The 243793-nt window shown below is 41.2% G+C and overlaps 1 protein-coding gene across 2 annotated transcripts; it reads right to left on the bottom strand.

Annotated features, from left to right (window-relative positions):
• Positions 1-4938: 4938 nt before the first annotated feature.
• Positions 4939-164218, bottom strand: chd1 (chromodomain helicase DNA binding protein 1). 2 transcript variants are annotated; one of them, XM_048527858.2, is made up of 37 exons: positions 163989-164218; positions 162802-163002; positions 105136-105352; positions 104364-104465; positions 100952-101025; positions 94359-94487; positions 85445-85707; positions 84094-84319; positions 83282-83382; positions 78952-79130; positions 76814-76941; positions 71509-71725; positions 68665-68754; positions 66267-66457; positions 64815-65003; positions 64127-64289; positions 62185-62337; positions 59940-60011; positions 57200-57349; positions 56742-56890; positions 51660-51756; positions 50223-50318; positions 48260-48427; positions 41611-41768; positions 39476-39517; positions 39215-39342; positions 36391-36529; positions 31358-31508; positions 29569-29688; positions 27606-27740; positions 26915-27178; positions 21186-21317; positions 20178-20356; positions 15688-15787; positions 9286-9337; positions 8895-9111; positions 4939-7017 (listed from the first exon to the last, which is right to left on the bottom strand). In XM_048527858.2, the coding sequence occupies exons 2-37, from the start codon at positions 162852-162854 to the stop codon at positions 6654-6656; spliced, it is 5388 nt and encodes a 1795-aa protein (XP_048383815.1). In that variant the 5' UTR covers positions 162855-163002; positions 163989-164218; the 3' UTR covers positions 4939-6653. The 2 variants fall into 2 exon arrangements, with proteins under 2 accessions (XP_048383815.1, XP_048383816.1); XM_048527859.2 differs by lacking the exon at positions 163989-164218 and adding an exon at positions 163495-163857.
• Between the last annotated feature and the right edge of the window lie 79575 nt (positions 164219-243793).

Here is a 243793-nt window from a genome sequence, read left to right as displayed (position 1 = left end):
TCCCCATACCCCAAGGATTGTAGCAGTTTCAAAAGATATCGTCTTTCTCCAACAGAGTTAGGTATGGACAATAAGTGCTGGCCTCGCCTAGAACATATACATCTCTTGAAAAAAAAATTTTAAGTGCTAAACTAGAATTCTGAAAGCAACCACTAAATCATGTGAACTTTAAAAGATTCATATTTGTTTAAGTAAATCTGCAGTTAAAATTTATGATATGGCAATTCTTAAAAATCACTAATTTTAACTAATTAAACACCCTTTTTGATCTTCGATCGATTTCACAATTGACAGCACAGGCCAGCAACCAGTACTCTCTAATTTGTACTCTCACCGTTCAGGTCTAGAAATCATCTGGACCACAACAGCAAACAGCAAAGCCCTTTTCTGGGTGCTGGCGCCAGGCAACAAGCCCTGGTATTTTTGGTACTGCGTGAGTTATGTGCATGGAGATCTAGTATAGAGCAGTTCACCCTCACTTCCACATTGCAATGATATCAATAGGCCATCATGCAGGATGTATTACATTTTGAGGGGTGATTTAAAAAATGACTGATTAATAAATATGACAATAGCAAGTAGTCACAGAAAGAGACACAAAGTAACAGAGCTGTTCACCACAGACTGAAGATTTCATCTGCCAATACTTTTTAACATTCTGCCTTTTGACCAATGCCTGCAAAGGAGCCCATAAATCCATCTTCATATGATGATTTTGGAAATGCAACCTGTTGACAAATACGAAGACAAAATTAAAGTAGATTATCTGCATTGAGATAACAGTGTGCAGCTGGAGGAACACAGCAGGTCTGGTAGCAGAGAAGTTGACCCTTCTTTAGTAAAAAAAAGAGTCCCGACCTGAAATGTCAGCTTTCCTTCTCCTCTGATGCTGCCTGGCCTGCTGTGTTCCTCCAACTCCACAGTGTTATCTCTGACTCCATCATTGGCCATTCTGACCATCTCTTATTAACATTGAGGGTGCATTGATGAGAGGTCAAGGCAGCTAAGACAGCATTGTGTAGGTCTTTCCGTTTCACATTGCCCTTTTCTAAACGCATATCTTTTATGATTGTATAATAAGTTTATGTTTCATTTGAGCAATTTCATGTAAAATCAATTAGTACCAATTACATTTAATTCAATAACAGCATATTTAGTATCACTGTACAAGTTCATTTTATGATGCAGTAACATTCTTCAAAACTCTGATCATGTTGCTCATGGATTATTTTATCACCTACGGGCCAATTGTGGAGAGATATCTCAAATGACTCCTTGCGGTAGACGTTTTTATTTTTCTGATCACTTAAGTAGGGCTTTAGTGCCCTGCAGCAATTGGTATCCAAGAATCATTTTAACTTCCTAAACTTATAAAGTGCAAAGACAATAAGGTAAACTTATTGTAGATGTGACAGTCAAATAGTTTGTTCTGGTAAACATCATCGCACACTCATCCTCCGTGGACATCCTACTGGATGATTGGTGCTTAGAATCCACATCGATCCGGCAAGCATGTTCTGAACAGACACTCAGAGCCGATAACATTTCTGCAACTGAGAATAAGGGAGCCTGCCAAGGTGAACTCCGAGGCTGTACTTTACGTGGGGTTTCTCTCCTTCTGGGTGAATGGATGTCATATGGAGCAATCTGTTTGCAGCAATGGCCTCCTCTGTTTTTTAATCAGTGTACTATCTACAAGATGCCCTGCAGAAATTAACGAAAGATCCTCAGACAGCACGTTCCAAAGTCATGACCACTTTCACCTAGAAGGACAAGGGCAGCGGATATATGGGAACATCACCTCATCCATGTTCCCCTCCAAGTCACTCACCATCCTGACTTGGAAATATAATTGCCATTCCTTCGCAGTCACCAGGTCAAAATCCTGGAATTCCTTCCCTAGCAGGATTGTGGATCAACCCACAACAGGAGGAATGCAGCGGTTCAAGAAGGCAGCTCACCACCACCTTCTCAAAGGCAACTAGAGATGGGCAAGAATGCTGGCCAGCCAGCAATGCCCACATCCCACAAAACAAATAGAAGAAAAAACTGAAACTGCATACACGATTACAAAGTGTGGAGCTGGATGAACACAGCAGGCCAAGCAGCATCTTAGGAGCACAAAAGCTGATGCTTCGGGCCTAGACCCTTCATCAGAAAGTTTTGCGCTCCCAAGATGCTGCTTGGCCTGCTGTGTTCATCCAGCTCCACACTTTGTTACCTTGGATTCTCCAGCACCTGCAGTTCCCATCATCTCTGAAACTGTACACAAACTGCACTGTAGGAGAAGGCTTCTAGTATGACCAATACAAGATTATCTCCCTACTGATGAAACTAAAGACCGTTTAAAATATTGACCTAAAGACCTGGTGTTGAGTGTTCATTTCAACAATTCCACCCTGTCATTTATTTAGCCTTCACTGTTATACTATATATGATTTAGAACATTTAGACACTCTAATATTTAGGTAAGAAGAAATCCTAATAGGAAACTTGAGGTAATCCTTTAAATCAGTACAAAATATGGATCTCTTATAAAAATGGTGAAATTCAGTTATCACCATTGGGGATATTTAGTCATTCATAGCATGTAGATATCACTAGCTAAGTCAGCATTTATTACCCATCACTAATGGCCCTTGAGAAGATAGCAGACAGACATCTTCCTCACATCCTGCAGTTCATGTGATACTGGTACGTTCACAATGCTGCTGATAAGTTTCAGGGTCTTGACCTAGCAAAAATTAAAGAAGTGTGATACATTTCAAAATCAGAACGTTATTCTGCTTGGAGGGGATTGTATGGGTGGTGTTTTTCCATACATTTGCTGTCCTTGTCCTTCTGGGAGGTAAGAGGTTGCTGGTTTGGAGAGCAGTCAAAATAGTCTGGGGGAGTTGCTGCAATGAATACTGTAATGTCACAGGTTTCTGTCATCGTGATTGGGTGGTGGAAAGAATAAATGAATGTTTCACAAGGCAAATGAAATGGCAACCAAGTGGATGGTTTTGTACTGGATGGTATCAGGTATTAAACTTCAAGCTTCTTTAGTGCTGTTGAAACTTCACTCATTCAGGTAAGTTGGAAGTATTCTGACCCACTTCTTACTTGGGCCATATAGATGGTGGACAGGTTTTGGAGAGTCAGAAAGTGTTACTCATGAATTCCAGTCTCTGACCTGCTCTTGCAGCCACAATATTTACACTGCTGGCCTAGTTCAGTTGCATGTCAATAGTAACTCCCAGGGTGTTAATAGCGGGGTATTAACAGTCATGCTTTTGAAATGTGAAGGCTATTGCTTGCTATTTATGTGGCACAAATGTTTCTTGCCACTTACCAGCCTAAGCAAATGCTGTCCAGGTTTTGCAGCTCAAGGACACTGGCTGCTTCAGTATCTGAGGAGTCACAAAAAGGTACTGAGCATTGTATAATCATCAGCAAACATCCTCACTTCTGATCTTATGAGGAGGAAAGGTCATTGGTGCAGCATTTGAAGCAAGTTTGGCCTTTGATACTGTGCTGAGGAACTCCTGCAGAGATGTCCTGGAGGTGAGACGAATAACCTCCATCAACTACAACTGCCTATCTCTATTCCAGGTACGAATAACTGGTGGAGGCAGTACTATTCCCACTGGCTTCCACTTCATAAAAGTATCTTGACACCACTTAGTCAAACACTGCCTTGATGTCCAGGACAGTAACAACTTACCTCGAGAATTGAGCTCTTTTGTCCAAGTTTTTACTGTGTAAATGATGCTTGTCACAACAATTCTTTCCATCAGTGCTATTAATTCAACATTCAGAAGAAATACTTACATTTGAAATGATTCAGTACTTAATTTCAGTGCAGTTAGAATTCGAAGAATCATGAGTTTAAACATATTTTCCCCATTTTTACACCCCCCAGTTTTCTTTAGCTTCCTGAACTGCACAATATTCTTCAATAATAGTTTAATTCCTAATTCATATGTTTGTATATATTTATGCACAGCCCATCCCATAAACAGTTGCGACAACAGCAAGGGTCTGTGTCTACCAGAATGGCATGTTGAAAGAGCCAGTGTTGACTCAATGGGTGACAGCCTCCTTTTGTGCAATATTCTATAACTGAATGGTATGGTGAGCTGGCAACCTTCTCCTAGGACATCAACATCACCATTTCAAAATCAGCGCACGATACTAGTTTAGGGTGATCCTCTCTTTTGCTGGCATTTTTTGTCATTTCCTTATGCAACACTACAGGCTCCCAGTGAAACAGCGAATGCTGTTCCCAACATAGGTCAGTAGGTAATAAATTTACCTGTGGATCAGATCGATAGTGGGGTTGAACACATTGTTGAGATTGACACAACAGCACCGTAACAAAGAAATACTGCAGCTTCAAAAGGTACTTTACCTTAGATGCAGAGTAATTCTGGCTTACACCATTACAGTTTCAACCATCATATGATTTTGTGATGGGTACCATGCACATGAAACATGACTTCACCGGACATGAACTGAATAAAATAAAACCAAGAGTGCACCAGCCATTCAGAGGATATTTGAAATAAATTAGTTTTGTATTCTTACCTTACTCTAAAAGTCAACAGTTGCAAAATTTTAAAAAAGCTACTTCATATTCTGTGCAACAAACCTGCATTACTTCAGGTGATAAAGGATTGAGCAAGCAAAAGAATAAATACCTGCTGTTGAGACAATAAAAACAATGAGATCAACATGATTACCAATGAGTGCACTTTGAAAGAACCATGAATAGCAATGCATTTTCCCTGAGTATTTAAAGGCTTCAGGAAATGTATTAATAATTGCATATTCCTGCCACATAAGACCAGATCACAGGTACAGGTTCAAAGAATACTGTAGTACTCTTCAATTACCTAGCTTTTCAAACAATACCCAGGAACAGAGAGAAAAAAAATCACTCTCAACATTTAATTCTTCATCACAATCCTTTAAGGTACAGCCTTCCCATGCTTTATTCTATATCATAGTTATGTTATGCAATAGAATATAATTTATTCAGCCCTTTAATGACACGTTAATTCAATTATTTTACGGAACTACAAAAATATTTTGAGCTCAAGTAAAAGAACAGCATTGATCATTTCTCCTGGAATTACCACATTTTTCAGAAGTGGGAAGATGAGATTGAATGGCATAGATCACACATTTTTCAGATTAGAACATATTTGCATACAAAATTATATGTACATCTCTATAACAGTTCTTGTGTAATTATTTTTTCACAGTTAAGTTGCCATCTGTATTAGCTTTTAGCAGATTTGCCAATGCTTACCAATTTGAACCACACATTTGTATGGGAGAGTTACAAAATTACTTTATTAAAAAGTCTTTGATACGTTCTGGCAAAACAAAAGGGATGGGAAGAGAGTTTTATGAATTTGTTGGTTTGTACAAATCTGACATTTTTCTTGCACAGTGAAAACAATGTCAGAAATCCACACAGTTCTCTGTAAATTTAATTTGTAATATACAGTATATATTTACAATTGGGGTGCATTATAACATCTCGTTTCCCTAGTTTACCAATACACTGAAAATTCATTGTATGCATAGCACATCGTTTCATTTTATTGCCCATTTTTATAGGGAATACAAGAATAGGGAATAGGTGTTATCAAATTCAGCTCATTTTATTGTTCTTGTTGCAGATTTAATCTTAAGGGGAGGGAAAGTTTCTATTCGTTTATAAAATGTATCTGAAACTATAATCTGACATCTGGATCTGTAAGTTTTTTTGTACTATTTAGTTACTACAGCAATCACAACACTGATTTTTTAAAGTAAATAAACACATTTCTAGTACAAGTTATCAATTAAAAAAAAGCACTAATGGACTAAATATAATGGAACTGATCTTCCCTTTCCCCTTTTACATTCTAAATAGCAATTTCATCAATGACAATTCATTAAAAACTGTACTACACAGATTTTATACTCATGATGTGAAGGCCTGAGTTGGTGGGGAAAGGAAAGTTGTCAAAAAAGCCTGAGAAGATAAAAAGTTCAGATTCAATCCACTAAATTTACAATAATTTACAGTATTATATCTTCAAAGGCATTACAATTGATCAACAAAAAAATATTTTACAGTTGTAAGTACAGAATTTAAATATTCAAGCTTGCCGAGAATGGGCAATGTGGTCGCAGTGTAAAATGTAAACAGACTCAATACAAATAACTTTGGAAGGTGAACCAGTCTTCTACCTTTTGAACAGTCTAAATTCTTACTCCGTTCCTAAGTTCCTGCATAATCTTTGTTAAATGGATTTAATTTTGTTGTTCTACAACACATAATTCAGGGGACTGAAGCCGCCAGATCGGAGAAGAATGAACACTATGATCCAGTGTGTTTGGGGCAGTTTTCCAATAAATGCAGTAGTAAACATGTCCATGTTTAAAGTAAAAATAAGGAACAAAACATGCCACAAAGATTGCAGCACAGTACAGCTTTAACCTCAATACAAAAATATTTTCCTCTTGAGATAACAACCTTGAGACCTGTAAGGAGGAGTAATAATACTACTGCTCGAGAAGCAGATCTTGTCTGCACATTTTAAGTCACATAAGGCATTTACTGTGTTCACGTTTTTATGGCTGCATTGGGTGAAGACCTGGCATTACATGCCCTGTTATGTTTTACGGCTGTTCCAGATGTGCTCAGGTGTACTTTTGTGATCAGAGGAGTACTCAAGGGGAGATCTGTGTTCCAATGGTGATCTGGAGTCATAAGGGGACCTCTGGTCCAAGGGTGACCTTGGTCCACTACCGGATGGTCTGTGGTCCACTGGCCAGTCTGAGTGGTATCTGTAATCCCTGGAGGATTTGTGATGGCCTGAGTATTCTGAACTGGATCGGTGATCTGAATGTGATCGATGCTCTGAGCTGGATCTATGATCTACATGAGATCTGCTCTCCTTTGAACTGGCATCTGTGCCAGAACGGTGTTCACGATTTCTGTGATCAAGTTTTCTGTGTTTGCTTTCACTGTAGTACCTGAAAAATTGGAAGAGAGAACACATTCAGTCCATGTTGATTTACAGACAGTTAGACAACATAATGCTAATTCAACCAAGGTTCAATACAGTTGGTGAGACTCTAGTATCTGGAAATTGGCTGTTGTGTTTCAAAAGTGAGTACAATATAAAATATAATTTAATGGCAAGAGTGCTTTGAGAAGCCCAGAGGTTTGTCTAATAAAAACAATTTCTTTTCATACAGCCTAGATTGATAGAAAACTACCTGTATGAGGTCTAACTTGAGTTTTCCTGAAGCTGGGTGATTAACAGAGATTTAATAGATGTCTTGTAGCTATGTTTTACAACTAGCTCAGGCGTCAATGACCAGTGTCATCAATTTGAAACGGTCAGTAAAGAATTTGGCTAGGAGAAATATTTGGAAGTGATATGCATGCTATAGTTTGGCTCCTGAGGTATTTGAGACTAATGCCATTGTATCGTCAATTAAAAATGTTGCCAACATTTGGTGAAAAGGACAAAGTTTTATTAACTGTCCCAACACAATGAGATAAATGGACTACTCTGCTCTAACAAAATTGCCAAACTTTAAATGCTGAGTACTAAACTGATCCACTTTCAGTAAGTTGCACACCAAGCAACTTCTCAATTATTCTGTGCAGTCCCACTACATTGTAATACAGAATATTTTAGATCATATTTTATCTAAACTGAACTTAATATGTTTGATAAGGTACTACATAACAGAATGATGTGTAAAATCAAAGCTCATACGATTGGGGATAGCAAACTGATATGGATTGACAACTGGCTGGCAGCCAGCAAACAGCAGGGAGGAATAAACATGTCATTTTCTGAGTGGTAGCCAGTGACTAGTGGAGTACCACAGGGATCTGTCCTTGGGCCCCAGTTATTCACAATATACATTGGTAATTTAGATAAGAGAACTAAATGTAATAAAGTATGTCCAAGTTTGCGAATGACACAAAATTGGGTGGAAGGCTGAACAGTGAGAAGCATACAGTGATGCTACAGTGAGATTTGGACAAGTTGAGTAATTGGCAAATGCACAGCAGATTAAGTACAACGTGGATAAGAAATTATCCACTTTGATAGCAAGAACAGGAAGGCAGGTTACCTGCATGGCAATAAATTTGAAAAGGGGAAGGAGCAACAGCACTTAAACATGCAGAGGCAGCTGGCGGTGAAGATGACAACTGGTATAACAGTCTTCAGTATGGCAGAATTTGATTATAGGAATGGGATGACTTGCTGTAATTGTACAGGGCCTGGGTGAGGCCACACCTGGAGTACTGTGTGCAATTTTGGTCTCTATCTAACGAAAGGCGTTCTGGATATGGAGGGACTGCAAAGAAGATTAACCAGACTGATTCCTGGAATGGCAGAAGAATGACTGGATTAGTTAGGACTATATTCATAGGCATTAAGAAAAATGAGGGAGTCTCTCACAGAAATCTATAAAACCCTAACAGGACTAGTCAGGATAAACGCAGGAAAAATGTTCCAGATGAGTAGGGGTCAATCTAGGGATATGTGGTAGGCCTTTTACAACTGACAGGAGGAGAAATTTATCGACCTAGAACATGGTGAACTGTGGAATTCAGAAAGTAGTCAAAGCATAATGTTTTCAAAAAAGATTCAGATAAAGCTCATAGGGCTAAGGGGTTCAAAGAGGGTAGGGAGAAAGCAGGAGGATACTGAGTTGGATGATCAGGCATAATCATACTGAATGGTGGAGCAGGCTCAAAAAAGTCAATTGGCCTCCTCCTAAGTTTCATATCAAATAAAAGCTAGTATGACTCTAAAATATTTTAGCTTTTGAGGATTTTTGGAGTTGAAGTGGTATCTTTGATGTCTGCAGCTGCTTCAACCTACCTGCCATCTGACCTGTAATGATCTCTGTCTCGATGGTCTTTGCCATTGCTAAATGAAGAATACGGTCTTTTTCTCGAGGAATCGCCTTTTCGTGAGGAATCCCCATGGTGTCGATCTCTGTGATGGTCGTGATAATGTGATGAGTGGTGTCGTTCAGATGAATGGCTATCCCTACTGCTATCATCATTGTGAGAATTCTCCTTGGGTTTTTCAGATTCTGTTCAATAAAAATAGAATCGTGATTTTGTCAGATTCAAATTTCTTTCACAACAGCCATTTTAAAAAGAATCATTAAGCTGAAGCTCACTCCTGACCTTTCATTGAAAGTTGAAGCTTGGAGAGAAAATTCAAGAATTTACACAAATGAAATCAGAGTCAATTAGAAGCTTACCCGTGTGTTTGGCATTATGGATGTTGAGACTCCCACTGTGTTGATCATTATGCTGCAAAAGCAAAACACAAATGTTAACCACAAAGAATGAATCCAGTTAAGATGGCAGACAGGCTTTCATAATTCTTATGCAGCTGTACATTTTGTATTATCTTTCAAGACCTGCTTGTTAATGCTCAGTAAGTTGTTGATATGATGTCAGTTTGTTGGATAAATGCCTTAAAAATTCTGGGTTTATATCGTGCTTTAGAATGAAAATACGTGAATAAGTTTAATATCCTTTGGTGTAGTGTTGAGCAGATATTGGATTAATAGCAAAGCCATTCTTCAATGCAGATAGTAAACAGACATCAACTCTGTCTGCTCCGGCAAATTTATTTCCCTCAACCAATGCCATCAAAGCAGAATAACTGGCTAACTATTTTGTTTTGTTTCTGCACTAGTTTGCTGGATCCAAATCAGGTTCAACTTTTAGTCACTGCATTTCAAAAGCAGTAACAGTATGAGGCATTGTTTGTCACATTTTGAAGAAATGACGAGATGATGTATGGCTAAAATCTTTTCATTATGATGATGCTATACCTGTAGGCCTCTTGCCCTGGGTCCATTTCACACAGTAGCATCACTTTCAGAGTCTAAGTCACGTTTGTTCAGATCTTCTTTCCTAAAACAGTATACTGGTTGTTGAGGATGTTGAGGTTGGTTGGCTCACCGAGCTGGTTTCTTGTTTCACAGACGTTTCGTTACCATGCTCAATGCAGCCTCCAATGAAGCATCTGTGTGTTTTCCCACCTGGTTTTTAAACTCTGGGGTCCGTTGAGATGGATTGCCTCACCTCCGGGTTTCCTTTTGAGTGGAACGTATATAGGGTCGAGATCAATGTGTTTATTAATAGCATGCTTCATGGAGTGCCATGCTTCTAGGAAATCTCATGCCTGTCTCTGCCTAGCCTGTCCCAGGATCTTGGTGTTGTCCCAATCGAAGTGGTGGTCCTTGTCCGTGTGGATTGAGATGAGTGAGTATTGGTGGTGTCTTTTTGTAGCCAATTGGCATTCACGTACTCTTGTTCTCAGTTTCCTTCCTGTTTGTGGGATATAGTGTTTCTTGCTTCTTTACTCAATATAACACTCTCCCTTCTGACTCAGCAAATGATAGGTTCAGACCACATTCCAGACACTTAAGCATACAATCTCTAAGGTTTTAAGAGTAGATTTGTAGCTTGGGTTGTGCATGTTGTGGTTGGTTGGCTCGCCTAGTTGGTTCATTGTTCTGCAGACATTTCATTACCCTGCTGGGTGACATCATCAGTGCAGCCTCTGATGAAGCGACGTTGTGTTTTCCTGCCTAGTATTTAAACTCTGGAGTCCGCTGAACTGGATTACCTCACTTCCGGTTTCCCTTCGCAATGGAGTGTACATGGGGTTGAGTTCTATATGTTTGTTGATGGCCTTCTTTGTGGAGTACCAGCTTCCAGGAACTCCTGTGCTTGTCTCTGCTTTGCTTGTCCCAGGATCTGCATGTTGTCTGAAGTAGAGTCTACAGCCTATATTCTGGTGCCATTTGCACCTTTTTAAAAGACTCACATGCAGCTCCCAATTTTGATCAACTGAACCTATTTTGACAGCAATTAAATAGTTCAGATTTGTTTTAAGAGTTTTGTCAACATTTATTTATGAGCATCCATCAGTTGTTTCAGTGTTGGAGCCGCAGCTGTTCACATTACATACTAATGATCTGGATGAAGGGACTGGGGGCATTCTGGTGAAGTTTGCCGATGATACGAAGATAGGTGGACAAGCAGATAGTACTGAGGAGGTGGGGAGGCTGCAGAAAGACTTAGCCAGTTTAGGAGAATGATCCAGGAAATGGCTGATGAAATTCAACACGAGCAAATGCGAGGTTTTGCACTTCGGAAAAAAGAATACAGGCATGGACTATTTTCTAAACAGTGAGAAAATTCATAAAGCAAAAGTACAAAGGGATCTGGGAGTGTTGGTCCAGAATTCTCTAAAAGTTAACTTGCAGTTAGAGTCCGTGATTAAGAAAGCGAATGTAACGTTGTCGTTTATCTCAAAAGGGCTGGAATATAAAAGCAATGATGTGCCTCTAAGATTTTATAAAGCTCTAGTTAGGCCCCATTTAGAATACTGTGTCCAATTTTGGACCCCACACCTCAGGAAGGACATACTGGTGGCTGGAGCGTGTCCAGCAGAGATTCACACGGATGATCCCTGGAATGGTAGGTTTAACGTACGATGAATGGCTAAGGATCCTGGGATTGTATTCATTAGAGTTTAGAAGGTTGAGGGGAGATCTAATAGAAACTTACAAGATAATGTATGGCTTAGAAAGGGTGGACGCTGGGAAGTTGCTTCCATTAGGCGGGGAGACTAGGACCCATGGGCACAGCCTTAGAATTAGAGGGGGTAAATTTAGAACAGAAATGAGGAGACATTTCTTTAGCCAGAGAGTGGTGGGCCTGTGGAATTCATTGCCACGGAGTGCAGTGGAGGCCGGGACGTTGAATGTCTTCAAGGCAGAGATCGATAAATTCTTGATCGCACAAGGAAACAAGGGCTACGGGGAGAGTGCAGGGAACTGGAGTTGAAATGCCCATCAGCCATGATTTAAATGGCGGAGGTGACTCGATGGGCCGAATGGCCTTACTTCCACTCCTATGGCTTATGGTCTTGTGGTTTAACAATGTTTTTGTTTTAAAAAAGTCCTCTAAAATATTTAAGGTAATAAATCAAATGCTTTCTTTCATTGGTATTATTGATCTTAGACACAAAGAATTGTGACTCTTCAAAATAGTGTGTTTGGACTAAATAATGACATTTGAAAGCTTGCCAACCCCTGATCTCAAGTAACACAACAGTAATTTTTTAAAAAAAAATCGGAGGTGCCATCTTTATATGATACTAAATCAGCCACATTTGCCACAGAGCAAGAGACAAGGGTCTGTTGGGCTCTTCTCTGGGTCCACTTTCTGGTCAGCTGAATGCTTTGTATCTGTTCACATCTTCCAGTGCCCTTGCAAACAGTCAGCCTCCAGAGGTTATTGTCATCACTGGCATGGACGGGTGCAACATAGTTAACATCCTTGTAGCAGAGGTTTGGATGCATAGGTGGTGGTGACTGAATGGCCAGTTCTTGTACAAGTAGTTCTTGGGTCCGTCATCCATCCAATGAACATGGCCAAGCCAGCACAGATATTGTTGACTTAGCAACAATGCAATTATGTATTGTTGGAATGATCTAGTTGGTGCACTTGCCCCTACCAAGAATACATCTGGACAGCAAATGTGGACACTGTTCAGTCCTTTCTCCCGGATAGCATATGACGTCCAGGTCGTACCACTTGTAGAAGATCACACTAGGACAGAGACTCGTTAAACGCAGAGCTTATTGTTCTGTCAGGTTGTTGTTGCTCTATTCTCTTACCCCATGTGATGACTTTGAGGTGTGTTAACTTTAACACCATGTGACAGCTTGCTGGTGATTGTGCTGCCGAGATATGAGAAGCTATGTGAAACTTAAAGCACCACATGCTTAATGCTGATAAAAAAAATCCTAGACCATTTTCTGGTCAGGGTTTACTTCCTCAAATAACATCATTAAAGGAAAACATATGGCATTATTTAGTATAAGGCTGCTCGTCAGATCTTGCTGTATTTAACTTGTCTTCCACATTTTACAAAAGTAGCTACCATTTGCAACAATAAATGGCCGTGACAGACATTGGAATGCTAAGAATTTGCAAAATGAATTTATAAAACGCACCTTGCCATTTCATAGAATAGAATCCCCACAATGTAGAAGCAGGCCATCCTGACTGTCTGAAGAGCATCCCACCACGACCCACCATCCTATCCTATAGCTCTGCATTTCCCATGGCTAATCCACCAAACCAGCACATCTTGGACACCATGGGCAATTTAACATGGCCAATCCACTTAACCTGCACTGAGGGGGGAAACTGGAGCACCCAGAGAAATCCCATGCAGGCACAGGGAAAACATGCAAACTCCACACAGACAGTTGCCCGAGGGCGGAAGTGAACCCAAGTACTGTTTTTTTTAAAAAGGAAAAGACTACGAAATGTCTTAGAAACAAAAAATTGAGAAAGCTAGGAATCACAAAACCCAAAGTAATTAATGAGAGGGAGGGAAAGAATCAGAGGGGTAGAGAGGTGGGGTGGGAAGTGGGTGAAGAGACAATGAGTGCAAGAGTGAGAGAGAGAGAGAAAGAGAAAGAGAGTTAGTGCGCGCGCAAGAGTCATCACATGAGACAGCAAGAGTGAGCCAGTTTGGGGGGGGGGGGGGGGAGGAGGAGGAGGAGGAGGAGGGGGGGAGAGAGGGAGGGGGGAGAGAGGGAGGAGGACAGAGAGAGAGGGGAGGGGGGAGGGAGAGACGGGAGGTAGAGATTGAGGTTGTTGCGCAGACGTTTCATTACCCTGCTGGGTAAAATCTTCAGTGCAGCCTCCAATGAAGCATCAGTGTGTTTTAACTCTGGAGTCCACTGAGCTGGATTGCCTCATTCCCGGTTTTCCTTCATACTGGAGTGCACATGGGGTTGAGTTCTGTGTGTTTATTGCTGGCTTTCGCCATGGAGTACCAGGTTTCTAGGAATTCCCGTGCCTGTCTCTGCTTAGTTTGTCCCAGTCAAATTGGTGGTTCTCTTTATCCATGTGGATTGAGGTGAGTGAGGATCGATCATGTCTTTTTGTAGCCAGTTGGTGTTCATGTACTCTTGTTGTTAGTTTCCATCCTGTTTGTTCGACGTAGTGTTTCTCACAGTCTCTGCAGGGGATCTTACAGGTCCTGTCCCCCATGGCGACAAGTGGGTCTTTAGTATGGGTGAGCAGTTGTTGTAGTGTTGATGTGTGCTTGTGTGCCACTCTGATGCCCAGCAGTCATTGGAGTCTTGTGGTTAGTTCCGATGTGTTCCTGATGTAGGTTGTGTGTCAGGGTGTGCAGTATCTTCCCAATGTTGTTTGTGTAGGCATCTTCTGCTCCAGGTTTTTGGATATCCATAATCCTTGAAAACCTGGAAGAGGTATTCTTCTTCCTCTTGGCGTAGTTCTGTATTGCTGCCCATTTAAACAGTGTTCGCACTAGTGTTTGTTTGTGTGTTGGGATGGTTACTGTTGAAGTTCAGTACATGGTCAGTGTGTTGGGCTTTTCTGTGTACTTCCGTTTGGAGTTCCCCATTTGTCTTGCACTCTACCATGATAGTAGATACCACAGAGAGACAGTCAGCGTGCAAAACAACCCAAGCACCAGCGTCCAAGACAGCCAGCGAGTCAGACAGAGACATAGACAGAGACTGGCATGAAGAATTAGGTGATCTTGAAATACAAAAATAATCTACCAAATCCCAAGAAAACTTATTTAGTTTCCAAACATTGTTAAGAAATGAAAAAAATTTTAACATTGGAAGCCTGAAATATAAATGATACATATGAGAAATATGTAGCAAGTTGTTTAAGTACCTGAAAAGACAAAAGATAGAATAAATACTCAAAAAGAAGCCCTTTGCTTAATTAACAATGTTGTTAAGTTTTAGAACTGGCAGATGAAAATGACCATTTTAGCTGCTTCAGACACAGAAAAAACGCCACCTGTGAAACACAAACTGGCAGAAACTGATGTTATGCAAAGCAATTTTGCAAGTTATTAGTTAATTTACATAGCTAAGGGATTAACCAACATCCCAATTAAGAGATGACACTGTGATAGGTCTACAAAAGAATAGGCTTAATCTGTCAAACATTTTCTCTCATTCAATACTATCTTACACTTTTAAGATTTTTTTTCAAAAAAGTCAGCAAATGGTAAATATTTATACTCTGAACTTCATTTTAAAAGTGGTCTGTTGATAACACAACCCTTGTTTAAATTTACTGGCTACTTTCTTAACCTTTGAAGTTTTGGAGTTCTGCATTACACCAATGAATACATCTTGTTTCAGTAACCTTAAATGATTTAATGCACTGTTACATGAGAATGATTAACCTGGCCATGCACTGTGTCCACAGGTCTTTGACCTTCATTTGCTGAATAAAATCCTTTACAGTCTATTTTCAGCATTATAACAACTCCAGAAGTTGTTCTCATCCTTAAAATAAACAAATCAGCAGGCTTGTTGAAGTTACTCAAGAGAAAAGGTCAGGTGAAGAAAGTCAAATTAACATGAAAGCATAAGGACGCAGTAGAGGGACTAGATGGGAGAAGTGCATATAGGATGCCTTAATTTGAAAGCAAAGTCTAACATTCATTTGGCTGAGCAGCGCAATTCGAAAAATATCAATAATCATCTGCACAATCAGATCAGTTTTTTGTACTGTCAGGGGTCTAATATTCTGAGTCATATTTTCCAAAAGTATCACTGTTCTCATACCCGAGAGTTCTCCAGTCTTTTCTTGATTGCATGTTTGTATAGCTTGTGTAGCTTTCTTGCGTCAAATTCTGTGAACTTTGAAACAAATATCCAGAGATTTCTGCAAAAAAGTAAAATCAGATGCAATAACAATGTTAGATACTGACTCACGAGAAGACTAGTAACATATCAAGAATGCAACCAACTAAATTCCACTGACTCGGGCGATGAGGGCACGGCTTTTCACTCCTGGGACCTAGATTAAAAGCCAGGCAATACAACAGTTAAATGATCTCTTTGCGTCATCACTAAGAATTCAATGAGAAGCAGGCATTGCAGTCCTTCCAGTTAAGAGGGTTTAGATTATGAAATGTAATTTAGTGCTAACTCGTAATGGCACTTGGGTTCTGTACAGCTCTTGGAGAAAAAGGAAAAAAAAATTGAGGCTAATTTGACTCACTGGGGCAGAGCGAAAAGTGCATTATAGAATCATGGAGTCCTACAACATGGAAATAGACTCTTCAGTCCAAGCTGACCATGTTCCGAAATTTTGCTTGAGCTGTGCTCAACCTGGGAGGAGTAGGAAGAGGCCAGGTTTCCCATCAATTCTGTGTTGGCGAGAAATCAGGCCACCAGCCTAATCCATCTGTTCACAGCTTGGTGTGGGCATCGGGTACCAGAAATGGAATTGGATTGGAATTTTCACTGAATTTACACCCATCAGTCGATAAGCAGAAAACAGCACCTTCTTTTTAACAAAGATCTATACTGATGTGCCGAGTGAAGACACTACAGAAACCACAGGGCTGGTATCTTGTTTACGGATTAGTGGTGGTTTAACTCGAGGGTCACCACACCTCAGACGAGGGGAGAGGTTGAGAAGGAGAATCCTTCATGATAACCTCAACCAGTGCAGGAATTGAACCCACGCTGAAGATTTAACACTGCACCACAAACCAGCCATCCAGGTGATTTAGCTAAACCTACCGTGGAGCAAGTAAATTGAATAGGTTGTCAGGAATAGTTGAAATTGTTTTGACACTCCATATATGGCACTGCCAACGATACATATAAACTAACTGGTAATCAGTGAAAGACAGAGCAGAATGAGTAATTGACAGATTTACAACCTGAGCACTCCTTCCATTGTCGCAATCATTGTCATAGCAAATCTATTAGCCTTAGTTGGTCCAGCATCAACTGCTGTTGCAGATGACTGTTCTAAACTTCCACCACACTTGAGTATCTTCATTGCTGTAAGATCCACCTATAAATTTTTTTGACAATCCCACTCGAGTTGAAGACTCCCAGATAATTGAAATACTTTCCCCAGAGATACTGAAATTTAGTCTCTGCTCCTCTTAATATCTTAAAGACTTGCACTAAATTATCCTGTAATTTTCTATACAGTACTCTCAGTAGTCTGACCAAGTGCTTGGTGTTCTAACTCAACAAGACTTTACATACCTCAAGTATAACTTGCACTCTCTTGAAGGGCTGTTCCAGGACTTTGATCCAGAGACAACAATGGAACGGCGATACGTTTCAAAGACAGGATGGTGAATGACCTGGAGGGGAATGTGAAGGCGTGGTTTTCCGAGGTATCTACTGCCCCTGTCCTTCTATATGGTAGTGGCTGTGGGTTTGGAAAGTGCTGTCTAAGGATCCTCGGTGAACTCCTGCAAAGCTATCTTGTAGATGGTATACACTGCTGCTACTGGGAGTCAGTGGTGGCAAGAGTGAATATTTGTGGATGTGATGCCAATCAAGTGGACCACTTTGTCTTGGACAGGGTCAAGCTCCGAGTGTTTCTGCATTTATGCTTATTCACCTAAGTGGGGAACATTCCAACACACTCCTGACTTGTGCGCCTCGTATATGATGGGCAGACTGTGGGGAGACAGGTGATAACTTGCTGCTGCTCTGACCCGCTCTTGTAGTCACAGTATTTCTATGACTAGTCCATTTCAGTTTCCGATAAATAATAATTCCCAAGTTTTTTTGATGGTGGCTATTCAGCAATGGTGCTGCCATCAAGTATCAAGCGGAATGGTTAGATTCACTTTTGTCAGAGATGGTCCTGTCACTTTTGTGGCACCAATGTTACTTACCATTTATCAGCACAAATGTGGTCTAGTTCTTGCTGCATTTGAACATGGACTGCTTCAGTATTTGAGGAGTCGCAAATGGTGCTGAACGTTGTGCAATGATCGAACATCCTCACTTCTAATTTTATGATGGAGGGAAGTTCAATGATGAAGCATCTGAAGATGGTTCAGACTAGGGCAGCATCCTGAAGAACTCCTGCAGGGATGCTCTAGAGTTGAGATGACTAACCTTCAATAAACACAACTATCTTTCTTTGTGATAAGTATGACCAACAGTTAAGTTTTCCCAATTTCCATCATCTCCAGCTTTCCTCAAGTTTCCTTGATCAAATATGGCCTCGATGTCAACTGCAGTCACTCTGACTTTACCTCTGGATTTCAGCTCATGCCCATGTTTGAACCAAGGCTGTAATGAGGTCAGAACTCAAACTGAGTATCACTGAGCCAGTTATTGATAAATATTGATTGATAGCACTATTGATAATATCTTCCATAACCATACTGATGATTGAGAGTAGACAATGGGGCAGTAGTTGGCCAAGATGGATTTATCTGTTTTTTTTTAACAGAACAAACCTCGTTAATTTTCCACTTTGCAGATTTCATGGTTGTACTAGAACAGCTCAGACAGTGGCATGATATGTTCTGAAGTAGAAGTTATTAGTATTGTTGCTGGAACGTTATCAGGGTCCATAATCTCTGCAGTGTTCTGTGCGCCAGACAATTTTTTATATCACAAGGAGGAACTTGATGAAGATTGCTTCAAGTACTTTAGACATATCTTTTGCAGAGAGGTTCGGGGCTCCTCCTTAATAATAGGATGGAAATATTTGTGCAGCCATTTCTTCCAGTGAGCCACAAACATACACAATGGAGGGTATTGCTTAATGCTTCACATAGGCTGTGCAGTAGTTACTCTTACCAATCCTGACATATATAGATGCGTCTGTGGCAGTCGCCTTTCTGAGTATGCAATCAAATATGCTTTTCCCTCTTGTTGGATCCCTCACCACCTGCCACAATCCATTAGGATTGAATCAACTCAGTCAGTAGCGGTGTTGCTGAGCCACTATAGATGATGCATTTGCAAGCCCCCCACAAGTGCTTTCTGCATTTTTACCTCTTGCACGAAATTCTAATGATCATTCTATTAGTTTTTGTCATCATCTTCTGTAACTGTTCCTTACATTTTAATCATGCCCGTGGATAATCAAGCCTCTTTAGACTGAAAAAGATCAGCACATAGCACTTCCTAAATGGTGAAAAGCTGAGCAACGGTGCAAGTCCAAATTTTTGTAATTTTTCAGGGGATGCAAGTGTCGCTGGCTAGGCCAGCATGCCTTGCCTATCCCAAATTGCCCTGGAGAAGGTAGTAGTAAGCTGCCTTCTTGAGCTGCTGCAGTCCCTGGGGTGAAGGAACACCCACTATGTCATTAGGAAGGGACCTCAGTTCTACTTCACTGAATTTCATTTGCCAGCCACAGCATTATCTAATTATTTAATCAGTCTCTTTGTAACTTTACACTTTCATTAAGCCTGCAATTTTTTTAAACTTAGGAGCATGAATCCATCACTAAGCCAAAAGCTCATTCCTGATTGAAAGGTTATATGGTATCAATATTATCAAATTGAAGTTTTGATTTTGCACTATTTTGAAAAGGACTACTGAATTGAGCTGGAATTCTGCCACATTGCTAATATCTCTTCACTCAATGGACATTGCCTCCTCTTTATTTCCAACTGATCATCAGGAAATCACATCTCAGATACAGGTTCAAACACTTATAGATTGGATTTAATATTTGAAGTGCTAAATGTATTTCAATCCAAAATTCACAAGGAACTGTCTCTATAAATATCTTTGCATTTATGTAGTACTTTTCAGGATCATTTACATTTCAAAGCATTAAGTCAACGAAGTTCCTTCAAGTTGCAGTTACTGTCGCAAGTGTACAAGTGTTTATGTTCGCCAGTATGCACATTTGTTTCCATGGAATGTGTGTAATTTAAAAAATGCACTTTTAAGTAGTACTGTATTAAAAAATAAAGCACAACTTCATGATTGTGCATGTTTGCTTCATACTCAATTTCTGCTCATTCTTTCCCAATTCCTGCCAAAAGCACAATGTCTGCTCCTGCAATTTATCCCATAGTTATTAAATAGGCACAACTGAATAGATTTTAGTACCATTAACTGTACTCAAAGTCTATTTCTTATCATGAAATCAAAACCAGTTATGTATCTTCAATATTTGAGAAAATTACTGTTAAGCAAAGTGAATATTTTGCATAATTCTACGAAACTCAATCTTAGCACAGATTATTCATGGAATTTATTTCCCAGCAATTACTGATTTTTTCAGTTTTATATTATGATAATAAAGAATGACTGAAGTTGCTTACTTTCGCCATTGTTTGATTTGTTCTGGATTTGAGTATTCTTTCAAGCATTCAGTGATGTGGTCTCCAATTTTAATCAGGCACTGCCTGGTATGTTCTAGTTGCTCTTTTTCTGAGAGGCCCTTTTCAGGTCTGTCCAATTGCTTCAATGCTGCCTTTACAGGTCTCATTCTTTCTTTACACTGTAGAGCATAAGCAAAAAATTATAGTGATTTGGTAAGTTATAGCAGCAGCAGAAGACATGAACTTACATTCTGAATGCTTATACAGACATTTGACTTGGCAATAGTTACCTTAATGCCACACTTAGGACATTTGTGACTCCTTAAAGGATGTCTAGTACTCGTTTCCACATGCACATAAAAGGAATATGGACTAAATGATGGCAAATGGGGCTAGGCTAATTTAGGATATCTGATCGGCATGGATGAGTTGGACTGAAGGGTCTGTTTTCATACTGTACAGTTCTATGACACAACCCTGGGACTTGCTGGGAAGCTCACTATCCCAAGAGGAGGAGAGTACCAGTGGAGAACTACTCCCTATGCAGTTCCACGTGCCTTCCCTGAAATAAGCAAGTAATAAGCAAATAATAACGAAGTAATAAATAAGTAAGGGCCAAACTGGGAGATACAGAATTGCTTAATGAAGTACAGAGAAAAATCAATCAAGATTCCCTGAGGTCGAAACTTGATTATACTTTATTTAGGCTTCTCAACTCGTCCTACCACCTTCAAAGATTTTCAAACACCACGAACACGCATCATGTAAATAGTCAAGATAGTTCCAAAAATTAGTTACAACTGAAAACAGAAATTCTACCAATTCAGCAAATCTACGTTGTACTGGCAAGAGCTAAGTTGTGAAGGCTAGAAATAAGAAAAATATGCCTAAGAAAACAGAATTAAAGGAATATTCCACAGGGTACAGTTATACATCTTCATCTGGAACTCTAAGAAACAGCAAACTCCAACATAAATATCAGTACAAGTCATCAATACCTGTACTTACAATACTAAAGGTGTTCTGATCAAGTTCTTCCGCCTCCTCGGTGATGGGAACTGGGTCATTGCTTGCTGTAATGTGAACTGGGACATCAGCCTTTTTAGGCTTCTCCTTCATCTCTGATTTAGCTTCAATCACCTACAATCAACCAGTTATTGCATTAGTCAAGAGAGAAAAGAATGAATGCAAATTAAAGGGGCCATTCATCCCTCATATCTGTAAGACAAGTAGCTTTTTTCATGGAGCTATCAGCTATAATTCCCCCTCCAATCACCTTTTCTTGAAACATTTTATGTTCTCCAAATATATGCAATTCATTTGCTAGAGCTCTTTAGGAGGGTTTCAACTGGTGTGGCAGGGGGCTGGGAACAGGAATAATAGGCCAGTAAGTGCAGGGACTGAGGACAGAAGTGAGACTGAGGTGTGTATTGTGCAGAATAAGCGCAGGCAGAGGGAAGTCACGGGGCCCAGATGGGCTGGAGTGCATTTACTTCAATGCAAGAAGTATAACAGCCAAGATGGACAAACTAAGACCATGGATTATTGCATGGAATTATTCTGTTATTGCCATTATGGAGATTTTGTCAAAGGAGGAGGAAGACTGGCAGCTTAACATGCCAGCATACTGCTGCTTTAGATGGGACAGAAAGGGAAACAAAAGGGGTGGGGGAGTTGCATTGCTGATTAGGGATCACATCACAGTTGTGTTCAGAGAGGCCAAATTGGAGGGATCTTGTAGCGATGCATTATGGGTGGAGCTCAGGATTAGAAAGGTGAAACAACAATGTTGGCAATTGTCTATAAACCTCCCAACAGTCCATGGAGGAGACAGAGCAACAGATATGTTATCAGATATTGGAAAGATGTGGAAAAGCAGGGTAGTCATGGTGGGTGACTTCAACTTTCTTCTAAGGGAGTCCCTTAGAGCTAGAAGCTCAGATGGCCAGCAATTTGTTAGACGTATCCAGGAGGGCTTTATAAGACAGTATGTTGGCAATCCAGCCAGAAAGGAGGCCATACTTGACTTGGTATTGGGAAATGAGCAAGGAAAGGTGATCAATGTTGCAGTAGGAGAGCATTTTGGGTTTTGTCACCATAACTCCATTAGATTTCGAGTAGTCACGGACAAGTACATGGACAAGAGTGGTCCTCCGGTGAGTGTGCTTAATTGGGCAATGGCCAATTGTACCCCAAATTAGACAGGAGCTGGGGAACATGGATTGGGAGCAGTTATTTAAGGGCAAATTTACATTTGGCATGTGGGCGTGCTTTTAAAGACTAGTTAATTGAAGTGCAGGACATGCACTTCTCTGCAAAACTGAAGAAAAGGAATTGCAGGATACAGGAACCATGGATAACAAAAGAAATTGTAAGCTTAGTCAAAAGGCAAAAGGAAACGTACAATAGGTCTACACAGCTGCAAAGTGATGAATCTCGAGGAGTATAGAGAAATTAAGAAGGAACTTAAATGTGGAATCAGGAAGGCTAAAAGGGTTGATGAAATGTCTTTAACAAACATGGTTAAGGTGAATCCCAAGGCTTTTTATTCAAATTTTAGAAGAAGGGCGCAAGGGGAAGAATAGGCCCAGTCAAGGATAAAGGAGGGAAGTTATGCCTGGAGCCACAGAAGGTGGGAGAAAGCCTTGATGAGTACTTTGTATCGGTTTCACCAAGGAGAAGGACATGACTGACACTGAGGTCAGGGATGAATGTGTGCATAGTTTAGAGAATGTCAACATATTGGAGGACATTTTGAGTATCCTAATTTGCAGTAAGCAATATAAGTCTCCAGGGCCAAGATCTGTCCCAAGTTTCAGCAAGAGGCGACGGAAGAAATAGCTGGGGCATTAAGAGATATTTTCACAGCCTCTGTGACCACAGGCAAGGTCCCAGAGGACTGGAGACTAGCCAATGTTGTTCCCTTGTTTAAGGAAGGAAGCAGGGATAATCCAGGAAATTAGAAGCTATTGACCTTGATGTCATTGGTGGGGAAGGTCTTGGAGAAGATACTGAGGGACAAGGTATATTCACATTTGGAATAAAATTGAATAGTTAGTGACAGGCAGCATGGCTTTGTACAGGCAAGATCATGTCTCACCAACCTGACCAAAAATTTTAAAGAGATGACAAGATAATTGATGAGGGAAGGGCTGTGGACATAGTTATCTGGTCTTTAGTAAGGCATTTGATAAAGTAGCACATGGCAGATTGGTACAACTAAAATCACATGGGATTCAGGATGGGCTGGCTAGATGGATACAAAACTGGCTTAATCACAGAGACAGAGGATGGTGGTGGAAAGGTGTTTTTCAGAATGGAGACTGGTGGCGAGTGGTGCTCCACAGGGATCAGTCTTAGGTCCTTTGTTGTTTGAAGTATATATGAATGATCTGGAGCAAAATGTAGGTGGTCTGATTAATAAGCTTGCAGATACATGACGACTGATGGAGTTGCTGACACTGCTGATGACTGTGAAAGGATACAACAGGATATAGATTGGCGACTTGGGCATAGAAATAGCAATTGGATTTTAATCTAGACAAATGAGAGGTGATGCATTTTGAAGGATCAAATTTAGGCGTGAATTATACTGTACATGGCAGAGCCCTTAGGAACATTAACATTCAGATGGCATGCAGGTCCACAGTTCCCTGAAAGTGGCAACACAGGTAGCCAAGGTGATTAAGAAGGCATATGGCATTCTTGCCTTCAACACCCGGGGCGCGGAGTACAAGAGTTGTCAAACCATATTACAAATATATAATACCCTTGTTAGGTCGCATTTGGAGTGCTGTGTGCAGTTTTGGTCACCACACCGCCGGAAGGACGTGGAAGCTTTGGAGAGAGTACAGAGGAGGCTCACCAGGATGTTGCCTGGTCTCCAGGGCATTTGGCCATGTGGAAAGGTAAAAAAGGCTAGGACTGTTTCCACTGGAAAGACAGCAGCTGAGAGAAGACCTGATAGAGATCTTCAAAATGATGAGAGGCACAGATAGGGTGGACAGTCAGAGGTTTTTTTTTTAAACCAGGGTTGAAGTTTCAATTACAAGGGGGCACAGGCTCAAGGTGAGGAGGGCGGGGCTGCGGAGGAGTTTAAGGGAGACGTGTGAGAGAACTTTTTCACGCTGAGTGAGGTAGGAGTCCGGAATGCACTACCAGAGGCGATGGTGGAAGCAGGCGTGTTGGCGACATTTAAGAAGCATCTCAATGGTTACACGAATAGAGGGGGAATACAGGGATACAGACTGAACAAGGGCAGAAGGTTTGTTTTTTAGTTTAGTTAGGACATAATGATCAGCATGGGGTCAGGCGGCTGAAGGGCTTGTTCTTGTGCAAGACATCTCTTTTGTTCTTTTTTTGGTTCCAATTTCCAAATTGGTCTAGATTTTGCATTCAGCAACGAAGTGACGTTCACTAATGACAAAGAAAATCAACTATAAAGATTTAATGGTATCTCATGTGGATTGCCTTTTTCTACATATTAATTTGAAATGTGTGCCATATCAAGAGAATCTCCCCACATCCAGCAACAATCTTCATCAGAATAAGCAAGCAATCATACAGAAGCAGTTTTACAAGCAGCAAGTCAAATTAAAATGCTCTAGTTACCCTTTACTTCCACGTAAAGTCAACTGACAGTGAATAAAAGTGATTTCATAATAAACTCTTAATATCTAACTAAGATTTTAATATTGAAATAGAAAACACCGACATCACAAATATAAAATTTTCCAAATCTAGAAAAGGCTCTTCAACAGAAACCAGGAATTATTTCACCTGCTAATCCAATTACATACTATTAACATGACTAGTGGCTTTTTTGGGTGAGGGTTTTTAAACAGCAATATTATAGTGAAAAGGGGAAATTCAGAGATTTCTAATTTATTGTAGTCTGCAGGGACCTCGGGACTATATCCTGCAAATATGTTCAAATATTGATAGCAACTTCTAGCTTTTGACATTTAACTGTGGATGTGTAAAGTCCATATTCTATCAGCTTCACAGTCATGACAACAAACGCTCACACAATTTTGCTGTTTTTTTTAAAACCACAAAATGCAATCCATTTTAATTTTGACATCGCTACACATTAGCAATTACGTTTATCATAATCTAAGAACATTTTGCTTTTAGTTCTTTTAACTGTAATTAAATATTTTAATATTTTTTCATTTGAATGGCAAAATACTGCAGAAATCTGAAACAAACGAAGTTGGAGAAACTCAGGAAGCCCGGCAACATCTATGGAGAGAGAAAGAGAGTTAATGCTTCAAGTGCATAAGATTCTTTCTCGTGTGCTTAAAATCGTTGATATGTTGCCTTTATGTACCTCTGTATATTATTTGTATTATTATATGCTCCACCTAGCCTACATGTCTTGATTAATTAACGTTTTGCCAGCCATTGATGCATCACTATTACTTCCAGTCAATATGCAGGTTTCACTTTATCCATCCAGTATTTTAGTACTTGTCACTGCTGCTGTTGTCTGATAGGTCAGTACACCAACCAGTTATACACGGGCTAAGGCCATTTTTATCCCAATTAAGAGGTGCAAGTCCAAGCCAAAACCATAAGCTTTAATTTTTCCGATATTCAGATTCAATGCAAATTTAACAAGGAGGTGATCATTATTTGCAGGAATTTTTCGATTTTTTGGTTGCTTACTCTCATTGCTTTGTTCCTTGAATCACCCTTTGATGTTGACACGTGACAGTCTGACTAAGAAAATGATTCTGGGTCCACTCAATTTGTTGCCTATTTTCATCAAAAACCCCTGCCTTTTCTCAGACTACTTCAGGATCGTTAAAATCCAACTGGTGTAAACTTCTATAAATCTCTATTGTAGTTCCTTTCATCAGACAATAATGCACCTCTAAACAATTGCTTCTGAACTCCGACAGGATGGACTTTAACTCAGCAATATTACCAAAACTGCCTTTCTTCTGCAATAGTTGTGCCTTAAATTATTAAAGCTATCACATTTGACATTTTTTCTTCACCTCCACCAAAAATGTTAGAGAAATCCTGGTCTTTCCTCAACTGAAGCCTAATTTCCAAAACTACCTTATCATGTCACTCCATTCTAAATCAGTGCTCCCAGTTCTTCTACTTTTATTTCTAATTTATTTTATTTCTGCAAGTAAACATATCAATTGCTCTTTGACATATTCTGTTTTTTTTTTGCTATCCTTAAACCTTTGAAGCTTCCTACGAAGCTATTCTCCCATTTCACTGCACTTTTATTCTCTCCCTCCAGTTCATCCCTAAAACATTTACAGAATTCCTACAGTGTGGAAACAGGTCCTTCCAGGCCTGAACTGGTGGGGAAAGGCTCCAATACTTGTATCTCATCCTTGCCAATTCATGATGTCTGTTGCTCAACTGCATGTTATAATTTAGCTATTGTCAAATTGTACAGCTAGTTCAAAACCTGTGTTTGCCATTTGCTGAAATGTCTACAGTAACATATTTTTTAATCAACCTCTACAGGCTGTTAAGACAAACCTCTGGAACAAGTGCGACTTGATCTCAGATCTCCTAGCTATACACTGTACCATTTTTACATCACTGTATTTACAGCATTTGAAGGTGCAACACTGATATGCAATTCAACAGTGCACTTATCAGATTTCTTTTTTGACAGTGAATAAGATTTGTTGGAATTTAATTAATCACTGACAACAAACTCCTGAAAGCATGCACATCAACCATGTTATTTAATATAATTTTACCTTCTCTTCTTTTACTTCTCTCTCTTTATAAATAAGTTCTTTATCCTTATCCTCTTTGTCTTTAATTTCTTTCTTGATATCTTTATCTTTTGTTTCTTTCTTTTCCTCCTTTTCTTTTTTGTCTTTTCTTGTTTCTTTTAGCTCTTTCTTGATATCCTTCTCTTCAGCTTCTTTCTTGGTTAGAGTTTCTTGTTCTAATTTCTCTTCATTTTCTTTATCTGGTCTCAACTTCTTCCTTGCAGACTTTGTTCCCGCAGTATCATCCTACAAACAAAAAAAAAATTCAGTTAATCTAAAATGTTGCTGCCCACATCCTACCCTACACACTTAACGCCCTCTGTACTTGCTAACCTAAATAGATTTATGGTCTCCAAATGCCTCTTATTTTAAATTCTCATGTTAGCATTGAGATCTTTTCATAGTCTTTTCCATCTTCATCAGCTCAGCACCGAACAAGACAAAGTTAAAAAATTCTGATCCTAACTTGATTGAGTAGTTGAGAGAAAGATGGAATATGTAGCAAGGATTCAGGCTTTCTGATGTCAATAAAACTGGATAACTTTGGTCTCGATGATGCTTAGTTGCAGATCATTCAGATTTATCACTGTTGACATCAGACAGGACAATGATAGATATGGAGCCATGTAAAAAATTCCAGTTTAATTAAATGACACACTGGAGCAGTCCTTACCTTGATCTCTCCTTCTTCATCTGAACTTTTGACTGAGGGCGAAGGTGCTGACGAATCACTTTGAATCTCTTCTACCTTCACAATTTTTACAGCTTTATTCCTTTTATTCCTTGGTTTCCTTTTTTTTGAATTAGCCTTTTCCAAATAAAGCACAAATCCAGTTTTAGTTACTCAAATTTTAAAAAATGCTCAGTATACGCAAATTAGATGAACTAGTGTCAATACCAAGCTTTCACAATGATCAAGTAAGCTAAATGCCTTTCTTTTTTATCACACAGTGTTCCATGGCTTTTGGAAATCATGTTCTAACTTTGTGAAACCTGTAAATAGATCAATTTGAACGCATTCTGCAGCTGCTCACAAGAAATGACCAATCATATCACAATTGACAAATTAAGTTCACATCTTGAAGTTTGTAAAACCACTTCTGAGGCTATTTTTTAAAAATTATTTTGCAAAGCAAGAAGGGACTGCAATTTTGGCTACATTTTATAAATATTACCTGAAATGTGGTTTGCATCAATTAGATTTTGCATAAATAAAGGACGTCACTGATGATTTAGGCAATAACACATTGTATGAAACTAAATATTTACGCGGACAAATGATGAGGGTTAGAACATTTCAGAATTTTTAAATGGAAGTTAGAGCAGGTTAAAACGACTGAATAACAGAATGTTCATAGTTTATCAAAAGACAAGGAAGGGACATTGAAAATAGCTAAGTTCCTTGCACAATTAACTTTGTTGCCAAACGGTGTGTTTAATTGGAGCCAAAGTGCATGCTTTGGGCTTTATTAATTGTACTTCAGGATGAAACTATTGATCATCAACAATTCAACGAAATGGTGTGCTGATCACGTCGATTGTGTTATGATGGATGTGAATCAGTTGCTTTTGCTAAATATGGCATGAGAAATCCTGGACACCAAAGCTGAAGGGATAAAACAGAACTCTCCAAAAAGGTGCAGCATATCATTGTACAGGTTCACAAGAGAATGGAGAAGAAATGAAAGTGAAGAAAAAAGTCAGATCGAAACTAATGTCAGCCCGCACCCAAGCTGCTCTGCTGTATTATGGCATTGAGACGTGTAAACTGTTGTTTGGTTAAGTATTGTTTTATTACTTAATAAATTATCTAACTTTGTCACACAAAAAACTGTTTGCCAACTTTCTGTCTCGTTAAGGTAATTTGCAGACTCCTTAAAAAACGTAGGCGATCGGACAAGGTGACTTACCAAACTGAGGTTGAACAACCACACAACACACACACCGGTGCCCGCAAGCTCCCTCCCCACCCCCCCAAGGTATCAAATGTCCACTTGGTCAAAGCTTCCATTACGGCAGAGAGGAATCTGGGCTGAGATGTGAAATTTGCAGCCCAATGACATTGTTGGTGTGACATGATTGTTTTTACTGCAATTTGAGGAGGGATAAGGGCTGCCTCCTGGTAAATGGAGAAAGGTGGCAGGAGACTGTTCTGTAGCCATTAAAGACCAAATTTTTTTTTAAACTGGAAAAATTTCCTGGGGATTAGGAATAGGTGCCCCTCTGGTGCCGTGACAGGAATACATACTCCACACGTTTATCCTTCTTTTCTTCTTAGACTGAAATCCACGATACAACAACCAACCCCATTACTTAAAGCCATACATTCAGCTCTACAAATGAATCACAAAATAATAAATAGAACATAGAAATGTGCTCTTTCATTGTCAAAGTGCGAGAATTCTCTGATTAATACCATTGCTAGATCACAAGTTCTGCCATAACTTCAAGAGGTGGCTTACCAGCATCACCAATTCAATGCAATTAAGGATGAACAATAAATACAGTCTTGGTAATATCACCCACAACCCAAGAAAATAAAGACTTTCATTAGTAATAACCTAATGTCCAATGCTTCTAAAACAATGTACAGATCATGTGGGTGAAAGCAATAATTATTTCAGTATATCATGTACCTCAGCAAGCCTTTGTGCCTCCTTTCTGGCCAAGTCTTTACTAAGTAATTTGATGAGGTAGTCAGCTCTGGTCTGCAATTGTTTGGCCTGAGGTTTCTTATCTGGGTCATCAGGTAAAATCTTAAGAAAAACATGCCCACAATTAGCAAACACAAAATAACATCAAACACGTTCCTAACTAAAAACAGCCAGGGGACTAAGTAGAAAATGCATCCTTTTGTTTCTGCAATGGATAAAAATTAAGAATATTCAACTTTTAACACACTTAGTTACGTCGAAAGGTACCGTCTAGGTTCAAATCAGCTGAGCTTTTTGCAAGATTTCACTTTCTGTCAGCTATTTGACAGGAACAATACAAAGCCTCCTTTATGTTCAAAATGAGCAACAGAAGCAGCATTGATTTTTTAAGACAGTGAGTGTTTGTAGAAGACAGCCCACTACCATGTAGGAGGGGCAACAGGGATAGGCAATATGAGCTGAACTAAGCAGTGACACTCTCATCTCATAAGCAAATAAAAACAAAACTGTTTTATGCAACTGATTCAGCTAGAAACATACCTGTTTATTCTGTAAGGTGATTTCAATGGCCTTAAGAAAACCACGGGAAACAGTCAGCAGCATTGTAACTTGACTGGAAACCATAAATGCAAAATTGGAGAAAGGCGATGGCCAAGTGGTATTATTGCGAGATTATTAATCCAAAAACTCAGGTAATGTTCTGTCTACCTGGGTTTGAATCCTGTCATACTAGATGGTGGAATTTGAGTTCAATAAAAAAATCTCGAAGTAAGAGTATAACGATGACCACAAATTGCTGTTGTTTGTTGGAAAACCAACCTAATTCACCAATTTATTTTGGGGAGGGAAACTGTCAACATTGCATGGTCTAGCCTACGTGTGATTCTTAACAGCCCTCTGAGCAATTAAAATCTCTGAGCTGAAAAATGCTGGGCTCTCCAGTTGTAGCCATATTCCATGAATGAATAAAGATCAGCTTTCAGCAAACTATCCTGAAACAAATTTATTTAGTAGATGGAAAAAGATGTGCTCAGATAAGTATGTGAGACTTTTTTAAAGAAACATGCAATCTTACATATACAAGTTAACATTATACTATTCTCTACCAAACTGATTGAAGCTTGACAACTGGATTATTTTTAAAAGCTGGTTATTTTCAGTGATGAGGCAGTGCAAAGTTTAGTGTTTTACAAAACTAATAACTGTAACATGGGCAGTTCTTTGGCTCATGGTCACATTATTGGGTTAGTTTGGCTACTGCGCTTGAAGAAAGATGTACCACTCACAACAACCGTCAGTGAAAATAATGGCTTGATTTTTATAAAGGATTGTGGTTGTGTTATCAGCTGTGGCGTCAATCTCTTCTTCATTTGTGGTAGTTTTACAGTGGTGCACTGTTGAGCTGGGACCTTGATTTTCCCCCACCGCTCAAAGATAAAGCAGACTTGTCTCTTGTTTGGAGTAACGTAACAGCACAGTGAACAGAATTTTTGAATGATTGACATCACCGTGCATGCCTGATAAAAAGATTTGACCATACATAAGCTTGCAAAGGACATGAGGACCCAGGCTAAGATATCTTTACACCTTCACATTAGCATCATATTTGTATGGATCAATATTTGATAAATGTAAATTTAACTTCTGACATTCATTTTGATTTGAAATACATATTCAATTTAGAGAAAATCCAAATACTGTATAAATAATTTTGACCTCTGGCATAGTCATTTTGTCTGCAAAGTATTAATTCAAATGATGAATCTTTCACCTTGTGTGTTAAACTGAGATCAGGATCCATTTTAATCATTTCCCAGCTACCATAGCCATATTCATAGATGCCTATTAAAAGATTGGAGTCATCTTCCTTGTTCCACTCCACATCAAAGTGAGCTGCTTTAGTATGACACGGGATAGTGTACCTTTGGGAAGAAGAAAAATAAATACATGAAATTACTGTCCAACAACACGTCTTGTTTCTACTATCTGGCGCTGCTTCCTTTTGATTAAACTGATTACCGCAAGCAAGGTATGTTCTCTTTGAAAAAACAGCAACAGGCTTTTGATCTACACTTTCTTTTTCAAGAAAAAACAGAAACAACTACCTATTGCGCATGGGACGCATGAACTGGGACAGTGAATCACTACACTGTATTATCTCAGAGATAATGGGAACTGCAGATGCTGGAGATTCCAAGATAATAAAATGTGAGGCTGGATGAACACAGCAGGCCAAGCAGCATCTCAGGAGCACAAAAGCTGACGTTTCGGGCCTAGACCCTTCATCAGAGAGGGGGATGGGGGGAGGGAACTGGAATAAATAGGGAGAGAGGGGGAGGCGGACCGAAGATGGAGAGTAAAGAAGATAGGTGGAGAGGGTATTATCTCAATGTATTACGGAAGTCCAACATGGAGTTTAACCTTATCATTGATTTTGTTCCACCTATTTGTTTTCAGAATATGGACGGCTGACAGGCTGCAGGCAATGTCCATCTCTAGCTAGATAGTACACTTTCGTAGCCCGTTCAGTTTAAGGTCCTCCTCAAATGCCGTTACATAGTGAGTTTGAGGATTGTGACAGTGAAGGAATAGCTCTGGACATAAAAGTTGGGACAGACCTGGAGATGGTAATGTTCCTACAGTGTAATGTTCCTTCTCCTTCTCAGTAGTAGGTAACCATAACTCGTAGGCTGCATTTAATAACGATCTCTTAGTTCTACAAACTTAGAAACTAGGAGGAGTAGGCCACTCACTCTTTCAGGCTGTTCCACAATTCAATAAGATCACAGGCTGATCTGATTACTTCATATTCCCATTTACTCCCGATAACCTTTCACATTCTTGCTTATCATAAATCTATTTGCTCTGCCTTAAAAAAAATTTAAGGACTCTGATTCCGTCGCCTTTTGGGGAAGAGAGCTCCAAACACTATCACGAATCTATGAGAAAAGAAATTCATATCCCTATCTTAAACGGTGACTCCTTATGTTTAAACGTATGTATAAAACTTTTCACACAATAAGAAGCATCCTTTCCTCATGCATCCTGTTCAACATTTCAATCAATTCATCTCTCATGCTTCTGAAGTCCTGCAGATACAAACCTAGTCTGTCCACCCTTTCCTAATAAGACAACTTGTCCATCCCACGGATTAACCTTGTAAACTTCTCTGAATTGCTTCCACTGCAGTTATATTTTTCCTTAAATAAAGTGACCAATACTCTACGCACTACTGCAGCTGTGATCTAAGCTAGCCTAATTATTTTCCGTACCTGCATACTAATCTTTTGCCTAGACCCCTTTACATCTCAGTGCTCTGCAATCTCTTCCCATTCAATTTTGCATTTTTCCACATCACGCTACAATTACCAGATCTCTGCTCACACTTTTAACCAACCTATATTCCTCTGTGGCCTCATTTCTCCTTCATAAATTATTTTCGCACATATTTGAGCCATCAGCAAATTTAGCAATCATGTCTTCAGTTCCTTCATCGAAGCTATTGATATGAACTGTTAAAAGTTGAACGCAGCACTGATCCCTCTGGCACACCACTCATTACATCTTGCCAATCACAAAACGATCCATTTATGCCTTTTTTTTGTTTACTGTTAGCTTGCCAATTGTCTATCCATGCCAATAAGTGACAACTACACCATGACATTTCCACGATAATCTCTAATGCGGAACCTTATGAAATTCCTTTTGGGAATCAAGTATAGTAAATTTACTGGCCCCTAGCGAGTTTTGAGAAGATTTGTAGCTCAGGTTGAGGTTCTGGATGTGAGTTTGCTGGCCCCCTTTATCTAGAGCATGTTACTTCTTCAAAGGACTCCAATAATTGTTACATGTGATTTTCCTCTCACAAATGTTTACTGTTTACCTCAAGCTATTCTAAGTGTTGTGCTATGACAGTTTCCAACATCTTCCCTGTGCTAACGGACTGTAGCGCTCCAATTCTGTTGTCTTCCTTTTTAAAATAACTGTTCATCTAATGAAGATTCAACCCTTACACTCTCAGCAACAACCTTACAGATACTTAAAATCTCAGTGATGTGTCACTCCATTTCTACTTTCACGCTCCTTGTTTGGAGATCATGGCTATACTTGGTTTACCAGCAAACTTTTGCATTCACTTAATGCTAACTTCTTTATCTAATGGCTCTTCATAAGACACTTACATAAACTGCTAACACACCTCACTTACTCCTCAACATCTGTTCCTTCAACACATACCTTCCATTGTGACACCTTAAGGTCTTGTGTTTCTGGAACTCTTCTCTTACTCATCTCAAAAACATTCAGAACTTCCTTTCTTTTGTCTTTTTGGAGACTGCTAAACTGCACTGCTGCTCTCATGAGCCTTTTTTCTCTGAAAGGCCTGTTTCTTACTTAGAAAAAAAAACTTGCACATTTGCTAACCTTTTAGATGGTTCTATTTTTTCCCCCCATAAGGAACTTGTTTCTGAGACACAAGCAATAAACGTACAGCAAGAAGGGAAATTTTAATGTTCATATCAATTAAATCAAACCAGTGACAATGCTGTACAGGAGGAATTCCTGGGGAATGTATGGGATGGTTTCTGAATCAATACATCGATGAGCAAACTAGAGAATAGGCTATTCTATACCAGGTACTATAAAGTTGATTATAAGTTTAGACTCCTGAATCTAAGTAAAGGAAACAATGCTGGTATGAAATGTGAACTCATGATTAATTTTGGAATGTTACTTAAAGGGATGAATATGGCTAGGCAATGAAAAACATTTACATAGCCCATGAAGAAACTGCAACATTTTTCATTCTATGTGGTACAAAACTGAAACAGTAAAAGTGACCCCCACCATGGCTAACAAGGGAATTTAGAGATAGTATTAGATCCAAAGAAGGTTGTACGAAATGGCTCCAAAAAGTAGCATACCCAAGGAATTGGAGCATCTTAGATATCACAAGAGGACAAAAGGATTGTTTAAGAGGAGGAAAATGGAGTATAAAAGAGTAATCTTGAGGGTAACATACAAATGGGTTATAAAAGCTCCAACAGGTTGCGCACATTAAAAGATTATTTAAGAAACTGTAGATTCCTTACAGCCAGAAGCAGATAAAGTTAGAATGGAGAATAAAGAGATGGCAGACCAATTAAATATATTATTTGCTTCAATCTTCACACAGGAGGACACAAATAACATCCCAGAAATATTGGGAAAAACAGATTCTTGTGACAGGGAGGAACTGGAGGCAATTAGTGTAAGTAGGGAAATGTTGATGAGGAAATTGGTGGGGTTAAGGGCTGATAAACCACCACAATCTGATTATCTACATCCCAGAATAGTTAATGAAGGGGCCCTAGAAAGAGTGGGCACATTAGTAATCATATTGCAAAACCCTACGTACTCTGGGACTGTTCCTACAGGTGAGAGGGTAGCTAATGTAACCCCATCATCTTAAAAAAGGTAGAAAAACAAAGGGAACTGGATGGTTAGCCTGGCATCATTAGTGGGAAAACTCTAGAGTACAACATAAAAGATTCAATAGCTGAGCATTTGAAAAACATTGAAAGGATCAGACAAACTCAAAAAAGATTTGTGAAAAGGAAATCATACTGGGATAATTCACTGGAATTTTTCGAGGATGTAATTAGCAGAGTTCATAAAGGGAACATATTAGAGGTTCACATGTAAAACTAAAGAACATGCGATTCAATGCAGAGGATTGTTATGACGAAACCAAATGAAGTATCTCTAAACTTTTGATGACACAAAGCTGGATAGAAGGGTGAACTACAAAGATGCTTCAGTGTGATTTGGATAAGTTGAGAGAATGGACAAATGCACAGCAAATAAAGCACAATGTGGAGAAATGTGAGATTATCCACTTTGGTAACAAAAACAGGAAGGCAGATTAATACCTGATTGTCAACAGTTTAGGAAGGGGCAGGTGCAACGAGACCTGGATGTCCAGATGCACAAGTCGATGTAAGTAAGCATGCAGGTGCAGCGGGCAATGAAGAAACCAAACGATATAGTGGCCTTCACAATGAGAAGATTCAAGCAGAGGAGCAGAACTATCTTCCTGCAATTGTACACAGCCCTGGTGAGACCACACCAAATACTGTGGACTGTTTTTACCTCCACGCCTGACTAACAACCTTCTGGCCAAAGAGGGAGCACTACAAAGGTTTACTAGGCAGATACAAACCTACCCTAAAAGTTATACTAAGATCTGCTCCCTTTAAAGCCCGTTTCCAAATTACATACCATGAAGCTTTAGCAGAGTATTTAAGTTCTTCAATTAACTAGAGGAGGTGAGCCCTACTGATCGAATTTTCTTTCTTGCTGGAAAGTATCTATTTTGTGTATTCTGAAAGGATTGCCATTAAGCTATCACTTAACCTAAGCTTCCAGTCTTCATTAGATAGCCCTGTTTTCATGCCTTCAAAGTTGCCCTTATTGAAGTTTAAAATATTAGTCTTGGATCCACTCTTCCCTCCCTCAAACTGAATGGAAAATTCAAACATACCGATCAATTCAATCACTGAACTTAGTTGGGCAACTTGAAATTCTCTCAACATAAAACATATAAACCAATCAGGCAAGAGACAATTTGTTTCATGAAGTCAATTTAACTTGAGGTAATATTAATGAAATGCTACAATTGAGCTGATTACCAACTATCACGTGGAATTTTCTTTCTGTAAAAATTAATTTCTCAGATACACAATTATTGTTTTAGAACGTAAAGCACTGATAATGGAGGTGGTAATATTAATTCAGTGCAGCGTTTAATACAAAAAAAAACCTTACTTCTTCCTGTCCTCTGGATCGGGTGGAATAGATCTGTGTAAGGGTGCCAGTTCTTCTTCATGCGCAATGACTAGCTTAGCGTTCACCTGAACACCTGAGATTCGGAATGTCGGCCCCTTTACTTTACCACGCCTTGCAGCTGTTTCAAATACAACATTCAGACACTTTATTGATACAGGAAATATACAAAAAAGTTTTTTTCAAGATCAGACATGACATTCTAATTCAGTTATATTAAAGAAATTGATTTTGAGTATTGACCAAGAAGATAGATGAGGGCAGAGTGGTAGACGTCTTCAAATGGACTTCAGTAAAGTCTTTGACAAGATTCTGCATGATAGATTGGTTAGTAAAGTTAGATCACATGGAATTCAGGGAGATCTTGTCAAATGGATTCAAAATTGGCTTGGCAGTAAGAGATAGAGTATGGTGGTAGAAGTTGTTTTTGGCACCGGAGGCCTGTGACCAGCCGTGCTCTGGAGGGATCGGTGTTGAGTCCACTGCTTTGTTGTTATATAACTGATTTGGATGAGAATTTAGGAGGTATGGTTGGTAAGTTTTCAGATAACATCAAAATTGGTGGTAAAATGAACAGTGAACGAGGTTATCCAAGATTACAAAGGGATCTTGATCAATTGGGGTGGGGACTGGCAGATGGACTTTAATTTGGATAAATGAGGCACTGTATTTTGATAAGTTTAACAGGGACAGGGCTTATAATAATAGGGCCCTCAGCAGTATTGTTAAACGGAGATACCTAGGGGTTCAATGTATATATTTCCTTGAAATTGGTGTCACAGGTAAACAATATGGTTAAGAAGCCAAGATAACAAAGTGTGGAGCTGGATGAACACAGCAGGCCAAGCAGCATATTAGAAGCCATTTATAGCACACTTCCCTTCATGGCTCAGACCACTGAGAATAGGAGTTGGGACATCATGTTGTGGCTGTACAGGATATTGACGAGGTTCCTTCTGGAGTACTGCGGGCAGTTCTGGTCACCCTGCTACAGGTAGGATATTAAATTTGAGAGGGTTCAGAAAAGATTTACAAGGATGCTGCAGGGACTGGAGAGTTTGCGTTATAGAGAGAGGCTGGATCGGCTGGGACTCTCTTCATTTGAGTGAGAAGGTTGAGGGATGGCCTTATAGAGGTTTATAAAATCTTGAGGGGCTTAATAACGTGAATAGTAAAGGGCTTTCTCTAGCATAGAGAAGTTCAAAACTAGAGGGCATAATTTTAAGGAGAGAGGAAAAATATTTGAAGTGAACTTAGGGGTAACTTTTTCCACACAAAAGGTGGTTCATATGTGGAATGAACTGCCAGAGGTATCAGTACATACAAGTATAGTTAAAACATTTAAAAGACATTTATATGAATGGGTATATGAATAGGAAAGGTTTAGAGCAATATGGGACAAATGCAGGCAAGTGGAACTAGTTTAGTTTGGGAAGCTTGGTCAGGAAAGGCAAGCTGGACCAAAAGGTCTGTTTCCATGCTGTATGACTCGATGACTGATCCTTGCGTGTGCTTGAAGAGCAACGACAAACCAGCAATAACACCTGAAAGATCACTGACAGTATACAAAAACACATTCAATCTGGAAAATAATATTAAGAATCAGACTCCATAACCAACTAACATTTTAATTTTTTCCTTAGTTACTCTTTATCAATTCTTGGCCAGGCTGTCTGGTGGATATGGATGAAGTAGTAAAGTGAATAGAAACCAGGTGCTTCTTTTGTTTGCTTTAAAATGAGATCGAAAAGAACCGTAACCAAAACGGCCTGCTATTATTTTCTACACTATTCTTGGGATGAGAGTTTTTCTGGTATTTCTTGTTCATCGCTGATTGCTTGCAAAGGAGTCATCCCGAAGTTGTCAACTTCCTAATTTAAATTTTAATCCATGCCAAGAGCGTAAGTTGGTGAACATACTGCAAAAGTTTAAATCAAATTCTCTCAGCTACTAAAAAATGCTGTACTTCCCATTTGCATTTTTTGAAAAAAAAGTTAACCTCTCAATAACTTGAGCTGTTATTTTCCAAAACAAGGAAAATCAAACACAAAATATAAACACACAACATTTGGAGAAAATTAGAAGCTGAAAGCACTGTTTGGCCTTTAACCTAAGTGAAATCACTGCAATGATAAACGTATTTAAAGTGGAATGCAATAAAAAACCAAATAAAAAGGGCAAAATATAGAGTTCTACATTTGCATCACAATGAACAGCCTGCAAAGTAAGAAAACTCAAGGACAGTGAATTTTACGAATGTTTACCATTGAAAGTTTTCCTCTCAATTCTCATGCTCATCTTCGCCCTGGGCAGTTCTGCTGCAACATTAGAAAAAGGCATGCATTCTATAGTACCTTTCACAGAATCAAGGTAACCCAAACGGTGTTCCATTGTCTTTTTAAGTGTAGTCAACGTTGCAATGCAGGAAATTTGGTAGCCAATTTATCATAAGCAGAAATATTACGATGACCAGTTGATCTGTTTTGGTGGCACCAGTTCAGTGATGAATACTGGCCAGGTCGCAGGGACTAAATACTGTGATCTTCTTTGAAAGAGAGACAATTTAAGGTCAACCTACGTTGAAAAGGGTGGAACTTCAATTTTAAGGTTTCGGACAATACGCCTTTGGTTCTGCAGTGAAATGTTTGGACTGAGACATATGCTCACAACTTTCTGAGAGGTGACAGTGTTACTCATTGACGAACAATACTTACATTCTGTTCAAGTCTAGTATGTGTATAATTCAGGATTACAACTTTGTACTTACATTGATAACTCTAAATGATTTGTAAACTATAATGAATACCTGTTTTCTCCTGGCCTGTGGACTCTCGTAGAGCTTTAATACAGCCATTATGCACCATCTCTCCTAACCGCCTGAGATCTACTTCTGACTTATCTACCAATTCAGCATCTCGTGCAATTGCTTCTAACCTGTAATGAAAGATCCATTAGGTTATAATGCACTGTTTTAATTATAATTTTGCAACTATTATAGATAATGGAATAAACAAATTCAGGACAGGTTGCTCCAGTTGTACACAAACTGCATTTGCATAAAGCATACCTTTCCAGAGGTCCGCCAAACTTCTTGTAGCTCTTGATAAATCTAATAAACACAAAGTGGTATTGACACATTCAGCCACATCATACACAATTTAGAATGGGCACAATCATGTACTTCTCAGTATATTTGAAATGAATAATTGTGTACCTTGAGCCCAAATCACTGTCATTTCAACTCAAGTCAACTGGATTTTAATTTTCACTTGGCCAAAAAGTATCGGAGATTAGAATGTATGCTTTTCGTATTGAAGCAAAACAGGAATGTTGGCCAAACCACGGCTTACAGGGGACATCAGAAATCGTATTATATCCAAAGAAAATACATACAAATTGGCCAGAAAGAAACAACACAACTGAGGAGTAGGAACAGCCTAGAATTCAGCAAAGCAGAACAAAGTGATTGATTAGGAAAGGGAAAACAGACTATGGGAGTAAGCTTGCGGAGAACATTAAAACTGATTGTAAAAATTTTTATAGGCATGTCAAGGGAAAAGATTGGTGACAAGAAAAATTTGTAACAGAGCAAAGAAATAGCTAACCAAGTTCTATTTTCACAAACAAGGATACAAATAATATAAGAGAAATGTTGGCGATCACAGGGTTTAGTGAGAAAGAGGTGCTGAAGGAAATCAGTATTAGAAAGAAATGGCCCTAAAAATAGCAGGTGTACTTGCGGTTATCTTCCAAGATTCTACAGACAGTGGAAAAGTTCCTACAGATTGATGGGTAGCTTATGTAAACCCTCTGTTTAAGAAAGTAGGCAGAGTGACAACTGACAATTACAGACCAGTCGGCCTGATGCTGATAGTGGGGCAAGTACTAGAATTCATTATAATAGAACTAATAGTTGAGCACTTGGAAAACAATGGCAAGATCAGACAGAATCAGCACGGATTTACAAAAGGAAGATCATGAGCCCTAATATCAATAGGGAAATCTATGGGAATTCTCCACGGATGCAACTAATAGAACTGAAGGGGAGCCAGTGAACATGCTTTACTTGGACTTTCAGATGGATTTCTACGAAGTTCCACACAAGAGATTAATGTGCAAAACTAAAACTCATGGGATTTGGGGTACTATATTGAGATGAATAGCAAACTGATTGGCAGATAGGAATCCAAGAGGAGGAATAAATGGGTCTTTTTCCAAATGGTAGGCCGTGGTTAGCATAGATGCTGCAAGAATCAGGCATTGGATCCCAGCTATTCACTACGTCTATTAATGGTTTGGATGAGGGGCTACGGGCAATATCTTCAAACTTGCATGTTGCAAAGCTGGGTGGGAGGGTCAGCTGTGAGGAGGATGCAGAGTTGCTTCAGTTTGATCTGGACAAGCTGAGTGAATGGAGACATGCATGGCAGATGCAGTTTAAGTGGTTAGATGTGACTTATCCACTTTGGTGGCAAAACCAGGAATGCAGATCATCTGAATGGCTATGAATTGAGAGGGGAATGGGTGACGAGACCTGGGTAATCTCTTACATCAGGTGCCAAAGGTAAGCATGCAGTAAACAGGTGGTATATAAAGGCAAACAGTATGTTGTCCTTCAAATACAGGAGCACAAATGTCTTGCTGCTATCATACAAGGCATTGGTGAGACCACACCTGGAATATTGTGTGCAGTTTTGGTCTCCCTATCACAGTATGTTCTTGTTACGTAGGAATGCAGTGAAAGGTTACTAGACTGATTTCTGAGATACTGGGACTGATGTATGAGGACTGGTTAAATTGGTTAGGTTTATATTCGCTGGAGTTCAGAAAACTGAGAGGGGATCTCATGGTAACCTATAAAATTCTAAGAGGACTAAACAGGGTAAACGCAGGAACAGTGTTCCCCATGGCAGGAAGTCCAGACCAGGGGTCACAGTCTAAAGATGCAGGATAAACCACTTAAAAGAGACAAGGAGAAATATCTTCACCCGAAGAGTGATGAACCTCTGGAACTCATGACCATGGAAAGCAATTGAAGCCAAAACATTGTATGATTTGGAGGAGGATAGGTACAGTAATATTTCCACCAAACTTTAACCAATTAATATTTGACAAAATAAGTTTTAGTAGCCAGTATATAAAATGAGTGTACTACGAAGAAAAAGAATAATTTCTACTAAATTAGTACAATTTAGAACATACCTCCGAATTTCGGCATCACTAAAACCTTTAATATTTTCACGCGGAATGGTTCGAGGTCTCCCACGTTTTTTCGGACGTTTCCCTTCTGAAACTGAGTCACTATCTGACTCTGAAGAACGTCTCCGTCTTCGCCTCCCTTCACTTCCATTAAAACTAATCTGAAGCACAGAATGAGACATGAGCAAAACACTAATTCTACACCCCATCTTACCAATGGCAAACTACTTTATCAGTAGCTGAATAAACTACAAACTGTATCATTGAAAACATTGAAGAATGCAGTTTGAGATTCTTAAGTGTCACCAATTCCTCACCGATAGAACAGTAAGCTTTGCACGCTCAGGAAGGAGAAATCACATCCAGAATGAGACAGCCTGAGTGAGTATATTGCTTGGGGAATTTGGAGGCGGCACAGGAATTTAGTGCAGAGGGATATAGGTGCTTTTTGCTTGTTTTTTTGGTTCATAGATTGTAATTTTTTTTTAAATAGCATAAATTGCAGTCCAAGATCAGTGACTCAGCCTAAATGAGTGACATCACATGTAAACCGTCAGTTCATTGGTAGATAGTAGCATCTGATTTGACAAATATAGGTTACTTTCCGATTGAAGCTAAATAGGAGAAATATTTATGGGTTACAAACTAAAAGACTAGTGCTAATTTTTTTACAAATCAAAATAAGAACTAAGTCATTAAAATACAGATGCCAAGCCAGGCGATGTGTTGCACCTGCAAGATGTGGGAACTCATGGGCCCCGTTGTTGTTCACAGTGACCACAAGTCTTGGTTGCTCAAGGAACTCCAGCTCACAGCTGATGAGCTCGAGACTGAGCTTTGAACGCTGTGACACATGAAGGAGCCGGAAAATTACCTGGACAATGCGTTTCAGGAGGCAGACACACCCCTTAGATTAACTACTCAAATTCAGGCGATTCGGGACAGGAGGGTGTGACTATGGCCGAGGCAGGTAGCGGGATATAGGAAATAGTGCTGAAGGAGCCTCAACCTTTGAACTCATCTGACAGATTTAAGAATCTTGCTCCCTGTGTGGGTAAGAACAGGAGCAGCAGGGATAAGCAAACTGAGCTTAACACCATGGTACACCATTCAAAAGTGAAGAGAAAAGAAAAATGTGTTTGTAATCAGAATAATACAGTCAAGAGAATAGACACTATTCTCTGCAGCCAGGGTCAACAATCCTGAAGGCTGTGTTGCCTGCCTGGTGCCCGGGTGCACGATCTCATCTGGGCTGCAGAGGAACTTGAAAAGGCAGGGAAAAGATCCAGTTCCCCTGGTCCACTTAGGTACCAGCAATACAGATAGAAACGAGAAAGAGGTTCTGCTGAGGGATTATGAGCAACTAGAGGCTAAATTAAAAAGCAGAACCAAAATGTAATAATCTCTGGATTACAGCCTGAGCCATGAGCAAATTCATACAGGGTCAACAAGATTAAAGAGCTAAACACGTGGCTCAAGAATTGGTGTCAGAGAAATGAGTTTGAATTCATAGGAAAATGGCACCTGTACTGGGGAAGGAACGAGCGGTTCAGATGGTACAGGCTGAATCATGCTGGGACCAGAGTCCTGGAGGAATTGTGTAACCAGTGTTGGATAGGTCTTTAAACTGAAGTGAGTGGAGGGTGGAGAGGGTTCAGTTAGCTAAAACAGAAAAAAGTTAAGGGAGGGTGAAAAAGGCTCGGCAAAGGTAACTAAAATTTCCAGAACAAACAATAGGACAGAGATTATGGAAATTTTCAGGAACCTAACTTCAGACACAACCTGAAACATTCCAACACGTGTTTCCCTCCCTCCCTTCCTCCTCTGCTAGCCAAAAAAGAGAGGCAAGAGAGATGTGTAATTGAAAATTTGTTGGTAGAAGAGTAAGTAGTAAGGCATTGGCTCGACAAGATTTGGTAAGCAGTGGTTCAGCAAAAAGTACAGGTATTTTCAGGTAAAGTCCTTTTAACTTTCCTCTTTAGACGTAGAGCATTTGAGATGCCAGTTAGGGCATTGCCATGGTCCTCCTGCACGACATGGGAGCTCAGGGAAACCTCCATCGTCTCTGAAGACTACACCTGTGGGAAGTGCACCCAACTGCAGCTGCTGTGAGACCGTGTTATAGAAACAGAACCGGACGCACTTGGGATTGTCCGAGATGCTGAGTGCATCAGAGTTAGGAGTTTTAGTGACGTGGTCACACCTAAGGTGCAGGCAGAGAGTAGCTGGGTGACCACCAGGAGAGGCGAAGGGAGGAGGGAGACAGTGCAGGAATCCCCTGTGGCCATTCCCCTCGAAAACAAGTTATACTATTTTGGAAACTGTTGGGGGTGATGACTGTTCAGGAGAAAGCAGTAGCCAGGTCGGTGGTACTATGGCTGGCTCTGGGGCACAGCAGGAAAGGGTAAAGGTAAACAGGACTTTAATGACAGGAGACTCAACAGTCAGGCAGACGGACAGGAGATTCTGTGACCACAGACAGGAATTCAGGATGGAGGGGTTGCTTCCTGAGTGCCAGCATCCAGGATGTCTCAGAGCAGCAGCAGAACGTTCTCAAGGGGGAGAGTGAGCAGCCAGAAGTCATTGTGCATGTTGGCACAAATGACATCAATAGAAATAAGGATGAGGTCCTGCAGGGTGATTATAGAGAGCTAGGAAAGAAGTTAAGAAGGGTATAGTGGAACAGAGGGACCTTGGAGATCAGGTGCACGTGTGTCTGAAAGTGGGGTCAACACATAGACAGGGCAGTGAAGGTGGATTTTGGCCCACTGGTCTCCTTCAGGCAGGCCACTTAGTGTAGCAGCTGTAAAGTTACGTTGAAGTGGCACAGGCCGCACTTGGAGTATCGTGTTCCATTTTGGTCATCTTACGACAGGAAGGAAGTTGGAAAGAGTGCAGAAGAGTGCGAATCAGTGTGGCTTTGTCAAGAGGAGATCATGCCTGATAAAATCTGTTAGAATGTGAGCTGTTAACAAGTTGGATGGAAGAGAGCCAGTGAACGGGGTCTGTTGAGATTTCTGGGAGGCCTCTGACAAGGTTCCGCACAGGATGCTACTGAGTGTGTGTTGGGGCAAGGTAATGGCATGGATAGAGGATAGGCTGACTGAAAGATAGCACAGAGCGAGGATAATTTTCAGGATGGTAGTCAGTTCTAGTGGAGTTCCGCAGGGGTCAGTGTTGAGATCACAATTATTCATGTTATCCATCGACAGCTTGGATGGAAAACTAAGGCCATTGTTATGCTTGCAAATGACACAAAGATATGTGGAGGGGCATATAATATTGAAGAACTGGAGGCTACAGAAGGACTTGGGCAGACTCGGAGAGCGGGGGGAAGAAGGGGCAGATGCAATACAATGTGGGAAAGTGAGGAGTTATGCATTTTTGGTAAGAAGTATAGAGGCAATGACATTTTCTAAACAGGGAGAAGCTTCAGAAATCTGAAGCACAAAGGGGCTTAGGAGTCCTAGTTCAGGATTCTCTTGAGGTTAACAGGAAGGTTCAGTTTGCTGTTAGGAAGGCAAATGAAGAAGTCAATAGTTCTTCTTCATTTCAGAAGAACTCAAATACAAAAGCAGAAATGTACGGCTCACGCTGTATTAAGGTTGTGGACAGACCACATTTTGAATACTGACAACAATTTTGGGCCCCATATCTAAAGAAGGATGTAATGGCATTGGAAAAGATCCAGAGGAAGCTTACAAGGATGACCTTGGGATGAAGGGCTTGTCGTGTCAGGAGAGGTTCAGGACTCTGGATCTGTACTTGTAGAAGTTTAGAAGGATGATGGGAGATCTTATTTCAAACTTACAGAATACTGAGAGGCCTGGATAGAGTGGACATGGAGAAGATGCTTCCACTAGTTGGACAGACTAGGACCCAGGGGCACAGCCTCAGGGTGAAGAAATCTCTTTAGAAATCAGATGAGGAGGAATTTCTTCAGCCAGAGGGTAGCAAATCTGGAGAACTCATTGATGCAGAGGTCAAGTCATTGAGTGTATTTATGACAGACAGGTTTTTGATTGGTAAGGGACCCAGGCCACAGAGAAGGCGGCCGCAGAATGGAGTTGAAACACATATGGCCCATGATTGAATGGCAAAGTAGGCTGAACAGGTCAAGTGGCTAAATTCTGCTCCTTTTTCTTACAGTAATGGTTTTATGATTCTGAAAAATAGGGCACTATCCAACTTTTCAGTGAAGTCAAATGGAACATGGCAAAGAATTTGTCATTGGTCTTGCTGTTAACAGTCGACAGATTGAAAAACATACAAACTGAAGGACATCAGTCACGAGAGGTGGATCATGGCCCATATTAGTGTGAATGACATAGACAGGGAGAGGGATCCTGAAAGGAGAATTTGGGAAGTTAGAAAAGAAATTAAAAAGCAGAATCACAAGAGCAGTAATCTCAGGATTACTCCCAATGTTTCATGTTAACGAGCACAAGAACGAGAGAATCAATTGAGTGAACGAATTGGAAGAAGCGGGGGAGGTGGGTCACACTTCTGAGGTAGTCTACATAGGCAGAAGCAATTACATCTTAATAGAACTGGGACTGATATCACCATAGCTAGATGTGTTAGTGCAGTTGGGCTTAGTTTCAATCAACTTGTCGGGAATGGTAACCTGAAGGGTAACCCAAACTGGGAGTTTGGCTGGAAATGGAAAAAGAGAGAGAGATTAAAAGAGAGGAGACACAAAGCTGAGCATACAGCATATCTTGCCTGTAGAATTATGCCAAAAAGATAAAGTTAGGGGCGCTCGACCTGAATGTAGGTAGTGTTGACAACAAGGTGGATTATCTAAAGGCACAAATAACGATATGTAGGCATGATCTAACTGCCATTATAGAAACATGGGGATCAGGGCTGGGAATTGAATATTCAGGAAGAACAAACAAGAAGAAAAAGTGGAATTGTGCTGATAATACAAGCCAGGATCTCAGATCAGGGAAACAATGTGTGGAATCTGTTTGGATAAAGCTAGGGACAGCAAACATTAGATGACCTTATTAAGAGTCCTCCAAATAGCAGAACAGTGTAGAGAAAGGTATAAATCAGATGACAGAAACTTTTTGTACGAGAAGCAAAGTAATCATGTGGACCAAGTGTAATACTTCCAAGTTTGCAGATAATACAAAGCTGAGTAGAAACGTGTAGTGAGGAAGATGTAAAATATTTTCAGGAGGATCTGGACACGCACAGTGATTGGGAAAAACCTGACCAATGGAACACAATGTGTAAAAAATTATGGTTATTGTCTTTGATAGGAAGAACAGACATGCAGAAAATTTTTTAACATGAGAGTTTAAAAGTGCAGGTATCAAGGGAGCCTTGGGTGCCCTGGTCAATAAGTTGCTGAAAACTAAGTTGCACGCATAGCAAGTTATTAGGAAGATTAACGGAATGGTATATTTTGTTACAAGAGGACGAGTGTGCAGGAGTAATGAAGTTTTGCTTCAATTATGTAAAAGCTCGGTTAGACCACACCTGGAGTATTGTGAGAAATTATGGTCTCATCTGAGGAAAGATATTATTGTCTTACAGGGAGTGCAATGAAAGTTCAACAGTCTGACTCCCAGGATGGGAGAACTGTTCTATGAAGAGACATTGGACAAACCAGACCTGTATTCTCTAGACTTTGGAAGAATACGCAGTGATCTCGTTGAAATTTACAAAGTACTTAAAAGGGTTGGACAGGTTCAATGCAGGGAAGATGCTTGCCCTACCTGAGGAGTCTAGAGGAGTACTATTTAAAAATAAGAAGTATTTAGAATTTAGAACTCATGAGGAATGTTTTCTTTTCCCTTCAGAGGCTGGTGAAATTTCAGAATTCTTTCTTATAGGGTTGTGGAAGCTCAGTTTTTGACTATATTTAAAGTGAAGGTTGACAAACTTTTGATTAGCAATGGCATCAAGGGTTGTGGGGATTACACAGTCAAAAGGCATCTCGGTGTTTGAACAGCTATGATCATAATAAATGGAACAGATGGCTTGATTTACTCTAAATGCTGATGTCTGTCCTTATGATCTTACTTGTTACTGCAATACAAATAATAGCCAGACAATGGCAGCAGTGCATTTTCATGGTACAATTAAGTTGCATTTTGTAGTGTTAAACGTATTGAAAACGTTCCTCTTTTAAGCAAAGTTGAAATACTAACCTGTATGAGTACTTATTTTGATTCCATACCAGAGGATTAAAATGTCCTGTGTATTGTTCTGCTGGCTCTACTCTGTCATTTCTCACAATGTGGCCCTCTCTATACATGGAGGATGAAATGCTGATTGTGTGATCGCACCTTGGTTTGGCCTGTAATCAGGACACTGAACTGTCAATTCTCTAATACTTTTAATTTTCTAGCCCATTTCAACACCTCTGTCTGTTCTAGTAAATCTGAAAGAAAAGCTTCAGATGTACAAGTATTGGTTATGTCTTTCCAGCTTTTAACTCTGAATCTAACAACTGGTGATCTTAACCAGTGCCCTCATTCTCTCAGACAAGAGGTGCTGATAATGTGCAATGGCTGAACCAGAATCACTGCAAGTGGAGACCACACAATTACCACTGCCAGTTTCCCAGTCCTCCAGAGCTCTGTCCTCTTCCCAGATTTTCCAAGCTTGGTCGTGAGCCCTGTGCTTTAACATTTACCTGTTTGGCACAGTTACGCATTCGAGGAAGCAAGTAGATCTCCTCAAGTTCCTTCTGTCGTTCTTCCTCTTCCATCCTTCTCCGTTGTGCTTCTGGAATAATGTCATCCCAGTCCTTGGTATTGCGCTGAGGTTCAAGGTCATCATCCATTGTGGAGAAATTTGCCACCTGATGGGGAAGAGGGGGAAGTTCCAGGATGATTTCTACAGGATCGCACAGAGATCAGTTTATAAACTGAAAACTAAACTAGAAAATGAATGGTTAAAATTATGAATAAAACTAAACATCAAATTCTATGCAATTAATGACCATTCTATGTAACAAGTGGCATATCTGAAGTTCAAACCTTCTTCAGCACTGGCGAAATTACCACTAAACTGACATCTAATTCTTCTGTCTGTGGCTTTTGGGTGTAAGCTGAGCTCAGATCCAGAGCTTCTCACCCTCCTTTCATTATATCAATAGGAGACAGGAACAGGTAGGTGGTTCAATTGCCTACACTATAAATAGATATTTTGAACTGTTGCATACTGTTTTCTTGGTGCAACTTTTACATATTCAGAGTTAAGCTTTTAGATACAGCATGCTGTCTGATTCAGGTCACCAACAATCAGGGATGATTACCTAGAAAGCAAGAAGCAACTTTAAAACACTTGAGAGAAGGAAATCTGCCACCCTTACCCGATCTGGCCTATAGGCATTTCCAGACCCACTGATATGTTGCTGACTGCTAACAGCCTTCGGAAACAGTGAAACAAGCTACCCACCTGAACAGTAATTAGGAATGGACAACAAATGATGGCCTTGTTAGAGATGCTCACATCCCATGAAAGAATAAAGGAGAATACCACAGGCAACGTTTCCTGAATTGGACCATTTTAATCACATTTCTGAATCCTCAAAAAAAATTCAACTAACCTTCCATACCCTCTAAATTACAGATTTACTATTGCAGTTGAAGCCATGACATGCTTAATTCCCATATGTGCAGTTATCTGGTAAACCTTATTGTTTCTAAATAGTTGGATAATATCAAGTAAAAGGAGTTAGTAGAAGGATAATGAGATTAAGATCAATTGGAGTAGTACACAGACAGCTGCTGATTGTGTCAAGGGCCTGAACGGCTGATTGTAAGTTTGTGAATGGCTAACAGTTAATCTTACATGTAATGTACTGCATTTAACAATAAATCATGAATATTAAGGATCTCAATGCTTAGAATGGAAGTAACAAATCGAACTGACCAGCTCACCCGAAAGCAAACATATATTTTTACATGTGTGTCTTTAAGACAGCAATATCACTACTCTACAGATACAGAATCTCAAGCATTGCTATTCAAAAACTGGGCCTTTTATGTAAAGGACATCATGGTTATTCCTGGGGGGAGGAAAGTTCTTCACTTAGTCTGCTGACAGAACGGTGTTGCGGCAATCTGGATTTTAGCATTAGGACATTTCATCCATGCAAGCTGGTGCAATCATTAAAAAGACTGATTGCCAAAGACAGAGTATAGGTTAATGCTAAGAAAATTACAGTGCAGTTTTGATCAGTCACACAAGCTGAAAACTGGCAAAATCCCAAAACCTTCTCCCATTCCTCTCATTATGAAATTCATGACAACTCCTCTCCAATTTTAAAAAAGCTTTGCTTAAAACATAATTTACTTCTTACATACTGTTGGAATTTCAAAGTCTATTCTGAAACATATCAAAAATTTGACTGCTCTAAATCCTAGTTTTAGAACCAGCAGTGTAGCTGCCCGATGTGACAGATACTGCTGACTGACCTGGCCTTCAAACTGAAACAACAGCAATTCTTGCTTTACTTTTATTTTGGTGATGCCTTTGGTCTAATCAATGAGTTACTTATACCCTGGCAGCACAAGTTCTTGTTAAATCTCCGAGTACTGTACGCAAGTTAGCAGATCCCAGTAAATGTAACACCATGTAGTTTCCAGTACCTTGAATTGGGATAGCAACTCTTCACCAACAGTGGTAGGCCCAGGTTCATTTTCACGAGTTTCAGCACGGCAAAGAATTTCATCAATATCCATTTCCTACAAAAACAATTTAGCTTTTTAAATTTAAATGTATTGTCAATATTATGCTCAACTGATTTCCAATGCTTCTACAGCGTGCTTTTAAATTGTGTTAAAACATTTCAGACTTGTTTTCCTTTTGTGCCTTTAGAAGTAATCTCAAGGATCAAAAGTTAAGCAAGAATAGCATAAAGGTGTTTTAAACAAAAACTGAAATTGGTGGAAAGGCTCTGGAGGTCTGGCAGCATTTGTGGAGAGAAATCATAACATTTCGGGTTCAGTGACCCTTCCTCAGAAGGATGTTTTAAATTGAAGAGAAATCAAGGCTTTGTCTTATAAAATAACTCATTTTTGTGCAACTTAACTCTCCAGAAGTTTAATCTTAGTTTGAAATGTACAAACCTACATTTTTATCCATTTTGACGTCACTTTTCGAAATGTAATCGGGTGGGATGTTTTGTTTGGTCTACTGCTCTCAGTTGTATGTACTGGATGTGGAGAAAGCAGGGCAAAGAATATAGAATGGAGAAATAGATGCCACTCAGGGTTTCTGGAAGATAAGTCAGGAGGAAGAGTAAACATGTCTGGGGTGTAGGAGAGGATGAGCTCTGCCTGTGGTGCAGGATAGAATTCCTGCACTACCAGTACAGAGACTGAATATTGCTGTGGGTTGGCACTCCAGCTGATTTACCTGCCAGTTTTGTTGTTTTTCTGCCTGTTATGAAAGCACACAAGGAAACCAACATAAAACCAGGATAAATTGCACCCAGTCCAATCTTCCATGTTTGTGGTCACCCGGTCCCACTGTCATTGAAATCACAAAACAATCCAGGAGGATAAAGCCAACAATTAGAACTGTAAACTTCCAAATTAGAACTGTGGAAGCATGCAGGTCAGGACTTCAACATCCTGTGCTGCATCAGCAAGTAAGTTTGAGTTGGAGGCACCTCTCCATATCAGAAAAGGTGGGCCATGATAACTGCTTGGAAGTGACTCTGTAGGAGTGCAACATACATGTTCACAAGTAGAAAGAACCAATCAAAGCTCCCAGTTAAATCGTCATTATTATGGCTAAATTTAAGCCATGATATTTTGGAAGTCGTATTCAATGATGAGGGGTGTGAAACATTAGGAAACACAAACTTCTGACGTTAAGGAATCTAAGCCCATGTCGACAAGATTAGTACATGACCTGAATAGACTAACTTAGATAGATTTGAAACTTGCAATGCCCTGGAATAAAAAATCGTGAACACATCAGACAGAAGGGAGAAGTATTTCCAGCAATTTGTTTAAAAACATTTAATTTCAGATAAGTATTATAAGCGTACAAAAGGTCAACCCTTGTTGTTCAGCTACCTGTGGTTCTTGTTCCTCTCCTTCTGGCTCTTTAAAAAGTTCCTCAGCTCCAAACTTCAGGATAGCTGCCAGCTCTTCTTTATTAAAAGGTGTAGAGCTGAAATTAGAAGAGATAAAACCAAATAAAATTGTGGGTTCTTGACCACAATCCTAACAAGGACTCTAGATTTGGAAATGAACTGAAATTCTGGCACACAGTCTGCAACATGATTTCCACAGTTAAGTCCCATTCTGGTAAGAATTCTTGAAAGTCTGCTGTTGAGTTTAAGAAGAAGAAAGTGGATTCAAATTTTTGATTAGCTATTTATAGTGGAGGTTTCTTTTTCATATTTGTTCTTTGGAATTGATGACAAGACCAGCATTTATTTTTCAACTGCCCTTGAAAAGAAAATGGTGAGCAGCCTTCTTGAACTGCTATAAGTAATCTGGTTTGGGAAGAGAAATTCCAGGATTTTGACCAGGTGAATGAAAAAAGGGTAACACAGTTTCCAGTCAGGGTGGTGTGCAACTTGGAGGGATACTTGCGGGTACTGGCATTCCCATGCAATGCTGCCCTTCTCCTTCTGAGTATCAGGTGTCCCAGGTGGGCCAAACTGTAGGGGTTCTATGATTCTAAGGGGCTTTGGCAAGTTAATACAGCACATCTTGCAAGGGATATACACTGCTTGTCATTGTGTGCTAGTGGTGGAGGATGATGGATAAGGTGCCAATTAACGGGGCTATTCCCCTTAGAACAAAGGTGATGGGGCAGAGATTTAATAGGTGTGTACAAGATTATGACAGATTCAGGTTAGGTTGGTAAAAAAAATGCTGTTTCTGATACCTGACAGCGCAAGAACTTGGGGCAAAGGTTAAATAATTAAGCAAGAAATTTAGGAGACAGGGAGGAAGAAGAATTTTTGTGCATCCACCATGTAAGGAACTCCAACTAATCCTGTCACGGTCAGATACATTTGAGCCAGGTAAATTAGCAAGGATGAAATCAAATAGGTTTGCCCCATTTTTTATTCTCTTCCCAGCTACCACCAATATACTCATCAGCCTTGGCCACCCTGGTTAGGAGTGCACATTGAAGTCTCCATCCAGAGTACATCTTGTGCCCTTCTTCCACATGGTATTCAATATGGAAAAGTACCGATACATTAGCTGAGTGACGGCAGTTAGTAGTGATTAGCAAGCTTGTCCATATCTGATCTGCCACTTTGACACTCTTTCAACTGAACATATACTGTTTTCCATTTGAACATTTTCTAATTTCAAGAATTGCTGATACTGATCTGCTTTCAGTCCAACACAGCAGCAAAGTCAGCAGAGGGTTACAACTGTCAACACCTCACACGGGGTATGACTTCATCTCAATGTTGCTGAACGAGAGGAAGCTTCAAACGAGGTTCTTGGTGCTGCTCATCGGTTGTGAGAAAGTGACAAAGTGACGTTCTCTCATGCTGACGTGGCTGATAGGTCACAGGACAGCAGTAATTCCAGGAGGATTCTAGCACTGGTCAGCAATGGAGCAGAGTTAGAGCTAAACATATTCCTGTCAGTAACAAGCATCAACGAGTCAGACAGCATAATAACTGGTTTCCTTCTCTAAAATGTATTAGTGAATAGCTGGGTCTTATGACAACCTGGCAGTAGGTGGCCACAATTGCTGATACAAAGCTGTTCTATTCTAATTCATATAATTAATTGAATTTTAAAGACCCCAACAATTGAGATAATTCACGTCTCAATTATCAGTCCAGTACCATAAACATGATGCTCATATTAATATTATGCTTATAGTGATCTGTAAGATATTCCCGATGAAGTATAATATCGCAGAATTGTATTGAATTATCTCAAAGTTAATTGATGCATGGTCAGAACTCATTTTACTATCTTTGCTACAGTGACAGGGAAGCTTTGTTGAACCAAGTGTGTTAAAATTGCTTTTTTTTAAAAATGATGTACTGTAACAGCCCTGCACAGTTGCAGGCATCAGTTCGCAATGCATTTTACGTTTGTATGATACTGTTAAGTCATAAAATTGCTCCCACCTGCACCTCCTTGGCTGTAATTTTACATGCTTTCACTGGACCAGGCTTTTATAATGGTTAGATGTTTACCACAGTCCAGCTGGCACAGTGTGAAGATTTTACACCCCCAATTAGCTTTCACTAAGATCTTAGTGACGATACTGTGACTGTCATCAGCAGTTTTTAGATGTAATTCATTTAACAGATGTTCTACAATGTTCTGCTTTGGTTAAACTTTAAAGGGAAACTTTAAATGGAATATTAAATTTTAAGGATAACGAACTTTGAATCCTAGGCTTCCTTTGTTAAATATGTGAAAATACATGCAGTGTTGGAGTAACCTGCAATTTGGCAATTGCTCATGTGTTGCCACACTTGAGAGCAGGCTTTCCACACACTTTTATTTTCTTGAACAGAGAGAGAAACATCTAAATGTTGGATAATTAATAATGGAGACAAGGAAATGGGAGAGACTTTGAACAATTATTTTGTATGTCTTTTTAGGAGAATATAATGGTGACACCCCAGGAATAGTGGAAAATCAAAGGGCAAAATTAGGAGAGGAAAACTAATGTGACCGAAGGCTGACAAGTCTCTAGACTGGATGGCCTGCATCCCAGAAATGACAATGGAGACACTGATGCATTGGTTATAATCTTGCAAAGCTCCCTAGATTCTCAAAAAGTCCCAGCAGATTGGAAAGTTGCAAACGTAACGCCCCCATCCAAAGGAGATAGGAAGAAGCAGGAAACCATAGGCCAGCTAGCATAACATCTTGTCATTGCTGGATACCATTAGGGAATTAGTGGCAGGACATTTAGAAAAGCATAAAACAATCAGGCAGAGTCAACATGTTTTCTGACAGGAAAATCACATTAGACAAATGACAGGGATAATAGGAACTGCAGATGCTGGAGAATTCGAGATAACAAAGTGTAGAGCTGGATGAACATAGTGGGCCAAGGAGCATCTTAGGAGCAGAAAAGCTGACGTTTCGGGCCTAGACCCTTCATCAGAAAATCTGCTCTGTTCATCCAGCTCTACACTTTGACAACTGACAGACAGGTTAGATAATAGAACTAAATAAAAGTAGTACAACTGGATTTCCCAAAGATAGTTGATACATTGGTACAAAAAATGGTTATTACACATTATAAGTGCTCACAGCACTGGAGGTAATATACTAACGTGGACAGAGGATTGGTTAATAGCAAAGGGGTGTTCGGACAAATAGTCATTTTCAGGTTGGCAAGTAGAGTTTCACAGGGACCATGATTAGAACCTCAATACATAAATAGATAAGAAAAAAGAACAATATAATCATAGGAACAAGCCTTTTGGCCCTCTAAGCAGTACCGACACATTTTGCCCTTCCACATTAATAATGTCTTCATTACGGGATTCATATCCCTCTATTGCCTTCTTATTCACGTGTTCATCCAGGTACTTCTTGAATGCAGCGAAAAGTATTATTTTGCGTGCAATCCAGGCAATCATACCTTATGCAAGTACATCAGAATAACAGAACAGAACGTAGAATATAGTGTTACAGCAATACAGAAAGGTGCAGAGAAGGATCAGCTTTAATATACAAGGGATCTGTTCAAAAGTCTGATAACCAAGGGGAAGAAGCTGTTGGTACATGTTTTTAAGTGGATGCCAGTGTGGTCACTGTACTGCAAGGGGTGCTGCAAGTTCTAGAGCACAAGTCACTGGTACTATTGATGGAAGGTTAGAAGAGCCCGTAGTCTTTGTTGCACCCAGTGCCTCCAAGCGTTTTGTGACATCATGTGGATTGAATCGAATTGGCTGAAGACTGACATCTGTGATGCTGGGAACCACTGGAGGAGGCCAAGATGGATCATCCACTCGGCACTTATGGCTAAAAATTATTGAGAATTATTGTACGCACTGATATGCTGGGCTCTTCCATCATTGAGAGTTGGGCTGTTTGTGGAGCCTCCTCCTCCAGTGAGTTGTTTAATGGTCCATCAGCATTCACCACCTGTTGAGGCAGTGCTGAGCTTAGATCTGATCTATTGGTTGTGAGCTTGCTTAGCTCTATCATTTGCTGCTTATGCTGTCTGCCACACAAGTAGTCCTGTTAACTAACTTTCCCAGGTTGACTTCATTTTTAGGTATGCCTGGTGCTGCTACTGGCATGCCCTTCCGCACTCTCCACTCAACCTGCGTTGATTCCCCAGCTTGATCGTAGTGACTGAATGGGGGATATGTCAGGCTATGAGGTTACAGATTGGGTTGGAGTATGATTCTGCTGCTGTTGATAGCCCACAGTGCCTCATGCATGCTCAGTCCCAAATTGCTAGATCTGTCTGAAACCTGTTCCATTTAGCATGCTGGTATTGCCACACAACACAGTGACGAGTATTAGCAATGGGAAGTTGGGACATCATCTCCAGAAAGATTGTGCGGTGATCACTCTTCCAATACCACAATAGAGTCACAAGTAGCCCAGAGCACACAAGGATGACAAGTTTCCTTTACCAAAAGTCACTGGCAAAGCTGATGGGTTTTTATGACAATTGTTTTTTGATCACCATTGTTAAACTCCATCCATCATCATGATGACAGAATCTCTGAATTACCGCTCCAGTAACTTACTATATTACCATACAGGAAGTCTAAATTTTCATTTGTCACTGGTTTTGGCTTCTGCCCAAAAGCAACTTATTTCTGTGTGGTTTAAACGTTAATGTTGTCTCAAACTCAGTATTTGTTTTCCAAAATCAAAAAGAACAATGACAAGTTTTCTAAGATACCGGTAAAACTAGGTTCAGGATGACAGCCAATATTACATGCAAGTAACAAAGTTGAAAAGAATAAAGGCAACTTAAGTCAAGAAATATTAAACACTACGATAGGGCTGTAAGAACCTGGCAAAGTGGGAAATCTTTTCTTCAGTAAATTGTGAATGCATAGAGATACAAGCAGCAGAGAATCAAAGGCAAGTTACTTAATGGAGTTGCTAAATAATAAATGACATTTTTTAGTGAATTGTTCTTGGGCTGTAAATGATACTTCACAGGAAAACGTTGCGACCTACTTTGTAGGATTGGAGCCAGTGTGTAGCACAGTTTTCCCAGTTGTATCCATTCGTTGTATAACAAGGTGATCCAGCACCATCTTTTTCTTTGCTCTTTCAATGATCTCTTCTTCCACTGTTCCCTTTGTAACTAGCCGATATATATTAACCTGAAAAAAAAATTATGTATGTTATATCCTCACAGATGAATTTTAAAATCTAATTTTTTAGGTTCATAAGGATGTTGGTCAGCAAGATTCTTTCGGTATATCACTCAAGTCTCTAAACATAGTGTATCTTTGATAATTAGACATAAACTATTTTGCTTTAGGAGTAAGCCTTTTTAAAATCAGTGAAAGTGTAAGTCTAAACATTTAAAGTTAAAATCGCATTCAACATGGTTTAAAAAGTTCAACTATATAGTGTTAATAATAAACATTAAGTGAAATGCTAAACCCTGACCAACTGAAATTAATTACCTGCTTTTTCTGACCAATTCTGTGAGCTCTTGCTTGTGCCTGTAAATCATTCTGCGGATTCCAGTCAGAATCAAAAATAACTACGGTGTCTGCAGATGCCAGGTTTATACCCAACCCTCCCGCTCTGGTTGATAGTAGAAAGCAGAAATCCTGTAGTCATAAACAGACAAATTCCAAAAGTAATTTCTTCACAATAGCTCACAACTACCAAGTCTTTTCGCAGTAATGAAGAGAGAAAATGATATTCTTGCATTGTTTTTCCCTTCAGTTGACTAGACATTTTAATTTTCTCTCTCTTAACATTTGAACAAATACTTATATTGAATGTGGAAATAACATACAAATTGACAAATACTACATCTACTGAATTCTGCTGAAATTAGTTTACTTTATTAGCTCTTATGAATGGATCCAAATAATCTCTACCATCCATCTCTCAGAAGTTGCTGAATAGAACTTTCATTCCATAAGAAAACAGCAACTTGCAAGTGAATTATCTGGGACTGTTTTACAGGTACACCAATTCAACAGCTGGTCCTATAAGGTTGTTTACAAAATGTATTCTCATGGATTACAAAAATATTAAGTAAATTCTGATTTACTCATTAAGTTTGATCAAATAGGTACAGCTTGTGATGACCGGGGTAAATTTATTTATTCAAAACTAAATTTATTTAGTTCACAAGGGAACAGAATATTTACATTTATAAACAATGGTTAGGCCTCAGGTGTCCACTACAGTCTCCACTTCAAGTTCCACACTTTATTGAGAAGATGCAGGGGGAAATTATCAGCATGATACCAAGGGTGAAAGACTTCAGTTACATGGAAGGCTTAGAGAAACGAGCAACGTCCTAGGTGTAGAAATGTTAATGAGAAATTTAGTTGATGTATTCAATAACATGAATGGTTCCTTGGAATAGATAAGGAGAGATCTTCCCAGTTTAGAAGGGTCAATAATAACAAGTAACTAATTTGAGGTAACTCGGAAAAGAATTAGAGGCGAGAAGAGATTTGGTTAATGAAGCAATTTATGAGGATTTTAAGTGCACTGCCTGAAGAGTGTGGTGGAAGCAGATTCAATAAACATTTTCAGAATGAGGAGGTGCTGGTGTTGGACTGGGGTGAACACGGTCAGATATCACATGATACCAGGTTATGGTCCAACAGGTTTATTTGAAGCCACAAGCTTTCAGAGCTTTGCTCCTTCTTCAGGTGTTAATCCTGACACCTGAAGGAGGAGCGAGGCTCCAAAAGCTTGCGGTTTCAAATAAGCCTGTTAGACTATAACCTGGTGTAGTGCGATTTTTGACCATTTTCAGAATGGCATTGAATAAAAACTGGAAGGAGATAATTTGGTAATGGAAAAAGGGAAAGCGAGGAGACCTAATCAGACAGCTCTCTCTAAGTTAGCACAGGCTTAGTGGGCAAATCAACACTGACAGAAAATTCCTTTTGTCATCTTTGTTCTGTCACTTTACTAGAAGTGGATATTTCAATATTCCGCTATTTGTTAGAAGTTACCCTTTGAACAATTTAGATAGACCTTTGTGGAAGTATGTGGCGTCAAAATGAACATATAAATTGTTAAAGTTTCATTGCTTTCTCCAACTCAAAACTGTTGCAAATAACACACACAATCAAAAACAAACTTTGTGACAGTTTCTGGGCAGTTGTTAGGCAACATTTCAAGAGGCTTGAGCACGTCTATTGTCCCTCTTGATGGCTGGTCCCTTATGGGAAAGCAGTTTATGGTTGGTTGATTAATTGCCTTGTCATTGAGGTGAAGTCAACTACGCTTCCCACACATGTGAAACAATTTATCAGCTACACTGGTCATAAACCTGTAACAGGTAGTCTGCAACTTTCACACACAGGGACAATAACAATCATCCCCTTAAGGCAGCATCAGCAGAAACTGTTGCATTAAATATGTTACTATTGAACTTTTGCACTATTTAATCAAATTTTTGGTACAGTTAAATTGTCTCATGGTATTTTTCTATAGCTTATGGCTGAAAGTTCTTTTCGAAGAGAAAGTACAGCATCAGGTATCACAAATACAAGAATCTTGAAAAAGTCAGAAACAATAACTTCACTGGAGGAAGCAGGCTTGGGACAATCTGTCAACAACTAACAGTAGCATCACCATCATACTAAAATCTGAATCAAAGCCAAAGAAGATGCTAGAATTACATAACAGATCTAACAGCATCTGAAATAGAAAGACAGATCAACCATAAATAATAAAAGCAATATTAAAAGCAAGATACCATGGGTGCTGGAAATCTGAAACAAACACTAGAATGCTGGAGAAACTCAGCACGTCCAACAGTGGACAAAGAAACAATTAATGTCCAAGTCTGGTATCACTCTTCTTTAGAACCAGTAAACTGGTAACATTTCAGGATAACTTTTGATCAGAACACATGCAATTTTTAAAAATAAAAATGGCAGTGACAAGAAAAAGTTATAATCTGAATAAATGTAATCTGATGACAGGACTCTTTGGTCAAAAAATTTAAACTAGCCATTTCTCTTTGTTCTGTTCACCAACATAAGGTAGTGAGCGAATCTCAATGTAAATCTCAGCTGAACAAAATGGACAGACTCTTGCCCTGGGGATTCAAGCCCATGGCCATCTGAATTGGAGATAACTCTCTTCACTTCTTACTCAATCTTATACTACGTATTCCCATTCACGCAGACACACACACACACAAAAAGTGTTATGGCTTACATCCGATCCTTCTGCATTGAAATGGTCCAATGCTTGCTTCCTTAACTCGCCCTTAATAGATCCATCTAGTCGCTGCAAAAGAAAAATCATCATTGTTACATAGCACACTACAGCAAAGTACAGAAAGAAAACTTATAATTACTGTATCCTACAGATTTGTCTTTTGATGATGGACACTCATTCATCTCTGTAGATCATTCAATTTACTCTGCTGCATAGAACATACATGAAGGATGCAAAAGGTTAACTGGCTCAAAGATTGACAATCTAATCCTCAAATGTAAAGTAAAAAATGAACTGCAGATACTGGAGATCGGAGACAAACAGAATCAGAAATTGTTGGAGAAACTCAAATATGGCAACATGTTTTTGAACAAGAGTCACAGGACTTGAAACATTAACTCTGTTTTCTCTTCACAGCCATGGCAAAGCTCAGTTTTACCAGCAATTTCTGTGTTTGTTTGTTTTGAATTCTCAAACCTAACTGGTTTCGCACTGACCATGTCATGTTCAAGGAAGTTCTTATTTCAATGTTACACAGAGCAATTTTTGATCAACTGTATGAACAGTAATAACATTTTACAACCAATCTGTACAATGGCTAACAAATGAGTCTGGCTTTGGGGTTGCAAATGAATATCATTTCACACCTTTAGAACATGAGCTCAAAGAAAGAGAAGCCTAGTGTTCCTATTAAGTATTCTCCACAAGGGCAACAAGCTACAAAAAAATCCCTCTTTACTTCTAATCCCTAATTTTAGTTCAAACGTGCACTTATAATTAAGAACAGCAATCTCTTTCTCGTTCTTATGTCAGAATAGAGGCCATACAATTGCCTGACCCTTCCAATTCACTTGGTTCCTGAGAAGAAATTCGCACATTAAAACTGCAAACATAAGGCTTGAAAGAAAATTGACACTTAGAAAGAAAAGCTCACAAGCTCTTCTCTCTGATTATCCAAAACTGCAGCAAAACAAAATGAAGAAACTACAAGGATGTTAATCAAATGGAATTCTGTATAACTCAAATTTGCTACAAATAAATGTTACCCATCCATTACAATTGCACTTTGAAATGAGTGTTTCAATCACAAGAGTGATCCTTAGGCAGAATAAAGACTGACTGGCTCTGAGGATTAATGAAGTGATACATGTGAAGTTGCTCTGTATTTAGAGGCCTCTCCCATTGGCTGGAATGTATTTCCTTTTCAAGTATTTATTCAATTCTCTTTTGTGTGATAAATGAAGCTGCTTCCAATGGGTTTTCAGCTGTGCATTCCAGATCACATTAACACCGCATAAAAATAAATTCTAATAATCTATTCTTCATACATTTCTTTCAGTTATTAATCTTCTTGCCAGTGCAAACAATTTCTCCACAAAACTTTCAAAATTTATCCAACCTCTCATTACCTTTTCTACTCTTAAGGGAAACAACTTCAAGTTCACTAGTCGCTCCATATTACCGAAGTTCTTCATCCCTGATACAATTTCAGTAAATCTGCTCTGCATCTTTCCAAAGTATTCTCCAACATTACAATGCTTCAGAACTATTACCGTGCAAGTATAATACTTAGATCACTGCAAGAGTAAGACACGGTTATTATTTTCTCTCCGCTACGTGTAGAGTTATCTTAGTTCAAAGCCCAGATGAGTTCAGGCACACCCTTAATGGTGCATGCACAACGCCACTAACAACCTGCTGGAAATCAAAAACTGTCTGGAAACAGTTAACTTGAAATTTTCAACACTTACTCCAAAAATAAATAGAGAAATTTGAACAATAGCGCTTCTAAAACTCCTTTCCAATCATGCTGCAACATTTAAGGTCAGGTTTTCTTTTATTTGCAAATAATTCCTCTCCTCAGAAATCCATTTCTGGATTTGGCACTTCCTTGGTGCTTGCACCTAGGTCACTAATGTCACAACTAATCCCTTACAGTAAGGAAATGCAAGATCTCATCATATGATTTTTCAATCAGTAGGAAAATGTTTGACCAATACATGCAATCTAGTTAAAACTGAGAACCCAGCAGAATGGGTAGTTTGAAGGAAATTATTTCCAAACCCTTTCATTCTACGTGCCACTTAACAGCAATCCAACACGTTCCCTAGTTTTGATCTACTACAGTTGATACAAAAGCCCACATCTGAAGAGGAGACAACATGCAAGATCAAATGCTCTGCCATCAATGTTTATGTGTGAACTTTTCCCAGCAGTTTACAACTCCAGTGAGAATACGGACCTGGAAACAAAACTGTCGGCATTTCAAATATTCTGCTAAAATGTCCAGCATTCGAACCATTTGGGAGAAGATAAGAACTCTGTGGCCTCGCTCCTTTAGTCGACAAAGCAGCTTGTCCAACAGTATCAACTTCCCGCTATTACGGATCAAATGCTAGGGAAACAAAAAAATCAGAAAGAAATAATTCAAACAACAGACCTACATGCCTTTTAGTAAACAAATAAACACAATCAACTGAATAAAAACCGAAAGAAATGCGAATGCTGTAAATCAGGAACAAAAACAAAACAAAAATCACAGCTTCACACTTTGTTATCTCTACAAAAACACAAGTTGCTGGAAAAGCTCATGAGGTCTGGCGCACGTGCAGAAAAAAATCAGAGTTAACGTTTCGGGTCCAGTGACCCTTCCCCAGGAATGTTTTGACGAGGGGGTCACCAGATCAGGAACGTTAACTGATCGTTTCTTCACAGATGCTGCCAGGCCTAATGAACTTTTCCAGCAACTTCTGGTTTTGTTCACAATCAACTGAATGATCTGCAAAGGCAATGGCTAAGCTCACAAAGGTCTGCTGCATTATAACTAAATTAATTTCAAACTCCTAAATGGACATTGCACTTTTACTCATACTTCCTGTTCAGGATTGAAATGAAACTGATCATAACAATGCATGCCATCCTATTGAATATCACTACGCAAATCATGAAGATGATTTATAGTTTTCATCAAAGAGGTACATCTCAGTAGTCCAATTTCCTTCCCCCAAGGACAAGAGCAAAGCGAATCTAGGATTATAGAAAAATAGCAGGGAAGTAGAGTCAAGGATTATCGGATCAGCCATGATCTCAATAAATGGCGAAGCTGACCCTAGGGACTGAATGGCCCACTTCTGTTCCAATGTCTAATAACGACAATCGACCAGGATATGATGGTCACCATGACTGAGACTAGTTTTTCTAATTCCAGATTTATAAATCTAATTTAAATTCCATCAACTTTCAAGGTAGGATTTTAATTCAAGTTGCCAGAGCAATAAAACAAAACAAAGAATTGCAAACACTGAGATATGAAGCAAAAACAGGAAGTGCTGGAGCAACTCAGCAAGTCCAACAGCAACTGTGGAGAAAAAGAAGAGTCAATGTTTTGAGTCCAGAGACCCTTCTTCAGAACCAGGTTCTTAACAAGAGTCACTGAACTTAAAAGGTTAACTCTGTTTTTTCTCCATAGATGCTGTTGGACTTGCTGAGTTGCTCCAGCAATTTCTGTTTTATTCTCCTAGGCTGCTAGATTATTCGTTTGGTGACATTACGACTATACTACTGCCTCCCTTAAAAGTTGTGAAACAAAAAACTATCTTTAAAAATGAAAGTGGCCATGGAATTGCCAAACAGCATTTAAACAAAATTTTCATGGCTCACTCACATCCCTCAGGGACAAAAACCTGCTCTTAACATTTTAGTCTGTGCGTCTGAAGTCGCATACCAATGTACTTCCTGAAGTGGCCTGGTAAACCACTCAATCGCATAAAAGTGATTTGCAAATAATGGCTCGGTAAAGCAGCTCACTTCTCAGTGTAACAAGGGGTGCAATGAATGCTACATTTGGTAATCGTGCCCATATCCTATTAATATATAGCTTCCATCACTTAGAAAAATAATTTCTTACATTTAACCTTTGATTGTGTTGTTATTCTTTCCAAGTATCAGATTTTGCAACATGAAATGTGTTCCAAATTCATCTGAATAGGTATTTTGGGCATCAACTCAGTTCTTTTGACCCAGTAAAACAAAAACAAATCAACACAATTGTTTATTGGTCAATGCTTAAAATACTTCGATTAAAAAATTATCCACACATGCTGGTATTAATCCAATCCACATCACAAACAGTTCACCAAGGTGCACATCCATGGTTACCTCACGTGTGTTCTGTGAAATCATACCTGTAAGGCCTCCTGTCTGTTACAGAAATTATTATCTTCTGGAAGTTTTATGAGGTAGCAATGGTTACAACATTTTTTAAGTTCCATCATGATATTGAGAAAGCCGGAAGTGCTGCCTTTACACCCTTTGCTCAGGGCCTTGTAATTCCTGGTTAAAATCCATCTGTTGCATTGTAAGATAAAATATTAGCAATTAGTACCAACATTATAATGTGAATTAACAGTAATGGCTGTCAACTAATTAGGTATCAGGGCTTATTTTAAAGTAGATTGCTTAACTTTAAAATATTTCTAAACATAATACCAATCCTTATCACACAGATATCTGATTTCACTGAGTTCCATAGGTAACCATTTATCAAATTTATAAATCTCCTGTTTTTAGGAGTGCTATTATATATCTCTGTAGGAACTTAGCTTGTATACTTTTGTCCTCTATTTTGCAAATCTGTCAACGCTCATAAAGGGAAGATATTAATAGACTTCACGTCTTTCAGCAGAATACAAACCATGGGCAATGCTCTAACAGTATCATTACGTCCTTTGCATTTAATTTAGCGTCTCATTTTCAGAATTTGAATACAAATAATGTTCAGTTACCTATTTTGGCCAATTCAAATTGCTTTGCATGTACTACTTTTATTAATAAGAAGTCTGAAAGTATTTATTCTTCTTGGGTGTTGCTTACTTATAGTATTGCTTTTGGACTGCACTCATCTCCACTCGCAAGATTTGTTCAACTTTAGCGGGTAAAGACTTCTCAACGTCCTTTTTCACTCTTCGCAGCAAGAATGGCTCCAGTTCCCGATGAAGGCTTGTGTATCCAACTTCTCTTCCTTTACCATGTTCCTCTTCAAACGCTTCCCAGGAAGAAAATCTTTTTCCCCACAAACAGAAATAACACTTTTATTTAGTAGCATAGATCCGTTATTCATAAATAAAACTACAAACTTTCAACTGGCCAAAACATGCTTTTCAATTAGCCATTTTGCCCCTGAAAATTAATCGCGACATCTTTGTTAAAAATGAATTCCTGCAATAAGGTAAAATATGTCAAAATTAAGAAATATAATCATAATAATGCATAGGCCATTTATCACACGTGTGAAACAAAATCCAGCTGTAACTGTACCACTTCAGAGGTAGAAATTGCAGCAATTGAATAATTAAGAGCGTAGAACTTGGTGTTGAAAATTACTGAGTTAAATTGCTTACTCAATGATGACTGTATTATGTAGACAAGACCACTAGATTCAAAGCAGCTTCTGCCTCACAAGTGATGAGCTCTTTCATTCCACAGCTATAATTTTGTGAAATACTGCATTATTATTTTCATACAGAGCCTGCAGAAGCTGCCTCTGTCAAGAATGAGGCACCAAAGGTTAGCATAAACTACATAACCTTTTAAAATTCTGGTGTCAGGCTGTGCATTTACTGAAAAGACAAGTAAAACAGTCTTGTATACATCACAGAATCCCCCACAGTGTTTCACCCCCATCGAGTTCATAACGACCCTCTGAAGAGCACCCTACCCTCCCTTTGCACTCTATCCCTGCATTTCCCACCTAATCCACCTTGCCCGCACATCTTTCGACATTCCATACAATTAAACAAAACTGTTGGGCAAATATATAAAGGATCAATGTTTTATGTTAACTGCAAATGGTAAAAATAATGAAACAAATAATGAAAATAAATTTACCTTTGTTGTTGCTGACCCATTGGATAGACGCAACCCCAAATGGGCCAAAGTACAATCAGAGCATAAGATGACAGAAATAGTAAAGAATGAGAGATGGAAGAATAAGAAACTGACTTGAAGCTAAAATGTTTTAAAAAATAATGAAAGGAAGGCCCCTATGTCTACATGATGCCTCAAACTGTATTCTAGCCAACGAAGCATGTTTCACTGGTATGATGTAGGACAAGCTGCTGCTAATTTGCATTCAATAACATCTTACAAAACAGCAATGTGATAATGGTCAGAAATCTGTTTTCATGACAGTGGCGAAAATAATATTGGCCAGGACACTGAGTGAAGGTACTTTTCCAAAGAAAATGAAACCTTCCCACTCTAAGACAATTTGATCCCTAACTTAGCACCTATATTACCAAATTCGGAATTCTTCTGCAGACTTACTTTTCTGGCATGATGAAGTGAAGGAGGGACCAGAGTTCTTTGAGTGAGTTTTGGAGTGGAGTTCCGGTTATGAGCAGCCTGTGATTTGACTTGAAGTCAATCATGGTCTTATACAGGAGAGAGTCATCATTCTTCAGACGATGAGCTTCATCTACTCCAATGAAAGCCCAGTTTACACCTCCAAGGAATGACTGAAACAAAATACCAAACCAAAATATTTATTAGTATTTTAAATCCACATTAATTATAGGTTTCACATTTTGAACTTTTGTCTGAAAAACCTTGGGACAGATTTTACAATTGTTGATGGTGCAGATGTTTTTATTTAGTGGGGTAATAATGCATCATTAAAACTGAAGAACTATAGAATCCACCAACTTATGTTACGATATAATCGTAAAGGGTGGCAATCACTGACTACTCATCCAAATGATAAATGATTGCATCTGATCAGCACAAGAATCATCTCAACAGGACTAAGGAACTGCCTTCCCAGTTTTTCCTTTAGACAATACTCAATTTTTCCCATTGTTTGTACAGAGTGGGAAGTAAATATGGGGGTCAGAGTTTTAACTAGTAGATTGAGAGTCATCACAGGCAATGATCAACAGCAATTTTAAAGCACTCTAACAATGCTGCCTGCTCCTGACCTTACATGGCATGCATACTCCAGGAATAGCATGCTGCCCCAGTGAAGTATAACGAACATTTAAATACCCAAAATTCAATGGTTTCAAGATGAATGTTTGTTCATCTTGCCCAAGCAATTTGTTGCATTCCGACTGTGAGAAATATTCTTTACTAATACATGACTTCCTGTTTTCCCACTGCAACTATCTAATCAATGAATTAAACTACTTTTGTTAGTGAGCAGTTTTCTCTCTAGTATGCTCTCTTTCATTTATTCGTGGCACATAAACATCAATCCCAAACTACCCTTGAAAACATAATGGCAAGCTACCTGCTTGAACAATTGCAGTCAATGTGTTGTAGGTACACCTACAGTGCTATTAGGAATGGAGTTTCAAGAGTTTGATCCAGCAACGTTGAAAGAATGTTAATATAGCTCCAAGTCAGGATGGTGACGGCTTGGAAAGGAACTTACATTTAGCGATGTTCCCATGCATTGCTGCCCCTGCCTTTCCAAACAGTGAAGAGTACAGGTTTGTTAAATGTTACCGAAAAGAGCCTTGGCGAGTTTTTGCAGTGCATGTTATAGGTGGTATACACTACCACTACTGATAATTTAGGGGGTGAATGTTGCAAGTTATAGCTGAGCTGCTAAGCAAATGGACTGCTTTGTCCTGGATGATATCAGGCTTCTCAAATATTGTTGAAGCGGCATTCATTCAGGCAGGTGACGGATGTTCCATCACGTTCCTGACAGGCACTTTTTAAGATAGTGGACAGACTCTAAAGAGTCAGGAGGCTATATGCCTCAGAATTCTCTGTGTAACCTTTCGTTTTTAAATATATTCATTCACAGGATCTGGGTGGCACAGGCTAGCCCAGTAATTATTAACCACATCAATACAGGCCGGCAGTTTCTTTTCCTAAAGGACATTAGCGAGCTAAATGGGCTTTTCTGACAATCAATAATGATTTTATGGCTGTCATTATCTTAATTTCAGATTTTTGTTGAACTCAAATACCACCGTCTGCCATGAGAGGATTTGAACTCGCATCCCCAGAACATTACCAGGATGTCTGGATTAACAGTCCCGCGATAATACCACTAGGCCATCACCCCCACGATTCTTATGACCATAGTATTTGTATCAGTTGTTTCCTGAGGATTCAACAATGGCAATGTCACTGAATGTCAAAGACAATGGTTAAATTCCCTTTTGCCAGAGATGGTCATTGCCGGTACTTTCATGGTGTGAATGTTACTTGCCACTAATCAGCCCAAACTGATGTTGAAAATAAATAGTGCTCCCTATACTCAAGACCATGTTGCATTGGTGAAAATAGCATTAAATTACATAAGAGCAAAATACTGCAAATGCTAGAAATCTGAAATTTAAAACATGTGCTGACAATACACAAAGGGTAATGCAGTATTTTCCACATCAGAAAGCAACTCTGGTCATCATCTGAAATTTTGAACTGTCTCTCTCTCTCCACAGATGCTACCAGAACTACTGAATATTCTGAATTTCTGAATCCAACATCATTTTTGAGATTTTTTGATTGTTAGTATGACTATGTGTATTGATTTCATCAGCTGATCATATAAATTATGTGAAAGTTTCCACAAATGCAAGGGATACATTTACAGTGTAGCATCCTCACTAAATACATCACAGTTGGTTGTGTATAATGGACACTTACACTGAAAATATTTGTGACAATTACAACTTGGAATTAAAAAAACCAGAGATGGTTACGTACTCACCTTGTCCTTCAGCAAAATTTCATATGTTGTTAACAATATATTGAATTTCAACCGCTTAGTCTGAGGATGCATCCACTCATATGTTCTTATCTGGCAGGAAAGCAAATTTATGACAAAAAAACTTAAGTCTGCATGTTTACTGATCATCGTACACTGACAAGGATTAAGGAGCATGCATTTAAAATACTTGAGAGTACACACAGGCCAAAATAGGCTGTTAATTTCTTAAATAGTAATGAGCTTCTGGGATGAGTTACCAGCTTCCAGTCTGCTCACTTCTAAGTCTTTCAAATGGAGTTGGGCTGTTTTTGCTTTGGGGTAAAAAACACATGATTACAATTAAATTACCTACGTAACTTAATTCAGTGTAATTCTGAAGAAGAGCCATATTAGACTCAAAGCGTTAATGCTGTTTCTTTACCACCTGTTGAGTTTCTATCGCATTTTAATTAAAGTTTTTATTTAAGTTAAGAACCAACGTTCACTGAATTCAATTTAACTGGTTTCAATCGGAGGGGTGGGAGAAATTTCATCCCTTTATCAGCCCTGAGATTTAGCCTCTATCAGGTGACTAGTGGTGTGTGTGAGGTGTTGACGCTCATTTGTAGATCAAGATTTTTCTCTGTTCAAACATGGAAATTACTGCATAGTTTTTTTTTACTGAAGTAAAGTAACTGCCTTTAGCACACAAAAACACAGATTTAGCAATTCTGCATTTGTTCTAGCATAAAGCATTATTGGATTCTGCTGTCTTCTGCTAAAACCTACAATTTCTAGTTTCTTTTCCCTACTAGGAATCATCTGCTTTAATTGCACACCTGCTGCTTCCACCTTCCCTCCAACAAGGGAGACAAATTCACAAATTTCTTTATCCCTAAGACCATGAGATTATCTGCCTCTGCTCCTCTCTGCCATCCTCATCAAAGCCCGCCCGACCCAAATTTCTTCCAAGGTATCTTTCTTGTAACCTTGAATTCCCATCCTTCAAGTCTTCTTTTGTCTCTCTGTGTCACTCAGAGCTTACCCTGCCAAATCCTGCTTCCTCACTCTATTCCCATTTAATTGGTAACCACCTAACTTCCCTTACAATTCTCCTTTTCATTTGCTTTTGTCACCTGTCTCCACGAAAATAAACAAATTTTGATCTCTCTTTACCTACATATTACTAACTATCTTCCATCTCAAATTCCTTGGATACACTGTTGCTTTCTAAACCAGAAGGATCACTAGACTCGAAACAGTGACACTACCTTCTCTCCATATGTACTGCCACACCTGCTTAGACTCTCCAGCAATTTCTACTTTTGTTTCCATTTTTCCATGTTTCCTTGAATTCCTCCAGCCAGAATACTATTTGTGCTGCAATATCTAGGTAATTCTTCTAAGGATCAAAGTGACATTCGTCTGCTTATGGCGAAGGTAAACTATCCTTCTTCATCTTTTGCAACAAAAGCATTTTGCACCACGACCTACAACAGCCTCCCCCAAAGTCTTCCAACTCCTTGACAGCACACTCATCAAGATCCAGTCATTATCAAAAGATAATCTGCAATGATTTCTCTTCCCACTCCTGCACCATCTGTCACTTGCAGTGACAGCAAGGATTAATAGCTGCACTTCATCTATTTCTCATTTACCTGCTGCCTCTTATGTCACCATTCAAAATCTGTCAGCTTTCACAGTGCATTGACACCACCCAACAACTTTTTCAGCTTCTAAATTGTCAAGCATGTATATACAACGCACCGCATTGGATAAGCAGAAACTTCCTCCGACTAAACATTGGACAGAAGCTATTATTGATTCTTACTCAAAACTGTTTTCCTTAGTCATTGACTCCACACAGCTTCTTAGGCTGCAAGAGACTGTTCACATGTTTGACCCAGAGGTAAGTTCTGATCACATATCTATGCCATCACTACGACTGCATTTTCCACTGCTATAACAGTGCACAAATCTGTCCTGGCTCAGCACATCTGTTTTTGAAACCCACAATCCACAATTTTGTTACTTCTAGACTTGACTATACCAAAGCACCTCTGGTCAGCCTGTCAGATTCTACTCTCTACAAACTTGACGGCATCCAACTTTCTACTGCCTGGATACTAACTTTCACCAAATATATTTACTGTTACTTCTGTTCTTATCAACATACATCAGCTCAGTTTTAAAATTGTTATCCTTGTTTCCAGATCCTTCCCTGACCCAAACCTTCCCTAGTCTCCTCCAAACTGCAACCGTCCGAGATTCTGCTTATATTTCTGGCCTCCTATTCATTCCCCTGGCAAGCAATCCAACTTCAGTAGTTAAGCCTTCCGCTACCAAAGCAGTAAAGATCTAAAGTTTCTTCCTTGAATATTTCAGCATCTCTTTCCTCCCTAAATCCCTACTTAGAACTTCCAGTCTGGCACCATCTTATGTGACTTGTGTCAAACTTTGCTGGCTATTGCTTGTAGGAGTGTGAACCTCTGATCAGGAATAAAGACTCAGGAGGCAGACAGGATTCTGGCAAGTAATGGACTTCTTTCAAGCAAAAGTCAGTTAATGCAGGGAGCGGGCCGAAGAAACTTCCCCAAATCTGGCATTTTGGATGTTTAAATAAAGACTGTTTTGCTGAAAGAAATTACAACAGCCACAACATATGTTGCACCTGATATTGATTTGGCTTTCAAGTTTACATTAAGGGATTTCTTGCTTAATGGCACAAAAAATAGCTCAGACAATGCATCATTTTAAATTGACTATAGTTTCTGAACATATAGCTAAAGTTGACTTGCATTCCTTTAACATAAAAAAAATCTATCTGCTAGACGTGACAACACATAACATCAAATAACAAGTTACCATATTACGGCTACTGATGTCCCCCAAGTAAACTACGACGTTCATTTCAGGTGCCCACATCTCAATTTCTCGTTGCCAGGAAGTGAGTGTTGACAGCGGAACTACTAATAGGAATGGACCATACAGCTGGTGCTCATGGAACACATAGCTGAGAAAGGAGATGGTTTGAATGGTTTTCCCAAGACCCATTTCATCAGCAAGGATAACACTGTTGTTCCTATGGGAAAAAAAGCAGTAAATGATTGTTGCAAAATTAGCATATTTTAACAGCTCATTTACATCTTTCTAAGAACCAAAAGAACTGCGGATGCTGTAAATCAGGAACAAAAACAAAAATTGCTGGAAAAGCTCAGCCGGTCTAAAGCTCAGCAAGAAAAAAAGTTAACGTTTCGGGTCTGGTGGCCCTTCCTGTTCTGAGGAAGGGTCATCGGACCTGAAACGTTAACTCTTTTTTTTTCTCCTCCACAGATGCTGCCAGACATACTGAGCATTTACATCTTTCTAACCTGTCAAAAAATGAATACAGGAAAAGTATTTAAACAATAACACTCATTTTGTTTCATTTTAGCTCAAGTATTTTAAAAAGGGTAGTGATTAAAAAGGATATTAATATGACAAATAGCTTTAAAATATGAGTAATGGGAACATAGAAAGTTGTTTCCTTCTAAATACATTCTATTTGCCTGCATCCTGAAATGAAAGAAATGAAAAAGGGGTAGAGGTGACAAAAAGATACAGAACACGGGGAAAACAAGAGAGATATGCAGAGAACCTAGCCAAGTATATAAGTGGCTATAATCACTGAATTATCATGCATAACACCAGATCTAAGTGGCAAGATATGAAAATTGTTTCCACTTAGGGTCAGACGCCTCTTGCTGTGATTATCCTGCAAGTGAGATTGTTAATTATTCAGTTGGCAATTTCCTTTCTTCAGGAGATGGGCAAAAGTAAAAGTTTGAATCAGGTCTAGAACAATATCCTTAGGTGAGTTACGGTAAGCACACAGCTGTGTGACAGTCAATTCCTTGCCTGAATTCAGTGTTCATTACTGTACTAGGAAGTTAAGAAAACATGATGATTCATCACCGATAGTAACAACTGCCAACGCTGGAGTCAGAGATAACACAGGGCAGAGCTGGAGGAACACAGCAGGCCAGGCAACATCAGAGGAGCAGAAAAGTTGACATTTTGGGTCGGGATCCTTCTTCAAGTTTCCTGCTCCTCTGGCGCTGCCTGGCCTGTTGTGTTCCTCCAGTTGCACACTATGGTGATTCAACAGGACGCGCTATATAGGGGTTGTTCAAAAAACAGGGTACGCCACGTAGTTAGAGCAAGAGAGATTTCACCAGAATGAGACAATAAATGAGTATCTGGGAATTTAAACCCAAGAGGGAATTTAGAGCAGAAGTGTAAAGAGTGCTCCAATTGAGGGTTATGGCAAGAAATAAAGTCTCCAAAATGACAGTGATTCAGACAGGAAATAAGACAGATCAAGAAGTCTACTTGCACTGAGAACAATGGAAGCTTGATGTCAATCAATGTAGGGAAGGCTGTTGCTGAGTAGGACTGGTCAGTATTTCCAGTATTTAAAGTGAAAGCTAGGTGTTTAGTTTGTGTTTAAGTCTCTCGTCTTTTTCTCTTGTTCTCTGAGAAATAAATACTTAAGTTATCTTGGCAAGTTTGTGATTATTCACAGCGTAACAAATTGTTTTTAGAATTATGGGATGGCAAGTCAGCTGGGCCAAATGTGCACCCTGTGTGAAGTCACAGATTTAATAAGTATCCCAGACACAAGATCTGCAGGAAGCATATCAGCCACTGCACAAACTCAGGCTCCAGGTTTGGAGCTTGAGCATCAGCTCATTTTTGTCCATCTGCAAGTTACAGGACTTTGTGGATAAATATGTACAGCGAGATAACCACACCAACAACTGGAATTAAACAAGCAGAAAGGAAATAGGTGGCTATTAGGCTGTTTTCAAATAAAAACAAACAGGTAACGCAGCAGTCCCCAGAGTCTTTCTTCCTTGCTAATTGGTATTCTATTTTGAACTTGAGGTGATGATTTCTCAGCTGCGTGCAGTCAGAGCCAATGACCTTTGTACCATGGATGATGCAGTTGCACGGAGGAGGTGAAAGAAGAATGGGAGAGCTAAACAAGTTTGACTCCAAGATGGCATGCTGTCTGCCTAATGCCAGGCTCAAAGACGCCAACGAGGAGTTGTAGGACATCCTTCTGGAGGAGGGAAATAAACCAGTCGTGGTCCACAGTAGTATTAATGACATAAGCAAGAAGATGGATAAGGTCCTGAAAATTTATTTACGGAAATTAGGAAGGACATTAAAAGCAGTACCTCAAAAACCACCATTTCAGGATTACTCCCAGTATAACATGCTATTGAGGATAAAAATAGGAGAATTAACTGAACACATGGCTGGATAACTGGTGTAGGAGTGAGAGTATTAGATTTCTGAGGCATTTGAACTGGGTCTGGGAGAAGTAAGGCTTGTACAAGGTGACAGATTACATGTTAAGAAGACTGTGACTGATATTCCTCAGGGAGATTCGCTAAAATTATTGGGGTCATTTTAAACTAGTTTATCAGGGTGATAGGAATCTGAGAGGTAACGCAAATCAAAAGGGAATTAAGCTAGTAACAGGAAGTCGAAAAGCTGTAAGGGAAGTAGAACAGCAAAGAAACAAAGCCAAGGACAGTGTATGCCTCCAATGTGGAATGTTGTAAAGTCAAAATTAAGGGCAAAAGGATGCTGATGCACTCAGGTTTCACAAGATTGTCAAACCTAAACGCATGTTTAGAGGTAAATGGTTACAATATAATTGGCACTGCAGAAACATGACTGCATGGTGACCAGGACCGGGCACTGAATATTCAAGGATATTTGACATTTACAAAGGAAGCGGAATTGTGCCGATTATACAAGATGAGAATCAACGTACTAGTAAGGGAAGATCACAAATTGGAAGAACAATGTCTGAAATCTGTTTAGGTGGAGCTAAGAAACAGCAAGGGACAGCAGACATTGGCTGGAGTTAAACATGCGACCAAAGAGTGATGGTAGCATGGGACAAGGTATAATCAAGCAGAATAAACATAGTTATCATGGGTGACTTCAATCTGCAAAAAGATTGTGCAAACCATTTGAGCACTAAAGCTATGGAAGGTAAATTGATGGAGTGTGTCAGGGATATTTTTCTGGAACAATATAGAAAAATCAAATGAAGGACATGCTGATTTATATTGCCAATCTTGTAAAAGAATCTTTAGGGATGAGTGACCACAATACGGCAAAATTTTTGAGTATGTTTTCAAAGTGAGGTGGCTCATTCTGAAGCAAGTTGGGTAAATTTGAATAATGCAAATAATGAAGGAATCAGGCACAAATTGAGCTAGACTGGGAAAATACACCAAAAGGCATGACCTCACATAGGCAGTGAATAAGTTGTAAAGAACTATTATATGACTCACAGCACCTATACATTCCAAAGTGCAATGACACAAAAATGTTCACTCTTCTGTGAACATAAGCACGTTCAGGATTGCACGGGATTTAAAAACAAAAGATTTGACAAAGTTGCCAGAGTAACAGTACATCGGGATTGAGAGGGTTATAGAACACAAAGGAGGACCAACTGTACCTAATTCTGGGCATAACACTTTAGGATGAATGTGATAGCATTAAGGAGGATGCAGAAAATATTTATATAATAATCTAGTGGATGAGGGACTATAGGTATGTGACAGATTGAAAAGACAGGGATTCTTCTCCTTGGAGATTTAATAGGAATATTAACAGTTACGATACTTGAGGCCAGAGCAGATTAAGAAAAAAAATGTTTCCATTGGTGAAATGGTCAAGAACCCAAGTAAACCAATTTAAAGTGAGTGACAAAGAAGCAAAGGTGATGAGGAAACATATTTTTCTGAATGTAGTGCTTAGAATCTCTAAGTAACTGTTAGAGAGTAAGGTGGGGCAGGTTCATTTATGCTGAGGCCGATTATTTGAATAGAAAGAATTGTAATACTTGGGGAAAAGGTAGAGGAGTGGGATTAGGTGAGTCAGTCAAGAAATTAAGGGCTGAATTCCTTTCATCTGTGCTGTAAACATTCCAATAGATGCTCTAATATAGATACACAAGTTACAAAATTATAGAAATTCCAAAAAAAACTCATGAAATTAAAAGAATTAAGAGATTATATTATCAATTAAACTTGCACACATAAAATAGGTAACATGCTAAACTGATTAGAACATCACAGTAAAAGAGACACCACAGTACTTTTGAATTTACATATGGTTAATTTAATTTTTCTGGATAATACTAGTCTAAATCTGGTTTAAGTCAGAATTGTCTCCTTTGCCTCTAAGATTCCAATCCCAAGAAATGATAGCAAAAAAACAATTAAAAACAAAGAGATACCACTTCAGTACTAGTACTTCCCAGTTGGCAGGTAAAGAAGGATAGAATTAAAATCAATCTTTGCCCATTATTGTAAGCCTTATTTACAGAAATAGATAATATAAACATGGAACCCCTAAGTTAGCGACCACAATTTCAATCTGCTCCTATTTAATGATAATGAATAATGATAAATCCTCCGTGTCCAGCACCTCTGTACAAGTAATGTACAATTTACGCACAGTATAGCTGAAACTAGATGAACTAAAACAAGTATTAGAATTTTAAATTTCAACGACATCAAGCTCAAAACCTTTAAATAAATGCTGATGATTAACGTTAGTTTAATAATGTTAATTTTAGTTTTACACAAAACTGCTATGCCTCCAGTCAGAAATAATAAGGCTGGCAAGTTATTGTGTAAGATTGCTCTTCAAATTGTGCTAATTTCGTTAGGGATTTAGACACTAGTCAAAACATTTTAAGGGTTCTTACGTTTTAAATATTTATTTATGAAGAAAATGACAGGCCAAGTTCAGTGCATCTTTAAAAGTAGCTTTCAGTGATTTAAAGTCAAATGGGGAACTACATTCTTATTAAAATGTCTATTGCTAATCTCTGGGATAAACACATTTTACCTCTAGTAATATAACTACAAGGCTACATCCTTAAATTCAGAAAATGCTTTGCACTGTAAGTTAAACAATGAAATTGTTCTATTACACTGATCAGTCACAGATTCATGTAGATTTCACGTTATAATTCTAATGCATTTAGCAGGAACTTTAACTGTAACATAACTGGTGAAATATGTATCCAATCTTCCACTGCACCCAAAGAGGAAATAATCTTAATTTCCAAACATGGATTCAAATTACTTACTTGCACCAGGAGTGTGCTAACCAATTTAAACCATCCAATTGGTAGTCTCGGAGTTCCAATACATCAGCACTTCCTATATAGGCTGGCTGTTTCTTCAGTGTGACAAACCTGGGTCTTTGCTTTAAAACCTGCATAAGCAACAAAATAAACATCTAAGTGCTCCATGAAGCAGTTTTGCTACAAACCATCAATTGCTAGCTATTTACAGACACCAAATGAGCAGTAATGAAACAATTAAATGACCTATTGCAAACACAATGAACAGAATTACCTCCTTAGTGCTATCTACCCTTAAACTGATCCTGAAATTCCTTCCTACAAAACAAAAGCATTAGTGGATGTTGCCAATCCACACACATATTCACCGGCTGCTTAAGATTTGTGCATCATAGGAAGCAGATTTTTGTAGACTTGCTAAGTCCTAAATTACTCCAGGGAAAAAAAAATGTATATTTAAAGCTCTGCGAGCATCTGACGATGGAAATGTCACTTCTTTTCCATGCAATTGGGTAAAATAATGGAGCAACTTTTCAATGCATTGGTATTTCTTTTAAACTAAAGTGATTTTTTGATATCAGAATGTCATAATTGGTCTTGTATTAACTTCACAAATTAAAACTGTTAACAGCCCTATTTTAGCTGAGAAAAAAAAACTCAAAGCTGTTAAATTTTGGGTATATTCATTTATAAACAGTTGATTAAAGATCCCCATTGGGAAACAGAGAAAACCAAACTAAACACAATTTCCAAATACATTCTATTGTAAGAAATACAAATAAATATACACATGGTTAATGAACAGATTAGAGGAGCATGCAATGTCGGCAAGAAAGTAATCAAAGGTGATTTCAATCTGCATACACCCCATGTAAAGCAAATGAACACAAAGTGTAGAGCATGAGTTTTTGCAGTGTGTTAGGAATAGTTTTCTAGAGCCGTATGAAAAAGAACAAACTGCACATCAAGCTATTATAGATCTAGTACTATGTAACAACAAAGGAATAATTAATAACCTTGTTGTAAGGGATGGGTGACCATAATTTCATAAGTTTACATAATGTTTATAAATGAAGGTGTTCAACTTCCAGCCAAGCTGTTAAATTTGAATAAAGGAATCAATTAAAACAGGGGTAAATTACTAACATGGATTAAGAAAATAGATTAAAAGTTATGGCAGTACATAGCCAAGGGATTGTGTTTAAAGAATTATTATAAAGAACACAAAATACTGCAAATGTTGGAAGTCTGAAACAAACACAGAAGACTGAAAAAATCCATATGTTTAAGCTGAGGCCATGTGACTCATGGGATTCCGGAGTCAATGTTAAGGACTCCAAGGGCAAGACCCTCCCAATTGTGTACCACTGTGCGGCCATCTCTGCTGGGTCTGTCATGCCAATGGCTTCCAGCGATGGTGACAATGATGCCTGGGACATTTTCTGTATGGTACGATTCCGTAAGTATGAATACGTCAAGCTATTGATTGACTAGTCTGAGAGACAGTTCTCCCAACTTTAGCAGTAGCGCCCAGGAAGAGGAGTCTGCAGGTTTACTGTCTTTTCAGGTGCCTAGGTCAATGCCTGGTAGTCCAACTAGTTTCATTCCTTTACTGAGACGTCATAACGATTGATATAACAGTAGTTTGCTAGGCCATTTCAGAGGTCAAATATCGAGCTGAAAAGCTTAGTAGGTCAGACGGCATCCAAGCAGCAGGCAAGTCAACATTTCAGGTTGGAACCCTTGTGTTCCCTGCTCCTTGGATGCTGTCTGTCCTGCTGTGCTTTTCCAGTTCCAGCTTGCAGCAAATGCAGTCCTTTCTGACTTCATTTTAGAGGTCAGTTGATAATTAATCACATTGCTGTGGGTCTGAAGTCACACCAGACCTTCCCTGAAGGACACTGGCCAGCAAGATGGGTTTTTTCCGACTATCAACAAAGGTTTCATGTAATTTATTTTGAATTCAAATTGCACCATCTGCCACAGCAGGTTCACCAGCACATTAGCTGAGTTTCTGGATTAATAGTCTTAGCGTTAATACACTAGGCCATTGCCTCCCCAGATTAAATCAGGTAACTAACAAAGCAAGTTTTGTCAAAATAGTTTTACTTGTATGAATGTAAATATTTAAAGTTAAGTACCTTGCACTCCTTCATGGGGATGCATCTGGATTGGTTTCGGTTTGCGTACGCATCGATGTGTGACTGAAACTTGCGAGATATAAGAGCACCATCCTCCCAACTACACTCTGAGTATGAAAGGCCTTGCCATTTGCACAGATAATCTGGATGCCCTGAAGCAGATTTCTGGTTCGAGTGTGCTGGAAACAAATACATCATTTAAAATGAAGACTTTTTTCATACAATGTCAACGTTACACAAATCTCAGAAGACTCACTCTTCATACTTGTTTTTATCCATAGATTTCGGAGTCCAAGAATTTTACAAAATACTGCAGAAATTATAACTTTTAAAAAAGTCAATTTTGTTGCAACAGACCACATTGGCATTTATCCTGAGTAGCCCTAATCCATGTGACTACACAGCTACATTTTCCTTACAATCCCTTTCCTACAACCATTCAAAAAAAACTTATATTTTGCTTGAATCACTCCCTCCCCCAACAAATGTTCTCCCTACTCAACAAAAATGTTTCTACAGCACTTTTTCCTTAATAGTTTACTTTTAAATTTAAAGCTATCCAGTAACGCAACATTGGAAAATGGAACCTGCTCGACCAAATCACATCGTAATCACTTCTGTCCTGATAAAGGTAGCACATCTTTTCTCAAGTTTTTGGTTTTGTACTTATTCATACTAGGCAAAAATTGATTGAATCTACACCATATCTTAGCTACTGCCTCAAAGTATTTCCTACAGTGTGAATCACAAGATGGAATAAAGCTTTTAAGTAGCATACCTTTTAAAACAGGACATTTTTCTCCAAGTTAGACTACATGAGTCGTGACTATTCATCAAAACACAATCTCATTATTTAGGCACCAGTTCCGGTAGGAGCACACACTCAACTTACAGCTCTTCTTCAAAATAGTGCTGAGGATTTTTAATCCACCTTAAAGGGCAGACAGGGCCTCATCTAAAAGATGGTACCTTTGATAGCACAGCCCATTCTCAGCACTACATCAGAGTATCAGCCTTGTAATTTGTATTCGAGTCCTGGAATGCAACTTGAAACAGGAACCTTGCAACTTAGCAGCAGGAATGTAGCCAACTGAGCCTTTCCTTGTCAAAATATATATTTATCCTATTATAAGGAGGTCATCCAAGCCAAACTTGTATATTATAATTAGATCATTTTTAACATCTAAGGTGGAGTTCACATCCTCCAATTAGACTTCAAATAAAGTTCTGGTTTTAATGAACGTTTTGCTAATTCTCTGCCATGTCAAGTGCTATTACTATCCACTGGCTACATTCAGCTCACAGGAGGTCTCAAGTTTCACACCCAATCATGTCGGTATACTTTATCATATTTATGGCCGCAGGTATTGTGTGTTAATTTTTTGCCACTTACATTTTAATGTGTGTTTTAAATTTGTGGCTATGATATTTTAAAGAGTTTTTATGCAGACATAACCAAAAATGGGTCATGTTCCATGCCCCTACCAATCTAAATCCACCTGACAACCAATCAGCATTCTCCTCTCATGCTGTTTTCCTTTTACTTTGGTATTTCTTGCAAATTGTCCTGTTCAGTGAAAGATGAAAAGCTTTGACAAATTATATTTTCTCTTGTAATGGATGAACTGTTCAATTGAAATAGCACGATGTACGGCTGATTAATAATTAGCTTTTCTCCAACTAATCATCACATATGTTTCACTAACTGTCTCAACTTAATAAACACTCATTTTTCAAGGGTTTACGTACCTAGCTTTTTTGTGTCAAAAGAATTCCCCCTTCAACATCTGTTCTAAAACACAACTGTGCAGGTGTTTTAGACCTTAAGACTTTAATAAATATAAACACTGATTTTCATAAAGCCCTTCTTTAAGAAACAAGCAACAGAAACATATAATAAACCTGATTTCAAAAATCTGATTTCCTTAGATGGCATCACTAAAAAATAAGTTATGAAATGAGAAAATGGGCAGCATCCTTCAGTCAAGGGAGACAAATAAAAACATTGTGAAGAAAACTTGAAAACACATGAGGGTGATTTACTAAGTAAAGTCACAGGGAGCAAGAGCACAAATACAATATTAATTGATTCAATTACAAAAAACAATGCTTAACAAGGTTGAATAAATACAGAATCAATAAAAGGTCATTTTATCTTAAAATAGTTTGCTGCTGTGATCACATTACTTCAATATTACATGGGTTTCTTGCCAAAGACATGATCAGATGTTGTAAAAGCCCATTTAGTATTAAGTATCATGAAATGATTTACTATACCCAAGCAGTATTCAGTTACCATGGTTCTATAAACAATCTCAATATGCTTGTAAATAATTTGCTGCTGAGTTTGAGCAACTGCGGTGCTCAAAGCCAACATACCAGAATTAGCCAAACCTCCAGCCTCTGGCATCCACCTATCAAAGCACAAAATCAGCAAAAAGGCAATCTAATCCATGCAATTGCAACTCCATCTACCACCTCCTACTCATCTGTAAAATTATGGTACGGGACATCAGGCAACATCTAAACTCAAAATATGCTGCAAAGACACTCTGCTTGTTTTCTGCCTGTACCATAAGCCTTCTTCCAGACATGAACACAGGTTCAATGATGTAGAAAAATGACAACAGTTTTTTGTATCACCATAATTTAGTTAAGCAAATCTTTAATGACCTTAGTTAACACAAAAGTTAGTGAAGATCAAAACAAAACCTTTTCTTGGCTGGAATCACACCAGGAATAAAGGATGATAATCATGGCAGTCATGAGCCAGTCATCAAAACCCCATGACATTGCAACATTACTACTCAAGGAAGTGTCCTTAGCCCAATGGGTTTCAGCATTTTCATCAGTCATTTTTGTGGCCACTAGACCAGGAAAACAAATATTTACTGACAACTCTACGGTTCATTCACAATTCCTTTGACAATGAAGTCATGTAGGTCAGTCTTTAGTATGAACCAGACATTGTCCACGCTTAGACTGAAACTTCAGGAACTATTCAAGTAATGATCATTTGAATAAGACAAAGAGATAGCGATCTTCAACCACCATCAACAATTTTTCTTTAATTATCAAGTTAACGATTTTATCAAAAATATGGAGTTCTGCACATATGTGTGTGTGTGTGTGTGTGTGTGTGTGTGTGTGTGTGTGTGTGTGTGTGTGTGTGTCATATATATAAAAACACACACACATAATATATACCTTTTTATATGTATACAAAATGTCACCTATAACTCCACTAGTTGAAACTCGACCACCTTATAGAACTCTTCCCACAAACACACACAACAGAGAAAAAAATACACGACTGATCGAGGGAAAATCTGGGAACATGAGGTTATCCTTTTACTCATCTTCAACCTCTCTTCTCTTGGAGGAAACACAGAGTCACCACTTAACAAATGCGAGTTCCCTCAGCCACTGGTTAAAGAGCACATCTTACAACAACTGGTGAAGCAAAATACTGAGATAATGGGAACTGCAGATGCTGGAGATTCCAAGATAATAAAATGTGAGGCTGGATGAACACAGCAGGCCAAGCAGCATGCCAACCTCTCTGATGAAGGGTCTAGGCCCGAAACGTCAGCTTTTGTGCTCCTGAGATGCTGCTTGGCCTGCTGTGTTCATCCAGCCTCACATTTTATTATCAAGCAAAATACTGACTTTCTTTAAGCTTTAGGTAATTTTTTTTTAACTGTAGAAAGACACTACTTCCATTTCCAGAGATCCAAAGTCTTCTACTTATATCGTTCACACTCACAAGCTGTTGACAACTCTCACTTTGTACACATCCCCTAGAGTCAGCAACAACATTCCCCACAGCCCAAACAAGCCCCAGTATAAATAGCACTTAAAATGTGCGTTGATAACTTGAGTGTTAAAGAAGTGAAACAATTCTTTCCAAAACGGTCTTTTTCCCTTTTTAATACACAAGCAAAAATACAGAATAATATGGAGATATAGTTTTTACAGTAATGGGTGCAGCAGGAATATTAGTCAGGTTATCAAGTGAACTCCCTAGTTTTCTTCACAAGCTCTTTCATATCTAGCTGAACCACCAGAGCTGACAGTCAAGTTCTCAGTTCAATGGTTAACTGCACCCTTCAGCAAACCTGTATTCTCATGGTACTGCAGTCGAAATATCAAACTCTGCTTATGTGTTGAAGTCTCGACTGTGGCTTGAATTCATAGCCAGAGACATGTGAGATTACTGAAGCAAGATAAATAAGCTGATCGAAATTGACAATATATTCATTTCATACCCTATTTGGTGTTTATAAAGTACCTGCGAAGTGCATTAAAAGTTCCTGCTATGAACTCTTACCAATTATTCGTTCCACAAATTGATATTGTCGGTGCAAGTCATCGACCAATTCTTGTTGACAATTGAAGTATTCTATATCTTCAGGAGATGCCATTTTTAACCTATAAATGGAATTTTAAATATTGTAAAGGAAGATACATTTGTTTAAAAATACTCATTACAAATGATTTGGAGACGAATCAACCAAAGCTTTGGTTGAAAAGATTTTTTTCTCCACTTCTACTTTAATATTCATCCTCCTGTAAAATATTTTGAAGTTTCCACTATACTTCTTGGCTGGGATACATATAGCTTTTTAGGTCAAGCTACCAATAACGTGCTAAAGACGAAGTTAAGTAGCTCCCTCCAGGTAGATCAGATAGTCAGTTTATACCCTTAGGATTGTTCTTACACTCAACTGACTAAATAACTGTCTTTAACAATGTAATGTTTCAAATATATGTCCAAACATAAAAGTCCACAAAATCTGCCAAAGATGGCTTTGATTTTGTTACTTAAAATGGACTGATTTGTCAAAGACTGAAATTGTCAGGAACCTAGAAAACTCATTTCCATAAACATTCTTCAGACAGTCTAGAGAAAAAGTAAATTAGTTTCTCAAAAATATTCTTCTGTGCTAATGGACCACAGGTATAGAAGCAAAATAACCTAAAGTAGAAAAAGTCTGCTTCCCATTACTACTTAGAAAAATATTATTAGGGCTATAACAATGAACTTGAACAGGAAAAGAATAGTTTACAGTTGCAACAAAATAAAAATATTTCCATGACCTTGTGTCGGTTAGACAGAAGGGTCTAATCTGCATTACATACCATCGTTTGGTTTCCTCCTCCTTTTTTTTGTAGTTCTCTAATTTTTTCATTCCCTTTGTATTCTGTTGTAAAAGTGTTTCTTCACTTTCCCAGGTGTTGTGAAGGTGGGACCAACCCTTCCATTTAATCAGGTACTGCTGCTCTCCTACCTCCCTCAAAGGGTCAAATCCAGCATTAGGATTTCCCTCAGCCTCTACTGCATAGGTAGTGGTAGTGGCACCAGTGGCTAAATAAGGAGAATAAACAGTTAAAACTAAAGAAATGTAACTGATGCGATAAATACAAATATTGTCATATGCTGTAAAACTTAGCTGACTCTGGATGTGAGTTTGCTCGCTGAGCTGGAAGGTTCGTTTTCAGACGTCTGAAAACGAACCTTCCAGCTCAGCGAGCAAACTCACATCCAGAACCTCAACCTGAGCTACAAATCTTCTCAAAACTCGCTAACTTAGCTGACTGCTAAACCAATCACATGATACAAAATAGGTTCACTCCAATCAACAGGCAATAACCTCTGCTTACCTGCTAGTACTAACTAGCTTACACAATAGGCCACCCATATGTACCAACAAGCCACACAAAACTATAATGTGAAGCAAGAGCTTAGGATTGCCCACTACCTACAAGGCCATAACACAGCACAGAACAAATACCTAGAGACAAGAATATTAATTTAAATCCACAGGGCCTTGTCACCGAGAGGTCTCCTTATCTAAAAAAGGATGTTCTTACTATAGGTGGAGGGCAGACCAATTGCTGGGATGGCAGGACTTGCGTGTGAGGAAACTTTGAATTATTTAGGGTTATATTCACTGGTGTTCAGAAGAATGGGATGGGACTACAGAATCCATTAGAAACATATAAAATAAAACAGCACCGATATCCTTCTGGGATAATGGGAACTGCAGATGCTGGAGAATTCCAAGATAATAAAATGTGAGGCTGGATGAACACAGCCTCTCTGATGAAGGGTCTAGGCCCGAAACATCAGCTTTTGTGCTCCTGAGATGCTGCTTGGCCTGCTGTGTTCATCCAGCCTCACATTTTATTATCACCGATATCCTCCTTATTTGTGGCTCACAAATCTGCAGTTTTTCACTGATTGACTAAAATATGTGAAGTGTTCAATTTATAATGTCATAATGGGATGCAAATACATCTGCTTTTTTCAAAGGTGCAATCTAATTCATAAGTTAGAAAGGAAGGCAAGTTCATTATGTGAATATTCATCAGGTGATGCACAACATGGTTAAGTTATATTTAAATAAACAGAACTAAATTAATTAGCTTGCAAACCAATTATAATCATGTATTTATAATTTTAATATTCCTTTGAAAATGTATTAAATACCTCCTTTCCGTCCAACTCGTGACTCCATTACTCTCTCTAATGTTTCAAATTCTTCTTCTTCCTCAGGTGGAGGGGGGAGATCCTCCCCACAGATTTCAAGCAAGTCATCAGAATCTGTTTTAGCATCCTCATCTTCCTTGTAACTGACATTAACTGTTGCCTGGCGACGAGAACCCCTCTTGTCATGTTCTTCGTCATCATCATCTGATGAATCAACTGGTCTCTTCAGTCCCTTCCCTTTCTTCACTTTTTTTGTTTTGATCCTTTAATTACATAACAAAATACAATTGTAAATTTCTATGTTTACTTTCCTGACATCTCAAAGATTGAAATGAGCAGATACACAAGCATAGTTTGATGTATGGTTTGAGGATCAATTTTATCAGGAGTAAATTTTCACTTACTTACTGTTTAGCTGATGTGCTTTTGGGCAAAAATAAAACTATTGTGTTGCAATGATGGTCCGATTAAGAACTAGATTTCTCTGAAAGGGGAGGTGTAGCACATTACACCTTTCTTCCGGGAACAGATCATGTGACCAAGATGCCAGGGAACAGTAGATTAACTTTCTGTTGACCCTTTGCTAATTAGTACAGCTGCAGGGATGTGTTGCTATAATTAAACAGAGCCTTGGTGAGACCACCCCCTAAATATTGAGAGAATTTTTGGTCTCCTTATCTGAGGATGGATGTTCTTGCTACAGACGGAGTAGAGAATGACTTCTGGGACGGAAGGACCATCAGGAAAAGAGTCTGAATCAGTTCGGATTACATTTGTTGGTGCTCAGGTGGTGGTTTTGGGAGGGAGGGGCATCCAATATGTCACTTAATTATTAAAGAGGCATGCACCTGGTCATTTTATAGGAAATAACTGACAAATGGCTTCAGCAGAGCTTCTAATCCATATTAAAATGCAAATATTAAATTTTGCTCTAAGCTTGTTATAACTGGACAATTCTATTCTCTAGGGCTGTTTACTGCCAGGTCAAACACCCCGCAGACATCTATTTTAGCCATATATTTCTAAAGGCGTTATTTCTACGGACAGATATATGAGTAGAAGTTAAACTGGTTAGGATTATATTCACCGGAGATCAGAAGAATGGGAGGGCAGAAACCAACAGAAACCTGCAAAATTCTAACAGAATTAAACAGGGTGGATGCGGAATGGATTTCTCAATGACAGGGGAGCACAGAACCAGGAGCCACGATCTTAGGATATGGGATAAGCCATTTAGGGCTGATAGGAGGAGAAACCTCTTCACTCAGAGAATGGTGAACCTGTGGAATTCACTAGCACAGAAAGCAGTCAAGTCTAAAATATTGTATGAATTCAAAGAGGTGTTAGCTTAACAACTGGGGCTAAATGGGGATAAAGCAGGAACATGCTACTGAGTTGATGATCCACCATGATCGTAACAAATGGTGGAGTAGGCTCAAAGGGCTATATGGCTTATTTCTAATTCATATGTTTCTACAGGAGTGTAGTGGACTCGAAGGTCTGGAGGTCGATTAGCTCAGTATGGCTGGTTTACAGAGAAATGCCGACAGCAAGAATTCAATTCCCACACTAATTGAGATTGCGATGAATAATACTCCTTCTCAATCTCTCCTCTAACCCGAGGTGGGGCAACCCTCAGGTTAAACCAGTCATCACTCTCTACAATGAAACAGAACAGCCCTATTGTCTGATAAGGCTGTGGCAACTTTATAGGGGTTAGTAGGCTCCTAGGTATGGCTCTGGTCTCAAACAAGATTATACCTCGCAACCAATTTGAGTTATTATTTTAGTACAAGCATGCTGCAGGACATATTTATTTCAACAAGGATCAGCTGACATCCTACATGCTGTCTAGTGGGAATAAATCTGTTTACTAAAGTACTAACAACAATGAATTAACTTTTTAGATTATTTAAAGAGAGCAGGAAGAGAGATTTCCTCGATGCAGGATTCCGAAGATTAATATTAGAACCAGAAGACTCTGAACCATGCTATCTAAGTGTAACACTCTAGCGATGTCCATTCTGACTAAAGTCTGCAACGTTAGAACGGTTGAAGGAGACTTATAACGAGCAGCTTGCCAGAGTTAAGCCGAAGGGGCAAGATATTCCAGCCCTTATACAAACCTTTGAAATAATACTCAAACATGTTAAACTTCCAATTTCTAATGAGTATCTGACTTTTGAGGTGCAAGTCAAACTGGCCTAAAGGAAAGGTGTGCTCATAAGTTGCATTTACAGAATAAATGACTGTTCACTGTACTTTTAATATTTCAGTAAAACTTCTTAAAATTGAATATTAATAGAATTAATTATTTGATTTTAGTACTATAAAAGACTTTTATTTAAACTGTCACCCTTGCTGTTTAATTATTTTTACACAATATCTGGGTCCCAGATTTCGGAAAAATGAACATAACTCATCATTACAGAGATCATAAGATTGCAAAAAAAACCAATGTATGATCTGAAGAGTTGAAACTGACAGTTCTTAGTTCATAGGTGATCAGATTATCTTTGGAACTTGGTTGTTACCAGGATATTTATGACCAGTTGTACAATTTGATCAGTATTCTTGTAGATTGATTAACTGCGTGTAATTTTGAGAAATCTTTTGGGGACTGCAGGGTTGTTAATCCATGGGTGGCTGTCTATTTCCAGAAAGTTAGGCATTGGTACAATCCATAACAAAAGAATGGATCTGGTGAGAAAATTTTTTCCTGTTTCGGAGCTGTAATTATTTTGAAATGTAGTTCAAATGAACAAAAATTTAAAACATTCATAAATGGCTAGGCAAAAGGAATAATCTTTTCTCTTAATTCTTCTAGTGAAGAAGATCTCCTTACCTTCAATTCAGATTATATTCCAAATAAATTACATCTGGCAGAATCTGTGGGGAGAGAAGTAGAGTTAATGTTTTGACTCCAATATGACTCGAAGTTATATTAGACTCGAAACATTAACATTATTTTGCTCACCAAAGACGCTGCCAGTTATTTCTAGTAATTTGTTTTAATTTCAGGTTTTCAGCATTGTACAGCAAAAGTTACGCTGCTTGCTGTACATGCTTGGATCCTAGAACATCTATAATTCAAAACTATTTTGTTAGCTTATAGTTTGGTCTTATTCAGGCTCAATGAGTTTGAATCCTTTATCTGAAGTTGTTGGTAACATCTGCAGCTTCTGAACTAACTGAATACAAACCTGCGAGATCAAAAGAAATAGGAATAGGAGTAGGCTGTCAGTCTATCAAGCCTGCTCCACCATTCAAAAGGATCATGGCTGATCTGATATTCCTCAGGTACATTTTTCTGCCTTTTCCCCATTGTCCTTGATTTTTCTCAAGATCAAGAAACTATCTCAGCCTTAAAAATACACAAGGACTCTGTCCCCACAGCTCTCTGTGGTAAGGTGTTCTAAAGACACTTAATCCTCAGAGAAGAAATTCTTCTCCTTTTCAATCTTAAATTGGCGCTCCTTTATTCTGACTCTGTGCCCTCTACTCCTAGACTGTCTCATAAGGGGAAACATCCTCTCAGTATTTACCCTGTCAAGTCCCTTAAGAATCCAATACATTTCACGAGATCACATCTCATTCCTCTAAACGCCAGTGAGTAGCGAGCTAACCACTTTAGCCTTTGCTCATAAGACAATCTCCCCATTCCATGGATCATCCTAGTAAATTTATCTCTGAACTGCCTCCACTGAATTATCTTTCCTAACTGCTCACAGTACTCCAGATCTATTCTTATCAGTGCCCTATACAGTTGCACTAAGACTTCCCTACTCTTGTACTCCAATATGCCACACTTGAAACAGATGCCAACATTCCATTAATCTTAAATAAAATAGAACTGCAGATTCTGGAAATCTGAAACAGAATTTGGAGGAGAAACTGAGCAGGTCTGATAGCATCAGTGGAGAGAAAGCAGAGTTAAAGTTTTGAGCCATGTGGCCCTTCTTTAGAATCCTCCTTCTGAAGGATCACTAGATCTGAAATGTTAACTCTGCTTTCTCTCTACAGATACCGCCAGACCTGAGCTTCTCCACCTATTTCTACTTTTATTCCAATAGTTGCCTTGATCACCTGCTAGCTTTGTGTTTCCCTTTGTTTCACAGCTTCCTACAGTGTCTCCAACTAAATAATACTGCTCTTTTGTTCTCCCTTAAAAAAATGAATGTCATCCTATTTTCCCACATTATATCTACTTGACAATCTTTTGCTCACTTACTTTACCTTCGCCATCCCTCTGTAAAACATTTCAATCGCCTTCCCAACTTGCCTTTCCACATATTTTTGTCTTCTGCAAATGTAGCTACATTACTTTCGCTTCCTTCTTCCAAGTTATTTATAACAGTCCCAGTACCGATCCTTGTTGATCCCACTGGTAACCAGTTACTAATCTGAAAAAGAACCCCTTATCCCCACTCACTATTTCTTGCTTATTAACCAATTCTCTACCAACACAAAATTACCACCTTCAACACCATGGGGTCTAATGAGAAATTTTGAGAGATACCTTGTTGAACGCCGTCTGGAAGTCCAAATACATCAAAGTTACTGGTTACCCTCTACTCTCTCTTGACTGAGAGTTGCTCGATAAATTCTAACAAATTAATCAGATATGATTTTGCTTTCACGAAGCCATGCTGACTCTGCTTGATCAGATTATGATGTTCCAAACATGTTGTTATTACTTCCTTGATTCTAACATTTTTTCCAACAATAGATGTTAGAATCAGCCTATTGTTACCCACATTTTGCCTCGCTCCCTTTGTGAATAGGGGCACCATGGCGGCAGTTTTCCGATCCTCTGGTACTTCAACAAAATCCAATATTTGTGGAAAATTACAACCAACATATCCACCATCTCTGTAGCTATTTCTTTTAAGATCCTTTGGTACAATGCATTTTGGCCATGGGGACTTACCGACCTTTAGCCTGATTAGTTTGTCAAATGCTACTCTTCTAGTGATGGCAGTGGTACTTAATTCCATGCTCCCCACTCCCTGTATTCTGTAGAACTAATGGCATTGTCTTCCACCGTAAAGACTGATGCAAAATATCTGTTCAACTGCTCTGCCATTTCCTTGTTCTTCATAATAATCTTCACAGATTCATTTTCTAAAGGACCTATGTTCACTTTGACTGCTCTCTTTTTTATACATTTAAAGAAGCTCTTATTGGCAGTTTTTGTACTTTTCATTTGTTTCCTCTTGTTGTTTATGTTTTTCTCTCTTTGTTACCTTTTTAGTCCTCCTTTGCTAGATTCTGAAGTTATCGCAGCTTTCGGGGCCATCATTGATTGTTGCCTTCTGTGCTTTGCTTGTCAACTATATATTCTCTTTAAAAATTTCTTTGTTAGTCATGTGTGGTCTATCACTCTCTTGGCATCTCTTTTCCTTACTGGTGTGCTAACTGTTCAGATGATATCCAAAGGTTCCTATCTTCTGCAAGCTTTGAAATGAAGTCCTGCATATCACCTCAGGCAACAGAAGTATGCAATAGTGACAAAGGAACACCAGTGTTATTCTCCTCCAGTCTGAAACACGACTGTTCACTATTTCTCCTTCTACTTTCTCTCCCTTAGCAAATTCACCTCAACCCAAAGTATCTGATTCTGTGCTGTACAACTCTATGACTATGTAGCCATCATCCACTTAATACTGAGATTCAAATTTACTATTAAGTCTATTACATGATGCTTCATCAAACCAACACCATGTAACCAAATGCAACTTGAGAGTTTTCTATTTGTTTGCAAGTGTACTTTGCTGCAGCAGCCATCAATTAGTTTCCCCACTTTTCTGCACCCTTTTCTCTTTATCCTCAATTCTCTCACACCTTTATGCTTCCTTTCATTCCCTCCTCTCAGACACACTGCCCTCCTAAATCCCAACCTTTTCACTTCACTAAAGTCAATCAATTCTCTTTTGTTGTCTTCAGCAAAGATTCCATCACTTCCTTAGCTTTTCCTGATTTTCCAATTATTTTAGAGCTCTAAATATTTCACTCTGGCTTATATCTCTAGATGTTTTCTTTCTCTGTCTCTAGTTTTGCTGTCCTGTCATCTTTAACATATAAATCTTCAATGTCTTTTCTATCAATTCCTTACATGCTCAGGTTCTATAAGCATCAGAATGCCTCTATTATCAACTCCTCGGTGCTTGTAAACATTTACCATTCCAGCAGTTACTATCTAGCCCAACGGCAAAGATAGTTAAGGGATCAAACTGTCTGCTTCTGCTCTTATTTCAGGTGTTCCTCTTCTCCTCCAGACAATGACTTTATTTTGAGTGTGCCCTTTTTTAAAAATTCACCTGATTCACTACACTGCTTTCTCACTAAGTCTCATATGCCTGGTTAGTCTTACCTCATTAGTTAATTTTCTACATATTTTACTTAGTGATTTTACTCTTGCACTCTCTTCTTCAGCATTTCATCTGAGACCATGGCTATTTAACACTTAGTCCCTTAACGATACCAAGGCTTTCCTTCGCATTTTCTGAGGTAGTGTTTTTTCAATCTATCCTGCTGAGTTTGGCAGATGCTTTCTGTATTATTCAATGGGCCAAATGCTGCAGACCTCAATACCCCTATTATTAGCTTTGATCTTTTTCTCCACCGATTCCCAAAACTTAGCTCCTTCTAAGCCTCAATTCTCTTCAAGTGAATTTTTACATTCATGGCAACTAGATTGTAATCTGCATCTGGCTGAAGATGGATGAAAATGTTACAGTTTTGTCTTTTATATTAATTAATGTACCCATCATTGAAGATGAAGATATCCGAGAAGGCTTCTCCTCCTGTAAGTTGTTTAATTGTGCATCAGCAACAAGTGAATGTGCAGGACTGCTAATTGCCTATCTCTGATTATTGCATATTGTTTATGCCGTTTGGCATATATAGTCTTGTGTTATAGCTTCACCAGCTTGGCATCTTATTTTTAGGTATGCTTGGTGCTGATCTCGGCATGCCTTCCTGCACTCATCATTAAACCAGGATTGACCCCTTGGTTTGTGGGGTATATGCTGAATGCTTAAGTTATAGACAGTGGTTGAACACAATTCTGATGAGGCAGCATCAGGGATGCACAGCTTTGAGACGCGTGACCTGTTTGAAGTCTGCTCCATTTAGTATGGTGTTAATGTCACACAACATAATTGAGGATACCCTCAATGTGAAACTGGGATTTCATCTCAACAATGATAATACTGCAATGGTCACTCCTATGGATACTGCCTGAGATAGCTATATCTGTAGTCAGACAGACTGGTGAGAGCAAGGTCAGTAAGTTTTTCTAATCACCACCTGCCACAGATCCAGTCAAGCAGCTATGCTACTTGGGACACATTTAGCTTGGTCAGTAGGTGGTTTCAAGAGGATGCTTCTTTCCCCACACTTGACCTGATATTATGAGCTTTCATGTGGCCCAAAGTTATTTTGAGGACTCCTAGGACAATTCTTTGCTGACCATATATTATTGTGCCACGATCCCTGATGTGTTTGCCCTGCTGCTGCAACTGACATCCCAAAGGACACCATAATGATGGCATTGTCTGGGACATATTCACAGAATCGTATCTTACAGTCTATGACTACAGCAGATTGTTATTTGTCTTATCTTTAGGCCAGCAATCGTAATTTTGGCATAATGCCCCCAGATGTTAGCCAGAAAGCTTTAGCAAGTTTGCCTTTGCTGTTTTCCCTAAAAGAAACTAACAACCAGATGTGTTTTTACAACAATTTTAATTCCAGATTTTAATGAATTTATATTTCACCATCTGAAGTGGGATACAAAACCACAGTCTAAGAACATTACTCTAAGGCTCTGAATTATTTTGTCCAGTGATATTACCAAGATGTTGCTGCCTTACCCTTTCATAGGTTGCTAATTTGGAGTCTGCTATTGGCTCTTAAATATCAATTGTCTACAAGATTTCCCTCTTGTAACTTTCCTCAAATTCTTAACAATTCCAGAAAATATTTTGCTATCATCAACAGCACATAATTTACATGCCTTTATACACAAATCTATCAGCACTGAAAATCACAAGTTAAACATACAAGCTGTTATGCAACTTATTATCCAATCTTATTTTTCTTGTATATTGTCAAAAAGAGGTTATGCTGTTGAAGCTGCTTGTTGTGCTAACACAAGAACATGGGTAGCACTTGAACTTTCCTGAGCGCAATAATTGTTACACAGACAACCAATATAGAAGAACTAATCCAGCTCGATGCGGCTTACATCTACCCTTGTTTTTTGCAACATATAAGCCTACGCAGGAACCAATTCTTTGAAAACAAAAGGAATATGTTCAAGCTTTGCGTCTGCTTTTCAATTACTCATGAGCTTGACGATTCCTCAGTCAGTGACTTGTCCATCAGTTAGTTCCCCTTTCTCTTGTAATATATATTGTGGTTGTTTGAAATTTGGCATTCTTGCATTTGAGCTAGGAAGTGCAAGAGGAAAAGCTTCAACAACGTGTCTTGAACAATATTCAAATCAGGTACTAGCAAGCAACTCTAAGTTTTCTGTTCTTCCCATCATCTTTGCAAGGTTTAGCTTCTCGTATGATATAGTCCAGCACCGGAGCTATCTGAATCTTTACCAACCATTTGTCTTGACAAAGAACATGGAGAGATGAGGGTATAATATTCACGCACAGTCTTGCATTCACACAAGTTTACTTATTGCAAAAGTGCCAAAATAGTGTGAACAATGCAATGAAAAACCCTTTTCTACTCCTGCCATCACCATCACCATTAACAATTGTCTCAGTAAAGTTTGGTTAACAGCTCAGAGAAGTGACCTAACTGCTGGATGACTGAGCTATTCAGTTACCCTCTGGTGGAGCTCTGTACCAAATAAAGGATTTAACTGATAACTGAAGCTTCTTTAAATATGTACCTATTTTGCGGTTTTCTGCTTTTTACTTTGTTGTGCGGTTGGTAGTCGGACTCGCTGTCTCCTGAGGTGCTTTTCTCTCGATCCTCCTCCTCCTCATCAGAACCAGATCCAGACATCTGCCAGTCTTCACTAGAGAAATGAAACTGCATTACAAGGAGTAATTTTCACAATACTACAATGTTATATGAAAAGCCAAAGGAGTTTCTGAAAGCATATTATTCCTTCACTGTTGCCAATATCCAGAATAGTTTATCCACCTACAGAAGCACCAGAAGAGAGTCTGCATTAGTTCAATAAGTTCATCTCCACCACTTTCTTAAAAGTAAGGAAGGACTACAAATGCAACCTTCTCAACACTGTTCATACCCAGAGAACAGAAAGAAAAAAAGAAACAACTTGCCAAGAACAACACATACTTCGCTCTCATAAAAGTGCAACATTAAGACTTTTTTCTTTCCAAAATTAAAAACGTTTTTTCAAAAAATATACCATGCTTAATTTTCTACTTCATAATATTCTTGCAGAAATAACCAGAAATGCATGACTCCTAAAGGACACCCACATTGCAAAATCCATACATCTTTGCAGCAGGTAGTCTTCTTTTGGAGCTTTTTTAGCAAGCTACTTATATGAAACTGATATGTGGGAGAAATCCATACCAGTTCTGCAACGCAAGTTCAGATATTCATTCATTCAGTGCTGTGTTATGTTGTGGGAGAGGGAAATTAAGCTACATAAACAATTCAGAGACAGAAAGAACAGCAGAAGCTCAAATCAGAGATAACACAGTATGGAGCTGGAGGAACACAGCTGGCCAGGCAGCATCAAAAGAGCAGGAAAGTTGATGTTTCAGGTCAGGACCTTTTTGACTTAAACTTGTTGAAAATATTACTCAAATCCCTGATCTGACTCAAGTGTCAGAGTCATAATGTAGAATTTTTACAACACGGAAAGAATTCCCTCAGCCCATCATGCTTCCACCAGTCAAATATTGATCTGTTCTAATCCCATTTTCCTGCATGTGTCCCACAGCCTTGCATGCAATAGCATTCCTAAATCATCTTAAAATGTGTAGATGGCTCCCTATTTTATAGGCCTTTTAGGCAGTGATACCCAAACTGGTAAAACAGTTTCCTCAAATGCCTCCAAGCTCCTGTGTCTTAGCTTAAAACTGTGTCCCCTGGTTATTAACCCCTCTAAGGGGAAATGTTTTTCTCGGTTTACCTTGTCGACACCCCTTAGAACCTTCTGTAACGCAATCAAATCCCCTCACCTCAGCCTTCTCTGCTCTAAGAAAATCTACACTAGCCTATCTAGTATCTCTTCAAAGCTGAATTGCTACAGCCCGGTCAACATCCTGATGCAGCTCTCCTGTGCCCTCGCTTGTGTAATATCCTTCCTGTCATGTACTGATCAGAACTGCACACAGTACTCCAGTAGTGGCCTAATTAACGTTATGTACAGCTCCATTATAACCTCCCGGCTCTGACATTCAATGCTTTAACTAATAAAAGCAAATATCTTATTTCCCCTTACCCACCTTATCTGCCTATCCTGCTGCATTCAATGATCTACAGACATGCATACCAGGGTCCCTCTGATACTCTGTACTTCCTACAATTAAAGGAGTACTGCCTTGCCTCATTAGCCCTGCCAAAATGCATCACCTCACATCTTCAGGATTAAATTCCATTTGCCAATGTCCAGCCCATCTGACCAGTCCGACTTTAGTGATCGGGATAATCCAAGACTCACCATTTACCACACCGCTGATGTTCATGTCCTCTGCAAACTTACTGATCAAACCTCCTGCATTCATGTGTAGATCATTAACGTACAAGACAAACTACAGGGAACCCGGCACCAAATCCTGTGGTACACCACTGGTCACAGGTTTCCCGTCACAAAAATACTCTGAGTATCACTCTCTGCTTCTTGCCACTGAGCCAATTTGCCAAACTACTCTGGATCCCATGGTTTCTTGACAGTATGCGATATGAGTCCTTGTTAAAAACCTTATGGAAGTCCATGCAGACAATATCAATGCACTATCCTCAACTACACACCAAGTCACACCCTTGAAAAATTCGATCAAAATTTGCTAGACACGTTTGTCCTGTGACAACGCCACGCTGACTACCATTGATCACTCCTTACCTCTCTAACTGGAGATTAATTTTGTCCCTCAGAAATTTTTTTCCACTTGTTTCCCTACCACAGATGTTTGACTCACTGGCATGTTGCTTCCTGGTTTACCTGACCTGTAATAGTAAATTTTAAGAGCTTGCTGAAGGCAATCTGACTATATTGGATTAGATAATACTTTTAGCCCTCAGTGAAATGTCGCCACAAAAATTTTCATAGGAGTTAAACCAGAGCTGCTCCTCCTTGAATAACAATACCACCTTGGCATGACTTCTGAAAGTATCTCTTTTTCTAGGCCTTTTACAAAATTTTCTCCACATCAAGTAGCCCAACACATTTTTTTCATTAGCATGATATTGATTGAAGGCTTAGCAACTCAAACACTTTGATCTTGTTGTACAGTAACAGAACTGTCACTGAATATAGTGAGAGTTCATGAAATGTGGCCACTAGTAATGGAGGGGCTCTGGTTTAACTCCTATGAAGGTCTCTGTAGCAAAGTTTCACTGAGGACTAAAAGTATTATCTAACCCACTACAGTCAAATTGCCTTAAGCGAGCTCTTAAAATCTGCTATTACAAAATTTACAGAAAATCAGAACAAAATTTAACACAGAAGGGTAGGAATGATCAAATCATATATTCCCTAAGGGAGATTCTCCTACATGCAATGACAAAATTCTTACTTCTGTGGAGCAAGCAGATTTGAAGAGTTTTTCAGTGATTTTTTTTAAGTTTCTACATAAAAGGTGAGCATTTTTCTTGACAAATCATCCAAACATATATTAATAGAATTGTACTGCTTTAACTTGAAAGAAAATTTTGAAATATGTACCATTACAGAACAACTTAACGGAAAACTGCCATTATAACATTTATAGAAAATGATTAGGCTGCTTTTGCCAAATTTCTCACCATCGAATCAGGTGCGATTAGGATTAGACAATAAATGCTGGCCTTGCTAGCAGTATCTTTATCCCATGAATAAATAATAATTAAAACACTCACAAAATATGGACAACAATGGCAAGGTTGCATTGATTACCCATCACCAATACGTGAGTTAGTGGGACATATTCCTGAATTGCTATTATCCTTTGCACCATATGCGTATCATAACAGGGTTCAGTAGGTGACAAAGTAGCAAGTTGCATGTCCAAGTCAGAATTCTGAGCAACCTGGAGGTGAAGATGCCCTCGCACTAATGTTTGTCTTTTGCTTTTTGATAATGGAAGAATGCTTGTCAATAGGCTTATCAATATATTTTAAAGACTTAGTTATAATACTGTACATTAGAATAAAGTGATGTGCTAGTAATCATGACTATCATGAGTACCGTCCTACAAATTACAAGCTTTCAGATCTTCAATTCCACAATTTACAACTAATTTCTAAATGCTTGTTTAGTGCTTAAGCATATCAACACATTCAACCGGGTTAAGATCTCTACACTCCTCAGTTCTGACCGATTGTGCACAATCAAATGTAAACTGTGCATTAGTGGCTCCCGTGCATTCAAACGTTTAGGCTCCGAGTTCCAGAATGGCCCCTCTAAAACTCTCCACTTGTTGGCTTTCTCCTTTTCCTTATTTGTATGCTGTGTCTTGAAATCATCTGGAAACTTACCAATAAATTTGACAAGGACTTGACAATGCTTAACTCTATTTAAAGATTTTTGCAAAGATGTGTAGCTCGGGTTGTAGATGAAGTTGCTGACTTGCTTGCCGAGCCGGTTCGTTTTTGTTCAGGTGTTTCATCATCATGCTAGGTAACATCATCAGCGAGGCCTCTGATGAAGCGATGTTATTCTACCCCGCTGGGAATTTACACTGTCCGGTCTGTTATGGTGAGTTGTGTCATTTCCGGTTCTGTTCTGTATGGGTTTTTATATGGGGTCCAATTCTATATGTTTGTTGAGTACACTATGGGTTGAGAATCATGCCTCTATGAATTTCCATGCGTGTCTATGTTTGGCTTGGGCTACTGTGGTTAGGTTGTCCTATGTTGACTGAAATCATTGTATTCAATATCTGCGACAAAATGCATTCCTGATCCACCAGCTTTATTCCTTCATGTAACAACTGAGATTGAACCTGAACATTCAGAACTGTGATGTCACATCTGACCTTCAAGCTGAGCTTCTATTCATTCATCAGTGTCACCAGAAAAGTCACCTGTTTCTTCATATTAGATTAGATTAGATTCCCTACAGTGTGAAAACAGGCCCTTCAGCCCAACAAGTCCACACCGCCCCTTGAAGTATCCCACCCAGACCCATTCCCATCTCCATAACCCATACAGCCCTGAACACTACGGGCAATTTAGCATGGCGAATTCACCTAGCCTGCACATCTTTGGACTGTGGGAGGAAACCGGAGCACCCGTAGGAAACCCACGCAGACACAGGGAGAATGTGCAAACTCCGCACAGTCGCCTGAGGCTGGAATCGAACCCGGGTCCCTGGTGCTGAGAGGCTGCAGTGCTAACCATTAAACCACCGCGCGATAGGGTTAGGGTGAGGGTTAGGGCGTGCCACCCTCAAATATTCTCTTCCAGTCTCCTGGAGATAATAGCCACAATTCAACTGGCTTACTTGATTACGTGTTCTAGATTTTACTGATTGGTATGGGCATACGAACACAACTTTTGTTCATCCAAACCTCACCGTCTCATACCATTAATAAAGTACAAAGCACTTTTCTTTGTCTTTCTCAGATCAAAAACATATAACACCATATCTCCACACTTTAAGCTCCATTCGTTATACTTTTACCCAGTCCGTAATCTATGCCCTTTTGCAGTTTCCTGCTTCCATATACACATTTACAATGCCATCTAACTTATGCTTTTCAAGAAATGTGGAGTGACAGACAATCTGTTAGAAGTATTCAAAAAGTTTTTTTTTGGGTAAACTACATAGCTAGGAAAAAAAATTTCCCTTGATCAGAGTGTCAGTAACCAAGGGTATGAATTTAATATCACCGCAAAAAGATGGAGGAAGACTTTCAGGAAATTATTTTAAACTTAGAAATGATTGTGAGGATATAGAACGCTATACTGACACAATACTGGAAAGAGATATCCATAATGGTATTCAAAAGAGATGATTCATATGGAAAAAAAATTATCAATATTTTCAGGAAAGACAAAGGATGGAAATTATTTATTTTTCTCCCAGAGATGCCATGAGACTTATGGGGTCTATCAGTCCTGTGAAATACTAGGATCTAGCAAATTTCTCTGGTCAAAATTTTTTTATTTGAAATCACACCTATTAAAGTGTTGTTTGAAATTTAGTATCCAAATTAAGAACTGTTACGATCACAGTGAATACAGACTATCAATATTCAATTTGCAGCATTTTACTTTAATACCCTAGACTTTCATGAACTACAAATGAGTAAATACTGACCTAAACTGACTGCTGTGATCAGTTAGCCAGTTTGTGTCCATCAGACACAAGGATCAGTGGGCAAAAATTAACAATGGAACTGAAATTCACGACTTTCTGGAAGTTAAACTTTGAGGTGAAAGGTTGTTGATGTGACACCCGGCTTGGAAAAATAATGAGCAGACTCAGCATTTTATAAACTGACCTTTAGCAACAGCTGCACCTGATCAGCAGAGCAGCGACAAGGATGTGTAGGAGCTGCAAACAAAGACTGGGAGACACTCAATCTCAGAAACTAACTGATTAAAAAAAAACTTGAAAGAACTATAGTGATTCTGTGAGAACTCCAGGAGATCTGCAACTTCACCATTACAGTGGAAACAAGACAGCAGCTAAACACTTGGGCTCCAGTCATTTTATTCCTGCATCTAAACAAAACTTGAAATTGCAACTACCCTTCCCTTCCTCTCTGTGCCAGATAACCCACCCTCCCATTTTCTATGTCAGAGATATGTGTATGTATGCGTGACAGTGCATGCAAGAGAGAGAAAGAGAGAGAGAGAGTGTGCACGCACATGCGAGCGTGTGCGCAGACAGAGGTGTGCGCGCATGAGTGTGAGGGGGAGAGAGAGGGAGAGGCAAAGTGCACAACAGAAAGAGAGAGAGAATGAGTATTGCTACATTTTGGGTCTTCTGGGGTAATGGATAATAAAACTCCATTCTCTTTCACTCATGAAAATCTTCAATTTTGATCTGGGTAATTAAGATTGATGGAAGGGTGACCGAACAGCATGCACAAGAAAAACTGCTTTTCAGGTAACGTATTTAGAGCTCTGACTTTTGGAGACTGTGTTCAAAGTGTCATTGGAAGTCTTAACTAATGGCTGCTGTATCCCTGCTTGGATTTATCTGCCTTTCCGTTATAGACTGATTGCAAAATTACTTTCTCCATACAACAACTTCAGCAAACTTTCTGTATGAGTGCTTTACTAGGACCTTTTATGGTTAATAACAAAGCCACACTTGGCGCTGAACAAATTACTGAAACTGTGACTTACTCTCTGCGTTTTACATGCTTGGCAGTGTTCTCAGAGGATGAACCATCATCAGAATCTTCACTACTTGATGACTCCTGCAGAAAAATAACAAGACAATAAGTGTGTTGAAATGTACTCAGCTCAACGTACTCAAATAATTTAAATTATTTTGTGAAGTGATAACAAAACTTCTACACAGGCTTTAGATGGAGAGATATCATTGTCGTCGTCCGACAAAAAATCTTAAACAGGCAATGGTTAGATACTAAACCAATAATTTATGCATTTAGTGATAGGATCCATAGCTTAAATCTAATCTGAGCAACTATAATAATTATTGTTGGTATATTTTAAAATGAATTTCCACTCTGCCACATCACTGAAGTTCGTTCTGGTTCTTTAGGTAATTTCACTATAGACCAGCAATTCTGAGAGATAGGCACAGTACCCAGAGTTGGAAATACTTTGCTACATTTCAAAAAAGAGAGTGAAATATCACTTTGATAAACATTTTCGTATTAGCTTATAAATTTTTGGGAAGTTAGGCATTGAAGTATCATCACCAGGCTAAATAAAAACCGCAAGAGAAAGGGTCTGTTCTGAGGAAGGGTCACTGGACCAGAAATGTTAACTCTGATTTTTTTCTTCACAGATGCTGCCAAACTTGCTGAGCTCTTCCAGCAACTTCTGTTTTTGTATTATCATCAGTCCTTTTGAATCCAGGAGTTGGGAAAGTCAGGCTGAAGGTGCACAAGACATTGGCGAGGCCTCTTCCGGAGTACTGCGTCCAGTGCTGGATGCCCAGTTACAGGAAGAATGTTATTGAGCTAGAGGGTTCAGAAGAAATTCACCAGGATGTTGTCAGGTATGAGAAGGTTTGAGTTAGAAAGAAAGGCTGGGACTTTTCTCACTGCAGCACAGGAGGTTGAGACATGACCTTACATACGTTTATAACGTCATGAAGGGTATATTAGGGTTAGTGAGTCGTTGTGTCATACTGCTGCATATCATGGAAACAGACCCTTCGGTCCAAGTTGTCCATACCAACAAGATACCCTAAATTAATCTAGTCCCATTTGCCAGCATTTGGCCCATATCCCTCTAAACCCTTCATATTCAGATACCCATCCAGGTGCCTTTTAAATGTTGTAATTGTACCAGCCTCCCCCAGTTACTCTGGCAAGACCTTCCATACATGCACCACCCTGTGCATGAAAAAGTTGTCCCTTAGGCTCCCTTTTAAATCTTTCCCCCTCTCACATTAAACCTACACCCTCCAGTTTTGGGTTCAGTAGGTGCCTTTCCTAAGAACAGGGGATTTCAAGACCAGCAGCATATTTTTAAGGTGGCAAGAGAGAGATTTTAAAAAAAGACACAAGGGACAATTTTTTTTTGGAAACTACAGAGGGTGGTTCACATGTGGAACGAGCTTCCTGAGGAATGGATGTGGGCAGAGTTACAACATTTAGAAGACCTTGAGGTAAGTTGGAGGGTTATGGGTGAGGAGTAGGCAGGTGGGACTAGTTTAGTTTGGGATTATGTTCGACACAAGCTAGTTGGACCATTGGGTCTGTTTCCGTGCTACACGACTCTATAACTCCGTTATCTTATAGGTACTGCATAGATCTCCAGTAGCCTTAACAGACATTTTGTTACGTCCAGCACTGAACGTGCTTTATTTGATTTGCAATTAATGGTAAGAAAGAGGCAAACCAAACAAGAAGGACTTTGTTTGGAATTTTCATTTAAAGAAATTTAGCACGATTCTATTGGTTAATGATTTCATCTCCGATTTGACATAAACAGTTCTGCTTCAATAATATTCAATGTAAATTCCCAGTTTCCTGTGTTGCATTGCTACAAACTCATTGCTGCTTGAGGATCATGCTGGAAATCTTATCACAGTTTAATAATTACCTGAGGTAATCAGATGTAGTGCTGGATGAACAACGCAGGCCAAACAGCATCACAGGAGCAGGAAAGCTCATGTTTAGGGTCTGGACCTTTCTTCAGAAATGGAGGAGGAAAAAGGGATTCTGAAATAAATAGCGAGGAGGGAGGCGGATGGAAGATGGATAAAGGAACAGATAGGTGGAGAGGAGGCAGGTGGGTCAAAGAGGCGGGGACGGAGCCAGTAAAGGTGAGTATAGGTGGGGAGTTAGGGTGGGGGTTGGTCAGTCTAGGGAAGGCAGGCAGGTCAAGGAGGCAGGAAGGAGGCTGATATGTAGGTGGTGGGAGTGGGGGTGGGGGTTGAGGTGGAGGAGTGGACAGGTGGGAGAAAGGTCAGACAGGTTAGGGAGTGGGGGGTGGATGAGCTGGACTGGTTTTGGGATGTGGTCGGGGTTGGGGAGATTTTGAAGCTTGTGAAGTCCACATTGATACCATTGGGTTGCAGGGTTCCCAAGCAAAATATGAGGTGCTGCTCCTGCAACCTTTGGATGGCATTGTTGTGGCACTGCAGGAGGCCCAGGATAGACATGTCGTCCAAGGATTGGGAGGGGGAGTTGAAATGGTTTGCAACTGGAAGGTGCAGTCGTTGGTTGCGAACTGAGCGTAAGCATTCCACAAAGCGGTCTCCAAGCCTCCGCTTGGATCCCCCGATGTAGAGAAGGCCACATTGGGAACAGTGGATACAGTATACCACATTAGCACATGTGCAGGTGAACATCTGATCAATGTGGAAGGTTTTCTTGACGCTTGGGATGGGGGTAAGGGGGAAGGTGCAGGGGCAGGTGTAGCACTTCCTGTGGTTGCAGGGAGAAGTGCCAGGGGTGGTGGGGCTGGTGGGCTGTGTGGGGTGTGTGGGGTGGACAAGGGAGTAACAGAGAGAGTGGTCCCTCCAGAAGGCAGATAAGGGTGGGGAGGGAAAAATGTAGTGGGGTCAGATTGCAGGTAGCGGAAGTCTTCCACCCCTGGCTGCATCCCAAAACCAGCGCAGCTCGCCCCCGCCTCCCTAACCTGTCCATCCTTTGTCCCACCGATCCACTCATCTCACCTCAACACCCAACCCCTCCTCCTACCTACCAGCCTCATTCCCACCTCCTTGACCTGTCCGTCTTCCCTAGAGTGACCAATCCCCACCCTAACTCCCCACCGACTCTCAACTTTACTGGCTCCATCCCCGCCTCCATGACCGGTCTCTCTCCTCTCCACCTATCTGCTCCTTTATCCATCTTCTACCTGCCTCCCCCACTCTGACTCTCTTTATTTCAGGATCCCCTTCCCCTCCCCCATTTCTGAAGAAGGGTCCAGACTGGAAACGTCGGCTTTCCTGCTGCTCTGATGCTGCTTGGCCTGCTGTGTTCATCCAGCTCCACACCATGTTATCTCAGATTCTCCAGCATCAGCAGTTCCTACAATCTCTGAATCAATAATTACCTGCTCAGGTTTAATAAAAAGCCTCTCAGCCACCAATTTTAATTAAATTTCAAACCTCTGAACTGTTTGAAGAAAGCTGTTGCTGTTGTAGTTGCTGCTGCTTTCTTATCATGGCAGATCGCTGCACAGTTAAAATACTTGGATTGGATTTCCAAAACTGCAACAGAATACAGGGAAAAGTGTCAAATTTCAAAACGTACATCCAAACCCCTGAAGTATCATTACAGCAGAAAATCTACTACTTCCTCTGCACACAAGTTAGTACATTTAGAGTTTCAAGTCAATGGTTTCTTTCTGAGCTAGAAGTTCTAGACTTATTCTTCCCTCACCGTTCTACCAATAATCTAGAGCTTAATGCAAACTGTTAAAATTCTCCTGTCCCCAAGTATTTAATTTTTTTTTAAACAGAATCCCTTCTGTGTGGAAACAGGCCCTTCAGCCCAACAAGTCCATGCCGACCCTCAGAGCATCCCACCCAGACCCATTCCCCTATAACCCACCTAATCTACAGCTCCCTGAACATTATGGGCAATTTAGTGGGCCAATCTGCCTAATCTGCACATCCTTGTACTGTGGGAGGAAAAGGAAACCCACACAGACAGGGGGAGAATGTGCAAACTCCACACAGACAGTGGCCACAGGGTGGAATTGAACATGGGTCCCTGGGAGCTGTGAGCCACCATGCCGCCCTAAAATTGTGGTTTATCATTTCTTATATTCTTCTGACAACATAGTGCACAGTTCTGAGGATTGTCAACTATAATTTCAAGGCTCCTTTTTTTAAAATCAAAAGTTAACCAAATATTAATAAGTTATCTTATAATTACCTCTGCTCCATCAGTTTTTGGAACTTTGCTCTCAACTGTTCTTTTTCCTTTGGATGATGATGTGTTACTTTCTGAACCAGATGAATCAGAATCAGAATCAGACTGGCTAGCAGAGTCAGATCCACTATCAGAGTCACTGGAGTCATTGCTATCCGATTGACTGCTGCTTCCATCACTGCTGCTCCCAGAACTTGAACCAGATTCCTTGTCAGATTGGCTGGAAAGAAATTCAGAATTTAACACCTTCAATAATGACACAGATTTGATTGAATCATATATACAATTAAAGTTTGCAAAATATTTTGGAACAGGTTACGGCAAACACACATGGAAGTAAGAACAAAATGTGCATTTGTATAATACTGTACTATACTCTTAACAATCCAAGGTGCTTCACACAAGCATGGCGAGAGAAAGCAGTGAAACAAAGCAGAAAACTTGGACAAAAAAAAGGGGTTTAAAGAGGTACTTTAGAGCCAAGAGAGGTAGAAGACAGAAGAGGTATAGGGAAGGAATTCCATGAATTGCCTGAAAATTCTACCAATAGTGGGATGAAGAAAACGAGAGATACAAAAGATGCCAGAGTTGGAGAAGTGCAGTGTTCCTGGAGGACTGTGAGGAGGTTACAAGGATAGGTCATCAGAGACTTGAACACAACATACTACAGATTGGAAACCTGACGTAGGTCAATGAGGACAGGTGTGACGAGTGAACAGGTCTTGGGAAAGTTAGGATTTTAGCAACAGAGTTTTGGATGAGATTAATTTTAGGGAAGATAGGAAACTAGTCAGTAAAACTTGTGTGCAATGTTCTTTTGTTGCCTAACTGAATGAAACTCACAATAGAGAGCAAAGAAACAGGCTGTAATTTTCCTAATATTCAATCGTGAAAGTATCATCAAATCCAGGACTGAATACCAGACAAGCAGTCTGACAACAGGACAATGAAGGAGACAAGAATGACGGTGCTGAGGTAGAACTGGACGTGCCTGTGAAATTTGACATCAGGCCATACATTGATATGAAGTAGGGTAGGCCAAGCATAGGTAATGGTGCAAGGCTGAAAGTGAAACCATTGCAAGAGTTTCTCTAGCTATGACTAAACAGGAAAGAAAAGAACCATGCAAGTCAACTCCATTCAGTTAGGCAACAAAAGAACATTGCACACATGTGGAATGGTATCATCCTCAACAAGAATTTCTCAGTTATCTGTTCAAATGTAGATAACATATATACAAAAATAATAAATTTAGAACCAAAGTCACTATTTTCAACAAAATCTCTTATTTGCCCTTGGAACATGGTCAGCTCCAACAAGCCAGTGTCTATTTTCCAATAAAAACAGAAAGAACTGTGAATGCTGTAAATCAGAGCATTTTGAGCAAGTGTCACTCAACACGAAATGTTGAGTCTGATTTCTCCCCTAAAATGCAGCCATTTCTCCTGAGCTTTTCAAGCAATTTCTGTTTTTGTACCTATTTTCAAATCCTTGTCCCTGAGTCAACTGCATAATGTGAAAACGCGAGTCATATGTAGGTCAGACATGTAATAGTGAACTTGAGAAGTTCTTAAAATAACTTAACAACTTTCAAGGTAATTGTTCTCAGCTACCAACGCACAAATTAACGTATTTACTGAATTTACATTCTTAACTTGTGAAAGTAAAATCTCTAGGATTTTAGTCCAGTCTTATAGCCACTAGAACAACTTGATGGAGTTGGAATAGTTGATTTTTATTGTTAAGGCTGCAATATACAATAGCACCCCAAGGCTATTTAACGGGGCTACCAAGTTCTCTCAAATATGCTGGTTTTCTTTATTGAAAAATAATTTATCAAAATAATGGCTTAAACAGAAATAAAAATTTACTGACGCGTAAATGCATTCAGTGTTTCTTTTATCTTTAACCATTTAACGTTCTTTCCATGTAAATGTTTTAAGCTCGTCCAAAAACCTGAACTCAGTTCATTGTTTGCCCATTGTCATATGACGTTTCGAATGAAATGTATACTATGTAGGCTAGAGAGAGGAAGGCTAGGATGGTTGGTGGCTACTGCAGCTTGGCCACAAGAGCCAAGCAAAGGTGCAGCACAAGATGTCAGACGATTTGAAATGTATTGCTTGCTACATGTCCATCATCTCTTCGAGATGGACGATGCCAGCAGTCTTCATGTAGCATAGCCCCTCAAATAGAATGAGATATAAATGGTCGTCTAATACGCTTGGTGATGCCCACTGAAGAAATTTGAGCCTCTGACTTCCTGAATGAACAGTAAGTTCTACATAATTAAGATGCACATTCTCATTTTGAGCCCTCCTTAAGAAAACAGTCTTGAGATTTCAATGTTTTAACTGAAAATAAAGTAGATAGGAGCTCAAATAATCAAGTTAATTTGCTGAGTTGGTTAAAAATTGTGCAATAACCTCTGACGTATAATTAGTCTCTATCTTAAAACATATGCATAACAGGAAAGGCTTATTACTTAGACCACATCACCTGGACACTATTGCAGCAAAATTGATTTAGCAAGATAATCTGACACAAATTACATAGCTTAAACTGACAAATATAAATGGCTATCTTCAGTAACTAAACAAGAGCAATTTAGCTTAAAAGAACAAACTTATCATGGGAAACAGATCAATAGACATGGTGTATCCCAGATGATGACAAACATTACACAGTGTTTTGTTTGATGAGATTCTTCATTTGAAGAATATGCAACATCATCCTGCAGCCAAATACAAGTCAATTTGCACACATGGCGCAAGGCTTTTTTTTGGATGGTAGACATTTGATTGCTCAGTAGTACCAACAGCAGCAATGAACAGTATTGAGACTTCATACAGAGTTCTGAGGAAGGGTCACTCGACCCAAAATCTTAACTCTGATTTCTCCCCACAGATGCTGCCAAGCCTGCTGAGCTCTTCCAGCAATTTCTGTGTTTGAGGCTTAATATAGTCCATCGATTCAAAATCCTGAAGTTCAGCATCAGGTACATGTAGGAGGTCTCAGAGCAGGAAGGGAACAAGAGAACACAAAAATGTGGGGGTGTTGGTAGACAGACAAGGAGGGAGAGGAGTATTCACAGGGAGGCAGACATCATGGTGATGGTGGTGGGTTTGCCCAATGCTGAATGCTGAATGATAAAATGAATCATCGGAACAAAAAAATCTGTGACATCCACTCCTACTGAATCCATGAAGTGTCAATTAAACAACCACGGTCTTAGGTTAAGACATTACATTTTAAACTAAGCATTCTTTTATCTCCCCTCATCCTGGACATTTTCCCTCCAACTCAATGTACACTTGTTCATGTCTTATATTCAAAAAAATCTTGTTAATTCGCTTATTGGCTAAAGCAATAGACATTGGGTAACTACATTTTTATTGGAGAAAGGTACAATCTCAGACTAAAAAGAACAAAATATTTAACAAACACAGAAAATGCTGAAGGAACTCAGGTCGGGCAGCTACTGGAGTTAGTTGAAATGTTGGCACTGTTCATCCCCTCAGTTGTTGCCAGGCCTGCTGAATTTCTCCAGCATTCTGCATTTGTTTTTCAGATTTCCAGCATCTGCAGTATTTTGCTTTTATTAACAAACATTTTGTTGCAGTCAGAGGAGACTGAAGAGAGGTGAACACAATGTGTTGGCTACATAACGGGTAAAACCTAAAGCTCAAATGGGCCAGATTAGAGATGCAGTCTGAAACTGTGCAAATTAATGGGATATTAATTTGCACAGCTTCAGACTGTGCATATTATCAACATCACTGGACTAGTAATCCAAAGACCCAGGCTAATGCTCTAGGTACACGAATACAATTATCACATCCACAATTATCACATCCACTAATCTCAGTAAAGGCATCGTCAAGTTTAAAAATCTACCTAGTTCATTAAAGTCCTTCAGGTAAGTATTTCAGCCCAGATTTTGCCTGTGAGCCTCCAGACCCATAGCTGTTTTTTGAAATGTCCTAACAAGACACTCATCTCAAGGGCAATAAGGGATGGGCAACTTGCATGAACCCTGCCAGCATCATCCACATCCTATGAAAGGATAAAGGGAAATACACAGGAACGAAAACAAATAAGGGCAGGAAAAGACTATCAGGAAATGACCCATCAAGAACGCACCAGCATTCAACATGGTCTTCACCAATCCTAGGCTTCAATTTTGCTTCCCCACTCTATATTCCTTAATATCCAAGACAGATCCAACGATCTGTGCACCTTACTCTTAAATGTATTCAATGAAGGAGCATCCACAATCCTTAAGGATAGACAGCTTCAAACAATCACAACAGTGAGTGAAGAAATGTCTCAGCTCAGTGCTAAATGAACAGCCTCTCATCCTGAGACCATGCCCCTCAGCACTGATTCCCCAAACACAAAAAACATCTCAGTTTAGCCTGTCGAGCGTTTCATCATTTTGAACTTTTCAAATCAGATCAATTCCCATGTTTCTAAACCCGAGAAAATATTGACTCAGTTTACTCAGGCTCTCATAATAGGCCAACCCTTATCCAGAAACCAGCCAGAAAATCATACAGCATGAAAACAGACCGTTTGGTCCAAATTGTGCTCACCGACCGGATATTCTAAATTAATCTAGTCCCAGAGGACTGATGAGGACAGAAGCAGCGGGCGTGATCTATATGGACTTCAGTAAGGCTGTAAAGGTTCCTCATGGTAAACTAGTTAGCAAGGTTAGATCATATGGAATACTGGGAGAACACACCATTTGGATACAGAATAGGCTTGAAAGTAGAAGACAGAGAATGGGTGGAGAGCTGCTTTTCAGATTGGAGGCCTGAGACTAGCGATGTGCCACAGGAACAGTGCTGGGTCCACAGCTTTTTTTCATCTACATAAATAATTTGAAGGTGAACATAGGAGTTATTGTTACTAAAGTTGGCAGATGATACCAAAATTAGAGGTGTAGTGGACAGCAAAGAAGGTTGCCTCAAAGTACAATGGGATCTTGATCAGATGAGCCAATGGCCAATTCATATACTCATCCACATGCCTTTTAAATGTTGTAATGGCATCTACTTCCACATCGTCCTCTGGCACATCATTCCATAAATGCACCACCCTCTATGTGAAAAAGTTATCACTTAGGTCCCTTTTTAAATCTTTGCTCTCTCACCTAAACCCTATGCCTTCCATTTTTGGATTCCTCAACCCTGAGAAAGAGACACAGGAACAAAAAAAAAGGAGTCACCAGACCTGAAACGTTAACTCTGTTCTTTCCTTCACAGAAGCTGCCAGACCTGCTGAGTTTTTCCAGCAAGTTCTGTTTTTGTTCCTGATTTACAGCATCCGCAGTTCTTTCGGTTTTTACCTGAGAAAAAGACCTTGGCTTTCACTCTAGACATGATTCCCACAATTTTATAAACATATACTGTCCCCAATACAGGTGTATTACTGCTTACACATGAAAGCCAAAACTGCACAAAGCATTCCAGGTATGGTACAGTGTGAACACTGTAGCAACTCCATGCTCTAGTGTGTTTGAACATTCTGCCAACAGTGCTAAGTACAGTTGCTTACTGTCCTGCTTTCTATGCAGTGAAATGTAGGTTTCCAAATGCCACTGGCATTTTTGGGCCGTTGTGTGGTGCAGTGGTAGCGTCCTTACCCCTGGACCAGGAGACCTGGATTTAAGTCCCACCTGTTCCAGGTGTGTAATAACATTTCTGAATAGGTTGATTAGAAAAATAATTTTTTTAAGAAAATGATCTCACCAAATCCCCGCACAATTGTAGCAAGGCTTCTTTATTCTTTAACTCCAATCCCTTTGCAATAAAGGCTAATGCGCCGTTTGTTGTTTTAATTTCTTGTTGTAATTGAATGTTAATTCTGTGTTCTTTATACAACACACCATAAAACTCTCTGAACATCATGTACACATTTAGCACCTAAGAATAGAGACACAATAGTTCTTACGAATAAAGTGAATAATATCACACTTTTCCTTGTTATATTTTGTTTACCAGCTTGTCGTCCATTCATATAATCTGTTTAAATCTCTTTGCAGCCTCTAATTGTCTTCATCATAACCTACATTTCCAGCTAACTCGCCACAGAATCACAGAATTGTTAATAACACCGATGGCAGGCATTCAGCCTACTGCACCTGCAATAGTTCTATTCCACAGAGAAAATCTCCTGCCTTTTGCCCATATCCCTGCACATTTCTATGCAAATTAGCAGCCTTCAGGTTACTCAAAGCATTTCACTGCTCGCAAAGCATTTCTGATCTTCGAAAAATACAATTCTTACAACATAAGTGGTAGCTACTATCCACTGTGCACAGATTCATCATGATTTTGGACCCTTTTTTTAAAAATCAAAACTCCACTCAATATTCTCCAAGTGGATTACCACCAGCTTCGCCAAGCGTTTGATAAAATTGAAGCACTTCGTACCTGTAACTATTTTCAAATCTTTTCTGCTCTTCTCTACAATTTCCATGTTCTTCTTAAAGCAAGGTGTGAGAATTGCAGAGTTCAGGTGAGGCTGAAGCAGTGTTTCACCCTAAATGTTCATGACAACTTCCTTGCTTTTGTATTATCAGCCTCCATTTATAAAACCATGATCTCTATGCCTTATGAACCACTTTAATAACCTGTCCTGCTACCATGATTGCACAGAGAAAATGTTGTCTCCCTATTCATGTATCGCCATTAGATTTTTTTTCTAGAACATGACCTCCCCTCTTCCTTCTTACTAAAATGTATCACAACTCATATATTTTACAATAAATTTCATCTGCCACACATCTGTGCATTCCATTGGTCATCACAGTTCACAATATTTTGAAATGTTGTGTCACCTGCCAGCTTTAAAATTATGGTCTGTATCCCAAAGTAAAGGTCATCAATATAGATCAAGAAAAGTAAGTGGTTTCCCAGGATTTGGTGCAAAGACCACAGTTAATACCATCTCCAGCTTGAAAAGCAACCATGCACATTCCTCTCCATTTCCTATTACTTGTACAACTTTATATCCACACTACCACAGTCAATCTTGTGCCAGTGGCTTCATCTTTTCTGGCAAGCCTACAATGTGCTCTTTATCAAATACTTTTTGTAAGTCCATACACACATTATTCTCATCAATCCTCTAAGTAACTTTGTCTCAAACTGTGAAGAAGGGTCACTGGCCCCGAAAGGTTAACTCTGCTGCCAGACCTACTGGTTTTTTCCAGCAGTTTAAATTTTGGTTTGTGAATGTAACTTTATCAATTGAGTTAAACAGAATTCACCTTTAACAAATCTGAGTTGGCTTTTCTTAAGAAAACCACACTCGTTCAAGTGACTATTAAGTTTGTATCAGGTTACCAGCAAGGTTAAACTGATTGGTTTGTAGTTGCCAATTTTATTCCGACACCCTCTTTTGAAGAAGGCTGTACACAGCAGCATTCTTTAGAGCTCTGGCACCATCGTTGCATTTAAGGATATCAGAAGATTATGTTAGGTCTCCTCTACTTCCCTTGGTATCCGTCAACGTATTTCATCTATGAAGTCAATTTTCAATTACCAAAGTACAACATAAATGAAATGAATAATCAATTTATGAGCAAATTACTGCAGATGCTGGAATCTGCACTGAAATCACAAAAATACTGGCGATCACAGCGGATCAGGCAGCATCCATTGTCAGATAGCAAGCTAAGGTTTCAAATCTATATGACTCTTTATCAGAGTTGATGTGAGATGTGGATGGGGCAACGCTTATGCAATAGTTGGGGCAGGTGGGCTGTGCGGGACGCGGGGGGGGGTTGAACTGTTTGGGAGAAAGAGTGTCGATAGTGCACAATCAATTTATTTGTTTGCTGGCATTGGCTGAGTAGCAAACCAGAGGTTGGGACTGCTTTGCAGAACACCTCCGCTCGGTTCACAACAAACAACTGCACCTCCCAGTCGCAAACCATTTCCACTCCCCCTCCCATTCTTTAGATGACATGTCCATCATGGGCCTCCTGCACTGCCACAATGATGCCACCCGAAGGTTGCAGGAACAGCAACTCATATTCCGCTTGGGAACCCTGCAGCCCAATGGTATCAATGTGGACTTCACCAGCTTCAAAATCTCCCCTTCCCCCACTGCATCCCAAAACCAGAACAGTTCGTCCCCTCCCCCCACTGCACCACACAACCAGCCCAGCTCTTCCCCTCCACCCACTGCATCCCAAAACCAGTCCAACCTGTCTCTGCTTCTCTAACCTGTTCTTACTCTCACCCATCCCTTCCTCCCACTCCAAGCCGCACCTCCATCTCCTACCTACTAACCTCATCCCACCTCCTTGACCTGTCCGTCTTCCCTGGACTGACCTATCCCCTCCCTACCTCCCCACCTATACTCTCCTCTCCACCTATCTTCTTTTCTCTCCATCTTCGGTCCGCCTCCCCCTCTCTCCCTATTTATTCCAGAACCCTCACCCCATCCCCCTCTCTGATGAAGGGTCTAGGCCCGAAACGTCAGCTTTTGTGCTCCTGAGATGCTGCTTGGCCTGCTGTGTTCATCCAGCCTCACATTTTATTATCTTGGATTCTCCAGCATCTGCAGTTCCCATTATCACTGACTGAGCTAATGGACCTCTTTTTCCCTGGTGCACTACATAGCGTAAAATGAAACAGCAATAGAGGATTCAGAGGTGACCCACTGAGATAACATTCATCTGACCATACTGTAGCAGTTAAATAGAAGTCCATGATTAGCTCACCTCAAATTCTACAGCTATTTATGCAATACGAGACCAGTATATTCACTCACCTTCCAAAGGAACAAGCAAAATCAAAATTGTCATATCTGTGCTAAAACAGACATAAGCATTTATGAATCTGCACTGAACATTTCAGTTTGTAAGATTATAGCATGGACTGAATGGACCAAATAGATTCTGTCTCTGCTTAATGACCCTACTTCAACCGTGGGATGACTTGAACAACAGAAAACAGAATGAGAAAAGCTCAAGTTACTGTAGTGGACAATACAAGAGTTTTCAGTTCGTTGAGAAAATATTTTTTCAAATTCTTTCATCATCTTTTCATTGTCAGTAGTTCATTAGCCATCAAAGTCAATATACAATTTTGTCTCTACATGCATTTTGTCTATCCTTATCATTCATAATTTAGATATTAAGGTAGTGTGCACCTGGTCATTTTATAGATACAAATTGACAAATGGCTTTTGCGGAGATTCTAATCCACATAGAGGTCAATCCTATTCTCTAGTTTTGTTTATTGACAGATCAGACACCCTGCAGATATCTATTTCATCCACAGACTTCCTAAAACACTATTTCTAAGGACAGATATATAAGCAGAGATTAAACTGGTTATGATTATATTCGATGGAGATCAGAAGAATGAGGGGTGAATCTCAAAGAAACCTATAACATTCTAAATGGACTAGACAGGGTAGATGCAGAAAGGGTGTCCCCAATTGGCACAGGAATCCAGAATCAGGGGTCACAGTCTAAGGACATGGGGTAATCATTTGGGGCTAACACAGGAGATATTTCTTCACCCAGAGAGAGGTAAGCCTGCAGAATTTGCTACAATGGAAAGTGGTCAAGGCCAAAACACTGATTTCACGAAGGAGTTAAATATGGCACAGTGCCCTAAAGGGATTGAAGGATTTGGTGCGATTTGGGAGGCCAGGCAGGCTTCTGAACTGTATAACCAGAAATTATCATAACGAATGGTAGAGCATGCTCAAAGGGCCAAATGGCCTTCTCCTGCTTCTATTTTCTGTTTCTAATGCCTACTTTTAAGTTAGCAAGATTTAGAACTGAGCTTGTTCTTTTAGGATGAAGAGAATTAATGTTTAAAATGAAAGGTTCCTGAACTTTTCCTGCTGTTTTGAAAACTCTCCTCAGCACGAGTAAATCATTCAAAATATCAAACTGCATATTCTACAATGAGGCTTAACTTTAAAGTTAAAATAACTGGTTATGATATATGGTCAAAAGTCGTCGTAAACGTAAAACAAAATATCTGACTGACCCAGAAAACAACAGTTTCACTCATACTGGATATTGGAAGATTGTCGGTTTTCACCATTCTCATTATTTTCCGATTTATAAATTTAACTGGGTAAAGCATATAAAGATTTAGGCCATTTAAAGAAACACAGGAGCAGAAGTGGGCCATTCAGCCCCTATAGCAAGTCCAACAACTACAGGTCATGAATGACTATGTCCCTTAATGCCACATTCGCATATCCCCTGATGTCATAAGTAAATAAAACTTCAGCCACAACTGTCTTCAATGGCCTTAATGACCAAGCTTCTATAGTGCTCGCAGATGAAGAATTCCAAAGAATCACCACACACCATCTGAAGAAGTTCCTTCTCATCTCAGTCCTAAATGGCCTGGCCCCACAGCTAGAAGCAATCTTTTTTGTATTGACTCTATTTCTCCGTTGAGGAAATGTATAAATTTGCTGAAATTTTCTAAACGCCAGACAGTGCAAGGCAAATTTCCTCAATCTCTCCTTCATGGGATTGTCCCAACATCTCAGGAATCAATGTGATGAACTTCAACTTCATCCCTTCAATGGCAAACATATCTTTCATTAGGCAAAGAGATCAGAAATGTCCAAAATACTCTGTGCAGTCTCACCAGTTCTCTATACAACTGAAGGTAGACTTCTTTGCTTCTGCACTCTAACCTCGTGACAAAGATTAATATACCATTTTGCCTTCTGAATTGCTTGCTGCACCTGTATGCTAGCTTTCAGTGATTAATTAACATGGACACAGAGTTTCCATGGAACATCAGCACTTCCCAATCTCTCATTCTTTAAGAATGAATCTGTATTTTTGTTTCTCCTACCAAAGTGGATAACCCCATACTTACCCACATTATATTCCACCTGCTGTGCTCTGGCAGACTCATTCAACCTGTCCAAATCCCCTCAAAGCCTCTTTGCATCCTTCGCACAAGTCACATCACCATCAAGCTTTTTCTTCATCTGCAAACTTGGAAAAAATACAACTGGTCCCCACATCCAAATTTTTGATAATGATTGCGAACAAATGGGGGGGAAGCACTGATTTTTGTCGTACCCCACTGGTCACAGCCTGTCACCCTGAAAATGACATTTATTCCTATTTGCTTTCTGTTAATGAATCTTCAATCCGTGTGAAATACCCCAGTCCATGAGCTTCGGTGTTGTTTCCTAACCTCCTGTAAGGAACTTTGTCAAAATTCTTCCAAAAATCAAATACAACACATCCACTGGTTCCGAGTTATTTAGTCTGCTATTAACAGCCTCAAAAATCTCTGCCACGTTTGTTCAATAAGATTTTTCTTTCATTAATTCATGTTGACTTTGTCAAATCAAACAATTACTTTCTAAATATCCAGTAATCACAACCTTTGCAATAGATTCTAGTGTTTTCCCTTATACTGTTGTCAGGCTACCAGGTCTGTAGCTCCCTTTGTTTGTTCTCTCCTTTTCTTAAATAGCAGTCTCACATTTGCAACTGTTGTAGAATTAATAAAATCTTAAAGGTCACCCAAGGCATTTTCTTCCTCTCTAGTTATCTCCTTCAACACTTTGGTGAAGTTTATCAGGTCCCAGGGGTTTGTCAATTTTCAGTCCCATTAATTTCTTCAATATTGCTTTCTTTTACTAATACTAATTTATTTAGTTCCACACTCTCATTAGACCCATGAATCATCATAATTTCAGGGAAACCTTTTGTGGATTTGAACAGATTGCAATGAAATTTGAGAGCATTCCACAATAAATGAAATGGCATACAATATAAGCACTAAATGCTTAAAACAGAATGAGCACAAGATGACTTAGAAATAGGCTGGGAATAACAAAGAACTAGTCAAAAAATCCATTCTACCACATTTTGTATTCAGCTACTTCTCCTATTTAACCCTTACAGGTGAACATGGAGACAGGAAATGTGCACATAATTAGATCCCTACCCAAACGCTACAGTGTCACTTTCAATTTCCATACAAAGAGTATAACTTAATTGTATACCAATTAAAAATTCTAAATGACCACACAGTCATATTTTTAAAATTATTAACAACAGAATTTACTGGACAGAAATAAGTCATTGGCACAACTAAGCCTTCTCCCATCAACTATCTTTCTACTCCTTCCTTCACCATGTACTTATCTAGATTTCAGCAACCTCAATGATTTTCTGCAATACAACTTTTCAATGCAGTAAATAAAGAAAGTCAAGTGTAGTGCTGTCTGCTACTCTGAATTCTGAATACCTTCCAGATCTGCCCATCATCTTTCCCTGGTTTCTGGCAGTTTCATTAGCTGATCCTGGAACATGCTGATTACATTCCAGCAATTTTCTTCAAAAATGAGGGAAAGAAACTTGTTATTTTAGCATGTATGGCCAATCTGTAACTCCTGTCCAACACAAATGCAGTTTACTCTTAACTGCCCCCCTCCCCCGAGATGACCAATCAAGCCATTAAGCCCCAGCAAGCTAATACAAACAAGAATAAAACAGTAGAACCAGCAAGAGGAGGACACGACAAAGGCACATCCAGCCGAGTCAATCCTGCTAGGTACTCCTCAGTAATATCTAGGTAAAGCTTTCAAATTCTAGCTCACCGTTCAAGTTATACAGCCTAGAAATTGGCCCTTTGGCCCATAGTGTCTGCACCAATCATCCACCTATTCTGGTCCCATTTGCCAACACTTGGCATTTCACATGATTATCTAATTATTTCTTAAATATCGAGATGGTTCCCTCTTCTACCACTTTTTCAGACACTGAGTTCTAGATAACCCACAAGCCTCTGGATGAAAAAAAAATCATCCTTAAATCTCCTTTAAGCTTTCCGCCCTTTACCTTAAATCTATGACTCCCAGTTACTGATCTCTCTACTAAGGGGAAAAGTTTCTTCCTATTTATCATCCTCATTAGTTTAGATATATTTAGGAGCCCTCAGCCTTCTCTACTCAAAGGAAAACAATCTCAGCCTATCTCATCTTACATCATAACAGAAAGGCTCCATCCCAGGCAACATCCTGGTGAGACTTCTCTGCAGCTTCTGTAGAACAACCTCCAGCCTCTCATATTTACATTCACATGACAGGACCAGATATCAGCCTGTGTAGAAAACAATGTTACTGGAAGAACCAACTTAACAAAAATGAAATGCCAACCTGATGCAACAATAACATAGGATTATAGAGATGGTTAACAAAAAAAATGTTTAGATAGAACTAAGAAAACAAAGCTAAACAACCAACACATCAGATCATGGTTCTCCATGCATGGAGTAAGATAACTCAGAGCAAAAAGAGTAATAAGACCTTTTCTTCAAAAACAGATAAAAGTCCAGCACATGTAAAATACAAGGCTGAATGGTTACAAGCATCTACAACAAGATGTGTCAAAATGGATCAAACTTCTTTATCTCCTCCTGTGTGTTCCACAACCATGTGCAGATTGGAGACCAAACTAGCAATTGTACTGTGAAGGAGTATTTCATGGAACACACGATTTTTATTACACCAATAGAGTGAGGAAACTAACCACAGAACTGGCTACACTAGACTGGGTACTGTGAAATGAGAAAGGACTAGTTAGCAACCTTGCTGTACAGGCTCCTTGGGGAAGAGCAACTATAACATGAAAGAATTCTTTAATGAGGGGCAGTGTGAAATAACTGCATCAGAAACTAGGGTCCTAAATGTAAATACAGGGTGCCCCAGGTTTATGAATGTTCAACTTACAAATGCTTGTACTTACAAACGCAATTCCACACAAGAATGTGATTTTAAATATTCCACATAGGTATACTTGTATTTACGAGCAGCTACTTTAGATTGAGTTGCAAAATGTGTTTGACTTGCAAATAAACTCCAGAAAGGAAGTCCTTCTCAACCCAAGGGCTGCACGCAAAAGGAATAATAAGGATGAGGCGCAAACTGGCAAGAACAAATCGGGGAATCTAAAGGAGTTAATGGTGGATAGGCATTGGTTCATATTTAAACAACAATTACAACAATAATTATTTATCCTTTATGGCCAAAACCAAAAGAGGAAAGGTGGCTCGATTATGGTTTACGAAAGAAATTACGGACTGTATTAGAGACACTTATAATTGGAAGAAAAAGCAGCAAGCCTGATGATCAGAAGCATTTTAGAGTTCAGCAAAAGAGGACAAAATGTTTGATCAAGTGGGCAAAGTAGAGTGAGAATAAAAATCACAGGGAATGTAGAAATCAACCATAAAAGCTTCTTAAATATGTGAAGAGAAAAAGATTAGTAAAGAAACGTAGCTGGTTTACAATCTGAAGCTGGGGAAATTATAAAAGGGAATAAAGAAATGGCAGAAGAATTGAACACATGTTGGTTTTATTTGATAAAGGAGTACAATAACCTTACAAAAATGTTAGGGAACGGAGGGTATAATGATGGACAACAATTGAAGGAAATCTGTATTGGTAAAATAATAGTACTGGGGAGATTAATAGTGTTATAAGCTGATACATCACCAAAGCCTATTATCTGTATCTGAGAGTAAGAGGAGGATGTGGCCTTGAAATATTGGATGTATTGGGGGTCATCTTCCACAATCCACAAGACTCAGAGCAGTACAGACTGGAGAATGGAAAATGTATTCCCACCATTTAGGAGAGGGAGAGAAAAAACACAGAAGCCTAACGTCAATAATGAGGAAGGTCCTTGACCTGTCCGTCCTCTATCCACCTATCTGCTCCCCTATCCATCTTCTATCACTGTCTCTCTCTCTCTCTCTCTCTCTATGTCAGAGACTCCTTCCCCTCCCCCATTTCTGAAGGGTCCAGACCCAAAACGTCAGCTTTCCTGATCCTCTGATGCTGACTGGCCTGCTGTGTTCATCCAAGTCCACACATTGTTATATCAATAATGGGGGAAAATGCTTGAGTCTTTTAAAAAGATGTGATAACAGACATTTGGAAAGCATTAGCAGGATTGGACAAGGCCAGCATGGGTTTATGTAAGGTATATTACGCCTAAAAAATCTATTGGAGATCTTTTGCGGACATAACTAGAAGAATAGATAAAGGCTAACCACTGGATGTGGTGTATTTGGATTTACAGAAGGCTTTTGACAATGTTTATTAACCACTTATGAGGAAACAAAGTTAAAGCACACAGGATGGGAGTAAATATATTGGCACAGATTGAGGATTGGTTGTCAGACAGGAAATAGAGTGGGAATAAATGGACCTTTTTCCAAGTGGCAGGCAAGGACTAGTAGGGTACCCACAAAGATCAGTGCTTGGGTTCCAATCATTTATGACTTATGTGAGTAATGACTTGGACGAGGGAACCAAATGCAACATTTCCAAGTTTGCAAAGGCAAAACTGGACAGGATGGTGAGTTGTGAGGAGGATGCAAAGAGGCTTCAAGGTGATTCAGACAAGTTTGGCAAGTGGGCAAACATGTGGCAGACACAGTATAACATGACTAAGTGTGAAGTTACTTCTTTTCTGTTTTTCAGACCAAAGAATGAGTACTACCTAAGCAGTGATGTACTATACAAAGGGATCTGGGTGTCCAGCTGGCACAGCAAGCAACTAGAAAAGCAAACAGTATACTGGCCTTCACTGCAAGGGGACTTGAGTTCAGATGCCAGGATGTCTTTGGGGTGTCATGGCTCCACACCTGGAGTGGTGTGTGCAGTTTTGGCTCCCATACCTAGGAAAAGATATATTTATCACAGATGGAGCAGAGATTCACATGGCTGACACTGGAAATGGCACAACTGTCTTATGAGGACGGATCAGTTTTATCGGGTCTGTATTCTCTTGACTTTAGAAAGATGAGAGGTGCTCTGATTGAAATATAGAAATTTATAATAGGGTTGGACAGGCTACATTCAGGGAGGATGACTGTCCTGGTTAGAGACTCAGCATACAGGGTAGACATTTAGGTCTAAAATGAGAAAGATTTCATCACTCAAAGGGTAGTGAACCTGGGGAATTCTCTACCACACAATGCTGTAAAGGCCAAGTCACTAAATATGTTCAAGAAAGAAATTGATTTTTTTTAGCAATTAAACATATGAAGAGGTTGGGAAGAAAGCAAGACCATGAAATTGAAATACAGGATCAACCACAATCACAGTGATTAGCACAGCAGTTTCAAAAGGGCCAAATGGTCTACAGTCCTGCTCCTAGTATCTCACTTTCTGTCAAAGAGATCAGCCTTTAACTAACTTGATCCAGCCAATGCAGTAATAGGAGAAGATCTACTGCACGTACATAATGAAGGCCACAGGCCCTGTCAACAGTCCAGCTCTAAGGCTGAACAACCAAAACAACCTGTAGGCCTCAACTCTAAACAGCAACGAGACTTATCCAACATTGTGGAACAATGTCCAGTTATATACTGACGATGTTCACATGCACCAACACCTAGACAATACCCAGAGTTGGACTGCCAGGTGCCAAGTCATACTCATGTCATGCAAATGCCTGTGAATTACACATTCAGTAAAATAGAATTTACCACTTGCCAAGGCAAGTCCAGCGTATCCCACAGCAATTACTGGTAAATTGCAGTGAAGCTTTAGAAACTCAGGAGGTGAGACATCTGCTAAAAAAAGTGCTATAACTCAATTGCACTGATAATCACTCCACTCTTCTACAGACATCACAAATGTGTAAATACCCAATTATACCACAGTGGCAACTGATTTGCCAGACTGACTGCTACTCAGGACAAAATAAGTTCGCACCAGGTTTTGCAAGTGACAGGAAAGTAAGTATTTATTGTGAATAAAATTATTTAACAAACGGGAGGAAAAAGATCACAAATTACATGCCTTAAATTACATTTCTTTAAAATCCCAAAACACACAATAATACAGGCAAAAGACAATTCAACACAAATATTTCATCTGAAAGAATGTAGAGGGGGAAATATTTCCTTAAAACAAAAGTCCAGATCCACCAGCTGAAGGCTTATTTCTCACAATTATTTTGATTTTAGTGATTACAACATAACACTATCAACAACATGAGATAATAAGGTGTAGAGCTGGATGACCACAGCAAGCCAAGCAGCATCACAGCAGCAGGAAAGCTGACGTTTCAGGTCTGGACCTTTCTTCGGAAATGGGGGAGGGGAAGGGGATTCTGAAATAAAGTGAGAGGAGGCAGTGGATGGAAGATGGATGAAGGAGCAGATAGGTGGAGAGGAGGTGGGGATGGAGCCTGTAAAGGTGAGTGTAGGTGGGGAGATGAGGGATGTTGGTCAGTCCAGGGAAGACGGGCAGATAGATCAAGGAGGCAGGGATGAGGCTGGTAGGTAGGAGATGGGGGGTGAGGGTTGAGGTGGGAGGAGTGGATAGGTGGGAGAAAGGATGGACAGGTTAGGGAGGGATGTGGTCGGGGGTGAGGAGATTTTGAAGTCCACATTGATACCATTGGGCTGCAGCAAAATATGAAGTGCTGTTCCTGCAACCTTTGGGTGGCATCGTTATCAATAAAGTGATAGCTGTCCTTCAGTTTGGTAGCTGATTGGGTGAAGCTTGTTCTTTTCTTGAAGTCAAACTCTTTCTTTTGAGTGTCTAGTCTTCTTTTAAAAAAGAACTTTTCACACACAGAGAAGGAGAAGTATGATCTCCATTTGTCAGCTCTGTATGTTTCTGGCTGCACTGGCCTCAAGTGTAATAAACCGCAACTGGACTAATCCAAGGGCTGTCGTCAAGCAGTTCTTCCTAAATATCAAAGGCTCCTGGTATGTCATGTCTCAATCAGGTAACAGCATCATTGCTTCAAAAGCAGCAGTCATGTTCAGCTGAAAATGCACACCACAATCGCACATGATTTTCCAAGTTACAAAACTCTTCTAGAATTAGTTATATATGTGTGCCTGACCTCAAGTCCAGTTTATAGATTAAAAAGGAAAAATTATGTGGCCCTGATAAAATCCAACTCTTGATCTGTCCTTGCAGCCATGATATCTTGTGACTGCTGAAGTGGGGTTTCTGAATGATCCCCTCAACGTTAATAGTGTTAGATTTAGTGATAAATACAACAATACTGCAGACATTCAGTGCCATCCATGGTAAAGCAGTTGATCAATTGACAGAGTCATAGAGATGAACAAGATGGAAGCATACCCTCAGTCCAACTCGACCATGCCGACCAGATATCTTAAATTAACCAAGTCCCATTTGCCAGCATTTGACCCATATCCCTCGAAACCCGTCCTATTCACATACCCATCTTAGATGTCTTTTAAATGTTGTAATTGCATCTGCCTCCACGACTTCCTCCAACAGCTTATTCCATACACACACCACCCTCTGCGTGAAAAAGCTACCCCTGAGCAACGTTTTAAGTCTTTCCCCTCACACCTTAAACCTTTCCCCTCTAGTTCTGGACTCCCCCAGCCTGGGCAAAAGACCTTGGCTATTCACCCTATCCATGACCCTCAAGATTTTATAAACCTCTGTAAGGTCATCCCTCAGTCTCTGATGCTCCAGGGAAAATAGCCCCAGTCTATTCAGTCTCTCACTATAACTCAAACCCTCCAGCCCTGGCAACATCTTTGTAAATCTTTTCTGAAGCCTTTCAGGTTTCACAACTTCCTTCTTATAGGAAGGAGACCAGAACTCAATAAAGTATTCTAAAACTGCCCTGATTAATGTTCTGTACAGGCAGAACATGACATCCTAACTTTTATATTCAATGCACTAACCAATAAAAGCAAGCATACTAAACATCTTCACTAACCTTGATAATAAAGAGTGAAGCCGGATGAACACAGCAGGCCAAGCAGCATCTCAGGAGCACAAAAGCTGACGTTTCGGGCCTAGACCCTTCAGAGAGATCTCTAATGAAGGGTCTAGGCCCAAAACGTCAGCTTTTGTGCTCCTGAGATACTGCTTGGCCTGCTGTGTTCATCCAGCTTCACACTTTATTATCTTGGATTCTCCAGCATCTGCAGTTCCCATTATCTCTTCACTAACCGTTCTACCTGCAACTCCAATTTCAAGGAACTATGAACCTGCACTCCAAGGTCTCTGTTCAGCAACACTCCCCAAGGCCTTACCAGTCAGTGTGTAAGTCCTAGCCTGAATTGCCTTTCCAAAATGCAACACCTTGCATTTATCTAAACTAAACTTTGACTGCCACTCCTCGGCCCATTAAACCCTCTAATCAAGGTCCCATTGTACTCTGAGATCCTTTATCGTTGACCATCTAAGAAATGCAACGGGATATTCACCAAGTTCACACTACCAGCACCTCCCAACCAACATTCCTGCTAAGCTGTGGGGCCACAAATGGCACACAGTAGCTGCAAGGCTCCACACACGGAGATCCGGATTGCCACATTAACTTCTGGTCAGGAAGTCACTGTCACATGGTCCTCAGAGACCAATGAAGTTGTTAAGAAAATTAGAGGGAACCTGCTCACTACGACAAAATCTCTTTCCATTGTGAAGAAAGGCAGTAGCTGTGTAACGGAAACAACATTACCTACAAGCCACACACCATCCCGATATGGGGTATATATTGGTACTCCTCCATGATTGCTCAATCATATTCCTAAATTCCCAAGGTAGTCTGCTGTTGTGTGATTACATTCACTCTGCACACTGTGCCAGATCAAGATTTACCACTACCCTACTCAAACAAAACTAGTCATTAGCATTAGGAGCACTAGTATCCATATCCCCAAAAAGTAATTTTTTTTTAGGAAGGTATATTTTCTGCTCATTGGTAACAGAACACTTTTCAAGATGTAGGTTTGCTGCTGATGCTAATTGACAGCATTGCAGCTTTGATGTCCATCACGCTAAGATGAGATGGCACAGAGCAAGAGATTCTGAAATTTCTAACATCAGTGTACTTAGAAATATGCTGATGAAAATATATCTCAACTTGTAAACATTATGATGGCTTCCAAAATGACAAGTAATGAGAATATATTCGAAAAGAATGTGGGATGGGTGAGGTTAGTGGGAAAAGTAGATAAAAGCATCACCTTCATCTACCCATTTGAATATATCCTAGCTCACACAAGTAAAAAGACGGAAACTAAGAATATGCCATAGTATAAATAATTAACTTCAACTGAATTTACTGAAACTTATAAAAATCAAAAAGAAAAAAAAGTCACTGGACTCTTCTCTAGTGAATAATCAAAGTGGCATCACTAAAGAAAATTAGTTATAACAGATTTTTTTTTACTGCTGCCAACGTTAAGTTTTTATTTATTTCACTGACGTCGAATTTAAGCAGAAAAACAAGCACTAACAAAAAAAAAGTTATAAATTGTTGCACAGAAAGCTTCAAACTCCTTTATTTTCCTTTCACGGAGGTATCCCCATAACGCCATTTTGAAGGAGTTCCAGCATCAATGGGTTAAAGTCCTGAAGGAATGGCAATATAATCCTAGTCTTGGGCAACAGTGTGGCCTTTGCAAATTCTTCCCACTCTGGTGTGCGTTGCCTCCCATAGTCCAAAGATGTGGATTGGCTATGCCACATTACCTAGCAGTGTCCAGGGACGGGTAGGCCAGGTGGATAAGCCATGGGAAATGCAGGATTACAGGGAGAGAGTCAGTTCTCAGAGGGTCAGTACAGATCCGATGGGCCAAATGGTTCTTTCTGCATTGTAGGGATTCCATAATTTTATGATTTCCAAGTCAGGATGGTGAGCGGCTTGGAGGGGAGCTTACAAGTGGTGCTATTCCCGTGGACCTGCCCTTGTCTTTCCTAGGCGGTAATGGTTGTGTGTTTGGAAGGTGTAGTTCAAGGGCCCTTGATGAATTTCTGTGGAGCATCTTGTGCATGATGCACACTGCTGCTGGTGAAGGGAGTGAATATTTGTGAATATAGCACCAATCAAGCAAGCAGTTTTGTCTTGCATGGTGTCAAGCTTCTTGACTGTTGTAACAGCTGCACACATCCAGGCAAGTAGGGAATATTCCATTACACTTTGTACTTTGATGGGTGAAAAACTTTAGGCAGCCAGGAGATGAGTTATTTGCTGCAGAATTCCTACTCTCTTGGTCCGCTTTTGTTTCCACAGTATTTATATGGCTAGTCCAGTTCAGTTTCTGGTCAATGGTTAAACCCCCAGGATGTTGATCATGAGGATTCAGCAGTTATAATGCTATTGCATTTCATGGGATGATGGTTAGGTTCACTCTTGGAGACAGTAACTGCCAGGCACTTTTGTAACAAAAACGTTATTCTTGACCTGTCTGCCTAAGCCTGGATATGGTGCATTTGCTGCATTTAGACATGGACTGCTCGAGTATGTGAGGAGTTGCGAATGGTGCGAAACACTCTGCATCAGTGAACAATTCTCCTTCTGATGGAGCAGTTGAAAATAGCCAGGCCTGGAGTGGGGCTACCCTAAGAAACTTTGGGGCTCTGGTACACTACAGTAGTGTCCCTACCTTTGAGCCAGAAGGACCAGGGTTCAAGTACAAGCTGATGTGGAGGTATGCTATAACATGTCCAAGTATGTTGATTAAAATACATACACTGAGTGTTCGAGTACTGGAGCAAGGATATCCTGCTGCAACTGTACAGGGACTTGTTGAGGCCACACCTAGAGTGTCACGTGCAGTTGTGGTTCCCTTAACTAAGAAAAGGTGATAAGGCTATGGAGGGAGCGCAACAAAGGTTAACCAGACTCATCCTTAGGGTGGCAGGACTGACATATGAAGACTGGATTGATTAGGACAAAATTCACTGAAGTTGAAAAGAATAAAGGCAAATATCACAGAAACCTACGAAATTGGAACAGGACTAGATAGGGATAACACAGGAAGGATATTCCCCTTGACCAGAAGTCCAGAGCCAGGGGTCACAGTCTGAGGATGCAGGGTAGGCCTTTAGCTGAAATGAGGAGAAATTTCTTCAATCAGAAAATGGTCAGCATGTGGAATTCTCTACCACATAAAGCGGTTGAGGTCAATTCATTGAACATTTCAAGGATGGCTTAGATATTGGGGCAGGTTTTGATTAGTTTTTGGGGCAATAGAGATCAAAGGGTTGGGGAGAATGCAAGTGAGTAGGATAATAGGTCGGCACAATATCGTGGGGCGAAGGGCCTGCACTGTGCTGTACAATTTTATGTGCTAATAGTGTACTAAGTAAGATGACCAGCTATGATCATATTGAATGGCAGAGGAGGCTTAAAGGACTGAATAGCCTACTCTTGTTCTATTTTCTATATGTCTTTTCTTGTCCTAATTGCTCAACAGGTGAGTAATAGTAGCTCTGAACAGGTTGTTTGGAAAAAACTCTTTATCCTGAGGAATCATGACAAAAATACCCCAGAGTTGACAGGATTGGCCTCTAACAACTGCAACCATCTTCCTTTGTGCTGGGCATGACTCCAACCAGTGAAGAATTGGCCCCACCATGAACTGCCATTGGCTTTAGAAGCACTAAGCACTACATTCATCCACAATGTTCCAAGGAACGACATGCATAAAAACTTCTGATATGCTATTTCTATAAAATCTGGGATACAACTTAAAAATAGCAGTTCTGTACAACAGATGATTACAACTACTACAGTCTAACTCAGCCAGTGAACAGCCAGAGACTTTTACATGTAAATGAATATTTGACAAACCAGTTCAGTCATTACAGGTGAAAAACTTTACTACATGCCAGAAATTGAAATGAAACTTCTGTTTGAGATAAATGTCTGTTGTTGAAAAAAATCAAGGTTAGCTGGTCTCTGTACCCAAACACAGAAGAGATGAATGGCTGAACACATCGCACACAGTAGGACACTACTGCTGGTGATAAACATCTGACATAAAAACCAATGGCACTATCTCCTGCTGCTTACCAGAAAGGGATGAAGATCAGTGCCCAAGTGAATTGGGTCACCAGCATAAGTGCAACTGAACCCAGCACCTTTTCAATCAGTATTAGGTATAACAGTGTTATGGAAAATTACCAATTTTTATATATGCGCCACAGGAAGCATTCTATCTGAAAGTATCACAGCATAGCTGGGCAACTGCTCTTCCCAAGACTGCAAGAAACTACAGAAAGTCGTCATCACAATCTAGTACATCATGTAAACCAGTCTTCCTTCCATAGACTCAATCAATACTACCAGGTGCCTCAGAAAGCATAATCAAAGACCTCTCCCCAACCCGGCTACGTTCTTTTCCAAGATAATAAAATGTGAGGCTGGATGAACACAGCAGGCCAAGCAGCATCTCTACGTTCTCTTCCACCTGCTTCTGCTGACGGAACATATAAAAGTCTGTATACACATACAAACAGATTCAGGAACAGCTTGTTCTCTGTTGTTATTAAACCTTTGAACCGACCTCTTAAATTTTAAATGTAATGCTAATCTTGCTCCGTCGACTTTTTCTGCAAACGTAACATTTCATTCATCACTCTCTTCGATTACCCTAAGGCACTTTGATATGTCCATACTGAATGCAAGTCAAAACTTTTCACCGTAGCTAGACATATGTGTCAATAATAAATCAAATCAAATCCCAATTCTTGTCCTGCCCAGATACCATTTGACAGTTAATGGGTCTTTTAATTTTAGAGTCATTCTCTCAAACCTTGCACTGAGTGATTTTTTTTTGTATATTTTTGTGGTGAATCAAGATGATTATCTCAGGGACCAGAATTATGGAGCTAATGGGTATTTCCAGGCCAGGATAGTATAGCTTAATTTGTTGTAAATACTAAAAATTATCTATTATTAATAATAATGCAATAGGTCTGTTTCATTGCATCTGTACAAAATCTAATTTATAAAAACAATACTCCAGTGCATTCCTCTTGAGAATTTTAATTATGATTCCAGGCAAATGAACAACATTTTGGAGAACAATGAATCTTAATATAATTCTATTTTAATTTAGTTCCTAATATCAGGCTTCAGTTTGCATCTCCTATCTTAAATTAGGATGGCTTCTAACTGCAAATGATAAAATGAGTAATAAGACAGCTGCATTTGAAAGCATCCCTCAAGTACTGCAATTTACACTGCTCCACACATGTACAAGAACTGCTCTCCTAGTGTTGCAGCACAAATAAACACAGCCTAAAAATAATTAAGAATGATGGCGAGTATCTGCACTACTGATAACTGACTTAAGGAGGATACCAATGGGTCTTCAGATTGCAACTTTAGTAAGAACTTTTCCACAACTATTATGAATAGAACACACATTAATGTATCTGGGCGCACACAATCCTGTGAAGGCAAATTATGTGCTATTACATGAGCAGCACACAATATAAAGGTTGGGCAAGTGTTTTAAAAATCAAACATCAGTTCTGTGGTCTTAACTTCAAGATGTGAACATAAGCAATCAAAAAACCTAATCTCTACAGATGGTTGCATATTCAGCACTATGGCAAAAGGCATGTGCTCAAATACATATTACAATTTCTTGAGTTTGGATTTCAAACTACTGGCATATGGCTGTTGGTTAACTTTGTGAAGGTTTACTTTAAGATAAAGATTAAAGTCATTTCCACAGTCATGACCTAATCTAGAAGAGCAATTTATTTCAAACCCCTTGGAGGGTTAAAAGATCATTGTGGGGTTTACAACAGCGAATATAAACATTGGAAGCCATTTACTTATTAAATTAAGAATAATGAAGAATTGATAATAGCTTAGAAATTCTGGAAACTGCAAGTTCTGAGGTAATGCTGGAAGACACCTGACTGAGGTCAGAAACAAATGTAGTTTCTCTCCTAGAAAAGGGTTTAGGGCAATTCAGGAAAAGCTCAATTACCTTGTCATAAAAGTTTTGATTGCAAAACTTTCAGACCAGGAATGCTTGACAAGAAATCAGCAGCTTATTAGAAGACTTGAGGAAGTGTAAGCTTTCTCCTTCTGTGAGTATTCATAGATGATGATTTCACAATGCACAGGAGTTAATTGGGGAGCAACAGTTGAGTTAAAGAGTTGACGTAGAAAGGTAATTTTGCTGGATTTGAAATGTTGTAAAGTGATAATGTTAGGGAAATAACGAGACAGTGAAAGACTGTAAAATACAAAACAAAACAAATTGCATTCTGTATTTAGTAGTCTTGGTTTGTTTATTTTACACTTTTCTTTCATGTTTCATTAATGAAATGTTTCATTATTAAAGAAAATCTGCCGCCTTCTCTGACTATGTTTCAGTGAATTACATCACACTAACAAAAATTATACACCCAAGCCATATTTCATTCTTGGATCTAGCCTGTTCAGCAGTACCATCAGCTAGGATCATAAAGCACTACCATCTAAACCCTCCACAAATGCTGAGGATTTTTGTTTCATTTTTCAACTTTCTCCCCATTTCTGAAAATAATTTGCTATTCATAAATTCATTCTAAATTGTGAGAAATTAAGAATCATTCCTCCTGCTGTATATCAATCTTTGTTAAAGATTCAAACTGCTAATGCAGCCTAAAGACAATACTACCATAGATCAAGCCCTCATCAACAAAGCATGAAACAACTTGTCACAGGCTCCTCTGGTACCCCAAGTGAATCTTGGCGAGAAAGTGAAATTTGAGTAAGGCAGTCATTAATCTTTCTCATTCCTGTTCAAATCAAAATTTAAATTGAGAATATAACAATTTCCAATAGAACAAAAATGGAAATTATAGGCAACACACAACATGGCTGGTGAAATCTGTAAACTAAAGGAAAATTGTTAACATTTCAGGTATAGCCCTTCATGAAAATTTATTGCGGGGAAACGAAACAGCAAAGGAGAAAAAGCAGCCTCCGCAAGGAAAGAAAACAATTGGCTTTAAAGTGATTACGTTACAGATGTCAAGAGAACTGAGTGACATATTTTTGATTCTCTTTCTGCCCATCAGTGTCTTCCAGCAAACAGCTGCTATCCATTCTCTGCCCCAATGTGCTTTTTTGGTCAGAAATCTGAGGCACTGTCCTCAAGACACTTGTTCACTACCGAGTTCTTTCCACAAAGCCATCGATGTTTGCAGTTTCATAACTGATAAAACTGTTGCTGTGTAAAGAGGATGATGGCTGAACGAACACACTTTTAAATTGCTTAAGATCGGAAAGCAAAGCAGCTGCCTAGGTTCACAGAGGCAGAGATCAACAAGAAACTGTGGACAAAATACCAGGGACGGACTTATTTTCCGAAAATTGAAAGAAAACCTAGCCAGATGTTCAAGAACAAATGGAGAGGAAAACACTTCACAGGAATTCTCATTTTAAATGATGCTTATTGACACATAAAATTAGTTGACAGAACTCACTAACTGAGATAAAGCTAGCTACAAAGATGGATAATACATGTGGCCTGGCTAGATATGTCCAAATGTTGAGAACAAACCAAAAATGGAGGTGTATAACGTGACAGCATTAATGTTAGAGTTTGGATTATGAACCTGTGGCATGTTGGATTTGGTCTGCTTGCCTATGAAGGGATTTAATGATTAACTTGTAAGTATATCATTAACTATGCCTTTGAAAACACAGCATGAGTGGCAGACTTCCTGGAGAGTAATTGGGCTTTGTTTACATTGGGAGAGTTTTACAAATTAACAGATAAGCAGTGGTGTGAATCCAGCTTCAGTTAAAAGATTCTGGAAGTGCTTTTTTTGGCTTGGGGAAACTCTTGAAGAAAGCCCTTTTGGTTTCAGGTTCGCCTCAGTCTTGTTATAAGCTGGATGTGCAAGACAGTTGTTGAAGAAGAGAGACGGTTTAGAACTGTTTGAAAGTTTCAGACCAGAAGTGGCAGTTAAAATCCTGAAGGGGTTATTTGAAGCTGTTAAATGTCTAAGTTCAGTTGTACAAAGATTCAAAGGAAGCTACTAGCAGATTTTCAAGACTGATAACTGAAGCCACAGTTAGGTTAAGCTCAACAGATATGCTGAAAGAGAGAATTTATTCTGGTGTAAGCACTGGAAAGTAGTGCTATTGGGATTAAAGGGATTTTAAATCTTTAATCTTGTGTTACTTATAAGTAAATTTGGTCTATTCTATTTTATTAACTTCTTTGTGCAATAAACTTTAGGGCTACTGTTAAAACGAAATCTACAGCATTTTGCGTGGTGTTTCAGTGAAAGATCATCTCGTCAAACAAAAAAAAATCTAGGAAGCTGTACTGCAGTCTAGGATCTGACTTGTCCAGTAAATAGGTGGGATAACACAAAATATGCCTTGCATAAAGTATTTTTTAAGTTCCCCCACACCCCTACATCTGTAGCCAACATCGCCAAACTTTGTAATGTAATGTGTGGTAATGTAATAATTTTTAAAGTTTTTAAAACTTTTAAAAGTTGACTTTAGTCTTGAGAAGTGAAGAAGCAAACAATTTGGAAGAGTTCGGAAAATTGGAACTTATCTGATATTATTACCGACTTATGACATTCACAGAGAAACTTTAATATGATGAGGGGCCCGAAGCCACTTCATGGCAATGTAATCAGATGAAAATTAACACCAAATGATGCGAGGCCATAGGCCAAATCTTCAGGTCTCTGGATTATCAGAGAACAGATTTGTGAGTAAAGACTCGTTAAAGTCCTAATGCACAAACCTACATGGGAACTTGCTGGGAAATTTAAACTCCCACTGAGCAATTGCCCTGCTCCTAGGATTCTGCAGGAATATTGCAGCATTAGAGTCAGGGACTTGGGAAATGTTAGACAGATTATAACCTACAGAGTACTGAGAAAGAGAAATAATTGATTGAACTGGGTTTGACTGGGGTTTTCCAATAGGCTATGTACTCAGAAGCTGCTGGGCTGAGAAGCTGTGTTTGAATTTTACTCTGTCTAGTTACATATTCCATTAAAGAATTACTGTCTATAAGAAGCAAGTGAATATTCTTCAGAGCCTGCTCAAGCTATCTGAATTGAGTGGTGGCTTCATAATTCAAGCAAATTACAATCCCATGTGCCTGCAATATAACGCATCGCTCAAGGATTCCACAAATACCTGGCACCCATTGCTGAGACTTAATTTATTTGGATTCTCAATCCTCACAGAGCGGTGAGGGTGTATAGTATACACACAACATCAACTAAAATTGACATTTCAATGAAGCACGGGATCAGGTTGGCAACTGGCCATCTGGGAGTTGCTTGCAGAATGTGCGATGAAATTGAATTCTGAGCAAGGTACTGGAAACAAAAGCATTGGAATCATCTCAAAAGTAGTCGGGCACTGCAGTGAGGTTACCTCAATCTGGCAAATTACAATTTTTTTTTCTAATTTATCCCTTAACTTTCTATTCATTTGAACCTAAGAGTGGGCATTACGATCAAAGTATAGTTGGTTTGAATCACAGACCTTGACTGGAATATCTTGTTGTTTAGCATTTCTCTGTTAAAATTACAATATTGATAAATAGTTACTTTATGTTCAAGTTATAAAAATGATGTGTTACTCTTAACATCCACTTCGGAACCATTGAGCAATTTGGCGAGTCATTGAATGTTTTAATTTCACTTTGTTGCAAATCCAGCATTAATAAGTCTGATTTAGTCTGGCTTGTTAGCCATGTTATAACAACAGTTTATAAAGGCGTGCATGCAGGCTCATTTTAATATTTCTAAGTCATTCTGAATACAGCCAGAAAGTGAAAAACAAATACCCAAAGACGTCTCTGATTAAAATCCTTTACAAATACACCAGTCCAGTGCTTACTTAAGTAACGACATTCTTGCTATTGAGGGAGTGAGTGCAGCATAGGTTCACGAGGTCAATTCCCGGAATGGCGGAACTATGATATGTTGAAAGATTGGAGCGACTGGGCTTGTATACACTTGAGTTTAGAAGGATGAGAGGGGATCTGATTGAGGCGTATAAGATTATTAAGGGATTGGACACTCTGAAGGCAGGAAGCATGTTTCCGCTGATGGGTGAGTCCAGAACCAGAGGACACAGTTTAAAAATAAGGGGTAGGCCATTTAGAACAGACTTGAGGAAAAACGTCTTCACCCAGAGAGTGGTGGATATATGGAATGCTCTGCCCCAGAAGGCAGTGGAGGCCAACTCTCTGGATACTTTTAAGAAAGAGATAGATAGAGCTCTTAAAGATAGAGGAATCAAGGGTATGGGGATAAGGCAGGAACAGGATACTGATTGTGGATGATCAGCCATGATCACAATGAATGGTGGTGCTGGTTCGAAGGGCCGAATGGCCTACTCCAGCACCTATTGTCTATTGTATAAATCCATCTGTAATTTAACATGATTTTCCACTTGAAATAGGCAGTAGGTCAAGAATAAAATTTTCGGCCAAATTGTTAAGGTAGACAGCATGATACAACAACGCAGTTGTAATATTTTATAATTTTCAACATCATTATTACAATGCAACAGTCCTTGAAGTGTTGTTTGCAAAAACATTGTTCCATTAGCAATTATCATCTATCAGAAAAATCCATTAATATAAGCATCTCATCTCAATAAAGGTGCAATCCAACAAGAGATATCCCTAACACTGGTGATCAGACAGTACAGATGAGAATTGCCAAAGGTTCCCAGTGTGGCTGATCCAGCCGGGGAAAAAAACTTCACTGCAGTGCCTAACTAGTTCTTAAATTACTCCAACATTTTTGTTTCCAGTTCTTTGTCCAGAGTTCAACGTCACACATCCTGCCAAGAAACCTCCTGACAGCCAGTTGCCATTCGGACCCTTGAAATTTCAATTTTACTTAATGTTGTGGTCTATACTACTCAGTGTCAACTCACTTCAAGGATCAAGGACCCAATTTTCTCTGTATTCTCTGTTATAATTCAACGTCTAATACTATTCATCAGTATCTATCATCACCAGAGTCTAACTGCGTCCTTTATGTTCCAGTGGCCAAACTCTGCATAGTACTTAAACTGCTATATGACCAGAGTACTGTAGAGTTTTAGCAAGGTATCTTCTGATTGTGTTCTACTGGTTTAACTATCTTTGCTTTGTTAAGGCTTGTTTTTTGGTTTCAGTGTTTTCAGACTTCAGTGTAGCCCTGTGAATTATTCTACACCCAGCTATTAGTACACCAATGAATACAACCAACAAATATACAGTAAACTGTTGGATAATAATACATCTTTACCTCAATGACCATTCTGATCAGCATACATTAATTATGACTAATCAAGGATTTTAAAACTGTATATATTGCTGGAATGCCCATTTGTAACATTTCAACATTTTCATCTTTCCACCAAATTCCAGGTCTCACTAATTGAGACACTGCACTGAATGCATAAAGAGTTAGCCTCGTTGTTTAGAGCTTTTACTCAGTACACTGAAAGGTTTATGACAATTGTCGATCAGAATTATTTTACAATAGTGATAAAGCTAAAATAATTTTAAAGCCTAGACATTTTGTCAGTAATTATAGCACAACAGCTTCCAAGTTAGTAGAGTTTAGTAGGAGCTAATACCCTATAATACTATATGTGAATTTACTTAATCTATTATTTATTTATAATAGTATATGGTTTCAAAAATCCAAACATGGCTGGTATTGTAATCATAAATGATAAAATATGGGCATTGCTAGCCTATCCTTTATTGCCATTAGACAGCAGCTAAGATTCAATCATGGTAGTATAATGTAGAATCACATGCAGGTCAGAGCAAGTAAGGATGGCAGATTTCCTTCCCAAAAGGTTATGCGCGATCAAAATTTTTATGATAGCTGATTACAGTTTCTTGCTCACAATCAGTAACACTGGATTTATATTCTATTTTTATTAAGTGGATTTAAATTCTACCAGCTACTATGCTGGGATTTGAAATCATCCTTACAGCATTAACCTGTACCTCTAGATTACTAATGATATTTACATGGCATCATTGTATTCCAGAAATTGAAAATGAATAGGAGCTACCTAACATGGAAGATCCAAACAGGTCTCAACGGTTTCAATATGTCAACTTCCTGAAAAAATATTGACTGCGGTTTCCAAAGCAGCACATACAGAATTATGAACAAAACTAGAGCAAAACAGAACCACTAATCAGGTGCAACTCTGAGGAGGAAAAGGAATGAAAAGCCACAAGTCATATTACCCCATTCAAGCAACAAAGTGCTGTTTGAAACATAACAGTGGCCTCATAGGGACAGAGCCAGACTAATGAAGAGAAACAGAAGTTTGAAGTGATTTTTTAACTGTGTTTAAATCGGAAGGATAATAGCTGAGAAAGCTACAAGACGAGGTATGACTGCTTCCTGGTTGTCCTCCTCATGTCACTGTGTTCAGAGAATAGAATCTAAGTCATAGCTAAGTGAATATTCCTTGGAGGCTATTGGAAGCTATCTGCATACATCGGTATCTTCAGAAACCAAGCAGGACATAATCCGAGATAACAAGCTGGATGAACACAGCAGGCCAAGCAGCATCAGAGGAGCAGGAAGGCTGACGTTTTGGGCCTAGAATCCCATGTCCTTCTGTTGTTATGCATTTGTTTACGGGAACTGGCCAGTTTCATTTATTTTTTCTTTTCATTGATCCCTTAACTCCCACCTGTTTGTCTGCCTTTGAGAGTATGTGGGGACTAGAATAAAGAAAATTGGCTTTAAATCATAGACATTAATTAGATTACCTTGCAGTTTAACTTTCCCCTGCTAAAGCTACTATATTATTACTAAAATAAAAAGTGTGCATGCTGGAGATCTTAAAAAGGCAGAAATAGAAATTGCTGCAGAAATGCAGGTCTGGCAGCATATGTGAAAAGAAGAGCTAATGCTTCTAGTCCAGTGACCCTTCTTCAGAGCAGTCTGAAGGTCAGTGGACTTGAAATGTTAGCTCTGTTTTCTCTTCACAGATGCTGCCAGATCTGCTCTCTCCAGCATTTTCTGCATTTATATAATTAATAAATTAATTCTTTTATTTAAGCTATAATTTTGGTGTATAGTATCGGTTATTCACAAAGTCTGGTAACGGTTATTCAAAGTCTGGTTAGGAACCATTAAGGATGCTTTTGAGAGCTATTGAATGTTTTAACTAAACTGTGTTGTGAAGCAGGGATAGGGAGGTTGAATTGATGTAGCTGTCTCCAAGTGGTATCCATGCCCATCAAGAAAGCAGCAAAATGGAAGCACTGCCATACAAAAATAAATAAGTTTCCAATCTTTTTATGCCTGCTGACTACGAACTTTGAACCTCCATAACCTTCACCAGAGAAAAATACACTCAGCCAACAGCTACTTTTTGCCAGTGACAACAAACATTTGGCAGTTTTACTTAGGTGTTATCATGTGCTTTGACTGAAGGTCTTGTTCTAAGAAACTTTCATTTTTCTGTTTTTATGTCTCCTCACAAGTGCAAAAAATAGCCAAGAATATTAGCAGTTCCCTAAAGCATTCTGATCTGGTTACACTGGACCAGCATTGAATCAAATTCCTAGTTATGCGCTTAATGAAAAAACAACAACAAACAACAGTAAGTATGTCCCAAGAAGGGGCACTTATTTCTGTAGACAATGTGGATCAATAGTTTGTCAATAATCAAGACAGAATAAATTATAGATAAATTGTTCAAGGTAGCGACAGGGAAGATAGATTTCTGAGGAAGCTACACACTATTCTATTTCTCAACCTGTTTACAGATGTGGATAACCTGACAATGTAAATAAAAACTCTGAAAACACCAACCCTGTGGTGTTGGGAGGTTTAGACGATATTTCCAGATATAACATGTTCTGATTAAAATCTCTTGAAACCTCATGACCAGTTACTTTAAAATTAAAATCACTTAGGTTGTGTCAATCAAGTAACTGGATATTCCACCGATTTAATTAGAGAAGCACCATGCAACTTTCTAATTTAAAACATGGTCACAGAGTAGCACATCAACACTGAAAAACTACTTTTAATTTTCTTTGCTTGTACAAAGGCCATGGAGCTGGTAAGTTAGTTGAATCTTGGCCTGTGACATAAAATCTGAAAATGGCAGAAATACTGAGTCAGACAGCATCTATGGAGAGATGGCAAAAGAGACGCCATGTTTCGAAACAGGTGACCCATTGTCAGAACTGGATTATGCTTAACAGTCCTGATAAAAGTCAGCCCTATTTCTGTGTTCATTGATGCAGCCAGAACTGCAGAATGTTTCTGTTTTATTTCACAATTCCATCATCCAGAGTACTTTGCTTTTGTAGTGATCTTTGCGACGCAAGTTCAAATCCAATGCAGATTAAAACAACAAAGGATCTGGTGAAATTAGTTGAAACCATTACTAGCTGACAGTAACAAAACATCTAAATTCCACTCTGAGGGCGAGTGTGGGAAATGGGGAAAATAAACTCACACTAGTACAAGCAGGGGTTACTCTCCTGATGTTGTGTTGAACCAACAGTCTTCAGGAAACTGAACCTAACCAGACCCAAAATGCTTCATTCGGAGGCTCGTTATCAGAAATAGGTGGATCATCATTCCATAGCACCAACAACCCTCATCTTGATTACTTTTAGTTTACAAAGTTGCTTCAGTGAACTGTGTTGTCAAGTACATCTCAAATCAAGTGGGTTTGTTCCAATTATGTTAATGGTACAATCAGATGTCACAATCATGAAGCCACCAATAAAACATTGCAAATCAGATGAGAACTCTCAGACCTCCTAGTCTACCTGTGAATCTGTCACAACTCAAGGTCGCAGCAATGTTTCTTTGTGAATAATGGAGAGTACCATTAGCCAATGCATGGCAATCAACAATACGTAAAAATAGGATTTACTTCTTCCTAGTTAATGCCATTAACTTAAAAAGACTTAACTGTAGACGTAATTTGTTTGGAACAAATTTGGAGTTCTTGCCAACAAATATCATCATCAATACGGTCTCAACTCAACATTTTGCATGAGTATTCATCTATTGCTTTCAATTAACTTTATTCCCATTGGAATTGTGTCTTCTTCCATAGCCACTGGATTTCAATAACAATAGACTCTAACATGAAGCAGAGGTTGCAACAGCTAGGAAATTAAAATAGTCACTGAAATTTCTCTAGTTCACAGTAAAATTTTTGACCACTGATTAGCTTTCCAACACATAAATGCATTATGAAATGAATTTATTTTCTACTTAGAAATACCATTTTGAGGGGAAAGCAGAATTAAAATAGCATTCCAAATTGTTTAAAATGGGTTCCAGAAATAGTCATATTGCCATCAATAGTGTCAAGGTTTAAACTTAAAACAAAACTACAAAAGTTGGCAGCATTGCTGCTCCATAGTTTTAAAAAACCATTGTTCGATTAATCAAACAAAGTTATAACACCCTCAACATGCATCAGTTGAAGCAACTTGTAAAATCTGTCACAAGTAGTAGTATGGAGAGAGACCACAGCAAATAGTCTGTTGCTGTTATTGGAAGTCAGTTGTGCATTATAGTAGTAATATTATTGTGGTCACTGATCACAACAACTCTGGGCCACAAGGTTGTAGGCTCCAGCCACCATTCAGGATTCGTGCAGATAAGCTCACTAATGACACTTCAATACAGTAGTATAGTAGTTGAATGCAATCTTGTTAGGGCCACGGTTCTCCATCTGCCCCCACAGTCAGAAGCTAAAGTGCCATTTCAAAAGAACCAAAAAATTCCAGCATCCTAGCTGACATTTTTTACCTATTGTATATCCACAGCTGCTTGGTAGTACAGAACTCTCAATATGCTAAAAGGGGAGGCAAACTGAAATTGCTTTATCTTGCTCTCAACAGGAGTATGATACAAGAAACAGGCTTGATAAAAAGGGAAGCCATTTTATGCAACATGAGAAGAGGGTGTCATTGGTTGGACCATCATTGGCAGGGAAATGTTACAAAAACAACCAACTATTTCTGAGACTAGACAGATAGATTCTCATTGGTCAGAGTGGTGCTATGAGACTGCAGCAGGGATTCGCAATCGCTATGACCAGTTGTTTTACGAAAAGGTGCAATGTATGTAAAAATTACTTCTGCATACAAAACAAGGTCCTATCCATTTATATAAAGCTCCCAAAACATGCAAACCCGTCACACTACAAGCCCAACACATACATATCTAAGAAAACAAAGCAACAAGCTGTTTATCTGGTGCATTTGTTGCATTTTTTGGGATAGAATGGTTGCCATCTTTACTCCCTTAAGAATTGCAGTGATAGAGTCATTTCACATTGGTTCTTCATCCAATCATGTCTACACTAAGCTATCTATGTGAATTCCACTTTTTAATAGTTAACCCGCAGCCTTGAATGTTATGACATTTCAAGTGCGCAGCCAGTTGTTTAGCAATTGAGAGACTTTCCATCTCAACTACCCTCCCAAGCAGTGCACTACAGATTCTTACCACACTCTGGGTGAAATTCCTTTTCCTCAAATCCCCTCTCTACCTCCTACCTCACACCTTATAATGATGCCCCCTTATTAATGACCCTTCAACTAAGGGTAACAGCTGTTTTCTACCCACCTTGTCCATGCCACTTATAATATTATACACTTCAATCAAGTCCCTTTTCAGCCTTCTCTGCTCTAAAGAAAACTGCCCAAAATTACTGGCCTCTCTTCATAACTAAACAGCTCCATCTCAGGCAACATACTGATCAACTTCCTCTGCACTCCCTCCAGTGCAATCCTCCATGTAGTACGGTGACCAGACCTCTCGCACTTAGTCCAGCTGTGGCCTAACCAACATAACGTTCATGCTGTTATAATCCAGGACTAAATGATAACCCCCTTATGCCTTTTAAACTTTCCTATTAACCTGTTCTCCCACCTTCAGGGAACTGTAGGCAAGCACCCCAATATCCCTCTTTTCTTCTGAGCTTTCTGGTGTCCTGCCATTCATTGAGTATTCCAAAACTTCCAAATTTCAATGCCAAAGTATTTCAAAGTACTTCATTCAAAATGTTATTAAGCTAAAATCACTGATCACAGCACAACAAACCAGGGCTAATGTTAGATTATAATAGAACAAAGAACTATGGATGCTGGAGATTTTAAACAAAAACAGAATTTGCAGGAGAAGCCCAGCAATTCTGGCAGCATCTGTGGAAAGAAAGCAAAGTTGGTGTTTTGAGTCCAGTGATTCTTCTTCAGAACCTAATGTTACATACTGTATTCAGTGGCACAGTTTTAATCTTTTTGCAATATTGTGCAAAAGTAGGGTCTTCAATTTGAGCAGACCATGTGTTACAGAAATCTTGATGGCGTTTTTAACCAGGGCTGACTCCCTGATTTGATAGTAATGATAGCGTGAGAGATAATCTGTAACCTCATGGCCCAGTATATGTTGGAATACAATTCTTTTGATTTTGATGACGCACAGTGCCTCACGCACGCTCAGACTTGAATTGCTAAATCTGTTCAAAGACTAGCACTGTGATGCTGCCGCATAACACGATGGAGGGTATTCTCAATGTGAAGTAGGGACCTTAGCTTCACAAAGACTGTATGGTGGTCACAACCACTAATACACTCATTGATTGATACAGTTGTGGGAAGACATACTACGGAGAATACACTCAAGTACAATTTCCCCTCATTGGTTCCCGCAGCACCTGTCACAAACAAGTCCTGCTGCTTTGCCCATTAGGGCTCGATTTGATTCGATTCGCTCTATCAATAGTGATGCTTCTGAGACACTAGAGTCCACCAACCAGAGAACACGCTGTGCTCTTTCTAAGCTCATTGCTTCCCCAAGTGGTGTTCAACATGGAGCAGCGTATTTCATCAGCTGCTGGAACGGAGACGAGGGGTTATTATCAGCAGGACATCTCCTTGTCCATGTTTGACTGATGCCATGAGGATCTCATAGTATTCATGGAGTGAGAAATATCAATGCACTTCAGTATAAAAAGATTAATTAGTTTATTCTGTCTGCAATGAAAATCTATGTCTCAAATACAAGAGGTGTGATTACTAGATTTCGCTGTAAGGCAAATCAGGATAGTTACCATAACTTAGCTTCAAGTATTACGTCGATAAGCATCATGTGCAAACTCAGAATGCTTTGCAAGTTGACACCAAAAGGAGGCAAAAGATTTAACAAAGTTCCAAATGGCAGAGGGGAAAGTTAGGTGAAAATTCTGTGGGATGAAGTACGAATAATTGGAATAGGGCAGAGTACAAGCATCATGGAACAGGAAGCAGCTGATTGGAGGTCAGAAGGTACACACCAAGAGATCATGGAAGTTTTGGAGCAATTTGAAAATGAATTAATATGCTTCAAGTCAATTCCATAGGTACACAAAGTCTCTGAAGTTTGGATCTCTGGAGGGGCAAGAAGAATATGAATTCAGACCAAAGTACAGTTGAGAGAAGGGGCTGCAATACAATGGACAATTTGAAATGCATGAACAGTAAAGAGGCTGATAAGATGAGTATTATAGTGAGGATCTAAAATCGAGTAGGATCTCTGGGAGGCAACAGAAGTGAGATGTTGATAAATTACAGCACTATTTCTAAACAATAGATGTGAGGGAGGAATTAGAGATCATATTCAAACAATAAGCCTAGGTTCTGTACCTATCGGTCAGGCTTGTGTTACATTTGGGGATGGTGATAGTCAAAGCCACAGGTTTACAAATGCTCACTGGACTGAAAAGGGTTGCTTTGGTTTCTGTAACATCAGCTTGAGCTTGTTTTGGATTAGCTCGACTTTGTTGTCAAACTGGCATTGGAAGACTGAAGCCAACTATCTCAGCAGCAGGATACTGTGCATGCCATTAGAGACATTCACTGACGACTGCACAGTGTTCAAGATCATTTGCAAAGCCTCAGATTCTCAAGCTCTCAGTGTCCAAATTCGGCAAGACTATACAAAATCTGAACTTGGTCTGATAGGTACCAAGTAACATTGACAACACAAAATGCCAGAAAATGACTCCCACCTCCAACAATTTATAATGTGGTCAAATACCCCTGACATTGAACAGCAATATTACCATGGAATCCTGTATCACTAAAACCCTAGAGTTACCACAGATGAGAAATTTAACAAAGTAGCAGCCACATACATACTGTAGTTATAAGAGCAGGCCAGAGGCTGCAAATTAAATAGCAAGTCTGACACTGACATTCCGAACCAACTACAACCACAAGGCAAAAGTCAGGAGTGTTATGAAGATGATTCATGAGTTTTGAAATGCTAAATCTGTTTCTCTTTCCACAAATGTTGTCAGACTTGCTGAGTTACTCCAGCATTTTTAACAAAGAACAAAGAAAATTATAGCACGGGAACACGTCCTCCAAGCCGGCATCAATCTAAATCCTCTACCTAAACCTGTTGCCTATTTCCCAAGGATCTGTACCCCTCTGCTCATTCATGTATCTGACTAGATACATCTTAAATGATACTATTGTGCCCGCCTCTACCACCTCTGCTGGCAACGCGTTCCAGACACCCACCACTCTGCATAAAGAACTTTCCACACATATCTTCCTTAAACTTTTCCCCTCTCATCTTGAAATTGTGACCCATAGTAATTGAGTCTCCCACTCTGCGGGGAAAAAGCTTCTTGCTACCTACCCTGTCTATACCTCTCATGATTTTGTAGACCTCAATCAGGCTCCCCCTCAACCTCTGTCTCTCTAATGTAAATAATCATAACCTACTCAACATCTCTTCATAGCTAGCGCCCTCCATACCAGGCCATATCCTGGTGAGCCTCTTCTGCACCCTCTCCAAAGCATCCGCATCCTTTTGGTAATGTGGCGACAGAACTGTACACAATATTCCAAATGTGGCCAAGCCAAAGTCCTATTTTGTTTTTATTTCAGGAATGTGAGGGAGTAGTCTCCATCTTCCTAGGTAAGCACAGTTCAAAGAACATACGAAGGGGTTCAAGACCATTCAGAACAAAGCTGCCTGCTGGATTAACACACATTCACTATCATCCTGGAACTCCCTCCCTAACGGCATTGTGGATCACCATATGGACTGCAACAGCTCAACAGGTAGCTGACGACTATTTTCTCAACAATGACTAGGGATGGGCAATAAATGCTGGTCCACCTGATGACACTCATGTTCAAGAGTGAATATTGAAAAAATTAATTATCACCTCTACAGCGGTAACAGTAGGTATAATCTAGAATCTATATTGTATCAACTCAAAACTCCTTCGCAGTACTTTGCAAACTTGCAATCTTTATCACACAGAAGGGCAAGAACAGCAGGCACAACAGAATTACATCATCTGCAAGTCTACCTCCAAGTTATCCACCATTATAATTTGAGCTATAATCACTATTCCTTCACTGTCATACATCTTAATGCTGGCAATATCTTCCTAAAGCGGTTCAAGGTGGTGATTCAGCATAACATTTGAAGGACAATTAGAGATGCATAATAACTGACCTTGTCAGCAAGGCCCACATTTCAAAAACATATCAAAGATTAATTTCTTGAATGCTCAGACGGTTTTGAAGACAATTCTCTTTTTTCAAAAACAAGTTTTAAAGCACAAGCTTCTTCACTGGTTCTCAATGCCAAGTAGTTCAGAGTTGAAAGAGTCCTTATCAGTCCAGCTCTTCCAATGAGGTCAAAATTCCTCCAGCTAATTGACCAGCACCTTCGTTTTGTTATAAATTTTACAACTGCTATTTCACAGTTCCATCTGTATTATCTTAACTAAAGAATTATTTGACTCTTCTAGTGCCATCAGTAAATATATGTAGCTGTTCTCAAAGCACAAGGTTTTTTTTGGTTAATCATCTCTGATATGCATGCAAAAATTCCCAATACCAGATGTTTAATCAGCTTCACTGCAACAACGTTAATTCTAGCCATATAATTTTCCAAGTTGTCAAGATTCACACATTGAACAGACTGACCAAACTAGTTGAAGAAAATGAACTTTTAAAAATAACTGTTTGAAATTGGCACATCTACTTTAAGGCACGTATTCTATGTTCAGTTTCTAACTCTCAAGGTGCTTTGATTTCAAAACCCTGCAAGAGAATGCAAGTCCGGAAACATTTAAATACCCCCAAGTAAATACTGCACACAAAAAGCGGTACAAATCCAACGTGGTTAATTACCACCCCATCAGTCTAAAATGATGACAGGTGTCATCAACAGTGCCACCAAACATCACTTGCTTCTCAACGACTCACTGACAACCATTTGGGTTGTGCCAGAGCCATGCAGCTTCTGACCTCATTACAGCCTTAGTTCAAACATGGACAAAATGAGCTAAACTCCAGAGTTCAGGTAAGAGTAACTGCTCTTTACATCAAGGGTGGATTTGACAGAGCGTTGCATCTAGGAGCCATAGCAAAACTGCAGTCAATAGAAATCAAAGAGAAAACTTTCTACTGGTTGAAGCCCCATATTTGGAACAGAGGAAAAAGCTTGTGGTTGTTTTCGGTCATTCATCTCAGATCCAGAACATCTGCTGGAGTTTCTAAAGATAGTATCCTCAGCTCAACCATCTTCAGTTACTTCCATGACCTTGCTTTCATCAAAAAAATGTCAGCAGTGGGATGTTCACCAACTATAGCACAACATTCAGTACCATTTCCCAACTCCTCAGACACTGAAATAGTCCATATCCAAATGCTGCAAGACCTGGATATTAAAGGCCTGGGCTGACATGTGACAACATTTGTGTCATAGAAACAATAGACGATGACCATTTTCCAATAAGAATGTACGTAACCATGGCTTCCCTGACGTTCAATGGCAATACCATCACTGAAACCCGCAACCAAACACTGTTGGCTATGACTGACCAAAAACTGAACTGGAGCAGCTATATAAATACAATAGTTATAACGTGTCAGACAATAGGAATAGTGCAGCGAGTGACTTACCTTCCAACTGCCCAAATCCTGTCCACGATCTACAAGGCACAAGTCAGGAGTGTGATAGAATACACTCCACCAGTCTGGACGACTGCAGCTCCAAGAACAGTCAAGAAGTTTGACTCCATCCAAGACAAAGCAGACTAGTGACACTTGAAGGAAGGGGGATAGTATTTCCAAGTCAGGACAGTGAGTCATTTAAGAGGGAACTTGCAGGTTGCAGCATTGCCCTGTATCTGTGGTCTTTGTCCTTTGCAGTCATGCGTTGAGTTTTGCTTTTTGAGGGATCATGATGAATACTGCAATGAGTCTTGTAGATAGTACACACTGCTGCTACTGAGATTCAACAGGAGAGGGAGTGAATGTTTATGGATGCAGTGTTGATCGGCAGGAAGGTAGATAAAGAACAAATCTGCTCATTAAAAAAATGTGAGATAATACAATGTGAGGCTGGATGAACACAGCAGGCCCAGCAGCATGTCAGGAGCACAAAAGCTGACGTTTCGGGCCTAGACCCTTCATCTGATGAAGGGTCTAGGCCCGAAACGTCAGCTTTTGTGCTCCTGAGATGCTGATGGGCCTGCTGTGTTCATCCAGCCTCACATTTTATTATCTTGGATTCTCCAGCATCTGCAGTTCCCATTATCATTAAAAAATGTGCTTCATTTGGAGTTAGGTTTATTCTTACAAATATGGGTGCAAATCAGATATCATCACATAAGAGATCAGAGGCTCCAAGTCATATCCTATGAGTAAATGCTGAATACTCTGATTAGGCAGCCTAATCTATTTGCTTTATTAAAAAATGACTCGTAATTTAGTGAAACAGGCATGCTCCATCCATCAGCACATACCTTCTGCTTTATACAAGCACATTAGATTTGGTAGTTGCACTGTATTGTAACCATGGTTTCATCAATATTGAGATGACACCTCATTTGCAAAAAAAGAGTAAACACCCCCGGGTCTTGCTCCTCATACTCATAATGGTACAACAGAAAGCTATTCAACCTAAAGAATCTCTGTACAGCAGTCTAAGTCAGTTCCATTCCCACACACTCTTTGTTTCCCTGAAAGTTTACATTCCTTAAGTACCCATCCAATTTTCCACTTCAACTGGCCTCAAATAGTAGAGAACTCACTCACTGTATAATACATATTCTCATGCACATCTGTCCTCAAATTGTTTGTCCAAAACCCTAACTCGGTGTCCCCAGTCCTTCTACCACCAGCTTCTATGAACACTTTTCTTTCTTCTACTTTACCTAAATTTGTACACCTTAATCAGAATGTGCCCTAACATTCTTTGTCCCATGGTCAAGAAACCCAACTTCTTCCAACCTATTCTTGTAGTTAGATCCCTCGTACCTGGAAAGATTCTAACAAAACTCCAGTGGGCCCTCATATCATTCCTACAGCGCAGTAACTAGAACTGTATGCAATTCTCCAGATGTGGCCAAAGACAGCAATTTACAACAAACATTAACTTTATTACGTTTGCATATGTTATTACTATTGTGACGTATCAAGATCCATTTGCATTGTTAACTATTCCCTCAATACGTCCTGTCACCAAAAATCATGAAGAACCCCATACTTCCTCCAATCTTGCATACTCACTACATTGTCACTTCCTAACTCTTCTGCCAAAACGCTTAATTTTCTCAGTACTAAACTCCATCACCCACAATCCGAAAAGTTGCTTGTTTGTGTCCAGCTGCAGAGAGCAGGTGTCATCTCCACTCTGCCAAATTTTGAAATTGCATTATTTCAATGCTCAAAATAGTAATAAGCTGTGACCTTACTGACCCTTGGTGTACACCACTACCTACATCCTTCAGTCTGAATATCAACCATTTACCACAACTTAATGCTTTTGCTTTTAAGCCAACTTTTCTTGAAGTTGACACTGAAACATGAATCTCTGTTTTGTTAATTAGTTTTTCAGATAATACTATGTCTAGTTCTCAAAATCTATTAAGACAACTGCCACAGTATTCCTCTTAACCTTCCAAACTACTTCAACAAAAAACGTAATCAATTATGCACAATATGGCTTTTAAAAAGACATGTGGTACTCTTTAACGAGCTCAAACCTCTCCAAGTGCCTCTAACTTTTTCTTTGATTATTGTTACTAAAACAGTATCCCAACACCCACATGCACTCAAATCCTCTGATAATTTAATTCTTTGAAGTAATGGGAAGTGTTATTGGTGGAGTATGGTTGATGATGTATTTATAGGCATCTAACAGGCATTTGATAAAGTAGCAGATAGACTTGTTAACAAAATTAAAGCCCATTGCATTACTAAATATATAACTGTATAACAGTATTTTTGAGAATTTAGGTGAAAAGTTAAGGGTGGACTTTACATGAATAATATTTTTGAAAAGGTTACGTGCGCGCTTGATCAGGGCTTTCTTAGTGTTCTGTAAACGAATTAACTGTCCTTGGTCTGTTGCTGTGACATGGATGAGTGTACCTTGGTGAAGTGCGATCCACCCCGCCGTAGTTGTATGGGTTATGCTGTTTAGTTTGAGCTTCGGTGGGTGGGCTGAGGTCAGCAGGTTGTTCAGTTGTGGTTGTGCCTCCTTGGGAGCACTGTGATTTAGTTTGTCTGTGAAGGCGATGTTCCGGAGCATCAATTCATGCAGCTCCTGACAGGCAAGCAGATTGATGCCAAGGCTTTCCTTAATACTGTCTCTTACCTGCTACTTTTTTGTTTCACGTGAGAAAGGATCTGGAAGTTGTGGGAAGGGAAGAGCATCAGGGCAACTGATGGACTTCGTCAACATTTACATAAACCCTCTGATCATCTGCAAAATTATAAACTGAAATTCATGGACTGGCTTTTATATGAACTCAATTTGTGCACTGTTAAACGCAATAAATGGATTCTGGCAGTATGACAGCAGTATTAGCTAAGGGCTGGAAACAGAACTTGACTGGAAACTTACTTTGATATTTTCCAAGCATTGATATTAGGACCACTGATCTTTGTGGCCTAAATTAATGAGCTGGGCATGGTTATACAGGGAATAAGTTTGCAGGCAAATGTGAAACATCAATATGTTGTAAACAATGAGAAGAGTAGGAGCAAGCTTCAGGAGGGCCTAAATAAGCTGAGATAATGGGCAGACATTTTACAGATAAAATTCAATGGTACAATTTTAAAGGATGCGCAGGATGATGAGGGAAGTAGAAAAATTGAAGATACAAAAAAGAATTGTGATGCATACTTTAAGCAAGAGCTAGGCCAAATACAACAGGTTGAAAGCAGCAATGACAAAGCAAGTAAGACTAGCACAGAGAAGATAAGAACAGAATGATAGGTAACAGGTTAGGAAATTTCAAATTTTGGCAGAATTCAGACTTTCGTATTTGAAATGTTTTACTCCCTCCCTACTTAAAAGTCCCTTCCGTTGTTTCATGTGAATAATCGACAAGTCTCTGTTTTCTTGTTTTTATGGACATCATCCTATATTAATCACTAACTGAATTGAATGCTGTGGTCACTTTGGTGGATTAATACAGATACATTGGTCCAATCTTCATAATAGAAGGTAAAAATTGGAAATTAATAATTCCACAAATTTGAAGTTGCTTGGGATAACTTGCATTCATTACAGATCATAAAAGGTGTGACAACTTCTGATTTCTCGCACTGCAATCACTTTGAAGCAACATGATGCCAAGTCTCAAAACTGTCAGACCTTTATGATTTTCATCCCTATAAAAGAGGATCCAGTAACATATCACCATCTAAATTGTAAGTGGGTAATAAGAGGTGCAGTGGGACTACTTAGAGATCAAGAATCTGCTTTGTGCTAAAAGATGCAGATTAAGGTATCAAGTACTTTATATTAGTGCTTTCTAAGAGGGTGCTGAAAATAATATTTGTTGAATAGGAGATAGTAGAGCTAACACATGGAGTGTAAATCAATGGAAGGATGCATTTCTACTAGAGGGAAGTAGAGGGGATAAAGTTGTCTGATCTTTCTGACTTGAATCCCGGGCTGCCAAGGACGATGTGGTTGAAAGTGGATGGGCCTGGTATCGTAATTTAATCTTTGATATCTTTTATATGTTTAGTAATCCTGTGGGCTTTAATTTGTTGACAAGTCTACCTGCTACTTTGTCATAGAATCATAGAATCCTTACAGTGTGGAAACAGGCCCTTCAACCCACTAAGTCCACACCAAACCTCAGTGCATCACACCCAGACCCATCCCCCTTTAACCTACCTAATCTACACCTCCCTGAACATTATCGGCAATTTAGCATGGCCAATCCACCTAACCTGCAAATCTCTGGATTGTGGGAGGAAACCGGAGCACCCGGAGGAAACCCACACAGAGATGGGGAGAATGTGCAAACTCCACACAGACAGTTGCCCCACGCGACTTGACACTTGTCAAATGCTTGTTAGATGCTCAAATGTATGTCATCAACCATATTCCACCATAACACTCTCCATTATTTCAAAGGATGGAATCGAGTTGGTCAAACACAATTTGTCTTTAAAAAATTGCGCAGACTGGGATGCGTGGTGCGTGCGGCGAAGTTCAGAACACCAATGAAAAGTTTGAGAAGTCTTCTCGCTGGGGGAAAAGGGGATAGCTGTTGACCCTATCGGTGTTTACAACCCTACAGCCACCTGCGTTCACGCACAAGAAGTCAGCGTGCAGGACTCAAACCAACATTACTGCTCCTAATGCTGACCACAGTCCACCATCGACCAAGAAATCATGGGATCACAGCATTCAGTTCTGGGAGGAGGCTTAAGGGTAGAGATCAGAGAGATTGCTATTGGCAGACTTCTGGACAGAGGTGGTGGTCTCCCAGTCTGGCGTGGCCTCAGCACAGTCTTGACATGGTCCCATGAAATGTGGTCTCACCATGGCTAAGCACTTAAGACAAACTATAATGTTTGGATTTTCAACTTTACATATTTTCTACTGAAAACTAAGAAGGTGTCACTGTACTACGATCACTGTGATGTTTAACTTTTTTACTTCACTCTTTCTTTCTAGTTTGTTCTTAAAATTCAATACGTAGGTACTTGTACTTAAGCTGGCGTCTTGTGAGGCGACATTATATACTTTTCACTGTATTCCAATACTTTTTATTACATTACAAATGACAATAAAATAAAAATCAAATCAATTCATACTAACTTTCATTTATTTTGCCTCAACTCTGCCTTTAGGTTGCCTGCATTATCTTTATTGTTATAAGGCATAAATATTTGCAACTCTCCACCCCTTTGGCATAATCCCCATATTCATGCTTAATTGAAAGATTGCAGCCTCTGTAATAACTATCCTTACTCTACACAGAGACCCAGGGTGCATCCCAGCTAAACCACATGGCTTTTCTGCTTTCAATCTTCCATTAGTAGGCAAGGTATATGCGTATAGATTCACAGAATTATATAGCACGGAAGCAGGGCATTTTTTGAGGAGTCCTACAAGAGCTTTTTGATGTGGAGTGTGACACTCCTAAATGATTGGTCATGACCAGAGTTGATTAAACAAATTAAAAATTCAGCTACCACAATCCTCAAAACAAAGGGCTCGCAAAAACCTTTTTGGTGCAGGACTACAGACAGGGCTTTACTGGGGCTTTCCAAAGGGAAGTGCAATACACCAAGCTGATCACCACAACTTCCAACCATAATCTGTGGATTAAAACAAATTTGCATCGCATTATTTTAATTTTAGCACTGCACTAGCCATTATGTACTGCAGTCAGAACAGTGCCAAGTTCAGGAATGCTTTAGGGGAGCAAAAATCAAAATTTCAAAATTATTGAAGCACAATGCTGGAAAAGGAATGCATCTCTTGCTTCTCCCAATTTGAGGGCTCTGTTCAATCAACATTTGAAGAAAATAGAGCATGCTTCTCCTTCCAGACAGCCAAGAAGAAAGATGAAGGCAGCAGAGGAATAACTGTGACAACACAATGGGACTATATCGCACTGCTGTTGCTGTTGCTTTTGCTGCAACCTCTGATCATCCTGTCACAAGTGTGGATAACTTTTAAATTGACCAATGCTTTGCTAGCTAAGTGAATTATCCTTGGCAGTTGATTTAGACATAGTACATGGAAAGTTACAACTTAGACAAAAGTACACAACAAGCGTAATCTGACAGAAGTGTGAATTCTTTGTATTGTTTTTGTGAGGCATCTTGAAGGAAGGATGGAGAGGCCACACTACACACAAAGACAACGGGCCAAATGAGCAAAGTGCATAGCTAGAGGACAGTGAGGCATCTCCGACATAATACCTGACTAAAAGCAGAGACTTGTACCAGAGAATACAACAGGCCCAAACATATCTGGGCTTGGAAAAAGCAAGCTACTGCTTAAGTGATACAGCAGGCAGGTATGCTACAAAGCCATGAACAACTGTATCAAACATGCATATGGCCCTAGAGTTCATGAGACATAAAAGAAGAGGAAAGCAAAACATGATGATCTCCAAACGAAGTGCAAGGCTGCTAGACAGATGCAGCAGTCTCAAGCAGGAGAAGCAAGGTGATTTATGGCCACAGGTGCCAAAATTTAACACCACAACTTTGATATAATGAACGTACAAGGCACCGACGCACCTTTAAGTATTTCCTGCTTACTTATTACCATCATATCCAACACTGATACAGCTCTTTTAGTGCCACACTGGCCACATTCTTTCACCTACTGAAGGCTGACAAAAATTAGTAATCTACTACCTGAGCCTACAATGTATTTCCTCAAAGCAAAGGGTGTAATTGTTTTTGGGAATCAGGAATAGCTAGGTCACATTTAATGCCCACTCTGACACTGTACAGAGAAACTATCAGCTGTCTTTTCAGCAACATAGCTTGAGAAACTAATGCAGGGAGCATTAAGAGAATGAAGTTACATATTGGTTAAACTATGTTAGCACTACCAGATGCATCACCACACACCATCTCTGTACCTCAACAGCCCCAGCATTGCCAACCTCCCTTTCAAAATCATACAGAGCCCAGCCAGGGTTCTGGAATTTCATGACAAAACTTTTTTTTAAACACACAGTTCACAAATTATCATCCACTGAATTGTTACAGTAAATGTAGCAGACAGTCCGCCCAAAGTGTAAACAGATGTGAAGTACTCGTTTAACCTCAACCACAAGTCCTCAACCCCATGCACAGACTGCCTCCTTAGTCCCTAACAGGCCCTCTTCTTCCTGTTTCCACTTTTCCTTGATATACTTACAGGTTATCTTGGAATTCGCCAATACCTTACCAGCCAGTGCTTTTTTTTGTATGTTCCCTGTTTGTTTTCTTAATTGCTTTGAGATTCACGTGTACTTTCTATACTCCACTCAGATGTCTGTTGATGCTCTCGCTTAAAAGTATTCTTTTCCTATTAACCAGTCCTGAACATTCCTGGACATCCAGGGTTCTCTGGGTCTGTTGCTCCTACATATTGCTCTAAAGGGAACATGTCAGGCCTGTACTATCACCAATTGCTTTTGGCCACACCCCACTGTTCTGGTGTAGAATTCTCCAAAAGTAGCTGTTCCAGTCTACTTTGGCCAAAATCTTGGCTGATAGATTTTATTACAATCTTCCCCCCACTCAAAATCTCTTTCTCACAGGCCATCTTTTTATTTTTCCTCAAGAAAGCTAAAACATGCGGTGTTGTGGTCATTGGCACTAAAAAGCTCTCCAACTGCCACCTGAACATCTATTTGGTTTCTTTCCCCAGAATTAGGTCCAGCACTGTACTGACCCTTGCTGATACAAGAAGCTCCCCTGAATCGACTCAAGAATTCTATCCCATCTAAACCATTACACTACAACAATCCCAATTCAATTTGTGGAAATCTCCTAATATAATTACCCTATTATTGACTTTACACACATGACTACATATCTGCTCCTCCATTGTATGCTTTCCATTTGGGACTATATAATACATTCCTTACTGTGTAATTAACACCTTTCCACTCTTAAACTCTACCCACATAGCCTCATTCAAAGACCCTTCCATGATATCATCCTTCCTTACTGCAGTAACTGACTCCTTAATTAATAATGTGACACCACCCTTTCCCTGCCCAAAGACCTTATAGGCCAGAATGCTGAGTTGCCAGTCCTACCCTTCCCTCAACCACATCTGTGATGGCAACATCACAACGCCACATGTCAATCCACAGCCTTAACTCATCTATCTTATCTAATTGCCTAGCATTAGAGGCCATCCAATCTCGCCTTATTCTCTTTATGGTCAACTTGGCTGAACTCCCTCTGCCTTCGTTCTTTACTACAGTATGCTGTGCCGTTATTTTATGAACATGACAAGTCCCCTCTCCCTGCCAAGCTAGTTTCAATTCCCATCGACAGTGCAAACAAATCCACCCACTAGGGTGGATTTCCTATTACTCAATCCATTTTATCCACATTGCTTCTGTCCTTTGTATTCAAGTCTGAATGGTTTACAAGTCTGTCCATGTATATCACTTTAACCTCTTCAGAGAACTTCATTTCTGTGTACAAGCATACTGCTAGAGTCTCTAAAGCGGTACGGGGGCTGGGTAAGGGATGCATGGTCCAAAGTTAAAATATTTTAACATTTAGAAAACCAAATTTTTACAATCAATTAAACAAAAAGCATTCAAATTATCAAATGTTATTTTCAAAGAAAAACATACTCCAAACTTTTCAGTAGATCATTCACCATAATGCTAACAACAATGCTAAGCCTTCCTAAACAACCTTTTCATTCTTTGACTAGTTGTGAGCACTGCTGGCTGAGCCAGCGTTTGTTCCTGATCCTTATTTGCCCTGGAAAAGGCAGTGGTGAATCACCTTCTTGAATCATTAAAATTCATTTCGTGTAGACACACCTACAACACTATTAGGACAACAGTTCAATTTCTCAGGTGAAGTCCTGATCATCACTCTGCTGGACAAAATTTCAAACTTGAATTGCTGATCAAAATTATTCGCCATTTGTGGTCAAAAGCAATAAACAACTGAAGAGTAATTTGTTAAAAAAGCCAAATCAACTTTAATACATGGTAATTCCATAATTACCCATAAATATTTCCTGTGCTAATGCGATCTTATCACACATCTTGATATATCAGAAACGTTTCTGAATTATACCTGTACCTTCCTCCTCCATGAGCCACAAAACATACCACCTTCTGATGGGAATTGCAGCTGCTGGAGAATCTGAGATAAAAGTGTGGAGTTGGACGAACACAGCAGGCCAAGCAGCATCTTTAAGGGTCTAGGCCCAAAACGTCAGCTTTTGTGCTCCTAAGATGCCGCTTGGCCTGCTGTGTTCGTCCAGCTCCACGCTTTGTTATCCCACCTTCTGGTGGCATTTTTTGACAGAATCCATAGCCCTATAAGGTTATAACACATAAAATCAGAAGCAGACTGTACAGCCCATTGATTCTGCTCTGCCATTCAATGAGATCATAGCTAATGTAACAGTCCTCAACTCTACTTCCTGCCTTTTCCCTACAAACATTGATTTCTTTACTATTAAAAATTTGTCTCCCTTGGTCTTTAAGATACTTAATGGCTTAACAATAAATAATATGCTTCATCATTTATAATTACCAAGTTAATACAGCTATTATACAATGTATAAAACCTTCATGACACAGCAAATTACAAACTCCAACGCAACTCTCAAGTTAACCGAAACATGTTTCCAACGTAAAATTAATGTCACATTCTGCCTAACCGCCAGACTGCACCAAACTTTAAATTAAAGTAAAAAGAAAATATTGGACATATTCTGTAGGTCAGGGAGTATCTCTTGGAGGGAAAAAGCGAGTTACTGCTTGAGGTCAATGACCTCTCATCAAAAAGATTCTGATTAAAGGTTAACTTGAAACAACTTTTACTTTTCTCTCCATCGTGACTGAGCTAAATATTGCCAGGATTTCCTGCATCCACAAGATTTTGTTTTTGTAATAAACCTTGATATACTCAAACCCAACTTTATTTTGTGAAATTTCTTTTCCTGAAAGAATCTTTAAGTGTGATGAGCACAGAATGTTGCACATGGGGTTTTTTTTGGTGGAGTAGTCCAACCGGCATTTTAAAAATGAAGAGGTTTGTTAGGGTTATTATAGAGAAAATATTCCCGCATCAGTGGTATTCCACAACTATAGGTTGTAAACATAAGACAATAACTAACAAATCATGTAACAAATTCAGGAGAACTCCTTTCTCCCCAGAGACCGGCTAGAAAGTAGAACATGATAGCAAATGGAGTAATTAAGATAAACAGCATAAATGCATTTAAGGAAAAGCTAATGGAGCACAAGGAGAATAGGAATGGAATTTTAGGAGAGAAGGCTCATGTGGAGCACAACACTCTTGTAGACAAGTTGTGCCAAAAGGATATTTTTGTATAGTTATTTCAATATAATTGCATGATTTATTCACAAGTAATTCAAGTAATTATCTTTGTTCATTCCTTTTATACAGAGTAGATTTAAAGGCAAGAGAAATTTGGATGCATTATTAACAACGTGCCAGTCAACTTAAAAAAAGCATGTTTGGGCAAAGGCCTGTGGGGTTCGGACGGAGGTGCGGTTGTTGAAAGATCAGGGAATGCTCTAATCATTGCTCTCAAATAATTTACTGAATTGATACTGGTAATGGACAGCAACTTTAAAACAGCAGAATATTCCATGAGTAAATAAAATAAGGAAGCACAGAATAACAACATAATGTTTGGATATTTTGCATATAACTGTATCTCCTCTCAACTGCGCAACAGCTTAGCACAATATTTGTCAAAACCGCATCAGTGCTTTAATACTTCAGCTTAGTTCAACTAACAAAGTAACATTTAATTGGGATCTACTTATTTACAAAACATTATTTATTGAGAGAATATTCTCCTTCCCTTCTCAAGAAATTTGAAAGGGTTCAAAAAAGATTTATGAACATTTTGCCAGTACTGGAGGCTCGAGCTAAAGGGAGAAGCTGAATAAGCTACGGCTACTTTCCCTGGAATGTTAGAGGCTGACAGGTAACCTTAAAGAGGTTTATAAAATTATGAGGGACACAGAGAGGGTGAACAGTCAAGGCCTCCGCCTTGAGGGTAGGGAAGTCCAAAACTTTAGGGTGTAGGTTAGACTGAGTGGGGAAGGATTTAAATATGACCTAAGAGGCAACATTTTCCACACAGAGGGTGGTGCGTGTCTGGAATGAACTGCCAGAGTAAGTGGTGGAGGAAGATGCAATTACAACATTTAAAAGGCATCTGGATAGGTATATGAATAGGAAGGGTTTAGGAGGATATAGGCCAAATGCTGACTAATGGAACTAGATTAATTTAGGATATCTAGTTGGCATGGCTGAGTTTCACCATAGAGTCTGTTTCCAAGCTGTACATTTCTATGACAGTTACTTCACAAAAGGGTAAGGGTTCCAAAATACCATATCCTCCAGCACATTATCAAAGTGGCCACTGATTCTGTTCACAGACTGATTTTTGCTTGAGACAGGGAAAAAAAGAGAACAGAAAAAAAGTTGCTTTTCTTCTCCTCTCTAATGATTAGCAATAATCATTAGTTTGGGAAGTTCTTTGATAAACATTAGCATTAAGTGCATACTTTTTCCACAGAGTCACCACTGCTTTCCTAATCACAATAAAAACAGCTGCAGATTTTATTTCTTGCTTCTGAGAAAATAAACCTTGCAACAATGTCATATTCCAGGAATTGAAAGTGATATAATATTCATTCTCAACTAGTGGTAGCAAAATTTAAATACAAGTTTAATATAACACATACGTTGGGTAAGAGACACACTGCTGCCTCTGACACCCACACTTTCTAATTAAGCATCTAATTTTCTTCATTTTAATTTAAAGGAAAGTCTGCATCAAACCAAAATATGCACTTTTAAAGCAGTAAAACTAAATTGGCTAAAGTGAATAAAGTTGAAATGAAACATGATTGACCCTAAACATTAATTCTGCTTCTCCCTCTCAAGATGCTGCCTCATCTGGATAGATGCAACATTTTCTGTTTTTAAAACAAGAATTAAGTTGCAGACATAGGACATTTTCTGGGTTTTGAGATACTGCAACACAAATAGGGCTATACAAAACTCACACATAATGATGATATGGCCTGAAATAAAATCTTATTTTACATTTTGTCAAAGATACAATAAATAATGAACATATATGATGGTGGCTTGATAACAATTGTGTTTTATTTACCAGTAAAAGAAACAAGTGCCACTAAAAATGTCTGCGATCAGCTTGAACTCAGTCAGAGCAGCAGCAAAAGAGGAGTGGGGTGAACCTGAATCCAGAGGCAAAAGTGACGTCAGGAGTCAGCGATGTAGGGCAAGAGGTTTGGCTGTTTAGGGACCACTTTACAGACTGAGTAATGTCCTTATTTTTGTGCTTTGTAGTTTGTTAACAATGAAGTTAGAAAGAGAAATCTTCTTTGGTGAGTAGCAGACAAGGTTGAGTAATTGATTCCTAGTTTAAGGTTTGTGGTTGGTAAGGTTCACACTGGCAGCAGAACTCTAGCCTGTGGAATGCTCCACCTGCAATATGTAGGAAATCAGGGGCATTTCCAGTATTCTTGGTGTCCAGATTGATCACATGATGAGCAGCTGGAACTGCAGGCGTTCTCACTATGGAGCATCCCACAAGGCTGAGGATGTCATGGACGCACTGTTAGCTTCCACAAGGGCTACACAGGCAGAGAAACATTGTGTGTCCACCAGAAAGACTAAAGTGAGGGCATGAGGTACAGAAGTCCCATCATTCCCCTCTCAAATAGATGTACCATTTTTGATACTGCTGGGGGTAAAAGCAGCAACAGCCATATTTGTGGCTCTACTGCAAAGCAGGGAGGAAAAAGACTCGGACAGCTTTAGTCAAGAGGACTCAATTGCAAGCTGAGAAACTCAACTGGACTCATCACATAAACACAGTGGTCACAAAAACAGGTCAGAGGCTAGAAATAACGCAAAAGGAAACTCACCTCCTGGCTCCCTAAAGTGGGTCCATCATTTACAAGGCACAAGTCAGGAGTGTGATGGAATACTCCCCACTTGCCTAGATGAATGCAGCTCCAACAACACTTTAAGAAGCTTGAAGCTATCTAGGGCAACCCATTTGATTGGCACCACATCTACAAGTATCCACAACCTCCACAACAAACACTTAAGTACACACTGCCATTATGTACACAAGATGCACTGCAGAAATTCACCAAAGATCCTTACACAGCACCTTCCAAACCCCCAACACTGCCATTGAGAAAAACAAGGACAGCAAACAAGGGAATGCCTCTACCTTCTAGTTCACCTCCAAGCCACTCATCATCCTGAATGGGAAATATATCACCATTTCTTCACAGTCACTAGCTCAGTGACTTAGGAAATTCCTTCTCTAAGGGCATTGCGGGAAAACCTACAGCACGTGGACTGCAACAGTGCAAGAAAACAGCTCACCACCACGTTCTCAAGGGCAATTAGGGACTGGCAAAAAATGCTGGCCAGCCAGTAGCACACACAAATGAAACAAGAACAGGTGGTTTTGCAGAAGATATTCAAATGGTATGTTGTTTCGCTGGTGCCAAAGTCAGGGATGTCTCAGAGGGGCTGCATGGCATTCTGCATGAAGAGGGTGAACAGCCAGCTGTCACGGTACAGGTCAGTATCAACATGATTTTAAAAAGAAGAGTCCTGCAGCAGGATTTAAAAGAGTTAGGTGTTGATTAAAGGGGAACATCGCTAAAGTTGTAATCTCCAGATTACTTCTAGCACCGCCTGCTGAGTATAGAAATAGTAAGTCAGATGAACACGTAGCTAAAGGGATGGCACAAAATGGAGGGCTTCAGATTTTTCGATTGCTGGGACAGCTTCTGGGGTAGGTGGGAGCTGTATAAGCAGAAAGAGTTGCTCCTGAACTGGAATGGGTCCAATATGCTTGTTGAATGGTTCGAAATTGATCTGGATAGGGGGAGGGCACACAAAGTAGATGAAAAGTCAGGAGCAAGGTCCAATCAGATATAGCAGGAATGCTAGGTCAGACCAGTAGGCATGCTAAGGCATACAGTAGATCTAGAAAGCTAAATTCTACCTATTTGAATGCAAGAACCTTGACGATAAAGGTCAATGAACTTTGATCAACTGGTAGGAATACAATATTGTTGCAATCACAGACATGGTTGAAGGAAAGACAGGAAGAGCAGCTCAATATTCCAGAGTTTAAAAGTTTCAGGCACGGTGGGGTGAGGGAGAGACATAAGCGATGCCAGGCATTATTGATAAAGGAAACTATCACTGCAGTAATCAAGGAGTGCGCAGATGATGTGGTTTACAGGGACTTCAGTAAGGCCTTTGGACAAGGTGCCACATGGAATGCTAGTCCAAATTTAAGATCCAAAATTGGCCAACCAACAGGAGGCAAAGGATGATGTTGGAGGGTTAGTTTTGTAATTTAAAGACTGTGAGCAGAAGTATACCACAGGGTTTCGTGCTGGGACCCTTTGCTGCCTGATATCGCGAAAATGGGTGATGTTGTTGATAGTGAGGAGGACGGGCTCAGGCTAGATTCTGATATTTATCAGCTGGTAAATTGGGCAGAGCAATGGCAGGTGGAATATAATTCTGGTCAGTGCAAGGTGATACATTTTGGGAGGTCTAACACAGGAAACAATACACACAATGATTGGTAGGTCCTTAGGGAGTATCGAGGAACAAAGGTGCACAGATCCAAAGATCCTGAAGATATCAGCACAGGTAGACATGGTGGTGATGGCATATAGGAAGTTTGCCCCTGTTAGCTGGGGCACAGAATACAGCTATAAGGAAGTCTTGTTATAACTTTATAAGATATCAGTTAGACTACAGATGATATATTGTGTGCAGTTCTGTTCATCACATTATTGCAAGCATTTGATTGCAATGGAGAGGGTGCACTGGAAATTGAACAGGATGTTGTCTGGGATGAAACATTTCAGTTATTAGGAGAGACTAGGCAAGCTGGGTTTGTTTTCCTTGGAGCCAAGGAGGCTAAAAGTTGACCTGATTGAGGTATACAATATTATGACAAGTATAGACAGAACAGAGGGACAGAGAGAATCTCTTCCCTATGGTAGACATGTCCAAGGGTTGAAAGCAGAAGTGAGGTGAGCAGTAAGTGTTTAGAGGAAATCTTATACAGAAATTTTCACCTGGATGGTGATAGATGTGGTGATGATGGTGATAGATAGAATGTGCTGCCTAATGTGGTCATGTAGGCAAGCACTCTCAACATTAAAGCATCTGTATGAATACTTAAAATGTTAGGACACAGTAGACTATGGGCCAAGTGCAAGTGAATGGGATTAGTGTAGTTTGATGTTTGTTGGTTGGTATAAAACACTGTGGACTGAAAGTTGTTTCTAATCTGTACAACCCTTTGACACCTATTTTCATGATTTAGTGATCTCACTCCATGAACTTACTCAAATTATCAGGAAGATGAAAAAGGGTGCATCTGTGATTTCTTATTGCTTGATGACAAGCTCCTGAAATATTTTGCCGAAGCACTGCAAGGTCAGAACTCAGAAGTCATTGAACAAAGTAGTCAGATGCAAAAGCTGCAAGAGAGCCAGAGCAAATTCTGACTGGCCCAGTCAGCAATTTTCACGGAGAATGACTAATGTAAGAATATTCTTTCTGACAAATCATATACAATAAGGTCCTGAAATACAGATGAACTGTAGGTGCAACGCAATTCAGTGTCTGAAGAGAAAAAACATAAGATCAGTGTAGGTATAGAAATTAGGGAGGAGGACTGTGATACTACAAATTAGCATTGGTAAAGAGATGTTATTAGTAGATTTTTCTTTCAGAAGGCTTACAAGTGGATAAATCTTCAGGCCTAGATGACATGTAGCCCAGGCTGCTGTGGGAAGCAAGTGAAGAGATTGCAGGAGCTCGTACATTAATGTTCAACTCTGCTCAGATCAAAGGAGAGGTGCCATCAGACTGGAGGACAGCTAACATGATACCAACTTTCAAAAAGGGTGGTAGGGATAAATCAGGAAACCAAATGCCAGTGAGTTCAAAAGCTGTGAAGAAGAAATAGGAAGAAATATAGGGATAAAATTAATCTCCATTTGCAAAGGCAAGCACTAATCAAAGATTTGATTGCATTTTGTTAGGTGGTGACTAGGGAGGTAGATGAAAGTCGTGCAGCTGATGTAGTCTACAGGAACTTCATTAAGGCTTTTGAAAGGGACTTACATTGAAGACTGACTAAGAAGCTAAGAGTCCATGGGATTCAAGGCAATTTGCAATATTGATCCAACATTGCCTAGCTGTCAGTATGCAGAGAGTGATGCTCAAGAGAATCTATGGCTGAAACCCCATGCCCAGTGTCATTAACACAGGATTCAGTGCTGGATCCCTTGTTGCTTACATTAATGATCCAAATATAAATGCAGCAAGTTTACAAATGACATGAAAACAGATGGTGTGGCAAATAGTGAGGATGAAATCCTTAACTACAAAATGATATAAATGCGCTGGTCAGATGGCAAAACAGAAGAAAGTTGAATTCTGAAAAGCTTGAGATAATGCATTTGACAGGACTAATAAGGAAATACACATTAAATAGTAAGGCTCTAGGATCAGAAGGACCTTGGATGTGCATGTCCAGAGAGTCTCAAAGGCAAACAGGACAGGCAGGCAAGGTAAAAGTATCCAAATTAATGTTTACTGTAATGTAGAACTGTATTAGTTACTAGGCAGTGAGGGGCTCCTTTCTTGATTTTCACAGGCACAAATTTAGCACTAAAGCAAATTAACATCCGACTGCTACAGCGCATCGACAATGTACAGGACGCATTTCAACTGCTTACAAACTCTAGAATAAAGCACTTAATACCTGGAGTCTCCACTGCTGTTACTGACGCTGTCCTCGTCACCATGATCCTCCATTTCCAGGTCTATAACAAGGAAACTATCAGACGAGAACCTTCACTCAAGCTTGGAAACTGCTAAGATCCTCCTCCGAAATAAAACTTATTTATCGTTCCAAAGAGATTCTGAAACTTCTGCTTATCCTCCGAACGAAGAACCCACGTTTCTGTAGGAAAAGACATTTAGGAATTTAGGACTCTACCGTCTCAAATTACAGATGAACCCGGATCGCGTATTATGACACAGTAATCGCAGTCTGACAAAACCAAGTCACTGGCATCAATTGTGAACAAACAGGTCATGGCGGGGGGGGGGGGGGGGGGGTGTTAAAATATGCTTTCGTTTATCAATCGATTCCGATTGTCTAGGTTTCGTTTTCATACGGTGTGAGATCAGCACGCCGCCTCTGACTGTGACTTGCCGAACAAATGTAATTGTAAAAGACAATCTCGATAACCGAAACAAATGACCACATTGTAATGTCGTTTCCACCATTAGTGTCTGATGAAAATAATCATATTGCAGGAGAATAGCAATCCCACATTCGCTCGTCATCGAGCACACGGCTTTCCCGACTCCGGGGACGAGAATAAGCCAGACAAAAAGGTGATTTGGAGAGGAAAAATCTTAAAACGGGGGAAATCTTTTAAATATATACCGTTTCTTGAAAATATCTGCAGTTTTGTTTTAAAACATCGTGTTGTAATATCAGCGCGTTGGTATGTTAGGCCTTTGGTGACCAACAAAGCGCCTGTGGGTCAGGCAGTGGGATTGTAGTGTACAATCTATTCCCAGGCCCGGGGCCTGGTGCGCTGTCGAACGGCTGGTGATGGTCGAGAAGGTGGGGGTTGGGTGTGGGGAAACAGAGAGCTTGTGCCGGGACCAATCCGCCTGGCTTTCCCCGGTGCACAAGGCCAAGGAGACGCTTTGCAGCTGATGGAATGTACGAGAGCCGCCGGCTTTCTCCCGGCGCGTTCCATTCGAACGCCCACCCTCCCCCGGCCGAACGCTGGCCCGGAGCTCGCGCCCCGCTCCTCGAGTTCCATCTGCCTGGTCCTTGTCCCCTGTGCCCCCACCTCTTTCTATGAAGCGGGGGGGGGGGGGTGAATCCGGGCTAAACTCCAGCAGGAAGCGAGGAAGGATATTGCTCACCCGGCGCCTCTGGTTCTTCTCCTTGAGTGTTATCTGCCGTGTCCCAGTTCCCAATTTTTTTTTGTTTGCCTTCGTATTATTTCTCCCTCTTTATTGTTCAGTTGGACTGTCGGCCACAACAATCCTTTTCTTTTAGTTTTGTACACCCAATTCCCGCCCCCCCCACACACACACACATTCACTATAGTGTGTCCCTGCCGGTACGCACTGCCGCCATGACTCGCGTTCACACTTGGGGCCAGGACGGGACGGTGACGGGCTGGGCGATGACGTCATCCGCACGTTGTAGGACGCTGCCCGTGGCTGGCTAGCTGACTGGCAGGGGAGGGGCGGGAGGCTCTAGCAACCAAACATTAATTCACAAGGCTGTGCAGCCGCCTTCCAGGCGTCCGACTGTATCCTTCCCAAATAACAAAGTGTGAAGCTGGATGAACACAGCAGGCCAAGCAGCATCTTAGGAGCACAAAAGCTGACGTTTCGGGCCTAACCCCCCCCCCCCCCGCCCCAAAAAAAGCAAATCAAGTGTATCAATGACTTTGAGATTTGGCCAACGACAAAGTAGAAATAAGAAGTTTTCAGTGTTGGCTATCACCTTTTGCATTTGTATGTTTAAATAATGCCACTTTTAAAAAAAAAGTAACAATGTATAAACCTGAATTCAGCCTAATGTATGGGACTTTCAAAATCTGATTTTTGTTCAGTCTGGAGCTAAACGTCAAGCCCAAAGTCAACAAAAAAAAGGGGCTCTAATGAAGGGTCCAGGCCCAAAACGTCAGCTTTTGTGCTCCTAAGATGCTGCTTGGCCTGCTGTGTTCATCCAGCTTCACACATTGTTATCTTGGATTCGCCAGCATCTGCAATTCCCGTCATCTCTGATCACAATTTTAACCTCACTGCGAAGCCTCTTCCAGGATGCCTAACCTGAAGACGTTACAGAGCTCTGATGAAGGGCCTAGGCCCGAAACGTCAGCTTTTGTGCTGCTAAGATGCTGCTTGGCCTGCTGTGTTCATCCAGCTTCACACTGCTATAAGTACTTTGCATCAATGTTTGCAATGGAGAAAATAGATGTAAAATAATATCAGTGGATGGTGGAAATAACTGATAGCAAAAATTAATAGGCAAAGTGTATGGAAATGTCGAAAGTGCTTAGCATAAAGAGGTTGCTTGATCCTGATGACTTCTATCCCAATTTGCTAAAGGATGTGGTGTGGATGGGGAGGGGTGGGGAGTTTGGTGAGGCCAGTTTTGGAGTACTGTCTACAGTTCTGGTTGCCCTGCTATAAGAAGGATATCAATAAATTGGAAAGGGTCAGAAAAGATATACAAGAATGTTGCCAGGACTGAGGGGTTTGAATTATAAAGAAAAGCTGGATAGGCTGGGACTTTTTTCACTGCAGCGTAGGAGGTTGAACGGTGACCTTCTAGAAGTTTTGTAAAATCCTGAGGAACGTAGAAAAGGTGAATATCCAAGATCTTTTCAATACAGTGGAGGTGTTCAAAACTTGGGGGTGTATTTTTAAGATGAGAGGAGAAAGATTTAAGAGGGACCTGAGGGCAACTTGTTCACATAGCAGAGGGGATTTTTTGAAGAAGAGTCTAGGTCTGAAACGCCAGCCTTCCTGCTCCTCTGATGCTGCTTGGCCTGCTGTGTTCATCCAGCTCCACACCTTGTTATCTCTTGTCCACGTAGTGTGTGGTTTGTATGTGGAATGAGCTTCCAGAGGAAGTTGTAGATACAGGTGCAGTTACAACATGTAAAAGAAATTTGAATAGGTACATGAACAGGAAAGATTTAGAGGGATATAGGCTAAACAAAGGCAAGTGGAACTAGTTTAGTTTGTAAGACTTGGTCAGCATGCACAAGTTGGACCAAAGGGTCTGTTTCCATGCTGTATGACTCTATAATTCTATATGGGGAAAGTACCATAGGATTGAAAAGTGGCAAATGGAGCATATTGTTCAAGAAGGTATTGAAGAAAATTCTTCATGGCCGTAGGCTGGTGAGTTTAATATTAATGTTGGGTGAGGTTACAAAATTAATCCAGTAGAAAGTAAACAGCTGCTTGGAAAAGGTATGGAATAATTAAGGAATGCCCATATGGATTTGTAAGAGGAGATTGTGTCTGACTTATTTAATTGAACTTTTGATAAAGTAACAAAAAAGATTTCTGAAGAGAATTTACATGATATTGTCAAAATAGATTTTAAGAAAATATTTGACAAAGCACCACCTAAAACATTGGTCAACAAAATTGATGCTCATGGAATTGGAGGGTCATTGTCAGTCTGGATAAAAACTGCTTTAAAAAGAGAGAAAACAGTGTCATGGCAAATAATAAAATGTGAGGCTGGATGAACACAGCAGGCCCAGCAGCATCTCAGGAGCACAAAAGCTGACGTTTCGGGCCTAGACCCTTCATCAGAGAGGGGGATGGGGTGAGGGTCACAAAAGCTGACGTTTCGGGCCTAGACCCTTCATCAGAGAGGTGGATGGGGTGAGGGTCACAAAAGCTGACGTTTCGGGCCTAGACCCTCACAAAAGCTGACGTTTCGGGCCTAGACCCTCACAAAAGCTGACGTTTCGGGCCTAGACCCGAAATGGCAAATAGTTATTTTTCAGTCATGGAGGTGGAGACAGTGGTATTCCCTATGGTTTAATGCTATGACCACTTTTTTTTTATCAATATAAATGACTTGGATATTGAAATAAAATATAAAATCTCAATATTGCAAATAATAAACTTTGAAGTGAGATAAAGAGTTGAGGACAATATCAGTCAATTGCAAAAGAATATAGGTAGTTTAGTAGAATAGGCAGATGACAGACAGTTGGAATTTAATACAGAGAAGAGAAGTGAGGTGATACAGTCAAGAGAAAGGTTAAGATAAAGCAATACATACCTAATAGCACTATTCGAAACAGTAGACTTGGAGAAATTTGGGGGTTCATGTGTAGATTTTTTTTAAAGGTAGTAAGATATATTGAGAAAGTCATTAGGAAGCATATGGAATCTTGGGCTCAGTCTGGTTGCCACAGTGGAAGAAAGATGTGAAGACCTTTGAGAGGTGACAAGAGATTTGCCAGAATGAATCCAGGAATGGGAAAATTTAACTATAAGGATAGATTGGAGAATCTTGGGTTGCTCTCCTTGTAGGAAAAGGAGATTGAAAAGAGATATAATCAAGATGTACAAGATTATGATAGGTTTAGTCGAGGAAAATAAAGAGAAGCTGTTCCCATTAACTAATGGTACAAAGACTAAGGGGTGGGGGAAGGGACCTGTGGCTCCCAAAGAACTCTCCACTACAATCATAACTACAGTCCAGAAGGAGACTATTTGGCCTTTCTGTTCATGCCTGCTTTCTTCAAGAGTAAATCAACTACTCCCATAGCTCACAGCTTTTCCCCCGAGCCTGCAATTATTTTCCCTTCAGATAATTATCCAATTCTGTTTTGGAAGCTACAGTTAAATCTGCTTTGACTATACTCTATCAGCCCATCCCACTCACTGCACAAAATTGTGTTTCCTCATGTCGCCTTTGGTTCTTCTGATGTCAATATTCTCTGGCTGTCAACCCTTCTGTGAAAACGAATGGTTTCTCCCACTCAATGGATCCCTGTTCAGTTAAACACATCTACTTCTTCTCTCAACATTCTCTATGGCAAACAGTCACTATTTCTCCAGTCTGTCCTCATGTTGAATTGCTCATAAATCTTTCTTGCACCCGATTCAGTGCTTTAACATTCTTCTTAAAGTGAGGTATACAGAATTGGATATAATACTCCAAATGATGTTCGCACAGGCCTTTATAAGGTTTACTATAGTTTCCTATTTTGGGCTCTAAGCCTATATTTCTAAATCCCAAAATCTTGAACACCTTATTAATCACGTTTTTAATCTCCTCTGCCACCTTCAATGAGTTTGGATTTTGTTTTTCTGTTCACTACCAGTGTCTTTTCATACTCTTCCCTTGCTTCTATAATTACTTTATCTCTTCCATTGTAAATTTTTGATATTTATCCATGTTCTCACTTATATTATTCTTATAACAGCTGACATTGCATCTTTTTTTGTTTCATCTACCTGTTTCTATCATTCGGGGAGCTCTGCTTTACTTGTCCAACTTGCATGTTGATTGTACCTGAACAATTTCCATTTTGAAGGGAGCCCACTTTTTTTCTGGACAGTTTATCTAGCAGTGTTTTATTCTAACTTAACCAGGACAGATCAGTCCTGCCAAAATCTTTCCTAACCAATTAATGTTGTTTTAACCTGCAATGATCCTTGTTATTCTCTACAGCTAACACAAGTCATGTACTATTATGACCACTGCTCCATAAATATTCACCTGCCACTCCCCTCATCCCCCAGAACCAGATCAAGCAATGGCTCCTTCCATATTGGGACAAAAAAGTACTGATGTAGAAATTTGTCCTGAATTTCTCACTTCAGAAACCTGACCCTTTCTCTGCTTGTTACGCTAAGACTGTCCTGATCTACATTAGGATAAGAAGAGTCCCCATTATAACTTCTATATTTCATGATCCTCTCTGCAACTTCCTTGTAATTTTGTTCCTTGATATCTTTCCAAGTAGTTAATGTTCTATGAAATATACTCTATAGAGGTACCTCCATTTTTGTTGGCTCAAACCAAAGTGATTCTGTCTCTGGCCCCCACAGAATATCCCTCTCACTCACACTGTAACAGAACATATAGAACATACAGCATAGAACAATACAGCGCAGAACAGGCCCTTTGGCCCTTGATGTTGCGCCGACCTGTGAACTAATCTAAGCCCATCCCCTACACTATCCCATCATCATCCATATGCTTATCCAAGGACTGTTTAAATGCCCCTAATGTGGCTGCAATATTTTCCTTTAACTTTCCTTCTCTTCCTTTCTTATCTTTCCCGAACACTTTGATCTAAATTCATGCAGACTTCAAGGCAAGCAGGTCAGCAAAATAGGGAAAGCCATGTTGTGATGGCGCTCTCAAAGCTTCCTGCTAGTTTCAAAACCAGGAATTGAAGGGGAAGGTGATGGCCTCGTGGTATTTTTGATGTACTATTAATCCAGAGACCCAGGTAATGTTCTTTGGACCAGGACTGAATCCTGCCATGACAGATGGTGGAAATGAAATTCGATTTTAAAAGTTCTGGAACCAATTGAAAAACTGATTAACAGATTTCCTTTAGGGAAGGAAATCTATCATCCTTACCTGGTCTGGCCAATATGTGATTCGAGACCCACAACAATGTGGTTAACTTTTAACTGCCCTCTGGGCACTTAGAGATGAGCACTACCCAGCAACATCCACATCCCATGAATGAACATTTTCAAAAAAATGCTCAGGAGCTCCATTTTGTCCTGATGTTGCGGCCCTGAAGCAAAGTCCAGCCTATCATATCCAAGAGTATTTAGTTTCCGATTTCCCCTTTTTGTGCCAGGTCTCCTTTATACCAAATCATCATTCTCCAGTGTCCACAGCTCACTAATTTTACTCATTATGCACACTTTTCCCTTACCCCCTACTTACGAGTTTAAAGTCCTATTAGCCACCCTATTTACCCTTTTCGCCAGAACGCTGGACCCGGCCCTGTTCAGGTGGAGTCCATCCCAACGGCATAGATCCCTCCTGTCCTACGTACCTGCGCTGTAAACTTAATTGAAACTATGTTTTATTCTTGCTTATTCTGAACTGCCCAACTGCAACACCACCCCCCGCGCCCCTGACCCCCCCCCTCCCCCCCCCCCCCCCCCCCCCCCCCCCCGCCAACCCCAGTCTGACTATTTCTTACACTAGTGCAAACAGTCTTTCCTGGTGCTTTCTGCAGTTTGCTTTTCCTTTCTGATGTTACTTCCTGACATCCAATCATTTGCCAAGTTCGTTTAAATCTTTCCCTAACAGAATCAAAACAACACACAAGAACATTTGACCTTGGACTTAGTGCAACCCATCTGGCCTCTCTGTCATCTTTGTTTTGCATCTTGGTTTGGGTTTTGATTAGAATTGAAAGAGCCACAGTGGAATGTGAATTTGCTGGCATGATTTATCTTTTATTGAGCACCCTCTCTGAACTACATATAATACAAGGCTCAATATGAGGCGTCACATCTCTCAATTGACTCTGCTGTCATGTAATCTCACATCTTTGTTCATGTCGACAGTCTGTTTCCAAATTTAACATTAACCGATACTCTACACCCCCATACCCATGTTTCTGACTTCATTTCTGCTTCACAGAGATAACTACAATCAATGTTTCAACAATCTTTTGGATCTTGGTATCACCTGTGTTGAAGGAAGCTGAGGATTCAAGTTCTCAATGCTTTCTCTCAAATCACTCATTAATCAAATGTGGGCATTACCGATGGCAGCAATTCTCATTAAACATCAACCACATTGCTGTGGATCAGCACATGTAAGCCAATCCAGGCGAGGACAATGGATGTCCCAGTTATTAAATTGGCCTTCTCATCCTCTAAAGGACCAATGTTTACCTTCGCCATTCTTTTACGATTTACATATTTATAGAAACTTTTGCTGCCTGTTTTTATATTCTGAGCTCATTTACTCCCATAATCTATCTTACTTTTCTTTATAATAAAATGTGAGGCTGGATGAACACAGCAGGCCAAGCAGCATCTCAGGAGCACAAAAGCTGACGTTTCGGGCCTAGACCCTTCATCCAGCCTCACATTTAGCTTTTGTGCTCCTGAGATGCTGCTTGGCCTGCTGTGTTCATCCAGCCTCACATTTTATTATCTTGGAATCTCCAGCATCTGCAGTTCCCATTATCTCTGTTACTTTTCTTTATAACTTTTTTTGTGGCTTTCCGTTGGACTTTAAGGATTTTCCAGTCTACTAGTTTCCCACTACTCTTTGCTTTTTTGTATGTGTTTTTCTTTCAATCTGATACTTTCCTTTATTTCCTTAGACATCCATGGCTGGCTCTTTCTTTTCCTACAGTTCTTCCTTATCACTGGAATATACTTTGGCTGAGCACTGTGAAAAATCGTTTTGAAAGTCCTCCACTCTTCCTCAATTGACCCACCATAAAGTTTTTGCTCCCATTCTACCTTAGCTAACTCCTTCCTCATCCCATCATCGTCTGCTTTGTTTAAGCACAGGACATAGGTACTGGATTTAACCTTCTCATGCTCCATCTGTATTTTAAATTCGACCATACCATGATTGCTCCTTTTGAGAGGAACCCTAACTGTGAGATCATTAATTATTCCTGCCTCATTACACAGAACTAGATCTAGGAAAGCTTGCTCCCTCGTAGGTTCCATTACATATTATTCAAGGAAATTATCGCAGATGCATTCTATGAACCCCTCCTCAAGGCTGCCATGACCGACCTGTTTTGACCAATCGATACGTAGATTAAAATCCCCCATAGTAATTGCTGTACCATTTTTACATGCATTAGCTATTTCTATGTTTGTTGCCTGCCCCACCACAATGTCATTATTTGGTGGCCTGTAGACCACATCCATCAGTGACTTCTTCTCCCTGCTCTTCCTAATTTCCACCCAAATGAATTCAACGTTTTGTTCAGTAGAACCTATATCATCTCTCACTAATGCCCTGATATCATCCCTAAAAGTCAGAGCAACACCACCTGCCTTACCTACCTGTCTGTTCTTCCAAACAGTTTGAAACCCCTGGATATTTAACTCCCAGTCATGACCATCCTGTAACCATGTCTCTGTAATGGCCACTAAATCATACCCATTTGCCATTGATTTGCACCATCAACTCATCCACCTTGTTTCAAATGGTCCAAGCATTCAGATAAAGTGCCCTTAAGCCAGTTTTTACACCTTCCTTTTGGGTCCTATTACCTCCATTACAAACAGCTCTTGAGTTCTCCTTTGCTTTTAACTTTTTTTCCCAATTTTGAATGGAGTTGAAGCTTCCTCGTCACTTGCGAACCTGCTGCTTTGCCTTACATTAATTGTTATTGCCCCTCTACACTCACTTTCCCTTTCCCCTTACTTACTAGTTTAAAGTCCTATTGACCACCCTATATACCCTTTTTGCCAGAACACTGGACCTGGCCCTGTTCAGGTGGAGTCCATAAAAGCGGTATAGATCCCTCCTGTCCCAGAACTGATGCTAGTGCCCCATGAAAAGGAAACCCTCTTTCCCACACCGTTCTTCTAGCCACATGTGTACTTCTCTGATCCTCACCTCCCTATGCCAATTTCCACGTGGCTCGGGCAGCAAACCAGAGATTATGACCCTTGAAGACCTGTTTTTTAATTCTGTTTCTAGCTTTTCATAATCCAGAAACAGGTCTTTTTCCTTGTCCTGCCTATGTTGTTGGTACCTATGTAGACCACAACAACTGGATCCTCCCCCCCCTCTCTAGTATACCCTCAAGCCGGTCAGAGATGTCTCGCACCCTGGCACCGGGCAGGCAACACACCCTGTGGGATTCTCTATCCTGCTCACAAAGGATACCGTCTATCCCCCTGATGATGGAATCCCCTGCAACTACAATCTGTCCTTTAGATCCCCCTTCTTGAATGGCTTCCTGAACCACGGTGCCATGGTCAGTTGACTCATCCTTCCTGCAGCCCTGTTCCTCATCCACGCAGGGAACAAGTGCCTCATACCTGTGGGACAATGTCAAGGGCTGCGGCTCCTGTGTTCCTGTCTGCAGGGTCCCTCTACTTGCCTCACTCACAGTCACAGACTCCTGTCCCTGCCCTCCGATAGAATTAACATTAGTTAATCTACCACGTGTGACTGCCTCCTGGAACACAGTATCCAGGTATTTCCTCCCCTCCCGGATGTGCCGCAGTGTTTGGAGTTCGGATTCCAGCTCATCAATTTTGAGCCAGAGCCTCTCAAGCAGCCAGCACTTGCTGCAGATGTGGTTACTGCCATTCTCAATGGGATCAACTAGCTCCCAAACCATACAGCTAGAAGTGAGCCTGGGGTTCTGAATTATTAATCCAGTAACTTTACCACAATGCCACCAGCTCCCTAAGTTTAACCTTTTTGTTTGTTAGATATGTTATGATCAAATAAGAATATGACTCCACATCTTCAACAAAACTTATGTCCTCTTGTATGACTTTTCAACTGGAATTTGCAACAATGAACCTGCTGTAGCTTGGTTTCTTGTTTGGATATATTAAGCTTCAGAATCAAATTTCACCAATCTCAAACATAATATTTTCACTCTTGTCAGCATCTTTAATAACTCTTTCGTATTTAACAATGTGACAAAGCAATTGTGCTCCGATTCAAACGGTTAACTTTAGACTCAAGACATAGCCTGCAAACATCTCATGAGAACATGTAACTGCTAATGCTTCCTTTCAATTGCTGTGTATTTTTTCTCTGTTAGAGGTACAATCTAAAATGTGTTGTACACCAGTCTACATTTCCCATCTTCCTGAATTTGAAAATGTACCCAAGATCCTACAACTTGATATACCTGCAGCAACTGTTATAGGTGTTCTGAGTCATAATGAGCAGTAAATATCTATTGAAATGAGCATCACATCCTTTCAAAGAAAATTTGCAGATTTTCTTCCTAGCATCATGCGATTGTCAAAGCAGTTGTCATAGTGTTCAATTATGGAGCTATATTGGATAAGAACATTTTCACATGATTCACTATCCCCATAAATCATTGAATCGTCAATGAGAGGCAGTCAAATATCTTGATTGCTTTTGTTTACAGACAGACAATCAGCCCTGAAGCCTGATGCACAAACAATATGTCCCAAAAAATGAATGAATACTTGCAAGAACCCAGATTTGTTGCAGGTGGTAAATCCTGCTTCTTGCAAGCTTTGCAACACTGCTATGATTCTGTTATCATGCTGCAATGTAGTGCAATCATGAATCAGGATATCAACAATATGTTCCTTCTAATTCTTCAAGAACATTTGAAATGAATGGAATGATTTATTGTCACTTCTCCTCTACAATGAACAACACAGTAAATGACAGTGAAAAGCTTCAACTGTTGTCGCCATCTGGCACCTTTTTGAATATTTTAAGAATGAAACGATAAAGCTGAAAGAGAATTCATCTTTATTCTGCCTCCTCTGCCACAGGCCCTGAGCCCTGAGCTGGCTGACTGATGACACCTGCGCAGCCACCCCTCCGCTGGACCCACCAACAGAGTCATCACTCTTCATCACTGGGCCCACTTCACTGATGAGCTGATGATGCTAAGGCCCATGCTGGACCCGCACTCACCCCACAACCAAGAGTTCCTAGCTCTGCTGCCGCTGCTCGCCAATAACCAGGATTCCCTAGCTCCAGGCCTACCATAAAGGAGCTGGTCATAATTCCCTGAAAAATCTCTGGTGCCGATGCTGTACCAAAGAGTAGTTGATTGAAACAGTACCTCTGAAGTAGTGTGATAAAGGCTGACAGTAGTTTGAATTCCCTGACAAAACTATTCTTGGAATACAAGTGTTTGAAATTTTAAAAAGTAGGCTTTTGTTGGATTCTTATCCACAGAGGCCATTGGGTGATTCTGCCTTACCATTGCTTTGATTAATTTGTGTGGGGTCAACACAGGATTGCAGAGTTTGGTTTCAGTCTGGAACATCAACTTGTCGGTTTTGTTGCAGCAATGATTCAATTTCTTGCTTCACCTCCTGTAAAAGCGGATGTGGAACATTTTTGGAGTGAACAAACATACTAGATTGGCATCTGGTATCAAGGTGATGTGAAAGGCTGCTTTCAGTTTCTCAAGGCCTTTAAGTTGGGAAATTCTGTTTTGAATTCACTCACATTTATGTTGGCTTTCCATTACTGCTACATTTTAAATGAGTCGAAGATCTGACCAAGCTTTTTGGCTTAATATTGCCTCCCCCTTACAGCTTTCTTCTTCCTCCTCTCTTACAGCTCCCCTCCCATTCTCTACTTCCTTGCACCCTCCCTCTCTTCTCCACTGCCCCATATAGCCTCCTGCCCTCAGGGTTGCAACTTCTGCATTGCCCCAACATTTCCTGGCAGATAATTCTCCTCCCACCAGCCTGGCAAAAGGCACAGCTCAATGCAAAAGTCCTGAAAATTCAAGCTCCCAGCAAAAGCCCCACCTCTCCACTAAAGCTCCATAACGCCCAACACCAGGTAAAAGGTGATTCAGGCTACCCTGCTAACTCCCTCACTAACTCTTGTAAGTACTTGCTACTCCTCCAATCACAGACTGTTTCTCTCCCATGCTTGCCATTGACAGCTGTTTTTCTTTCCACTGAACCTAGGATTGGAGGAGCATCTCTTCACTAATTCTGTCCATTCTACTTGTGGTGGTGACTTTTCTTTGATTGATAGCTCCATGAGTGAATTTTCTTTGGTGTCTTGGTGTCTTTTTGGAGCAGAATTTGAACTTGGAGTCCTAATTATGCTGCAGAACATCCCCCATCAGAATTTGTCCCTTTGTGCCATGAATCTAGAGCCCTCCCTCCCACACCATTTCTTCAGCTAGGATTCTTCTGCTCTTTTGTTCTATCTCTATACATGATGGTACATGACACCAAGAGTGACCGGTAACTTCTTTCATCCCTAACTCTCCAAACTCTGCCTTCTGGGCTGCTGCCCTCTTTCTACCATGTTGTTACTACAAAAATAAATCACAATCTCTGGCTGTTCATACAGTCTCCCCTCAAATTGGATTCCAGTTACTCAGTAACACAATTGACCCTGTTCCCAAGTTTTTTCTTGATGTGGAGGTGCCGGTGTTGGACTGGGATGGACAAGATCAAAAATCACATGACATCAGGTTGTAATCCAACAGGTTTATTTGAAAACACAAGCTTTCAGACTCTCGCTCCTCCTTCAGGTGTCGGTGAGGGAGGTGGCACCAGACACAAAATTTTAAAGCAGAAGATTAAAGGGTCATTGAACTGATGCAAATGTGTTGAACAAACCCAAGACAGCTGTTAAATCTTTGATCAGTTAGAAAGGATTAATCTGCAAATCCCAGAATTTCTTTCAAGTCACTGCCCTGAGATAAATAAGGTTTTCTCAGTAAACCAGAGGTGACATCTCAAGTCAGACAATGCATTTTAGATGTAAGGCCTTGTTTAGAACCTGGCAGTGTCTTAACTTGGAGTCAGACTTGTTTTATTTCCAAAGTAGGAATTTATAAAATGCCACATCGACTGTCTACACATTGTGTACTTATTGAACAAAATAGAATCTATCTGCAGTTACTAATCTGCAAATGCAAATTCATCCCATAGATTTACAAGTGTGTGTGTGTGTGTGTGTGTGTGTTTGTGTGTGTGTGTTTGTGTGTGTGAGAGAGAAAGGGAGAGAGAAAGAGAGTGTGCGTGTGTGCATTCGTGTTGGGGGCGGAGGAAGAGAGAGTGGGTGTGAGTGAGTGAGTATGCATGCTTGAGAGACAGCATGTTTGTGCAAGAGATAGAATGTATGAGAGAGAGTCTGTGTAAGTTTGTGTAAGAGCGTGTGTGTGTGTATGAATATGAGTGTGTATGTGTATGTACCCTCATTGGTACCAAACTTGGCTTTCAGCCTCTGCTCGGCGACTCTGTGTTGTTGTATATCCTGATGTCTGCCTTGGACGACATTTACCCAAAAATCTGGAGGCTGAATGTCCTTGTCTGCTGGAAATGTTCCCCCACTGGGAGGAGACATCCCTGTCTGGCAATTACTGTGCAGTGTCCATTCATCCATTGTTGTAGCATCTGCATGGTTCCGCCAATATACCATGCCTCGAGGCTTCCTTACCTGCAGCGTATGAGATAGACAACGTTGGCTGAGTCACATGAGTGTCTGCCATGCACGTGGTGGGTGGTGTTCCCACATGTGATTGCAGTGTCCATGTCGATGATCTGAAATTTCTTGCAAGAGGTTGTCGCGATAGAGTTGTACGGTGTAGGCCTTCAAAAAGTACATAAATGTGTAGACAGTTGATGTGGCATTTTATAAATTCCTACTTTGAAAATAAAACCAGTCTGACTCCAAGTTAATATGCAGCTAGATTCCAAAGAAGGCCTCACACTTAAAATGCATTGCCTGACCTGAAATGCCACCTCTGGTACACCGACAAAACCTTTAGTTTTTTTGGAGTAGTGATCTGAAAGAAATTGTGGGATTTGCAGATTAATCCTTTCTAACTGATTAAATATTTAATAGCTATTTTAGGTTTGTTCAGTACATTCGCATCAGTTCAATGACACTTTTATCTTTTGCTTTTAAATTCTATGTCTGATGCCACCTCCCTCACTGACACCTGAAGAAGGAGCGAGAATATGAAAGCTTGTGTCTTCAAATAAACCTGTTGGACTATGTCTTGGTGTCGTGTGACTTTTGACCAAGTTCTCTTTGTCGTATTTCTGGGACTGCAGCAGGTTGATCAGTAGGGATTAATTGCTGTGATTAGTCAGCAATTCTATTATCATTGTGTCATGTAGCCACCCATTATGGTAGAAAGTGAAGTAAATGGACCTTGTTCTTTATCCATCTAGCAATAATTCTATGTCCCAAAACACCATATATGCAGTTAATTATGTTTTGATCTATAATCACTGTTGTAATGTCAGGTACATGTAGCTTTCCTGTAGGGCTCTACAAATAACAGCACGATAATACCTACGAGATGCATTAGAGCTTAAATGTCACATGGAAAAGAATATACTGACGGTGCCTGTGAAAGGACCTTAAAATGTAAGATAACAAAGTGTGGGGGCTGGATGAACACAGCAGGCCAAGCAGCTTTTTCTGATGAAGGGTCTAGGCCCATCTTGGCCTGTTGTGTTCATCCAGCCCCACATGTCGTTACCTTGCATTCTCCAGCATCTGCAGGTCCCATTATCCCTAAAATGTAAGAAGTGCAGCCTGAGATGATCAAAATGCTAGAAATAGACAGCAAAGAGAAAACAAAATAGTGTATAAAAAAGAGGATAGGATGCAACAATAAAGATACATGAGATTTTGAGGTAACATGATACTCCAAAACTAAATCATTGGCATTGAGCAAAAAGGAGAGAAATGGAAAACAATTGCAAGTGGACAGAGAAGATGATGATAAAGGGAACAGAATAAAGAAGGAACAATGGAGGAATCCTTAAAAACTTTATAGAACTGGCACAAGAGAAAGAGGATTTGCAAAATTCAGACAAACACAGAACATTTTCTCATTAAGAAGAGAAAAGAATAAACATTTTTAGGTAACAGATGTTGTATGATGAATCTTCATCCCATACAATTTGCTGAAAAGATATTTGAGATCAAAAGGACTTGACTGGTCTTGTGTGGTAGATAAAAAGCATTCGTATTTCAACAAGAAGAAACACTTTTAAAAAAAGGATGTAACTTACAAATAGCTGTTGGTAGTACAGGACTAGAGTATTACTGAAAAACGAAGACATTTTGTTGAAGCTTTTCATTTTGAACTCATCAGAACATTTTTCAAGTATATAAATTCAAGAGGAAAACCAATACTTATACTGCATGAGACAAGAGTTTTTATTTGTTGGCAAATGGCAGTAGCAAAACAAGTAGTCTGCTTATCATACAATTGAGTAATATGGTATATGAATTTCAGTGCTGTGAGATACCAGGTATGTGGGCCGAACATGCCAAAGACTGGCAGATGATATTGAACAGTGTGTCCATTTGGCACATTGCAAGGTACTGACCATACTCAACCAGACCACGTTTGCAAAAGCTAATAGACAATGTCTAACATTAGATATGATAAATCTCAAAACCAAAGAGTGTTGAAGAAAGTAGCTTGAGAGATAGTCATGCATTTGGTGATTATCTTCTAATACTTTATAGATTCTGCGATTGAGAAGGCAGAAAATGTCTACTCACCTTTTAAGAAGTGAATGAGGGTGAAAACAAGAAACTACAGACCAGTTAGCTTTACATCAGTAGAAGGGAAATTGCTAGAATCTCTAAGGTTTTGGAGTAGATTTGTAGCTCGGCTTGTGGATGATGTGGTTGGTTGGTTCACTGAGCTGGTTCGTTGTTCTGTAGACGTTTCATTACCCTGCTGGATAACATCATCAGTGCAGCCTCTGATGAACCGCTGTTATGTTTTCCCAACTGTTATTTAAAGTCTGGTGTCTGTTGAGCTGGATTACCTCACTTCCAGCTTTCCTTTGCAATGTGGTGTATATGGGGTCTAGCTCTATGTGTTTATTGATGGCTGTCTTAGTTGAGAACCAGGCTTCCATGAATTCCTGTGCTTGTCTCTGCTTCACCTGTCCCAGGGTCCTGGTATTGTCCCAATCGAATTGGTGGTTTACCTTATTCATGTGGATGGAGATGAGTGAGTATTGGTCGTGTCTTTTTGTTGCCAGTTGATGTTTGCGTACGAAGATAACAAAGTGTGAAGCTGGATGAACACAGCAGGCCAAGCAGCATCTCAGGAGCACAAAAGCTGACGTTTCGGGCCTAGACCCTTCATCAGAGAGGTCTAGGCCCGAAACGTTAGCTTTTGTGCTCCTGAGATGCTGCTTGGCCTGCTGTATTCATCCAGCTTCACACTTTGTTATCTTGGATTCTCCAGCGTCTGCAGTTCCCATTATCACTGATGTTTGTGTACCCTTGTGATTAATTTTCTTCCTGTTTGTCGAATGCAATGTTTGTCGCCGTCCCTGCAGGGAATCTTGTGTATGATGTTGGTCCTGTCCAGAGTGGTTAGTGGGTCTTTGGTCCAGGTGAGCAGTTGGCATAGGATTGATGTGGGTTTGTGTGCTACTATGATGCCCACTTGTCGTAGGAGTCTTGTGGTCAGTTCAGACATGTTCCTGATGTACAGTAGAGTGATGAATTTGTTGGGTGTGCAGTATCTTCCTGATGTTGTTTGTGTAATAGGCATCTTCTGACCCAGTTTTGCGGGAATCCATTGTCTTTGAATACTTGGAAGAGGTACTGTTCTTCTTCTGGCAACGATTAATGATTAGCTGACATACAGAAAACTGAGTAGGAATAACTCAGTCATTCTTGCATTGGCAGATTGTGACTAGACGGGTACTGCAAGGATCTTTATTGGGCCCCAACTGTTCACAATATATGTCAATGATTTGCAGTTGGGGACCAAATACTGTATTTTCAAATTTGTAGATGGTACAATGCTAAGTTAGAACATACATCGTCAAGAAGATGTAAAACAGCTACAAGAGGACTTTGATGAGCTTAATGAATGGTCAAGAACATAGCAAATGGAATGTCATGTTTTCCACATTAGGTTATCGCCTTTGTCCCCTACAGCCTTAATGTGAAATTATCTCTTTAGTAGGAAGAACAGATGTGGATAAATGTCCAGTACCTGATGTGATGTATCCCAGAGCATTGTGGGAAGTAAGGGAGACAATTATGAGACCTCTTTCAGAAATATTTGCATCATCTATAACTACAGGCAAGGTGCCTGATGACTGGAGGGTGGCTAATATTGTACCTTTGTTTAAGAAAAGTTGTAAGGAGAAACCAGTGAACTATAGACCTGTGAATCTGACTTTGGTTAGTCCTTTTGATATCAAATATCTTTTCAAATTGTATGGGGTGAGGATTTATCATACAACATCTGCTACCTAAAAATGTCTACTCTTTTCTCTCCTTAATGAGAAAATGTTCTGTGTTTATCTCAATTTTGCAATGCATTTTCATGTTATGCTAGTACTATAAAGTTTTTTGAGTAAATCGTTGGAGGTGATTATAAAGGATAGGATTTATGGACATTCAGAGAGGCAAGAATTGATTGGGGAGAGTCAGCATGGCTTTGTGTGAGGAAAATCATGTCTCACAAACTCGATTGAATTTTTCCACAGTTTTCCACAGGAATCAGTTCTAGGTCCTCTTTTGTTTGTTATTTATAGAAATGATTTGCATGTGAATATAGAAGGCAGGGTTAGTACGTTTGTGGATGCCGCCAACATTGGTGGCACAGTAGACAGTGAAGAAGATTACAGAGGATCTTGATCAGATAGGTCAATGGGCTGAAAATTGAGACATGGAGTTCCACTGGATCAATGGGAGGTATTGCATTTTGGTACCAGAGTAGGGCTTATACAGTTAATGGTAGGGCCATGAGTAGTGTTGTAGAACAGAGGGACCTGGGGTACAGGTACATAATTCTTTGAAATTTGCATCACATATAGACAGGGTGGTTAAAAAAGTGTTTGGCATGCTTGTCTTCATTGCTCAGTTCATTGAGTGTAGGATTTGGGAAGCCATGTTGAAGTTGTACAGGACATTGGTGAGGCCTCTTCTGGAACACTGTGTACAGTTCTGGTTGCCTAGATATAGGAAAGATATTATCAAGGTGGAGAGAGTTCAGAAGACATTTACCAGGGTATCGTCAGGTATGGAAGTTTTGAATTACAAAGGAAGGCTAGGTAGGCTGGGACTTATTTTCACAGGAGCATAGGGGGTTGAGAGGTGACCTGGTAGAAGTTTGTAAAACAATGAAAGGTATAGATAGAGTTAATGGTAGTTGTCTTGACATTTTTAAAGCGAAATGAGAGAGATTTTAAAAAAGACACGACCAAATGTTTTTACACAGAGGGTTGTTTGCATGCGGAATGAACATCCTGAGGGAGTGGTGGATGCAGGTACAATTACAACATTTAGATTAGATTAGATTAGATTCCCTACAGTGTGAAAACAGGCCCTTCGGCCCAACAAGTCCACACTGCCCCTTGAAGCATCCCACCCAGACCCACCCCCTATAACCCACACACCCCTGAACACTACAGGCAATTTAGCATGGCCGATCCACCTAGCCTGCACATCTTTGGACTGTGGGAGGAAACCGGAGCACCTGGAAGAAACCCACGCAGACACAGGGAGAATGTGCAAACTCCGCACAGACAGTCGCCCGGGTCTTGAATCGAACCTGGGTCCCTGATGCTGTGAGGCTACAGTGCTAACCACTGAGCCACCATAGTATGGGCTAGTTGGACCGAAGGGTCTGTTTCCATGCTGTCTGACTGTATGATGATAGGCTGGAAAATGTAGATGTACAAAGAGAAATAGGTTCCCTTGTTGACGAGTCACAAAAGCCTAACATGCAGTGTAACAAACTATTCAGAAGACAAATGGAATGTCAGCTTTTGTTGCAAGAGAATTTGAGTACAGGAATAATGAAATCTTAGTTAAAAATTTATAGGAGCCTGGTTAGTCTGCATATGGAGCACTGTATGCAGTTTTAGTCTCCTTATCTCAGAAAAGATATTATTGCCATAGAGGGAGCACAACAAAGGTTCACTAAACATTTTCACAAATGGTAGGACTGACCTGTGAAGAGGCATTTAGCAAACTGAGTGTGTACTGTCTCGATTTCTGAATGAGGTGTGATCACATAGAAATTTACAAAATACTTAAAGGAATAGACAGGGAATATACAGTTAGATGTTTCCCCTGGCTGGGAATCCAGAAGCAGGAAGCAGAATTAAAAAATAAACGAGATGCCACTTAGGTCTGAGATGAGCAGAATTTTTTTTATTAAAAGGGCTGTGAACCTTTGGAATTGTCTACCATAGAGAGGTGTAGAAGTTCAATTTGAGAAGGTTTAAGGTCGACATAGATATATTTCTGATTACCTGTGGTGTATAGGATTATGGGTAAAATGCATGAAAGTGCAAGACCAGCCATGATTGGATTGAATGGTGAGTCAGTCTTTATGAAATGAATGACCTAATCCTGTTCATAGGTTCCTATCAGCAATTTGGACTATGTCCATAATTAAATCTCTTTCTGTAAGGCTAAAGGCAGGAAATTTGTGTTGGAGCCTGAGATGGCAGAACTGTTAGAGGTGTTTGAGAATGAGCGTAATTGACACAAATTTACTTTTCTGAAAGCAACACAAGAACTTGTGAATGTAAGTTTTTAAACAGTGTTCCCCAAGATCATTATATCTGTGTGATCTTACAAGCATGTCATTCTGTTTGTATGAATTAATTTTTAAACAATCCTGCATTTTTAAAACAGTCTTTTTCTTCACCCTTCATAAGCCATGATACTACGTATAGTTTGTAGTGTTGTGAAGCATTAGCATTGTGATGAGGTGTGGTGGTGGGAGGAAGCAAAGTGCATGGTAATTAAGTTTGTAGATGACACAAACATAGGTGGTGTAGTGGACAGTGAAGACTATCTCAGAGTACAACGTGACCTTGGTCAGATGGGCCAATGAGCTGAGGAGTGGCAGATGGAGTTTGATTTAGATAAATGTGAGGTGTTGCATTATTGGTAAGGTAAACTGGGGCAGGACTTATACGGTTAATGGTACGGCTCTGGGCAGTGTTGTTGAACGAAAAGACCTAGGATGCAGGTACATGCTTCTTTACAGGTAAACAGAGTGATGAAGAAAGCATTTGACTCACTTGCCTTCATTGTTCAGAACATTGAGTATAGGATTTGGGAGGTCATGTTGCGGCTGTAGAGGACGTTGGTGAGACCACTTTTAGAATACCGCATACGATTCTGCTTGCCCTTCAACAGGAAAGACGTTGTTAAACTTGAGAGAGTGCAGAAAAGATTTACAAGGATGTTGCTGGAGGGTTTGAGTTATCGGGAGAGGCTGAATAGACTGGGGCTTTTTTTTTCCTGGAGCATCAGAGGCTGAGGAGTGATCTTATAGAGGTTTATAAAATCATAAGGGGCACGGTTAGGGTGAATAGCTAAGGTCTTTTTCTTAGGGTGGGGAGCCCAAAACAGAGAATGCAGGTTTAAGGTGAGGGGGCAAGGTTTAACAAGGACCTGAAAGGGTAATGTTTTCGTGCAGAGAGTGGTGCATGTTTAGAGCAAGCTGCCAGAGGACATGTTGGAGGCGGGTACAACATTTAAAAAGGCACCTGGATCTGTATGTGAATAGGAAGAATTTAGCAGAATGTGGGCCAACTGCTGGCAAATGGGGCTAGATCAGTTTAGAATACCTGATTTGCATGGACGAGTTGGACCAAAGGGTTTGTTTCCATGCTGTGTAACTTATCACTCTGTAACCTCTGTATATACCAAAGATGACTCCTGATTGGACAGGAAATGAAGGCAGAGGTGAGGCAGGGCTTGAGATGTGGGGACATTCCATAGCTGCAGACTTTGTGTCTTGTGATTTAGATGTTAGGGACTACATGGCATACAGGTCTCTGTGAAGAGAGATGTGCATGGTCCTAACTGGAGGCTTCATGCCTAGATCAGAGCCTGCAAAACATCCTGAAACTTAACCTACCCTTTCTATGTAGAAATTGACTTGGTGGGCTGCCTTAATTTCAGAGGAACCATCAGGAACATTCACAACTGGGCATTGGTGCCACATTTCATGATATCTTCCACCTCTCTGTCCTCATCAGGTCCTGTGTTATGTGCCTGGCAGATGGTACACAAAGAAGGTGACTACCATATTGACTCTGAAGACACTTAAGCAATCAAGAGCAGAAATGAGCACAGTGGCACTAATGCTGGCATAGGGTCCCCTATTCTAAACAAGTGGACCACTGAGCTACTAAATTGTGGATTTATATATATGTAAGCTTATATACTACAGTAAAGTGATGGAAGGTGTCATCAAAGGTACTATCAAGCAGCATCTGCTCAGCAATAGCCTGCTCAGTGATGCCCAGTTTGGGTTCTGCCAGGGCCACTTAGCTCCTGACCTCATTACAGCCTTAGTTCAAGCAAAACAAAAGAGCTGAATTCCAAAGGTGAGGTGAGGGTGGCAGCCCTTGATGTCAAGGTTATATTCAACCAATTATAGCATCAAGGAGCTCTAGCAAAGCTGAAATCGATGGTCATCAGGAGGCAAAATCTTCGGTGGTTGGAGTCATATTTGACACATAGGAAGATGGTCGTGGTTGTTGGAGATCAGCCATCACAGCTCCAGGGCATCTCTGCAGGAGTTCCTCAGGGTATTGTACGCAGCCCAACCATCTTCAGCTGCTTCATCAATGACCTTCCTTCCATCATGAGGTCACAAGTGGGGATGTTTGCTGATGATTGCATAATATTCAGCACCATTCCTCATACTGAAGCAGTCTATGTTCAAAGGCAACAATATCTGGACACTATCCAGGCTTGGGCTGACAAGTGGCAAATAACATTTGCACCACACTAATGCTAGGCTATGACCATCAATAAGAGACAATTTAAGCACTGCCCTGTGACATTCAATGATGTTACCATCACTGAATCCCCAGTGTCAACATCCTGGGGGTTATCATTGACCAGAAACTCAACTGGACTCACCACATAAACACAGTGGCTACAAGAGTAGGCCAGAGTCTAGGAATACTGCAGTAAGTAACACACCTCCTGAATTCCCAAAGCCTGTCTGTCATCTCCAAGGCACAAGTCAGGAGCGTGATGGAGTACAGCCCACTTGCCTGGATGAGTGTGGCCCCAACAACATTTAAGAAGCTTGGTACCATCCAGGGCAAAGCAGCTGCTTGATAGGCACTACATTCACAAACATTCACTCTCTCTACCGCCAACACTCAGTAGCAGCAATGTATTATCTAAAAGGTGCACTGCAGAAATTAACCAAAGATCCTCAAACAACACCGTCCAAACCAACAACCACACCCATCTCTAAGGATAAGGGCAGCAGATATATGGGAACATCACCACCATCAAGTGCCCCTCCAAGATACTCACCATCCTGACTTGAAAATATATCATTGTTCCTTCACTACTGCGGAGTCAAAATTCTGGATGTCCCTCCCCAAAGGCATTGTGGGTCAACACATATGCTTGGCCAACAAAATGTGAGGCTGGATGAACACAGCAGGCCAAGCAGCATCTCAGGAGCACAAAAGCTGACGTTTCGGGCCTAGACCCTTCTCTGATGAAGGGTCTAGGCCCGAAACGTCAGCTTTTGTGCTCCTGAGATGCTGCTTGGCCTGCTGTGTTCATCCAGCCTCACATTTTGTTGTCTTGGATTCTCCAGCATCTGCAGTTCCCATTATCTCTGATACATATGCTTGACCTGCTGTGTTCATCCAGTTCCATACTTTGTTATAGCAGGTGGACTGCAGCGGTTCAAGAAGGCTGCTCACCAGCATTATGTCAAGGGCAACTAGGATGTGTAATAAATGCTGGCCACTCAGCAATGCTCACATCCCGCAAATGAATAAATAATTTAAAAAAGCATATATACATGTATATATGTGTAAAATATACACACATATATAATAGATGAAAGCAATCTATTTTCCATTTGTCATTTATTATTGCCTTCCGAAATTTATCTGAAAGAGAACAACTGAATGTGGGATGTCCAAAATATTTCTACTTGAAGAAAATACAATTCTTTTGGTTCCACTTTCACTTTCCCCTAATAGCAGGAGCTGGTTTAACTCTACAACTAAGAACAGCCTTCAAATTATCAGATTTTAAAAAATACTAAAGTTTTTCTAATCAAAATTGATTTGAACCTATTTTCAGGCATAAAACCAGGAGGTGCGAGATTAGGTCAAAACTAAACCCCACACTGCAGTTACATTACTCACACAACCTGTCACCACATGTCATTGCCTCCCCTGGCAACCTGACGATTTTAAATGATGAATGTCAGCTTGCTTGATTGAAGGCTTCATACTGAGGCTCAGTAATTTGCAGGCTAAGGGAAGAGCTCATTGAGTACAACTCTAGTGGCTCCCACTGCAAAAAATTTAGAAGTATTTTGTGAAAAAAAAACATTGCTTGCTAGTGCCTCCACTGCTGAAATATTCTGAGCAATGTTTGTCTGGTGTTTGCCCCTTTCATGCAATCTAGTAAGGCTATCTAAACAGGCATTAATCACTTGAATTAAAAAGGTAAGGGGCCAGTTCCCCTTCACCGATACCCTATCCACCCAGCCGAACTTGTCCTCACCCTCAACAACTTCTCTTTCAATTCTTCCCACTTCCTAAAGACAAAGAGGGTGGCCATGGGTACCCGCATGGGCCCAAGCTATGCCTGCATCTTTGTAGGTTATGTGGAACAATCCCTCTTCCTTACCTGCACTGGCCCGAAACCCTACCTCTTCGTCTGTTACATTGATGACTGTATCAGCGCTGCCTCGTGTTCTCAAGAGGAGCGCGAACAGTTCATCCACTTGACCAACACCTTCCACCCCAACCTCAAGTTCATCAGGACCAAGTCCAACACATCCCTCACCTTCCTGGACCTCTCTGTCTCTATCTCAGGCAAGCCCACCGACTCCCACAGCTACCTAGAATACACCTCCTCCCTCCCTCCCACCATCCTGCAAAAATTCCATCCCCTTTTCCCAATTCCTTCGACTCTGCCATATCTGCTCCCAGGATGAGGCATTCCACTCCTGCACATCCCAGATGTGCTCGTACTTCAAGGATCGCAACTCCCCCCCGCCCCCCCCCACACCCGCCGCAGTGGCCGAAAACTCCCTCAACTGTGTCTCCCGCATTTCCCACAGCTCATCCCTCACATCCCATCCCCGCAATAACTGCCAGAAGAGAATCTTCCTTGTCCTCACATACCACCCCAACAACCTCTGGATCCAATACATCATCCTCCGACACTTCCGCCATCTACAATCCGACCCCACCACTAAAGACATTTTTCCATCCCCACCCTTGTCTGCTTTCTGGAGGGACCACTCTCTCCATGACTCCCCTGTTCGGTCCACATTCCCATCCAACCCCACCTGGCACTTTCACCTGCAACTGCAGGCAGTGCTACACCTACCCCCAAACCTCCTCCCTCACCTCCATCCCAGGAGGTGTTCACCTGCACATCTGCCAATGTTGTATACTGCATCTGCTGTACCTGTTGTGACTTCCTCGACATCGGGGAAGCCAAGCGGAGGCTTGGGGAACGCTTTGTAGAACACCAACACTCGGTTCACAATAAACAACTGCACCTCCCAGTAGCGAACCATTTCAACTCCCCCTCCCATTCCTTAGATGACATGTCCATCCTGGGCCTCCTGCAGTGCCACAACGATGCCACCCGAAGGTTGCAGGAACAGCAGCTCATATTCCGCTTGGGAACACTGCAGCCCAATGGTATCAATTTGGGTTTCACAAGCTTCAAAATCTCCCCTCCCCCTACCGCATCCCACAACCAGCCCAGCTCATCCCCGCCACCCTAATCTGTTCTTCCTCTCACCTATCCCCTCCTCCCACCTCAAGCCACACCTCCATTTCCTACCTTCTAACCTCATCCCGCCCCCTTGACCTGTCCATCCTCCCCGGACTGACCTATTCCCTCCCTACCTCCCCACATATACTCACCTCTACAGGCTCCATCCCTGCCCCTTTAACTTGTCTGTCTCCTCTCCACCTATCTTCTCCACTATCCATCTTCGATCCGCCTCCCCGCCTCTCCCTATTTACTTCAGAACCCTCTCCCCATCCCCCTTTTCTGATGAGGGGTCTAGGCCCAAAATGTCAGCTTTTGAGCTCCTAAGATGCTGCTTGGCCTGCTGTGTTCATCCAGCCCGACACTTTGTTATCTAAGGGACTAAACAGTTGTTTTAGACAGTCACCTGATATAACTGAAAAAATATCTGAATCCAATGTGTGCTTGGATATCTTTCACACTTCTTTTGGTATTGGCTTTCATCCCTCAAATTGACCTCTATTGTGCTCACTTTGTACTTATAAGCTCTAGGTACTGTGGTTGATATCTAGGACAATATCATTGTACTTCTCATGTTACTTCTTTATTTTCTCTAATGCGGGCACATTTCCAAAAGAACCAGGAAATCACACAAATAAGTCTTGAAAGGCATTAATATGAAAACATTAAAGATTTCTGTGGATGTAACAATGTTATTTAAAGACAACAGTGATGTGGTTCTGATGTACAGAACTTAATTTTGGATTGGCAGGCAGATATGATTTCAAATGCATTTGAAAATATACCCTGAATTTCTGCAAAGGCAGTTACTGGCAAAAGAATTGCCTGTCCCTAAAGAGCAGAGAGCATTTACTGACCTAAAAATTTAGCCGTTTACATCAGAATTGCGCCTGTTTCAAGTTGAGTTTGCAGAAAAGGAGGCTGCTTACCTGCATGACTTGTTAGACCAGGAAGTGGTTTATTGTCCACAAACTGTCAGAGACAATGGCTTTGACTGAAGCAATTGAAAAAATATTTTCACTGTTCTGCTACCCAGAAAGCACTTGGCAAGCTGCCAGTCAGCAGCTGAGGAAATCTTTTGTTCCTTATCTTCTGTCACAAATCTGTTCACGAGTTCATCAGTTCCATATATATCTTTACAATGGGGGCATGAAAGAAACATGGGAAGATAAGTGACAGAGGCTTGAAAGATAAGGCAACATAAAATATGAACATCCAGGAATAACCAACCATTTTCAGCTGTTTAAGCCCCAAAGTCTGAAAGTTCCTCCTTAAACCACGATAACAAAGTGTGGAGCTGGATGAACACAGCAGGCCAAGCAGCATCTCAGGAGCACAAAAGCTGACGTTTCGGGCTGAGACCCTTCTCAGAGAGGGGGATGGGGTGAGGGTTCTGGAATAAATAGGGAGAGAGGGGGAGGCGGACCGAAGATGGAGAGAAAAGAAGATAGGTGGAGAGGAGAGGTGAGGTGGGGAGGTAGGGAGGGAATAGATCAGTCCAGGGAAGACGGACAGGTCAAGGAGGTGGGATGAAGGATAGTAGGTAGGAAATGGAGGTGTGGCTTGGGGTGGGAGGAACGGATGGCTGAGAGGAAGAACAGGTTAGGGAGGCAGAGACAGGCTGGGCTGGTTTTGTGATGCAGTGGGGGAAGGGGGGATTTTGAAGCTGCTGAAGTCCACATTGATACCATTGGGCTGCAGGGTTCCCAAGCGGAATATGAGTTGCTGTTCCTGCTCAAACAGTTCATCCACTTCACCAACACCTTCCACCCCAACCTCAAGTTCACCTGGGCTATCTCCAACACATCCCTCACTTTCCTGGAACTCTCAGTCTCCATCTCAGGCAACCAGCTTGTAACTGATGTCCATTTCAAGCCCACTGACTCCCACAACTACCTAGAATACACCTCCTCCCACCCACCCTCCTGCAAAAATTCCATCCCCTGTTCCCAATTCCTCCACCTCCGCCGCATCTGCTCCCAGGATGAGGCATTCCACTCCCGCACATCCCAGATGTCCAAGTTCTTCAAGGACCGCAACAATCCCCCCACAGTGGTCGAGAATACCCTTGACCGCGTCTCCCTCATTTCTCGCAACACATCCCTCACACCCCGCGCCCGCCACAACCGCCCTTCCTCCCACACCAAGCCGCGCCTCCATTTCCTACCTACTAACCTCCATCCAACCTCCTTGACCTGTCCGTCTTCCCTGGACTGACCTATCCCCTCACTACCTCCCCATCTCTCCTCTCCTCTCCACCTATCTTCTTTTCTCACCATCTTCGGTCCGCCTCCCCCTCTCTCCCTATTTATTCCAGAACCCTCACCCCATCCCCCTCTCTGATGAAGGGTCTCGGCCTGAAACTGAAAGCGGAGGCTTGGGGACCACTTTGCAGAACACCTCCGCTCGGTTCACAATAAACAACTACACCTCCCAGTCGCGAGCCATTTCAACTCCCCCTCCCATTCTTTAGATGCCATGTCCATCATGGGCCTCCTGCAGTGCCACAATGGTGCCACCCGAAGGTTGCAGGAACAGCAACTCATATTCCGCTTGGGAATCCTGCAGCCTAATGGTATCAATGTGGACTTCACCACCTTCAAAATCTCCCCTTCCCCCACCACATCCCCAAACCAGCCCAGTTCGTCCCCTCCCCCCACTGCACCACACAACCAGCCCAGCTCTTCCCCTCCACCCACTGCATCCCAAAACCAGTCCAACCTGTCTCTGCCTCCCTAACCTGTTCTTCCTCTCACCCATCCGTTCCTCCCACCCCAAGCCGCACCTCCATCTCCTACCTACTAACCTCCATCCCACCTCCTTGACTTGTCCGTCTTCCCTGGACTGACCTATCCCCTCCCTACCTCCCCACCTATACTCTCCTCTCCACCTATCTTCTTTTCTCTCCATCTTCGGTCTGCCTCCCCCTCTCTCCCTATTTATTCCAGAACCCTCTCCCCATCCCCCTCTCTGATGAAGGGTCTAGCCTGAAACGTCAGCTTTTGTGCTCCTGAGATGCTGCTGGGCCTGCTGTGTTCATCCAGCTTCAAACTTTATTATCTAATGGTTTGCAATGTTCCCTCTAAGCTGCCACAGCTGCTCCAAGGTTCCAATCATGCCAATCACGGAACTGACTTCTGAAACAGAAGGACTGCTGCATAAGACCCTCAAAGCACGGTGGCTCAGTGGTTAGCATAGCTGCCTCACAGTGGCAACAACTCGGTTTTGATTCCGGGTGACTGTCTGCGAGGAGTTTGCACATTCTCCCCATGTTTGCATGGCTTTCTGCTGGGTGCTCCAGTTTCCTCCTATGGTCTAAAGATGTTCAGGCTAGGTGGATTAGCCATGCTAAATTTCCCGCAGTGTTCAAGGATGTGTAAATTAGGATGGTTATGGAGGGATGAGTCTGGGTGGGATGCTCTGAATGCCTGTGTGGACTTGTTGAATTAACGGGCCTGTTTCCACACTGTAGACATTCTATGATTAGGGAGTTTTGAGAAGATTTGTAGCGCAGGTTGAGGTTCTGGATGTAAGTTTGCTCGCTGAGCTGGAAGGTTCATTTTCAGGCGTTTTGTCACCATTCTAGGTAACATCATCAGTGAGCCTCCGACGAAGCGCATGTGTTATGTCCCACTTTCTATTTATCTGGTGAGGTTTCCTTGGGTTGGTGATGTCATTTCCTGTTCTTTTTCTCAGAGAGTGGTAGATTGACTCTAAATCAATGTGTTTGTTGATGGAATTCCGGTTGGAATGCCATGCTTCTAGGAATTCTCGTGAGTGTCTCTGTTTTGCTTGTCCTAGGATGGATGTGTTGTCCCAATCAAAGTGGTGTCCTTCCACATCTGTATGTAAGGATACGAGTGATGGTGGGTCATGTCTTTTTGTGGTTAGTTGATGTTCATGTATCCTGGTGGCTAGCTTTCTGCCTGTTTGTCCAATGTAGTGTTTGTCACAGTTCATGCAAGGTGTTTTGTAGATGACGTTCGTTTTGCTTGTTGTCTGTATAGGGTCTTTTAAGTTCATTAGCTGATGAACTTAAAACACCCTATACAGACAACAAGCAAAACGAACGTCATTTATGAAATATGTTGCAAGAACTGTGACAAAAACTACATTGGACAAACAGGCAGAAAGCTAGCCACCAGGACACATGAACATCAACTAGCCACAAAAAGACATGACCCACTATCACTCGTATCCTTACATAAAGATGAGGAAGGACACCACTTTGATTGGGACAACTCATCTATCCTAGGACAAGCCAAACAGAGACACGCACGAGAATTCCTAGAAGCATGGCATTCCAACCGAAACTCCATCAACAAACACATTGATTTGGAGCCCATCTACCACCTGTGAAGAAAAGAACAGGAAATGACATCACCAACACAGGAAATGACACCAACACAGGAAGTGACATCACCAACACAGGAAATGAAATCACCAACCAACGGAAACCTAAACAGATAAATAAAAAGCGGGACATAACACCAGCGCTTCATCAGAGGCTCACTGGTGATGTTACCTGGAATGGTGACAAAACATCTGGGGACAAACCTTACAGCTCAGTGAACCAGCTTACATCTCGAACACAATAAAGACCCACTCTCTTGTGGACTGAGAGGACGAGAGTGCTCTCTTGGAGGTGAAAGGAGGACATCGGGTTGGCTGTGCACCCTTGCGACCAGTGGATCTTAATGCTGGCTTCGGCCTAACGCTGGTTCAGGGGAGCAGCCAACCTGCAACGATGGCTGCGGCAAGTGCTCGTGCCCCAGGTCAGGGGGTCCGGAACACCATCCGTGTTTCCGTGAAGAAGGTGGATGAAGGTGCACATGTGGACCGCACCTTCTTCGTGAAGAGGGTCCTGTTGGACTGTGGTGGGTTCGCTGCTGCGGACATTTACTGCCTGCAGGATTTCCCCGGAGGAGGTTTTTACGATGTGACCTTCCGGAGTGCCAAGCTTTGCGAGCGCTTCCTGGAGGTTTTCAAGGAGAAAGGAGGTGAGGGCCCCCTCTCTGTATTGACCGCTGTCCCACTGTTTGTGATGCCAGCGCAGAGGAGCCGTATGGTGACTGTACACATGTACAACCCGCATGTGCCAGCAGTTGATGTCCTGACCTTCCTCGGAAGGTATGTGAAGGTGGAAGGGGACCTAACTGACATGGTGGACCCCTTTGGCATCTGGACGAGTAAGAGGCAGGTCAAGGTGACGCTGAGGATGGGCGCAGATGGGAATGTCGCACACCCACCGTCCAGCTTCGCGATCGGCGGGAGCAGGGGCTACCTGACCTATGCAGGGCAACCTAAAGTCTGCCATGCCTGTGGTAGGTCAGGTCACATGGCGGCCGACTGCAAAGTCTCCATCTGCAGGAACTGCAGGGAGGAGGGACACCTTGCAAAGGGTTGCCCACGAGAGAGAAGCTGCAACCTTTGCGGGGAAGCGGGCCACTTCTATAGGGCATGCCCGCGGCGGGGTACCACCTACGCCCAGGTCGCCGGCAGGGGAAATGCGGGGCCAGCCCCCCCGGAGGAGAGGAAGGCACCAGGGCCCAGCAAGGACCCCACTAATGTGCAGGAGGGCCAGGCCGTGCAGGAGGGCCCAGCCCTGCAGGATGGGCCCGAGGCCAGCAAAGCACCCCTGCAGGCTCCGATCCCCCCCGACAACCCGGAGCCAATGGAGGCGGCGACAGGCGACCCAGGGGAGTGGACAACAGTCCGGAAAGCGAGGAGGAAGGTGCGTCGACTGGCCCAGGAACCGCAACAATCAGGAGGGAAGAGGCAGCTACAGGGGGGCTATAAGAGCTCCTCTGACGAGGAGGATTCGGAGAGGGCCCACCCGAAGCAGAAGTTAAAGGTCTCAAGGGGGAAGGAAAGCAGCACCCCGCTTCCAGGTGATGGGAGGCGTCCTGAGGCTCACTCCGACACCCAGTCAAGTGCCGCTGGAGCACTGGAGGGCCCCCCGGAACTTTCAGGCGGGAAGGAGGAAACAGCACGTCCCCAGCCTGATCCGGAGCCGGGCCCTCCTGCCTCCGCACCCCTGACGGGGGGATGCCACCCGGAAGGCAGCACAGACGGTTTCCTGAGCCCAGAGAGCGTCCAGCAGTTAGCCCGGGCAATGGGCATGAAGGGACAGATGGAGGGGCTGGACCTTGGACTTGGGGAGGGTACTGCGGTCACTGCCCACAATGGGGGTACGAATTGCGAGCATTAATGTGCGCAGCGTCAAGTCAACCGCGAGATGTGTGTCCACGTTGGCCTACCTGACCACCATCAAGGCGGACCTCCTGTTTCTGTAGGAGTGCGGGATACCGCACCTCGGCAGGTACGGGAAATGGTCCGGCGCCTGGACCTGTGGGCCTTCGATCTGGTCGGGGGGTAACGACTGTCGCTCCTCGGGCCTGGCTATTCTGCTGCGGGGGCACAACTTCACCATCTCTCAAGTTCAGCAGGTGGTGGGGTGCGCCTCCTAGTGGCTGACATCACCTACAGGAATGCTCCCCTGAGGCTGATCAACGTGTACGCCCCAGCGGTACGCAGTGAGCGGTTGGCCGTCCTGCAGCGGCTTCCACCCTTGCTGGCTACGTCCAGGCCGGTCATCCTAGGCGGAGACTTCAACTGCATCATTGATGCAGATGGAAGATCCGGCGTGGGGACAGCGGGTGGGGGGATTCAACTGGACGTCACGTCCAGATTCCTGATGGGCACGGTGAAGGACGCCAAGCTGCTCGACGTCTTCAGCACCCCTGCAGACGGAGCGCAGCAGACGTACACCTGGTCGCGGCCAGACGGGTCTATCCGCTCAAGGATAGACTTCCTGTTTGTGTCACGGACGTTCTCGGTCAGATCCACTGGTGTCGAGCCGGTGTTCTTCTCTGACCACTGCCTCCTGCTGGCCGACTGTCACTTACAGGACGACCAGCCGGCCGGCAAGGGCACGTGGAAGCTCAACACGACTCTGTTGACCCCAGAGAACGTCGAGGAGCTTAAGAGGGAGTACACCGGTTGGAGAACCGTGAAACCCCTCTTTGAGTCTCCAGGCGACTGGTGGGAGACGGTGAAGGAGAACATCAAGAGGTTCTTTGTCCTCAAGGGTGTTCAGAAGGCAAGAGAGAGGCGGGGAAAGCTGTCGCAACTCCAGAAAAGGGTGCAGAACCTGCTCCTTCTGCAGTTGATGGGGGTCGATGTCACGGAGGACCTCCGCGAGGTGAGGGGCCAGCAAGCCTCGCTCTTCGCCGCGGAGGCCTCCAGGATAATCTTGCGGTCCAGGGTCCGCTCTGTGGAGCAGGACGAGACGTGCTCGCGTTTCTTCTTTCAGAAGGTGCACAAAGAGAGCTCTGTGCTTAGCCGGCTGAAGGAGGACGACGGCTCGGTGACGTCGTCTCGGCCCGACGTTTTGAGGATCAGCAGATCCTTCTATGCCGGACTGTACGACACGAAGCCCATGGACAGCACGGCCTCCGAGTCGTTCCTGTCGTCTATCACGGAGGTCTTAGACGACGGCACGAGGGAGTGGCTGGACCGGCCGATATCCCTGGACGAGCTGGCCAGAGCCCTCATGTCCTTGCAGAGGAATAGGACTCCCGGAAGCGATGGCTTACCGGTCGAGCTGTATTCTGCTCTGTGGGGCCTGGTCGGCCAGGACCTGCTGGAGGTGTACGATAGTGCGCTTCGGGCAGGGGAAATGTGCAAGTCCATGAGGAAGGGCATCATCACCCTCATTTACAAGAGGAAGGGGGAGAGGGAAGAAATTAAGAATTGGCGTCCCATTTCACTTTTGAACGTGGACTACAAAATCCTGGCCAAGGTCATTGCCAACCGGGTCAGGTCTGTCCTGGAGTCGGTGATTCACCCTGACCAAACCTGTGCTGTGCCGGGCAGGAAGATCGCTGAGAGCCTCGCGCTCATCAGGGATACGATCGCCTACGTACAGGACAGGCGGGTGGACACCTGCCTCATCAGCCTGGACCAGGAGAAGGCCTTCGACAGGGTCTCTCATGCTTACATGAGGGACGTCCTCTCCAAATTGGGGTTCGGGGAGGCATCCGCAATTGGATCCGGCTGCTCTACGCCAACATCGTTAGCGCGGTCTCGATCAACGGGTGGGAATCAGACAGTTTTCCTGTTAGATCTGGAGTCAGGCAGGGCTGCCCGCTCTCTCCTGCCTTGTTCGTGTGCTGTGTGGAGCCCTTCGCCGCCTCCATCAGGAAGGACGTGAGCCTGAAGGGCGTGACTATCCCAGGCAGCGGAGGCCTTCAGGTCAAGACCTCCCTGTACATGGATGATGTCGCCGTCTTCTGCACCGATCGTCGGTCGGTGAGTAGGCTGTTGGACATCTGCGGCCAGTTTGAACTGGCCTCGGGTGCCAAAGTCAATAGGGGTAAGAGCGAGGTCATGTTCTTCGGGAACTGGGACGACCGCTCCTTCATCCCCTTCACCGTCAGGACAGACTACCTGAAGGTGCTGGGTGTTTGGTTTGGTGGAGCTGGGGCATGCACTAAGACTTGGGAGGAGCGTATCTCCAAATTTAAGCAGAAGCTGGGCAGGTGGACGCTCCGGTCCCTCTCCATCGCAGGTAAGAACCTGGTTGTCAGGTGCGAGGGGCTTTCGGTACTGTTGTATGTGGCGCAGGCCTGGCCTATTACCTGGACCTGCGCCGCTGCGGTCACCCGGGCCATCTTCCACTTCATTTGGGGGTCGAGGATGGACCGGGTCCGCAGAGATACCATGTACAAAGACCTGGGAAATGGGGGAAAGGGCGTACCGAACGCCACCCTCGCCCTGACGGCTACCTTTGTGTGTGGCTGCATCAAGCTGTGCGTAGATCCTCAGTACGCAAACACCAAGTGTCACTACTTACTGAGGTTCTACCTGTCCCCGGTGTTGCGAAGGATGGGCCTGGCCTCGTTGCCGCGGAACGCTCCGAGTAGTTGGACCGTTCCGTACCACCTGTCCTTCGTGGAGAAATTTTTGAAAGGAAACACCTTTGACCACAAGGCCGTCAGGCAGTGGTCAGCACGTAGTATCCTCAGGACCCTTCGGGAAAAGGAGAGGGTGGATCCCGTCGTGTGGTTCCCCATGCAGACTGCCAAAGTCGTTTGGCAGAATGCCTCATCGCCAGAACTTTCAAACAAGCACAAGGACATTGCTTGGCTGGCGGTGAGAGGGGCTCTGCCAGTGAGATCCTTTATGCATGCCCGGAATCTCTGCACCACCGCATGCTGCCCTCGAGGTGGCTGCGGGGGGGACGAGACTGTTGATCACCTCCTTCTGGAGTGTGCCTATGCGCAGGAGGTCTGGAGGGGGATGCAGTGGTATTTGTCGAGGTTCGTCCCGAGCAGCTCCGTGACGCGGGACTCCGTGCTCTACGGGCTGTTTCCGGGGACGCACACCGAGACCAACGTCAACTGCGCCTGGAGGACCATCAATGCGGTGAAAGACGCTCTTTGGTCTGCCCGCAACTTGCTGGTCTGCCAGCTGAAAGAACTGCCCCCGACCGAGTGTTGCAGACTGGCGCACTCCAAGGTCCAGGGCTACGTGCTGAGGGACGCACTAAAGCTTGGGGCAGCCGCCGCCAAGGCGCGGTGGGGAAAGACCACCGTATGAGCCCCCTCGTCCAGAAAAGGGAAAAGAATCCTATCTGGTAACTGGGCCCAACTGGTCAGGGGGCCAACTGGGACTGTGCGGGGTGACGACTGCCGGGGCGGTTTCTTTGCTTTGTTTCTTTTTTCTCTGTTTTGTTTTTTTTTTCCCTTTAGTTGGTGTACGTACCCCCGGGTAACCCGGAGTGGCTTGCATGACTGGGTAGGTGTATCAATGTTTTATTTTTTTGTACATTCTATGAATAAAGTATATTTTCTCAAATAAAAAAAAAGGTGACAAAACATCAGGGAACACACCTTTAAGCTCAGTGAACCAGATTACATCTGGAGCAAAATAAAGACTCACTCTTTTGTGGACCGAGAGGAGGAGAGCGCTGTGTTGGAGGTGAAAGGAAGACGTCGGGTTGGCTGTGCACCCTTGCAACCAGTGGATCTTAATGCTGGCTTCGGCCTAACGCTGGTTCAGGGGAGCAGCCAACCTGCAACGATGGCTGCGGAAAGTGCTCGTGCCCCAGGTCAGGGGGTCCGGAACACCATCTGTGTTTCCGTGAAGAAGGTGGATGAAGGTGCACCTGTGGACCGCACCTTCTTCGTGAAGAGGGTCCTGTTGGACTGTTGTGGGTTTGCTGCTGTGTGATGCCAGTGCAGATGAGCCGTATGGTGATTGTACACTTGTACAACATGCATGTGCCAGCAGTTGATGTCCTGACCTTCCTTGGAAGGTACGAGAAGGTGGAAGGGGACCTAACTGACATCATGGACCACTTTTGGCATCTGGACCTGTAAGAGGCAGGTCAAGGTGACGCTGAGGATGGGCGCGGACGGGAACGTCGTATACCCACCGTCCAGCTTCACGATCGGCGGGAGCAAGGGCTATCTGACCTATACAGGGCAACCTAAAGTCTGCCATGCCTGTGGTAGGTCAGGTCACGTGGCGGCCGACTGCAAAGCCACCATCTGCAGGGAGGAGGGACACCTTGCAAAGGATTGCCCACAAGAGAAAAGCTGCAACCTTTGCGGGGAAGCGGGCCACCTCTATAGGACATGGCCGCAGCGGGGGACCACCTACGCCCAGGTCGCCAGCAGGGGCAATGCGGGGCCAACCCCCTCCGGAGGAGAGGAAGGCACCAGGGCCCTGCAAGGACCCCACTATTGTGCAGGAGGGCCAGGTCATGCAGGAGGGCCCAGCCCCGCAGGATGTGCCCGAGGCCAGCAAAGCGCCCTTGCAGGCTCCGCTCCCCGCCCACCCCGACAACCTGGAGTCGATGGAGGCGGTGACAGGCGACCCAGGGGAGCGGACCATGGTCCGGAAAGCAAGGAGGAAGGTGCGTCGGCGGGCCCAGGAACCGCAACCATCAGGCAGGAATAGCCAGCTACAGGGGGGCTATAAGAGCTCCTCTGACGAGGGGGATTCGGAGAGGGCCTGCCCGAAGCAGAAGTTAAAGATCCCAAGGGTGAAGGAAAGCAGCACCACACTTCCAGGTGATGGGAGGCATCTTGAGGCTCCCTCCGACACCCAGTCATGTGCCGCTGGAGCACTGGAAGGGCCCCGCGGAACTTCCAGGCGGGAAGGAGGAAACAGCGTGTCCCCAGCCTGACCCAGAGCCGGACTCTCCGGCCTTCGTACCCCTGATGGGGGGATGCCACCCGGAAGGCAGCATGGACGGTTTCCTGAGCCCGGAGAGCGTCCAGCAGTTAGCCCGAGCAATGGGCATGAAGGGACAGAGAGAAGGGCTGGACCTTGGACTTGGGAAGGGTACTGCGGTCACTGCCCACAATGGGGGTACGCGTTGCAAGCATTAATGTGCGTAGCGTCAAGTCCACCGCAAGATGTGTGCCCACGTTGGCCTACCTGACCACCGTCAGGGCGGACCTCCTGTTTCTGCAGGAGTGCGGGATACCGCACCTCAGCAGGTACGCGAAATGGTCGGGCGCCTGGACCTGTGGGCCTTCGATCTGGTCAGGGGGTAACGAATGTCGCTCCTCGGGCCTGGCTATTCTGCTGCGGGGGCGCAACTTCACCATCTCTCAAGTTCTAGAGGTGGTGGTGGGGGCGCCTCCTAGTGGCTGACGTCACCTAGAGGAACGCTCCCCTGAGGCTGATCAACGTGTACGCCCCAGCGGTACGGAGTGAGCGGTTGGCCGTCCTGCAGCGGCTTCCACCCCTGCTGGCTACGTCCAGGCTGGTCATCCTAGGCGGAGACTTCAACTGCATCATCGATGCAGATTGGAGATCCGGTGTGGGGACAGCGGGTGGGGGGAGTCAACTGGACATCACGTCCAGATTCCTGATGGGCACTGTGAAGGACGCCAATCTGCTCGACGTCTTCAGCGCCCCTGCAGACGGAGCGCAGTGGAGGTACACCTGGTCGCGGCCAGATGGGTCTATTCGCTCAAGGATAGACTTCATGTTTGTGTCACGGGCGTTCTCGGTCAGGTCCACCGGTGTCGAGCGATGTTCTTCTCTGACCACTGCCTCCTGCTGGCCGACTGTCACTTATAGGACGACCACCCGGCCGCCAAGGGGACGTGGAAGCTCAACACGACTCTGTTGACCCCAGAGAACGTCGAGGAGCTTAAGAGGGAGTACGCCGGTTGGAGAACCGTGAAACCCCTCTTTGAGTCTCCGGGCGACTGGTGGGAGGCGGTGAAGGAGAACATCAAGAGGTTCTTTGTCCTCAAGGGTGTTCGGAAGGCGAGAGAGAGGCGGGGAAAGCTGTCGCGACTCCAGAAGGAGAGCCTGCTCCTTCTGCAGTTGATGGGGGTCGATGTCACGGAGGACCTCCGCAAGGTGAGGGGCCAGCAAGCCTCGCTCTTCGCCGCGGAGGCCTCCAGGATAATCTTGCGGTCCAGGGTCCGCACCGTGGAGCAGGACGAGACGTGCTCGCGTTTCTTCTTTCAGAAGGTGCACAAAGAGAGCTCTGTGCTTAGCCGGCTGAAGGAGGACGACGGCTCAGTGACGTCGTCTCGGCCCGACATTTTGAGGATCAGCAGATCCTTCTATGTCGATCTGTACGACACGAAGCCCATGGACAGCACGGCCTCCGAGTTGTTCCTGTCGTCTATCACGGAGGTCTTAGACGACAGCACGAGGGAGTGGCTGGACCGGCCGATATCCCTGGACGAGTTGACCAGAGCCCTCAAGTCCTTTGAGAGGAATAAGACTCCCAGGAGCGACGGCTTACCGGCTGAGCTGTATTCCACTCTGTGGGACCTGGTCAGCCAGCACCTGCTGGAGGTGTATGATAGTGTGCTTCGGCAAGGGGAAATGTGCAAGTCCATGAGGAAGGGCATCATCACCCTCATTTACAAGAGGAAGGGGGAGAGGAATGAAATTAAGAATTGGCGTCCCATTTCACTATTGAACGTGGACTACAAAATCCTGGCCAAATTCATAGCCAACTGGTCAGGTCTGTCCTGGAGTCAGTGATTCACCCTGACCAAACCTGTGCTGTGCCGGGCAGGAAGATCGCTGATAGGTGATCGTATCCCTGATAAGCACCAGGCTATGTGCAGGACAGGAAGGTGGACACCTGCCTCGTCAGCCTAGACCAGGAGAAAGTCTTCGATAGGATCTCTCATGCTTACATGAAGGAGGTCCTCTCCAAATTGGGGTTCGGGGAGGGCATCCGCAATTGGATCCGGCTGCTGTACACCAACATCGTTAGCGCAGTCTCGATCAACGCGTGGGAATCGGACAGTTTTCCCGTCAGATCTGGAGTCAGGCAGGGCTTCCCGCTCTCTCCTGCCTTGTTTGTGTGCTGTATGGAGCCCTTTGCTGCATCCATCAGGAAGGACGTGAGCCTGAAGGGCGTGACTATCCCAGGCAGCGGAGGCCTTCAGGTCGAGACCTCCCTGTACATGGATGATATCGCTGTCTTCTGCACCGATTCTCGGTCGGTGAGTAGGCTGTTGGACATCGGCCAGTTTTAACTGGCCTCAGGTGCCAAAGTCAATAGGGGTAAGAGCGACGCCATGTTCTTCAGGAACTGGGACGACCGCTCCTTCATCCCCTTCACCGTCAGGACAGACTACCTGAAGGTGCTGTGTGTTTGGTTTGGTGGAGCTGGGGCGTGCACTAAGACTTGGGAGGAGCGTATCACCAAATTGAAGCAGAAGCCGGGCAAGTGGACGCTCTGGTCCCTCTCCATCGCAGGTAAGAACCTGGTTGTCAGGTGCGAGGGGCTTTCGGTACTGTTGTATGTGGCGCAGGCCTGGCCTATTCCCTGGACCTGCGCCGCTGCGGTCACCCGGGCCATCTTCCACTTCATTTGGGGGTCGAGGATGGACCGGGTCCACAGGGACACCATGTACAAAGACCTGGAAAATGGGGGTAAGGACGTACTGAACGCCACCCTTGCCCTGATGGCTACCTTTTGTGTGCGGCTGCATCAAGCTGTGCGTAGATCCTCAGTACGCAAACACCAAGTGTCACTACTTACTGAGGTTCTACCTGTCCCCGGTGTTGCGAAGGATGGGTCTGGCCTTGTTGCCGCGGAACGCTCCGAGTAGTTGGACCGTTCCGTACCACCTGTCCTCCATGGAGAAATTTTTGAATGGAAACACCTTTGACCACAAGGCCGTCAGGCAGTGGTCAGCATGTAGTATCCTCGAGACCCTTTGGGAAAAGGAGAGGGTGGATCCCATTGTGTGGTTCCCCACGCAGACTGCCAATGTCATTTGGCAGAATGACTCATCGCCAGAACTTTCAAACAAGCACAAGGACATTGCTTGGCTGGCAGTGAGAGGGCCTCTGCCAGTGAGATCCTTTATGCATGCCCGGAATCTCTGCGCCACCGCTTGCTGCCCTCGCGGTGGCTGCCGGGGTGACGGGGGAGGGACAAGACTGTCTGGATGTGTGATTGCTCGCTGAGCTGGAAGGTCAGTTTTCAGACGTTTCATCACCATTCCAGGTAACATCATCGGTGAGCCTCCGACGAAGCACTGGTGTTATGTCCCGCTTTCTATTTATCTGTTTAGGTTTCCTTGGGTTGGTGATGTCATTTCCTGTTCTTTTTCTCAGGGGATGGTAGATTTTTTGGAGCCAATGTGTTTGTTGATGGAGTTCCGGTTAGAATGCCATGCTTCTACGAATTCTTGTGCGTGTCTCTGTTTGGCTTGTCCTACGATGGATGTGTTGTCCCAATCAAAGTGGTGTCCTTCTTCATCTGCATGTAAGGATACGAGTGATAGTGGGTCATGTGCCACAAAACGACATGACCCACTATCACTCGTATCCTTACATACAGATGGGGAAGCACACCACTTTGATTGGGACAACACATCTATCCTAGGACAAGCCAAACAGAGACACGCACGAGAATTCCTAGAAGCATGGCATTCCAACCAGAACTCCATCAAACACATTGGCTCCAAATCAATCTACCATCCCCTGAGAAAAAGAACAGGAAATGACATCACCAACCCAAGGAAACTTAACCAGATAAATAGAAAGCGGGACATAACACCAGCGCTTCGTCGGAGGCTCACCGGTGATGTTACCTAGAATGGTGACGAAACGTCTGAAAACTAACCTTCCAGCTCAGCGAGCAATCTCACATCCAGAACCTCAACCTGAGCTACAAATCTTCTCAAACCTCGCTACACGACTGTCTATCACCTCCTTCTGGAGTGTGCCTATCCACAGGAGGTCTGGAGGGGGATGCAGTGGTATTTGTTGAGGTTCGTTTCGAGCAGCTCCGTGACATGGGACTCTGTGCTCTACGGGCTGTTTCCCGGGACGCACACCGAGACCAACATCAACTGCGCCTGGAGGGCCATTAATGCAGTGAAAGATGCTCTTAGGTCTGCCCGCAACTTGCTGGTCTGCCAGCTGAAAGAACTGACCCCAACCGAGTGTTGCAGACTGGCGCACTCTAAGGTCCAGGACTACATGCTGAGGGACGCACTAAAGCTTGGGGCAGCTGCTGCCAAGGCGCGGTGGGGAAAGACCACGGTATGAAACCCCTCGTCCAGAATAGAAAAAGGGCCCTATCTGGTAACTGGGCCCAGCTGGCGCCTTCCCCCAACTGGTCAGGGGGCCAATGGGCACTGTGCGGGGAGACGACTGCCGGGGTCTTTTCTTTGCTTTGTCTTTTTTTTTCTTCTTTGTTTTGTTTTTTACTTTAGTTGATGTACGTACCCCCTGTGTAACCCGGAGCGGCTTGCATGACTGGGTCGATGTGTAAATGTTTTTTTTTGTACATTCTATGAATAAAGTATATTTTTTCAAATAAAAAAAAGTGACAACATATCTGAAAATGAACCTTCCAGCTCAGCAAGCAAACTTACATCCAGAACCTCAACCTGAGCTACAAATCTTCTCAAAACCCGCTAATGGATCAGGATGGCTGGGAGGAACGGTCCTTTCAGACGTCCGACAAGAGAAGACAGTGGAATATGCATCAGGTGGTGGTATCCTGTTAGAGATGGTGGAAATGGTAGTTAATGACCCTCTGGATATGGATGCCGGTGGGATGGAAGGTGAGGACAAGGTCGGATCCTATCACTATTGATGGAGTGAAGAGATGGGCAAGGGCTAAAGTGTAGGAGATGGGTTGGACCAGCTGAAAGCCCTGTCAATTGCAGTGCTGGGAACCCTCAATTGAGAAAGAAGCTGTATATTTTGGAGGTCCCCTCATCAAAGTTGGCATCATCAGAACAGATGCAACAGAGACAGTGAAACTGGGAGAATGGAATAGAGTCTATGCAGGAAGCAGGGCAAGGGATATAGAGTCAAGTTTACTTTGGGAGTTGGTTGGTTTGTTGTGGACACTTCCCCTTTCCCGCACACCAGGCCTTAGCTGCCTGTGTAATGACATCACACACTTCCCATTGTCAGTTGCCCCCATTGGCAGCTATTCATTCCAAACCCCACGCCCCCCACCATAAACCACCACCCCCCCCCCTCAACTTGACCTTTAGCCACTCCCTTTGTCTGTCGAACTGCATATCTCCCTCCTTGGGCTCCCGCTACCTATCACTTACTCTTCCCCACTCACCAAACCTGCCACAACTTCCCCCTCACCCCCCCCCCCACCCATCTTCTGTATACAAATCATCCTTTTCACAGCTACCATCAGCCCTGAAGGAAGGTCACTGGGCCTGAGATATTAACTCTGATTTCTCTCCACAGATGCTGCCAGCCCTGCTGAGATCTTCTAGCAATTTCTGTTTTTGTGTCAGATTTCCAGCATCCACAGTGCTTTTGTTAGTTTTAAATCTCTTGGAATAAGCTTGTTTCTTCTTTGACAATTTAGTGAGTCATAAGTTGTCCTCTCAATTGATACATCTAATTTTGTGAACTTAATTTTATTTGGTATTCAATTTAGAAGCCACCTGTATACCTCAAGAAATGTTTTCTCCAGGATGTCTAACGTTTTGTTCTATTTCGTCTACCTCTGAAATTAAATTGTTTCATCAATATTATTTCTGTTGCTCTGGTTTCCTGTTGTGCTTAGGTGTAATGATTGCACTTTTCACAGCTTTAATGGAAGATTTCCTGCTTTCCTGACAATCATCTTGTACGATTGTCACTTTTGTAGATCTAATGGGTGATACCTTCTCTTGTTATGTTACCGGATGATTCCTATTTTTCACAGATTTAATGAAAGATTCCAAAAAATTCTCTTAGCCCAGGATTGTTCACATCCTTAATTTTCCCAAAGCAAATCTACTTTTAGTAACTGATTTTGTGATGTTCTGACTCACCAAACACAGATTCTCACTTGCCCTGTTTCTTCAATTTTTTTCCAGTCGTACATTGTGGTATCTACATACTATGGCAGCAGTGGCCTATTTGAGCTGCCCTTTTCAAAAATTTCTTGCTGTTTTAGCCAGTATTGTTCAAAGTTTCCCGTTTTTACCAGGAATTCTTAATTTTGACTCATGCATTCTCCAATGTCTGTTTGCTCACTAGTTTATCTCAGGTTCAGGACCGCTCTCACAAACCATTTAGCAATGTGTATATAGGTAATCCTTGAAGTCCTCTACTCATAGTCTTGCAATTCACAAAGTGCTCAAAATCCATTCCAGCAAGGAGTTTAATTGCTCTCATGCACCCTGAACATTTCAAGCTGGTAATGTTTTAACATATACATCTAATGTAAATTTAAACAGAGTGTTTTGGATAAACACCTCAGCTTGGAAACACATTCATCTGATCAGCTTGCCATGGGGAGAGTAATTCAAATAGAACCCAATCGATATTTGTGAAACAAATGAATTACCTCAATTGCAATTGTTTGTAATAAAAAATTGAAAAAGACTTTGGAGAGTTTGCATCACTTGTAAAGAAATCAATTGTAACTTCTGGAACAAAATAAAGACTTTTACATGTAACCTGGTCACACTTGACCTGGAAACAACATCAATGGGAAGGAAATCATGACCAGCAGGTGCTGAGAGATTAGAAGGTTTCAGAATGGAATGCAGTACACAAAAAAAATTCCATCATTGAGGTTTGTTTATGAATATGCCACTGTCTGTGAACTATCAGCTTGACAGAAAGGGACTGGAGTTCTGCTTGACGGATTAAGTGGCTGACAATGGGAGCATATAGTTGGGTGGACCACCTATTAACAGGAGATAAGCTTTGAAATGCGCATAGAATTGGAGATAAAACATAGTTCACACTAATTGTGATTTGCTTATTAAATTTAATACGTGCTCATTTCTGTTCATGCTAACTTATAAGTTATAAAAATTCAAACCTTGTTGCTATTTTTGGGGCAATTCAGTAAATTCGGTTCTTCCATTTATGGATCCATGCAAGCATTATAATACTATCCATGCTATCAATTTATTTCATATTTTTCTCAAAATACCAGGAAGGATAGTGTTTCATGAGATAAAAATATCATGGCTAACTTTGATATATAAATGAATTGCATAATGGACACATAAGAACAGTACATTAAGTGAGTGTAAAGTTTCTGGAATTTATTGGAGGAAATCGCAATGCCAACTGGTTGTTATCTATTGCAGACTGTAATGTTACTGCCTGGCATTCGTGCAAAATTGAATTTATGCTCTTATGCTCTTAAAAATGGTGACCCGAGTTTTCTGGCTTTCAGATAGTCAGACACCAGGCATAGGATCCATAGCATTCCCCATGGGAATTGCTGAGGAAATTTGATTTTGCATCCAAAATTACACTGCCACCTGGGACTCTTTAAAAATGTCTGACTCTCTTCAAGCAATTCTGACCTACTTTGCTGGCTAATTGTCCTGGAAGTAGAAGACAGATTAAAATCAGGTCCAAATCTTGAGTAACTAAACAGCTGACTCCCTCCTCTGACACCCTTCCCCTATTGCCTTATCACCCGCCAAACGTGTCACCTTCCCCAACTCCCAGTGGCCTTCTAACTTGCTCCCAACTACAAACTTGATACTCCAAACCCTTAGCCTCTAATTTCACATGCTGACTCTCTAACTCCAACCCTCCAAACACTCAGTCACCAACCTATGATTCTCCAACCAACTCTCTGTAATCCTGACTCATACTAAGAACGGTTGATTGTCTGACTATTCCAACCACCAACATGTCGACCCCCACCCATTGTTTCCCCACCCCCAGTCACTCAACTTGTATCACGTGGGCTGTCTACTGCCCTTACCTAACTTCACCAACCTTTGATCCATTTCCATAATCACACTTATTCACTACACAGTGAAAAGCTGTCTAAATATCCTAAAGCTTTGCACTGTATTAGTTAATAAACTTACCACTATATGGCTATACTTCTAAAGGTAGCAGGGTATGCCTTTCTCCAATGCACTAGCACTGAGGAAGGTCTCTGAATTGAATTATATCCCATGTTTCAGAAGCGATAAGAGTTTAAAAGTTCCAATGAGTAATGTGGATCTCTTATTGTATCATTGCAGAACAAACTGGAGCAGAGTGGCAATCTGACAATGTTTGCTGCTCCATGTAGTTTCAAGCCGGTGCCAATAAACTGCTAAATGCATAACCCGAACCTTGTATTATTGCAGCGATGCCTGATGGGTGCTTGAAATGAATTGCTGATGAAAAGGTTGACAGCAGTAATTTCTTTTACAGCCATAGGCATCCATGCTGTGGTAAAAAAAATTGCCATGTATGACATCTGTTTATCTCTTCTAAACCAAAGACAACAATGCCATTCTAAAGTAGAGAAGGCAAGTACTTATCTGCCTTGTGTTTTTGCCACTGCTAAATGACCTATTTTCCCAACATCTGGGACAGTGAGCTAACACAAACCTTAGGCCTTTGCATAAATTAATGAATGGAGTAAGGCACCTTCTATAAAACTGGCATCTAAGCAATGAAGCAGGAGCTGGGTTTGCTTGACTTAGGTTTCTTCAGCAGCTGCCACGAACTCAGTAGTGATGGCTACCAATAGGTCAACTTGTATGACTACAGGCTGCTTGTTCAATTAAATAAAATTAGTATCCTATTGGTATTCTCACATATGTAAGTACTGGTGAGTTGGAAGTCTTCCTACTCCCCAGTACTTACATATGTGAGAATGCCAATAGGATACTAATTTTATTTAATTCAACAAGCAGCCTGTAGTCATACAAGACATGACTAGATTTTCCAATTAATATTAAATGAGGTTTGTTGGAAATTGATGTCCCTTCAATGCAGGTTTTCTTCTCGTATTTCCTATAAAGCACGAGATTTCATTTAACTATTGTTAGAGCAGTTATTTCATTACCCCACACACAAAGAATTTCTCTTAAACAAGGTCAACGGGAAGGTGACAATGAAGACCACTGAGACCGTAATGTTCTGTAAGTGCCATATATGCAGAGTGGTTACCTTGACATCATGAGTTGCGATCCCGTGTACTTTGGCTAGGAGGATTACACGGGTGGTCCAGAAAGTATAAACTACTGGCCCCTAGAAATAGGGGCTTAGGGTCAGAGGCCAGTGATCCTTTTTGGGGGTAGTCCTCTTTACCACTCTTCAGAAGGAAGATGGACCAGAGAGCTTGAGGAAAACCTCAGGGAAGTGTTCCCTATCACTTTTGCTGGAGAACAGAATCTCTATGGCTTGGAGTAGATTTATAGCTCGGTTATGGATGCTATGGTGCCTTCACAACTTTATAAAGATTAAGACAGTCCATTCTAATGGCCTGTTTGTCCTCTGCTATCAGTGAACCATCCTCAATTGGTGATTACAAGGATATTAAACTAGTAAATGGGAGGGGTGCTTTGGGAATTCAATACAGTTTCAAAAAAAAAATAACAGGACAGAGAGTAAAGAAAGAGTCAAGAATCCTACTTCAGGTATAACAGGTAATGGCAAAACTATGACAAGTACATTAGTTAAACCAGATGAGAGAAATAATAAACAGGTGAATAAAGAATCAGTGCTGAGGGATGGGTTACAGTGTATGGCCCAAATGTGAGTTCTATATACAAATGCATGGAGTGAAAGGAAAAAATTAAGTGAGCTGCAGGCACAAATTCAAGTTGAAAGTTATGATGTAGTCGCCAATACTGAAACACAGATGCAGATTGGGACTGAGAACTACATCATGACAGGAAAATCATGTCGACTAATTAATTAGAGTTTTTCAAAGAAATCTCAACCAGAGTGGATAGAGGGGAAACCAGTAAGTTTGTTGTATTATGACTCCCAGACGGCATTCAATAAGCTAATTCACAAAAGGTTAAATCATAGGATAAGAGTCATGCTGTTGGAGGTAGTATCTTGGCTTAAATAGAGGAGTGGCTCATGGGCAGGAAACAGCATGTGTGAAGAAGGGGTTCATTTTCAGGTTAGCAGCTTGTAACCATTGGGACCACAACTGTTTACAACATATATTAATAACTTGGAGAAAGGAAGCAAAGGTAATGTAGCTAAATTAGTAGCTGACACAAAAGTAGGTGGAAAGGCAAGATACAAGGAGGATACAAACAGTCTACTGACAGATATTGATAGGTGAACCTCACGCGTTAGACTATGTCAACAGGTTTCAAACACACTTGGCCACATCATTTGACAGGGGCAAGGTGCAGTGGTACCTTGACAGATTATGACTTTAAAAGCTGTGGAAAGACAAACTGCATAGGGATACAAGCATTTACAGAGAGATAAATAATAGGTTAAATAAGTACAAATAGGTACAAAAAGAGTAAAATGGTGACATTTACAATTTGGGGAAGGGTAATTACAATTCTGATGGCAAGAACTGGGTAACATAGATTGGGAACAGATGATGTCAGGGAAGAGCACCACAGAAATGTGGAGATTGTTTCTGGAATTCATACTGCGTGTGCTTGATATGTTTGTCCCTAGAGAAGATGCGGTTGTGTGAGGGAGCCAGGGTTCTCAAGAGAGGTCGAACGACTTGTTAAGAGGAAGAAGGAGGCTTATGTAAGGTTTAGGAAAAGAGGAATGGAAAAGGCTCTACAGGGATACAAATTAGCCAGGAAGGAACTGAAGAAAGGGCTTAGGAGAGCTATAAGTGGACATGAGAAAACCTTGGCATATAGAATCAAGGAAAACTCCAAGGCTTTATACATATACAAGAGGAATAAGAGATGACCAGAGAAAGGGCAGGACTGATCAAGGATTGTAAAGGGAATTTGTGCACAGAGCCTGAACAGATAGGAGAGGTCCTTAATGAATACTTTTCTTCAGTATTCACAACTGAGAGGGACACAGTTATAGAGAAAGGACATTGTGAAACAGGCTTGTTGGCAAGAGGAGTTTGATGTTAGTAAAGGAGATGTGCTAGAAATTCTGAGGAAGTTGAAGATAGATAAGTCCCCCTGGCCTGATAGGATTTATCCAAGGATTCTATGCGAAGCCAGGAACAAGATTGCAGGGCCCTTGGCGATGATCTTGACATCCTCATTGTCCTTGGGTATAGTGCTGGAAGATTGGAGAGAGGCAAACATCATTCCCTCGTTCAAAAAAGGGAACAGGGATAACCCCGGAAGTTACAGGCCAGTTAGTATTACGTAGTGGTGGGCAAATTATTGGAAAGGGCTCTGAGAGACAGGAATTGTGATCACTTGGAAAGGCACAGTCTGATATGTGATAGTCAGCATGGAATTGTGAGGGGTAGATCATGCCTCACAAACCTTATTGAATTCTTTGAAGTGGTGATCAAACATGTGGATGAAGGTAGAGCAGTGCTTGTGGTATGCATGGATTTAAGGAAGGCGTTTGATAAGGTTCCCCATAGTAGGATCATGCAGAAAGTAAGGAGGCTTGGGGTAGGAGGAAATGTGGCAGATTGGATTCAGAATTGGCTGACCCTTAGAAGACAAAGGGTGGTAATGTATGGAAAATATTCAACATGGTGCTCAGTTACAAGTGGTGTACCACAAGGATCTGTTCTGGGCCCTCTTCTATTTGTGATATTTGTAAGTGATTTGGATGAAGGAGTAGAAGGGTGGATTAGCAAGTTTGCAGGTGATATGAAGGTGGGTCTAGTTGTGGACAGTGCGAAGGACTGTTCTAGGTTACAAAGAGGCATTGATAGAATGCAGAGCTGGGCTGAGAAGTGGCAGATGGAGTTTAACCCTGAAAAGTGTGAGGTCATTCATTTTGGAAGGACAAACGTGAAAGCAGAATACAGGGTTAATGGGAAGATTCTTGGCAGTCTGGTGGAGCAGAGGGATCTTGGGGTTCATGTTCACAGTTCCCTGAAAGCTGCCACCCAGGTGGATAGATTTGTTAAGAAGGTGTATGGTGTGTTAGCTTTCATTAATAGAGGGATTGATTTCAAGAGCTGTGAAGTTATGCTCCAGCTATACAAAAGCCTCTTTTGGCTGATATCTGGAGTATTGTCTCCAGTTCTGGTCTACTCATTACAGGAAAGAATTGGAAGCATTAAAAAAGGTGCAGAGGAGATTTACCAGGATGTTGCTTGGAATGGAGGGTAGGTCTTATGAGGAAAGGTCAAGAGAGCTAGGGCTTTTATCTTTAGAACAATGAAGGATGAGAGGTAACTTGATAGAGGTGTACAAAATGACCAGAGGTATAGATAGAGTAGACAGCCAGAGACATTTGCCTAGGGTGGAGGTAACTTTTACGAGGGGACACAGTTTTAAAATGAAAGGAAGTAGATATCAGGGAGATGTCAGAAGTAGGTTCTTTACTCAGAGAGTGATAGGAGCATGGAATGCATTGTCGGAGAGGGTAGTGGAGTTGGCCTCAGTCGAGGCATATAAGTGGCTATAAGATAGGCATATGGATGATAGTATAATGTAGCGGTGGAGGTTATGTTAGATAGACCTTAGGTTTAGGGTACAAGTTCAGCACAACATCGTGGGCCTAAGGACCTGTACTGTTCGATGTTCTATGTTCAAAAATGGAAAGTTAATTATTTTGAAAGGGAGAACAAAGGAATAATATTACTTAAATAGATGAAAGCTGCACATGAAACACAGAAAGCTAGCATACAGGTGTTGCAGGTGATCAGGAAGGCTAGTGGGATATTGGTCTTTATTTCAAAGGGGTTGGAGTATAGGAGTAGGGAAGTCTCACTGCAATGGTACAAGGGGCTGGTGGGACCACATCTAGAGTCTTGTGAGCAGTTTGTTCCCTTTATTTATGGAAAGATACTGTTTCACTGGATACAGTTCAGATGAGGTTCACTAGGAAACCCCCGGATGGAGGGATTATCTTATGAGCAACGACTAAACTTTTGGTTGGGACTCTTTTTTGGACTTTAGATGCATGAGAAGTGATATCATTGAAACATGTAGGATTTTTAAAGAGGCTTGACAGGATAAATGATGAGAGAATTTTTTTTCCCTCATGAGAATGTCCGGGACCAGAGGGCATAGTCTCAGAATTAAGGGGCATCACTTTTAGACTGGGACAAGAATGAATTTCTTCTTTTAGAGGGTTAAGTGCCTTTGGGACTCATTATCACAGAGAGCTGTGTGGACAGAGACCCTAAGTATATTGAAGGTTGTAACAGATAGATCCTTGATCATTAGGGGAATCTAGGGTTACAGAGAAAATGTAGGAAAGTAGATGTGAGGATGTCAAGTCAGCCATGATCCTATTGAATAGCAGAGCAGGCTCAAGGGACAGAATGACCTCCTACTCTTCTTATTTTTATGGTCTTATTATGCTAGTTTGAGAGAAATAGATCAGGACCTGTTAGAAAGGTAGTGGATTTCTGGCATGTGTCCAGTGTAATTTCCCACAGCAATATGTCGTGAATGAAACAAGGAAAGAAGTTGTATTGGATTTACTAATGAGTGATGATCCAGTATTAGTACCCCAATTGTGCATGAACATTTATCAAATGGTGATTGTATCGAATTCAATGTTGTGTTTAAAAGTGAAAAGTACAAAACAGCTACTTGGATTTTTACATTTAGATAAGGCCGACTTTAACGAGATGAGAGAGGTTGTCCACAGCAAAGTGGGAAAACCTGCAAATGGGTAAAAACAACTGAAGAACGATGGAGAATGTTTAAAGAAATATTTAATGTCATTTATACCCTGAGAGGGAAAAGCTCTACTTCACATAAAATAAAAGCAGGCATGGACAACTAAAGAGATGATGATTATCATTCTATGACTTACGTATTTTTTCTCAATGTTTCTCGGTGTTCATAAATATGTTAGTTTAGTGAAATTGTTTTAAATATCTATATATTTCTTCAATAGGGTTAACAAGACCAACTTATATTTAATGTCTTTAATGTGGTCATGCATGTCAAAAGTATTCACAAGGAACAGCATCAAACAAATTTTGACACAAAGCTTAATATAGCCGAAGTTCAAAAATTTGGACAGAGGTGTAAAGGTTGAATGGTTTAGGGAGGGAATTACAGAGTTTTGATCCTTGCATTTGAAGCCACTGCTGGAAGGACTAAAAAATGCTCCAGGGACCATAATTAGAGGAATCAGAGTATCTCAGTGGGTTATAGAGCTGGAGGATAACAGATAGGGAGTGGTGAAGTCATGAAGGGATTTGAAAACAAGAATGAGAATCTTAAAATCAAGGTCCATTGTAAACGTGGGGTTGATATGTGAAAAGAGCTTAGTGCGAGTTAGGACACGGACAACAGTGTTTTGGGTGACCTCAGAGTTTATGGAGTGTAGAATGTGGGAAGCTGGCTCAGAGCCCATTGGAATAATCAAAGCCAGATATAGCTTATACATGGGCAAAAATTTCAGCAGTAGACAACCTGGGGAGATCTAATTGAAACTTACAGAATACTGAATAGTATCAGAGATAATGGGAACTGCAGATGCTGGAGAATCCAAGATAATAAAATGTGAGGCTGGATGAACATAGCAGGCCAAGCAGCATCTCAGGAGCACAAAAGCTGACGTTTCGGGCCTAGACCCTTCATCAGAGAGGGGGATGGGGTGTGGGTTCTGGAATAAATAGGGAGAGGGGGGAGGCGGACCGAAGATGGAGAGAAAAGAAGATAGGTGGAGAGAGTATAGGTGGGGAGGTGGGGAGGGGATAGGTCAGTCCAGGGAAGACGGACAGGTCAAGGAGGTGGGATGAGGTTAGTAGGTAGATGGGGGTGCGGCTTGGGGTGGGAGGAAGGGATGGGTGAGAGGAAGAACAGGCTAGGGAGGCAGAGACAGGTTGGACTGGTTTTGGGATGCAGTGGGTGGAGGGCAAGAGCTGGGCTGGTTGTGTGGTGCAGTGGGGGGAGGGGACGAAATGGGCTGGTTTAGGGATGCAGTTGGGGAAGGGGAGATTTTGAAACTGGTGAAGTCCACATTGATACCATTAGGCTGCAGGGTTCCCAGGCGGAATAGATGCTGGAGCGCTTTGCAGAACACCTCCGCTCAGTTCGCAACAAACAACTGCACCTCCCAGTCGCAAACCATTTCCACTCCCCCTCCCATTCTTTAGATGACATGTCCATCATGGGCCTCCTGCAGTGCCACAATGATGCCGCCCGAAGGTTGCAGGAACAGCAACTCATATTCCGCCTGGGAACCCTGCAGCCTAATGGTGTCAATGTGGACTTCACCAGTTTCAAAATCTCCCCTTCCCCAACTGCATCCCTAAACCAGCCCAGTTCGTCCCCTCCCCCCACTGCACCACACAACCAGCCCAGCTCTTCCCCTCCACCCACTGCATCCCAAAACCAGTCCAACCTGTCTCTGCCTCCCTAACCTGTTCTTCCTCTCACCCATCCCTTCCTCCCACCCCAAGCCGCACCCCCAGCTACCTACTAACCTCATCCCACCTCCTTGACCTGTCCGTCTTCCCTGGACTAACCTATCCCCTCCCCACCTCCCCACCTATACTTTCTCCACCTATCTTCTTTTCTCTCCATCTTCGGTCCGCCTCCCCCTCTCTCCCTATTTATTCCAGAACCCTCACCCCATCCCCCTCTCTGATGAAGGGTCTAGGCCCGAAACGTCAGCATTTGTGCTCCTGAGATGCTGCTTGGCCTACTGTGTTCATCCAGCCTCACATTTTATTATCTAGAATACTGAATAGCCTGGACTTGGTGAATGTTGGGGGGATGTTTCCATTGGTAGGAGAGATGAGGATATGAGGGCACAGCCTTCGAATAAAGGGGAGATCTTTTTGATTGGAGAGAAGGAGAAACCACTTTAGCCAGGCAGTGGTGAATCTATGGAATTCACTGCACAGAAGGCTGTGGAGGCCAGGCCATTAAATATATTTAAGATGGAGATAGATAGGTTCTTGATTGTCAAGGGGATCAAGGGTTATGGGGGAGAAAGTGGGAGAATGGGGTTGGGAAGCTTATTAGCCATGACTGAATAGCAGAGAAGAGTCAATGGGCTGAATGTCCTAATTTCTGCCCCTATGTCTTATGGTTTTACAACCTGACATGTGTTGGGTCATGTAAAAGATGTCAAAGTAGGTGGTTTTATTGATGTCCTAGATTAATAGCTGAAAGCTTATCGCAGAGTCAAATATAATATCAAACCTCAAAAGGGTATGAATCATTTTAATCTGTTTCAGAAAATTGCCAAGGAAAGAAGGATGGATTTGGTCTGCGTTTCACAAATTTTGAGAAGAGTGCAATGCTTGGTTGTGGTGATCCATTTGGTACATCTTTGATTTTTACAAACACATGAGCAAACAAAACAGGATCACAAGTAGACCATTTTGCCCCTTGAACCTGTTCTGCCATTTAATAAGATCATGAATGGCTCTTTCAAATTCCACATTCCCATCTACCCCATTAATCCTTGATTGCCAGCCTACAAAATAAATGTTTCAAACTCTGTCTTTAAAAAATATTCAATCCTTTTTCTCCACTGCATTTTGAGCCAAAGGATTCCAAAATCAATTTATAATTCATTTTCTCATATCGCAATATGCCATTCTTCAATTAAAAGAAAACGCAAGCACAGTAATTTTTAAGCTAAGGTAAATTAGCAGGTAACATCAGTTGAACATTTTATATTAATCCTGTCATTATAATCCTCCCCCAATGATCACTAATCAATGGTATTTCAAAATGAGTTCACAAGTGTTTTTTACCCATTGGGACTCATTGTGCTTTAATACAATAGTTCACATGGGAGGCCAAAATATTTTTCAGCTTATTTACATGCATTGAAGAGGACTTTTATTTGCACTCATTAGCAGATGAAGTTAGTACTGTATTTTATGATTCACTTGGGACACTCCGATTTATCATGTTTCAAGGTATTCATCATGAAATTTTAAAATCATTTCACCTGTTCATGACTTCTGCTCCAACTGAACATCCCTTGCTTTGCACATTCTATAGGAATTAATTTACCACTTCAAGAGCTGGATTTGCATCCTCGAGGCAGGTAGCAGGAGTCAGGAATATTCCCAGTTTTGTGTACCCATCTCAGAAAAAAATAGCTTTAGACATGTGGTTTTCATTTTGGGGGAGCAGTCAGGCCTGCATCTCCTAAAAAGAGTTCAGAATCAGCCACAGAGGCTGCTAGATGTGCAGGTAGACTGTTTAGGAGGCCTACCTTGGCACTTTGGGACTTTGTCTCAACTATATTGAAAAACAACAGACCCTCTCACCTTCACCCCTTACACCTGCACACAATCCCAATACCCCCATACTCGATCACCGCCAGCTCATGCCCCCTAGCCATTCCCTTGCCTCTACATTACTCTTAGTCAATCTATGCCCGTCTTTGTCTTACTAAATGGTAGTGGTCATGGGTTTGGAACGTGCTGTATAAGGACCCCTGGTGAACTTCTATGTTGAATCGTGTAGATGGCACATACTGCTGCCACTGTGCATCAATGATGGAGGGAGTGCATATTTGTGGATGTAGTGCTAAATAAGTGGGCTACTTTTTTCGGAATGGGGTAAAATTTCTTGAGTAATGTTGGAGTTTCACTCATTCAGGTAACTGAGTCTTATTCCATCACACATCTGATTTGTGCATTGCACGTAATGGAGACGATTTTGGGAATCAGGAAGCGAGTGATTCACTGCAAGGTTCCTAGCCTCTGATCTGCTGTTGCAGCCAGAGAATTTAAATGACTTGTCCACTTCAGTTTCTGATTTATGGCAAGTCCTAGGTCATGGATAGTGAGGGATTCCCTGATGGTAATGCCATTGAATGTCAAGGGTCAATGGCTCAATTTTTCTTGTGTTGGAAATGGTCATTGTCTGGCACTTGTGTGGAGTGACTGTTACTTAGTAGTAATTGGCCAAAGCCTGGATGTTGTGCAGATCTTATGACTTTTGGACAGAGGCTGCTTCGATATCCTGGGGAGTTGCAAATGGTTTTGAACACTGTGCAATCATCCGCAAACATCTCCACTCCTGACCTTATGATGGAGGGAAGATCATTACTAATTTAATTGATTGTGCCTGGGACACTATCCTGAGGAATTCCTCCAGAGATAACCTGGAGATGAGATGACAGAAATCCAACAATTGCAACCGTCTTCCTACGTGCTAGATAGGTGTCCAACCAGTGAAGAGATTCCATCCAGATTCACATGGATTCTAGTTTTGAGAGGGCTCCTTCATGTCACATTTGTTCAAATGTGACTTTAACATCAAAGGAAGTCACTCTCACCTCATTCTGGAATTCATCTCTTTGATCCATTCTTGAACCAATGTTGAAATGAGGTCAGGAGCTGAGTTGCTATGGTGGGATTCGAACTAATCATCGCAGAGCACATTATTGCTAGGCAAGTGCTGCTTAATAGTAGTGTTAACTACCCCTTCTCTCATTTTACTGGTAATCAAGAGTAGAATAATGAGGTTGGAAGTGCTGTAGTGGTGTCCTTACCATTGGAACAGGAGGCCTAGATTCAAGTCCCACCTGTTCCAGAGGGGTGTAATAATACCCCTGACTAGATTGATTTGAAAACACTGAAAGGGCTGCTGTGGCACAGTGGTAGTGCCCCTCACCAGGAGGCCTGCTTGAAGAGGTGATTAGAAGATATATAAACTGGCAGGGTGGTAATTGGTCAGCTGGGTTTTTCCTGCTGTTTGTGTATAGGACATGCATGGGCAATTTTCTACATTACCAGAGAGCTAGTGGTGGTGTTGGAGGGCCACAAATGTTGGAATCAGATCCCAGCCACTATTTTCACACCTCAGAGAGCCTCCCCAACTTCATGAAAATCTTATTGGTCTCAAATGGATATCATCTGCCCTATAAAACAGATGAGTTTTAGCATCATTATTATTAATGAATTATTACTGTTGTTACTCCTCTCTGGAGTAAATGGGACCCGAATGTAGGCCTTCTGTTCCAGTGGTAATGGCATCAGTACTGCACCTTCAACCTCATTGGTTTCATAACCACCATTAATGATAATCACTTTTCATTCCAAATTCAGTTAATTAGTTGAATTTACATGCCCCATCTGTTATTGCAGGATCTGAATTCATGTTACAGGGTTATTCACCTAGGGCTCAGGATTACTAATCCATTGACATCACCACTGAGTTGCCATATCCCCAGTCTGTAGTTCCCAAGATATTTGTTATATACCCGATTTTCACAGTGACTGCTCATCATTGGATCTTCATCAAAGTCAACAATAAAGATCTCTGTAATGCAGATGTGAAGGTGACCAAATCCCATGGAGTTTTATGCAATTGAATCAACCCAAGCCAATTTTGGGATAGATATGTGGCAAATTATTCACTCAGCATTGGAACCAAGGCATCAAACAGATGACACATACATTCTGCCTTAATTTTCTTTAAAAATCACTCCTGTTCATAAAGACAACCAGCATCACAAGGATTTTTTGTGTTTTTATTGTCTGGCAGATTTTCCCCATAGTGACAGAAAATATTGTTGCCATATTGAACTCTGCCTTAATCCCAGAATGAGCTTCTATCCTATTAGTTCTGAGCTCCATTCATCACAATGTTTCTGTGGGTCACCGTTTGTTAAACCACACCATCACCTTCAACACCCCCATCCCCATTGAAATAATTACTCTTTCTCATCCTGGTGTTTGCCATGTATAGGCCTCCACTCCATTTTGAGAGTTTAAGGAAAGCAGACTTCAATGAATATAGTGGACAACTGGTTTAGCCATGCACTGCCAGACCCAGTGCACAGCATAAAGCACTATCAGGTACTGCTCTCTTTTATGAATACAGTATTATGTACGAAAACAAAGGGAACTTCTAGGCTTCTTTTCCTAGTGTAAGAAATTTTTAAAATTATCTACCATCACCACTCCACCACCTTACCTTCAAAAAGCGAGAAGGATCCATGGTAGTCTTAGCTGATCAGATGATCCCTATCTGGTGCCAATGTATTCCATTTCCTTCCTCTAACCCATTTGGCTAAATTTTCTGAGTTTACCCTGAATTTGTACTTTCCTGTAGTTTTCTATGGTCTATCCTCATGCTTTTTCTGAGCTCATCTTACCTGTGGACCCATCTCCGGCTCCCTAGACCTTATTTTCAAATTTAAAGTCAAAATACTAACTGTCCAACTTCCCTTTGTGGTGTAAAATACATTTCTATATTTTAGACTATAAACTTAGAGTGAGAAAAGATACTTTGAACGAAGATTCTGTGGAAGACATTGCAGTTTAAATAAATGAGTTACCAAAATTCATTATGTGTTGGGTCTATAATGTTGGCCTATTTAAGCAGTGAGGAAGATGCTAGGCAGAGATGATCGGAACTGCAGATGCTGGATAATCCGAGATAACAAAGTGTGGAGCTGGATGAACACAGCAGGCCAAGAAGTATCTTAGGCATCTTGATTTTACGGATGTGTGTTTCGGGGTGTTTCGCCAAGTGTCCGATCTCCAATTGATTTTCAACATCAACTGTTTGTGTGTACTCAGGAGTGCTAAGTATAGTAACAACTTCTTGACTGGTTCCTGAGCAAGTGATTACAGTGTTGTATTTGGCCAATACAGTTAACCTATTTAGCCTCTGAAAGAGAATGCACCTAAATATCTCCCTCTCCTTTCTGTGAGGGGAGAAGTAAATGAAAAGACAGGGCATCCAGTTATTCTGTCTCTGCAAAATCCCTCCTCGAAAGGAAAAGTAAAAGAAGCTCTTCAAGGATGAATCTTCAACCAGTGAGTGAAAGACTGATAATCAGTGAGTCTATAACTTCATATCTTACATCAAAGAATCAGAAGGGAACTAACAAAAAATAACTCACCAACACCTGTATTCTGGACCGATGCCATAACTGTGTTTCCCTGATTATTTTTCTTCCAACGAATAATATTTGCCATTCATCTTTTTTTGTGTCTGTTTGTACATTGATACGACACTTTTAGAACAGGTGCAAAGTTTATATTAGAGATTTACATTAGCAATTCATTTTTTCTTGTCATTGGTTAAAACTGTTGATTGCAATACACAGTGATTTTCTTGCTAATGACAAAATCTGATGTGAATACTTTTACTTAACTGTCTAATTCAAGTTACAAGTGAGCAATTAGAGTTCCATTAATATTTTGTATTTCTGAGAATACAGGTTGATTTCTATCTCACTGCCTGAGAGATTCTTGACACTGGCTCCTACTTTGGCAGACCTTTGTTAACAATTCATTCACATCAGTTTCTTATTTTCTCTCCTATAAATCTACTCTCAACGCCCCCATTTTATCAAAAGACCAGCCCTTGATCTCTATTGATTAGAACAAATTTAATTGAAGCACTACTCTTCTTGTCCTGCATTAGCTGCCAAGCCAAAACACAAATGATTCCTTGCCTGTTATCTTATTGAGTCTTATCCCAAGTGCACTCTTTGGGCTTAGTTGAAATAAAGTTATCTAAAATGTGAAGACCCTGTGTTTTCAGTGTTTCTCATTCTAGTTCTTTCCCATTGTAGCAATGTAGTGTTTTTCTTCTACACTGAAGATCTAATTTCTTCAATAAAATAAGTTCAGTTCTCAAGTCATATTCATTTTGAAATATTCGCTCTGTTTTTCTCTCTCCACTGACGCTGTCTGATCGATTGAGTATTTGCAACACTTCTGTTTTTTTAAACATGATTTTTCAATGTAATTTTTTTAGGAAAAGGAGTATGTGTGCAAGCTAGTTGCCAAGTCGTACTCTATGCCTTTTTGGAACATGTGTTAGTCTCTACCTTCCTTGAGCTTGGTCGTACAACATGAGGAAAAATGCCTTTACTCAAAGGGTAGGGAACTTGCAAATTTCTCTACCACAGAAGGTGCTGAACATATTCAAGAGATACATAGATTTCTAGATTTTAAAGGCGTCAAGGAGTATGGGGAGAAACTGGGAATAAAGCATTGAGGTAGAGGTGCAGGCATGACCCTATTGAATGGCTGAATAGGCTTGAAAGGCCAAATAGCCTATTCCTGCTCTTAGGTTCTATACTTCTATAAGATGGTTCTTTGGATGATACTTCTGCATATAACACCTCATCTGGCATATTACTAGATGCAACTAGAGTTATTTGAGTGACATGACTGAGTGATGTGAATGTGACACACCCTGAATATATCCTCTCCTGTAGCTACGTACTGCCTCTATAATTTCCTGTGATCTACGTGAATGCAAGTTTCAAGTCACCAAGCAATAAGATTATTGAAAATGTCTATTGACTATTTTATCTAAATTCCCAACTCAATGCCACATCACTTCCCTTGCATGTTGAATATGACGATTACAAATTCTCAAAAATATATATCTGAGCATTTATAAATTTAAATATGGCTGTTCCTGTGACTTCTGTCACATGCATCTGTTATACATTGCTCTCATATTGTCATACAGTTTGTTAATTAGTAGTCCTATGACAATCATTTGTAATTGCTTGGTTGCTATAGTTGCTTCATAATTTTTTTTAGGATGCTTTCACATGCTGAATGACTGTTATGAACAATATTGCTAACATAATCAGACTCTTTTTGTAGTTAGGCCCCACAAGATTCAAGTCCTAGTTTGCAAAGAATGAAGGACTTAAAATAGAGATAATGGGAGCTGCAGATGCTGGAGAATCCAAGATAACAAAATGTAAGGTTGATTAAATCCAGCAGGCCAAGCAGCATCTCAGGAGCACAAAAGCTGACGTTTCGAGCCTAGACCCTTCATCAAGGGTCTAGGCCCGAAACGTCAGCTTTTGTGCTCCTGAGATGCTGCTTGGCCTGCTGTGTTCATCCAGCCTCACATTTTGTTATCAAGGACTTAAAATAGTCCATTTCTGCTAATCCCATTTTATCGTCATAGTTCATGCAATGCTCTAATGAAGCCTACCTCTCCAAGAGTGGGCATAACAACATTGTTTTTTGTCAATATTACAGAGGGTGCTGCAGGTTTATGAGAAATAGATTGATTTTGCACTGTGCATTTTTTTCCTCCTGACATCTAAGTAAACCTACATAACAAATAAAAAGAATGCTCAGAAAAACAATTTTCAAACAGCTTATGAGGACTCTGAGCAAAAGTAGGCAGTTCAGCTCCTGGTGTCTGTTCTGCCATGTAATACAATTGTGGCTGATCTCCACTTGTTGGAATTTAGAAGAATGAGAGGTGATTTCATTGAAACACATTGGATAAATGCTGAGAAGATGACTCCCCTAATGGGAGCGTCTAGGACCAGAGATCATAGTCTCACAAATAAGGGGTGTCAATTTAAGACTCAGATGGGGAGGAATTTCTTCTGTCAGAAGGTTGAGATTGTTTGGAACTCCTTGCCAAATAGAGCTGTGTGGGCAGAATCCTTGCATATATTTAATACTGAAATGGATAGATTCTTGATCAATAGGGGAAGAGTTGATCAAGGATTATGTGGAAAGGGCAGGATAGTGTCGGATCATCATAGTCGTATTAAATGGTGGAGCAAGCTTTGGGGCCAAATGGCCCACTCCTATTCCTGTTTCTTATGGTCATCTTGGCCTCAACTCTACTTTCCTGCCCAATGTGGCAAGACATTGTGTGCTATGTAGCTGTTGTACACTGTTTACATGCATGGGTTGAATGTCTAGGACAGACACATTAAGCATGGATTGAATGTCTAGTGCAGATACAATAAGCTTGGATTATACAAGCTTTAAGCTTGCAGAGATCTCTGAAACCATAAACCTCTGCTCATTACCCCCTGGTCCTACTCAGCTGAGTCCAGACTTTTGTTTTAATGATCCATAGTTGGGAAGAACTCATCTTGCCCACCTTAGATCTTTCTGTTAGGTTCTGCCTTTATTTTATATGGTTACAATGCAGATTTGTTGCAAATTTGGAGAACTGACAACCTTACATCACCTTTAGTAAATCAACAAATTAGTACTACAATTCAATAGCCAGCTCCTAGGCATTATTGCCTTATGGTTTGTGGAACCTTGCTGTGTGAAAACTGCCTATTTTGTTTCTTGCATTATAACATTCCCTACACTTCAGAAACACTGAATTGGTTGTAGGGCACTTAGCAATGACCTAAGGTTATGAAAGGTGCTTTATTAACATTAAAAATAGAAGTTACTGATGTTACATTTTCTAAAGTGTGAATAATTGCTAGTTTAAAAATCTTCTGATACTATTATACAGACTTATCACCTTTACATATTTGTAATTTATATTGAGCTCCCTATGAGGAGTCCTTGCTCATTTTACCTAATCTGAACCAGAAAATATACTGAACATTGTTCTCAGTTGTTTAAAAATTGCAAAATGCTGCACTTGCGGAAAATCTGAACTACAAACAGGAGAAAAGGCATTCAGCAGCTCAGGAAGGATCTGTTGTTTGAGGAAAACTATTCTTTCTCCACAGATGCTGCCTGACATGCTGAGTGTTTCCAGAAAGTTTTTGTTATTCTATGCCCTCAGTAATGGATAAAGAATTACTCACATCCCAAAATAACTTTGACTAATATTACAAGTATGAATTAACTATTAAGAATTATTATAAATTATCACCTGTTGCTTAATATGGTTGGTGGTTTAACCATGTATATTAGGGAGTCACAGAGGTCTGGAGCACAGAAAAAGACCTTTTGGTCCATCACATCTGCGCCAGTCAAAAGCAATCACTGATCTATTCTAATCTCATTTCAAGCACTTGACCCAAATCCTTGTATGCCTTGGCATCACAAGTGCACATTTAAATACTTTTTAAATGTTATGAGGGTTTCTGCCTCTACCACCCTTACAGGCGGTGAGTTCAAGGTTCCCATCACACTCTGGGTGAAAATATTTTTCCTCACATCTCTGCTAAACCTTCTGCCCTCATTTAAGTCTATGTCCTTGGTTAAATGATCCTCCTCCATCAATGGGAAAAGTCTATTCCTGTCTACCCTATCTAGGCCCCTCATGATTTATGAATTTTAATCTTGTTCCCTCTCAATCTCCATTGCTTTAAAGACATCAACCCCAGTCTGTACAATCTCTCTTCATAAGTGAAACTGTCCAACCCAGGCAGATCTGCATCCTCTTAAGTGCAATCACATTCCTCCTTTTGTGTGGATTCCAGAACTGCATGCAACACTAGCTGTGGCTTAACTGCAATTTTATGTTTTATAGTTCCAGCATAACCTCCCTACTTTTACACTCAATGCCTTATTTAATAAGGGCAATTATGCCTTCTTAACCCCTTTATCCACCTTTCCTGAAATCTTCAGGGACCGAACCTTGGTGCTTCCCTTACTTTCTGGTGAGTTACAAGCTATTAATCAGGATAGCAGCAGAGTTACTAAAAGTGCTCTTAATGCATTTCAGTGAGGGAGGAGCAACCCCAGAGAAGACAGCCACACGGAACCCTGCCGCATCTTCACCATTCCCCCCAGACCTCCCACTAACTGAGGACAAACGGTCAGTCCTTAGTAAGGGGCTCACCTTTGTCCCCCTACAACCACACATCAATGAATACCAGTCACGGTTGGACATAGAACAGTTTTTCCGCTGCCTTCGCCTCCAAGCCTACTTCTTCCACCGGGCCCCTAACCCTCCCTCCACTGACCCCTTCACCCGCTTCCAACACAAGTCCTCCTCCTGGACACCACCCCCACGCCTCCTACTTTCCCTCGACCTCTTCATCTCCAACTGCCGTTGAGACATTAACCGCCTCATCCTCTCCACCCCTCTCACCCACTCCAACCTCTCCCCCGCAGAACGGGCAGCCCTCCGCTCCAACCCCAATCTCACCATCAAACTCGCAGACAAGGGTGGCGCAGTGGTAGTATGGAGCACTGACCTCTACATCGCTGAGGCCAAACGCCAACTCTCCGACACCACCTCCTACCGCCCCCTCGATCATGACCCCACACCTGAGCACCAAACCATCATCTCCAACACCATTCATGACCTCATCACCTCAGGGGACCTCCCACCCACAGCCTCCAACCTCATTGTTCCCCAACCCCGCACAGCCCGTTTCTATCTCCTTCCCAAAATCCACAAACCTGCCTGCCCTGGTCGACACATCGTCTCAGCCTGCTCCTGCCCCACTAAACTCATCTTCACCTATCTGGACTCCATTTTCTTCCCTTTGGTCCAGGAACTCCCTACCTACATCCGTGACACCACCCACGCCCTCCACCTCCTCCAGAACTTCCAATTCCCTGGCCCCCAACACCTCATTTTCACCATGGACGTCCAGTCCCTATACACCTGTATTCTGCATGCAGATGGCCTCAAGGCCCTCCGCTTCTTCCTGTCCCGCAGGCCCGACCAGTCCCCCCCCCACCGAAACCCTCATCCGCCTAGCCAAACTCGTCCTCACCCTCAACAACTTCTCTTTCGATTCCTCCCACTTCCTACAGACTAAGGGGGTGGCTATGGGCACCCGCATGGGCCCCAGCTATGCCTGCCTCTTTGTAGGTTACGTGGAACAGTCCCTCTTCCGCACCTACACAGGCCCCAAACCCCACCTCTTACTGCGTTACATTGATGACTGTATCGGCGCTGCCTCTTGCTCCCCAGAGGAGCTCGAACAGTTCATCCACTTCACCAACACGTTCCACCCCAACCTTCAGTTCACCTGGGCCATCTCCAGCACATCCCTCACCTTCCTGGATCTCTCAGTCTCCATCTCAGGCAACCAGCTTGTAACTGATGTCCATTTCAAGCCCACCGACTCCCACAGCTACCTAGAATACACCTCCTCCCACCCACCCTCCTGCAAAAATTCCATCCCCTATTCCCAATTCCTCCACCTCCACCGCATCTGCTCCCACGATGAGGTATTCCACTCCCACACATCCCAGATGCCCAAGTTCTTCAAGGACCGCAACTTTCCCCCCACAGTGGTCGAGAACGCCCTTGACCGCATCTCCCGCATTTCCTGCAACACATCCCTCACACCCCACCCCCACCACAACCGCCCCAAGAGGATCCCCCTCGTTCTCACACACCACCCCACCAACCTCCGGATACAACACATCAGCCTCCGACGCTTCCGCCATCTACAATCCGACCCCACCACCCAAGGCATTTTTCCATCCCCACCCCTGTCTGCTTTCCGGAGAGACCACTCTCTCCGTGAATTCCTTGTTCACTCCACACTGCCCTCCAACCCCACCACACCCGGCACCTTCCCCTGCAACCACAGGAAATGCTACACTTGCCCCCACACCTCCTCCCTCACCCCTATCCCAGGCCCCAAGGTGACTTTCCACATTAAGCAGAGGTTCACCTGCACATCTGCCAATGTGATATACTGCATTCACTGTACCCGGTGTGGCTTCCTCTATATTGGGGAAACCAAGCGGAGGCTTGAGGACCGCTTTGTAGAACACCTCTGCTCGGTTCGCAATAAACAACTGCACCTCCCAGTCGCAAACCATTTCCACTCCCCCTCCCATTCTTTAGATGACATGTCCATCATGGGCCTCCTGCAGTGCCACAATGATGCCACCCGAAGGTTGCAGGAACAGCAACTCATATTCCGCTTGGGAACCCTGAAGCCTAATGGTATCAATGTGGACTTCACAAGCTTCAAAATCTGCCCTTTCCCCACCGCATCCCAAAACCAGCCCAGCTCTTCCCCTCCACCCATTGCATCCCATAACCAGTCCAAGCTGTCTCTGTCTCCCTAACCTGTTCTTCCTCTCACCCATCCCTTCCTCCCACCCCAAGCCGCACCTCCAGCTCCTATCTACCAACCTCATCCCACCTCCTTGACCTGTCCGTCTTCCCTGGACTGACCTATCCCCCCCTACCTCCCCACCTATACTCTCCTCTCCACCTATCTTCTTTTCTCTCCATCTTCGGTCCGCCTCCCCCTCTCTCCCTATTTATTCCAGAACCCTCACCCCATCCCCCTCTCTGATGAAGGGTCTAGGCCCAAAATGTCAGCTTTTGTGCTCCTGAGATGCTGCTGGGCCTCCTGTGTTCATCCAGCCTCACATTTCATTATCTTGGATTCTCCAGCATCTGCAGTTCCCATTATCACTCGAGGATAACAACAGACTTGATTTCTGTTCCCTAACAATTCCTAGAAAATGTTTTGTGGATTTTGAGTGAGACTAGATTTTAGCTCCACTTGTGTGAAGTTAAGCAGAGTTATTAACACCACACCACAGTGCTATATGATCATAGCTACGTACATAACTGAATATTTGAGATTAGTTTACTATCCTCTGTGACAATAGTATTTTATCAAACAATATTAACAACATAATGTATAACAATAACAGAATATAATGCAATGATTATTGTATATATTATTAATGTTTAGCGTTGGAGAACTACTCCTTGTGCTTTATGTCGCTGTAAAACACGGTACATATGAAAACCAATCTTGGGCTCGATTGTGTAACTTTTATCTCTAAAATTTGCTTCCGTTTTGATCTACTAGTATGATTCACCAGAATCCCCAAAGCGGCCATTCGGCCTAGCCGGTCTCCCACCCAGATCCAAACCCCTCCACCCTATCCCCAAACCCCGCATTTAGCACGGCCAATACACCTGACCCTCACACCTCTGGACTGTAGGAGGAAACCCACGGACACAGGGGCAATGCGCAAACTCCACACAGACACAATTGAACCAGGGTCCCTGCCACTGAGGCATCTAGTTGTGAAATGCAACCTTTTCTGAAGATGAGTCACTAGAATCGAAATGTTAGCTCTGATTTCTCTCCACAGATCTGCTGAGGTTTTTTTTTCCCAGCAGTGCCTTGTTCGTGACATACTTAGCGTAATAACGCTGTTCGACAACAATCGACCTGGCAAAGATGAAATAGTATTATTTCTCAGGTTGCAATTTAAACACTGCGCATTACAGGACACAATTTCCTTACCTTTTCTTTTCGGTAGATACGCAAATACTAGCTCAACATTTTTAAATTCTAGAAATCCGGGGAATCACAAGAATTCCGTATATGCTTGCGCTCAGTCTGAAATTGGTCCGTCTCAAAAGCTTCATTATATTGTCTTTGACTTAACATTCTAATTTCATTCTTAGACTGAATATTAACACTTATTTCTGTTAGCATTTGGAAAGATGAAATAACAATCTAGATTCACAGGTAATCCGGAATTTTCTTAAAGGAGAATTAATTGCTATGCAAATAAACCATTTAGCGCCCATCAATGTTATAAAAGCTCTCCCTTCCTCTCAATGTAGAGCTGGAGGAACACAGCAGGTCAGGCAGCATCAGCGGAGTCGGGCGCTTCGGCTCGGGACTCTTCTTCAGAACTCTAATGCTGCCTGACCTGCTGTATTCCTCCAGTCCCATGCGGTGTTGACTCTGGCTCAGCATCTGCAGTTCTTGGTACCGTCGCTCCCCTCATATCAACTTGTCTTCCGAGAAAGCAGATCCAGGGAATTCACAGGAAGGAACAGCAAACATTCTGAAACATGCCCCATTTAGAAACGAAATTCGTTGCTTTCAGAAAATATTGAGGAAAGACTGGAGAGAGGACAGAGGTACCTAATTTGAATATTATGAGGGTTATAACATTTCAGTTGTGTGCTCAGCTTGCAGAAAATGACATTTTCTGCTCTAAACAGAGCAAAGGCCTAGATCTTGGGGGAGTGGAGAGGAGGAGAGGGGAGGGGAGTGATGGAACAAGTAGAAAAGAACTTTTTTTATCAAAGAAGTTGGGGGGGGGGTGGAGTGAAGGTCAAAGGTAAACGTTTCTTTTCACAAACAGTTGTCAAAATCTCCAACGCACAACCTGAGATTTTTGAAAGAAGATTCCACCGGAAATTACAAAACACAATTGCCCAAGTATCTGAAACAAGTCGAAGGTATACGGTTATGGGATGAAAGCTGCGGGCATGGGACTAAACTGAACAGCTCTTTCAAAGAGCTGGCAAAGGTATGATGCGCTGAACGTCCTCTTCTGTGCGTAATGATTTTAAGGTATGAATGTTTTCCCGTTATTTTTCAACGGATGTACAGGCATCTCAGTACAAATCAACTACGAGATGGGGTAGGTTCCTTGACTGCGTCTTCAGTAGTGGAACTGAAAGTGATTAATTCATTCGACTCCTTTAGATACTCAACCACAGCGTTCTCCATCTACAAATCGTCAATGTTACGGCACGGAAATATAAACATTTGTAGGATTCTCGTAGGAGATTTTATTCACAGTTTATTTCAATATTGAAAACAAAGTTGTCAAACGGACTATGCGACTGTAAAATGGGCAGATCCACAGTTGATCAGTTTCCCCTTGCATATTACAATGTTACCGCTCTTAAAATATTTGAGCAAGTCATGCACGAGCGATTTTGTTATAGTAGGTTGACACGGATTCAGCTTTAAACGTTTGTGGTTTAGGTCCTGGCACACCAGATTGATGTTCAGCCCAGAATCCGTTGTAACGATACCCGCTGCTGATATATTAGACATTTAAAAAGAAATCATACGGAGACAGAATTGTCTTTCCTTCGTTTCTAGATTTACTAAGAAGGTTGTTATATAATAACCGCACCAATTAATAATCGGACGTTGATAAAAACAATTCCGTAACACTCTATATTTTATACTAACAAACCCGCTAATGCCAATGACGTTTTTAATCTACTTCAAGTAAGATCAGTTTCACCTGGTTAGGAAGCGCAGTACTTACTGATGCATTTAAAACACGAAATACAAAGATGATGATGCACTTTTCTAATGTTTCAACTCCAATCATCCAACTGAAGTTTTGGAGCTTCACTCTGCTTTTCAATATGCAAAAATACCACTGTGGCAAACTGTATAGGTACGATTAACAGGATATACTCACAGACTCGAGGAAGCTGTTGAAACTATTTCGTGTTGTCAAGCTGACAAAGTTGAAGACGTGATATAATGGACAAGAATGTATTTCGCAATGACACAATAATTCAGTACTTTAAAAACTTCAGTAGAAGAAATTGCGAAACAATACTGCCGTTCATTTCCCATTGCCCTGTACGGAAGCACTTTGAAATCAATAAATCAGCGGTTACGTTGCCAACATCTATCATCCGCCGGGCTTCCTTGTCTCACTTGATGTTTAAGGTTTCACCTGAAATTTACGACTTTTTCATCTGCAAGTAAGATGAAGATCTTTATAAAGCGCGCTCAGCATTACTGCTTTGAACCGCTCTGTGGCAGTTGGCATACCGAGGACCAAACAGCGGGAAGCGAGAGCTTCACTTTCCCGAGATACAGCCGTCCAGGTGGTAGATAGAAGCGAAGCCGGCAGCTGCTACTGCAGTTATTATTCCAAACCGGCGAGATGATCGAATGTTGCAGCCTGATTTTCGTGCGACGTTAGTAGCACTGAGCGACTTTATATTGTCAGGGTGAAACAAAAGATACTTGCAAGTACCACTTAAAACGCACACATATTGATTGTTTTTTCTGAAGAAGGGTCTAGGCCCGAAACGTCAGCTTTCCTCCTCCTCGGCCTGCTGTGTTCATCCAGCTCCACATCTTGTTATCTCACGTCGATTGTTTTTTCGCCAGTTGTACGTTTTGTATCCAACACCGTTTTTCAATTACCTGAAGTTGCTTTTGAAATTTAAAATAAGTCATCTTTAAGCATGAAAACTTAATTCACCTTTAAGGAAATCACAAACTAATTGGAACAGATTTGGATGCAGAATTCTGATCGACCTTTCCATATGATAGGATACGTGATGGTAATCCTGGTTACCTGAAGTTACTATGATCTTATGGCTAGGGTGAATAGCCAAGGTCTTTTTCTGAGGGTAGTCAAATCCAAAACTGGATGGGTACATGAACAGGAAGGGGTTAGAAGGACATAGGCCAAATGCGGGCAAATGGGACTAGATTAATTTAGGATATCTGGTCAGTATGCATGAGTTGAACTAAAGGGTCTGCTTCCATGCTGTACATCTTTTTGTCTCTAAATGCCGTCCTCCCTGGTCTATTCAGAAGAAGACCTTCCAAACCCAGGGCCACTTCCATCTTGAAGGACATGGGCAAAAGATACACTAGAACACCATCTCTTGTAATTTCCCCTCCAAGACACCCTCCATCATGGCTTGGAAAAATATTGCCATTCCTTCACTGTCATTGAGTTAAAATCTTGCAACCACTCCTTAATGGCATTGTGGGTCTACCTACCAAACAGACTGCTGCAGCTCAAGAAGGAAGCTTACCGCCACCTTCTCAAGTGTAATGAGGCATACGTAATGAATACTGGCCCATCCAGCCATGTTCATGTACCCGTCCAGATGCTTTTTTAAATATTGTAATTGTACCAGCCTCTACCACTTCTTTTGGTAGTTCATTCCATACATTCCATATCACTCTCAGCATGAAAAGTTGTCCCTTGAGATCCTTTCCATGTTTTTTTTCTCTCTCACCTTTAAACTTATCCCCTGTAGTTTTGGATTCGACTACCCTCAGAAAAAGACCTTGGCTATTCACCCTATCCATGCCCCTTTTGATTTTATAAATGTCTTCAAAGTCGCCCTCTCTGACACTGTAGGGAAAATAATCCCAAACTAATCAGCCTCTCCCTAAAGCTCAAACCTTCCAATCCCAGCAACATTGTTTTTTTCACCCTTTCATGTTTCACAACATGCTTCCAAAGCCGGGAGACCAGAATTGCACGTGGCATTCCAAATGTGGCCTAATCAATGTCCTGTACAGCTGCAACATAACATCCCAACTCCTGTACTCAATGCACTGACCAATAAAGGCAAATGTACTAAATGCATTCTCCACTGCTCTATCTACCTGCAACTCCTCCTTTAAGGAACCATGAACCTACACTCCAAGGTCTCTTTGCTCAATAATACTCCCCAGGACTGGACCATTAAGTGTATACATCCTGCCCTGGTTTGCCTTACCAAAACACAACACCTCACATTTACCTAAATTAAACTCCATCTGCCACTCCTCGGCTTATTGGCTGGTTTGATCAAGTCCCATTGTTCTCTGAGATAACCTTCTTCATTGTGCACTGCACGACCAATTTTGGAATCTTTGCAAACTTATTAACCATTCCTCTTATATCCACGTCTAAATCATTTACACAAATGAGGAAAAAGCACTGGAAGCAGCACTGATCCTTGCAGCATAACACTGGCCACAGGCTTTCAGTCTGAAAAAAACGACCCTCCATCACCACCCTCTGTTTCCTACTTTCAAGCCAATATTGCATCCAAATGGGTAGCTCTCCCTGTATTCCATTTGATCTAACTTTGCTAACCAGTCTGCCATGTGGAACATTGTCAAACACTGTGCTGAAGTCCGTATAGACAATATCCACTGCTCTACTTTTAACATTTTCCTTAATCACTTCTTCAAAAAACTGAATCAAGTTAGTGAGACATGATTTCTTAACAGAAAACATCATGGGTAACTTTGATACATAGGTTAATTGCATAATGGCTACATAAGAACAGTACGTTAAGTGAGTGTAAAGTTTCTGGAGTTTAGCCTAGGAGACCAAATCCAACTGGTTGCGATCTACTGTAATGTTACTGCCTGGCATTCATGCAAAATTGAATTTCCTCCCTTGTGCTCCTAAAAAATGGTGACTCAAGTTTTCTGGATTTCAGATAGTCAGGAACCAGACATAGGACCTTTAGTATTCCCTAGGGGATAGCTGTGGAAATTTGACTTTCTGTCCACAAGTTGTCCATGAATGGCATGTGGTATGATAGGGCTAGAATCAGACATGAGGGACACCATAGGGTTGAGTTTGGTAGTTAATGAGGTGAGTTTGTTAAATTGCAGTGAGAAAATGTGCTTGGCTTCATGAAACAATTCCTCCAAAAACCCGACGTAACTCAGACTTCACCAAGAAAATTGTAAGATCCAGTCTAGTGAAATTAAGGAAGTGAATGAAAGAGTCATAGATGTGCAACTGAGAGAAAGTTGGAAATTCGGAGCAAAGTTGATGAAATTTTCAAATTCCAGGAAAGATTGGGACATGTCATCATTGCAATCATCAATCTATCAGAAGGAACAAATTGAGAGAGAGGGCCTGAGTAGGAATGGGACAAAAATTGTTCCATGTATCACACACCTTCCCATGTCTTTGTCCCTTCCACCCCTTCGTCACAACATGCATCCCTAATTTTTTCCAATTCTGATGTTGTTTTTGTTAAATGGACAAACTGCATCTTTTTGTCTTAGGACCCACTCTTAACATTTTTAAGTCTCTCATTATGTCTGTTTGAAGAATTGCCTATTTCAAAAATATACTTTATTCATAAAAAAAACTTTATTTGTATAGTCACTAAAGCAGTTCTGTTCTGCACAGTAGCACATGGAGAAACACATTTTGGAGTTTGGCTCTGTCCAGCAAACAAGACAAAGGCATTTTTCTCTTATACAAGACTATATTTACACATATCTGAGGTACGGGGTTGGTGGGGTGGTGGTTCTGATTACTGAATGACCCTGATTTATTTTCAGCAGAAAGACCTTAGAGAGTAGCCTTTCTCCACTGAGCTTTGGCAACAAGCTACCTTGAGCTCGAGTGCATCTCTCAAGACCGTAGTCCTCGACCTTGAATTGTGCCTGTCACAATACTCAGTTGGCCTTAACACTTTCAACTGGCAGACCAAAGACCATCTTTCACTGAGCTGATGATCCTGAAGATGCAGTCAATGTTTGTCTTGATGTGCGTCCTGGGGAACAGGCTATAGAGCAGAGTTCTGCATCACAGAGCTCCTTGGGAGGAACCTCAACGTAAACTGTTGCATCTCTGTCCAGACTTCCTTTGCCAAGGCACATTCCAGAAGGGGATGTGTAACAGTCTCTATCCACTTAGCTGCTTTGAGGGCAACATGCAGTGGTGCAGAACATCCAGGTGTATATGAAGAACCTCACTGTTAAGTGTCCTTCTCATCATCAGCCAAGCAATGTCCTGGTGCTTGTTGGAAAACCCTGGTGATAAGATGTTCTGTCAAATTGCTTTGACAGTCTGCTTAGGAAACAACCCAATAGGATCAGTTCTCTCCTTTTCTCACAGGGTCTCGGACACTACATGCTAAAAACTTCCTGATGGACTTGTGGCTAAAGGGTGTTTTGCTTTGCTCATTTCTTCATGAAGGACAGGTGATATGGAATGGTCCAACCACATGGAGTGTGCAGCAGCAATGAAGCCAGATCCATCCTTCACAATACCAGGGACAGGTAGAATCTCAAAATTTGGTGTTTGCAAAGGGCCTACGCACAACTTGATGCAGCCACCAACAATGGTGGCCATCAGGATCAGGGTGGTGTTAGTGTTCTTTCCCCTCTTCGCCACACACCCCCCCGTCCTGTCCGGGGTTTTGTACATGGCGTCCTTGTGGACATGGTACATCTTAGACCTCCAGATGAAGTGGAAGATGGTTTGGGTAACTGCAATAGCGCAAGTTCTGGGAATGGGCAGATTCTGCCTCACCTTGACAATATGGTCATCCCAACCTTTGGTGCATACTCCAGCCCCACCAAACCATACTCCAGCACCTTTAGGCAATCTGTCTTGATGATGAAAGTGATAAAGGATCAGTTGGCCCAGTTCCCATGTCTGTTTGAGGTCTGATTAAAGATTAATTCCCTGTGGATGTTAGATTTTCTGAGTTTATGGTTCAAAAGAAAAAAATCAGTAATGACTCAGTGTGACACTGGAAAAGATGATAAACTAAGGAGTAGCGATGAAATGTTAGCTCTGAGTTGAGTGATGTAATGCCTGCAAAACTTAGTTTGTCATCAACTAATACCACAGAACATGAAGTAAGAAACATCTTTTTTGAAAGAAAATATAGATAGAGGTTATCACATGTCAATACCAAGATAAAAGAAGTGCCTATAGTATATGCCTTTTATGAATCAGTTTACTGATGGAGATAATACAAAAGACTTGTCTGATGTGTATGCGAACAAATATCAGTGAATGGTAAGTTCTCGTCAGAAAATGGCAGAATTTTCCACTATTTCTTGATTTAAAAGTAAATGGTATATCTAGTTTGATCGATCAAGTGTATAATCATCAGTGGAGATACGACAAATCATTTCACCTTTGAAAGTAATTAAAATGATTTAAAATCTCATGAGTGAGACATTTAGTTGGAAGTAGGATTCCTGTTAATAAAAGTAATACTGAAGAACAATGGACAATACTTTTTTTGCGCTACTGATATCACATGGCATTACACAGAATATGTAGCAGAGAAACAGGCCATTTGATTGAACTAGCCTATGCTGCAATCATGTTCTGTATGAGCCTCCTTCTGAACATCTTTGTTGAACCCATCAATGTGTCCTTCAATTCCTTTTCTCCTCATGTGCTTACCAAGTTTCCCCTGAAATGCACTAATGTTATTGACCTGAACTGTTCCATTTGATAATGAATTGTATATTCTAACTTGGATGCTGCTTGGCCTGCTGTGTTCATCCAGCCTCACATTTTATTATCTTGGAATCTCCAGCATCTGCAGTTCCCATTATCTCTGTATATTCTAACTACTGTTTGGTGTTGAAATTCCTTTTGGATTTAGATTCATGTTACTATACAATACTGAAGAGGACCTTTGACTCAATGAGTTTGTAATGCCTAAAATACACTAAATCTACAATAGACCCACTTTCCAACACTAGGCACTAGCCATGAATGTTATTGATACTTCAAGTATTTATCAACATTTTTCAACTACATCCCTACTCCCAGGCAGTGTATTCCAGACCCATGCCATCCTCTGGGTTAAAAATGTTTCCTCAAGTCCCTGTAAATCTCCTGCCTTTCACCTTTATAAATGTGCCCCTTGTCATTGACCCTTCAGTTGAGGGGAACAGCTGCTTTCTGTCTACCCTGTTTATGTCCCTCACAATCTTATACACCTCAATGAAGCCCATCCTTAACCTTCTCTGGTCCAAAGGAAACAACTCGAGCTTTACCAGCTTCCCTTCATAGCTAAAGTGCTCCATCCCAGGCACTATCTTGGTGAATCTCCTCTGCACTCCCTCAAGTACAATCACACTCTTCACAGTACAGTGACCAGAACTGCACACACTACTCCAGCTGTGGCCTAACTAAAGTCATGTTCAGTTCATGTGAGAGATTCATACCAAAAGTGGTATACATTCTGAGAAAATAGCCCTGATGCAGTGATTGTTGGAGTGAAGTCCAAGTTTAATGGTCATACAAAATAGAAGTGAGCTCATATAATTCTATGGACCAAAGGAGTTACAGAAGAAATATTGATAAACTGGGCAGATGGAATTCAATATTCTCAAATGTGAAGTCATATATTTTGGTAAAGGCAACAGATATGGTAATTTGAATGAAAAAAAGCTGGTCAAGGAAGAAGAGCAGAGAATTTTGCAGATTTAGGCTTACAATACATTAAAGGCAGTATTGAAGTGAACAAAACCATTAAAAGCTCATAGAACACTGGGTTTTATTCAAAAGTCAAACAGTATTAAAGTTAAGTTGTATTGGTGAATCTATATAACATCTTAGGACAACACATTGTCTGTACTTTGGCTACTTCGACCAGTTTATGCATTAAAAACACATTCTCCAAGCACTCTTCTGGGTGGGGTGCAGAAAAGGACGCAGAATTAGGCTTGCGGTTCAACTCCATTTTGCTAACAATATATCCCTTATTAAAAACACCATGCGAGTATTTCTCAATTTTCCATGATATTTGCTCTTTATTGAGCTCTGCTGTCTGAGAAGGATATTACCCACAATAATCTACGTGTTTGAGCTAAGCCATTGGAATCTCTTTCCACAGAGGTGGGTCAGGGCAGATTTTCTCAGTAATGTCATCAGTCAGCACCCACAGCATACACTAGTCACATTCAAGCATTGTCCTTTATACATTGGGACATGGAGCCCTCTTGACACAAAAGCAATTGGATGCATCTACTTGGGTCTTTTTATATTGTAGACCACTTTCAGATGTATGCTACACAAGCCATACACACACACACAGCAGGAGAATGTAAGTATGGTAGGAAGAATGAAAACTTCATCCCTTTAGTCCCTCAATCTCTGCATTGCCTAAGGAAGATAACACTGCACATAGGATAATGCTGTGCACATTTTATATTCCAAGGTGTGAGGTGAGCAGGACCTTGTGCAGGTTCTAAAACCTTGGAGTTTGTGGATCTTGCATCGAGTGTTACATCTCACCTGACATTGCTTCTGCTTTCCAGTCATTGCGATGATTAACTTATAATGTTCAGACAACGTGGTCAAGGTTGCTTGTGGCCATGATTTTTAGACAGCATAATTAGACAATACAGGAGGTTCATGTCCAAAATTCAATGATCACAGATGTATTTAACCAGTATTGTGTGAGAGTCTGATTAATATGATTGCCCTTTAAAGGACCTTGCGTCATTCTCAACTCTTTCCCTCAGAAATACGGCATATACTTGTGTAAAAGTCAAATTTTTGGGACTGTTTCTTAAGGTTAAATTTATAGGTTTGGCTATTATATGGCTATTATTTGAGTTACTGAAATTCATGCTACAGGCCAAAATACCATGCCATTAGTGGAGCCCAACTGATTTCTAAACAAATAAAGAAAGAAAACACAATGAATTATGGTAATTATTGTAACATTTTGTCTCTGAGTTCAACAGGCAGCTTTTGTTCAGTCTTAGTTCTCTGCCGAAGTACTAAGTCATGCTTTCTCAAGAACCTTGTGCACCTTCCAGCATTTGCCTTAAAATCTGAAATTCTATCCTTCTTTGATTCATTTTGTGCATGGATTCAGATGGCTTCATGAGTAAAACAGTTCCCATTTTGATGACTTTCAAAAGTATCCACTCAGCAAATTTTTCTCCAATTGTGGCCACTTGCTAGGTTTACCTCTGTTGGCAACTTTCGTTTTGGCATTGTCTGAAGCGGGTTTGATGTCTTTCTCCAGTCTCTCACAAGTTTCTCTGGAACACAAATTTCCCTTGCTACATAGTTATTTGCCTTCTCTGCAAATCCGATAACTTTCAGTTGTATATTTTTTGTCTTTTTTTTCTGGACGGCATTTTTCACAAAATGAAGAAATTTCAAAACATATAATAGCATGAAAATATTCATTTCCTCATCATAACATTTATCTGAAGTATAATACTTTGACTCACAAATGTTGGTCCGTTATCTGTGAAGAAACAGGATCAACTTTTACATGAGATATATGGAAAATTCCAGATTTTTTGGCCAAAAGCAGGAGGTCAACTTTTACATGAGATCGACTTCTCTTGAGCATATACAACAAAAACACTCTTTACTCCACCCAGTCCAGATGGAGTGACAGCAATTTTTCATTTCCATTGCACATGGCTGAGGGTGGAAGGTGACACAGTTGGCAAGCACTTCAGAGAGTGAGTTGCAGCCTTAGCTTGTCAATCTGGGTGACTGCCCCAAATCTTCATTTTCCTTTCTGCCCCATCAGATTTGATCTTGCTCACTTTTCCACTAAACTGAATTGTTGAACTCTAAATCTCAGCTTTACCCCTGATTCCCAGGCCTACAGCTTAGTTGTGCCAAACATTGCTAAGCTCTCTTTCCATCCACCTGTCCCCCCATTGAAGCTGGGTTGTGGTGACTGTCAATGCCGTTCATGCTCGACCAGCTCCTACCCTTATTTGTTGAGTTGCCCTTTTCACTATTATCCTCTCTGCATCCCAACATGCGGCCTCTAAATCCCATAATTGACTTCTCTGTCACAGCAGTGGTCCCAGATAAATCCCGTTGAATTTCAGTAAACAATCCCCCAGGACTAACTTGGAAGGACAGCCAGACTGATGACTGAACAGCCCCTTGATTGATATCTGTGTAATTCCTCAACTGATTTACCACTAATTCCCAAACCAGTGGCACAGGACATGCTCCTGTAACTCACTCTCTGAAATATATTGACCTGAAAGACCTAAACATAAACACCCCAAGTGACTGCCTCAAAGAACCTGGGCTGAGATAGATGATTTTCTTGACTGGTTATGGATTGATCCCCTGACTGATGACAGACCCCCTTTGACATGACTGAGGATTCCTCCCCTTAAACTTTGACACATGACAATTAGATTGAAGCACATCCATTGTGTTTTTTGTGTAAGCTGCTGGCACGTTGTACAGAAATGACATTGCTGCAGCACAATGCTGTACAACAATAATTTCCTGCTACGGTTTAATCATTCCTGGCAAACATGACAAGTTTCCTGGTTTTGTGTCTGTACTAGAGAGCAAGGGAAGACAGAAATACTGTGAGCCTTAGTTTCTTAATGAGGCTCTAATTTCCTAAAAGGTAAGACAAGGAAAGGCAAAGATGCTGTCAGCATTCTAATAGGTGCAAGATGAAAGATTGCTAATAATGCAAATAAAGAGCCGGGGATGACACCTTTACCAATGCATGAGTTGGATGTCAATCTGTGAGCACAATGTGGCCTGGTGGCAGCATTGCAAGAATGGAGTCTGTGAGCTCGAAAGTTCAGTATTGAAGTCATGAATTAAATTTTCTGTAAGTTCCAGATGTGACGTGATGATGTTCGTGCTTGTCTGGCATCGACTGCTGTAGAAGAGAGGTCAGGCGGTCACTGTCTACAGAGCCTGCATTTGAATAGAATCCTTACAGTGTGGGAACAAGCCCTTTGGCCCAACAAATCCACACTGACCCTCAGGGCATCCCACCCAGACCCGTCCCCCTAAACCACACATCCCTGAACACTATGGGCAATTTAACATGGCCAAACCACCTAACTTGCACATCTTTGGACTGTGGGAGGAAGCTGGAGCACCTGGAGGAGACCCACACAGATAGGGAGAGAATGTGCAAACTCCACACAGACAGCGGCCCGAGGGTGGAATTGAACCTAGGTCCCTGGTGGTGTGAGGCAACAGTGTTAACCACTGAGCCACCATGCCACCCCATGTTGGGGAATGCTGGCCAGGATGGATATCCAGGGAACTGCAGCTGCCAGTCACCTGCTCAGACTTTATTGGCACTGTCTAATTTCTGTCTGCTGCCTGGGAAAATCAAAATCTGTGTATAACTGAAGTGAGATTAGGCAATAATAATATGTTAACACATGCAAATAGGCCCCTTGCCAGTCACTAATGAGACTCTCATCTAGCCATTAAAATTGTATGTGCAAAATTGTACTTTTTTTGCAACTTTGGAAGTTTCAATGCTCCATTTTTGCCATATTTTCTAAACCAACCATTGTCTGAATCCCTTAGGGCCTGAGGAATTTACACCCCAAATATGTCTACCTGCCATGTCACAATGCTTTATTTGTCGCTAAAGCCTACCTACCCCAGCTCTTTGGTGTCCTTCTCATCTGATTCTGGCCCCACTTTATCCCACCCCATTCCTGGAAGAACATACCACTCAGCAGACACCCTGGGACTGATTGGCAGCACTGCCACCAGTGTTGTTTGGTGCACCTGGACAAGCACTGTCAGCCTGGTGCTGACCTGCATGGTTCCTGACATTTGCTCAAGAAATGGCAGGCAAGGGAAAATTAGTGCCCTGCAGGGTTGGCAGGGACCTGGACATCCTGCTGGGTGAGGTGGTGCAGATGTGGGACGTCCTGGGATCAGCAATGGAGGCCATCACACCAGACAATGCTAGCCTGTTTTCACCATTGATCGCAACATCCTCCCCACTCCCTATCATCCATCTCAACTCTGACACGAAGAACTCTAAAAGGCCTTTGTGCTGCCTACTTGCATGTTCAGGACATTTTCACACCTCCATCAAAATTAACAGCTCTGTCATCAACTTTCATCTTACTACCTGCCTATTCCTCATTCCACAGGAAAAAACAATCTACAGTTGGGCAGAAAGAGTCAAGATGAGTGGCAAGCAGCCTGACAGTCAACTCACCCTAATGCAGAGATTACGCTGACTCCGACCTCCTGGAGGGACTGTCTGACTGTGCCCAAACTTCTGGACTGCCCTTGACTTGGTATTCTGGAATACGTTGACCAAAAGCTGTTTACCTTGGCTTGAGGGAGGCCTACTGATAACCATAAGACCTTCCTGGCTCTGTGTCTGTGTTAAGTGACAGCAATGCACCAGTACGGTGAGCCTCGTACCTCAGACAAAATGCTAACAGCCAAGAATTGGAGGGGTGCCATATGTGAAGGGAAATTATTAGTTGCCTCAATAAACTAGAAGATCATCTAGTAGCAACATGCAGGTTTAATCAAATGCCAGTAAGTTTTTCAATGGAAACAGTGAGAGCAGATCTAAAATCAACACAGCCTGTATATATATTTCTTTTGGGAGGTACTGTGTCCTGCCAAGCAAAGGTTGCTTAGTGATGCAAGGCCATGTCTAACCCAAGAATTAATCTTAGATTAATCTTTCATTTCACCCTGATAACCAAGAGAATTGGGAACAGGGAATTGGTGAATATTTATGCTTATTCTTTCTTTATTGATTCATGGGATAAGGATATCGCTGACCAGGCAGCCTTTAGTGTCCATCCCTAATTGCCCAGCGGGCAGTACAGAGTCAATCACATTGCTGTGGGTCTGGAGTCACATGTTTATCATCGAGAGGAAATTAAGGTGGAAGATAGCACTGCATTTGACTCCTTAAGCTAAGTGGAACAGTTCAGTTTCAATGTCCCAAGGCTACCATAACAATCAGTGGTACTAAGAGAAAGTAAAATTAAATTCTAGAAAATACCATTCCACTTGCAGCAACAGTATCAAGGCATCTAGAAGGCAATTGATGAAATTAACTTTATCACTGGGTGAAAGGAATAATGATATTGGGTTCCTTTAGTTGTATGTATGAATCTACGAACTAAGGTGGGCTGCATGTTTTGATTATTCTGTAGTATTTGATAGTTTTATACATTATGGTTAATTTGGTGATGGTACTGCTTGCCAGATCAGTCAAAAGCCTTGTTTTCTCAAATTCTACAAACTTCATAAAGCTTAAACCAATCCTGCTCAGACTCTAACGGCATCTGCTCAGCCTCGGTAATCGATCCATATCACAGATTAGTTGAGATTTATCTTCTGTTTAACTTGAACTTGCAACTGCGGCTTCTCACAAAGGGTCACACACCAATTTAGTCAGTGTAATTCAATTATAATGCAACCACAATCATTTCATGACAACGATTCGTTTAATGTTCCTATCTATTTGGAGAAAAGGTGTGCCTTCCGATGATCAATTGTTACACTTGAAATCAAGTTAACACAAATCTTATGAATTCCAAAATCTCTATACTGCTACTCTACTCAGATCTGTGCTCCACCCCTGGCTTTTGTTCTGTGCTTTTTTTGCACCTATAACCTTGCTACTTACCACTTTAATTTTGGCCCACCCTCCACCTTTCTCTCTGGCTTTTCTCTTCTGTTCCATTTATGCTTAGTTTGTTGTTTTCAAGCTCTTAACTCAACTTAATATAAGTCATTTGCAGATTAAAATAATTGCTGACCCAAGAGTTGCTTTGTCGTACGGAACTTCAGTTTGCTGAAAAATTAAATGCTTACTGGCAACATGGAATACTACAAGTATTAAAAGTAAAGAAACAGCAACTCCTTTTGAACCCTAACTCCACACTGAAATTTGGTTTCTGTTCATTATGAACTATGTTCTGAAACACTTCTATGCCAACTTAGAGAATACCAGTTTTAAAAATAAACTTTTAAGTGGTGACAATGATTAGCATTAAAATACCTCCCATTATTTGTTTGCCAGTAACCTGGGTTAGCTGTACAGCAAAGCACATTCCATTATCATAATATCTTGACAAAATTATTCAATTTAACCTGGGATGAACACTTCCTTCTCAATACAACTCTCCTAATTATCAGCCAAAATAAAGAAATTATGAATGTAGAAACATAGGAACAAGAGTAAATGAGTGAGGCCTTTAATTCAGTTAGGTAAGAGCCATCTGTATCTTACTTCATTTGCCTATATTGTTTCTGTAATTATTACAACCATTACCTTGCCCCAAAATTCTCAATCTCCACTTGGAATCACCCGAAGCTTAAGTGTATTCTTTAGATGGAGAGGCCAAAATCTTATGGTAGTGATGGGTTATTAGAAGTGGGACCAGAGATGCATGACTCTTTCACTCATCTGATGGATGTCTGGTCATGCCCAATCACACGATGCCAGCCAACTAAATGTTCATAATTGTAGAGCATGGTGAATTATGCAGTGGAGTGTACAGGAGTTCAATGTGACATACATGACAGGAATTCATTTCCGTAAAGCTAGGAGCATATCCTTAGCTGTGGGAAGAGCTTGCATCTATTGCATCCTTCTGAATTTGCCACCTTCATTCAGGAGCTGCAAGATTCAATACAGCGAAGTTGTCCATTAATGATCTTATATAGCTTACGTGGCATACAAATTAATTCATATGAGGTTTCCAATGCTTGCTGTCAGTCAGC

This window comes from Stegostoma tigrinum, chromosome 3, assembly GCF_030684315.1.
Source record: "Stegostoma tigrinum isolate sSteTig4 chromosome 3, sSteTig4.hap1, whole genome shotgun sequence".
Taxonomy (NCBI): Eukaryota; Metazoa; Chordata; class Chondrichthyes; order Orectolobiformes; family Stegostomatidae; genus Stegostoma; species Stegostoma tigrinum.
This window is presented reverse-complemented; position numbering and strand designations above follow the sequence as displayed.

Excerpts from the sequence above, each read along its gene's own strand:
- chd1 (XM_048527858.2), bottom strand. The coding sequence starts at position 162,854 with ATGGAGGATCATGGTGACGAGGACAGCGTCAGTAACAGCAGTGGAGAC. Across the intron at positions 41,769-48,259 it reads TGCGTAACTGTGCCAAACAG|ATTAGTTTTAATGGAAGTGA; the intron begins GTAAATGTTAAA and ends TCTGTGCTTCAG. Across the intron at positions 20,357-21,185 it reads ATCAGAACACCTTTAGTATT|TGTAAAGAAAGAATGAGACC; the intron begins GTAAGTACAGGT and ends TATGCTCTACAG.